Source organism: Perna viridis, chromosome 3, assembly GCF_037379345.1.
Source record: "Perna viridis isolate PV_CMFRI_1.1 ecotype Kerala chromosome 3, ASM3737934v1, whole genome shotgun sequence".
NCBI classification, from domain to species: Eukaryota; Metazoa; Mollusca; class Bivalvia; order Mytilida; family Mytilidae; genus Perna; species Perna viridis.
The window spans coordinates 44657585-44912423 of record NC_142447.1 but is presented as its reverse complement, the minus strand read 5'-3'; the positions used below and the strand labels follow the sequence as shown (position 1 = coordinate 44912423).

General features: G+C 32.6%; 14 protein-coding genes and 1 long non-coding RNA gene across 24 annotated transcripts in view; 7 read left to right on the top strand and 8 right to left on the bottom strand.

The window, feature by feature from the left end:
- The first annotated feature begins 19956 nt into the window (after positions 1-19956).
- LOC148622438 (uncharacterized) lies at positions 19957-34633 on the top strand. Of its 2 annotated transcripts, none has more exons than XR_015920648.1 (3): positions 19957-20316; positions 20763-20865; positions 33920-34633. It is a non-coding gene; the product is annotated as an uncharacterized LOC148622438 (long non-coding RNA). The 2 variants fall into 2 exon arrangements; XR_015920647.1 differs by lacking the exon at positions 33920-34633 and adding an exon at positions 24510-25440 and having other exon boundaries at positions 19982-20316.
- On the bottom strand, positions 20860-24243 carry LOC148622439 (matrilin-1-like). The gene is made up of 5 exons (XM_088572340.1): positions 24097-24243; positions 23835-23904; positions 23079-23636; positions 22256-22849; positions 20860-21959 (listed from the first exon to the last, which is right to left on the bottom strand). Exons 1-5 carry the CDS (start codon positions 24208-24210, stop codon positions 21952-21954), a joined length of 1344 nt encoding a protein of 447 aa, XP_088428466.1. The 5' UTR covers positions 24211-24243; the 3' UTR covers positions 20860-21951.
- An 11173-nt stretch (positions 34634-45806) lies between the features above and the next one.
- Positions 45807-50709, top strand: LOC148622437 (uncharacterized). The gene is made up of 6 exons (XM_088572339.1): positions 45807-45952; positions 46224-46278; positions 46745-47323; positions 47611-48489; positions 48706-49290; positions 49608-50709. The coding sequence occupies exons 1-6, from the start codon at positions 45902-45904 to the stop codon at positions 50156-50158; spliced, it is 2700 nt and encodes an 899-aa protein (XP_088428465.1). The 5' UTR covers positions 45807-45901; the 3' UTR covers positions 50159-50709.
- Positions 50710-59045: 8336 nt separating this feature from the next.
- On the bottom strand, positions 59046-63374 carry LOC148622436 (matrilin-1-like). The gene is made up of 3 exons (XM_088572338.1): positions 61613-63374; positions 61158-61403; positions 59046-59793 (listed from the first exon to the last, which is right to left on the bottom strand). The coding sequence occupies exons 2-3, from the start codon at positions 61171-61173 to the stop codon at positions 59198-59200; spliced, it is 612 nt and encodes a 203-aa protein (XP_088428464.1). The 5' UTR covers positions 61174-61403; positions 61613-63374; the 3' UTR covers positions 59046-59197.
- Positions 63375-64218: 844 nt separating this feature from the next.
- Positions 64219-85599, bottom strand: LOC148622435 (uncharacterized). Of its 2 annotated transcripts, XM_088572336.1 has the most exons (7): positions 84952-85599; positions 83255-83315; positions 71134-71709; positions 70752-70766; positions 68081-69361; positions 66831-67424; positions 64219-65277 (listed from the first exon to the last, which is right to left on the bottom strand). In XM_088572336.1, exons 1-7 carry the CDS (start codon positions 85009-85011, stop codon positions 64736-64738), a joined length of 3129 nt encoding a protein of 1042 aa, XP_088428462.1. In that variant the 5' UTR covers positions 85012-85599; the 3' UTR covers positions 64219-64735. The 2 variants fall into 2 exon arrangements, with proteins under 2 accessions (XP_088428462.1, XP_088428463.1); XM_088572337.1 differs by lacking the exon at positions 70752-70766 and having other exon boundaries at positions 84952-85595.
- An 18275-nt stretch (positions 85600-103874) lies between these two features.
- On the top strand, positions 103875-108519 carry LOC148622434 (matrilin-1-like). 2 transcript variants are annotated; one of them, XM_088572332.1, is made up of 8 exons: positions 103875-104015; positions 104247-104286; positions 104682-105257; positions 105819-105995; positions 106123-106164; positions 106513-107112; positions 107418-107945; positions 108382-108519. In XM_088572332.1, exons 1-7 carry the CDS (start codon positions 103974-103976, stop codon positions 107939-107941), a joined length of 2001 nt encoding a protein of 666 aa, XP_088428458.1. In that variant the 5' UTR covers positions 103875-103973; the 3' UTR covers positions 107942-107945; positions 108382-108519. The 2 variants fall into 2 exon arrangements, with proteins under 2 accessions (XP_088428458.1, XP_088428459.1); XM_088572333.1 differs by lacking the exon at positions 108382-108519 and having other exon boundaries at positions 107418-107993.
- Positions 108520-108892: 373 nt separating this feature from the next.
- LOC148622433 (tetraspanin-3-like) lies at positions 108893-124564 on the bottom strand. The gene is made up of 7 exons (XM_088572335.1): positions 124410-124564; positions 118355-118546; positions 117990-118064; positions 115838-115927; positions 112516-112665; positions 111660-111743; positions 108893-111088 (listed from the first exon to the last, which is right to left on the bottom strand). The coding sequence occupies exons 1-7, from the start codon at positions 124467-124469 to the stop codon at positions 110993-110995; spliced, it is 747 nt and encodes a 248-aa protein (XP_088428461.1). The 5' UTR covers positions 124470-124564; the 3' UTR covers positions 108893-110992.
- Positions 124565-126087: 1523 nt separating this feature from the next.
- Positions 126088-142693, top strand: LOC148622432 (ATP synthase F(1) complex subunit alpha, mitochondrial-like). Its single transcript, XM_088572334.1, has 10 exons — positions 126088-126196; positions 129239-129311; positions 132378-132544; positions 135204-135377; positions 135944-136110; positions 136641-136789; positions 137016-137167; positions 140311-140643; positions 141696-141840; positions 142300-142693. Exons 1-10 carry the CDS (start codon positions 126137-126139, stop codon positions 142530-142532), a joined length of 1653 nt encoding a protein of 550 aa, XP_088428460.1. The 5' UTR covers positions 126088-126136; the 3' UTR covers positions 142533-142693.
- Positions 142694-150572: 7879 nt separating this feature from the next.
- LOC148622431 (tripartite motif-containing protein 5-like) lies at positions 150573-153992 on the bottom strand. Its single transcript, XM_088574126.1, has 2 exons — positions 152947-153992; positions 150573-152781 (listed from the first exon to the last, which is right to left on the bottom strand). Exons 1-2 carry the CDS (start codon positions 153263-153265, stop codon positions 152315-152317), a joined length of 786 nt encoding a protein of 261 aa, XP_088430252.1. The 5' UTR covers positions 153266-153992; the 3' UTR covers positions 150573-152314.
- A 2814-nt stretch (positions 153993-156806) lies between these two features.
- Positions 156807-165089, top strand: LOC148622430 (succinate dehydrogenase [ubiquinone] cytochrome b small subunit B, mitochondrial-like). Its single transcript, XM_088572331.1, has 4 exons — positions 156807-156888; positions 161714-161857; positions 163292-163451; positions 164115-165089. Exons 1-4 carry the CDS (start codon positions 156855-156857, stop codon positions 164272-164274), a joined length of 498 nt encoding a protein of 165 aa, XP_088428457.1. The 5' UTR covers positions 156807-156854; the 3' UTR covers positions 164275-165089.
- Positions 165090-169046: 3957 nt separating this feature from the next.
- LOC148622429 (uncharacterized) lies at positions 169047-176760 on the bottom strand. The gene is made up of 3 exons (XM_088573855.1): positions 176733-176760; positions 170598-170748; positions 169047-169704 (listed from the first exon to the last, which is right to left on the bottom strand). The coding sequence occupies exons 1-3, from the start codon at positions 176758-176760 to the stop codon at positions 169047-169049; spliced, it is 837 nt and encodes a 278-aa protein (XP_088429981.1).
- A 785-nt stretch (positions 176761-177545) lies between these two features.
- LOC148622428 (ribosomal protein uL24-like) lies at positions 177546-184531 on the bottom strand. Of its 2 annotated transcripts, none has more exons than XM_088572329.1 (4): positions 184479-184531; positions 183132-183311; positions 181504-181644; positions 177546-177690 (listed from the first exon to the last, which is right to left on the bottom strand). In XM_088572329.1, the coding sequence occupies exons 2-4, from the start codon at positions 183297-183299 to the stop codon at positions 177568-177570; spliced, it is 432 nt and encodes a 143-aa protein (XP_088428455.1). In that variant the 5' UTR covers positions 183300-183311; positions 184479-184531; the 3' UTR covers positions 177546-177567. The 2 variants fall into 2 exon arrangements, with proteins under 2 accessions (XP_088428455.1, XP_088428456.1); XM_088572330.1 differs by having other exon boundaries at positions 183132-183308.
- Positions 184532-190710: 6179 nt separating this feature from the next.
- LOC148622427 (dynactin subunit 1-like) lies at positions 190711-225743 on the bottom strand. Of its 6 annotated transcripts, XM_088572322.1 has the most exons (39): positions 225621-225743; positions 224394-224500; positions 224090-224205; positions 223121-223250; positions 222441-222625; positions 222005-222037; positions 218981-219292; positions 218596-218667; positions 218189-218296; positions 217828-217924; positions 216834-216912; positions 216099-216258; positions 214618-214722; positions 214094-214195; positions 213390-213479; positions 212567-212683; positions 210081-210101; positions 208639-208738; positions 208142-208227; positions 207254-207381; positions 206641-206755; positions 206321-206374; positions 205530-205661; positions 204303-204386; positions 203944-204003; positions 203491-203593; positions 202847-202879; positions 198783-198882; positions 198239-198332; positions 197679-197807; positions 197186-197328; positions 196710-196843; positions 196302-196372; positions 195336-195407; positions 194965-195120; positions 194670-194727; positions 194286-194377; positions 192074-192169; positions 190711-191795 (listed from the first exon to the last, which is right to left on the bottom strand). In XM_088572322.1, the coding sequence occupies exons 2-39, from the start codon at positions 224494-224496 to the stop codon at positions 191661-191663; spliced, it is 4005 nt and encodes a 1334-aa protein (XP_088428448.1). In that variant the 5' UTR covers positions 224497-224500; positions 225621-225743; the 3' UTR covers positions 190711-191660. The 6 variants fall into 6 exon arrangements, with proteins under 6 accessions (XP_088428448.1, XP_088428450.1, XP_088428449.1 ...); XM_088572324.1 differs by lacking the exon at positions 202847-202879; XM_088572323.1 differs by lacking the exon at positions 210081-210101.
- A 158-nt stretch (positions 225744-225901) lies between these two features.
- LOC148622426 (vacuolar protein sorting-associated protein 51 homolog) lies at positions 225902-244162 on the top strand. Its single transcript, XM_088572328.1, has 20 exons — positions 225902-225958; positions 228975-229264; positions 229871-230026; positions 230499-230572; positions 231047-231179; positions 232934-233022; positions 234169-234289; positions 235557-235660; positions 235853-235952; positions 237176-237276; positions 237710-237789; positions 238438-238580; positions 239343-239465; positions 239751-239852; positions 240591-240731; positions 241132-241367; positions 241797-241917; positions 242640-242752; positions 243100-243178; positions 243680-244162. The coding sequence occupies exons 1-20, from the start codon at positions 225925-225927 to the stop codon at positions 243707-243709; spliced, it is 2370 nt and encodes a 789-aa protein (XP_088428454.1). The 5' UTR covers positions 225902-225924; the 3' UTR covers positions 243710-244162.
- A 5590-nt stretch (positions 244163-249752) lies between these two features.
- Positions 249753-254839, top strand: part of LOC148622425 (U4/U6.U5 small nuclear ribonucleoprotein 27 kDa protein-like) — a 6429-nt gene continuing 1342 nt past the window's right edge. The window contains exons 1-5 of the mRNA XM_088572320.1: positions 249753-249856; positions 251987-252025; positions 252551-252641; positions 253037-253128; positions 253499-253578. Of these exons, the coding sequence (XP_088428446.1) occupies positions 249823-249856; positions 251987-252025; positions 252551-252641; positions 253037-253128; positions 253499-253578 (336 nt within the window). The 5' untranslated portion in view covers positions 249753-249822. The remainder of the gene's footprint in view (positions 249857-251986; positions 252026-252550; positions 252642-253036; positions 253129-253498; positions 253579-254839) is intronic.

The window sequence follows — 254839 nt, the reverse complement described above, 5'->3', positions numbered from 1 at the left end:
TCCTAAAATTGTTTATCAAATTTGAAAACAAAAGGATATTGGCTTATCTTCATCTACCATTTTTGTCTTTTTATATTCATATCTTTAATTTGTAGAAATTGAATAGTGAATCACGAAGTATCACTTTAATGAACTGTAATCTGAGATGAAAAACACCACATGGATCTTCCGAAGAGGTTTTGGGTGGTTTAACATATAAAATGTAATCACACTTTGATGATATCACGTTTATTTAAATGTAGTCATTCAATTTCTAAATAATCTTCTTCATTTTCGTTGGAGTGATACGACACCACATTGAAACATTCACACTAAGTAAATCCCACTTTAGGCAGTGACGTGGTATGCTGCGATACCTTCAATTTTGATTCAGAATTGAGAGGAATGTGTCCACCCGACTGTACACCAGTCCACCACCACCCCCACCCACCCCCACCACCCCCATTGGTTGTCAAGTGACAAATTAAAAGATATACAAGTGTATTTTCATATAGGAATCACTCTGTCTATCTGTCTATTTGTTCGATCGTCGGTCCACATTTTTTGCAAGTGCAAATCCTCCAAAACCATTCAAGGGCTTTAGATGAAATTTTTACTTTTATAGGTAGGTAAGACGTCATATATAGAATTGCTTGAAAGAGTATAAATATAAAAATTGTATGAGAACTCATTTCAAGCGCGGTATTCTCTACGTGCGCTTGCTAATACTATTTTATTTTAGTTTAGTCTCACCCTCTACAAACAAAATATAAACTATTATAGGAATCACCTTGTTCTTTTGTTTATCCATGGGTGTTTTAAACGCATTTATTTTGATGAAACGTTATGGAAAGTTAAAAAAATGAGGCAAGAAAGTTATTGTTGGATGCCTAATAGTGGAAATCATTCAACACATTGTAATCATGGAATTGTTTTTAGTAAGTTAATGCATAATTCTAGTTTCAACAAGAAATGACTTTGTGTAATTCTTTGACTCACGTATGCCGAATTTTACCGTAATATCCTTTGGTTCTTACATGTTGTCTAGTACGTCCAAAGAGTCCAAAATGAAATTAATTTGATATATTGAATCTACTCTTGTATTGTACTTTTTGGACATTGGGTTACATCATATAGATGACTTATTGGGAATATGAAAGTTTTTTTCAACAAGCACTTTTAATGGTAGAAGTTATGCTGTATTGAATATTCTTCTTTCCACTTTCGTATTTTTTTGTATATAAGAACAGGATAGTTACCGGGCTCACCATTACAAACAAATCTTATAAATAAAAGTGAGCCTAAAAACACAGGCCTCAGATCTTTCAGTCTCACGTTTTTTTGTTTTTTTTTTTTGTTTGTTTGTTTGTTTGGTTTTTTATATTTCAAAAAGATGGCTACAAAAAATTGCAGTCAGTTTTTAAAGCTTAGATGTACTGAAGTTATTTAATTTTAATAGGTAGCACCAAATTTCAGCTAAGGCTAGTCACATTATGTCAAAACTAAGACTAGATCATGCCCAGCCTGACTTTTAGGGTATGTCTGTAAACACTTAAGACTTCTTGTTCATTCGAGCTGTCAGCTCCCTTTCCTTCAATCATTACATATGATATTATCAAATTTAATGGCAGTACTAAAGTGTGTATATTAGATGACGTTTGTCTTTGGTTTGTATTTGTTTCTTGAAGTTTCGAGCAAATAGTTAAAAAGCAAAATCAATTGTAAAGGTAGGACAATGTTTAACGTAGTAAAAAATATTATAAAAATGGCAACATTTCATAGATACTAAATTTAATATAATGTTGTGTATGTCTGTTTTCCATGTCTGGTCTTTGTACCTGGATTGCATTCTTTTGATTACCGCTATAACCTTGATTCCCTTGATTACTCTTTAAGATATAATACAAATGATAATCTTAAAAATCCTCTACTTTAGAGGTAGAAAGATTTTTACCATAAATCCTTGTCATAAGAAACGCCATATCTATATTGAAATTCGACATTTTTTAAACGAAAAGAAAAGCTTTATTACTGTAGAATGAATTTGCAAAACGAAATACTATACTATATCTGTTTATAACAATACTCAACCCAGTATAAAATTCTCTCTTATCAAATTCTGCACGTAATAATCCTTCTGCAAAAAAAACCTAAATTGTAACAGCCTTTGAGTGAATGAGTACTTTTGTTACAAGACATACATTGTTTAATCTCAGCACAACATCATCATCACGATATGTCACAAATGAATGTGAAAATAAAGGAATTTAAAAATAACTAAGTTTGTCTGATATATTTCTCAAACTATTCCTACACAACGGTATGAAAAGACAGGATAACACTGTATATAAAAGTTCTAAATTCATTACGTTTTTTGTTTTTTGTTTTTGTTTTTTGTTTGTTTTTTTTTTTACGATCGACAACTTATTTGTCCAGTGTTGTGGACGCGTTGTTCAACGGCATTCCAATGGGAACAAATCAGGCTCCTGTCCTCGCTGACCTATTCCTTTGCTCTTTTTTGAGGCTGATTTTATAGCTAAAAGGCAGAAACATCGTTAAGCCATATCCTTCTCAATTTCCGCTGTATAGATGATGTATTATCGTTAAACAATCTTAGTTTCGGTGATTTTATACATCGCACCTACCCAAAAGAACTTGAGATAAAGGATACTACAGACACTGAAGTCAACCGCATATCTTGACCTACACTTGGAGATCGATGGTAAAGGAAAACTATTGACCAAACTTTACAACAAACGCTATTAATTTTCATTCTGTATTGTCAACTTCCCTTTCATCTGTGGAAACATCCCGTCAGGACCTGCGCATGAAGTTTTCATATCACAACTCATACGTTATGCCAGAGCTTGCCGTTACTAAGCAGACTTTTTGTACAGAGCCAGATTTCATATAATTAGGCTTCTGGAACAGGATTATGTTGCTACAAGATTGAAGTTATCACTGCAATAGTTTTATGGTCGTCATCATAAACGCGAGGATTGTTACTTGGTTTCATCTGCACCATGAGAATATATTTGGTCAATCTGTCAGCTTTCCTTTCCACTTTCGTCTACCCTGGACTTGACTTTTTATGAGCACTCCGGGGATGTTCTAGAAAAGCGGTGGACGCTAACCCTACAGGTGCACCTGGTCCATGCTCCCAGTTTTTGAGTCCGAGTTGCTCATTTACTTATATTGCTCTGTACGTATTATTTTGCTTATGTTATGTTTTTTGTAGTATGCGTCTGTTTCCATGTCTAGTCTTTGTCCCTGAATTACATTCTTTTTTTAATTTCCGCCAGAATCTTGGTTCCCTTGATTACTCTTTCACATTGACATCGTTTTATTCATAGAGAAACCTGGATTATTCTACACGTTTTTCTCATCATTTTTAGTAGTGGTTTTATTCTTTTTTTTTTAATTTACGAATACAAATATACTGCGAATAACTAAAACATTGAATATTGAAGAGAAAGTCCTGAGTTTGTTTTGATTTCATGCCTGGATATATCGTTGTTTCGTAAAACATTGATAAACTCGGCTACGTAACAATGTACAGTGTAGCGGGTAGTGGGAATTATCGCTCCACCTCAACTCAAATGAACGAGTGGACGTTGAAGAGGGAAGACACAGGGAATCTACTCTGAATTTCTCCTTTTAAACCTTTAACACGTGTACAATCTATAGCTTCTTATTAATTTGTATATCTGAAAAAAAACAATGTACTTATGTTATTGTCAACCGTATGGAGTCACGGCTTTTTACTTAAGATATAAAACCATCGCATTTTGTTTTAAAATCACATTTGAAAAGGTCAATGTAGTATGCAAAGGGTATCAGTAGCGATAGTGATAACCCAATGAATTAAACTAAGTGAAAATCAGTATGTTTTGACTTGATGTTTGTTTGTTGTTTGTTGGGGTTTAACGTCCGAGCAGCAATATTTCAGCTATATTCAGACGATGAACATGAAAATGATGATAAAATGAACATGAAATGATGATGAAATGAAAAAGGGGTGGGACACAAGGACAATGGGGTCGACAAATTTTGATTGCCACTGGCAATAGGGAGAGGTGGGTAGGGTCGGGCAATTTAGCCTCCTGTGGCGGAGCCCTACGGTTCCTACTCCGGAAGAATACCACAGTAGGGTTCTTTAACGTGCGAGGAACGTGGCATCTTTCCCAACACGGTGCACCACTATGGTTTGCGGTCAGTTTTCCATATTATAGTCTGACAACTCCAGCATGTAACACGCAAGGGGTACCCCATTCCACCACCTGGGGCACACATTCCAGTTGCTCTGTGGGCAGAGCGCCCTAGCCCCCGGCTAGGGTTCTGAGCACTATTTAGTCGCCTTTTACGACAAGCTTAGCGCTGCTGCAGGCCTATTCTTTGAACACCCGGACCTGCACGGGGCGTTTTGACTTGAAGACAGGATGGAACATGTGTAGTATGTGGCAGTATTTGACTTAGGATGGAACATGTGTAGTACGTGGCAGTTTTTGACTTAGAGTGGAACATGTGTAGTACGTGGTAGTTTTTGATTTATGATGGAACATGTGTAGTACGTGGCAGTATTTGACCTAGGATGTAGCATGTGTAGTATGTGGCAGTTTTTTACTTAGGGTGGACCATGTGTAGTACGTGGCAGTATTTGACCTAGGATGGAGCATGTGTAGTATGTGGCAGTTTTTTACTTAGGGTGGAACATGTATAATAGTACGCGGCAGTTTTCGACTTAGGATGGAACATGTGTAGTACGTGGCAGTTTTCGACTTAGGATGGAACATGTGTAGTATGTGGCAGTATTTGACTTAGGATAGAACATGTGTAGTACGTGGCAGTTTTCGACTTAGGATGGAACATGTGTAGTACGTGGCAGTTTTCGACTTAGGATGGAACATGTGTAGTACGCGGCAGTTTTCGACTTAGGATGGAACATGTAGTATGTAGCAGTATTTGATGTACTTTACTAATTAATCTATGTGAACTTTGTGTTTATATAGTTAGTTTTATAATCATATTATAAGATTTACATAACCACGTATTCATTAAAAACACAGTTAAATACGAGTTGATTTTTTAATAGATTAAGGGTCAATTGCAGCAAAAACTGGTTTTATTTGCACTGTACACATTTGTCCAATTACATCAGGATGTTTATACGGAGTGACTAAGATCGTACAATGGTATCTGATGTTTGGTATTTTTCTCCAACTTAAAAGTAATTCTGAAAGCATAGTGTAATTTTCATAAAATGCCCAAATTACTTCACTTCGTGTAATCTAATGTTGGAATTCCAACGCAAACCCGACATTGCTATAGCATTGTTTGCTTTTAAATGTCATTGTGTGGGTGAAAATGGCAACGCAATTATTAGCAGGATTCTGTTAACTTCAGTCTACGCTCTGCTCGTAGCGTTGATAAATACTTCTATGCACTTTTTGTAATTCAAACACAGGTCTGTATTGCTGATAAGATATCAATTGGGTGATATATTTTTTGATAAATTGAAAATTTAAAGAAATGAAACATAAAGAAAGGTTACTTGCCAAACCACTCATGTCCGTTTGTTAATAAGGAAAAATAAACTTGGATAAAGATCCTTTGAAGGTTATTACGGCATAGTATCGCCACTATTGAATATCCTAGAATGTTGTTACCGAGTGTTTTGTTATGTATTTGGCACACTAGGATGGTAACCAACTTTTGGTCTTAAAATTTGTATGATTTTATACTTACCTTAAAAATTACATTATTGTACAATATTGCTCACAGAGACAGACGTGTCCATATTATTTAAACACAAAAGTACATTACATCTAAATACGTTATAAGTGAACTAAGTACCCCTTTACGAATTATCACAAACTAAGACTTGTGATGTAGTACGGGTGGTCTTTACATCAACTTACAATCACATATCAACAATCGAATCCCATAAATAACACAAATATATTTCAGAGAACGGAGGTATAAGCTGTACATGTTTGTTTCTCCCTACATGTACTTCTATCTCAATGTATTTTGTTTGTTTTGTACGTTTTGTTATAAATCGTTATTAAGGATTAATAATGTAAATACATGTAATTGTAAGTTAAATTATGTTAATTTGATTTTACTTAACAATGCAATACAATAATTGATATAAAGACTTTTATTTAGTATAAAAGATCAATTTTTTTACCAAATACTTCCCAACAAGTGAACAATAAAGCATTAAGAACCGTATTGAAATCCGCTTTGATTCGCAATCCATTTTGATGATGGGATCGATGTTTGTCCTACCCGATTTTTATCATATAGATTATTCAATGTCCTAAAACACTGAGGTTTCATTTCTTGTGCTGCATTTGATTCGGCTTCTACTTTCCATATTTTTGTTTTTAGTTTATGTATATTCTTTAGTTTTGGACAGTTCACTTTCTAAAAATTTGGTTCTAATGCTGCAGTAAAGAGGTTACTCTTTGAAAGACGTGTACAACAAACCGAGTGGTATTTTTGTTTTGTACTATTACACTGATTATGATTAGTTAAAAAGGGAGATTAAGACTTATTGCGTTCGACATATACTATGCATACAGAAGCGTTTTTGTTAATAACAGGAACCTACATCTTTGCTGAAAATGGAGAATGAAGGTTTATAAATGTAACCAAAAGTTAATCTCGATATGGTTAACACAAACTCATGTTTTATTAGATTTCATCAATTAATTTGAACGTTGTGCATCTAAATAGTAGATCTTTAAATTAAATCTACCATTAACCCGTTGAGACCTTATATCTCATAGTAACGATTGTTATACACTCTGACATTAAATGAAAATACCACATTCAATTTGAATAATGAAGACCTGATTTTCTATTGTTAAGTACTGTACGAACTTTGATAGGTATAACATACAGTACATCCAACTTACTATACAAAAGCATTGTTGTAATTTGTACAGTTCTTATCGAAACAAGAAATATTTTTCATATAATTATAGTATTTTTTGTTACGAACAGGTGGTTTTATGTGGTCAACCACAATGAGACACGTATTTTGCTTTAGGTACAATATGTGTATACCCGCTTCTTATCAGAGGTCATGTGTGGTTTGTATGATTCATGATGTAAGTATTAAGTTGAAGAAAGTAAATAATGAGGTTACTCTCGATTTTCTTTGTTAACTGACAGTAAATTAAGTATATGGCTTATAATATCCTTCCACTGCGGAAAACAGTAAGCTACCTTCGTCAATTAGAGATTTAAACGGTGCATCATATCCTTTCAGAAATAAAATTTTATTCACAAAGAGATTTATGATAGGTACGAAATTCGATAAGAATTTCCTTATGGAAATATCAAACAACGACAATTCTAAAGATGTTTTATATTGACAGATTCTCTACTCAACATTCAAATATAAAATATAATTTACTTATCAATCACTACTGATAAAGTTTTATATTCTGTGTTTTATTTACTATTCATAGTCAAACCATGAGATCTGTCATTAAATTGACAATTTTCAAAAAAAATATTTTTTATCTTTTTATTTCCTTTTCTTTATCACTAAAGTATTATTATTCATGATACCTTTAATAAAAAAAATCTATTTGGCGAGGTCCTTTAACCTTAATTTAAAGATGTGTTGCATTAATCAACCCTCTATTCTCTGACTATCCGCACCACAACGAACAATTCTGAGATAGACATTATTTACATGACTGATATTGTATGTTCCTCTCCTCAATACGGAAAGAGTTAGTCCATCGGGACAGATTTATGCCGTCAGTGCACATCTATTCCAACAGGATAATATAACGAGAATAGGTATGGTGTATATGTCAAAGAGACAACAACCCCACCGAGATGAAAATGTCAGCCCAAAGCCACCCATTGGTCTTCAAATAACGACAAGGAATTTATTACACAAGGACAGATTTATTCCATCAGGACAGGTCTATTCCATCGGGATAAATGTGTTTTATCAGGACAAATGTATTCCATCAGGACAGCTTTATTCCAACAGCACAAATATACATGTATTCCATGTGGATAAATTTGCTCCATCAGGACAAATATATTCTATGTGGATAGATTTGTTCCACCAAGACAAAGCTATTCTATTGGGATAAATTTGTTCCATCAGGATGTTTAGTGCAGCGGACGCCTAAGGATTTTTAGAAATTCAGTGGGCCTAGAGGGTATACGGCTATATTATATGTCAATGTAAAGATAAATCAATATACCAAATGTAGTTTTTGAATACCATTATTTTCTAATTGAAAATTTGTAAAGTTTTCTGCTATTTTGCATTAATTAGAGAAGGGATTCAAATATCAATGACACCAACACACTTTGATAAATATTTTAATAAATAAAATATAAAATAAACACAACGTTCTCGATTTGATCTGCAACATGAGCTTTGCAAAATGAGTTTGAAGTTACCAATTTTCACATATTTTATTTATTAATTGTACTGAAATCGTATATTACTGAATCGTTTCCAGACAAATTGTCTAGCTCCGGGGCTGTTTTATGAATAGAGAAACATGAAAAGTATCGAGTGTATCTTACGTTTTTGCGAAAGGACAAGGTTGTGCGATTTTATTCTTGTACATACAAAAATCAGGCATACTTTTGTTTTTTGTATTTTTCTTTATATATTTGGACTTCAGATAAAACGTTAAAGATTTAACTATGGATTCTCAAACAAAAAATGCGACTCTTGGGTTCATAACATGATTTCGTAATAAATTTGATATTACATAAACTGTGAACGTCGAACTGTGAAGCAAGTGCATAGATGTGCATTCATGATGTCACAATATTTATGTCTTATGATGTTGTTTGCAATTATTTTAACTGTGCGCCACGCTAATGATTGTAATGCAATATCCTCTGCAGAGGCGGTTTCAGACACTTTGAAAAGGAGGGGTGGTAGCCGCGGTTACTCTGAAAAAGGGGGGTGATAGGACATTATTCACCGTTTTTTGTCAATTTAACACATGAAAATGACAAATTTTTCAATAAAAAGGGGGTGCCAACCCCCCAGCAACCCCTCTGGATCCACCACTGCTCTGAACGGAGTATACTAAAAGAGTTGATAAAAACAAACCTAAGTCCTTGTAAAAATTCCAACGCACAAAATTGTCGTTAAGGAATAGAACTTCTTATATTTTTTTTTCCTTTAAAAAGACTCCATTTTAATAGCTTATGAATAGAACACAATGGTAACATAGTTGTTATAAAATATTAGTTCAAAGGAAACATCATTGTCCAGAGTAGGGGAGAATCAAGAACATTAGAAAAAGAGAGGGCTATGAACAAAACATTTATAAACAGGGGGTACAATGTATTATTTGCTATTACTGTCTATAAGTTGTTATAAACTTACTTTTTTTGCTGTGTAAACATACATATACAGAGCAGTTGTAGTAGTAGTTTGTGCATTGAATTGATTGATTATTATAATGAAGTATCGTTACTTCTGTTGTCATATTTTGACAAGGTAGAAAAGTTGTTTTAAATGTTTACGATGCCATATTTTCAATTTCCGAGCAGCCAATCACGTCTATCTATTTACGTAAAAAATGAATAAGTGAGCGACTTCATGGCAAAGGGAGAAACAGGACCGGTCGTAACCCTTGCCTTGCGAAGATCCTCTAAAAGGGAGGGACAGGACCGGTCGTAACCCTTGCCTAGCGAAGATCCTATAAAAGCTAGGAATCATAAATAAGCCACTCATAACTTGGAAACCTTTGATCAGTCTATATGATAGTAAATGCCGATTTTATTTGTAATTACAATTTCATTTACACAAAAATCTTTGTAACGTTCTTTTTCACCGTCACATAATAGATGATTTTTAATTAATGTCGGACTTCATATAAATCCGGAATGACATCAGTTATATAAGAACCTATGGACGGATGCTTGAGGAATATTTAGATATACATTGTAGTATTCTACCGTGTCTTATTATATTTTAATCAATAAAAATGCACTAAAATGCAACCATTTTGTTCTGTGATTAAATAGTCAACTTTTTTCGAAAAAAGTTCTTTTTTTACATTTTTGATATTATATACATATGATCTTTACGTGTTACATGTTTTCCGATACCTACAAGACACGATATCATTTGAATTTCTTATTAAGATGTGTTGGGGTCAATTGATCTTATACCCTCTAGACCTGTTAAACTCGAAAACTAAAGCACTGTTTGATACCTGTCCGCAGTACTCATATCTATTCCATCGGAACGAATTTATTCCATGAGGACAAATTTATTCAATCAGGGCAAATTTATTTCAAAGGGATATATTTCTTTCATCAGTAACAATATTTTTCTGTTGTATTAAACCAGAAAAGAAATGAGCCACTCATTCTGAAAGCATGGGTTGTTTACTCTATCTATATGTTCCATGCTTTCATTTGTTTTAGTATTGTGGGTTCTTGCTATGAATTATTCTTTTCTATTTCTAGTGTAATTTGACTAATGTTCCTTGAGATGTGAGCTTCAAAATTTATTTTAAATGCATACAAACCTTACTTTATTCCCGAAACTAACGATGTAAAGGAACTATTTAAGTAAGTTTGTTAGTGCGCCTTTGTTTAGTGAAATGAGTTTTTTTTTATGAAAAAAAAACAATTATCTAGTCGTATTTAAAACATTTTAATGTCCCTTTATTTTGAAATTACAAACCATCAGTGTTTTTCATGTATACCACAGAAAGATACTCAATATTGCAATATCGATTTATATTTTGCTCTTTTAGAATGACATTTATTATGCAAGCGACGTTACACATAAAGTCATCAGTAAAGAGCGTTATTGATGTTTTAACATGAAAGTAGAAATTCAAGGCTCTTAATGTATAAATACAATGATATACACTCTTGCAAACGTAATGTTTACCTCTTCAATTGAGTGTTTAGGTAAATAAGGATATAGGTACACAAAATTTAGAATATAACAACATGAAGATTTACGTCAACACTTATGTAAACGATATATTTAGAAGATTTATATTGACCTATAACTTATTAAGTAATTTGTTCTATGCCAATGTCAATATTACAAAAAAGTAAATATTTAGTTTTGTGTATATTTTAAAGGAAAAATTTCAATCAAATGCACACTGCAAAGCATGAATACAAATTTTAAAAGGATTTATAATGTTAAATTGGCTAAATACTATACATATTGTTAAAATTGTGTTACTTGTATGCATAGTTGCGTGACAGCAAAACCCAAAATAAATGCATTGGGATCCATTTTGGCAGTCTTATGTATGTTAATAGTTTTACATATTTTGTTCTCGTTTTTTTAGAATTAAGATGTTAAAATAGTCTGGCTTTCGAAATAGTGCACTGGTGTTTTCTTTAGAAAGCGGAGTAACTCTGGTACAAAAACAACTCACAAATAGATTTAAATTTTAAACATTTAAACATCGATATTGTCATTATGAAAGCATTCTCAGTTCAACTTAATTTCACAATGCCTTTTCGATTTGTTTTATACTAGTGCTCTACTAAGTAAAACAGGTATAAATGGATTCATTGTAACAAGACCTTTCAGTCACAACTAATTTGAAATAAAAGCATTTTTATTTGATAGAAACAATTTGGTTTTAACAGACTATACCACTGGTGTGGTTCGTATTCCCTCTCTTCGTAAAGTTTGAAGAGCTACTGTAAAATTATGTTCCACCGTAACTTAAAACAAAATACTCCAATACATTTTACTATTACTTTTGAAAATAAAAGCAGAAAATACATTCTTTTCCATTGGATTTTATTCTTACTCAATTCTTGGAATGCGGATTGTGAAAGCAAAAAGTTTGGCAAAGCATGGATATAACTTAATTCAAAATTACCCAGGCTCTTTTATCTTTTTAAGTACAATTGTATCTATAAACATACACTGTTTGGCAAATGTTAACATCATGTAAAGTAGTAGACCCGACCCTTTTTAAGGCATAAAACTATCTGCGTTGGACACTGCGTTGCAAAAAGAGGAATTAATTCTCAAATACAGATGCCATTTTAAACCATTAGTACGTGCGAGTATCTCCCAACATATATTTATGGTAATATTTTTCACAGAACACGGAAAGCTCAATATTCACCCGGTAAGTTGATCGAACCGCTGAATATACTAATTCATAAGGGATATAGTTATAATGTTATTGTCAAATAGTTAAATATAGCACTGTTTTTACATTAACATCGATTCGCTCACAAGTTTTTACATAGAGAAATTAACACATTATAGAATTGGGATTGATATTACATACGATGAGGGCATATCTTTTTGTAGGTTTAAACTGGTATGGAGCTGGTATGTTTGTTATCTGCTATTAGTCTTTTGTTTGTGAATTTGTGTAGCGTATTATAAGCTTCTTCATTTCTGTTTTAAGGAACTCGGGCCTTTTTGAACTGATTTGTAGGTGTGTTTAATTGTGTAATATTTTTCCACATTGGCCAATTAAAAAGGGGATGGTTGTGATCACATAAATTACTTTAACCCCGCTGCATTTTATTGCGCCAGTCCCAAGTCAGGAATAACTGGCCTCTGTATCAGTGGCGTAGCGCCATTAAAGCAGTGTAAGCATGTGTTTACAAATTAATTAACAATTTTTTTATTAGTTTTTCACAACCTTGGCTTTACATTTACATTAATTTGCTTGTAACAATCACATCTGGAATTAATATTACTTTCTATTAAACACTCGATCATTTAAATGTAACTGTGGTGTTTAAGTTTCATAGGTTCAAGACCTATTCAAGATCAGTTCAATTAAACTAGCGTCCGTGTGTTGATTTTGAAATATGCGTCTTGGATAAACACGCTTTAATCGACGACTCGAAATTAAAACATAATCTTCCTCACGTTACTTATACATGTAAATTAAAATGAAGAGAAGTCATCCTCTTCACCAGCATATGCTTTGAGCAAAGAACAAAGTAAATTATCACAATACTTTTCAAAACAGCAAAAAACTGCTTCCACAGATACAAGTAAACAAGGGTTTATAGAACCTCAAGTATTGTCGGAGCCAGATATGTCTGCTTGTCCTGTTCAATGTATCACTGAATACAATACGCTAGCCATACAACTTTGATATAATTGCATCATACAGGGAAAGGTTAACGACAAACAAAAGTTCTTTCTACTGAAAAATAAATGGATTGTTCCCGCTTCGTTTGTATTTCCTCTTACAGAAATTCGGGGAGTGAAAAGAGGTTTTAATCGAACATATACAACCCTGGTTAAGATATTCCGAGTTAAAAAATGCAGTGCATTGTTTGTTTTGCGTTTTATTCAAAAGTTCTGTTAATGCTTTTGTAAGAACTGGGCAAATTTGATAACTTTGATAAAATGCCATTTGGGCCAACCTAGTCATGACAAGTGTATTGAAATGAGTGAAAATTTTATGAAAATTGCTGAAGGTAAAAGGGATGATGTTGTCTCAATGTTGAGTAGCTCATTTCAAAGTGAAATATCAAGAAACAGGGCTATCTTGAAAAGTATATTAAAGACTATTTATTTGTGTGGAAAGCAGGACATTTCCCTGCGTGGTCGTACCGAAAGAAACATTATTTCATTGCTCTTATCAAATTTAGGGCAGAAAATGATAGGATTTTGTCTGACCATTTACAAGGTAGTCCCCCAAACGCTAGATATCTATCACCCCAGATACAAAATGAGTTAATTCATATTTTGGACCAACAGTTACGACAACAAATCGTCGATTAGTGTAATTCTGCAAACTGTTTTAGCATAATTGCAGATAAACTACTGATGTTTCTACCGTCCAACAGGTTTCGTTATGCTTGCGTTATGTCGGTTTTAATAAAGAGGGTGAATCTGGCGAAAACTATAATGGATAAACTGAATTAGTATTGGGTCATTATGCAGGCAATGAGAGATCAGAGGTACGATGGAGCGGCGAATATGTCAGATAAACCATCGGGCGTTAGCACTCGTATTCAAGCTGAAATTCCAAAACCTCATTATGTGCACTGTTATGTTCACTGCTTGAACTTAGCTGTTGTCAAATCATGTCAACTTCCTTCGCTTAGTTAAGAATGTATCATTTGCTTTTGGGTATTCTTCAAAATGGACTGGAAGACTTAAAACAATGTTAGAGCAGGCTGATCCAGAACAGAGAGAGGCCCCTGATGGTAGAACAAAAATAAAGAGTATGTGTAAGACGAGATGGTCAAGTAGACGCTCTGGACACATTCATTGCTGCCTATCCAATAATTGTTGATAACTTGAAAGATTTCGCGTCAGGTAGCGATAAAAATGTGAAGCAGCTGAAGCTTGCCATTCAAGATTTTGGATTCATGGCCGCATTGGTTATAACAGAACGAGTCTTGCAACTTATTTTGAAACTATCAACTTTGTTACAGAAACCCTGTATTGACCTGATAGAGGCAACATCAGAAGCCAAGACTGTAATTTCTTCTTTTAGGAGAATCAGACAAGATGATAGCAATTTGCAGGAGTGGTATAGGGACATCCTCAAACTGGCAAAAGATCAATGTGTAGAACCAAGCAAACCTAGAACGGCAGGAAGACAACAGCATAGAAAAAAATATACCAGCGGATACACCTGAACAATATTTGCGACGATCAATATTTTATCCATTGCTCGACCGTATAGCGAATGAAATTGAAGGACCGATTGTTGTTCCTCAAGACAGGTTTCTCGTTCAAAATCTTGTTCCTTCCAGACTTGCATCTCTAACAATGGAAAAAGAACCTAAGGTTTTTGAACCATTCAGAGCAGATCTGTCTGAAAATGAGTTTGCTACCTTTAGGACAGAAATGATCAGATGGCGATGTAAAGAGATTAATGATAAGCCTAGTACACCTATTGAAACTCTAACATGTAAATCCTGAATTATCTAAAAAAAATCCACAGGCCACCACAGAAAGATCCTTTAGTGCAACGAAACGAGTGAAAACCTACCTCCGATCGGCAATGGTTGAGGAAAGGTTTAATGGGTTGTCAATGACGCAATATTCACCCGGAGATTGACATTGATATCGACGCAGTGATTGATACCTTTGCCTCTGATGGCAACCGCAAAATACAACTTTTATTTCCGTATTAATGTTAGGGCATCGTGTCAAAACGTATAGCAAATACAATCTCAGTGATTCATTTGTTTTCGATTTCATGTGTGTGCATTTATGGTTATATGAGGTCTAGAAATGTTTTATATTTTTTCCTGTTTAGTCTTTGTTCTTAGATGTCTATCTGTATTATCATGTCTTGTATTCAAGTGTGGTATTATTGGCTTAATTTTGTTAAAGAAAAAAGCAACAGAAACAACAACAAAAACAAACAAAAAAAAAAGAAAGAAAGAAAAAAAAAAGAAAAACGAGAAAAAGGAATAAAATCAAAGCTGGCTGTAATTTTCTTAATTTATTCACCTTCCTCTAAACACTTAACAAGTTTAAAAATGGATGGACAAAGCTGTTACCTTAATGAAAAAAATGTTATTCGAATTTGAAAAATTATGCTCAGTTTTAGGAGTAAATTGGGGCAACTATTTCACTGTACGTATTGATAATATTGTTTGGGGGCCAGCTGCAGCCTGCTCTGTGATGTGAGGGTTTCCTCGCATTCATTGAAACCCATGAGTGGCCTTAAGTTGACATTTTTTATCCTCGTGGGATTTTTGTCTCTTTGATATATTCACTTCATCCATTCTCATTATATTTTATCTATACTAGTATTTTCGGTTATTCATTTTTTAAAATGATGCAAACAACAAAATCATTAATAAATAGTTGAATTGTTTTTTACTATACGTATTCAATCCAAAACTGAATTCGAAGTCAAAAGTCCTCTTCTATTGTGTTTGTTATCAGGAGTAAAATACAGTTTTCATCCTGTGTGTATTTTTCACATGAAGAGAATACAAAAACCTATAGATAAGTGTGCTTTGTTTTGCTTATATGCTGTTTGCACCAATTATCGATTCTATGAAATAATAGAACTGAAATTGGAATGTGTTTCTCATAAAATCTAGTATGTCTTAACTTTTTAGATTTGTCTCCCTTTGGCTGAGCATGTCATTATGACGATACGCACACTATTGCGGCACATGCGATGACGGCGGAGTTCAACGTTTGTCGAAACTTTTCGCTTCTTGCTTGCTTGCTTATTGAAACACGTGTACAGTATAGAGAAATATACAATAATTTTTGTAGCAATTGAAATGTCTTGAACATTTCTTAGAAAATCGAAAATAGTAATCTAATTGATTACCAGTACTACCGGTAAATTAAATTTGCGCATGCATGTGGACCGCAGGGTGGAATGCAACTGCAACATACATGTACATGTACACTCTGTCTGTCTAGAGAGAGAACATTGCAACTTTCTCCTTTTGCATTTTGATATACATGTGTGATTTTATGTTACATGTACCAATAGCATAAATTTGGACCTTTCACAACACCCATTAGATAGCCGCCCATTGATGAAGATTTTCATTTCATTTGCTCATTTGCGCTTTCCGAATAAAAAATTACTCCCTTTTCTACTTTCATTCTATCTATTAGCATTCTGCTTTTCTATACCTTTTTTCTGTCAACTCTATGTTGCGTTTCAGTCATTCCACTCCGATCGAATTCCTCTTAACTAAGAATTTATTCAATTCTTTTTTGGTTTATTAAATAATATTCTTTCGTTTGTTAATAACACAAAATAAAAATACTTTTAGTCTTTTTGTATCCCATCAATTTCGATTTTTTTGTCTCTTTCTGTTGCATGTTCTATACTTTTAATTGCAGGGACGAGTCTAAGTGTCTGGTTCTTGTTATCCAAAGCAGAGATTATTTCCGTTTTATTTCCCCATTTCCCGATCGACGGAAAACGTTCCAAACGTTTAAAAAGTGAAAGTCGGACAAATCGCTAGACATTTATTTTGTTCGAATTTTATCCGTTTTAAACAGTTTAAATCATAAATGACAAAAAATGAAATATGTGTATTCCTAAGTGTATGTACAATTACAAAGTATCTTTATTTGGTAGAAAAAATGCCAATTGATTGTAGAATTGCGTTGGAGCATGAAATTTTTTCAACGAACCCTGGAAGTATTGACATCTGACATTTTGCTAGACATTTTCAGAGACGTAACTTTTTTGTTTGTACTGTAAATTTTATCCAATGCCGACGTACAATTGCTGAAAGTATGAACATTTATAGGAAACATTAATCGGAAAAGAATATTGTGTAAATAAGTTCTTACATTAATAACAGAATTTGATTACTGAATACTTTTAGAAATCTGACCATTTACCAACACTGTCATTTTTGCATTGAATATTTTTTGCCGAAAATTAACGCAATTTCGATAATTATCACAAAACGAACTTTATCAAATTATTCGCCCCCTCTGCAATAGCGTAATTCACTATTTTATCTTTTTGGGGCCTACAGTTCGTTGCACCTGACAGGCGGAATTTTGACGTTTTTACGGGTTTTGGAAAGTTTAATTGATTATAAAGAATTAGAAGTACCATTTGTGACAAATATTCAGAACTAATAATTTGTCCTGATTCCAACAGTGTTCAGCTTTCACATATTCACTGTTTTAATTGTTTACAATAGTCATTTATAGTTTACATATGTGTGGTTTTTTTTTCAACACAGCTGCAATAGCGTGCGTAACGTCTTTACACTTACTTGGTTCTCCACTGTGTTTACTCAATTCATACTTGTACTTTATTTTGTTGACATACATGTACTTTGTATGAGTTTCCTAATGCATTCGGTCCCGTGCAGGTCCGGGTGTTAAAAGAATAGGCCTGCAGCAGCGCTAAGCTTGTCGTAGAAGGCGACTAAATAGTGCTCAGAACCCTAGCCGGGGACTAGGGAGCTCTGCCCACAGAGCAACTGGGATGTGTGCCCCAGGTGGTGGAATGGGGGTACCCCTGGCGTGTTACATGCTGGGGTTGTCAGGCTATAATACGGAAAACCTGACCGCAAACCATAGTGGTGCACCGTGTTGGGAAAGATGCCACGTTCCTCGCACGTTAAAGAACCCTACTGTGGTATTCTCCCCGAGTAGGAACCATAAGGCTCCGCCACAGGAGGCTAAATTGCCCGACCGTACCCACCTCTCCCTATTTCCAGTGGCAATCAAAATTTGTCGACCCCATTGTCCTTGTGTCCCATCCCTTTTTCATTTCATCATCATTTCATGTTCATTTTATCATCCATTTCATGTTCATCGTCTGAATATAGCTGAAATATTGCTGCTCGGACGTTAAACCCCAACAAACAAACAAACAACAAACCTAATGCATTCGGCCAAATTGTATAGTATATGTTCTATTATCTATGTAGAGAATTAGTTCTTTTAAATAACAATCGTTGTAAAGTAGTTTATTACTGTCACAAATTGCATTTTATTGCAGTTTGAAAATTGACTAGTACAACTTCAGATACAATGCTTAATAGGTAGGGTTCTAAATTAGATCGAAAAAGCTCTGTTGGTAGAACTCTGCCATAAATTATACCAATATGTCCCACTTTAATTTACCAAGAAGTTGTCTAGATAAGATTTGAAAGTTTATAACAACTTTATTTTAAGCTGCCAAATAAGACCAAAGAATCGATAAAAAAAACATGCACAGAAGCTGTTGTCTCTGAAAATGAAAAATGACAATTAATCGGTCTAGACACAGCTGATTTATACATAAAGTACTTTTAAGTCGATAAATAAAACAATTAGTTCATCAATTGTCAGGACTATGCGTTTTATAATTGGTTTACATGTGATTATGTCACACAGTACTGTGCACGTCCTTAATCAAGTCCGTAGTTTGTATCCATTATTTGACTAAGATTCTTGTGAATTATGTTCTATTATAACTTTATAAAAATACTATTTAATCATATTTATGCTTAAATCTGTATGTGCACAAATAGGAAAACAAATGCTGGGATCGAATTTGTTTGACTTTCCCATTTCTTGAATGGGAAAGGCATCACGTATAGAACATTTGATTGAAAAATATCATTCTTTTTATCAAAACTTAGACATTTTAACTCACAAACTCTAACATACACTGTATAGCTTATCTTTAAATTTCATTCTGTTGGTCCTATTACCATATACGGTAGTTTTTACCACGACCTGGTAATGTTAATATATCAAGAAATATCTTGTTTACTGACATTTTGGCGTATTATCAAAATCTGCACTCCAATAGAGACACACATGTTCTTTGCAGAGAACTCGACTTTCGTTCAAATCAGAATTGATCTTAATTATCCATGTGTTTGATAGATACTATTTGAACCTTTGTTTTTTTATTTTTATTTTTATTTATTTATTTATTTATTTATTTATTTTATTTTATTTTATTTTATTTTATTTTATTTTATTTATTTTTTTGTTTGGTTTTTTTTTTTTTTTTTGGTTTTGGGTTTGTTTATACAAATACCCAATCTGTTTTGAGCAGCCTTACCTCTATCTTAAAAGAAGCGAATCTTTTGCTAGACTATTAAGTATTACAGCACGAACTTTTCACTCAAGTTATATGTAACTAAAGCAAAAAATCAACAGATAGTCAGAAAAATTACATGTAGCTTAAGCCACACATCATCAAATTGTCACCAAAATTATATTGGTTAAAGCTGCATAGCAAATTTACACCAAAGATACATGCAGATAAAGCCAACGATCAGCAGATATTCACCAAAATTACATGTAATTAAAGCCGAAACCAGCAGATAGTCACCAAAGTTACATGTAATGAAGAGACATAGTAGAGTTTCTCTAAAGTTAGCTAGTTTAATTAGCAGTACTCCAATGTTTATTGTTTTTTTGGGTTTTTTTTTGTTTTTTGTTTTTTTGTTTTGTTTTTTTTTTGTTTTTTGTTTTTGCTATTTCAGATTCTTTACAAATTCATTCTTCATTTGATTTGAAAGTCTTTTTTTTTCATTTTTTGGTGACTCTATCTAGGAAATATGTGTCATCGTTATGGCATAAGTTAAAACACTTTCTTTCGTTCCTGTTGTGAATTTTGTTTCCAAATGACGTTTTAAGGTTTCCCGCATTTTAAGAATCTATGACGTTTTTGAGGGTTGACGTTAGTGACAGATTTTGAAAGTTATGCCTAGAAGTATGGAGCATTATATTGAGCTATATTGAAGTTGTTTGTGGAATATATAGCTACAGTGATTCATAGCATCGGTCTATGCATGTAACTTTGTATGTACCAAAGACACTAGCCTTGAAACAATCACCATACTTTGTCCTCAACGTACTCTTCTTATATATACATGAAGCGGACTTTAGCGGTAAATTACATTATTCAAATATTGTGACATTTTTATACAATCGTGACTAATTATTATCTGTTAATTAAATTATAGTTTTCTAAAGGATTCCTTTTATATACTTGTTTATGAAGAGAGCGTACCGCTCGGATATTCCTCTTTCCATAACAGTTCCTTTTTGTCAACAGTAAATAGCTGTTTTGTTAAAATTATATGCCGTTTGCCAAACAATTTTTTTTCATGCTAGGATATAATCTCGTACTTTCAGTATCATCTTACACTTTTCTATTTTCGTACCGACTTTTTCTTAAGGAACATTTCTGTGATGTGTGTATGTATTCTTTTCATCATCAAAGCAGATGAATATTTTTGTAGCCAGTCCTTCATTATATTGTTTCTTTTGTTTGCTTTATCTAATAATGTTTTACATTGAGATATTTTACTTTCCCATTGTTTTTTTTTCATAGATAAAGTAATTAAAACAGCCGTTATCTGATGCCTACAAGCTAAGTGAAAAGTTATATACAGACGATATCATATGATGGCTTTAGAGACCTAAACAACTCTCTGGTTTGTAGTTTTATTAAATAATAGCATATACAAAAGTAAAAGAAGCAGATATGTTTGGTACGTATTAAACCAAACAGTCAGACATGATAACACAACAGCATTCTTAAATGATGATACTTCATATAATTACTCAATTAGAACAAACAAAAACGTATGAGATCATTTGATATCGTATCACATTTCTTTGGCATCGACATTATCAAAAATGATAATTATAAAGCAAAAATGAATTTAACACACTAATACATATTATACGAAATGGTGATGATATGTTAACAGTATTAACAAATAAAATATTACCCCAAGTTGATAAGCAACTTGATAATCTTATTTTGTACAATTCAATATAAAAATTTTTAAAAAAAATGATCACGTTTAAACTATGACATGCGAACTCATTCCCTTACGACACCACCCGTCTCGTTATACATGGACTTTCTACCATAAGTGCATCGCTAATTTACAGTAGAATAGTCCATGTATAAGGTTTAAACTAAATACTTTTTTTCGATAAAAGTAAAAAAGCGAACAATTTATTTATGAAATAATCAATTATTATTATAGATATAGATCTAGATGACAAAACAAATGAAGACAAAATAAATCCATGTACAATTTTTTTAGCTAGACTTTCAATAGGAAAATGCATCTCTGATGGTATTCTGAATGATACAAATGGTACCCGTATGAATCCGTCACACTAGTCAAAGCTGGTTTGTAAAACATAATTATACCCTGTGTATTAGAAAATCAAAAGTATGCTCACAATCAAATAGGTACATTGGCTGATTGAAACCCAATTTCCATTCTGGTTGGTTTAGATGCATATGAAGTGAGTATTTACATTCTAAATTTATTCCTAAAGCTTATAATCAGCAAGCATATGAAATAAAACAAAACATGACAAGTCTTCTACATGGTCCCATAAATTCTCGTAACAGAACAAAAGTACCCGCACGATAAAATAATCTTACAGTAATAATTCACCGTTCAATTCTCTGATAGTTTTAAATATTGTTCACTTTTCATTTTGATTGCACAATCCCTGAGTATTAAAGATTTTCCAACATTCTTTTCTTCGATTCTTCACAAATCTGCAATGAAGAAAATAAATCATTAAAGAACTGGAAAGCGATTCAAAGAAAAAGGCGTTTCTAATTTACAAATTTTACTTTTGTAGCTCGGTAATACCGACTCTGTTAAGATGCACAGAGTGATTTTCTGAGTGATGTTTTAAGCATTTATATATCTTTCATATCTTACTAACGGTTTTTATCAAGTCTGTATGAACTGTATTGATGTTACAAGTCTAGCCAATTAAAATGTTTTGTTAGTAAACTGAACGACATTATTTGCATCAGTTTTAATTCGGATAGAGAACGATGCCTACCTTGACATACACTGTTGATGAAGTCTTCCTTAAGCATAGGAATATCTTTGTAAGATGAAACCTTTATAACGTGGTTTCCAACGGGTTCGCTGGCTATTTTTCTAAGCGCTGAAATGTCCACCTGTCCAATTGAAACAACATAGACTTCGATGCCTTGCTTTTTTGCTTCTTCAGCCTCCTGAATGACGAACTCTAACTTATCAGTATCCTCGTCCACAAAAAGAACAGCTATTTTCTTTGCTTCTGCCCGACCACCATGTGACTCACTAAATGCATGCTTTCGCATATTGTGTATTACTGGTGCAAGACCTCTGTACTCAATAGAATTGATGGCATCCAATAGAGCATCTTTTTGAATGTAGTCATTTAAATGAATGTCATGCTCGTGACAATTCCTAGATGCAACACCTACTCTTATGCTGCTATCATCCATGTTGAATTCATCGGTTAATTCTGTTATGAATTTGTAAACAATTCTAGAGCGTTGGGTTCCAGAGGCTGCAGAATCGAAACAAAACATCATATCAGCTTTTTCCCGAAGTCCACAAGCCGGGTGATCCATCTGTAGTGGGGCCTCTGTTGTTACTGGCTCGACTTAAAAAAAAAGATTGTGTTTCAGTAGATAGCGATGCAGTTATATATGACAACATTACAACATGAGCGACAATCTCAAAACAAGGTTGTTAAATGACCCTTAAATTGCTTCGTTAAAATTATTACATTTCTGTAAGAAAAGTTTTCAGATTAATTTGCAAATATTATTGTTATTACCTTTTAAGATACTAAAACTATAATTTTGTTTAGACATTAAGGAAATAAATACCATTGCAAGCTTTGAAGGCAAGTGTCTCTCTGATGGTTTTCAACATGTCAAAAGAAGCAACATCATAAACGAAATCATCTGATGGCTCGCTACCAATGGCTCTAAGTTCCTCCTTATCAACCTTGTTTCCGATACCAACAGAAAATATATATATTCCCTTTTTCTTCAGGTTTTCTGCTTCTTTCTTAGTTTCGTCCTTATTAGCAGAAACTCCGTCGGTAAGGACTATAGCAATATGTGCAACGCCTGTACGGGCTTTTGCGAATCCTGATGTTGCCATCCTTTCTAAAGCCTTTCCTGTGTATGTTTGACCACGGAGATAAGGAACTTTCTTTATTGCTTTTTGCAAGTCCTTTTTGTTGTCGTAACTATCAAAATGAATGAAGGGTCTGTAGAAATGGGAGAATGCGGAAACTGCTATCCGTGTCTGCTCTGATGAGATTTCGAAAATATCGACTACGTCGCTTATGAACTGAAGCTGCTTTTTATAGTCGTAAATCCAAATACTAGAAGATGAATCCAGAAGAAAAAATATATCTGCTGGCTTGCCACCGCACCCTGCAAAACATAGGTCAAAAGATTTGTAGCATAAAACAGATTATTAAACCAATGCAACCTTGGTGTAAGAAAAAATGCTTGTTCTTGTATAAATTTGTAAATAAAAAGTCATAAAAAGAGCCACTACAATCTTACAACAGAATAAAAACAGTAAGTACAAAGGTTAAAATTTAGGCCATGAAAAGTATAAATACTTACATTCAGTTGAAACTGTTGTATCTTGGCCGTTACTGTTCGACATCGGGGCACTAAAAACTCCATTAATAACCTACATAGGAAGAAAGGATATAGTAAGTCACGGTTTGAAAAATTGTGAAATTGTGTTTTACTAAAAACGATAATATGTGGCATTGTAGTTATATTTGGTAAAAAATATAATATGTATCTTTAACAGAATTTATTTTTTTCAACAAAATACAACAAATATATTCATTATTATTTAGCTTAAATTAACACTTACCAGGAGCAAAAATAATGCGAAGTCCATTTTTGTGTAAATACTCAAGTGGTACAATATATAACAGTTCTTAAAAGCACAAATCGTAATTTGATTTTTGATGAAGTGCACCTGCATTTTCTCCCTTTATATACCTGTCATTTTATTTGATTTAATAGGGAATGTCATTAACAAGAAGGCGGTACTTACTAATTCTTTTTCATTAATAAAATTTTCCATATATGGAAACCATTTCCGGATGAATGATACAGAGTTTGACCCGAACTTGACATAAATTACATTATATCTTTACAACGGTAAACATACTCATTCATGCAAGAATTTACGCAATGTGTTTTATTAACCAAACACTACTTTTTTATCCATCCCTTGCTTTAATGTGTTCTATTTTTAATCTTTGGTTTCCTATTTTTAAGATTTAAATTTCGACTGGAATGTATGGTATGGAGCTACTGTAGAGATTCGCCACACACTCCCGGATTAGATAAAATCGCTGCATTAAATCTCTGCCATTCTCTTCCATCCAAGGCGTATGCAAAGATGTGCATGATATAAGATGAATGATTAATAGTCACTAAATACTACTGAAAAATTTTAAACTGGGTAAACAACATTCTTAACGAGCGTGGATATCTGTTCCATATTAAATTGTATTCTTACTATGTAAAAAATTTAGATTATCAATATGAAAAATGAAAAACAAAATTCATTCTTCACTTACGAAAATGTCAATAAACTTATAAATATTCTGCGGATTAGTATGGCTTCTTGTATGGCATGACACTAGTGAATCTATAGGTTTATACCTACTGTATGCGGCAAAATATATTTTACTTTTAACAATTGTAATGAATAGTATTGATGTAGTCATATACTAGCATTTAATTTCATTTCATTCCAAAACTCGAACAATACGACATTTACAACCATTTATTTCCCATTATTTTTATCCGAAACTGAATTAATGAGTTGATAACAAATGCAGTAACGTTAACAATGATGATGGTGTACATGTAACGTAACAATTCTGTCAGTGAGCAAGATCCCTTCGCCAGAAACTTCTCTTAATTAGAAGTACATATACATTGAATCATTTTAATTGTTTTTGTTTGTTTGTTGTTTTTGTTTTGTTTGTATGATTTTTGTTTTTTGTTTTTTTTATTTTTATTTTTTATTTTTATTTTGTGTGTGTGTGTGTGTATCCGGAGTTTGTATAAAATGTGATTTAATGTCTATTTCTTTTGATGTGATGATATCGTTCTTTTTACGTTAAACGTTCCATGTTTAAGTGACACCTGCAATTTTGAACCAAAGTTATATTTACATTAAAAAAATATTCATCTTTGTTATGGATTTGCTTTATTTTTAAAGAAATAAACATTCCTTAATATGAAGTATTTCGTAGAAGGGTGGACGACCACTTACTTTTTCCACGAAGTATGTCGATTTTTTTATTTGTGAAGCGTTCAGTTGGGATTGCTAGGAAATGAAGGGATCCATTTCGGCTTTAAGCTTGTTATCGCATTACCGCAGAATTTCATATAATATATTTCAAGTATTTCCTTTTAATGTTATGTCCTTTATTGGTTTAGCTTTTCTAGGGTGTGTATAATTGACAAGCGTACTATTTTGTTTGCTACACGACATCAACATTTTGCAAGGAAGTGGAATGATTTCATTTTTTTATCATCAACATCATGCATCATCTTGATCGCTTCATCGCTGCTTCATAGTGGACTGATAAATAGCAAGATGATAAGGAAGTCGAGGGGAAACGTACGAATATATAAAATTGAAAGCCAACACATTTTTTAAACTAACAAATCGATTATTGAATATAACTTTTGTTGACAAAATTGGCTAAATATAAAAAAGAACATTAATAATGAAAGAAACAAAATAAACCTGCAAAATATTCCATGGGCATCTCCACGTAAAACCTTAATCATTGTTTTAGTTATTGGACTACATCAAATGTTGTCACTACTCCAAATCCAGTCCACTTGAATTGTAGTGACCGACTAAGCCTAACGCTGGTAGTTTTTCTGGTATTTGTCATTTTTAATATTTTCTAAGCTACATTTGTAGCTCTCAGTAACTGCGAGCGTTCTTTAAGATGTGAGTGTCTCATTTTGTCTCGTTGGTGTGTGGTGTTGGGGTATTCCATGTAGAGAATTGGAGTTGTTATTCATTGAGTTTCATGGTGTGTTTGTTGTTTCAGTTTATTTTAGATTAAAATATTAAAGAGAGATGGTTAAGGCGTGGCTAAAACATGAAAAAATTAGTTTAACCCTACCGCAGACATTCGCCTGTTCATGTTGGTCATTGATGTGTCTTCTTGTCGTTATTTTACTTATTAGTTTATTTTAAAGTATGTGTCATTGTTTTTTACCTCGAAAATTTTTAATTTACGATGTCGGACCTCTCAGAGCTAAAAGGTATATTTATACTTGAAACTATTTACTATTTTGTATTAAGGTTATACGATGGTGCATTTGTTGCGTTTCACAAAGTCCGTTCTTGTTTCTATCATGTTTCTAATATATATATAACGTCCATACGGAATGGGTCCGAGGCTCTAAATAGTTCAAGATAAATCTTAATTATTACGAACAACGTCAAGAATTTTATACTTGTTGTAGCGGTTGTTTTAACCGAATGGCGTCTGGAAAGGTAATGAAAAATTACAATCGAATTTGCTGGTAACTAATACGTATAAAAATATAAATAGTGGGTAAATCTTGAACACAAAATGATTAAAATAACGGTATACAGGTTCTTTATATATTTTGTGAACACATAACGTAACGTATAATAAGGAATTTCTATAGTATGAAGCCGATTACATGATAATGGCGTCTTGAACTATTTTAATCAAGTATCGTTTATTGACTATGGTGTCAACTATGTAAGAAGGTTGATTACATTACAATATTATGTAATCATAGATAAAGTTTTGTTCTGGAGTGTGTAGGTCCTCCTCGTTTAGTCTAGGATTGAATTAACTATGACCAATCATAAGTATTGTAAAATCATGTCAACCGATCGCACGGATACATCAAAACGTAGAATTTGACTACCGTTGTCGATTTTAATGAAACATTTCTTGATTTTTTACGCAAACAAAAAAAGTAAGCGTTCTATGAATATTGATGATAATGTCCGCCTAGTTTTGTATTCTCGACAACAAAAAAATCAGCATGTTATCCTGATTTCGTTAAAATTATGTTTCATAAATAGGTATATACAGGTCAAGCCGTTGAAATTCCAATATAATTTAGATATCCAATCCTTTGGATGTATATATCAGTGACATGATACATTCCACAGCGGATTGAATGCGATATGAAAAACTTGCATTACATAGTTGGCATTAGGTTAACATTTCCTTTATCTATATATTTATTGAATATGGAATACATTTATACTGTCCGTCATAAATATCTGAATTAGTCTTATCCCGAACTTATGTATGTATATGTTCCAAGATTTTAAAAGCTAAACATTTCGGCGATTTAGTTATTGAGTTATACTGAATACTTGTGGCGTTTTACTCAAGAAATAACAAAAGATACGTGTGTCATAGTGGTTTAAAGGCTTGAACTACTGTTGTTGAATAATTCACCAAACATTGAATGCATGACTAGCTAAAGTTGGTACAAATATTAGAAGTATTCTTACCAATTTGCATTTTTATTCGTTGTCAATTGAAAGTGATATTACTATAAAGAAAGTTCACACTAGAAATATGCAATACAAATGTCCTTACTCATCTACCCAGCATAACAACACCCACTCCTATCTATAGTCTTTAGCTACACGATGTGATGCTACTTTATCTATTCACATCATACAATTGTGTTTAGAGATGCATTCAATTAAAAAAAAATTCATTGGTCTTAATCACCTCCGATTAAGAAGGCGTTCATTTTGTTTGTTTTTTTTTTAATCGTTTATCTAGCTCTTCCTACTTTAAATATCAACTTGTCAGAGGGTTATCAAATAGGAGCAAGCCAATCTTCTGTTTCTCTATCCTATTGTACTTTAAACTTCAAGTGCAAAAAAAAAAGAAATGCAGAGGACACCTACCATTCAAGCGCAAGTGGTCAACACTACCGGTTTTTAGTGATAAACTCGTGTACATGTTTTGTTGATTTGTGTTATTTATGGTATAATGTGGGTTGCTTTGGTCTTGTCTTTGTCCAGGATCGATATCCCATTCCTAGTCCTATATTCCTTAACACGGTCTACTATAATGTATTTATTTTCATAAGACAGTTTGCGCCTTGAATAAGTCGGATACAATCTAAAATGATGTGGAATAAATAGTACTTGGAAGCGAGAATGTGATATTTGTCTAGTAGATATGTCAGGTCTGAAAATATATCACCAAAAAAGTAAATTTATTCGTCTGAATGACATAAATGCGCTTAACAATGTTCTCTTATCGGTCCCATAAAAACGTTTTCCAAGTTGTATAAAAAAAACCGACTTACATTTGTAAATACAAAAACATACTTTATTCTACTTTCGGATTTATAAGGGTGCTTTATCTGGTAGACTGCGGCGGAAATCCATATTTTATCATTCCGGTATGGCGACCTACAGGATTTTGTCGATACAGTATAATGATTTATAATGGTAAAGTCTAGATTTTAGTTGATACCAAAATAATGCAGTGGGCAGTTGTCCAACTTTCTCCCAAATTGTCAATATATCTACCATCCCGAAACTTGCATTTTTTTCAATTAAGAAATATTGAATTGCTTGTTTAACTGTTTGATCCTATAAAACTCTCGACCTTTTTACTTGTTAGGATGATAGTTGCTGTGTAACGGTATATTATCTATACTTAGCGTTGTAAATGATCATGAGAAGGGTCACAAAAATCATACAAAGCAACACTGTGCAAATATTGTAATGAATTTGTTTTGACCAAATATATGCAGTAGAAGACGCCCTAAACCAGAAGGAGCTAAACAAACATGTGTCATCATGATTGCTTGTACAGCTGACGTTCAAGTTTATTTTCTATATTCAAATAGATGTCAAAGTTTAAATTTTTGGAATAATTAATCCCTAAAATTTCCGCAAGCTATTCAAATTCAAGTACATAAATTCATTCAATTGTAGAAAATCTTGCTTTCGAAGGCAACACATGAAAAGTAAAAATTACCAAAAATATTAACTTGTACATGTATATTAATTTTAAGCTTTTTATGCTTTTTTAATTGAATAAATTGTAAGCAATAATTACACCGTAAGTACACTTTACTGTTATTTCACAGTTAGATATTCAAATGGAATGTTATTCGCGTACAATAAATTCAAATATTTCTATTTCCAATATCATAGTATTAATAAATGTGTTTTCCATAATGTGTTATCATCATAATACTATTATAAAGAAAAACACATTTCTTAATACATTAATTAACCTGTTTTAAAAAAAATGCTGATTTTCTTAGTAGTCACATACATGGAATTTTAGTAACAATACATTTTCTAAATACATGTACTCAGTTTAAGCTTAAAATAACAAAATAATTTTTTGCTTATTTCTATATCATGTTAACAGGAAATTATATTTATAAACTGGAATTGACATCACTACAATTGTACCTGTTTTTGTTTACCTAATGATGTAACATGGCCATCTTTAGAAAGTCAAAAAAGGGACCAGTCCGAAAAGCTAAAATGACCCATAATGACTCGTTTGAGAAGCCATAGTAACTCGTAATAGCCGGTTAAACTTATAATGGACCGGCAAAGAAAATAATGTAAAGTATGTTGTCATAATAATAAGGCAAATGTATCCATTATGAAATCAATAGGTTAATAAACGATAATTAAAATTTGCAACAATCAAGTTTACCCTAATATGTTAGAACCCTTATACAAGAGAATTAATTTATTCAATGAAAACTATAGAAACCTCGGAAAAAAGCTGGAAACAACCTCTCTTCAAAATGTAACAACCACATAGGTGGTTAAAAGCCATGTGCAAAATTTAATCACTTACTAAGTTGAAATTTAGAGGAATAACCTATTATATTGCTTCATCAAATGGTAGTAATATACGGGTACTTTATGTGGATGCAAAAATGTTAGGACGAAGAAACTGGTAGGCCATCGCAGTTTATCAACAACATTTTTAGATAATATAAAGTGCAATTAAGACAAACAAAATTCGATACGTATTTGTCATTCTCATGAACAATGTTCACCAGCAGTAGATATTGAATCGAGTTGTTCGTATTTGTATGCATTTGAATAGTTTTCATTGGGGTACATTTTTAACTTAAAAGACGCCTACAAAATAGACCTTTATCATCTTGATTTTTCAACTTCTTACATTCAATGGAAATCAGAGTTTAAATCGTTCAAATACATCATCAAAAATCCCTTTATTAAGAATATCTTACTATCAAATAAATGAAATTCCATCGTCATTTGAATCGACAATGAATAAAGTTGTATTCATATTTTTACCCAAAATGTGTTAGTTATATCAAAACTATGCACAGAAATATAATGTATGCTGTGTATTCATCCGACTACAAGCCTAAGTAAGATAAAAAGGATTCTAACCGTTTGTAATATTGTTTGCATAAAATAAGAAGTTATTAGTCAAACAAATGACTAAAAAAGTTGTATTTTATTTTGTCGACCTAGTCAAAAACGGAAAGCAAAGGTACAAACCAATAAAAAATATAATCAAAATGCTACTAAAAACAAGAATAAAATATTACACTTATCATTCATCTATACCATAGTGTGTGTGTGTGTGTGTGTGTGTGTGTTTTCTAAAGAAAGAAGTACACCTTGAAATAGTATAACTAACTCGAAAACATTGCACTAGTTGCATAAACACAAGTAACATTATCGCTAACTTCCTTTTTTTATTTCAGATAAAAGTAAAAAAAAAAACATAAAACTTGCACTTCAAACTGATATAGATATGTAAGAATTCATTGATTATATTTTTGTTGTTAGGGCCCGCCACTAAAAGTGGCGGATGTGCGATAGTGGTCACTCTGTCCGTCCGTCCATCCATTACAAGTCATTTCCGGGCTGTAGCATTTTTGTCTTTCGATGTAAGCTTTTGATATTTTGCATGTAGGTAGGTAGGTACACTGATATTGGCCTATGACCTTGAACTTTGGACCAAGGTCAAATTCCTGTTTTTCACTGACAAAGTCGTGTCCGGGCTGTAACATTTTGGTCTTTTAAAGTGAGCTTTTGATATTTAACATGTACTTAGTGCACCGGAAGATGGTGTGTTGGTACCATGGATATTGACCTGTGGCCTTAAACTTTGACAAGGTCCAATTTTTGTCAGTGACAAACTCGTGTCCGGGCTGTAAGTTTTTTGTCTTTCGATGAGAGCATTTGATATTTGACATGTGGGTAGATCACGTAACGATAATGTGTCGCGTATTATTGCTTTGGGCCTATGGCCTTGAACTTTGACCTTGTTTGTCTTTTGATGTTGGCTTTTGATATTGGGCATATGGATTGATCGCCTAAACATAATGTGTCGCGTCCCATGGACAGTGGTTTGTGACCTTCAACTTTGACCTCAAGGTCAAATTCCTGTTTTTTTTTCGTTGACAAACTGTTGTCCAAGCTGTAACTTTATTGTCTTTTGATGTGGGCTTTTGATATTTGAGGTGTGGGTTGATCACCTAAATTACATTCATATGTATGGCTTAATTTCCATAGCAGGATCCACAGAGATGGATTCCATCTCAATGATTTCTAGTTTCTTATGTGTTTATATTCATATATACATATTTGTTGATATATTTTCTCAAGTTAAACATTAACTATCAGTAGTGTTAGAATAAAATAACTATAAAGAATCAACTATTAAGCCTGTTTGTTATGATTTATTTTCTAAATAAATAAGCAATTGTTGTGTTTGCAGTGTTCAGAATCTTTAAGATTTCCCATTTCTTTATTAATATATCTTACTAAATGCGATAAATATATCAGCATTGACAATCAACCATGGTGCACTTATTTACCTATTTAATTCATCCTTACTGTCTTATTGTCGTATTATTTAAGATTTAAACAACATGGTGAATCTTTTGCTGTTTTGTTTACCAGGCTGAAAACTATACTACATAACGTTTTGTTCACATACTTCTTTTTTTTTACTTTTTAAACACATCTTTTTTTAATGCATGCAGTTGATACAATTCTATAACTAATATATTCTAAGAACAAAACGTAAACAATATATACTGATGTCCTTATAGGTTATTGTGTAACATTATTGTTGTCTTGGTTGATTGTTATCGTGATGTATTAACACCTGTGACGTATGCAACTTGATAAAAACATATGACGTACGCATTTCCAATGCGTGTATCATCATTGATTTCCGTGTTTTCAATTAGATAAAGAATAACTATTTATAAATGCTTTGATGTCTATTTTCAGATTCATGAATGCTTTTGTTGTGCATCACACTTGTGACTTAAAATAGATAAGAAATTAAGTGAGCAGTCATTTATCGGAAATGAAAGTTTCGATAGCTCCTTGAAGTACTTCAGCTAAGAACAATGTTCAATGATACTTATATATCACCATTGCTTTGGCTTCTGCATTCATAATAAAGTTTTCCAAATAGTTTGGCTTTCGGAATTCATTTCAGCTTAAAATGTGAATTGTTCACTAAGTATTTTCATAGACAATTGCGTGTTAAGTTGTAAACTTTATAATTGTAATTTTTTTTAGGTAAAACATTAAAGAATAAAAAAAAACAGAAAGAATGAATTACTATAGTTGAATGAATGAATGAATTATTTGATATCGTTATGTGGATATGATTGATATTGTTTCACAATATGATATTTATAACACACATTGAACAAATCCAGTTTATTTTCTACATTCTTATTTGAAGTGTGATTTTTTTTATTCCGAGAATGAAATGAAATAAGAATGAGGTATTAATATTTCATAGAACATGAGTATGTGGAGTTGCATACTTGATGTGAAGTTGCAAGAGAAGTAATTTTATGGGTAAGTATTCAAGAAATAACTATCCGTATACTACATTATTACTGTATCTGTTCTCCTAATGTATAATTCGAATGTAAGGGTTTTAATGTCTTAATGAACTTATTAGTTCAAATATTATTTTCAACATCGGTTTCATTTCCTGGTCATTAGTCCCAGCCAACAAAACCCAAAGGGATCTATAGTTTTAGGTACTGTCTGTCTATCCCGTCATGTAGATTTCCAGACGATTTTCATGTGTTTAATAAATATTGACCTGAATGTTGATATATAGCTGTAAGTAGATGACTTAAAGTTTCATTTTAGTTCCGATCGGATGATTTTGGCTCAGTTATGGCCACTGAATTTCTACATTATGATTAAAATGTAATTTGTCCTGATTTTCTTCACATCCTAAAATATATTCCCTTGACATCATATAAATAAATAGCTATACCTAGATAAGTTACAATTGTTTCAGGCTGAGTTATCGCCCTTTAAATTAAATATTTTCATCAACGCTATAGAATTTTGTTAAGTCGTGCATAGCCTCAAAATAATGATAGTTCTATACACGCTAGTATGTCTTGACGTATAGACCGCGAACCACATGTTTGTACATGACTCTTTTTTTATACAGCCTTCGGTCGTTTTAATAAGTACAATTTCAGTATAAATCACACAGTAAATAGTGTTTTCTTGTTTAGGTAACACGTATTTTTACATGTCATTTGACCGAACCAATAATAGCATTACAATACTGACATGTCTATATCGTTTTTATTAATAGTCTATGTTCTTTTCTCAATTCCAGTGGGCAATCATCAACATTAAGATGACCAATCGTGCAACCATCTAAAGACTACGTTCATTTCTCTGATGATTCGCTATACGTCGTGCATTTTTTTCCTAGTGATGACATCTTGTCTAAAAGATATGACTCAAGATGTTTGTACTAATCACGGCACAATAAAATAAAATTTTGGATAACCACTGTAAAAGTGACATCCAGGTATCGTAACCCAAGTATCAAAGACGAAACAATGAAAAAACATAAATAACATATCTATGAAAAAAATAAATGAGCCACCCGGATTCCTCCATAATATCTGGAAACATGGACCTGAATGAGCAACCCGGATTCCTCCATAATATCTGGAAGAATCGACTTATATGAGCAACCCGGATTCCTCCATAATATCTGGAAGCATGGACTTATATGAGCATCCCGGATTCCTCCATAATATCTGGAAGAATCGACTTATATGAGCAACCCGGATTCCTCCATAATATCTGGAAGAATCGACTTATATGAGCATCCCGGATTCCTCCATAATATCTGGAAGAATCGACTTATATGAGCAACCCGGATTCCTCCATAATATCTGGAAACATGGACCTGAATGAGCCACCCGGATTCCTCCATAATATCTGGAAGCATGGACTTAAATGAGCAACCCGGATTCCTCCATAATATCTGGAAGAATCGACTTATATGAGCAACCCGGATTCCTCCATAATATCTGGAAGAATCGACTTATATGAGCATCTCGGATTCCTCCATAATATCTGGAAGCATGGACTTAAATGAGCAACCCAGATTCCTCCATAATATCTGGAAGAATCGACTTACATGAGCAACCCGGATTCCTCCATAATATCTGGAAGCATGGACTTATATGAGCATCCCGGATTCCTCCATAATATCTGGAAAAATCGACTTATATGAGCAACCCGGATTCCTCCATAATATCTGGAAGAATCGACTTATATGAGCATCCCGGATTCCTCCATAATATCTGGAAGAATCGACTTATATGAGCATCCCGGATTCCTCCATAATATCTGGAAGAATCGACTTATATGAGCATCCCGGATTCCTCCATAATATCTGGAAGAATCGACTTATATGAGCAACCCGGATTCCTCCATAATATCTGGAAGCATGGACTTAAATGAGCATCCCGGATTCCTCCATAATATCTGGAAGCATGGACTTAAATGAGCATCCCGGATTCCTCCATAATATCTGGAAGAATCGACTTATATGAGCATCCCGGATTCCTCCATAATATCTGGAAGAATCGACTTATATGAGCAACCCGGATTCCTCCATAATATCTGGAAGAATCGACTTATATGAGCATCCCGGATTCCTCCATAATATCTGGAAGAATCGACTTAAGTGAGCAACCCGGATTCCTCCATAATATCTGGAAAAATCAACTTATATGAGCCACCCGGATTCATCCATAATATCTGGAAGCATCAACTTAAATAAATATATTTACAGTTACAATTGGTAATGCCAATGTAACAAAAATAATGACTACTGAGGAAATGTTGTTTGTTTTTTGTTTTGTACTTATTCTTTGTGTGTGTGTGTGTGTGGGTGTGGGTGTGGGTGTGTGTGACAATGTACAAGGGTAACAGTGACAACCCAAGAGTTATAGGGATTCATATTGAATAAGGGATATAATAACCACATGTTGGCAAATATAGTTTACCTGAACGAAACATGTCCCTAAAATAATATTCTCTATAAGTATAAGACAAAAACATAATGATATTCTCATTCTAGGAATCTCTATTTCTCCCAGTTGTTTGGACCTCAAGCGTTAAGTTTATAAGATCGATTTTTTTTTATTCGTTGTGCCTAAACCTTTTTTTTAATACGTGGAAAATATGGATAAATAAAGACAAGTAGTAATCATCAATACTCTCACTGTTTTTTTTTTCAGAGTTTTTTGTAATATTTACCCTGACAATAAAGTAACACTACAAATACAATTATAAATTATATTGTTTCATAAGTACTATATATAGCTGGGTAGAATTCAAACAATTTTAGTCCATGAAAGTGTCTTTCTTAACGACCATGTCATAAAAATGGTTAAAACATTGAGAGAAAAAAACACAGTTAAAGCAACTTCATTATATAGATAGCAGTGTTTTATCGAATGTTCTCAGTGTAATAAATTTCGATAATTCACACTGTGAAATAAATTCGGTAATTTTACTCTCGCGTTTTCTCCCGCCAAAACGTCACAACTTTGTTTCAATCACAGAATTTAAAATTTTTATTGAAAATATCGATAAATTATGAAAAAAATATATAATAAATAGGATAATCAATTGGTTATCGTGAATAACCAAAGTATTATCAGGCAAGAACGCTTGAGGATTTAATTCGTGCGCGGAACAAGTTTCGCACACTCGTTAAATCTAGACGTTCTTCGGCACTCGTGATAATTTTTTTGGTTATTAACTCTTTCCATTTAATTATCCTATTATTGTTTTATTATATTACAGCAAGTCGAAATAGACCAGTTGCAATTTCAATACAAATCTAGGTAGGCTACTGTTTTGTTTAAATAACTCTATAGGTTGAAATCGGCCAAATATTATTCAATGTGGCATACTTCCTTGTGTGATCTTTTATATTTGAAGATGACCCTAACCTCTAAATTATTCCACCCACCACTGTGTTAGCGTAGCTTTTACTCTACATTCAAGTGATTTACTTGTTTCTGATTGGATTACATTTTTTTACTAAATTAAGATATTTATATTGGGTCAGCAAAAGCTTATATGAGGTATTTTATTGAACTGTTTGTTGAAACTAGAATTAGATGCATATGCAAAATTTCTACAAATGTTAATGTATTAAAAGTAAGACTGTGTGCAGTATAATTGAGAGATGTTCACTCATCATTTAGTTAATACAGCTCACTAAGGCCACCGGTATTTTTGGGCATCTCAAATATATTTTCACAGGAAATCAATGGAATAGAACAAACTGATTTACTGATACATCTTACAAGGACTTTTTCAACAAAAAAAGCATAATTGTTTTATAATATGAGGAGAGTGAAACCTTAAATGCTCGCCAAGGAACATAAGAATTCAAACACTTAAGTCCTTTCATAATTTTTGTCATCCCTGTTATTGTTAACTTCCAAATTAGTACAATGTGTCATGATATTCGGTTTTTATTGCCTTATGCATTCTCCTATTGTCATGGTCTGAAATATGTATGGACCGAAATGTCTAGCTTTGGTAAGGAACTGTGGGTGGTCTTGGTCCTAAATGTCTTCGGGTCGAATTGTCCGGTATGAATTTCGTCATTTTCGTAAAGGTCTCAGTATCGTATTAACTTTTCCATAGACTTCTATAGTGAAGTGCATATTTTTAGGATTTTTTAAAAAATATGTAAATTGATTCAATAAAACATTCACTTATGCAGCATTTCTAAGGATATGTGAAATAATAATTTCCCGCAAAGATCGGACAGAAAAGTAGTATTGAACTTTGATAGGTGTCATACCATTATTTCTGGTCTCCATTACTTTCTATGTTAAATTCGGCTTTTTATAAGGCTCAAAATTTGTTTTACATTAGTACTGATGGTGCTAGATGGGTATCATTATGATGGTCACTCTTCACCTTAACTCTCATAAAAATATCAATATACCGTATGTGCCTTCTACGAAAGAACGGTAAAGTGAAAGGACAGGTGCAGAAATCACTACTTTCGTTTTGAAATTTAGCCATATCAAGGGGCCTAGAGTTTTTGTTCAGAATTGTTTTACCCTACTCTGAATAAAGAAAATGAAGTTTTTATATGACACCAAGTTTGTATACATCTACTAAACACGGAGAATGATAAGGTGCAATATTGGGACTACTTCGTGTCATTACGAACTTCTTTCTTGTATGTTCAGGCGACTGGTTTCCGAAATAGTGGTATTACACCTAAATAGTCATTTTCTCTACTTTCTTTTTCATTTTGCACTCATCAAACCAACCTTTTCAGTGGAACATTTTTATGTTATTATGTTAGATTTTCTTTTAAAAAGTTTTTCATCTTACAGTGTGATGGTTGCTCTATTTTATAAGTCATTATTCATACCTTTTGACAAAATATTAGTTTGTAGAGAGGCAAACGAAAATGCACTATATTTTTATACCATCCATATTTTGACGTACATCCGCTCAGGGATATGCAATGCGATACTGGTACCTTAACATTCGGGTGCCATGTTTTGACCATCTCCGTCTTAGAAAAAGCTCAGATTTAATTTGTATTTAATGATTGAAGCTAGTTTATGTTTCCTAGACTGATGTGGTCTTCAATCGCATTTACCAAGTATAAGTTAATGATATACTGTTTTATGCTCCTGATTTCACATGCACAAACCGGATATTGATGCCTTTTCTGTCCATAAGTATGCAGTACCCAGTTGATAATTCAGCCATTTACACTCCCTTCGGGAGCGAATAAAGACCTCAGTGTTGTCCCCACTTAAAGGAATTGCAAGTTTAAAACATAGCCATTTTGCAAAAGTGTAATCATGAACTTTAACAATACCTTCAGCTCTACTTTACCTAGAAATAATGTAATTTAAGAAGTAACACACTTTCTGATTGGATTAAAAGTTTTGTCCATCATCTCATAGACTGAATAGACTATACACACTTGAAAATAACTTGCTACGCAAGTTGTTTAGTGTGTACCACGTGATTGAGGTTATTTCTTCATAAACTAAAAAAATAAACAGTCATTCCTCATAGAAATCAGATAAAAAATGTACGCATCGAATTCTTGTTTTTAAAGAAGATTTAACAGTTAGTTCCATTACATAATAGAAACTCAAAATGGTTTTGGTTTATGAATATTTAAATAAAATGAACAATGTTATCCAATTTGATATCCAAATTTTTATTGAAATTGGAGCTGATCTATTTCAACTTGCTGTAAAAGGATATCATGTTTATTTTTAGTTTACTATAGATATTTAGGATATACCAGAAATTTAAATTTACAACATCTATTTGTTATAAATAAGTATATACTCTCAAACTTTATTTTAAAAGCCAACTGCCCTTGTAATTGGAATCTGTATGTAGCTTCATACGTTGTCTTCGTAAAAAAAATCTCTGATATGGTGTAAATATACGTTCCTAGTAATAGGCTGTCACAAATCATACTTCGTTAGTAATAACTCAAAATCTAACAACAAATATAAAGATAATAAAATTCATTACTATGTTAAACTTTTTGATTTGCATTGTATTTATAATTTTGCAAATGAGTGTTTCAACAGACTGTTGGCACCCGTTGTGTATCGCTGCTTGCCATTTTTTCTTACTTAAATGAGGCAAACTTCATCCAAAAAGTGCTCCAAACCCTCTAAAAGGAAAGTTAAATTACCCAAAAGAGCTTGAGATAAAACAAAAATCACTTATCTTGACCTTCATCTCAAAATTGACAAAATGCGCATTTATTTATTGTCAACTATCGTTTCTTGCATAGTTACATTTAAATTGCTTATTGCCTAAACACTCATGTTGGTGTTCCCAGGATGGTTTTGTCTGTAACTCACTAACTGATCCCTGCATGGTTTTGTCTGTAACTCACTAAGTGTTACCAGCATGTTTTGTCTGCAACTCAACTATGTGTTCCAGGCATGTTTTGTCTGTAACTCACTATGTGTTCCCAGGGTGGTTTTGTCTGTAACTAACTAGGGGATCCCTGCATGATTTTGTCTGCAACTCACAATGTGTTCACGGCATGTTTTGTCAGCAACTCACTTGGAGTTCCTGGCATGTTTTGTCTGTAACTCACTTGGTTTTCGTGACATGGTTTTGTCTGTTACTTATTTGAACATGTATTAAACTGAAGTTGCATACAGTCCAAGAATTGCGGGAGAAGAAACTGGTATTTTTTTCAATTTAGTTTTTATCTTATCCAACAATTATTGGTTTTTGTACAGCAATTGGATAGTGAATGAATATTTGATAGTAATGATATTTAATCAAATAAAATATATATTACAGAGAGACTTGTAGCAAGTCTATTATTGGTTGATATAAATAAAGTTTGTTCGGTTCTTTACTTTTTATCGTTCAGACATATCCCTGGCGTGTATTTGTCTTTAAACACTAGGTGTTCCCGACATGGTTGTGTCTCTGTAACTCGCTTGATGTTACCTGCATGTATTAGTTTATAACTCACTTGGGCGTTCCCTGCATAGTTTTGTCTTTCACTCACTAAGTGTTAACGGCATGAGTTTGTCTGTAAATCACTAGGCGTTCTCGGCATGGTTGTATCTGTAACCCACTTGTTATTTGCGACAAGGCTGTGTCTGTAACTCACTTTGTGTTCCAGGCATGAGTTTGTCTGCTACTCAGTTGGTGTTTCCGACATGGTTTTGTCAAAAGATTTACACTCGTTTCATACTTCGGTATTGGTATTTATGCTTACAGAACGATATAACTAATAAAAATCGTTACTGAGTGTAACGGGGAATGGTTGACAGGACGTTGACCCCAAAGAATCATATGCACATCGCAATGTGGGTAGAACGTAATAATGACCTTTCTTCGGTTTTAAGTGATGAATATAATTGTTTGTCGTTCAATTATATATGCAAATAATGTTGTTGCAACTAAACGTTACATTTAACTGTATCATCTTAGTTCTTAATAGAGCGCTGTTTATCTCCCTTCTCGTAAAATATTGTTGATGGTGTTGAAAAAAGTATTATACTACTTGTATTATAATTTTTGAAGATTTTTCATATTTATTTTATAGTTTGGTCATGCAATAATAATTTTCTTTCCATTACACATGTTATATTTGCATGTTGTATATTTCCACTTTATTCAGTTTATTATACAAATTAACATTTCACGTATGTTTCACTCCGCTCGCTTTAACAATTTCAACTTTAAAGAAATGCGCTATTAATAAATGCAGATTTGTTAAATTGCCGTCTTGACAAAAATGACCATTTACCTTTTTTATTGTCCTTTTTTCATTTATCGGCATTATTGTTTTTTGGGTTTTTTTTATGTTTTGTTTTGTTTTGTTTTGTTTTGTTTTGTTTTGTTTTGTTTTTGTTTTTGTTTTGTTTTAGCAAGGAAGGGGTCTTGTTGTTTAAGAGTGCTTTGTATGTTTTGCCAATGAAGCATGTCATATTTGTTCATATATGAGAAAGAAGATTCTGTTATGTATAGAACAAGTATCTACAATAACAGTTTTATTATCAAGAGTTTTATTATGTCAAGACGTTTCTTTTTCTTAATAACATTATTTTGTACTCAGACAAAAACTATTGGCTTTATGTGAACTACAATCAACAGGGTCTATTCCAAATCACGATGCCAAATCCTTCACAAAACAACAAAACGCCAATCTTGGTTGTCTCAGATCTTTTTCACAATGTGTTGTGAATATTCATATTTTGTATACAACTCATTTGGGTGTTCCCGATGTTTACGCTGAGTATGAAATAACTATTTTTTTCGGCTTTACCAGATTCGTTCTCCTAAATAAGATGTTTTGACGAGGTAGCCTAATCCCGTCTACATGTGATCACACAATAACTTTCATATAAAAGATTTGCATTCATCTTTGTATATTGGTGAATTATATTGTGATTTCTGAATTATTTTTTTAATTCGTGAAGTTGAAATAATCTAAAATACTGACGTAAGATAAACGAAGGTTAATTGTTGGTGCTCAAGAACGAAGATTCTTAATACATTGGAAACCTATCAGCAATGTTGATTTAAAATATGTGTTAAGGCTTTGAAGGAATGTATGAACGTTATAAATTGTCCTCATTAAATGCATTGAAGACCTATTCATTTCTATTTAAACAGGACAATAACCGCAGATACAGAAGCAGACCTATAAGAATTTTCATAGCGCCGAGAGGGTCTATAACCCAACATAAAACAGTTCTTAAATCATATGTTTTGAAGATTAACTTCATATTTTATTACAAAGGAATTTTCACAAATAATAACAACGAAGTAAAATTATTTGTTTATGGAGCGAAGGTGATTCATGCCAGTTAATATGTTAAAAGAATTTACAAAGTTGTTGACCACTAAATAAATATTTTGGAACTCTTTTATGAGAGAGTAATTTAATATTCGTGTCAGTTTCTGTTGGTAGTTTGTATGTACTTTAAAAGACCTAGAGGCATGCAAAATGCATTTCTAGCAAAAAATATGCATAAAGAACTGGTAAACGTTAAAATCGGCCAAACTATCAGCTTCTTATTTGCGTCATTTAAACGTTTCCAGGCCTGTAAACATACTCTCAAATCAAAAATTTGAGAAATCCAAACTATCGGTCTTGTTAAAGGCGGATTGTAAGCTCAGGCAGTGGACTAGTTAAACATGTAAAAAACATTTTTTTTTTTTTTTTTTTTTTTTTTTTTTTTTTTTTTTATTGGATTTGCTCTTTTCCTTAATAATTTGCGTTGGTAAGTACAAACTGTCAAATGGACATAGCTTACTCTCTATTGCATTTTAAACATCTCGGACCTCTTGTTTCCCTTTATGTATACAGAAAATCAGAATAAACTTATATAACCGTTGTACCTAGTTAGTGTTTCTCGAGTTTGCTAGATTTTGAGGACTGAGTTAAATCCCTTCAGAAATTTTTCATCTTCGCAGTAATCTGTCCTCAAATAAGAACCTGAGTAACGAATGAGTAACAGATAAATATATTAAAGTAACCAATCTTATGCGCATTATTTGTTTCGCGCACGAGTGTGTGCACATGCATGTATACGTGCGTGCGTGTTGTTATATTTAATTTTGACGTTTTTTTTTTAAATATTATCTACTGTTAAGTCGCTGTATAGCCCGGGTTGTTTTCTTTTTCTTATTCAACAGTCAATTTTCTCCTTTAACTGTCAATTCAATATGTCTTTGCTCCTGTTTTTACTTTCCAGATTAACAAAATGACCTTACAAACAATTTTATTTAAAATGTAGTTTGGCATGTTACAGGTATTCAATACCAAAATAAAATATTGTTATGTCCTGGTCGTTAAGTGAAAATAAATCGGAGAAAAAAATCAAAATTTAATATCTTTGATATAAATTGTTTTTATAACGTTTGATATCTATCATTAATTCATGAAATTTCACTAAGGTTATTGGTCGCCAATTTTGAAATTTTTATGCGCATAATAAATAGGTTGAGGGTAAGTTCGTATGAAAATAAGGTTAACCACTGACGAGAAAATAAGACAAGTCTTATTGGGTTTTGTGACAGGTTTATATGTTGTTGCAACAATATGATACAAAAAGATGCAGTGATATTTCGAAAATGACGTATGCAGTACTTAATCTTTTACTCCTGCGTACACTTGTAAAAGTGTCAAGCTATACCACGAGGCAATAACTCACGGGTGTCTTTCTTTGAGGTGATAACAAAGTTAAAAATGTCCTCTACTAAGATGTGGTAGGAAAATTTCTAATATCTTCAATTCTGAAACGTATTTAATTAAATCTAAAGGGAATTGTTCACCTATTTTGTCGACAAACATTTCTGAACTAATCAGAATTCATTCATGAATATTATATAATAAAAATGTGTTTGTTTTATTTTAAACAATGGAAATACATGTAACCGTAATGATAAATGAGGTGGGAAAACATCATTCATGCCCTTTTTGTTGCGTTTGAAAGCCCACAAAGCGTTTTGTTTCATTAATGTTTTTTGAACATTGTTACATTTACGGTACTGTATCATGCTTCTATAGAGGTCTAAGTTCATTTTTAAGTTCTCGAAAAATCGGTTACTTCGTTGCATAAAAATGCGCATCTTTTGTCTTATTACTTTGGCAGAATGTTGCCATTCCGAAAATATATTTCATTGAAATGTGACTTAGATAAATTTTGTGTGACAATGACTTGTTGGAACTTGCGTAATTCGTCCCTTACAAAAATTATCTCTGACAGTAATGTTATAAGTTTTATATCGAGTACAAATAGGCCAATTTTCGGTCCACTTTCAAAGGGCGGAATTAATTGGAAAAATATAACTGTTTTTGTCCAACTACATTATAACTAGTGGGAACAAAGCTGCCAAATCCATATAAATACGGATTCAAAGTACACTTTTTGTTCTGTGGGTGGATAATTTTAAGTTTTATGCTGTTGTCATGAAAAGTGTACTTTTTATTTAGGCTGTACGATTTGCTGCCTTTTTAAATCAGAAATACTATATCCTATTAAATTGACTGTCGACGTCGAAGAAGAAGACACAAGTTGCTCCTTATATGGTTATCGTTATTTATTGCATGTTTTACATAGATGCAATCTGTTTTAACTTCAGGGACAAACCCTTTGATCTTATATGCCGGAGAACACCTCACGAGCTCCTTGTGGATGCTTAACATTTTTCTGGTTGACAAGACATGACCGTGACAGGAGCTTGGTCATTCAACTCATTACCAACTTGTCCTGTTGTCTGATCTTGCAGGATGTGATAAACGTTAAAAAATCTAGGTCAATTAGATCGCTGACATTTTCTTGTGTTTTAAGACATAAGTGCTTTTAAAACAATTTTAGCTGACTCGGTTGATTGTGGAAAACAAGCATTAAATGTATTTGAGCAGTCGTATGACACTATGGTAAAGTTTTCTGTATTAAGCAATATTTTCATTTTTGCCAAGAACAGAAACATACATGTACAGTTGTAACCTTTTGGTTTTATCCATTAATAATATTTGCAAAAATATGGTTGGAAGATAAATCATATTGAAAAATAGCTTGAAGTGGGAAAATATCGTCAAAAAGAACTACTAAAAATCTTATCAACACATGCCCCAATGAATAGCAAAGACTATAGCTAACTCTTCTGGAGTACCTTAATACACCTACGGTTTCTCACGGTTCGTTCTTTTCGTTTTTTTTTTTCTTTGTGTACTTTTTGGGATTTTAGTGTGTTACGTTTTGTTATATGCCTGTTGTAATTTTGGTGTTCGATGTGTTGTCTTATTCAACGTTTCCCTCGTTTGCATTACTACTTGTGCCTCAAATCGATTTCATGACATTTCAAAGTGAAGCCTCCAATGGTTCCAATAGAATATTTAAACTGTCTATACCGATAGTAATTAACAGGTGAAATTTTAATTATTGAAAATTGATTTGTGTCCATTTTTATTGTAACGAATCGGAATGATCTTACATAAAGGACTAAAAGAATGTGTTACTTAATGAATAGTGGAACAGTTTTCATCCTGTTTCCGGAAAATTCCCTCTTTATTGAGGGCGTAGTAAACTACAGTTTATTGTTCTGCCATAAACACGTGCTGTAAAAATCAGAAGACGTGAGTTGCAGCGGAAGTATTTTGATAGAAAGACATAAATTCTAAAAGTAAACAACATACTGCTATAATTAAAGAACTCTTCTTGATGAATAATATACCAGCATTACATCAAACCGCTCCTGATAGCATGGCAGAAATTCCGTGCAGATGAATTCTGACACGCTTCTGAAAATTGCTGCTGATAATTATCACGATGCTTTGGCGCGTATGCGATTTACCCAGTCTTTCTAAGTTGTGGAAATATTTAGTTCTATTTAAGAAATTTCTTAACTCTAAAAGACAATGAGTAGGGGACTGCATGTATGCAAATTAATATGCAAATTATTTCCTCACATGGAATGATCGTCTGCTCTCGGCATGAGTCGTGAATGAAAACGTGTTTTGTGGGTGTTTATTGTATACATCGATACTAAGTAGCATCCCTTGATGTCATAGATCTTATTAGGCTTGACAGATACTACAATCTGTTTTGATGATGGTAACATTACGTATTCTCAAAGCTATGCGACCCCTATTGTGGTTAGTCTATAAAAGTGTGGCCGTAAAAATGAGAGGGATTAAAGGAAGACTTAGCGACAAAGTAAATACACAGGAACATCGAGACAGAAAAAGACCCATTAGGAGGAAGAGTGACCATCTTTATTCAGTTTTCAGATGGATAATATCATCATGCGCTGTTCTGTTATCTTTCCATTTCTTATTGCGGTATGCTATTTAATTTTATTACAGTGTTATTGTCATCTTTAAATGTTAATTTCTAAATGTTTTGAAAACTTTAAATTTAGTCGAAATAAATCCTACGTTATTTTAACTCTCATAGCGAAGTCTTCAATCGTTAGGTAATAAAACACGTTAAACATTCAAACACAAATTCATTTTAATGCTTTTTGCAATTGTTTAAAAATGACTTAAAGCAAAGAAGTGAAGATGAATATGACATTCGTTATAAAAATTAAACAAACTATCTCTTTTATAGCTGGCCGCCGTCAATGGACAAGAAAATACAACGCCATTTGATAGAGCAAGGCAGGGTAAGGAAATTCATCTCTTGTGGGGTTTTGATCAACATACACGCCTGTATTTTGATTAAAATGAACATGTATACAACAAAATGATCTAACGATTTTTACCTTTTATATTGGCCTTAGTGGTGCCATATATATTATGAATATCGCACGAATTACAATTCTACTTAATTTGAGATGAAATTTCACAAACTTAGATATATGACCCAAAACGTAAGGAGATAAAGAGATAATATATTATTAACGAAACTTTAATTTTTACTTTTGATCTACTAGTTTGAATATTTTTATTTAGTCGTCGGGAGTTCTGTCTTGTCTATGTTTGGAGAGTAACCAGTTTCTGTCCGTACAATAATCCACTTACTCTTGCATACCAACGTTAATGAAAATAATTTTCTAGTAGTTCTCGAACTTAGTCAACTGCTTAATGCTGGATAAGCATCTTTTAACTGTGGTCTTTTATATCTTTCAGCATATATATGTGCCAATTCTGTACTAGACTTGGTATTTGTTCTCGATTCCTCTGCAAGTATATGGGAACCTGATTTCTACAGACAGATTAAATTTGTTGAAAACATTGTAAAACAGTTTGAGATTGGACCAACTTACACACAAGTTGGAGTCGTTACTTTTGGTCAAACTTATTGGTTGAAATTTCACCTTGATCGTTACAGCGACAAAAAGGCACTTCTGAATGCAGTAAAACGTGTTAGATATCGACCAGGATCTTATACCAACACCGGCGATGCTATTAAGTTTATGAACGAGAAAATGTTCAGTCCCGAGCATGGAGACAGATTTTTGAGCAGAAATATAGCCGTTGTCATTACAGATGGTCGGTCACAAGAAACTAACAAGACAAAGGCAATGGCAGAAGTAGCTCATCGTAGAGGAATAAAAATGTTTGCTATTGGAGTTGGAAAAAGAGTTTCTCAAGAAGAACTCAGAAATATTGCAAGCGATCCAAACTGGGAACACGTGTTTGAGGTCGATAACTACAGAGCTTTAGATTCCATTAAAGATACTTTAACGTCAAGAACCTGTTATGAATGTAAGTAGTTTAGAATGATTGCACTGAAGTTAACACTACAACAAATGCACCAGCGTATAACCTAACTCCAAAACACTAAATACCTTCAGGGAAGACTGTTTTATTTTCGTTTATACAATGTCTTCGAACAAGAAATATATAAGTTACATGGCTGTGTTTTTTTTGTGTATCACTTTTAATGCATAATTCCAGTTGTTCGCTGATTATGTTGTTACAGAAAAAACGTGTTGTTTACTATCTGCATGAATTTTTTTACTTGGGTCTCTAATAACCCTCTTTTCTTCCAGTAACAACAGTTGGACCACCCACTACCCCTTCGACAACGACCCCACCTAATCCTGTGAACACATGGGACGAAGACCATCGCACCATTATCCATACTACAAGATGGAACCGTACTATAACGGAAACTAAATGGGCAGAAGTTGAAAGACTGAAACTCTTAGAAGAGCAAAGGAGACTAAAGGAATTAGAAGAACTAAGATTAAAAGACTTAGAAGCACAACGGTTGCGGGATCTTGAAGAACAAGAAAGGCTTTTGAGAGAACTCGAAGCTGAAAAGCAGAAGCTTAGGGATCTTGAAGCTGAAAAACAACGCTTAAGTGATATCGAAGCGGAGAAACAAAGATTGAAAAAACTTGAAGACGAAAGACAAAGACAGGCTGCATTGGAGGAAGAACAGAGACGTTTGACTGCGGAACAAGAAAGGCTCCGTCAGTTAGAGGAGGAGAGGTTACGTCAGCAGGAAGAACAAAGAAGACAAAATGAGTTAGATAAGGAACGTAGACGTCAAGCACTTGAAGCAGAACGACAGAGATTGCAAAATATAGACATCGAAAGATTGCGACGAGAGCAAGAGGCAGAGAGACTCCGACGTGAACAAGAAGCCGAAAGATTACGCAGAGAGCAAGAGGAGCGTCTTCGATTACAACTTGAGGCAGATCGTTTAAGACGGGAACAGGAAGCCGATCGTATTCGTAGAGAACAAGAGGAAGAGATGAGACGAAGGCTTTTGTTTGGAAATGCTAACCGCTTTCACTATGATCGATTTGGTGTATTTGGCAATAGAAATGACGGAAATAATCAAGTTAACAGGGACAAACCAGATTTGACCTTTGTTGTACCAAACCCTCCTGATAATTTGGATCTCCAACGTTTGTTAGGACGTAAGTCTCCATTTATATAGTTGTCAAGAACAATATCTGTTTCATAAACAATTACTTTCCAAGCCATATTCTAATTAAGTAGAAGTCAAATAAAATTATTCTATCAATATATAAAGCGTGAGAACACGTATTATTTCAATTGTGTACAACAGTATGTCATTATACTCTGTTTATTAATGTTATTATAAAAACTATTAAAATAACTATTTATATTAGGTTGTAACGACAAACCGGCCGACATCTATTTCGTTATGGACGCATCATCTAGCATTGGACGACAGAATTACAAGAAACAGAAACGCTTCCTTGTTAACATGGTCAGACAGTTTGATATTGGACCAGATAAGACCAGGGTAGGCGTTATCCCATTCAGCAACAACTATCGACTAGCTGTTCCATTGGGGTCTGCAAATGATATCACATCCCTAACACAGGCCATTCAAAATGTTCCATATACTAGGGGAGGAACACATACAGCGTCAGCTTTGAAATTCGTCAAGAATTTTGGATTCGCTCCTGGAATTGCCAGACCTAATGCAGCCCAAATTGTTATTGTCTTGACTGACGGATACTCACGGGACCCTGAATCTACAAGGAGAGAAGCTAGAAAGTTACACGACGCTGGAATCTACACTTTTGTAATTGGCATTGGCAATGGTATTGACATGGAAGAACTCCGGAGTATAGCTAGTGATCCTGATGACAAACATCTATTCTTGGTAGATGACTTCAATGCTCTAGATTCGATAAAAGACTTGCTTGTTTCTAGGGCATGTGACACACCAGTAAATAGCATTGTCGGTAAGTATATAAAGCTACAATTTGTCAACGCGTCGAAGGTCACTATAGAAGTTACTTACCAGACTAGTAGTATTTCTCAGTGTAAACGATTCTAGAATATCACGACAACGCCTAACAACAAAAGATATATTTACTGGGGAAAAAATGCAAAAATGAACATACTTTTTTTTTTATAATAGCAGGCAAAATAAAAAAAAAACAGTATCTACCAAATCAGTGATGTTATAATTTGAAACAGGAAAATTAACTACGTTAACGGTAACACAGAGAGTTTACGAATTGTAGATTTCCCTGCTAATGTTATTCTTTGTTTTCAGTATGCCAAACTGCTGGACCAATGGATATCGTCTTTATGTACGATTCCTTAAACTTGGGCAGACAGCGATCCGACAAAATTTCGAATTTCATCTTTAATGTTGTCGATGTATTCGATCAGCAGTCATTGAACAACATCATGGTCCGTCGCCTGCTTGATTTCTGCCCGATCGATGGACAAACCGCGCTTATGTCACCACGTGACTTCCTGAGACTACGAGGTCAAACGTATCCGGGCTCATACCAACTACTAGAGAAATTTGTGACAAGTATTCGAAACAATGAGTATCAGAGGGGTAAACCAATTGGTGTTACGTTCTTGGACAGTGAGCTTGAAAATGTAGAAACTGTTTTACCGTACATTGAGTCACTTTCAGACATTAATTTATTTACTATAATTATTGGTCCGGAACCACGCCACAACACAGCTGGAATGTCGAATGTTATGAAAGTTCCAACATACGAAGCTCTTGAAAATATGGTCAGACTTTTCCTGCGCAATTTCTGCACGACTGTTACAGACATTGACTTTAATTCACCACCGTTACTGTAACATTGAATCATTATTCTGTTTTTACCGTTTTTTATGCATAGGTTGTGATGTCCATTCCAAAACAGTTTGATTTCAGAATAGGAAGGTGCTAAGAATACTCATGTACTTTCGGATTTTTTTAGTGTCATGACACAGGCACAGAAAATTTAGGACGAATATTAATGAATTTAACCAATTTGTTTTGTCCTTTAACTAATTTTTTTAAATAATCTTTCTGGTAAATGCACTGAAAAAACAAGTAAATATGATTAAATAGATTACAACGAGACTAGTAAGAAAAAAAGAGAATGAATGTTTAAGCATAAAATGGTATTAAAGCATTGATGACCCCTCTTTTTACATACTTGGCTTCATCTTTACATCATTCTTGTACATAATTATGTTTGTTTTTCTGAACATCCATTTGATAATTCCATAACACAATATGGGCTTTTGATGTAATATTTTATTTTCTCATATTTTACATTTTTTATTGTAAATAGAATGCAATTTTTATATTTTTATATGTGATAATTTTGTTTCCAGATTTTAATTAAAAAAACAGTTTTAATTGTATGTGTTTATTTTAATATTTACCGAGTCTTGATATTTCTAAATGGCTATTCATGTACGTCGGCGAACAACATGATGTTGTCAAGTACAAACAGTCCAAGGGATAAAAAATATTGTACAATATAACGGAGCATTGAAAATAACTAAACAAATCATAAGTCCAACGCCTTGTAGAAAGAACACTGCAAACTAAAACAGAACCCATATTATGATCGTTCAGGAAATAATTCCTAGGAAAAGCACACAATCACGAAAAAGACTGTTCGAACTCTAACAACAAGCATTGTCTTGCAATACAAGCGTTTTGTTTTTTGCGTTGTTTTTATTTAATTTTTTTCTTTGGTTCTTGGGTTTTTTTTGTTCTTTTTTTTGTTTTTTTTTGTATCATTTTTTAGCTTAATAAACAGATTTGACATTGTTCCCAACAAAAAAGTATTTGTATTTATCAATATCATAATACAAAGAATGGTATGCAGCCATACGAAAGAAAAAGAGGGAAAACTATAGTAAAACAGCTAATGAAACCAGGATTTCTAAGACAAAAACTTTCTTTAATCAGACTGAAAATGCCTCATGATTTCCATAAAATATCATACAAACATTTTCATCTGATGATTTAAACAAGTTAGCTTATTCTTTTTTTGTAAAAAAAAAAAAAAAAAGATGTTAAGTGCATATTACATATTGCAAAATTCACACCTTTTCTATTTTCGTATCAATCTAAAGGTAGCAAAGAGTTAATCTCAGTCTAGGTCTATTGGTGATTAACTCTCAAAAACAAGATAACGAGAATAGGTATGGTGAATATGTCAAAGCGTCAACAACCCCACCGGGATGAAAATGTCAGCCCAAGGACACCCATAGATATTTAATGAACGACGAGGAGACCCTCACACAACAGGTAACATAAAAATAAACTAAAGGTGAAAAAGAAAGAAAAATATTGGTATGAAAGTATGCCAATGGTTTACAGTAGTTTTACAAAGGATACGTTATTTGTGGCCATTTCTAAGTGTCCTTGATAATTGTGTGATCATAATATATATAGATATATACGTCTCAGAATGTGACGACTCTATTCGCTACACTGCTCCATTGGATCAAATTTGATACAGGGATATTTTTGATATAAAAAAATCGATTGAATTGATTTTCTAATATTAGAAAATGGATTTGTCGTATTCAATCATTTTGTAATATTTAAAAAAAATGTGACTGATTTTACAATATTGCAAAGTGATTTTCTAATATTACAAATTCATTTTCTAATATTACAAATTCAATTTGTAATATTACAAAATGTGTGATGTTTTATAATATTACTTAATCAGGAATTTGTAATAATAGAAATGATTTTTAATATTACAAAATGAATTTCTAATATAATAATTAAAAAAACGATTTTGTAATATAAAAAATTCATGTTCTAATATTACAAAATATTGATTTTTGTCCACTTTGGTTTGCCATACAAACGTCTCAGAATGTGACGACTCTATTCGCTACACTGCTCCATCGGATCAAATTGAAACAGGGAAGATAGATGATCGTAAGCATAGCAGGGTCTGAAAAATTCCCGACGATAATAGAACTGTCAAATTTGCAAAGCAATTTTTTTCGTTCCCTCCGCGAAACTCGTACCGCTGTGACATCTATGGCAACACCGCCTCCACTCGACCAGCTATGCTATATATATATTTTCTGTCTGCTGTCTGCTAATTTTATATAAAGTGATGAATTTTATTATGAGGGCCATGATACCTCTTGAAAAAAAAATCCGATGGTCCTACAGCGTTAAAATACAGATGGACTAGACTCTTTCGCGCAAATGAAAGTGCGCAAATTATACAGAAAAAATACGCAATCGAGAAGATTAAAGTGCGCTAATGGAAACACCATTGAAATGGTCCCGATCACACTTCAATATAGAATAAATCTAACCGTTGCTGCTGAACGATTTATCTATTTTGTACTTTACTTTGCACTTTAATAGTCTGGTGTTTTCTTCATTCTTTTTTCTCAATATTGACCTAAATTCGAATATATAAACGATTTCACAGAAGTGACTAGCATGCCAAGCACGTAACACGTGTTCTTTATTATACATTAATAGCTCACCTGTTCGACAGTTTCAGAATCAGTGCATGCGGTTGAATATAAATGTTTATAAATCACATAAATCATAAAAAAAAACTGTTGACAACGTCGGATGCATGTTTGTATTAAAAATGAGTCAGAGTTATCTCGCATTATGCATGTTAACGTAACACGAAAGAGTAAGTAATATAAATCTCTACCGATTGATTCGTATTACATGTATCGACGATTTCGAGAAACTTTTTTTTCAATTTCGATAACTTTTCTTTATCTGTCCACAGGAGCTTGCTCCCAATATCAAAGATTGTATTTGAAAAGAAGTAGTGTTGAAGCGAAAAATCTGGAATCACCCTTTTCGTGTTTATATACAAGTCTGGCTGCGTCTTTGATAGTGGTAGCAAGCCTCTGTGGCCTGCCCTAAAGAAGTGCACATCGATATAGATAGAACAATACTACTCTTTTCCAATTGGCGACAAAAGTAACTTTACTGTTTTGAAACAATGACATAGATTTAAATTGCCTATTTTCAGGGTAAAACTTCATTTTTATCACAGAAAATTTCACAAACTTTCTCATGTAACTGTCCCATTTATGTAAGTCATTATGATATATCTAAGGTCAAGTATTTGTACATATCTAATGTAATCTCATTAGGTCTGGGTTTCATAGAAAATCTTTTGTTCTACCCAAGTTCTACCTCGCGGAATCGTATATTGAGCATGCTCATGAACTTCACACAAACGTTTCCCCAAATCTTGGAGTTTTCCTCAAATGCCCAATTCTAATGCAATAATTAAATGAATGATTGATAGATTGATTGTTGGGGTTTAACGTCCGAGCAGCAATATTTCAGCAATATTCAGACGATGAACATGAAATGATGAAAGAAAAAAGGGATGGGACACAAGGGCAACAGGGTCGACAAATTTAGATTGCCACTAGAAAAAGGGAGGGATGGGTATGGTCGGGGAATTTAGCCTCCTGTGGCGGAGCGCAAAGGTTCCTACTCCTATCGAATACCACAGCAGGGTTCTTTAACGTGCGAGGAACGTGGCATCTTTCCCAACACGGTGCACAACTATGGTTTGCAGTCAGGTTTTCCGTATTATAGCCTGACAACTCCAGCATGTAACACGCCAGGGGTACCCCATTCCACCACCTGGGGCACACATCCCAGTTGCTGTGTGGGCAGAGCGCCTAGCCCCCGGCTAGGTTCCTGAGCACTATGTAGTCACCTTTTACGACAAGCTTAGCGCTCCTGCAGGCCTATTCTTTTGACATCCGGACCTGCACGGGGCCTATTCTTTTGACATCCGGACCTGCACGGGGCCAATAGTTAAATAACAAGCCTTTTCATTGGCTCCACTCAAGCGTAAAGTTCTAAATATACATGTAGGACCCGATTCATGAATTATGTGGGTATAGATGTTACGGTCAAGGTAATTTGCATAACAATTAAATTGGCTGACCTACGAATTGACAACAATTGAAATATAATGACGATTTTCACTACCTAAGTGGATTATTTTAATTCCCTATGAACAAAGGTAAAAAATAAAAACTCAGGGATAAATTCCAAATCTCGATATCTAGAACGAACTATAATTTTCTTTGCGGTAGGATTTTGTAGAGCGCTCAATGTGGGTCAACGAGGACCTTAATTAAATGAATGAATGATAAGGCTTTTACGCTTCTCACTTCATTTAGAATAGTTTTATTAGAAAAGAGATAACCGTTTTACCGTCGCAAATATTCGTTTACCTGGCTAAGGGTGCCCTATATAGTTACATTTAGGCGTGCTGTTTCGCACATCAAGTTGACCCGGTCAAATTTAGTAAAACTTAATATTAAAAGTTGAAATTTGGTGGATATATTGTTTAAATGTAGTTAAAAATTCATACATAGACAGATGAAATATATGTTATGGTAAACAGGTGTAATTTAAATGTAGAATGGTATTCGGAACGTTTCGGTCCCCTTCTGTATTAGGTTCTCTCCTCAGCATCAGTTGGCGGATTTTCAAAATACCTTATTTTGCACGAACGTTTGGAACTAAAATTGCGAGAGAATGAATCGAAAAGGATGTTATTATTTTTATCCTTTTCCCACCTATTCCATGCATGCTTTCATGCTGTGCTAGTGACTAAGTGCCTGATATTTTATAAAACATAATATTTGGCTGTTAGTTTTGGAAAGGCACCCCTGCATTGTACTAAAAATGAGTAATATTTTTTTCAGTGTGTTACCATGGATTTTATGACAATAATCACTAAATTACTTATAAATGACCTGAACCTCCACACACTAAGGATTAGCTACCCGTCGAAAAGGTTAACCCAATATGCGATTGTAAAACTACAGATGAACGTCCGCAAAGCTTCAAACACAAAACATCTCTTAATTTTAAAGCTGCATTAGCTGTCAGATTTGTTCAGTTTTGATTCTACTGAATTTTGCTGTTCAATGAAATAAGTTTGTAGTATTGCAATTGGAGCAATCAACGTCGATAATACCAACAGATACTGTGAAAATATCGGTTTTTTTTTTTAATCAGAGAAGATCGACAGATCTGATCTCTTTATTTTTCGCCATTACTTCCGAAGATTGCCGACAGGACACTTGGGTTAAAAATACTTTAACCTTGGTAAAAAAAAAAATAGCAATAACGGCTACACAAGTAAACACGTATTTTGTTTTCATTTCATTTCATCTATTTCTTGATTAGTTTTCAAATGAATAATGACCATTTTTGACCCACCTTATATCACAATACGTAAATTTCAAAAGGATCCTCGCGTCATATTTGCACTTTTTTCTTTTACGGCTTGAGTTCGTCGGTCTTCCTTGCCGTTGAATAACCACTTTTGCTTTGCAATCAGATTTGTTATTTAAAAGCGACCCTTACAGCACATGCGCGTATTAAGGTCACCAGAAGTAACAAGCTAGGTCGATTTTTTGTCTTGCAAGACAATAAATATATAGACACCTATTTCTTGTAATTAATGCATTTTATGAGTGGATATCAATTGAAATTATACAGGAAAAGTACAAATTAGTAGAAATAATTTAAAGTTAAGGTATATTTCAACAGAAAAAAAATTACGAATTTGACAACTAATGCAACTTTAAGGGATTTAATAGGTCGAAATATGAATAGTTCTTGTCACGTTTTGATTATTTGTGATTTGATATATGGTGTTTGTGTGAGGGGTAGGGGATGATTATCACTAAACCAAGTATGAGTAACTATTTAATGGGTATTGAGGGTATTGATATTTTCTTCTTTTAAACTTGGTTTTATTTCATGCTATTATTTTATTTTTTTCATTCTTATATATGTGGCAGAGTGGAATTTAACCAGGAATTGACTGTGGATATTATATTCATTTAATGTTACTCTTTCTATATATTTTTGTATTGTATTTTATTTATTATATGATATATGATTTGAGATTAATAAACGAATGGTTTATATGTTTATTAAAACTTACTCACATTTATATTAAAATGTATACATGTTGTTACTTGTATCAGTGTAATTGATAATCATTTACTTTGACTGATGGGTTTACCTATCAGCTGATGAGCTATTTGTAGAACTCTTTATTTCTCTTTTATTTATTGGTCTATTCAGGTCACATGCACTTTAAAATTCTCTTTGGGGTTTCCTTTGGAATGTGAGTATTATTCTCTTTGAGTTTGCTGAGCTGGATGGCAGACATATTGATTTCCTTGAGATTTTTATAACTTAGTCTATAGTTTCTGCAAACTTATGTTTTGCTGTTATTTTAAATCTTACATGTTGCATACAATTAATAGAGTATAAGAGATCTGTACAGAATACTATTATGTCAGAAGTTACAAAATTATATTGGTATGAGATTTATGTCAATCATGAATAATTATAATTCATACATGTAGACGCAAGATATATTGAGTCTTAGAGACAGACAAATACTTGAAAACATAATCTATATTTTATTCTAACAATATTGTACAGGTTGACAGAATTGTTCTTTGTTTAAAAATAGAGTTATCTTTCTTTTCTCTGTACTTTAAGTATTTTATTGTATTACAGGGTCAATTAATTTATTTGTAACAGATTCCAATCTGCCTTATCAATAAAAGAACCCTAAATCATCCATGTGTATTTTGTGGATCCCAATATGGTTTCATATATTGCTCCTTTATGTCTGTTTTATTAGTTGTATGGTTGTACTTAAAGTTTTAAGTATTTTTGAAGACACAAAACCTATGCCACCTGTATAGTAAATTTTAAAATTGTAATGGACTAACTTCTCTATATCGTAAATAACAGCTTTCTGAACTAATTGCAACTAAATTCAAACAGGTGCAACTGTTTGTGCAAAGTTTCCAGAGATATTACATTCAAACAAATTAAATTTCAAATTACACGTGAGAGCCACTTAAAATTGTGTAATCTGGCTGTTGCTAAGATTTACTGTTCTTAGTCGTTCTTGATTATAGTTATTAGTTATGACTGGTTCTTGTTGAATTGGGTACAGACAGCCAGGATATATTTGATACCCAGTATTTTGTTTAATAGGAAAATGAAGATGGGTTTATTGTCTAAACGGCCCAATAACTTCGGGCTACTTAGGTAATTTCAATGCGAATTGAGATAAGAAAGTAAGCCTGAGTGTAAACCATTACACCATACTAATGTGTAAATCTGACAGTATACATAACGCCCTATGTATGTGTAAACCTGAGTGTATACCATTGCACCCTACGTAAGTGTCAACCTCAGTGTATACCGTTATACCATACGTTTGTGATACCCTGACTGTATACAATTGCACCCTACATAATTGTCAACCTGAGTGTATACCAATACACTCTACGTATTTGCAACCTACGTGTATATCACCACACCCTACGTATGTGACAACCTGCCTGTATACCATTACACCATACGTATATGATAACCTGAGTGTATACCATTACACCCTACGTATGTGATAACCTGACTGTATAGCATTACACCATACGTACATGATAACCTTAGTGTATACCATTACACCCTACGTATGTGATAACATGACTATATACCATTACACCATACGTATATGATAACCTGAGTGTATACGATTACATCTTACGTATGTGATAACCCGACTTTATCCCATTACACCCTACGTATGCGTAAACCTGAGTGTATACCATTGCACCCCTTGAGGAAAACAAAAAAAACGCAAAAAAAAAATACACGAAGGGGAATTCTAGGTCAAAACAATGCCAGGAAAATACGCGAGAGGAAATCCTCCAGTAAATTAATGCAGCAAAAGTACACGAATGTGACACAAGATAGAAATCCTTGAAACAAAATGCCGAGAAAATACACGAGTTGAGAATCCTCAGACAAACCAATGGCAGGAAATTACACGAGGGGAAATCCTTGAACAAAACAATGCCAAAAAAACACAAGAGGGGAAATCAAAGGACAAAACTGCGGAGAAAACACACGAGGGGAAAATTTAGGACAAAACACTGCCAGGAAAATATACAAGATGGGAATCTTGGGACAAAACAACGACACGGAAATAAACAAGCGGGCATATCTGAAGACAAAATTGGGCACAGGGGCAATCTGAGGACAACACGGTTTGGAAAAAATACAAGAGGTGGAAATCTTTGGACAAAACAATACCGGGAAAATACACGGGATGAAATTTTAGGACAAAACAATGCCAGGGAAATACACAACACGAGGAAGAAATCCTTGGATAAAACAATACCGGGAATAAACATAAAGGGGAAACCAAAGGACTAAATAATGCGGGGACAACATTCCAGGGGGGAAATCATGAACAAAACAATGAAGGGAAAATCCTAGGACAAAACACAGTCAGGAAAATACCCGAGAGGAAATCCGATGACAGAACAATGAAGGGAAAATACACAAGAGGAAATCCTGGGACAAAACTATGAAGGGAAAATACACGAGAGAAAATCCTAGGACAAAACTATGAAGGGAAAATACAAGAGTGGAAATCCTAGGACAAACAAAAAACAGCAGAAAAAATACACGAGGAGAAATCCTAAACAAAACATGCCAGGATGATACACGGGGGGCAATCATATGACAAAACAATGCCGGGATAATACATGAGATAGGAATCCTAGGATAAAACAACGACAGGAAAATACTCGAGTTAGAACTACAATACACATCTTATACTTACCTTACTAGAGATCATGTTTAAAAAGGCATTAATGTGAATCATAATTCAATTTTTATTATATATTCGTATAACCTTTGGGATAAAAAAAACTTTAGTACAATAATTTTACGTTTATCAAGAAACTGATGTGTGAAGCATTCTTCGAGTGAATGTACTAGAAATTGAATGTCGATTTAAAACAATACTAATTCCTATTTGTACACATTTCATAAGTGGTTGGAATTTTATAATTAATTCTATCCAAAGCTTTAAAGTCAGTAATGTGGAATACAAATTGTTCGTCAGGGTCACTAGCAATATTTCTGAGCTCTTTCATATCCACTCGTTTTCCAACCCCAATAGTAAAAATCTTAATTCCTTTCAATTTTGCCTTTAAAGCTTCTTTTTTGCTTTTTCTTTTCTTGTGAAATTTTCCATCGCTGATTAAAACCGCAACCTTCGAAGCTGTTTTCCTGCCTCCATACAGGGGCTTAAACATGCGTTTCCGAAGAAATTTAAAAACTTTGTCTGTTCGCGTCCGTGACCCAGCTTTATATCGAATTCGTTTGAGAGCAGATTGAATGGACGAAAGATTAGAATATGTTCGCAAATGAAAAGGAACTGAAAAAGTACTAGTAAACAGTATGACACCCACTCGAGTCTGTTTCGGCCCTGATCCTATTTCGAACTTGCTGATGACTTTTTCCATGAACTTTAACTGCCGTTTAAAGTCCACTTCCCATATGCTGCGAGAAGTGTCCACTAAGAAAACGAGATCTACACCATTACAACCCAAAACTGCTGAAAAGGGAAGAGCAAAATAAAATATTAAAAAAAAACATAACATACGAACAAAATGACAATTTTTTTTTATCAAATTGAGTCCAAGTTGCTCATTTACAGTTGTTACTTTGTATGTATTATTTTTTGTCAATTTATCTCCTATTAGACAAATGTAATCGACTGTCAAGTGTAACAAACCCTAAAATCAAATATTTATGTAATTGAATCGTAAGAATGAAATGAAATTGTTTTCTTTTAATTGAAACTACATTGTATCTCATCAGGGATGTAGCTTTTCAATAAACGGAAGTATGAATTATTTTATCTAACCCTTAAATAATGCTATTTTTTTCTTTTTGTTTCTTATTCAAATTAAACGCCTCAAATACATTATCATATAGTGACTTCTGTCTTTGTTGATAGATTCTTTTCCTATTATCAATAGATGATGGAAGACTAATGCGTAATAAATAAGATTCGGGTGAGAACATTGCTGATGGATTGGTTTTCTGTTTGCCTTGATCTAATGCCAGCCATCTCAAGTACATCCCAATTAATCCAGACCACTTAGTAAATAAACAAACATTTGTCTGTCAAGGGTCAATCAGAAACCGTTGCGAATACAAATGTTGCAATTTCCTGCCAAAGTCGTTTGACGTGTCTGTATTGTTTTGCATTTGATACTTTTGACAATTTGGTAGACGGCTGTTGTGGTTTTGACAATTTGGTAGACGGCTGTTGTGGTTTTGACAATTTGGTAGACGGCTGTTGTGGTTTTGATTAAGAAATAAAGCTGACTTATGAACATATCTTTATGCCCTCCTTTGTGTCCGCTTTCTTTTTCTCGTTCTCGAAAACTTAGTTATATTTGAATTAAACGTTAACAATGGTTAACAATTCTCTCCAATATATCGGCTAAAATTTCAGGTGATTTTAACAGCTTCTTATGTGGTAGAATTCAAACTTTATGTGCGACGACTGCTGACGTGGGGTTCGACTACTTTTTGGTAAGTTTTACAGTAGTAAAGCCAGGGAATTTGTAGTTTGTTATTAGAAATTAGTGATATTTTCAATGGTGAAGAAGCAAACACATGCTTTTAAAAGCAAAGCATAAAAAAATAAACTTCAACTGTATCATAATATAAGTCAACCCTGTCGAAATACTAGGAAAGACTAACCTTACATGAATATATACGAGATATTATTTATGATAATTACAAATTTATCAAAATATTTGAAATTCTAATTTGGAAGAAACTTCTAAATATGATTAAATATGTTGAAAGATAAGAAATGTAATATTATAACATAATCTCTAAGAGTCAAATCATTACACAAATCAAAAAGGACAGGTAGATAGTCCTATATGTATGTACATATACCTTCAATCGATTTCATTGATGAAATACTGTTGATTTATGCTCTTCACTTTCTATCATCTGGCGAACTAACATTAATCCCATTTTGAAAAAGGACCGGATCGGTGTCTTCCCGTGTCCATGTCATGTCGTTTGAATATGCATGTGAGTGTTATTTGTTGGAATCTGACATTTATGCAGTCCATAGACTAGTACTGTTGGAATCTGACATTTATGCAGTCCATAGACTAGTACTGTTGACATTCACTTCTTTTGTATTAGAAAAAATAGATTGGTACGCTTTTGATTAGGCTTTAAATCGAAAAAATGCAAAATAGGAAAAAAATGAGATTGTTCTTTTTATTTTAGAAGTCTTGAATCTTTTTCAATAGGAAAGAAATAATATTTAAAATGAAATACATGATTTTGTATATGTATCGAAATAAAAAGGAAGCTGTGGGATAAATAAATTCAAATACCTCAGAATCCAAAATTTTGCCTGATGAAGATAAAGATGATCTACATACACAATGTAGCCAACCGACTGAAATAGATTACACATAAAAAGTGAAGATAAAAAACTAGACGTCACACAAACAAATAACGCACTAGCAATATGAACTCCACATAAAACCGGCAATCACATTAGGGGCTCAGAAAGGGTATGTCCTGCTCCGCCAGCGGCACCCGCGGTATTTCAAGTGGGTATAACTCGTTAATAGTCGCGCAACATTAATGCAGCTCCCCTACACGAGTCACAAAGGGGTCTCATCACACTGGTGCGATGTCATGCATTTCAACAAATTTTTAGCATGTAAGCAAAGTAAATGATGCGGAAATGTATACAAATTGAATTAAGATAATAAAAAAATCATGTCTGATATTAACACATTACATTACAATACCGACTCTTCAAATAGCAAACAATGCATTCACATGTATAGTGTTTTAAATACCTGTCGACACCTAGAAATTCAGTAATTGTTCTTAGGGAATTGGCATGTGGTTACTGTTCTTTTCACACTACCTTATTTATCTTGTATACTGAATCCTTGATCAAACAAAGCGGAAATTAAATGAGAAAAAAATTAATTTACATGAATGTATGTAATGAATTATGAATAAACACATGTTTTGAAATAGTTGTAATGTACGTCAAATACTTCGAGTATTTCAAATACATTCAATTAAAGAAACCGTATTTTCATATTTTTCGTGTACGCTTTACAACAACTCAAAGATCCATTATTTTATACTTGTGACTAAATAAATAAGACAAGATTGTGTCTAATTTTTTTTCGCAGAATGACTTAATACAAAATATGAAGAATATCTAATTAAAGTAGTAGAATGCCAACATCTTTCCAATTAATAACAAAACTTACTTTGTAGTAATAATACTCAGTGAATCAACTCAATCAAAATGAGCAGAAATCTTCACTTAATTCAGTTAGAACACACATTTTTTTTCGTTATCTAAAAACACAATAATGTTTTTCAAAGAGACTGATAATTGTGTTATATCAAATTTTGAAGTCACCAATTTCATGTCTTTTGATTTTGTTGTTGTTGCTGTTTTTGTTGATTTTGTTGTTGTTTCTTGCTGTCTTTCTTTATGTAGGTTAGTATTGGTAAGTATTGAAGAGCTCAACATTGAATATAACGCATGTATCGTGCGATCAAAATTGCGTTACTTTTAGTTATTTTGATAATGTAATGTGACTACATTATCTTACTAATACATAGGGTGTTGATTCTTATATATTACTTTCTTATCGTTTAATGTTGCATTGTATATTGTATAAATACACATCAAAGAAAGTTCTAGCAACTGAAAATCACTAAATTCATGCTTGATTTTATCTTAGAAATATATATAAATGTTGTTAAAAGTTATGATCACTAACATGATCCAGTTTTTAATTCAATGCTTATCAAGAGTAAACAAGGGAACCAAGGTTATAGCGGTAATCAAAAGAATATAATCCAGGGACAAAGACCAGACATGGAAAACAGACATAGACAACAAAGACTATAGAATAACTAAAATCATACATTCAAAGTAACAAAAGCAAATGAGCAACTCTGACTCCACTAAAAACTGGGAGCATGGACCAGGTGTACCGGTAGGGTAAGCGTCCTCTGCTTTTCTAGAAACACCCGCCGTGTTGCTCATAAAAAGTCAAGTCCGGGGTAGACGAAAGAGGAAAGAAAAACTATGACACGTTGAACAAATCAGTTTTCATGGCGCAGATGGATACACCGTAACGATCCACGAGTTCATGATGACGGCCATAAAACTTTTATAGTGACGACTTCCATGATGTAGCAACAAACTTTGAAACAAACTCTAAGAGGTCATGTACAGATTAAAAGAAACACATATTTATACTTTTATTTAAAACCTAACATTACATATATACAGTATATATACGAGCTCACACTTGAGTTTATAAAATGATCAAATTGAAACTTGAAAAATACATTCTCTCATATATGGGACTCACTTCGAATTTGTTTTATTGTATTTTAAATATAAATAGAACAATCTTTATACAATCTAATTCAGTTAATGGTAGATCATATTTTTTTTCAAATTACATACAACATAACTTTATGTCTACTTCTTTGCATTTTTTTCTAAATTGATGGCCTTTTTGAATTTTTATGTCAATCAAACGCATTATATAGGAAACCTTTCATTTCAAATTTATAGCATGTTGATGTGGCTCATTAAAATTATACTTCACATATTGTAAAAAAAATGGCGGTCATTTACTTCAAATGCCTTGATTGAAGCTTTGATTAATTTGAACTAATAAAAAATAAACAAAACATTAAATAACATGATTTTACATTACAGGATATGTATGAGAAGTATATAACAGACAACAACATGGTAATAATAACACTCTAAGACGTATTCACCATGCAAGTAGTGAATTTGAATCGTCTGTATGCTATTCACAGTTAGCATGGTCAATACTATTATTTCAATAAATACAAACACGACAAATGTCCTAAATAATAAATACATCTTCTGTACAAGTATGAGTCTGGTTGTTGTATTATGAAATGTGTAAAGTTGTTTGTTTTGTTTTGTTTTGTTTTTGTTGTTTATTTTGTTTGTTTGTTTTTTTTTGTTTTTTGTTTTTTTTTGTTTTGTTTTGTTTTGTTTTGTTTTGTTTTTTTTTTTATTTGACAACATTAATCATAATGCTGTATCGTCATATCATTAGGCTAGTATAAATAACTTGTAAATTTACGAATGTTTTTTTTTTCAACTTTGCATCCATAAGATAAAAAAAATGATCCTTTGATATAAAAACATTTGTTGACATTTCACATCTTTTCGAAAGAAAACAAAAACTTAAGAAACTTAAAATCCAATATTGAGATAGGTTATGAAGTTTCTTTTTTTATAAATAAAAAATATCACAACAAGGCAAAAGAAAGCAAGCGCTGCCTTCGATGTTTTGCTCAGTGTCTATTTTAATGCATGGGATTTTAATTATTGAGCAACTAGGCCGTGCGATTCAATGTATATTTGCGGATTACTGGTTGTTTCATACTGTACTTACTTTGTAGTCTTAAAACACTTTTCATCTTATTGCCATCATAGTAGTGCAAATTTTGTCTAACAGTTTGGACCTCGCACGCAGCAAGTTAGAGTATTTAGGAACTTGAATGAAATAGTCATGTTTTGGATAGGAACACAAGTCTCCAGCCGCTTCCGTTATTCGTGGATCTCCTATTCCAACTACCATTAAATTATAATCAATGCCATCTTTGAGAACTGTGATTGCATTTTTAATTTTGTCGGTACTTTCGTCAACAAACAATACACCCAATTTTTTCACATCTTCACGGTTCGAGAATCCAGTTTTCATTCTGCTTAAAAGTGACGGTATTCCTGGATAGGCAGTGGATGCAAAGTCTGATACGTTCGTAAGGGGTCCAATGGGAATGTCTGTAATTTCAGGACAGTTATCGGTCATCCGACCAACTTGAAGATTGCCATTTGAAAAGTCTAAACTGTTCAGTATATCATGGATGAAGAAGTTTAACATCTGTGATTTTCTTGATCCAAGGGCGAACGAGTCGTACGAAAACAGCACATCTAAAGCCCCAAGATCTTTGCACACTGTAAAGAAATATATAAAAAAAAACAAATGGGGATGTTTGATAGAAGGATATTAAGAACGTCTATACTTGACTCGTTTGTATATTAATGTATATACACGCTTTATGGAGAAATAAGAATTCCATGTTTCATTTGAAGAGGCCAAATGTTTCGATTAAAGAGTTTAGAATAAAAAACGTAGTTGATGGATACTTGCACGACGGTCTGAAATGTATATACACAACCATTGCAATATGATTTTTCAATTACACCGAATTATTTAATCATTGCTGTAGTATTTTCGTTTGTTAACAACTGTGTATCAGTTTTCGAATTAAATTTACTTCAAACCATGGATAATTTAAAAGCCAATAACTTCTAGATCGTCTGAGGAATACCGATACAGAGTTAGGCAAGATTAAGATAATGTTATAAAACGCACAAAAATAAACATGTGTATTAAATGATCCAAAACAACATTAACCACTCAGAAATTGGTTTATGTCAGGTGCAAAATAATGTGCACAATTAAAATGTCAAGATGCTTTTTTTTCTAGAAGATCACTGCCAAAATATTAAATTGGTATTATGACTTCGGGTTTTATACTGGAGTAATTTCTTTTCGCATAAGAATTAAAGCCCTTCTTGGTGCAATTCTACTTTTTTTCTTCTGTGACAGCTGCATTATCATATTTCTTATTTATGTCTTATAAGTGTTCAGTATTAATAGTTCAGGAGCTCCATCTATGTGTTTTCAAGGACACAAATCTTAAATAATGACATTTTGTCTGGTAATTCTGAGTAGATACACGTATGATGATTGAATTAACTGATCGTAATTTCTTTCAAAGAAAGACCACTTAGATAGTCATTTGTTAGGCAGGCACCCAAATCTAAGTAGTAAAGTGCGTTTACCTGTCGGTGCATACAGTAGGGAACAAGAGTAATGTGAATAACTGCTGATAAAAGACATTGTTGTAACTAAGACTTTTATAGGAGATGAGAAACATATAATACTGCACTGTCGTTTTTTTAATGAGAATGAGAAGTTTTTAATTTCTTTCAGACAATGAAAATTATGAAGGTATTATGCTTTTACCCACCAATCCTGTTTTAATTTTATACTTCTGGATTTTAATCTGTTGATATAAGGTTGAGTTTTATAATTATCTATAATTTTGCAGTATATTGTATACGTAACTTCTTAAACCAGCTAAACCGGTTCTAAAAATGTATTTATTTAACCATGTTGTCCCAAACCTCTTTTTTTGTAATGCCTCTTCCTAATTAATGTAAATATACTGCTGTTTAATATAGATGATTTTGGTTTTGAGTTAAAAAAAAATGCCTGTTTGTCGGGTAAGTAAAGTTTTATTTTTGTTTTTTTATAGTTATAAATTTTATGAATGATTCTTTTACGAAGTTTGAATAATTCACTACCGCTAATTTTTTAGTTCCAGTATTCAATGGTATGAATGAATGAATGGATTTATGATATTCTTACTAATCATAATAAATGTAATCCCGTCTATGGTATAATACGCTGTAAACTTTATATTGTAAACGTTACTTACCAGGTTCTGTTCTTGGTTGATCAGGAGCAACACTGCAAGCTGTGATAGCTAGGAAATCTCTTATACGGTGCAAAGCCTGGTATGAATCGACATGAAACATGAACTTTTGGTCTGGATCATTGGCTATTCTTTTTAGTTCAGTTTTGTCAACTCTTTTGCCAATACCAATTGCGAAGAGATGAATACCCTGCTCGCGGCAAAGGTTCGATTCCTTCTTTGTTACAAGGGGACTCCGGGAAATTCCGTCTGTCAAAACTATAGCCAGCTTTACAGCATCTTCTCGTGTCCGCTGTTTCGAGAATCCATACTGACGTATAAATCTAAGCGCGTCTGACGTGTTCGTTCTACCGCTGACGTAATTAATTGCCATGACCTGCCGTTTAATCTGCGATCTGGTCATACCGGAGTCTATCATAACAATAGGATGAATTTGCGTGCTGTAAACAACAACGCCAACCCTTGTGTTACCATGGGTAACATCTAAGATGTCAATTACATTACTGACAAATTGTAATTGTACTTTGAAATCTTCTGGCCAAATACTATTGGAACCATCAAGAACGAAGTATATATCTGCATCTTTGCCATCACAATCTGAAAATGTTATTTCAATTTCATGTCAATTAGAAACTCGTTTTGCATTTGTTGGTGGAAAGAGTATCATATGAACGATCCCTAAACTTGAAGTAATTATTTAGTTAGTTTGAATTAATGCATACAATACTATCGAAAATGGAAACCTGCGCCAAACTATTATATATGTTACATATTTGTGTTATAATTATTGCAAGCTTTAAAAATAATAAAAAATAAAGATTCGCTCAAAGTAATAGATGTTATAAGCAACGAATTATTTTGACAGAACGGCTGTTACACATGCATTTTTGAAGTATGTACATTAAAATATTTGCGTAAACAATACAGAAGTCCTGCAACAACTGCAACGATTTGTCTTTACCATCTTGGAAACATGTTCTATTCTGAATTAATGAGTTAGCAATGAAATATATTTTTTTATATTTTGGTAGTTGGGTTTTTTTGCAAAGTGTTAATGCTGATAAGCATTTTTGCTTTTTTCAATTAAAATTGTGTTTCCGGTTTTCTTATGCTTTGTCAACTAATTCATAATTGTAAATTTAGGTTTGCCTTCCTTTTGTATATAATTCAGTGACAGAAAATCATCCAAGATGGTTTTGTTGAAATATCTAAACAATTCACTGCAAATTAATAAAAATCGTGCTAATACATACATGTTTGCGCTGGAACGTCTCGAAGAATATAGTTTGACATGATCTCCGCTTGGTCTTCCGTAATTGGTTTAAGAGAATAAGCTGCTAGTTCTTGTAGAATTTCAGTAGATACGGTTGTTGTTTGACCTCTAACAGTTACAGGTGGTAGGGTGAACTCCTGTTGAATTGGATTTTGACGCCCCAAAGCGGGAAATACTTCAGTGGGCATTGTCGTCGTTTGCACTGGAATTTTTACCTGGGGAAGTTCTCTTCCATCGCTTGAAAGCCCCAAGTCATGTATAACTCCATGCGTCGTCTGTGCTAAGCTATGAGCAGACGACATTTTTTCATCAATGTCTTCTGATATGAAAGACATGCCCATATCTGATGACTGTGTAAATGATCCGCTTATTATATTTGACAAGGTATTCGTTTGTTCATCACTGCTAGATTTCAATGTTGTTTCTTTTGTATTGTTTATAGGTATTGAAGCATCGTTGTCATACAGCTTTCCGTTATACTTATTTGCAATGTTATGACCATTTGGATCACTGTTATAACTAGGTGGTTTTGTAAGAAACTGTTGCGTGCTATTACTGTCCGTATCAACGTTTCTTGAAGTGTCAGTTCCTGTTGAAGTGCCACTTTGTTCATTCGGATTCTCTGTTGCTTGTTTAGAGCCCGATGTATTCTTTTTGTGTCCTGTTTTGTCATAGGTAGGTATTGGTGTTGAATGTTTTTCATTGCTTTCGAATAAGCTGCTTGTATCTGTGTCCGATATTTTAAAAAGCGGTTTGAACTTTTTGTCATTTGTTTCACCATCGGTTTCATCGTCTGTCAATTCAGTAGGGTCCAATTCATTATTTGAAGGTTTCGTTTCATTACTATTTGGTTTTGCAGTAGCATCAGTGTCAATGACTGATGAAGATTCGATATGTCTGGCTTTTGTTACAGTTTTTGGAACCGACGATGTAAAATCGGATACCACTTGCTGTCTTGAGATCCTTTCTATTTTCCCAGATGCATTTTCTATGACTGCAGACGATGTTGCAGTTACTGGTGTGGAATCTATCAATTCAGAGGGCAGGGACAACTCCCCTACCTTTTCCGTTGTAGTTTTAGGAAATTTAGTTGATTGTAATTTGTCTTTATTCTTTAATCGGTTAGTTTCTTGTAATGTCAGGTAAGTAGCTGGTTCTAGTAACAAAATAGGTGGTATAGTACTGTCGTCTGGTGTCATTGTCGTCGTCGTTGGTTTTCTAGTACTAGTCGATGTCGTTCTTTGTGTTGTGATATGCTTTGCTAAAAGGAAAAAAAACAAATATTTCTGATTGCCATTTTTTACGCGTTTTGTCAACAAGAAACGCTTTTAGGTGAGGAATGAAAATGGTATATATTCTCACATGACTGCAACATAAGTAATATTGGTGTAACTGGATCGAACTTTCATGTAGATATAAAGATTCATTGTTATTGAGAATCTTTCTGTGTTTATAAATTTTAAACTAGTATAAGAAATAAAAATGAAAAATGAAATTAAATCACTAAATGATTCTCAAAGCAACTGTGAACACGAAACCAACATAAACATGTTTGAAAAGATACAAAAGGTTAAACCTATGATTTATTTAAAAGATATCAAGGTAATAAAATTAATAGGTAACGTCCATTTTAAAAGAGTTTTGTGATAAAGCATTTATCGCATTGCACGATAATAATTCCAAACTTGCTTACGTAATATTGATATTTTAGAAGAGCAGACTATATTAAACACCTTTTCTAACAGTGGTCATACCCGTCAGCGTTTATGTATAGTTTCTTAATTATCATTGAAATTAACATTCAACAGGTAAGTTTTATAGTTTGAAAATTCAAAGAAAATCAATCTGATCTAAGAACAAAACAATTCTTTAGCTTCTAGAAAATTTGTCCTAAAAATAATCTGACTCCTTATGAACAAGACTACTTTTGTAATAATTCTATGACACTTTCTGTGTAAATATCAGCCGATTACTATGAGATGAGTTTGAACTTACTACGTTAATGCAACGTCTTATGAAGGAGAGAGTAGTTAATAAACCGAATTTTAAATTTGTGACAGAATTTCTGTCATTTCATTTCAAAAAATTAACGTAGCATGAGTATTGTATATAAAAAAAAAGATATGTTTCAAATTTTGCTGGGGGTGATAGTAATTAAAACACAATAGTGCATATTAAGGAATGTACAGCTATATTCATATACAGATAAAGCTAACTAAACAAAACCGCCCGTGCGAGACCCGAAAAGGTGGTCAAGGTCGTTAATTCCCATTAATTAAACAAACCAGTCGTCATATAATAAGACAGAAAAGCTAAATGAAATAATCAAAGCAGAAAAAATAAAGCACAAAAGCAGAAAAAAAACCAAATAACAAAAACAAATATCAAATCAACTACGAAACAGCAAACGACCAATGTTTGCTATTTTCGTTAAAGCTAGAAGCGCAAACTCAGTATTCGATGACTATTGTAAAAATGATAAGGGTCGTCTAAGCAGAAACACTGTAAATGCTAAGTGATAATCTATAAACTTCCTTCTGCATAACTTAACAACGAGAAGGAAGCATAAAGCATTACTAGTGTATACTGTGTTAATTTAACCTATCACACAATAGCAAAATTAAAAAAAAACAATGCACATTCATACTTACTCCGTATAAGTATCTCTAAATATTCAATAACGTTTGTTAAAATGTATTCAAATTTTCTTTTACGATACTTAAGTTAGTATGAATTTTGTAAGAATTGAAAAAATTCGATTTGGTGGCTACTCTCTACAACTTGTCTAATATGAATGGAACAAACTGATACAAATTGATTAAAAAGCTCTAAACGTTCTGATGATGGATTTATATCATTCTTAAGTCGACACAATTTTTTACTTAACAATTCATAATGCATGGGTTGTTTCCGAAAAGGGCACAAAAAACAATGGTACAAATACATAAATATAATTCTAATATTAGAAATGAATGAAAACAATATGCTGAAATGACAACTTAACCATTTTATTTTTTTTGTTGAATCACATACCTTTGCAAGTACTTGTAGGAAGTTTATAATTAATACTATCGAGAGCTTTGAAGTTTCCAACTTGGAACACGAAATGTTCGTCAGGATCAGTGGCGATTTCTCGCAACTCATTCATATTTGCCCGTTTCCCAACTCCAATGGTGAAAATTTTGATTCCAGCGTCTCTTACTTTTTGTGCTTCTTCTCTAGTCTTCTTCATATCTTGTGATTGACCGTCGCTTATCAAAATAGCCACGTGCGTCGTGTTCCTTCTGCCACCATACCACGGTTTGAACATATGGGTCCTTAAAAATTTAAGTCCTTTTTCGGTACGGGTTCTTGCTCCTGCTTTGTGGGGTATCCTCTTTATGGCGGCTCTAAGAGATTTTAATTCAGTATATTGTCTAAGATAAAACCAGACCCAATAGGTATGAGCATATAAAATGACTCCAACTCTAGTCTGTTTTGGACCTGGACCGATGTCAAATTTACTGACAACTTTATCAATAAAGTTTAATTGGCGTTGAAAATCCAATTCCCAAATACTCCTTGATGTATCTACCAGGAAAACCAGGTCTACACCACCGCATGATAACACTGTAAATATAAAATGAAGATCATTGTTTAAAAGTATGTACTGTGATTTTTAGAAGAAGTAAATAGGGAAAATGTATCACTGGTCTTTTAGACCGTCATGTTTTAGTGGCAGATGGGTTGTATGAATTACAAACATACATGTCTTACTTGTTAAATTATGATAGGTTCTCTTGCGCTATATTGTAAATTGATCAAACGACAATATTTAAGCCTTAGTTAAACCATTATCTGATTTTCTGAGATGAATGATTAAGTAAAATGCTGAACAATGTTATCTTGCTGCAAAATATAACTAATTCGCTTATCAAAGACACCAAGTGTTTGTCTTTTTTTTATAAAACGAATTGCATTATTTTGGGAATAATCAGAAAGAGTTTTTGCAAAAAAATGTGCTGGTGTTTTTGATAAGATCATCTGTGGAGTCTAAAAAAGACATTACAATGCTTGTATTATGTAATATATTTTTTAAACAAAGTGATAGATTGACGCCTGGATCCTAGACAATAAATCATCATCAGTCAGGAGTTTTATTGATTACAATTGTTACATAACTTAAATTACTATACAAATATAACAGCCATCTAGAATTCTTAAATCTGTACCCAAAACAAAACCAACATAGGTGAAATGAAAACACAGCTAAAAATGTTTTATAATTTATTATTATTATTATTACTATTATTATCTTTAATTTGTTTTTGTTTTTGTTTTTTCATCTTAAATATTTCTAAAGCTTCCGTCATTATTTCGTTTAAATAGTATTTGTCTATATCATTACAATTTTTACCGCATGAACAAGATAGAAATAAAATATATTCAACATTGTATTTTGTCTTTGCTTTTAATACATTATCAAGTAATCTGTATAGTCACTAATTTTGTAAACATATTATCTATTCATGTTCTGATAATATCATGTTTGTTAACTTCAAGTACAATATAACATTATAACGAAACTCTCAAGCGACATGTATAGATCCTTAAGAGTAAACATCTAGATTTTCAAAGATAACTTATATTCCTGATGCAAACCTTCCAGCGTGCAATTCAGTTATCTAAACCTAATAACACTTTGTTTGGATTGCGCAATACAAATGTTAAACATTTGAAATGTCAGAAGTGTAAACCAATATCTATTAAGTGATAATACAGGCAAATGAGTATGTATCAGCTTGATATATGAAGAGGATTATTGTAAAAACGGAAAATGGTTATAAGTATTACAATGAAGTAATAAGCCTGCTATCTTTGAGCTTCAATAGCCAAAGCCGGAATTGTGACTTAACCATAATACTCACGACTTTCATGATTTTTTTATGATACCTAAAGTTCATGTATTTGCAATTATGCAATTCATGCATACCGAATTAGTATGCTAACTTGTAGGGCTGTATATTTGATAATGGAAGCAATTCCTCTGTGATCATGTCTTTGATAAAACGTAAAAAAAAAATAAAAAAATATGGGCCTAAATTTTCTCCTGAATACTTTTTGCTCCTGACGAAGGCCGTAAGGCGACAATTTGGGAACATATTCTTTATTTTTTTCACGTTTTATTTAAATTTTGTTTTTATGTAGTTCCTTTTTTACATTTTAACTGTCCATTGTTCACTTATACATTATTTTCAATATAAGTACGGGGAAAGAAGTGCGTTTACCTATATTTTCTTGATACAGACTACATGAATTAATCACGTTAAGGTACGTTTATATACATTGGCATGCTTAACAGTCTGTATTGATAAAAGTGAACCCATTTATTCTTTGCTATAAAATTATTGCTACAGGTTAACGTAAGAATCAGGTAATACTTATATTTATCCAATAGTCAATAGAATAATAGACGCAACCTTCGCGTATTCCTCTATGAAGAATATCGAAATTTAAAACTTCTGGGTTCCAGTTATCAGATTGGTGCATTAACCACATTGCAACTTCTATCATTTAGAAAAATGAAGCGATGTTTATAAACAATTCATTCTCATCTATACAAGATTAAAATTTCATTAATCAAGCATTATATCCACATATTGAGTATGATATGGTTAATTTTATGTTGATGTTGCGCTATTTTAATCAGAATTTGTACACAATGTAAATTGTTTGTACTAATTACGTAATAGGGAGTTTTACTATACTATATGTTTATTTAATGTAAAGAGTTTTACTGACGCCGGTTCGATATCTCCACGAATCAAGTTTTAGTAGGAAAAAAATAAAATCCAATGATTGAGTGCAAATTGTGTGATATAAAATATTGTATGCTATTTTGTATTCCATTTTTTTGTAATTATACTATCCTCTCATGATGTTGAAGTACCGTCAGCTTCATCTGAATCGCAGATCATATAAAAGTCGAAAATACGGAGAAATAGGCCAAATTTTTGATAATACTAATCACTATCAACAGTAAACAGAAAAATATTAAGTTTATTATTGTTCCGTTAGTGTTGATATTAGTTGTTTGTTCATACATATTTCCTATATTACATTTTGGTAAACCTAAGAATAGATTAATGATTTAATGCTGGTTCATTTCAAGGAATATAAGGACAAACAAAACAGATGGAGATACCATCCTTAATACAACCATGCTTTACCAGAGCCTGATAATCTTGCTCAATGATTTAATTACGATAAGCCTGTGTTAGCGTTGTACGTTTTGTATTTTTTTCAGAGTGGTGTGTCTTATTGAGGACAAAGTCCCAAATTCTTCAGCATAACAGAATAAATAATTTCATGATCGGCTTATTAAATTTACAGGCAAAAAAATAGAACAGGAATGTGTGTACGACTCTATTATATATTATATATTCTTTTTATATTTTTCTTATTGAAGTTGCTAGTAGTTAGGATAGACATTATGCGGCGGAGACGAAAAGTTTCTACTAGTTGTAGTTCAAATCGTGTATTAAAGTTTCAACCTAATTCAAATACAATTAATATAATAATAGCAAGTGAAAGGTACTTACATCGATGTATGAGCATTGGTTTAATAAACTAATTGTTATTAAGTTTATTAATATAACAAACAATGTCTTTGACCTTGATCCAATGAACGCTGAATGACTTTTGGGTAATTGTAAGGTCATGTAAGCAAAGTGGAACATTGAAATTCAATTACGAGAAATCAGTTCAGTTGTTATAATGATGCACAACAGGTGAAACTGTACTGTGAAGTAGCACATATCAATGCAGACCACAATGTACAACAGGCGAAACTGTGCCGTTAAGTAGACGAATCATCTATCTTTGAAATGCAGAGCACGTTTGTAGTCAGAACCCTGCCATATTGTTTTGGATTTCAAAGATCTCAAATCAATAATTAAAACATTAAACGAAGTACAATCCTTCGAGTAAAAGATCTATATACCATTGCAATACATTTTATAATATATTTTCAAGAAATATCATATTAATTATTTAAGCTTTTAGCATACAGCTATCCGTATTAAATTAGACTAACAAAATTACCAGCATAGTTCAAAACATACGGATTTTGGTATTTACATTGCTAAATAACCAGTTAATATCATAGATCTCATTTTTGTATTTTTGTATTTTTGAAACATACATCGTTCGGTGGTAGATGTTACATAATTACCATTAGTTAGATAACAATAAAACTGCATGTTGTCCTTTAATGTGTTATCTCTCTTTTAGTCAAGAACAATAAAAGAAGACCAATAATAGTTTTCTGGTTATCATTGCATAATTATGATTATCAAAGAATGGTTACTTATAGTGCTACCTACCATGCTTCCTCCATCAAATGAGAATTGATTTGAAGATTATCTATGATAAAATCTCGATGCATCTGCATCGGTAATGTTTATTTTCAGGTGTTCTGTTTGTCGTTATTCTGGATTGTTATTTACTTCAAAGAAATTTTACCAGATTTATTCACATATCTAGAGCGAACGATTGATTTTTGTGCACTAAAGTAAAAAAAATAAGCAACGTAATTCAAGGAAATCACATGACGTAATAAAGTACCACGTTCTTTGATAAAAAGAAAAATACAAGTAAGGTTTGAAAAAAGGTAAGAAAATAATTATTATATCGAAATCCCATTGTCCTTAGGCGTTGAACTTCTCTTGTTCTGCATCTTTTTTGGACCTACATTTCCAATTTGACAACAATGGTAATTTCAGCACTAAGATTTATGATAAAAGAGACTCCTTTATATCCCTTTATCTCATGCATATGGTGTTTTATTTTACAATTGATTCGCCACGATAGAGCAAAGTACTAACTAATCTGATTTCCTTAAACGCCAAAAATATCTGCGTAACATACTACGGAATCATGGGTATGAGGAAATGGGTCTTAAAAGGTCTCCTACCATTTTTTTTTAGATATCAGTCCCAGGTCGAAAAATAATCAGTTTCTTCTAAAATAATGGAAGAATGAGGTTAATCGCGCTGTAAAACCTAGAATTAACCCACTATTTCGTTTGAAATGCCTGTAACAAGTCAGGACCATTGCGGTATCAGCTGCTCCGGTGGTGTAATATCTATGTTACCAGATTTGTTTTGGACTTGATTATGAATCGGATTAGTGTTCGCTAATTTTGTTGTTAACCTTATTTACAGCTTTATCATTATCCAAACAGATATCGTCTGTCCCAAGGCAGGAATTTCTGGCTTCTGTATGTCTTGTTGTTTTCACATGTAGTTTATCTTTTTGATGTTACTTGAAAATATTGGGGCAACTCTTTCGCTGTGTATGATGTTTTGGGGGCAGTTGCAGCCTGCCTTTTGGGGTATGAGGATTTCCCCGTCGTTCATAGAAGACCAATAGGTGGTCTGACATTTTCATTCTGGTGAAATTATGGAATAGTATTTAATTTAATCTGAAAGCTCAGTATGATAATTATATCGATTTTGAGACTTTGAGTTCAGCGCCACATCCACATCGAATTCTTATCAACAGTACTTTGAATTTTTAGGGGATGGCGTGTCCTGTGGAGATCTTTCTCTTAATTTGATATTGATATACTTTAACACACATAAAAAACATGCGACCACTCACTCTGAACTTTGTTTGACTTGCATATTAATGATACAGATAGACAATCCACAGATGCATAGTTCCTGGTCATTATCTCTGCACTGTCTGATAAACCCTTCAAATTCAGAACTTAATAATGATATCGTCTCTTAATCGATATCTAAATCTAAATCGATGCAAAAGATACGTTTTACTTCAAACCAATACCCAGATGGAACTTGTCATTTAGTACTCGGCTATTGTTGACTATAATAATGATGTAAAATCCGAATATTGTTTAGAGCACAAACACTTATTGAGCTGAATACGTTACAAAATACGAACGTTCCAATCATATAATATTGCAAATTTCGATATGTTGAACACGTGGTTCAAAGAGTAACCTCCCTTCAATAGCAATAATATCAAATATAAATGATACTTCAAAAAATAGCGGGAATATATGAATTTGGTAAACATTTGGATGTGAAAAACGTTGACTTCGATAACAAAAAGCTAATGCAAACAAATAATGACGTGAGTATACACGTAGAGATTAGCCTGCAGTGCATCACATGTACAATGTACGGAGAGAGGGAAGGTAACATTCTAATAACAAATCAGGTTTAACATCATCTTATTTATTTTGGGTGTAAACCTTTAAGCTTTTATAAAAGTAATCCTAACTTTTACGTAACATAAATATACAGTGGGTGTGCAAATTCTGAACCACTTAACAATTCCTTATTTATTCCGTTTCCTCTGCCTGTTTAATGAGCACACTTATAGCAAACGAATATTTATTAATCAAGTCATTAAATGATTTTGGCTATAATCTGCATTTCCAAAATTTAATAGCTGTTCACTCCACCACTAAACGAATATTTTGACTTCAATAATGGTTTAAGTTTAACAATTCTAAACTATCTCATTTATAACTTCAATCTAAATAAAAAAAACATTATATTATTTGGAGTGACGTGAACTTCTTTTTTTAGTTTCCTATGCTGATCTACATTATTTCAAGTCAGAGTTTTAAAAGGAATACCATAAAGTAATGATTTTATTAATATGTTTAAAGACAGTTACTAGAAAAACTGCACGATGAAAGGAAACATTTAGTTCAACTGTGACTGAATCGCAAATCAATGAATATTTATAATTACAAAGTAAAGGCGAGATCTTAACTAAAATTCTCTATTGTAAGTTGCTAATAAACATTTTCGTAATATTTATATTATACTCAATTTATACTCAACTGTCTCTATTTCTGGTCCGAAATGTGAGAGTGTTACATCAAAACAGTTGTATTTTCTTCAATTTGAAAATATATTCTAAGTCATAAAATCAATATATATTTATAGTTCTAACATAAGAGAAAACCTGCATTTTGTTCCAAAGTAATTTCAGAAAATGATTAGTTACTGAGATGCACGAATTCACACTCCAAAATTACCCGCATATGATTTGTATTAAAAATCATAACATAACAGCAGATTTTCAATTAAATGAACCAGTTTTTTTTTCTATTTTGGTAAGTATTGAAGTCGTGCTTTCTATACTTATAATAGAACTCTTCAGCGATTACCGAGGAGTTAAATTATGTTGTAGAAATTGTTTAATCAAAACAAAGCTTGATAGATAATTGTGCTGTCTTGTACACTTTTTAAGCTCTAATTCGTAGTTATAAACAGCTTAAGTTAGGGAAAGAACATAAAGTAACTAAAATCATACATAAAAAGTAACAAAAGTAAATGAGCAACTCGGACTCCACTAAAAACTGGGAGCATGGACCAGGTGCACCGGTAGGGTAAGCGTCCTCTGCTTTTCTAGAAACACCCGCCGAGTTGCTCAAAAAAAGTCAAGTCCGGGGTAGACAAACGAGGAAAGGAAAACCATGACCCGTTGAATACATCAGTTTTCATGGTGCTGATGGATACACCATAACGATCCACGAGTTCATGATGACGACCATAAAACTTCTGTAGTGATGACTTCAATCTTGTAGCAACATAACCCTGTTCCAGAAGAGTTCTAGCGCGATACAAAAAGTCTGCGTAGTTTCGGCAAGGTTTGGCATAACGTATGAGTTGAGATATGAACACTCCATACCCAGGAGTCGAAGGGATGTTGCCACAGATGAAAGGAAAGTTTGTTGTAAAGTTTGGTCAATAGTTTTCCTTTACCATCGATTTCTAAGTGTAGGTCAAAATATGAGGCTGACTTCACAGTGTCTGTAGTATCCTTTATCTCAAGTTCTTTTGGGTAGATGCGATGTATCAAATCCCCGAAATTAGGATTGTTTAAAGGTAATACGTCATCTATATAGCGGAAACTGAGATTGAAGGATCTAGCCAAACGATATTCTTTCTTTCTAATCAGATCAGCTATAAAGTCAGCCTCATAAGAATGAAGAAATAGGTCAGCAAGTAAAGGAGCACAATTTGTTCCAATTGGAATGCTGACCGTGTGTTGAAAAACACGTCCACCACACTGGACAAATATGTTGTCGATTAAAAATTCAAAACCATTTTGCAAACATCTTCCTCTGTATATTTATAAGATGGTTTGGAATTATTTCTTACAAAGTATGAGGAATCTCTACCAAGAAATACATATTTGTATCTAGGTGTACCATCTTTTTTGGAAATAATTTAGCTAGGTACCATTTTTCAAGTACGATGTCTAAAGGGGTAACTTTAACTGATCGCCTCTCAAATCTTTTGTTCTAAAGAAGGCTGAATATTCCATGCAGAAAATATATCATAATTTAATATTAAATTCTGTAGTTTTTTGTATAATCTGGCTTGACTGTGACGTCATTGACATTAGTAAGTCCACAGACCACGTTTTAAATAATATTATTCACGAAATAACGTTTTGATTTCAAGATCAACTGAAGATTAATTATGTATATAAACACCAGTAAAATTATGCCACCTTACGCCAAAAATGTGGAAGTATCTTTTAGTTATGAACCTCAACCTAAGAGGCTGGTACAACGATTGGTGTCATAAATGACCACGTTTACTTTTAATAGACTATAATTTACAGGAGGTTGATACCAATTTAATGTCCGAGTCACCTCTCTACTGTCACCATAATAAACAAATACATTATGTTATACCACCTCCAACATTAAAACATACTTTTGATTCTTATTACCTTATCATGAGGATGTGCTATCAATTTCGTGATTTTTCCAATTTTGAAACATGTATTAAATGATTCATAATCCAACGGTTTTATTTTGACCACCAACTGTGATAGATTTTCTTTCTCTTTGACGGGACCTGACTTTCAAGGAGAATCATAGTGTGTGTTTAGGAGGAAGCAGAACCTGTTTAACATTTCTGATCACTTAATTTCACCGAAAGTCTTTCCATGCAGCTCTTTTTGCGTGGATATTTGTGCTTTTTAGTTCATGTTGTACAACGTGAAGCTTTGTAAACAATTTTTTATGTGAATTATGATTAAAATATAAAAAAAAACTGTCGCTAACTTTAATTGACAAATTACAATTCATTTTAAGCCAATATTGTATCGTACATATCATTTTTCACTATCGTGTAGTCATATACAGAAACGTTAGTAACAATTATAAACCTTCTATGTTACAAACAAAACCGAGAATGGCAGAAAAGAGGAGGAAGAAAACGCTGATAAGGGACGTACAGAGATGAGCTCTTAGGCACCTTTAATGAAAATACTAGGTACAAAGAGCCAACAAAATAAGTCATTCCTTTACCTGATATTCAGAAAATCATTTTCGCTGTTAAATTTGTAAAAAGTGCAAGTACTTCGTAAAATGTAAATAAAAATAGATTATTGCATCAATATAAAATCTTGGTTTGCATTCACAATTAAGTATCGAACTTAAAATATGAGTCGACTTCTACAGTAATAACGTGTCCTAATCACACATCGACGGAATATTGTCAAAAGACATTTATTGCTGTGCTATCGAATGACATAAGAATTAGAAAATATACATTTATTCGAGTGAAATAAATGACAGAATACCATTATACTAAATTGTTTCTATATGCGATTTTACAATTTTCACCAAGCTTATTGTCTTTTGTACTTTAAGAACAAAGGATAATATTTAATATAAAAAAGATATTCTGAGAATCACTGAAAGTTCATAAGTGGAAGATAAGAAATGCACAGTTGGCATCATTAGTCAAGACATTCGACATTAATCAAGAGAACGTTCGTGTAAGCCAGGGTCAGAACATCTTGCCCTTTTAATTAGGATAACTCTCTGATCAGTAGCCCTATTGTAACTAACAGCTAAATGAAAGGAACTTCGTTCATCACGTGTGAAAACAAACCACTTTATAAAACCACAGACAAAATAGATAAACTGGTTTCTGCAGATTTAAATTTTCTATTATATCTATTATTAGTACAGTATGATGTGGAATAGCCTTGCTTATTCCTGACAATCTTGTGTGGGTGTTCCATGCCTAAGAAAATGATAACGGAATCAACAATTCTCTTTTTATTTTCTTTTTTCGCTAATTATTTTATTTTGATTTACAATAGATATTTGATGTTTTCATAGTTATCATAGATAAATGTTGATGTTTGGCACATGGCTGATTTATCAATCTTACTATTGCCAAAAGATCGCGACCTTGGGCAATCTTGAAAGTTCACAACATTGTATGAAATACCTCCTAATATCACATTAAGTTATTAGTATTAACACAGTTTTGACAGTTAGTTTTGAAATATAATTTTATTCATGACTGATTACAAAATATCCATGTTTATCTAAACATGCATTAACTAGATACATAAATCGATGGCTTGTTATAAAGGAGTTAGGTACTTCCGGTTTATATATAAACATGGACATTAATCTTTATTTTCAAGGTTTATTCCAACACGACCCAAAGACCTTGATTATAAGCTATAAAAGAATGCTGTTCAATTGCAAAATCCACCATTCGAAGAATATAAGGAAGTTTAAACTATTTATATTGTATTGATACATAAAAGAAAATTCAAGACGTAAATCAAAAGAACAAGTACTGTTTACATTATCATAATAATTCACTTAATATATAAAATTGTATGGGTATAAAATTGTATTAAGTGCTTCCTTGTTTTTATACAACGTAATATTAGTAGACTTATTTCAAATTTCCTGAACAATCCCCACCAATATCAAGTGGCCACTTTATAAGAAACAGGAAATATTACGTATTTCTTATACGCAGACGAATGTCACTGTCTCTCAAAATCCCTTCTGACATATTCAAGTATTTTAGGGGGTTGAAATCAAAGCTTAATAAATGTATAAAAGTAAGTTTGGATTCTGAAATTTTAAACAATTGATTTAGCTACTTTTCTATTATATATTTCTATTTGAATTTTATTATATATAAGAACTCGATATTTATAGTAAAACGTACATCGGTTTGAAATACAAAAACACCTTGTATTCAATTAGAAAAAAATACGTTCGAATTTATTGAAACTAAGAATGAGTGCTCAGCCCTTACCGATTGAAGCAGGGTTCTATATCCGAATATTTATATCAGCTGACCAAAGATTCTGCAAATGCCGAAAAAAAAATGTTTAAAGCGAAATACACCTCGTTTTGTACAGATCTGGATTATCAGCTATTAGGGATAGGTTCACAAATCCTTTAAATGATAAAAACAGAATACCTGAGGAGGAATTTATGAAAATATCCCTTAATCCACAAAACTAAGAAGCCAAACCTACTTGAATATTTGAAAAGAAATTATTCCAAAACTGGACATAGGCTTCAGAAATGTGTAGTCTCTACCCCTCATATACTGAATACATCACTATTTGTACTGATATAGTTGATGATAACTCCCTCTTTATGTTTCTATACCTTTTTCTCTATATGTTTATTTATAATGCCACTTTCTTTACTTGCTTTACACATGACATGTATGTATTGTCGACTGTGTTTTATCCAATAAAATGATTTGATTTGATTTGATGATAACGGGAAATACTAACAAAAACAAACAAGCTCAGACCAGCCACTGACATTTGACACTCACTCTAGACATTGGAGACAGCCCTCTCAGAAAATGCAGAAATCTTGCAGAATGTCATCTGGTTGTCACAAGACGTTCGATTAAAATGTCCGAGAACAATGAAAGGCTTGACTGCAAGGATAAGTAAAGAGGGGAAAACGAACGTATGGACCCAATTTCTTAAAAAAAATATTTAGTATGATGAATTTTCTCAATTCCTGTTTTGACTAATATTTCACATTCAGATCACATCAAATTAAATATTTATGGAAGAACTTGAACGATTTTTTTAATGAAAGGACCGAGTTGCTCATAAAAAGTCAAGTCCAGGGTAAACAAACGAGGAAAGGAAAACTATGACCCGTTGAATAAATCAGTTTTCATGGTGCAAAAAACACTGAATTTGGCTACTCCATCAGGAGAAATCTAAACTTTATCACAGCTTTTATAATAAGTCCCCATAATAAATTTCCTAATTTCGAGATTTGATATACAGGGTAGTTGACATTGATTAGCATACTTACCTGTTGGGGAGTCCGGGGAATCGGGTCCTCGTAGGGACATTGATGCATCTCCATTGACAATCTGCAACAGTCAAAAGGTTATCTTGTAATGTATGTTCTTCATAAACTGTAAAACTATTTTTGGTCGTGGGTTACCAAATTTCATGTTTTTCGTGGGTTTATTAACCATAAAATTTGGTCCCCAACGAAAAGAAAATTTCCGATTAGTTGGTATGAAAGAGTTGTCAGCCCATGAATTCAAATTTCTGCGAACCGATGTTTTCCCTGAACCACGAAAATTGATACTCACGAATAAAAGTACTTTCACAGTATTGACTACTGACAAATGTTACATACAGTTTTCTGAAAATTGTAAATGCATGTTTTAGAGTCTTATGAAAGGATATAAAGTACATTTGATACAAAAGTCCTCATTTTTTATCATTAAATGAGTTGGTGTCACTTAAAAGTTTTTTTCGGGAATTTTCCAAGTTGTGTAGGCGAACTCGAATTAAGGCTGATGAAAACAAAAGCAGTATTGACAAAAAGACGATTTTAAAAAACCCACAAAAATCGATGATTTTGTTATCATACAATTTAAAATTTTACATATTATAAAGCTAATTGTAAAGTTTTGTTCTAATTCTTCTATGTTTCTAAAATATTTTTTTTTTAAAGTGGGTACGAATGTTGCAACACTTACAGAAAAAAAACAGGATGAAAAAATTCTTATGTTAAGGTATACCACAACGTAATAAAAAGCCTATTGAAATTAAGTATAAAAAAAAAGAACAAAGAACGACAACATTGTTAGATTAGCATACTCGTATAAACGCTAATATTGAAAAGAATCCCCTCGATAAGTTCTAGTCTATTTTCCAATAAATTTCTAATTATCTTTGCGTTCCTCAATTAATATAATTTATACCTGCCTCTTTATTAAGATAATCTATACCAGTCTTCCTATTAAGATACTCTATACCGGCCTCCCTATTAAGATAATCTATACCTGCCTTCCTATTAAGATAATCTATACCTGCCCCCTAATAAGATCTATAACATATCTAGTTATAATAACCATATGCTGGTTTATTGTTTTAACTAATTAACAGGTGTTACACCTGTTTAGGTTGTCACATTTTTCTTCATTAACAACTGTTTGATGATAAAGACTCTCTGAACTGATTTTGGTGCAATTTTCCTGCTCAGCAATTTTTATATAATTAATAAAGCATAACTGATGTTGTAAAAATTCAGGTTTTTTATAACGACTCAATTTTTTCATGAGGATTAAAAATAACACTTTTTTTCTTCTTCTCATGTTCCTTGTACTGTTTATTTCCTTTGGTGGACAAATAGTAACTAACGTCTTCCACTTTTTTCATAACTCTTTTTATTGTGCTTGTGTATTTTTATGATGTTTATTTCCCCTTGATAGTCGAAGGTGATTCAAATAATTTTTTATTCATGTTGTCATAAAGTTTAAGGCATGACGAGTTGCATTCAACAAATAATTAAATCTGGTATGATCTAAGCTTCTAAGCTAACGACGTATGGAAGCTTATTAAAGCATATCGAGGAATATCCCAGAATATTTCATTATTTTTGTCAACATTTATGATCGAGCATACGTAAGTAAGGACTTGATGCATAGGTGACTACTGTCGTTGTAGCTTTAGGTGCTAAAATATTAGTGATTTTTCAGATCTTTAACTTACCTTTTCATGTAGGAATATAACAAATGGCAATATGTAAATGAGTTCCATTCCAACTTTCATCGTAATAATAATCCGTCTTTTTCAAATCAAAAGTAATTGTATTTAATTCCAAGATCTGAAATATTTATATATGTCTTATTCGTCAATGACGCATTCTGGAATTTTTCGGGCCCTTCTCTGCTTTCTAATCACATGATAAAGTAAGTAAAACCATTCGAGCGTAGGAGATTTCGCAAGTATATTGTTTACTGGGTGTAGCAACACTTCAGCCCATTGAAGAGTCAATTAAATATTCGAGTATCATCTTTCTTCCGTTTTGGTTTACCTATTACAAGCGTTAAATATGTCGAATATAAACAAAAAATAAGTTAGTGTCAAGAATTATCCACTTAATACAAAAGTATCCTCACTATAATTCATATTGTTCTTTTTCCAAATTTTGTTTTCTTAGAATTACAATAAAGATAGCTTTGCAGGATCACGTCAAATTATATTTTGTACACTACCGTAAGCTCTTTTATCACATTAGAGAGTACAGTAAAATCCTTTGTAGTTTAATGAAAATTAACCATACGATAACTGCCCTCGGCAAATCACTGTAGATTACAACTATATTCACATCAAAGACGTCAGATCTCGACACGGTCCCAATGAAGCCGAATTTATTTCAATGATACAATATTATAAGATTGTGAAACACAGCAATTTCTTTTATCGCGTTGAGATAATGCATAATCAAAGCAGTTTTCCCATTATTGTTTAGATACTTCAGTACCAGTTTGACAGTGTGTTTTTACTTCTCCTAATTAATTTCGCCTGATGTTTCTACACCCATCAAAGTAAATATTTAGTTTGATATTTTGGGTGGCTTAATATAAACCACTGTGTTTTGGATACTACTGGTCAGTGCTAATCTTTTTCTTTATATACAGATAATTTATTTGGTTTTTGCTAATACCACACGAAACTCGATATTAATAATCCAGAATGATATTTTTCATTTGATCGTGTTTGTAAATTTTATATTTATTATATAGATATATATGATGAAGTTTGCATGTCTTTGTTTAAACCGCCAAACTATACATGCATTTCATGAACTAGAATGTTTTAATTGAGAAAGATATCTGATATCGTTATGAATTTGTCATATCGGGCGTCAAAGGTATATCTACTTGCAATCATCAGTGGGAGTAACTGTGCATTTTATTTTAGGTTGTTAACCTTTGTTTTTAATTTTAAAAAATTGAAAACTTTGGAAAAGTCAAAAGTGAAACCCTTGTGTCTTGTTCATTAACAATATTAAAATGTTGAATTAAAAATTCAAACCAGATAATTCATAACTCAATAAATGTACATCACATTCGAGCAAGAGTGTTTAATTTGAATGTTTGAAATAATTATATATCTGAGTCCTTCTGTTTAGTATGATTTAAAAAGCCAATAAACATCATTAAGTAAAGATTCTTTTACAATTCTAGGTTAAGAAAATCAAGCTTTGTTGTTGTCTTTGATATTAACATATACTAAAAGAAATAAAATGCATAGTTTTATAGTACCACATATTGCAACAGAAACATGGTTTTCAAGACATTTAACTTCATACCTGAACCATGAGTATATGGATGTCTGTGGGAATGAAACTACTAGTGTAAAGCATCTTCAAGAACTAACAATAGATTATGAAACGCGGTTCCTAAGTGTTTAACAACTTGTATGTAAAAATCGACCTTGAATGTAATTATTTTTTTTTCTAAAACGGTTTTTAACGTATATTTTTTAACAGAAGCTTTCGATAACGACTTGTTATCGATTTTGTGTTCAATTATATCAAACTCTTCCATTAAAAGATAAAGCTAATAAATTTATTTGATGTTTTACAGATTTTACATGGGTGTGATATCTTCAAATATGCCAAAATTATAATACTGGTATATTGGAGAGGGTAAATTTCAAAATCATTCATTGTTCGAAAGTCTCGTCCAAAATGAACATATCAAATGTTTGTTTTGTTCGACACTGCTCTACTATTGCAATGCTTCTGGGATCAATGTTTTTTTCTATGCATGTGGGAAGAAATAACTAGAACAAAGTTATAATATCTAAGGACAAACTTTTGAATGTTTATCTTGATTTATTAAAAATTCCAAATCTTTTGGTTTCATATAATTACAAATTGAAAACGATTAAGTTTGTTTTTAAAACTCATAAATTGTCGATCGATGTGCCGGTTACATTACATGTAAATTTCTAAATCTGGACTTTTATCTCAGTATTTTGTTTAATTCAATGGTCAATTCCTTGTAATTATATGTGTGCTTATGCTACAAAATGCATTTCACATGAACAAAGGTGAACGGCATTAATAGCAATTGATTCTGATCCTACTGTATAACATCTAGTCAGTGCCACAAAGAGATATAATATTTTTTTATATTTAAAATCTCAAAAGAACATTATTCATTATATGCTAATAATTAGTTATTATATGTAACGTCTCGTCTCCTCTGATTGGTTGAGTTATTTAGCGCGCAACCCATGTTGGCGGTGGTTATTCCTTAATAGACCGGTGAAAATTACAGTCATTCCTTAAATGTCCATCATACGTCTATATAGCTGGTTGAATTATCTTTTTGTGTGTTTCTATAAATCATGCACTTACACCATTCAGACTGTAGAAAAAATTAACTTATATTTATTTTACCGCCAATTTGCTTTGCGGAATCATTTCTTATTTTATACTATTGTGTTTGCTTTATATTTAAGTTATTTTCTTGTTGTTGTATTTATATTGGTATTCTCTTTGTTTACTCAAGATTTTGTCTAGGTTATTTGAAATATTAATTAGCAATCTTTATAAAAATTAGACAGGAGGTGATTCATTCATGTCAAAATTCCACCGAATTCAGTCTTTTTTTCATGTTCAGAAACCTTTATAGATCACATAAGTTTTTTACTTGGGGGTTGCGCTTTTGAGATATGATTTATATAGATTGTACATGAAATTAGCACTTTGCAGGAATTATCGTTCTTGATTTGGTTTGATTTGTTTGATTTTATTGACAGATTAATGTGTATTTTTCTCAAAAGTACAGATAGAAACACAGAAAGGTATATTGTCACATTAAAATATGGCATATGTAGACCAAAAAAGCATAGTCTGATCCATGTGCTTTTCTACACCATAAATCATCTTACCGTAGACAGTGTCTAAATTTTATATGGACTGGTACTTAAATGCGGTTATGTTTTTCTCTTTGTATAGAAGTGGCATGTGTCCTTGTTTACTTGTGGTATTAATGTTATTTTGATATCTCTCCTTTGTATAATCTATGCTGTAAATTTTACTTTGGAATTTTCTCTTAAAATAGATCTCAAGGTTAATGTAAAACCAAACTTAACTTTTTATCTAATCGGGCATTGTGTAGGCCTATTGACATGTTGGAATGTTCATCGATTCTGGAGAGATTATAAGAAGCTGTGGTGCAATAATCTATTACATTTTATTGCCTGTTAGATATTAAACATTTGCTGCATATTGGTAGGAAATGTGCATGTATGATATCATTTCTTACTCACAATGTTTACTAAGGATTCAAACAGAGAATGATTAACATATTTAAGGTCATCAAGCTTAAAGAGTGGAAATTATCTATTTCGTCCGTTGACTAATATATATTGTTATTTGACGGATTTGTCTTAGACTTACTCGATTCTGGTTGAGTAAGATTCCCTATATTTTTAATTAATTAAAAATTAAGTAATTATACCTTCGCTTTTAAGCCCGATAGAGAACAATCATTAATATAATTGTAATTCAAAACTGGATGTGTCGGAGCGACAATTTCGAAAATTTCGAACCCAGAACAGAATAGGTGATCTCTTACTATATTACTAACTTGTTATTGAAATAGTCATGAACAAATTTTATACGGCCGCAAAAAAATTGGTATGATGCCGTCGTCGTCCGTAGACACTTTGTTTTCGTGCGATAATTTAGTTGTGATTGACAAATTATGATTTTAATATGATTTTACCAACATCAAAGAGAGGTTTCCATTTAATTTTGAGTGTTATAGCCCCTACCGTTTTAGAATAAGGGTCCAAAAGCGTAAAAATAGGTGTTTTAGTAAAACCCATGTAGAGTGTTTTTCTTCCGATTTTGATTATTTTTTATTGTGGTCCTTATTTAATTCTGGTAACCAAGTGTATCCAGCTGATTTGATGCGTTATAGACCGTTTTAGAGTTAAAAGGGGTCAAAGGGTCAACACCCAAAAAATCGACTTATTTTTACTTTTCAATTAGATTTCAGATATATCTTGCAGTTTCCGAGTCATAAGGTGTCGAAGGGGCCGCCGCATCCTCCGGAATCCACTTCCTATGTTTTTCGTTTAATTTCCCTGCTTGCATTTTTTCAATTTAGAGTTCTGATATCTCGTGTGGTTTTCCAGTTATAAGGGGTCGTCAGAGTGACCACACCTTTTTTTATTTTTCGTCTGATTTTGAAAACTTTACCTTGAATTTCAAATTCTGTGCAATATGATGTCTAAACCACTTGTGTCCATTATGAATTGTAATTCCCTATGCTTAAGTGTGTCAAACTGAAGTAGCTATTGTGCCAACATTTGTCCCAACTGTTCAGAGTTCGTCCATTGCGGTTGCGTCATGCTGCGCTCTGCGAAGCATTCTATTTTTCGTCGCATTAGGCGTTTGTCACAAATTGTAGTCTTTACTCTGTATACAACAACTTCCTATACTTTTAAATGAACCCTTTCTCATCATTTCATAGAGTCACGTGACGAGACTTGCAATTCTAATTACTACGAAAAAAAATAATAATTGGTGGTTGCAAAGTCAAAGTTAAGTCCGAAAAAAACCTCCGGATAAATATTTATTGTTTAATTGAGTGGCGGACAATTTCATGCATAAACTTATTAGCGAATAATGGTATATTACCAAGCTACTTTGTTCATAAAACAACTAATATCGTACTTTATAACTTCATATACTTGTTTTCTCGTAATCAGTTACCCATTGGTCGAATCTGATATATCTTTATTAAAAGGGTATAGAATCGAAAGATTTTACTTTATAATTTATATCAAGGATGCAACATTTTCATTATTTTGTTCGATAGTAAACATCAAACTGTATTTAAAATCAAATGGGAATGACTATATAAAAATCGATAGTTAAGACAAAATCTAATACTAAAGGCTACACTAGAATATTACTATTTTTATATATTGTGCATTCAATTGTTCCTTTAAAATTAGTAAAGAATTAAGCGACCATTAGGAAAAAATTATTACTGCCTACTACTTATTGTAGGGAATGATATTTAGTAGATACCGTAAAAATCATGAAGGGGAAATATCTATACAATAATGATTACTGGTCTGTTTTATTATCACTTTTCAATCTTATTGGGCCATATATTCTCAAAGTTTTTTTACTCATGTTTTATAAGCTTCAGTTTACTAATGTTAAATCCGTTTCATTAAATACTACTAACAATTATATCCACAGTATGCCAGACATATTAAACACAAGTTGCTGCGTTGAGTGGAGCGGATAAAAATTACAAAATATTTTGTGCTTAAACCAAAAGTTAAAAAATTAAACAAAGTCCTCAGACAGAATAACCTTGACAAGACCTGAAATCAAATCTTGGTATATGACACATCTATTCAAACCCCTTTTTCAAAATAAACAAAACGGCTGTGACAAGTAGTTCTAGAGAATTCAGGTTTCGAACGATAATTCATAAGAATATAATTCAAAAATATCGACAACACAAATAAAGTAGACAAACACAGCAATGAAAATAAAATGGCCAAAATAGCACGTACAATCAAACAAACTTACAATGACCAAGGACTCCACTAAAACCTAAGAGCACGGACCAGGTGCTTTCGTATGATAAGCGTCCTTTACTAGAAACACCTGCCGAGTTGCTCATAAAATGTCGCGTCCCGGGGAGATGAAAGAGAAACGGAAAACGATTCGGTTATCATGGTGAAAATGAATACTCCATAACGATCCATGAGTCCATGGTGACGACCATAAAACTTCTGTAGTGTTGACTTATTTCTTGTAGCAACAAAACCTAATTGTAAGGAATCTAGTACGGTACAAAAGTCCGCGCAGTTTTGACAAGCTCGCTCTGGCATGACGTATAAGTTATGAAATGAAAACTCGATATACAGGTGCTGAAGGGATGTTGCCACAGATGAACAGAAAGTTGACAGTACGGAATGAGAAGTCATCCCGTTTGTTGTGTCATGTTTGTCATGATTGTCTTGTCCAACGATCTCTAAGAATGTGTCAAGATATAAGGCTGGCTTCATATCTTTAGTTTCCTTTATATCAAGTTCTTTGGGGTATATACTATTGCTTAAAGACAACGCGTCATAAAGCGGAAACTGAGACCAAAGGATCTGGCGAAACAAAGTTCTTTCTTTCAGATAAGATCGGATACAAAGTCAGTCTCATAAGAGTGAAGGAATGTCAGCAAGTAGCGCAGCAAATTTATTTCCATTGGAACGCCGACAACATTTTCACAACACTGAACAAATATGTTTGTCGATTAAAAGTTCCAGCATTTTACAATTTAGAACATGATTTTGAATCGGTATTTACAAAATATGGAGATTCTGTACCAAGTACTATGTTTTTGTTGCTAGGTGTTCTAACTTATTTAGAGTAACAACAATGTATAATGCTTTGCAGTTGGGATTTCAACTAAGTATGGGGACAGCCGTATAAAGAGTTCAAAACTTATATGTCTTCATGCTATTATATTCCGATAATATAGCAATGAACGTTTTCAGGAGATCTTTCGATTTCTTCAGGATCCACATTGAACTGATACCACTACGGGTGTCATAAGTGTCTTGGTAAGACTGAAGACCCTCTTTGACAGCTGTAGGTATTGAAGTCAATAGTTTGGAAAAAGACCTGATAGTACATTTTGCAGATCCAGCTATGAAGCGTTGTTTGTATGGACTCTTGTGAGGTTTCTGAATCCAACATATGGACTAATAATGTCATCGCCATTTGTAGAGAGACCAAAAGAGGACAGAACGCAGTAATGTTTTTAACTATCTGTTCTTTTGAGAATGTGGTAACGGTATATGTCGATTTAAAAAAAAAGAAATGGCCTTGGTGAATAGTTTCAATAAAACAATATATATATTAAATGACGGAAGGACATATCGATACATAGATGCATGGAACCACAAGAGTATCGGCATGTTATGTTCCCAATAGACCTAATCAACAGTCAAACTAGATGTGTTTACGGAGTCCATTCTTGAATCATTTGTAGGTCGGCATGGGGTTTGAATATTCCAGTGATATGATGGGATTGACGTTATTTTGCCCTTACGCTCACTGACACTCATTAAACACTTGCCATATTTAAATTCTAGCATTTTCTGGACATACAATGTAAGTTTTTAATTGATGTCATGACTACAAGAAAGGATCGTCTATAACCAGACATAACTAGGTTTTAACAGTGATGTGTCATTGTAACATGCTATATTACTTTATCATTCGGTCCTATGCGCAATACGTTTTGTGTTCTTTACATGCTTTCATTGTATCTCTACATCGATGACTGTTGTGTAATAGATTGCACTGTCAGCCCTGGTTTACAAACCTACTACTTGATGGCATAGAGTATAAAAAATGAACCGTCTGAACTACTTTTTTTCAGTTGTATAACTAATTGGTTTGTTTTCAGGTGTGGAAGCAAAGTGTATATGTTTGACTAAACGATTTCACTGAAGTCGTTGCAAACTAAGCCACTAAGAATGCCCCGTAAACATAAAAATCATTCTCAATTGTGTCTCAGATTTTCCTGGACTGGCATTTCCTTGTGGTGTTCTTTATTGTTCACTTTAAAACTATTTTTGTGATAGATACTTGTACGCCAATTCAACGCCTTCGTGTTTACAAGACACCATTAAACGTTTCATTGTCATGACGCACATTGATAAGAATATCCCACATGGCTCTAAAAATAGGAATATTCTTGTCCCAAATGAGGCAAATTTCATTTATTACAAACCAGGGTGCATTAAACCAGATTAATAAATAAATTGGGTGTTAATGAGCATATAAGCAGAATTTTCTATATGATAGTGAAATATTAACATTTCAAATGTGCAAAACTGTGTTTCGGAGTAAGGAAACAAATTAGCAGAATTCTAGTAAAAGTAATTGCAAACTTCAAATAGTACATTCCTGTTTCAGGTTCATATTTGCATTTTATTTACAACTGAATACAATATCAATGTACATATAACGGCTGAATCTTAATGTCTGAAATTGATAAAAACAGAAAATATTGAATCAAGTATGACCTGGCATTTTTATTGTATTATTAAGTCGACTTTTTTAAGTCAATTGTCTCAAAAGTTAAAAGGAAACTGATGTATAATATTATATTTCAGAGTATACACTTCAGCTAACACAGATGTAAATTTAGTTTGAATGAAAGGAAAATCGTATGAAGTATTTCATATTAGGACAGTTATCTGGTTTTGAAATTATCTGTCAGTTTGGGTTTTTTAACATTACCTTCATCGTGTGTCATATATATATATATGATCACATTAACACATTTTTTAAAAAATATTTCAAAATAGAATACATCTTTTTTAAGAACATTACACTTTAAGCATGTTCAAAACAAGTTGCTTATGTAAACTTTATAAAAATTATTACCTTGAAAGATGTTATTCCATAAATTATGACATGGATTAAAATGAAATAAAAAAATAATCAAAACTTGTATTCCAATAAATTTCTTTATTAAAAAACCGTGAGAATTCATTTAGTTGTGTGGCGCCTTAGTGCAGCTGGCAATATTTGGACAATATGTTGATCATCAAGTGATAACTTATCAAGGTTTATCAAAACTATGTGTGTTTTCTGATTATCAAGGTTCACTTATTTCGACTCAAAAAGAACTTGCGATAAAGGACACTTCAGAAACTTAGAATTTACGTACTACTATAAAGACTCATAACTCAACAATACTATAAAGACGATTACTTCTCATTTCTTTTACAAAATGTGGATTTTCCATTTGTCTGTGGACACATTCCTTCAGTCTCTGTCTATAGAGTGTTATATCACAGCTATACGTTATTTAAGAGCCTGCAAACGCTAAACGAATTTGTTTTACCTTGCTAAACGTTAACTTAGAATAAGCTTTTTTGACAAGTATATGCTGTCTTAAGTCTAAAGGCGTCACTTCAAAGTCTTTTACTCATTAATCCTTATTGTTTGGCCATTTCAACCACAAGAACAGACTCATCCAATTATTCGTAGTTTCTCTTTTTCATTTTAAATAGCCTGACATCATAAGAACAAATATGCGGTTGTGATTAGAAATAAATACATCAACATTTGACTGTACAACACACACATAATATTAACATTTATGTGTTGTTTTTTAAATATTTTTCAAAGCTGTGAATCGACGGATGAACAAAGAAGTAATATAATATGTTCGCCTTTCCGACTGACGGCAAGGTTTGGGGGATACATCGTTAGATTCTTTCCATAGTTATTAGGTTTATAATTGACAAGAGTCAAGTGTATAGTATGATGCAATTTTAATTTTAAATTTTGTAGCAGTAAAGGGATTATTTATAATTTATTCAATCATCGGGTTTTTCGTAGATATATCTTCTCTGATGCTGGTAGATGGCTTTCATATTTTGTAAAATGTATAAATTAAATACGTGCATTGACTTCTACTAATTTTGTTAATTAAATCTGCTGTAGCAAAACAATGATTGGTGAACATTATAGATGGTGGAAGCATCAATTTCCATCATGCACTTCTCAGCAACTTCTTTCAAAAAAGTTTAAGTGATTGACATAACCCATGGCGTGAACTATATGTACTACCTAATCATCGAAGTGACGATATTTTTTCCTGGTGTCTAGCACTATTTTTATTGTTATTTTTTATCCTTGACTTCTGAACTTTTTCAATTTTAGTATCTCCCATGAGTATATAATTATCATGAGTCCTTTTTTATATTTGTAATATAAATCAACCAAAGGTGTTGTGTTTTAGATGAGTATATTTTGTTATTTATTTATACTCAATTTCCATTCAAAAGAATTCCTCCCTTTCACTTTTGTTCAAATGTTGCAAGTGTGGAGTATGATGAATCAATTTTCCTTTCCATTTTGACACAAAGCAACAACAATGTCCCTAAAACTCTACAGTCTCGTAACTTTTAAAATGTGTACTAATGCCTATCATGGTTCATACAATAATGTTATATCAGTCATAATACCCCTAATAACATTTAGTTGAGTACGTCATAGTGTCATAATAACAGATAATCCTTGTCCGAGTTGCCAAAACAAGGCTGTAAACAATGTAGTTAGTTCGATACATTGTTCTTAATAACATACAAATAACTTTTTTGTGACTATGTCTTTCGGTCGTCTATTCATTATTTTCCTTGCATACCATTATCGCTACTCTACCGCATTGTCTGTTATTTAATGGATTGCAATGTCAGTCAAGGATTGTTATTTTACAGTTTTATTGATGGGGCTATCGTGATGCTGGGACTCGCATAATTTCTGTATGCACCATCTCAACTGTTCAAAACAGAAAATTAAAGTAAACGCTTAAATTAACACAATGACGAATTATGAAGCAAAAATAGTATACTATATACACTAAAACCTGTTTAAAGCGATAGTGAATTATCTGAAAATCTGTTTAATCCAGACATTTTTAAAGTCATTTTATATAAATTTAAATGTATTTTAAACCTCGGTAAATCGAACACCTCTCTCAACCGAACACATTAAACAGTCCAAAAAATAAGGGTTTTGGTTTAGACAGGTTTCAATGTAGAATGTTTTCAATCTAAAAATGTGTCAAATAACGAACTATAAATGTTTTTATGATTACTGTAATCGAAGTTAAAAGTAAAATGATACTATAGTAATTACTATTAAACAAAAATTAAAGATAGCATCGACATTCTTAAATGTATTTGCCGTTTTATTTTGCAACAAATGGTGTAAAAAATTTATGTCTGCTCACTATAATCCCAGTAAGTTTTATCTTTATATTCCAAATGTGAAAATGTAAATGATACTGTTTATGGCTATAACAAAAGCAAACTAATATTGATAAAAGTATTTCAACACAAAAGTTTATATAGAAGTTTAATTCATCTGTTGGTACTCAAAGGTAAAATAAAACTGAAAACTGTAGGGATCTGTCACCTGATTTGTGACATGAACGTCAGCATATTCGCACATGCTTCTGTCAGGGGTGATATTTGATCAACAAATATTCATATAAAAGCTTAGAACAATGAGTATGATATGGCTTAATATATAATCGAGGTATACAAAAAGTCGTAAAAGTAGACATGTAATAAAGACATTTAAAGGTGACTGCTCTCATCAGTTGGTTATCAGTTTACATGTACTCAGTATCAACAAAGGTGACTGCTCCCATCAGTTGGTTATCAGTTTACATGTACTCAGTATTAACAAAGGTGACTGCTCTCATCAGTTGGTTATCAGTTTACATGTACTCAGTATTAACAAAGGTGACTGCTCCTATCAGTTGGTTATCAGTTTACATGTACTCAGTATTAACAAAGGTGACTGCTCTCATCAGTTGGTTATCAGTTTACATGTACTCAGTATTAACAAAGGTGACTGCTCCCATCAGTTGGTTATCAGTTTACATGTACTCAGTATTAACAAAGGTGACTGCTCTCATCAGTTGGTTATCAGTTTACATGTACTCAGTATTAACAAACACTTTGTTTAGCAAGCCAATTTGATAAAAACTTCATTATCGATTTCTTAAAGAAATGTGCACTTATAATTGGAAATAAATTTCAAGGAATGAGAAATTATATCAATTCATTAAACCGCTTAATTTACTTACTTACTTCTACATTCAAGTTAACGAGAGGTATATGTTATAACACATATTCTTGTCTTTTCTTGGTTCAGGCAGCTTCGAGACTAAAACTAGAAATGAAAACGAAAGATAAACGTAACACAAGTCCGTTTAGTGGTACTGCGAGATCAAATATTTTAAGAGGGTGTCAAATAAGATTTTTTTTCTTATTTCACGGGTGCTAACAAAGGGTTATTTTCGGTTAATATCAAATAAACTTAGTCAAATCAGTATGTATTTTTAATACCATTTGATAAAATGTGTGCTTATTATTCCAGCATTTTTTTTCTGATTTCATGGATGCATAACATGTTAACCTTAGTGCAAAATGGTTCTAAGCGTGTAACTTTTGTCATTTTTGGGAAATCACGTAATCTTATTATATTTTTCTTTGCAAGACGTTTGGATAAATGCGTGGACAACTAAATACTCGAACTATTTAAAAAAAACTTTTAATCATAACTACTTTTGACGAAATTTATAGTTGGATTAAGCGTGTGGCAAAAAATTTCGGATACAAAAACCACACGTTAACCTCTCAATTTCGTTAGTTGAATGGAAACGGTACTTTGTGACGTCGTCTTGATATGTAAATGTTGTACTTGTTTGTTTTACAAAATAGTATGCAATTAATCGTTTTTAGTGGGTAAGCTAAATTTCCAGTATTAAACAGGGCCGGAAACAGATATAGACGAATGTACTTTTTTTTTTATATTTATTCGCATTGTTATTATTAAGCAGCTACATTGTACTCACTTGTAACATTGATTTACCTTTGATAAATGCAAATCAAAAATTATCGTTTAATTCATTTTCATGATATTTAAGTAAATACATCATCGTGGAATTTCAGTACGATAAATGGTATACCTGAAAACTATATTCGTATTTTTCACATACGGCATAGGCGGATCCAATGGGTCAGGTCAGGGCTGTATACATATACACGTATCACCAATCTTTCCGAGCTTAAGAGCCCTGACTTGTCTCTTTGGCTCCTCCTATGCTATATGTGAAAAATATGAAATATAGTTTTCAGGTATACCATTCAATTCAAATCAATTTGATCCGATGGAGCAATGTAGCGAATAGAGTCGTCACATTCAAAACCAGTGAAAATGTGTGCGTTTGCTTTGGATGTGTAACAGTCTGCTCCTGATGTACACAACGATCGCCATCTTGCAACTGTTTTACAAAAGCATTATCGTGTAATGAGATTTGGTGGCTTCATATTTTATAAATTTAGCATGTAGTTTATTCAATTGATTGTAATAAATGTAATTTTCTTACATAACAGAAACATTGATTGGCATCACAAAGTGATTACAAACAGCTATTCAGTCTGTTCGGATGCATGATAAGCCGTTATGATTACCCGATCCATCACAAAATAAATAAAGAACCTGCAGAAATCATTGCGTTGTTACATAATGTGCCTCAAGTTTTTGAGCAGTATTCTTGACGGAAGAACATTTGATAACCAAGAATAGGTGCCATTTAACACCATAATTTATCATATTTTTGTCACATTGGCACCTTTGTAATATTCCTCGAATAACTTATACAATATAAAACTGCTGAGAAACAAACGATAGCTGAACATGAATTACTAATACTCTTACAATGTTTGAACTGGCCAATAAAAACTTAGAAAAAAAGAAGGCATTGCAAAATAATATAAAAATCATAACAATGACAAGAAAGTGTGTAATTGGACTGGTTATTATGATTTTCTTAAAAAAAGAGATAAATTATGCATAATAAATTAAAATATTCGGTAAAATGATATCCCGATGAGTACGATAAAAAAAATAATGCAGACAGAATAATCTACTAACATGAGTTTTTTTAATACATATCAACCTGCCTAAGTGTATATTCTAATCCTACATGTTGGCACATTAGACTGAATCCAGATCCCTCCGTTTGATTCTGTCCTAAACTATCCTATTCAATTCTTTGTAGGTTTGCAAAATGTTCTTTATTTCACCATTTACAGTTCAGCTCTATGTTTTCATGTTTTTTTTATTCTACTTCTTCTTTACTTTAACTTTATATTGGCAATTTTTAAATCGATTACTTCACTCGAAGTGGCATAACTATGTACTATAGGTAAACGTGATAGACAGGAGATACCGATGACAGCTATAATACGTTTAGTCGTACAATCTAAGAAAGATAAGTCAAGTAGTTTTTTATGTCCTTAGCTGTGATCAGCCTTGTATAATACTATTTATGCTAAACTGCTACGTGTCTTTTGTTTCTTGTTCATAATCTATCAAAGATTGGTGTTTAGTCTTCATAAAAATAAAAGTTACTTACTTACTTGCCTACTTGTTCATTTTTTCTATTACCAATGCGACAGAATAGCATAGAATATAATACAATATCTTTATACAATATACATATGTATACAGAGATCCAAAGATTAAAAAATTATATATTGATCAGGCTTAGGAATCTATGTGCAACATGAGCAAATTACATAGATAGAAAGTTACATACAATAGACAGCATGTTTACATGAAAAAAAAAACACTAGGGTTAGAGATGACCATGTTTAGACCTTAAATTTCAGAAAAGAGAATAATAGGATAATTAATTGGAAAGAGTGAATAACCAAAATACGATCACTACTCCCGAAGAACGTCGAGATTTAACGAGTGTGCGGAACTTGTCCCGCACACAGTTAAATCTAAATAAATTAATTTGAGATAAATCTGTAATCTGATTGGTTAAAATAATTTTGTTATATCTCAATGGATAAAAAAATATTGACACACCCCAATTCAGTTAAATTCCGTGCTACTTTTTTCATGTTTAAAGATAAAAATATGTTTTAAAATTAATTTATTAAAATGGCTATGATAAAAATTTTGTCTATTGAAAAATAACATAAATTTTCCATGTGCATATTTTGTTTATTGCACTTCGCGCAATAAACAACATGCACATAGAAAAATTATGTTATTTCAATAGACAAAATTTTATCATAGCCAATTCTTAAATGCATCCATGGCACGAGTGATCACATTTTAGTTATTCACAATAATCAATTGATTATCCTATTTAAATAACACTATAACAATAAAGTTGAAAATGATAGCACTTTTCGTATATCCGTTACACCCTTCATTTCGTGCAATATAAAGCTAGGACAAAAGCTAATATTGCTTTGAGCAAATAATTCAACTGTCTTTGTGGAAATAAACCACTAAAACCCCCAAAAATCTTTCGTAACACAGTGTTAGTCAATCATTTGCACGATACGAGTGACGCCGACTATCAGTTGACTGTTCCTATACTCGGTTTAATTTTCGTTTTCGTGCAAACATATATGCTCAATACTATTAAGACCCGGTTAACGCTCATATGTGGTATTTGTAATTCATGACGGAATGAGGGGTTTCTTAACGCCCTTGGCTATCATTCGGGGTCTCTCACGGACGGTGTAAAGCATTGAAGCGTTTGCACAGTCCCGGGGCATAGTCATACCCGTGAATGTGGGTCTTGGTGTATTCGGTGAAATTAATTGTCATTCATTGAATCCATTATCACGTGGTTTACTGTCGTGACTGGTTTTCCGTATTATAGCCTGACAACCCCAGCATGTAACACGCCAGGGGTACCCCATTCAACCACCAGTCTTAGTTCTGTATCTTGTTAGAAACATTAAGATCGAAACGATAGAAAATATGTTTTGAAAAAAATACTTAGATTTGTTTTATACAATGCGGTTTCATTATTAATTCGTTAAACATTATAGTATTTTAATGACAATACTACATTCTGCAAGTTAATTATTTTTATCGACCTGCAACAGTAGGAGCTCAATCGAAACGTACTAAACTTGGTATAGTAAGGTCAAGATGAAAAAAAACATTAATTTTTTTCCACTACCGTTTGTTAAAAGGTATAGATGCAGTTAATTTGGCTTACATCACCCATTATAAAAACGTCACGAACAAATTTCCGCCGTATTTTAAAGACAACCCTATACCGATTATTTCATATTCCTATACTTAATCTATTGCATCCAAAACTATCAATTATAAAAAGGGTATTGCAGAACCTCAAGATTGAGGAATTCAAGGCTAAACTTCCTGACTGTTCTTGCAAAAACTCTCCATTCAAATATGATTCTTCCGGTCACGTCATTACGGGAGATTTAAACATCATAGAAAACGAACCTTTGCGTAAAGTTCCGTGAACCACTCTCCATGAATTGGAATTATAATTTTGAATTATTATGGATACTGTGGAGGACTATGCAAGAAAACGATAACTAGAAGATCCTGATTCGCTGTCAGAGTGGGTAAAAGCTGTGAGGTCTTGAAACGTATGAGAGTTCAAAGTACATGTAGGTCAATGAGTGTCAATGCTACATCAGTTTTAAAGATCTTGATGTAGCCAAAACTATGTCTGTTCTCCTTGACAAATATGTTGTCGCAGCAGCAGACAACGCCCAAAAATCACTTTTTTGTCTGCATTACATTCACTGCTTATAAACGGAAGTAGACGTAGAAAATAATAGCAGTAATCTTCAAAGAAGAGTTAGTTGAAAACAATGAGTCAGTTCTGTCCTCTTTTGGTTTCTCTACTAAAGACGATGATTGTGATCTACCGTCCAAGTCTGGATTCCAAATTACACAAGACTTCATACTAACAACGCTTAATAGCATTATCTAAAAAGTACTAACAAGCCTTTTCAGAAACTTCTATACTCAAATCTGTCAAAAAAGGGTCTCCAGTTTTGACTCGACACAAGTGATACACTACAGGAGTAGCGGTATCAATTCAATACGACCCTGGAAAATTCAAAAGATTTCCTGGAAACCCTCAATGCTAGATTATTATCAAAATATAATAGCATTAACACCCATGATTTTCCAACCATTTATACTATTATTCCCCATACTCGGTTGAAATCAAACTGTTACTCCAAAAAAGACGGCACACCTTGTACAAATACGTAGTACTAGGTAGGGATTCTTCATACTTTGTAAAAAAAACAATTCAAATTCATCTTCCAAATATACCGTAGAAGGTGGTGTCAAAATACTGGATTTTTAATGGATAACATATTTGTCCAATGTGGTGAACACATTTTAAATAGACGGTCGGCATTCAAATGGGAACAAATCGTGCTCCATTCCTCAATGACCTATTCCTTCATTCTTACGAGGCTCACTTACAGCTGATCTTATCCAAAAGAAGGAACATGATTTTGTGAGATCCTTTACGTGGTCTCAGTTTCCGCTATATGGATGACGTCTTTAAACAATCTAATTTTCGTTTTTTTCCAAAGTTTTATACATGTACATCAACTCTATCCAATAGAGCTCGAGATAAAGAACACTACAGACACTATGAAGTCAGCCTCAGAGTTCGATGGAAAAGGAAAACTCATGACCAAATTATACGACAGACATGATGACTTCTTATTCCGTAATATCAAATTTTCCTTCATCTGTAGCAACATCCCCTCAGAACCTGCGTTTGAAGTTTTCATATCACAACTCATACGTTATGCCAGAGCTTGCTGTAACTACGCGGTTTTTTTTTTTTTTTTTTTTTTGACCTTGGTAGACTCCTTACAATCAGGCTTCTGGAACAGGATTATGTTGTTGCAAGATTTAAATCATCACTACAGAAGTTTCATGGTCGTCATTAAGAACTCGTGGATCGATATGGTGCACCAGGTCCATGCTCCGTGTTTTTAGTGACTCCGGGTCGGGCATTTACTTTTCTTTCTTTGTAGGTGTTATTTTGGTTATTTCAAGTTCTTGGTTGCGTAGTCTTTATCCTTGGAATATATTCTTTTTGATTTCCGCTCGAATCTTGGTTGCCTTGAGATCATTCTTTAATTTTAATTTTGTTGATAGTTCCATTATCCTAGATTGAATTCCATGATGTACCAGTGGTGAAAAAAAGTAATATAGCTTCACACGTAAATAGAAAAACCTGTTTGCCGTTGTTTATTTTCAATTGATTTGCACAGATTTGAAAATTCATTTGTTCCCAAGTCTTTATGATTTTATTTTTACTTTTATTAATGTTTAATTATTATGTGATATATGATATTTGCCACTGTTTCTTTTTTGTACCCCCTCCCCTTTTGTATCTGCTACTGTTTTGCGATGCTTTCCATGGATGCAATTTATATAGTGTTTGACAGAAGTTACGGAAACGGCTAATAAAAATAGTGTGTAAGTACTCTGATACAAAAGCACGCTTCCGCAGTTTCTAGTTTATGGACATGAAGCCTGAAAACGAGATTGGGCAAATTGGGATTTTCCCTAACATTTTTCTCAACATCATTTTAATGTTGTTTATTACTCTGTGTTTAAACAAAATGGTATGTGCATCAACCCATTCAATTTTAATGTAGACCGTACTGATATTTTCCCTCGAAATTCATTTAAACCTTTCCTTTTGTTCTTTTGTACTTGTTGTATAAGCGTTGAAATTTGGAACGAAACTTAAAAATTACCAACATAATGCATGAGCAGAAAGAAGTGTTAATTATTATAGGAAACACAAAGAGTTAATTAAATAGCGGTCTTTACAATCAAAAATAACTTAACTTTTACATGAAAGTAGGTACAGTGTTCATATCTGATTAACCTGCTGCTTCTATATATACGTGAAATATTTTGAATAATCGACCTCATTTGTATGATTCACAACTTTCTCACAATATTGACATTTGCTCTGCAACCTCATCATATTAAAAAAAATGGTTACAATAACCTTATCGGCGACGCTGGTGACTCGAAAAGAGGAAGAAATCGCGGTTTAATACAATCCAATATCACGACATTTGCCTACTTTCTCTGAATTGAAAGTCCGTGACATAATTTTGGTTTCCTCAGCCGGGACTATCCACTTAATAACCGCAAATACTTAACATTTTATTAAAATGTGTTGACAAAATGCATTGTTCAAATCAATCTATATTTTAATCACTCAATTACTCTCAATTGGTATTTATAAGTCCCCGACATTTAGAAGTTAGAATTATTTTAAAAATTAGTTTTATTACAGATGGAAATCAATAACATGGAATTTTTTATAGCTTTTGTAGTGGTGAGTTTCTAGCTAATATTATTACGATAAATCCATAAAAAAAGTTCAAAACATTCTTTTTGCATTTTTCTTAATCGCTAGGCCTCGCTGATTACGTGTATACTATTCAAAAGCCCAGTTATGTAGCTGGAGATTATTTCAAGTAATTAAGGCAACATCTGTCGGGAAATTTTCATATTTCATGTTTTAGTGTTTCTGAATATGACCAATTTTTGTATATTCCATTTTTAGGCCAGCTTTGTTCTGCAAGGCTCGATGACACAGGAAATAGGTAATACAATATAAAAAACTTAGAAGACTAATACATACATTTCTAATGATAAAATTTCAATAATTGTATTTACATTCAACTCTGAAGGAACCAATTGGTGATCAAGTTTTAAATTAAATTGTACATTAATTTTTTTGCGAGGGTAAAGTAAAAACCAAGCTTGAGTATATTAGTGTTCAACAACATATTTTACTACGTAAGTAAATACAGAATGGTCGTGTTCTCGTGATTTTTTGTGCTTAAACAATAATTGCGTTCACATTAAAAGATAACCAACAACCTTTTTCTTGCATCCTAGTATCTACTTTTTCCTAATGAAGCTAATAAAATGATGTGAGAAATATATAATTTGAAGCTTACTATAAGTTGATGGAAGCCTTACATTCTGTTATCAGATGAATGCGACAACCGACCAAAAGACATCGTTTTCATCCTCGATGCTTCTTCTAGTATATGGCCAATAGATTTCATGACCCAGCTAGACTTCGTCAGTAATTTGACTGGAACCTTCAACATCGGTTCTTCTGTGACACAATCTAGGGTAGGTGTTGTAACATTCAGCAGCAGATGGAAGGTTGAATTTAACCTGAAGGATCACATGAACAGGCAAGATCTTGCCAAGGCCATAGGCAAAGTGCGACATCTTACGGGCGGTACTAACACAGCAGACGTCATAAATTTCGTAGCAGACAACATGTTTCTTCCTAAATACGGCGGTCGAATAAATTCTTCTAAGATCGCTATTGTAATTACTGATGGAGAAAGTTATTACAAAGACAAGACTGCAGTTTCTGCAGAAAAACTTCGAAATAAAGGGGTCACTGTATTTGCAATAGGCGTTGGACAGCGAGTCGACGTCGGTGAGCTGAACAGTATTGGAAGCAAACCAACTGAAAAGCATGTACTTGAGGTTTTCAGTTATAAAAATCTACAAAAAATTCGGGACATACTTACCAAAAGAGCATGTGAAGGTAGGGGTTACTTTATAATAATGAGCAGGACTTGTTTTCTTCCACATCTAACCTATATTTATATACGTCTTGTGACAATCGAAAATAAAATACAATGATTCAACGTTGATTTAATGACCACAAAATTTAAATATGTAAATGGATATAATATTGTATTACACACAGTAGTCTTGACTTTTAATGTACAAAATATTGAATACAACTCAACTGAAGTGCATACTATGGTGAATACTATGAAATGTCATTCTGAGTGCAATGTCATTACTGATAATTCTAGATTTGTGTGCTACCAAGAAAAACAAATCCGCGTCATATCATTCGAAATTATAAGGATTGAATGCAATTTTTAAACCAATTCATGTTTAATGCATTTGTATAGTCATATAGTCACGTGTGTGTGCATCACATTGTTATTCATTCGAAATATCATTTTTAATATTAATATTATTTACATGCAATTGTTCTGTAAAAACGAGAACTATGAGGAAACGTATTGTTACTTGACTCTTCAGTAACTTAATTTAGTGACACCTTTACATATCACAATATATTTTGCCTTAGCAATTTTGACCACGACAACTACAACACGTACTACAACTACGCAAGAGACGACAACGACGTCAACAACAGGGAAGAAACCGACGACAACAGAAGCAATAACAACGAAACCAACATCACCAAAAACGACACGAGATTTTCGAACAACTATCACAGAAAGCTTAGTCACAACCTCATTAGGTACTCATTTAGTCAATTAAAAAAAGACTCGTAATTTGTTTTACTTTCTGTCAAAAGTTAATTTAATATAAACCTTTCAGCGGATAATCACATCTTTTTTAAGTATATTTTCATTTTTTCATTTCAGATTTGCCAAATATTCAAGCAGACAAGGAAAAGATAACAAAAAGTACGTATAACATACATGTATCTGGTAGTTTAGGGAGGAATTTGCACTTATTTTTTGCGACTCCATGTCGCTCAGATATAGTTTTGTTGTTAAAAAAAACAGTATGACATAACATTTCATAGCACAACCTGTATCCATATGTCAAACTAATTTAAAAAGAACACAACTCTTGGGTGTTTGTGTTATTTTCGTGGTTTTTTGTTTTGTTTTGTTTTTTGTTTTGCTTTTGTTTTTGTTTTTTTTTACAAGTGTACTTAGTACAATTCCTTCATGTTAGCTTTACGCGTTTTTGAAGCACTGTGTAAAATGTCCAAATCTTACATTTAAGTTTACTATACGTTGTTACAGGTTGTGGTGGGAAGCCTGCTGATGTTTTCTTCCTACTTGATGCATCTGGAAGTATTCTACCGTCAGATTTCAAGAAGCAGTTGGATTTTGTCAGCACTGTCGTAGAGATCTTTGATATTTCTTCTGAGCGGACGAGAGTGGGCATTTCAACATTTAGTCACCAATATGATCCCGTCTTTGGTCTCGATCGCTATGGGAATAAGTCTTCTCTTATGTCAGCAATCAATGCAGTACCATACAGTGGAGGTGGAACAAATACCGGATATGCTTTAAAACAACTTCGGGAGCATGAGTTTTCACGCCAATTTACTAGGCCAAGTGTCGCACATGTCGTCATCGTCGTAACAGATGGATTGTCACAATTTCCACTAGAAACTGCAAAAGAAGCTGCTAAACTGAAGAAAAGTGGAACTTACGTCTTTGCAGTTGGAGTAGGAGATAACATCGACCATGAAGAACTATCTAACATTGCAAGTCCACCTGACAACAAAGTCAATAAATATGCAATGTATGTCAGCAATTTTGACGGATTGAAGACGCTTAGAAACATACTTGCAATAAAAACATGCGATATTGCAGGTTTTGCTAGAGACGAAAGAGGTAATTCTCACAACTATAAAATCGTATCAGTTGAAGTTATTTAAACTTCGGAACAGAAGGAACGGAAATGTATAGTTGTTTATTTTTGCGTTTCTTACCAATTGCATCGTGTTAATGTACAGCAAACGCAGTATCATTTAAAATTTAACAATAGCATTTTTGTATACATCATGTGTAATTCTATGAAATTGGTTTCAATTATAAAAAAAAACATAGTGCGCCATGTATCTAACCATAGAATTAATTACAGGTTAATGATCTAAGTAACACTGAAACGTTCTCTAATTGTTTGTCCTTTTTTTCAGTATGTAGAACAACCAAGGACAGTAATGTGATGTTTGTGTACGATGCTGCCTATTTTGGCTACAAGAAATCTCATCAAATCATGGATATAATTGAACAGGTGTCACTCTATCTGTCAACAACCGGAGGGAAGATTACTACCGGGGTTCACAGTAACTCTTGCCTCCGTAATAACTCTCGATCGCTTTCCAGCGCACCATTAGAGCTCCTCGAGGACTATGATGAACTTTCGACCTTGATTGCAGATTTGAGGACTTCTCAAATTCTGCAATCAAATGACGGTAGAACTAGACCTGTCAATATGGCAGTTGTTTTTATCGATGAAAATCTCCCGAAAAGGACAAAGACTGAAATTCTGAGATCAAAGTTCAGGAAAATTGATTTCGTAATCGTTCAGGTCAGTAATTCAATGGTTGACGATCAGCTGAGAAGACTAGCATCTAAACCGCATTATGCAATGGCTTTGCAAGACAAACAGGAAGATACAGTGCAGTATCTGAACACAGTGTTGTGTGAGGGTATTTAGACAGGTAATATCAAGTTAAAAAATGCGTGTGAATAAAGATAAGTTAACTCTTTGTTGTCGACTTGTTTTTGGAACATTTTGGTACAATATGTAACAAAAACATGAATGGGAGAAGAAATGCATATCAAATTTTCATTTGGTTTCTGTTCCACGGACGGCCATCATGAACCAAATAGCAGAAAATCAGCTTATGCCTCGATGTGTTTTTCTTACAGTCATACTATAACTTCTAATCCAGAAGTTTTATCTAAGTATTAAAAAAAGCGTGTTTTGTTCAAGTAAAAACGGATATTAGTAGAAAAAATCTAATGTTTCCGGCTCCACAGTAAAAAGTAGACAAAATTGTTTTTGTTTCTGTAGACAAAAACCCAAATAGTTTTCAAAGTCACAAAAGAACTGTTTTCAAATAATTTATATGTATTTAAATTCGTCTTTTCTAGGAATGACAGCGGTAAACAGACATTAGGAATGTCCAGAATTTGCTTGATAAGACATTTTAAAAAACTGATATAAATTATTCTTTTTATCACAATTGTAAACAATAATCTTATCTTAATAGATCATAAACACCTGTAAATAACATTGCCCATCTTTTCATAAAGTAAACATATGTTTAAAAAAAGCTTTATGCTTACTTTTTTATAATGGATCAATACACAGTGGATGGACAAAGTGAAGCAGAACATGACATGTAAAATTGATAAAGATCAGAAGTCACTTTTGAAACCACTTGGAAACAGGAATAAGATCCAATGCTAAGACACAGACATGCCTTCTTTTTCATTTTGTATGGTAGTTTCATACGTTTTATATTTACAATAGTCTCAGTATCTGTACCAAATGCCAATATTACTGAATGTTAAACACTTCAGGCAGAAAGACCTGCAAACATATACACTTGCATTTTACCAGTGATATGCTACAAATTAATATCAAAGTAATGAAACAGTATCAAGTACAACAATTTTATTTCATATAAATACACTAAAAGCTGTACAAATATGTATCAAAACACAAAAATAACATGGCAAAAATTTACATCATAAATTAACTTGAGGGAAAAAATAACACTCAGATCTAATAAGATGAATGAATCATGGAAAAGCATGATCAAAGATGAATTGCTGTTTTATTGGTTTAAATAATTTCAAATATTTAATTGGTGAATTTTCAATGCATTTTTTTTAATAAATCCACTAAAGAAGATACATGTATTATTGTTACATAAAATCATCTGTACTATTTTTGAAAATATACTATTACAAGCTTACATGGGGATAGAACATTGTTATAAAGCACTCGTAAAAAGAAAGAACTCTTCATACTTTTGAAAAAAAACACCTGTTCACAATTCATTTTAAGTTATCATCATGAATTTAAAAAAATAAGAGGCTTGTGATTGCATAAATAGTCAAGGTGTTCATGCATTCTTGTAATACAAACTTGTCATAAGAACCATCAACTTCTTGCACAAATTTTAAACAGTCGGTGGGATAATAAATCTTTTCTCTTATCTTGGAATATTATGCAAAATCATGTGTAAAATGAGTATATGAAAAGATAAATACTTAGCACCCTAAAAAGATTTAAATAAAAACTCATTCAAATAAACAAAGCAAAAGCATATGCTATTTATTGGAGCCAAAAATTATTCAAAAAAATAAAAACATTTCATGAACATTTTCTTACAAATTTGTAAAGAGATTAATTCACATTTTGACTGAAGTTTCAAGATTAAACAATACATTCACAAAACATTTCAAAGAATCCTCTTATCATTAATTAATGTTAACAGAACTTACTCTCAAGGATACATGTTTTCAGAGCATGTTTTACACTCTACTTTTTTTTCCTTTGCATCAATGACTTTTGATTTCTCTCTCCTTGTGAAAATTGAGAACATTAACTGCTCACAAAGAGAGTTTATTTTGTATTATACATTTTGTCTACATGTAGATTAACAATTCAAAGATTCAATTCATAAAATAATCCAGATTGCCACAGTTTGAAAAGGTTTTGTTACATATACATACACTGAATATACATGTATCTCATAAGATTTTAGTGGCACAATTATATGTGCAAATTATTTCTTACTTCTAACAGGAATAAATTATAATATTTCAAAAATATTTTTTTTAACATCTCATAGATCTTGTGTACATCTTAAAACTATCTTACTAAATTGGAATGACAATCTTACTGACTGACAACATCATAAGAACATTGATCTTTTACATTTAATTGCTATCTACATGCATGATTGTAACGTGACAGAATGGAGAGTAACACAATATGATATTATAATAATAAATAAAAAAATGTATCACAAAGCAAATCAAAACTATCAAAATACAGCTTCAACAGATACTTAATGCATTATATTTGCCATGATGTTGAAAATCAGTCCAAAGAAAAACTGACATCTTGGTATTTGTCAAGGCTACAGCCAGGCTAATATGACCTTTCTTAAGCCTAGTTGCAGAAAATTCAAATTTTGAGATTTAAACATATGTTTGTATTAAGTTCTATTGCCTATGAGTTAACATACAAATTGTAAAGTTAACCTTGAGCAAAAAGTTAGAGGTTAAAACATGACAGTTTTCTTTATTACTTGAAAAAGAAATATAACAAATCTTATTTGTAATAAATAGTTGAAGAGACTGAAAATAAATAATTGTACCAAAGGGTGACAAAAATAGTGTAGTACATAATGAATGTAATCTCAGATCAACAAAAACCTTAAACAAATTCAATGCATGAATATTTTGAAAAATAACAGAACATAAGAGAGAGAACCCTTCAACAGAACATTTCCATTACATACTTTTCAAATAACTTACCCAATAAAATGAGAGATTCTGTAATTTAAGATTTCAACAGCATACTCAACTAACAACTGAGACTTGTATTGTAAGAGAAGAATTTATGTGGTAATTAGTTATCTATTATGGTGTTCATTCTTCACAGTTGATATGACATGACTCTGACAAAGTCAATAAGTTACTACTGCTACTATGCATTGTAAGTGACTCTTTGGTGATACTTGTTCTATACTCTCAATCCTGAGTTAGGGCCACCAAGCGCTTCATAGCGTACTTCTTTAGATCTGCAGAATAGGATACAGGTGCAAACCATTCCCAGGATCTGCAAATATTCAATATGTAAAGCAATATTGATTTCTTAGGTCAAGAAAAAAAAGAAGTCTACAAAAAAAATGTGTTTATGACCATCATGAAACACTGGTATGTACTGATTATAAACAATAAAACAAATTTTCACTGACCAGCCTGACATGAAGGCCTAAACAGTTCAAGCAAGTATGTACACTAAATTTATGCTGTGAATTTGAATTGTGATCAAATATTTGACACAGCATATTTCTGTTTCTGATACAGAATAATTAAGGTCAATAGAAATTTATAAAATTATGGTCTAATACATGTATCCAAACTCTAAATACATGGTTAAATTCAACACATCACAGAACTCCACTAACTCAATTTGAGTTTTACGGTGATGACAACAAAGACGACAACAACAACAGCATAACATACATGCGACTGGAATGTTTGTGGTCATATAAAAATTTGACTTTTAATGAATCAAACAAAACTTTAGTTTTAGACCCTTAGGAACTCCAACAAACTTTAGTTTTGAACATTAATGACATTGTAAAAGCAACAAGATTAAAATTCATTGATACAGATTACTATACCTGAAGAACTGCAAATGAAATAGAAACTCCAGCAACATAGCCAAGGTTGGAGGCAAAGATGCTGTTCAACTCATTGAAACAACCCTGCAAAATACAGAAACAATATTTAAATAAACACTGTTCAAAGTTTTAATAATATTAGTATAATACTTTCTGAGTTACCGAATACACAAATTATGTATCCCCTTAGCACGACAAACAGACCGATGGACAGAGTCAAGTGGGTAGTAGACCTGCCTTCACCACTACTGACGCAATTCAAACAGGTTAAATTAAAAATATAAAGTATTCTCATCATATAAAATAATAGTTATTTTTGATTTTGATACAAACAATATCATGTGGAATATCCCTATAAGTATGTTGCATAGAAATGATACTTTGTGACATCATTTTGACCAGTAAATGTTGTAACAGCTGCTGATCAGTTTTTGTCAGGGTTTAATCTTAATAATCTTGTTATCACAAAAGTATGTAAATAGGTCTTTTATAGTTAAAGCTACAATCTTCAGTAAAAACAGTGAAGAAAACTGGTATAAACATATATACTCCTTGTTTTAGCTTCATACATGTATTCTAACATATCTGGTATAAACACATATACTCCTTGTTTTAGCTTTATACATGTATTCTAACATATCTGGTATAAACATGTATACTCCTTGTTTTAGCTTTAAACATGTATTCTAACATATCTGATATAAACATGTATACTCCTTGTTTTATACATGTATTCTAACATATCTGGACCTTTATCTTGTATTATTTACATGAAAATGGAAAACACTTAATGTAGATAAAAATTCAGTTAGACAGTGGTCACCCATTGCAATGAAGAATACTACTTTTATCCTACCTTTTGGTATATTTTCGTGCTGTTAGGTTCTAGGTCTGTATTGGTACAGTTGTCCTTGATTATACAACAACTACCTGGTACTGCTTTGGTGTTGTTCCATCCTTTAGATGAAGTCCAGTCAGTTGCATTTTCAACACCACAGCATTTCAGCTGTAAAATGAAAGATACCGATATAAGACTTAAAAAAAATTAATTAACAAGTTTCTTGTTAACTTAAATTGGCTTTTGACAACAGTACTTCATGGAAATCAATGTAACTATTACTGAACATTTTTGTCCGTGAAATATCACATCTTTAAAAGATTGGACTTTAATTAGTTTTTACAACTAGGTTTGAAATGTGATAGGGTGAGGAGGTGGTGGCAGGGTGGATGAGCTGACATGGTAAAATAGGTCTGTCACTCAAAAATGGTCATTTTTGTCAATTTTTTGCTACATATGGGGTTCAACTGGAGCCAGACAGGAACCAAAGCACATTAATCCCTTAGCTTGTACCATGTGAAGGCCACTGTCACCAAATAAGGTTTGTTACAGTTATGAATGAGAAATCAGGAGTCCCTTGAAGGGTCACTTGTGTGAGAAAATGATAATTTTTTTTCCAATTTTTGGTCTTAGTTTGACCTACAACCAAAAGTAGTTAAAACAAGGGGTTGACATAGTAATGGTGGTGAGAAACATCATTCTTATTGAGATCCCAGGAAAAAAGAAGCCTAACTGATTAATTCTGCCATGGCGAGGGGCCAAGAAATGAACCCTACTTAAAAAATCTTACTTTTTGGGGCAGTGAAAATTCATGACCTCTTTTTTCAGCTCTCAAGTCATCAATTTTTTAACAAGAGGCTCCCAGGAGCCTGAATCGCTCACCTTCTTGAATTTTGCCTTTCAAAGGCAATAAATTAAACAAGTTGTCCAACAATTTTGACTAAAGAAGTCTTTGGTAGGACTATCACAAGATCTTTTCAACAATTGAAAGTTTCTTTTAATCTATCATAGTTTTCAAGATATTGACTGAAAACTATTAAAATAAAAAGTCATTTTTCCATTTTCAAGGGCAATAACTCTTACAAGGAGTCTGAAGACTTTTGTAGTCCTCATAATATGGATCATTTTAGCTATTGAAAGAATTTGGATAAACTTAATGGTTTAGAAGATATATGTGAAAAACTATTGTCTGACCCTTATGTTCTATTTTTAGTAACGGTGGCCATGTTTTTTGATGAATCAAAAATTCTCACAACAGTTCTATGCAGTATACCCCAAGGAACATTCATACCAAGTTTGGTTTCAATTGGTCAAGTAGTGTCAGAGGAGAAGATTTTGGAAAGAAATAACATTAAAAATAGCAAAAATCAATGAAAAAGGGCAATAACTCCAACATGGCTTAATGGATTAAAACCAAAATTTGACCAGAGATAGATCTCATCATGCTGAACACTTTTACCCATACAGAATTCAGCTAAACCTAACGGTTTAGGAGATATATGCGAAAAACTACTGTCTGACCCCTATGTTCTATTTTTAGTAAAGGCGGCCATGTTTTTTGACAAATCAAAAATCCCCACACCAGTTCTATGCAGGCTACCCCAAGGAACATTCATACCAAGTTTGTTTCTAATTAGTCAAGTACTTTCAGCGGAGAAGAGTTTTGTATAATTGGTAACGACGACGACGGACACCAAGTGATGGCAATAACTCATATGGCCTTTGGCCAGGTGAGCTAAAAAGCCTCATTTTAAAGCATAGTCATGCTGCTTACAGATTGAAACAAATTATGCTTCCATAGCACTGCTGGAACCAATAAATTGGAAACAGGGTAAAGCCAGGAGAAATTCAGGTGCAGCATAACAAGGGTTAAAACTGATGCAAACATTAAGTAAATCCAATCACAGACATTGCGAGGTAAAAGATAGAAATTTCATCAATATTGGTGAATACTAACCCCAGCAGATATTCTATGGCAAGAGCTTGTGAGGCAATACAACAAGGCTGTGGTTTTTTTCTTGCCCCCAGTAGTACTTTTTATTGCGAGTGTAATTTATAACTCAGCAATTCCAAAAGTCTGTCAGAGGGTCAGACTGGTCTGATAACCAAAGTGTTGTTAACACTGGAGATTTTTATGCTAGTGAAAATTGTAGCATGAACAAATTTTCAAAGATTGCATAATGTAAAATTTAAACTTTAATCATACATTTACAAGTGTTTCCCGTATTATTTAGAGCTGTTTTTCCTATAATATGTAGAAAAAGAATGTCAATCTTTACTACTGATTTCTTAAGTATAAAATGTGAACGATAGTTACACAGTATCCAACTTCACACCCATTTACAAATTTTGTCCCATTTCATCTTTTTCCCAAATTTTTAAACCTGTCCAAATTTACCATAAAAATATTTGAACGGAGTATTTATCCTACACTGTAGTTATACTCTAATAAAACCTTAAGAGAATCATTTCCTTGATGAATGTAAAATTTTCCATAACTAGACACTTCATCAATTTATTATATTTATTAATCATAAAATATGAATGATGGGAGGAAGATGTTGACTGATAAGTGTGTTAAATGGAACATGCTCAACACATTTAATGTTTCTTGACACATTACTGAAAGAACTTGATTCCTTAAATGAATTTCATTATTAAATATCTGTCAATGCCAAAAAGGAGTTCCTCAAATCATCAGTTAATTTGAAGCCTAGATCTTAATTTTATTTTGCAGAAATAATAGAATATTATTGAGCTGAATAACTGTCAAAAATATATTTACTGGTTACAAAAGACTACATTTTCGTGTAGATTTAAGATATAGTAAGAAAGTTCCAGGCACTGCCTGGTGCCATGAGATATTTTAACAGAAGGATCAAAAACCCAAAAATGAGTTGCCCAATAAAGATTTTGTGTCCTCTAGACCTTACATCAGAAAAATATGTTTGCATTATAATGGTCCAATATTTTTTTAGCATTAGACATGTTTACACATTTGGAAAACATTCAAGTTGAGGTTATAAACCAATATTTCAGTGGGAGAAAATTCTGGCACCATTGCTAAATCTAAATTTATCATAGATGAAAATGGTTAAAACCAGAGTTTTCTAAATGTCACTTCAGGAGAAAAGATGCTATTATCTGAGAAAGCCAAAAGTCACTATCTAATCCAAATTTGTGTATCTTCCATAATCAATGGAAATTGGTATCTATGAATTAAAGTACTTTCACAGTAGGATGTCAACCACATGAAATGGCTTCTGCCACCATGACACTTAAAAAAGAGGTACTGAGCTCCAAACTCTGGTTTAATTATTTTTGTTTGTTAAAAACTTACCTCTTCCTGAACATAGTTCATCTGATCTTTCTGGGTTCCAGTGTAGTTCTTTAGTGCTTGTTTTAGTCCATCCTTCACTGCATTTTTCACCTTTAAGAAAAATGACGCAGAAAATCTGCATTAGAAATACTTAACAACCATTATCATATACATGTAATTTTCACAGGAAGCTGTGTAAAAAAGTTGCCCACAGTTAATAACTCTTGTTCATAGAATAGTTGTTGATAAATTGCACCATATCAATTCTCTACAAAATGAACTAACTTTCTTTAATACTCAATTCATCATTTAAATATGGTGGGGTCTCACTAAGCACTTCCAGGTCAAAAGGCCACCCCCTCCCCCCCCCAAGGCATGTAGTACCAAAACACACAAACCTATATATATGGATTGTATGTGAATTATCTGTGTGTATTCTGACCAAAAGTAGTCAAAGTAAAGCTATGAATGTGTACTTTAAAATCATATTCATAAATTACCACATAAATGTATAAATATTGTTTACATGTGTGAATGATTTGCCTCCATGCTGTGGTAAGAAGTGATAAAAATGTGGATTTTCAGCATTATTTATTGCAGTAAATTCTGTGAAGAATATTCTACATTGTACTATTAGCATAACAATTTTGAAAGCCTGATTTCCCAAGTGCACAATGGTATGCAACTTTAAGTTGTCCTGGGAATTCACAGTGATACTTAGAAAATTACTTTTTGAACATGTAAAGTAATGGAAATGTTGGAAGTGGTTAGTGAGACTTAGACTTCATAATAACATAATTCAATATTCAAAGACAGATAACTCTAATTCATTAGACCTTTTTTGGGGGGATTAAAAACAACTTAAAATGGCCATACCGTGTAAAAGAAGGACCCTTTGATATCATCTGGAAACTGTCAAATTTTTGGAGGGTTTCAAATACATGTTATACCTCACCATAACATGTATAAAAATTAAAACTGGTTTTCTATAAATTTCACCATTACAGAGGTAGAATCACCAAACTCCCAAAAAATCCCATTACATGTACCTGTATGACATTTAAATGGCAATATCAAATGGATGCAAACATTTCAATCCTCTTAATTATTCATGAAGTTGTAAACGAAAGCTTAGGTCTCACTAACCACTTCCGGGTCAAATGGCCACCCCGCTATGTAGTACCAAAAACACACTGAACCTAGACATATGCATTGTAAGTGCATTATTTGTGTGTATTATGATTAAAAGTAGTCAAAATGAAGCTGAGAATGTGTACTTTAAAATCATATATGTAATTAACTACAAAAGTGTATGAATATTGTTTACATGTGCGAGTAATTTGCCTCCATGCTGTCAGTTAGCAGAACAGGTAAAAATGTGGATTTTCAGTATTATTTATTCAAGTAAATTTTGTGAAGAATTTCTACTATCATCGTACCATTAGCATAATGATTTTGGAAGCCTTATTTTCCAAGCTTCGCAACGGTATGCAACTTTAAGATGTCATTTGTCCTGGGAATTCACAGTGAGACTTTGAAAATTACTTTTTTAACATGTAAAGTAATGGAAACGTTAGATGTGGTTAGTGAGACCTTAATTATAGGTTAACTTAAGCTTGTACTTATCTATGAACTATATATTAAGCAGAACTCTTAACTTTGAAAAAAACAATAGACAGTGGCATGTATTGTACCAATTCAGGAATTTCTGGCCTCTGGATGTCTTGTTTCGTTTTCACCATTAGTTTATTTTGTATGTTACTTGAGTATATAGGGGCAACTCTTTTGCTGTTCCTGTGTATAATGATGTTTTAATGCCAGCTTGCCCTGTGGTATGATGGTTTCTTTGTTGTTAATTGAAGACCAATGGGTGCCTTGGACTGACATTTTCATACAGGTGGGATCAGGGCAGATCCAGGATTTTATGAAGGGTAGGCATAGTTATGAGAATCAGTATAAAAGTTGACTAGATTATGACATGCCTGATGAATGAATAAGACAAATTACAATATTTAATGCAATATAATGCAGATGACGATATTTTTTTTTTTGGAAAGAGGGAGCATATGCCCATTATGCCCCCAACTGGACTTGCCCCTAGGGATTGTTGTCTCTTAGATATATACAACATACATATTCTTGTTATATTGACTCATTGACAAAAAAAACTTACATCATTTCTGAAACCATAAGCTAACCCAGCAGCAGTGACCTCTGCACATAAAATTATCAACAACACTGTGAAAAGCTAAAACAAAACAAAAAAGTCAGTAAAATTGTTCTTTTGTGGGAAACTGAATAAGCACATTTTCATTAAAAATCTTAAATTTCATATTTTTATTGACTAGCAAGTTATTCCAAACTTGTTTGGACTTCAGAAGTTTGACATCAAGAAATTAACCCTTATAACGAAAATTCAAAACAAATGAAGTTAAATGCAAATTACATGTAGCAGCAGTAAATAGTAAATGTGTAAATGTGTGTGTATGTGTACAATAAACTGGTTTGAACTGCATTTTCTTTTTCTTACATACTTACTACTGCAAGAAGAATCTTGTTTTGCTTGCATGCAGCAAGGCATCCACAAACACCCAGTAGGAACATAAATACTCCTGCGGCTAGGATGATAGTTGCAGGGATCAGTGTTAAATTTGCAGTTGTCAGTTCATCATAATGATCATATGTTTTGTAAACCCATCCTCCAATGAAGAAAAGTCCTGCTGCAGCCGCCTACATGTATATGTTTTAGTTAAGGATTAGTTAAACATTTATAGTTTCCAAATTTGCTGCATAAAGAGAGCTTTAGGTGTATATGCATTTAAATCATTTTATCTATTCTAAATTATTAAAAATTGTGTTTTATTTTAGAACACTCTTTATGTTTTATTAACTTTATAATCATGAAGTTATTTCTTTTTAATCATGTTTTTGAAATATTCTGGAAAGTCTTTTGTCAATGACAAAAATGACAAGTGCTAGAAAAATCACTGTATTAATCACTGATAAGTTTTGTTAAACTTAAACAATTACGAACTTTAATATTGACGACAACTGATGATTAATCCCATATAAAAACAATCCCTTGACTAACCTCACACATACATTGTAGTTGTCTATTTTTAAATGAACAAATTATATACAATGTCTCTGATGTGAAACTGGTCATCAAGCAGACTTCAAATTAATTTTTACTCAATATGGGACATTTATGTAGTATTTACAAACGATAAATATCTATTTTATGATTTTGTTCTTATCTTTTCACGTTATATTTGTCAATCAATAATACCATGTGCTACATTGTATGCGTCTCAACCACTCTGTCATTATGCCAATGGCTTGGATGAAAGATGGACAAATTGACTTGTGTTACTGGTGTAGATTTTGATAATGGATAGTCCCCTGTACTCCCCCTTTTGATTTCCAGGGTCCCCAATGAATTTTGGAGGTCAGGGACGAGGGAACTCATGTACCGACATCCATATTGTCAATGAGATTAGCCTCAACCAACTTGGTGAATTTTCACACCCATGTCATTGATTCTGCACACACAATTAACAACCAAAATATACAGTGTCCCAGCTGGGTGGGTGTAACACTCATATTTCACCCCGAAAAAATCAGACTGACACAGTACTTCACTAACTAACATGGATTTAAAACTCAAACTTGAGTGTTCAAGAACCAAATGTCCCAGAGTGTACTGTGTGTGCAGGACAAACAGACCAAAGGCAAATGCAGTACAAGTACGGAGGTGAACAAGGATCAAGGCATTCATACAATTCTAGGAACTGGATATTGACCTATGGAGAAATTCAAATCAATGTCTTCAGAGAGGCCATGACCACAGCTCTAACTTGAAGTCTAATTTGACTCGGACAGCTTAATCAGAATAAGTTAAGGGTTCTCACTAGGATTTTTACATGGTGAGGCCTGTGACTCATCACTTTTTGGAAAGGCGAGTCCCAGATGAACTTGGTGGGTCCCACCCTTTTCCTGGTTTAAAACCAGTTCGAACGCTACATTCATTATTTTAGTGCATACATAGTACTACATATATGTATGTACAATCATACAAAACCATAACCACTGCATTTATGCATGTCATCCATATTAAATTGTGTAGAGTAAACTCAGCATCTTTTTTTTTTCATTTGAAAACTAACTTATTATGTTTGCTGGCTTCATGACTCAGCTCAAGACATAATGTGTATTTAGTTTCATGTACCTACATGTTAATACTAACATACCTGCCAACTTTCAAAAATCCCCAATGGGATTTTTTATGCGGGACAATGTGTCAACCGATATATTTGGGACATATTTTGCAAATTGCATGGGTTTTACGGTAGTAATGTATGAATGAGACATTCTCTATAGCATTACAGTGCCTTTTTCAGTTGAACAACATATGCATGCACTATAATTGATTGAAGTTTGTAAGTCCCTATTTCTGCTGAGACAACTTTTAATTATATTCAAATTCATTTCTACCAAATGAGAATACATTGAGCAAATCTTTCCTTCTTCCCATTGATGTCAGTTGAAGGGGGGTTAGTATTCGAGTTTTGAAATTGAAGAATGATTGTAGTCAGTTTATTTGTCAAAATTAGCTTAACTTGGATACTGTGTCAGTATGATGCTGCATAGTCGTGAGAATAGGTGGAAGGAAACTTGCCTTGTCTTGGGCAACCCTTACTTTCCATTAAATGTATACCGTGAGGTGCTATATATGAGCGGTCCGTCTAAACACCGCAAAGACCGGTCTTAGTGCACTAAGACCCATAAGATGACATTTTTTCGAAGTAAAAGTACTATCATTGATAAGATAATTAAAAAATGCATAGATTGTACTGAATTTGATATAATAATAGTCAATGAATCATTCACTATTTAGTGTTGTGTGCAATTTCCCCAGCATGTGCCGACAATCATGCGGGTGACAGACCATGACCACGGCTCTTTGATATCCATTGATGGTTAATTAGGGTCAATGATGAGTACAGTATTGACCGTTCAAGCTTGGGTGTGATGATTTTGTTTATCAGTGATAATCATAGATAAAACATTGGAATAACTTTGAAGTTAAGTTCAATTTTTGAACATTCTTTCGTTATTCTTTAGGTTAAAAATATTATTTATGGAAAATGTTTTAAAAACATTCATTAAGCATAAAATTTAATTTTTTATTAGTGACTTTACACAATTTTAATCTTTATTACTAATTCAATTTCATTCTAATTTCCATAATTAATGTTATTAGAGACATATATTATTCCTAATTTTACAGTCTAAGCAAGCAAAATAGTCCACTTTCTTGCTCTTTGATTAAAAGATATTGTTGGTTCATTACGTTTGTTAAGATCAAGAATTAGTACACATGTAAAGTAAGAAAGTTTTAGTAGATACTTTGTTATTGAAAGGAGCAGAATAAAATTGATTTCTTGAATGAAGTATATAATAAAATGTCTGAAAGCCGCCCTTCTGTCGTATCTCCATATTCTTCTCAGCTCTGTTGACAACGTTGCCCATTGTACCTGAAGCATACTTCCACTAGTGTTTTGCTGCATACACATACCAACTCACTCAGGTGTTTAAATCGTGTAATAATTATTATTGTTTCAATATTAAAAACTATACGACTTAATACTGTTTCTTTATACATTTCTTGTATCTGCTTTTTTCAAATTCGGCATTACGATTATTCATAAAAAAAACAACAAAAATTGCAAAATCCAATACAAAAAATCCATAAACAAATAATCCAAAAAGAAAATTATGTCAGCTTAACTAAAAAAGATTGATTAAATTGATTAATAATCTATTTAATACAATTACTTTAATGTAAGTCCCTCCGACTTATTTAATTACCATTACATTTCCAACACTCAAATCACAAATCATTTGGGTCCATAAAAAAACCCAAGAATACCCCCAAAATATTATAGAATAATCATGATAATTATAGAAAACATATATTTTCTATTGAGACATGATATTTTTTAATGGAAATTTAAAAAATATATATATTAAAACAGTTAAACTGGTGAGTTCCGACAGAAGGATTGTCAATACGACAGACAGGTTAAATGCATCCAGCATGTATTCGCTTGACTGAACATTGTAAGAGTAATCAAGGGAACCAAGGTTATAGCGGTAATCAAAAGAATTTAATCCAGGGACAAAGACTAGACATGGAAAACAGACACACACAACAAAGAACATAAAGTAACTAAAATCATACATACAAAGTAACAAAAGTAAATGAGCAACTCGGACTCCACTAAAAACTGGGAGCATGGACCAGGTGCACTGGTAGGTAAGCGTCCTCTGCTTTTCTAGAAACACCCGCCAAGTTGCTCATAAAAAGTCAAGTCCGGAGTAGACAAATGAGGAAAGGAAAACTATGACCCGTTGAATAAATCAGTTTTCATGGTGCTGATGGACACACCATAACGATCCACGAGTTCATGATGACGACCATAAAACTTCTGTAGTGATGACTTCAATCTTGTAGCAACATAACCCTGTTCCAGAAGCCTATTTGTTAAGAGTTCTAGCGCGATACCCTGACCATGACATCAAAGAATAATGCAGCGTGTGGCCAGCACTTTCTTTAAATCTCAAACATTTTCTTGAGTACTCCGATCAAAGAAAACAAATTGATTATCATGCATAATTAGCATTTCTTAACTGGTCACATTGATAAATTTTCGGGTGTTTGTCAGGAAAAAAATCCAGAAAAAAAATGAATAAAAACATTTTCTTTCAACAAAATAAAAAATATTTGAACAAAATTGGAGGTTCAAATGTATATTTTGAGGTATTCTTGGGTATTCTGGGGTATTCTTGTGTATTCTTGGATATTTGTATGGTCCGCTTATATATTACAATCTGCACTATCAATCCACGACAATGTTTATTCAGTCGGCATGTAATTAGTCATTGTCTGTTACACACGAGATTGTCGGCACGTGCTAGAAATTTCAGCATAAAAGACTACAAAGCTAATGATTCAATATCTGTTTTTATACTAAATTTGGTGTATTTGTATTTTTATATAACCTTTCTTATGGTAGTACTTTTATGGTCTTAGTGCAGTAAGACCGGTCTTTGCGGTGTTTAGACTTACCCGTATATGAGGAAATGTAACAAATATTAAAAATTTTATACTGAATTTCCAAAATCATCACAATTTTAGAGGAATAGTATTTCTTATAATTATTGCAAACAATATTTATGGGAAAAATAATGCACTGTTGAAAATATAGGAAATGTGAAGACTACAGGGGAGGTGACTCATTTTGTATAAACAGTGATAGTTTTAAAATTTGTTAACACACGTGATTCTACCATTTTGAGACCTGTTAAAATAACAGTATTGTCTAATTAATTGTTGAGTAGAAATTAATCTTTAGAAAATGATTGGTTCACAAAATAGTGGTATATCCAATCAGGATTAATTTTCTAATTGTCAAACCCTAGTCAGCTGATTGTTCCTTGGAGATTATTTACCCGTCATAAAACGTACTCTTACCTGTTAAGGCAGCAATTAACACGTTTTGTCAGATTTATGACTTCTAATTAAAGATATGAGATTGAAATTATTTGTCGTAATTTTTTTATCATATACTTTGTATATAATTGTATGATGAACATCATGTGTAATTAACTTTGTAAACTTCCGGTTCTCTGTTGTTGTAAAAATACTGAGTTCTGCAATGATTTTTAGGATAGTTTTAATGATTTTTAAATAAATCACTGATGTTAGGATGCAGCTGATATTGTGAAGACGCGTCCCATGGATGCATGATGTTTTAACTTGGCGCGTCCAGCGACTTTTTCTTGCGAAGTTGCGTCCGGACGCTTGTATGCGCCTTAACAAGAACCCTGATAAGTTGATTTTTTTTTTAAAAAGCTCAACAGAGCTCATGTTACCCAAGTTATATTGTATATATTTCATGCCGACTCAAAACAAAGATCACTTACTTAATAAGGCTGTCAACTGAATATAAACAGTGGTCAGGTTGTAGGTTACAGACCACCAATTCAACCAATAAGCATTTGAAACGTACGCAAAAATAGTCCTACGCAGAAATTACCCCTGTTCCTCATAGTGCTGTGAAAAAAGTTCTCATCTTATTTAAAAAATTTAAACAGTTTCTGAAAGGAAAAACATTTCTGTACATTTTATAGGTGCATTTTGCTTCTTGTGATGTGAAGCCTAATCTCCATAATGATTTTTAAATATACCCCTATCTTGTGAAAACACTGGGATTTCCCATGCTATTTATAGACCCTTTACTTCCGGTGACCAGTACTGCACTGCAAAGTGCAAGTCTGCTAACCCCACATGCCATTCTGAGGATTGTGAGCTGACATATGTAGAATCATGCTGATATATAGTCCTCTGCAGGTTAAAGTTAAGGTAAAGTCCAGAGAAGCCATTGAATATTGTGAAATTAGCATAGAAGCCTATGGAAAGTGGAATTAGTGGTTTTTAGCCTGTATACATTTTCCTCAGCGTGTGATGTATAATAAAGAAGTCAACATTCATTACACATTTACACATTAACAACAGACGTATACTTACCCAAAAAACCAAACTTATAATTATCAACCCCGCTTTTGAAGTAACGGTACACCCTGCCATGTTAAATGTAATATGAATTTTTCACTGTCGAAATTTTAACTAATGGAGCTGATTTTCCCCTCTGCTATAATTCAGTAAACAGTACTGTCAAAGTCATGTGATGTTTACGTGTAGCCTCTATAAATGACAGTTGCAGAAAATACATATCAGTACCGAAGGAGTTGAAATGCTAGTTTTTTGGTTTTATTTTTTTTTAGAAAAGTCAATCATTTTTATTAAGTTTTCTATGTCTGGTTTCAACCTTTTTACCGGATAAGTTTATAGAAAATCTAAGCGTTGGAGGCTTTTTTACGAATATAAATGACGAAACGAAGCAAACTAGAGTCATTTCGTCTCATAATTAGTTTGGACCCTAGGCACCATATACCGGTGTCTGGTGTACTTCAGAATCATATGGTAAAATTCAAATACGTCACATGCTCCAAAACTGAGTGATTTCAAATATGAAACATCGACAAGTTGCACACGAAATTTAGACAAAAGAATAAAACAAATGCATATCAATTACTGCTAAAGACAAAAAAGAGCGCACAAAAAAAAAAAAAAAAAAAAAAAAAAACTGAAAAAAGACAATGAAGCACTTGCAATATTAACTCCCACTCCAAAAGGTTCAAAAGTACGTTACCAGTAGATCGACCTGTTAACTTGATTATAGAAGTTTTCTATACACAGCGACTTTGTTATTTGTTAAAACAACGTATCTTTCTCCAGAAACCAATCTTCAGGTTTCTTTGGTGGACTCTCCTTTTGTTGAAACAATGTTAATATTGTCCATGCTAAATTTTGGCAAAAAATGAACAAATAATTGCCTTTATTCTCAATCCCTTTTCAGAATTTCTATTGGATTCACGCCTGTATTCATAGATCTGTATTGATTTCAGAATTAGATTGTAAAAAATTAGATCTCTGTACTTAGTTTGTATCAAAATTAAATAAATAAATATTCAATATAAAAAATGCCAATTCGACATACACGTACAAAAGGGTAATTATTAATTAGATATATGGATACCAGCATGTTTACCTATTTTAGAAAGTTCGCATTGCGGGTTATTTCTTGCTTCAAATTGGCATGGAATTGCCAATATCTTAACTGATGTGAGTGGTAATAATAATTTTTTTTATTTTTTTTTATATTGCTTGTCTGTCGGTCTGTCTAAAGGCAAAGGTAATGGACAATTTGGAAAATCGATGAAACTCTCGGCTAGGGTAGAAAAAGGAACAGATATGTTTCGGATAACTGATATCCTTCTTCAGCATAAAACTCATAAAACTATATGAGCATAAAACTCACAAAACTTCACGAGCATGGTTTCTATTCATCGATGCATTGAATTGCAAATTTGACAGTTCTAACATCGTTGGGAATTTTTTCATGTTTTCCATCCGTAATACATATGCATATTCATGTCTCTAGCATCACAGACCAGCTTTGTTAATATTTATAGTCCATGCTGGAGAAAAGGAATCAACTGCTAAGGATTTGGCAGTAGCCTTTCGAAACAGACATAACTAGTTTACTATTGTTTTGTTTATTTTAACATGATAAAAAAAATTCGTTCCACTTTTTTTGAAAATTATAGCACCCCTCGGGTTTGACGAAAGCACTTCACGGTCTACAATCGGCCATATTGGTCGGGCACAGACGAGAACAAGAACTTGTGAAAATGCTTTCCGCCCGATTTGCAGCAACACTTGTTCGACAGCTACCCAGAGCTGCTCCAAAGGTTTTTAGTTTAGATAGGAATTTAGCGAATTCTTGCTTTTTGAGTGTAATCATTTATTTTCAACGAATGCAAAATTTGAAAGAAGCCGGTCGACTACGACCTTTACATGTCCGTTACACTTACCATTAAGTAAATGTGTTTGAAGGTACAATTCGTGTATATAGTAGAAGGATAACCATTGTGCAGGTATAGCCTGCCTATAGAATGTAATAATAGAGCTTGTATTTATGCCTTCTATCAGTATTGAGCAAGTACCGACTTGAATGTTCAAGGTCAAAGCACTCACCCTTCTGAAACTATGAAACGTGAAGATTATTTTCATAATATAATATTAATGCTTTTCGTGATAGGAGTTTAGTAACATTTCAGTGCAACTCCAATTTTAATGTACTTTCAGTCGGTAGTAATATCTTGTTTTCTCTGTTTCATTCAAAGGTTTTATTTCACTGGTCAAATCTCAATAATATGCAGTAGGCAGTGCCTAAATCAGCGAGCACTGTGAGCTTTACCTTACATGTACCATCTGTGCGAGACTCGTAAAAATAATAGACATTACAAAGAGGGAGTTTTTTTAATGAATGAATAAGTTGAAATTTTTTCTCCCCAAATTATTCCATTCCCATACCCCCTTTCCCTCCCTCTCAAAATGCTTGATAACTTTCTAGCACTTCGCAATAATTTACGTTTTTTTATCCCTTAAGGGCAACATCCATTTCAGTTCTGGTCGGTCAGGTCTATCTGCAGATTCTGGAAATATTACAGATCTCCACTGATGGTGGGAATATTTTACACATATCATATGACGTTAACAAAATTCAGACGACAGCTGCAAATTCAAAACAAGTAAATGATTGCCTTTCCTATCTTAGAAAAGCCATGCTTTGATTTTGACAATGTAATCAGTTACATTTTTTCCAAGGCGTGTTATGTTTTTGGCAACAGCGACAGTGGAACAGCAGAGATACACATACATACATCCACATGTTTCCCGAAGTTTTTAAAAACATCACATTCATTTCTTTAAATAAATAAAAAAAAATAGAGGAAGACTTGAAAACTATCAGAAAAGATGAATTTATTTTTACTGTAACGTAATCTTAACCTATATTTTTTTATTTGTTTTATTAAAGGAAATGATGAATTTTCTCTGTAAGGACAGTCACTTTTTGTTACTTCTAGGACATGATTTTTTTGTCGTTAGTATATTGGGGAACCTTGAGGGAAATTTAGAAAGTACATGAAATAACTGTAGAGCTCACACTGCTTCGTGGTGCTCGCTATTAATTGAGCTTGTTGTTTTCTCTGAGTTCTTTCCTTCAGACCAGTGTACAAGATATTGGTGTAGAGATTACCAGACCGAATCTCATATTTTTAACTTTTCTTCTTTTTGGACAATTTTAAGTAATGTTTTTCACCAGACATGTCAATTGGTCCTTCCGTATTTCATTCTCACTTTGAGACAATAACAGGAACCATACATGAATATGATGTGTTTTGGATTATATCCCCTGTGGAAAATTTTAATTCACACTACTAATTACTATCTAAGTTTCTTAGCAATGCAATTTAATGATAATAAACTGTATGTGTAAATTGAGCATCATGCTCCTAGGGCTATTTCTACATTTTTTTTTTCAAATAAGGCCACAGAGATTAGGATTTTTTATCAATTTGGAAAAAACTAACAAATAAAATCATTTACTATTATGAGACATAACAATGCCGTTTTTACTTCAGATACCTTTCATTTTACAACCGATGGAAGATGAATGTAAAAGAAGTTCTGAAATATTGTAAATCAGCTGTCTTAAAATATTGTAAAATGAAAAAAGCAGAAACGTTTCTTTCCTCAATCTTAAAATTGCTCTCATGATTTCAACTGAATTTAAAAATAGACAACTGTAATTGTAATCAGTAAAAGGATGTCACTCAGAAATTGAGCAGTAAATTAAAAATTATTCCAGACATTTGGTCCTGTGAACTAGACAAACATTTCCAAGTCGATTAGCATATAGAGAAAATACTGTCAAGAACAATATTTGTTAGGCAAAAAAAATTAAATATATGTATGTGTGTTCCCAATTACATGTCATTTCAAAGTAGGGTAGGTAGGTGTTTAGTTGTTTCTTTTTTAATTGGGTGGAATGTACAAGGACATGGTATGGTATTTTCACACAAAACTGGCTACTTTTCAGTATCAGTTCCCTTTATTTGTGTTAAAATTTGGAATGTACATGTATTTACTGCAGTTTTGGTTGCAAATTTCTGCTGCCTTCTGAACTATTTCATCTGATGTATTATGTTCTTTAAAACAATGAAATCTAGATGTTTTATGCTGAATTGTGTAACTAAATCTTCCAACTGGTAAATTGGACTGTACCTCAAAGGCAGTTCCTGTTACATGATCAGTGCTCTTGTAGCATGTTACAACAAGGGACAGTTTTCTAGGCAAAGAATACTGTTCCTGGTTGTTTCCAAGTGTTGGCATTTGTCGCATTAAATTACAGACTGCAATATGAACAAACTCCATATGATTCTGATTTTGTCAAACCACCAAAATTAGGGTGGCATAGGACTACTGTTAGTGTCGATACCTGATAGCCTGCAAATAGTTCTTTGCCATTTAAGTCAGCACAGTCATCCTCTTTCCATTTGATGTACATGTATATAACTTCAACTTTCATAACGACACATGGAAAAATGTGTAAGTTGCAAAATCGGGATTGCAGAGTGGCACTGAAAATTTTGCCATTGTACTTGGGGTTTTCTATCAGTCTGGCAAGATTTTGAATCATTCTGGGGACCTAAATTAAAATTACACGTTTCCCCTTTCCCTTTCTACCCATATAGGCCCTTTATCAAGCTTTTACCAGTATTTTACTACACACTAAAAAGAAAGACTTGTTAAAGCAACAGAATAACTTGTTTTTCCATCCTGAATGGTGTATTATTTTACAGTGTGTGCCGGAATGGCATACTTAAGGAAGGAAAACTTATTATTCCTCATTGTAATGTTAATGTTACTTGTACTTGCTGTTGTAGGTCTGTCGCCATGCTCTGGGTGCTGGCTATGTTGCTTCAAGGAACATCTCAACATCAACCCCATTATGTGCTGGTAAATAGTTTATTCCAGTTAAAAGCCTGTTTTGCAAAAACATTTTTTACTTGATTTTTTTCTTCTTTTTTTTTCTGAACTAGGCAAAGTTTGACTATGCTGTATATTACATATTACATTATTTAAATCCTAGAAAAATGCTGTTCTGGTAGCATCTTTTTAAAAAAAATCTATTTGTTGTGCAATATTTTATTTTTTGATAGCAGAAAATCTATGCACTTATACAGTACACTCAGTGACATTTGGTTCCCTGACTGTCAAGGCTGAGGTTTTATTTCCATCTTAGTCAGTGAAACACATTGTCAAAAACAATCAGAAACAACAGTAAGTGTCACCAGACTGTTTTAATAAGCCCATCACTCTAATCTAAATTGTTGGTACAACAATCAATACATTCATTGTGTTTTTTTTTATGCCCCTGCAACAATAAGTTGGGAGCATATTGTTTTACCCCTGTACGTCCGTCTGTTATTCAGTCCCATAAGGTTTCCGCACTTTATTGAAAATCCTTGAAAGATATTAAACTGATTTTTTGTATGTGAGTCTTTCATGATTAGTTACAGATTGAGTTAAAGTTTTATTCCGCTACGCTGAGTTTTACCAAAAATATGGGCCCTGGACTTAAAAAATTCCATGGAAATAAGTTGTCACACTTTTGTAAACCCTTGAAGATATTGAACTGCTTTTTGGTATGTGAGTCTGTCATGATTAGTTACAAATTGAGTATAAGTTTCATTCTTCTACGCAGAGTTTTACCAAGATAATGGGCCCTGCACTTTAAAAATTGTATTGTAATAATAGTTTTTCGTTTTTTTTGTAAATGCTTGAAGATATTTGACTGGTTTTTGGTATGTGAGTCTGTCATTAGTTACAGATTGAGTTTAAGTTTTGTTCAGCTATGCTGAGTTTTACTCAAAACCACATGCCGGGGTATCATTTGTGTCTCACAGACACAATAACACATCTGACAAAGTGCTTTTTACAATTATGAATTATGATAAAGCTGTATGAAGGTTAAATGTGGGGGCATCACTAGTATATAATTATTATGGTATTTTTCAATTTTAAAAAGTGAAGAATTAAAAAATCAAACGATAATATTTCTATATCTCTCTCCTTGGATGTAGCTGTAAACAGAGAATAGTACATCAACAAATAATGAACATGTACAAAATAAATAGACATTAGAGTACTCCAAATTTTTAATGACATGCCTAAATTTTTATCTTAACTGGAGTGCTCTAAATTAAACGAGGATATACACCTGAGAAACTAAAACAGAATACACATGGTACATGTATCTTACAACGAAGTCCCCTTTATGCTTAATTGAATTTATGACCGCTATAAACAAACATTTGATGTTAGCTTTGTGGAATCTGGGTGTTTTCTCAGAGTTTCACTCTGGTCAGACTTAAGTTTTAGAAAACCATTCCACTCTGAGTGTAGTATATGATATATCTCAGTCTGATTCAGGATGAAGTCTTGAACTGGATATGGTAGCTTAACCAAATAAAATCAAAATTGATACTATTTTTGTAGTTATTTTATTACAAGAATCAGGAAAAGTAGATTTGATGACCCTCATTCTTTAGTGGTAAACAAAACACTGTATGTGCTGAAATTGCTGTATTTTTTTACCCCTTTCGGCAAATGGCGAAGGGGACTTAGGTTTGCACTCCATCCATCCGTCAGTCCATCAGTCACACTTGGTTTTCCAGACTTTTTTTTGTAATGCCTCATCCAATTGGTTTCATATTTGGTATATAGTCTTATCATGACAAGTTACAAGTTAAGTTCGAATGACATTATGGTTGAACGATTTTTACAGAAGTTATGGCCCTTGGACATAGAAAATTTCATGAAATTTTATGTTTTTCGGACTCAATTTTGTAATGCTTCATCCAATTGATTTCATATTGGTATATAGTCTTATCATGACAAGTTACAAGTTAAGTTTGAATGACCTTACGGTTGAATGATTTTTACGGAAGTTATGGCCCTTGGACATAGAAAATTTCATGAAATTTTATGTTTTCTGGACTTTTTTTTGTAATGCCTCATCCAATTGATTTCATATTTGTTAGTTAGTGTTATCATGACAAGTTACAAATTAAATTTAAATATTATTGTGGCAAAATGGTTTATATGGAACTTATGGCCCTTTGACATAGAAAATTAAATAAAATTTTATGTTTCATCATTTTGATACAAATTGCTGCTGTCATTCTAGAATTATTTGCCCTTTAATTCATAAGAACGAAGTTTTTTTCAACTTACCAGGTGATAGAAAGAGAATGTCTTTATGCAGCTTTCTGTAATGCAAAAATGTTATTATCTACTGTAAAATGAAGCTCAGGTTTGATTTTGATGGAATTTGCTTTTGCTGTTCAAGAGTTATTTTCTCTTGATTGTTAAAAAATAACACCATCCATTGTTAGTTCACATATATAAAAAAAAATCTCATAAAGGCAACGAGTTCAAAGGCCAAAAGGGGACACTGTATTGCATCAGCAATACTGTCAGAATGCTTGTTTTTTTTTCTAATGAAATGTGTATATTTCTGTTTCTGTTGAATCCTATACAGTCCTCTATTGTTAGGGTTAGTCAATGTGAATTTTGAAGAAAAGGACTGTGCTTACAATACTAATGATACAATGCTGTTTTCAAATAAATTTATTAATATTAGTGTTATAGCTAACATTATTTTAATGACTCTTAGGAAAAAAAAATCAATATTGGTTAAATGTTTTATTTCAAATGTAATGATGGGTCAAATCCAAACTTTTTATTTCCTTGCGTGCATAAGTTGCTTTGTTTTGTAAAACATTGCGGGTCCATGAAGGACATGCACCTCTTAAAATGTATTGTGATATATATCCACTATCACAATATGTATCGTTTGAGAAAAAATGTATTGTTACCCCCCTACTCAATCTCTGACACTGCAGATTGACTTAATATGCCAAGGCTATGCTATGAATCTCTGAAACCATTTATAACACTACAATTTATTTATTCAGTACTCTGTATCTCCCATAAAATGAAATACTTTCACAAATACAGGTGCCGAAGTTTCATCAATTCTGGAGGAAAGAATCCTTGGACAGACTTCTCAAACAAATCTAGAAGAAACTGGTAGAGTATTGTCAATTGGAGACGGTATTGCTCGTGTATATGGACTTAAGAACATTCAAGCAGAAGAAATGGTGGAGTTCTCAAGTGGATTGAAGGTTTGTTAAGAATACTAGGGGACTATAACTGGACTGTTCACTATTTCCTAGGCTATTAGAAAAATATGTGTCTGTTAGCAGTTACCTGACCAACCCTATTTTAGGCTCAATTTAGGTATTTTATTCAGCAGTTTGAAGTAAAATAAAATATCTGTTATTTCCATTTTAAAACGAAGTATACAGTCTCTGCTGACCTGCCCAGACTTGAAAATTTTAATGAACTTGTATAGCTTTTATTGGCATTTTAACCAAATTCTGCAAGCCACCAGCATTTTTACCAGTAGGAGTCAATATCAGCTATTGCTGAGTAATTCCTGCATTTTAAGTTGACTGAGTGTTTTCATAAACCTGGAAGGATATCGACGGCCTAGTTGTAAACAAAAAGGCTCAGTCAACCATCGTTTTAGTGCTGAAACTTAATTAATGTCATATAGACAGCATGTTTATTATTACAGCAGTTCCTAATGAAATTCCAGTTCCACTTTACTGTTCATGATGAATTCTTAACAGTTCTTTTGAATTGACCACTTTTACATTATTAATGATAAAAAGATGTTTTGAATACTGTTTCAGTCATTTTGGTTTTCGATATTTCTGTTTTATCACTTCTTGGTTCATTGTGCATGAACTGGTCAGAACAATGTGGTTGTAGCATGAATGTGAATAATAAAAATGATCTCACACTAATTTGCGTAGTTAGAATATTTAGGTGTAAATATTCTGTTTCTAACATGTAAAAAGTAAAACAAAAAACAAAAAACAACTGTAGGATGAAATATCTCTGTCTTACAAATTTGAATATGTTTTTCTCAAATTGAAAGACACAGTTAAAAAAATTGAAGTCAGTGTAAATTACTTTCCAAACTCATAAGAAGGTAGGGAAAGGGCAAACAAACATGACTAATTTACATGCATGATTAGCAAATAGTTGCTTAACTATTTGTGTTATTTTTTTTTTAAATCTAAAACAGCTGGACCTCTTGTCCTTTTAAAAGGTTTTTCAGCAGTGATTTTGTTAGCCTTAATTTACATCCGAATTTCGGCTGTTTCCCCAGAGATAGATTCCCAATTCTGTGTATTTATTTCCTAAAATTATAATAGATATTGTTTATTTTTGACCCAAAGTCGGCACAGATACAATTTTCCTTCCAGAAATTCAACTTTACCTCGTTTTACTCCCTAATATGCAATTTTACCCTGATATTTTTGGAGAGGGAATCATGTCTCACAACAGCAAATACAAATACTACACCAAAAACTTAACTAAACATGAAGCAGCAGGTTCTAGAACCATAAAGAACCTGTTTTTTCAACCCCATCTACAAGTAGTGATAAAAGTGGCACAAAGAAGGTCGTACTGGAAATTGTTGATGGCATTATTCTAAACATTTTTAGATTCTGCTCCAATCAATCCAGTGTTGACATTTGGGAATCAGATGACCATATTGAAACTCCTCCATCATAAAGGAAGAAACTTACAGCTAATAAACCACCCCTTATGTGCAATTAGAAGTCCAGTTGAAAAGTTTCAAAATGCAGCTTTTCATGTTGTGGTATACTGGTCTGCTTGTCGACCATTTGACCTGTAGCAGCAGTGAATAAGATTTTGAGAATCTCAGTTTACTCATGTTTCATTTTAACGTTTTTATTAACTGTGTTCCAGCCAGGGGTACCTGACTACATGAATCAAATACATGTCAAATTCAATCATAATGACTTTTCCAACCTTTCTTCTCAAATTTCCAAAGTAAACTGTGTTTGTCTTATTATGATTGTCTAACTGCTATAAGAAACCTGCTAACACAAACCTTGACCAGAAATGAAGAGTTAACAAGTAGAGACCTAGACAAACTGGTTGAAATGTTTAATGGACTTGAGACAGAAAAATGAATCTAAAGTTAACTAAGTGAAACTGTACTTTAAAGTGAATTAAAACAAACATCAAACTTACTTTTTTTTTAATGTTTAAAACAATTAATCAATTTTTCATGCAAATACATTTTATTTGTATGTATATGGCTGTTATTTGTTTTAGCGCTGTCATGGGTGTCTGCATATGTTTTTCCCAATTTGGGTCAAATTTTCCCAATACAAAGGGAGGAGGATGCTTTAAAAAAATAGTAACAAAATCACTGTCCAGTTTGTCATGATCAGTGAAGAGATGGAACATGAAAATTTACTTCAAGATTCTAAATTTGATTGATGTATACAATGTAGGTAAAATCTGTGCTGACCAAATAAAAAGTTATAATACCCACTGACCCTATTTTAGTAAAGAATGTAACTGTATACAGACATACATTTGTATAATTTTTTATGACCTTAGTTAAAAGAAAAATAACTTGAAGAAAATGCAGTTGTATGAAATGATGTTAAATAAATCTCATGTGCTAGGAATATTTTGATAATGCTTCCATCAGCAAATCAATGTGACAATTTTTTAACACTAGATTTAACATCATTCACTAAATCTTGACCAGAATTGAATTGAATTATGAATAACCTGGCATCTACTTACAAGGTCATAAACCAGTTGTACTGTTTTACATAGTAAGAATTTTTCTTTGTTTTCAGTAATTGTAGTGCAAAGTAGTATGAATGTAAAAGCTTCTGGCAATATTTAAACTAGAATGATTATTTGTGTTAATTTTATTTTTAGGGTATGGCCTTGAACTTGGAAAGGGACAATGTTGGTGTAGTAGTATTTGGTAATGATAAACTCATCAAAGAAGGTGACATTGTGAAAAGAACTGGTGCCATTGTAGATGTTCCTGTTGGAAAGGAAATGTTGGGAAGAGTTGTTGATGCTCTTGGAATTCCAATTGACGGAAAGGTATTTGGAGATACATGAAGAAAAACTAGCACTAACGTGTGTCATGAATCTGCCACAAAAAATTCTTCCTATGTCAGTTTATTTTTTATGAACCTTTCATGTGATTAAGCGGGAAACGATTCACCATCTGTATCGAAATTGCAGTATTTTTTTTGGGATGATTCGGTTCACGATACATGTATATCATGGCCGTCTACGATACCAGTGATGCGATGGTGTTTTCAAATAAATTTATTGGTGTTAGTGTTGTTGCTAGCATTATTTTAATGACCCTAAGAAAACAATAAAATATTGCTTAAATGTTTTATTTCAAATGGAATGATAGATCATATCCTTACTTTTTATTTCTTGTCATGCATAAGCAGCTTTGTTTTGTAAAACATGGCGATGCCCATGAAGGACACACATCGCATAAAATGTATCGTGATATGTACTGTCAAACATCCAATATCACAATATGTATCGTTACACCCCTATTATTGATATAATTGTACAAATGTACAGCCTTTCATAAAAGGAAATTTCAGATCAAAAGGACTGTTCAACTATAAAAAAAATTTATTTAGGGACCATTAGGAACAAGCACAAGGGCCAGAGTAGGTGTAAAAGCTCCAGGTATTATTCCACGTATTTCTGTCAAAGAACCTATGCAGACTGGAATTAAAGCTGTTGACAGTTTAGTGCCCATTGGTAGAGGTCAAAGAGAACTTATCATTGGTGACAGACAAACTGGGTATTTGCATTTAAAAGTTTTTGATTGCATTTTCAATCTTGTTGTAATGCAAAACTATTTCATTGTGGTACTAATTTATTCAGTGGACTTCATCTGCAAATCTATAAGAGGAAATGTCAACTAGTCCATTATGTGTCAATGTATCTGTTTCAATTTGTTATAACATTGTCTGGTGTTAGTTTCATGAAGTGCAGAATTTAATACTTTCAATTAAAAGTTATGTTATTAGCAGGCATGAAATGATGGAAGTCACTGGCTGTAGCCATTAACCCTATACTTGAAACAAGTATTTATGAGGGTTAGTGGAAAGTCTGTTAAATATTTGTTCAAATGTACATAGAAAGTCATTGCAGTGAAAGGTTTGGGCTAGTATCTGAAAAAGTTCTTGGTTTTTGAAGAAAAAAAAACAGACTGTGTATTCAAATTCATATTTCTATTCCATTAAATGATCTGTGAAAATGATGTCCTAGGTTGACCTGAGTTTTATAAATAATACTTCTTGGAAGATAATTCTCAACAATATTTTTCAGAAAAACTGCCATTGCTATTGACACCATCATCAACCAGAAAAGATTCAATGACGGCACAGATGAAAAAGCCAAGTTGTACTGTATTTATGTTGCCATTGGTCAAAAGAGGTCAACAGTAGCTCAGATTGTCAAACGTCTCACTGATGCTGGTATGAAAAAAATGTTAATGTTATGCATATGATGTGAAAATTGCTGGAAATAAATTAAAAGATCTGTCAGTTATTAATGAAGCAATTAGTCTCATTTTTGTATTTCTGAGTGACTTTTGTGATGTACTGTTTCTCATTTTAGTGCCATATTTGTTTTCATGATCTTTTGTATTTGTTTGCTGTTGAAGGTTCTATCTGTTTCCATGATGCTATATTTTTTTTTTAGATGCCATGAAATACACAGTTATTGTGAGTGCTACAGCTTCTGATGCTGCTCCCCTTCAGTACCTTGCTCCCTACTCAGGATGTGCTATGGGAGAGTACTTTAGAGACAACGGCATGCATGCTGTCATCATTTACGATGATTTGTCAAAACAGGTATTGACTAGATTTTCTTTTATTTACATATGTACATGCTTCAATTCACAAAGATATTAAAGAAGTCTGTCTTAAAAAATATTTTGGCTATGCATGATAATTTGTCAGTAGTTGAATATTTACTGTAAACATATTAATTTCGTGATTTTCTAATTTCCAATATTTTCATGGTTGCCTCAAGAGCGCGAAAATTAGTACCTGCAAAAATATTTTCACATTTCTAAGTCTTTTGACGGTTATAATCATAGTTTCCACAATTTTAAATTGAAACATTGTTTTGTATATGGGTCGTATCATTCAGTGCAGTCAAGTATGAATTTATACTATGTCTATTATGAAAATGTATATGGTAAAAGCATGTGGGTTATAATTTCTAAATTCATGATCTTGTTGACATAATGATTTGCATCAGTTGATATAGAATATCTGTCACACCAAAGAATAGAAATCAAAACTGTGCAAACATTCTTTTCACAAAAAGAACAAAATTTAAGTGTCAAACACACACTGCATGGGTGATCACTTATAAAAGATTACCATTAAATACACACGTTGAGAACTGTCAAAAAAGTTAATCCGTATACATGCAATAACAGTGTCATTAGTTAATCCCTACAATTAGCTTAGGCTTGGGTAATTAAGTGAGTTCTTGTTAGTTTTAAAAAGAATATACTATTAGATTATAATGGCCAGAGGAAACTTTATATGTGGACTTTTTGTTAATGTCATATTAATGACAGTCATTAATTTATTGAAATATTAACAGTAAAATAACTGACCAAAATGGAATCACACACTGCAGAAACTCTTGAAAAACTTTATTTCTGCCACCTTGAAAACTTCAAAATTTAATGCCTGCAAACATGTTGACTTTTCAGAAGCCATAAAAATTAATACATTTACAGAAATCTGCAGCTTCATTTCTATTCTTGATATTGATGAGGAGTTGACATATTTTGCAGGTTTTATCTTCAAATGTTTTTTTAACTAAAAAATTATTGAACCATTTTTTCAAACTATGCACAGTGTGTATATAATGAAGATGGTAACCTTCAGTTATGGAGAAACTTTATGATTTTTTTCCTACATATTAAACATGAAGCATGTTGTATTTTTTTTACTTGCTTCATGTTTCTAGTCATATTGACAGTACTTACACTACACTCCGCGACTTGCATTTCTCCAACACTCAAGTGGGAGTTATAAATCTGTGTTAGTCGGTGAAACCCGGTGCCTGTCGGATTTTTTCATGGTGAAATGTGAGTGTTACACCAACCCAGCTGGGACATCGTATATTCCAATTGTTAATTGTGTACAGAAAACACCGACCTGGGTGAAAAATCACCCAGCATAGTGACGTTAATCTAATTGATCTTCGCCGACAATATGGAAGTTAGTACCTGAGTTCCAATGTCACTGACCTCCAAAATTCATTTGGGACCCAAGAAAATCACAAGGGAGCCCTGAGGATATGTGAAAATTCTTAATCCAATCACCGAAATCGATACTAATTGATTTGTACAGCTTTAATGTAAGGCGTCGGTACAGCAAAACAGCGGTTGAGACGATTAGCATGTGGAATTAAAGACTAATATAACGTGAAAATCGATTTATATAAAAGATATTTATCGTTAATACATACTTCATGACATAAAAATAGACAACTATATATGTGCGAGGTTCGTAAAGGGATTATTTTTATACGGGAGGAAACATCGGTTGGCATCAATGAAAGTTCAAAACCGCTTAACAAAACTTATAATTAAAATAAAGATACATGTATATGTAGGTTGTATTTCAAATGTACTTTAAATAAGAAATTTCTCAGAGTTAACTTGAAGCATTTTAGCGGTCGAAGAAAACGACCAGCTTAGGACACCATCTCATCCTCGTTTGGACAATGTCTTGTAACTTATATAATTATTACTGACAATGTTCCCAGTCCTGATTTAGTTTCTTTTATTTCCAGAAAAGTCATTCATTTATAAAAACTATCAGAAACTAATTTAAGCATCACCAGACTGTTTTTACAAGACCGTCATTCATTCAAATCAAATTACAAAAATCAATACTTTCAAAGTGTTTTATTTATATTTATAAATAGTAATTATCAATTTACAAGTGCAAAATTAAAATATCAAAAGATTGCATTAGTACTTGATAAAAATATGATGTAATATTTCTACATGATATCTCCCACTCATTGGATGTAGCTGTAAATAAAAAAAACAACACGTCAACAAATGAATCTTAACTTGAGTGCTCCGAATTACCTGAGAAACAGAAACACAATATACATTGTATATTACAATGAATTCCCTGTCATGCCTCATTGAATTTTACGAGTATTGCAATATACAAACGGTCGATGTTGGCTTGGTGGAATCTGCGTGGTAAACACTGGAAATGTGTGTGCAACACCTAGTTTCACTCGGGTCGGACTTGGAGTTTTAGAGAAATAAATGTTGTTGAGTGTGGTATATGTGCTGACGATACATGTCAGTGATGCAGGTTCAGACATATATTTGTCTTGTTTAATATACTTCTTATAAGCGAGCAAAGCTCCTCTTAAATGTATAGAAATTCGTCCAAAAATTTATTATACTGACACTTGAAAAACTTTCATCCAAGCTTAACACTACATCACGGTTCCATTGTATGTTATTTATTCAGAATAACTTGGACACTTTCAATCACTTTCTGATTGAAAGGATCTTGATAAAACCCTGAAATCAATGCTGAACCTGAAACTGTTCTTCCGATACCTTTACAAATATTTGGAATGTCCTTTGGTGTTTCCCAACTCATTACTAATGAAACCATCCTAAACTAACTTTGCAAAATTATAAAATTTGTTGAACTTAGGACTTTACTCGCACTTGTGGCCATTGCCTTCATCATATTAAACTTGAAGGTTTATCATCAGCAGATATAATTTGTTCCCTCTTTTTCATATGTGGATTTTACCATTGCATTGTTTTGTTGGTGTTTTGTTATGTTTTGTTTTTTTTATTAGTTTGTTTTTCAATATGTTTACTTATGATTCCACCATTTCCTCTTTTTTATATGGCTTTTGTAAAATTTGTTAACATCGTACTGTGTTTATAGTGTTAAAAAAACTTCTATACATTATGATCTTCCAGGCTGTAGCCTACCGTCAGATGTCACTGTTGCTCAGACGTCCTCCAGGTCGTGAGGCATACCCTGGTGATGTGTTCTACCTCCACTCTCGTTTATTGGAGAGAGCTGCTAAGATGAATGATGACAATGGAGGTGGATCTCTGACTGCTCTCCCCGTCATTGAAACCCAGGCTGGTGACGTATCAGCTTACATCCCAACCAATGTCATTTCCATCACAGACGGACAGATTTTCTTAGAAACCGAGTTGTTCTTTAAAGGTATCCGACCAGCCATCAATGTAGGATTGTCAGTAAGCAGAGTAGGATCAGCTGCTCAGACCAAAGCCATGAAACAGGTACAGATCATTTGTTTACTTATCCATTTTGTATACAGTGAAACTTCTCCAAACCGGATCCTCAGAAAACCGGTCTTCCCATTAAACCGGCCATTTTCAAAAGTCCCGGCCAATATACCTTAAAACCTGTGTGTTTTGTCTTCAAAAAACCGGCCACCCTCTAAAACTGTACATGGGCCGTTTTTTCACAGTTTTAGTTACATATTTCAAACAAAAACAACCTCTAAATTCCGGCCGCCCTGTTATTGTTCACCTGTAATAAATGTGTCAACATAACTGTAATATTACATAATTAATAATTCATTCACTAGCCGGTTTACATTTCATCAGTGGACAGATGATAATTGAAGGGGACAGTAGTTTAAACAACAAATTTAATCCAGACATTACATTTTGTCACTGGTTGGCTGTTAATTGGTGTGTACACACGTCAGGCAACCAGGGTTATTTAATAGTACGATCTTTTAACTGTCAATTAATGTGACCTGTACCCAAGCCAAAACAACATAGGGGTGAAATTATTAGACTCTGTTGATAGGCAGTTTACAAAAACAATACACATAATTAATTACTATCAATAGCCCTTTGATCTTTAATACACATTTTTTCAAAACTGTGAACATTATTTTGTTGGCAGTACCGTTTGTAAAATCATATCATTTACAAATGATGCAAGCTTTGAAATGTAATAAAAGGCCAAAAGTTTTGAATTGGCATTAAACATGTCTCAACCAACAAACTGACAAGATGTAGGGTTATAGATGGAAACAGCTCTTTGAATGCATTGCTATTTTTTCACAAAATTGGCCACCCTTATAAACCTGTCATTTTTTCTTGTCCCAGTGGTGGCCGGTTTGGAGAAGTTTCACTGTATTTACCTGCATACTGTGTCTGCTCACAACTTTTAATATTTGATAAATAATTAGTATTGTACTTCTATTGTTGTCTGCAATATTTTGAGAGAAATAGGGACTAATTTTTAACATCTGACTCTAAATGCAGTTTTGACAGAGAAAAAGAATCATTTCTATTGTGTATATTTTGTCTTTTAGGTTGCTGGTTCCATGAAATTGGAGTTGGCTCAATACAGAGAAGTGGCAGCTTTTGCTCAGTTTGGATCTGATTTAGATCAAGCTACACAGAACTTATTAAATAGAGGTGTCCGATTGACAGAATTGTTGAAACAAGGACAGTACAGTGAGTATAATTGAGTGCTTTTATTTTATTCAAAGTGATTTAACAAACTTCTTGTTTTATCAGTCAGTTATACTTCTACACAGACTTAATGTCCTAATATGAAGACTAAATGCACATAGGACTACCTTTAAAGAAGATAGTAAAGAATATATATAATAGTGTACATTTTTATGTTTAGAGGTAGTAATATGTAGTTCTAACAGACTGTAAATTTAATTGGATACGAGTTTAGGAAGAATTTGGTGAAAGTATGAAAAAAGCTTTCCAGAAGAAAGAACATTGGGTTGTTTAATGTGACATGGAAGCTAATTAAACAGTTTTTGCCATAAAGCACTTAAGCTTGAATGGTTATTTTTAAATCTGAGCCAAATTTTGTGTGTTTTAGTTGAAGAAAAAACTTATTAATCTTGAAATGGGCTATTTTGAATAATTGTAGTTGATAAATAATTTGTATTTCAGTACCAATGCCAATTGAGGAACAAGTTGCTATTATATATGCTGGTGTAAGAGGACATTTAGATAAATTAGACCCAACAAAAATCACAGATTTTGAGGAAGCTTTCCTACAACACATCAGAGGCAGCCAGAAAGATTTATTAGCTACAATTGCAAAGGATGGAATGATTACAGAAGACTCAGATGCTAAATTGAAACAAGTTGTTAAAAATTTCTTAGCAGGATTTGAAGGTTGATATGGATGGAAATATAGTGCTAAGACCAATTTTTACTGAAATATTTATAAAATCCAAGTGTGATAAAGACATTGCAGTGACAGTTAGATATCGTAATGCTCTGTTATGTAGAAATGCAGAATTGCTGCATTTTATATGATTGGAGTAAAAGTTCTTACAAGTATCAGTCTCTTTATTACTTTTTTCACTGCTTAAATTGTTATTAGGGAAGTGGAATCTAGGTTGCATAACAGCAAATTCTCCCCTAAAAAATGAAAAATCTGACTGTATTTTAGCATTTCTTAGTCAAGTCTTTCAGTCAATACAAATATTAGGGTAATAGAAAAGTACATTAATTGTGACAAATGCTATAATAAATATGTGTTGTGTCAACTTTTTTGGTGAAGCTTTGGTTTGACATTCACACTAGTGCCTGTCAATCCATACATGAACAATCATTGGGGATACTGTAAACATATTAATTTCTTGGTGTACTCATTTTCGCTATTTTTGCAGTTGCCTCAAGAATGCAAAAATTAGTACCTGCAAAAATATATTCACATTACCAAGTCTTTTGACCTTTATAATCATTTTGAAAAGAAACATCATTTGTGTAAGGATTGTATCAATCAATACAATCAAGTATGAATTTATACTATTAAAGTCTATTATAAAATCATGCGGTAAAAGCATATGGGCAATAATTTCTAAATTTGTGATCCTGTTTACAATGATTTGTATCAATGGTCAAAGAGTACCTGTCTCATCAAAGAATAGAAATCAATACTGTGCGAACTTTCTATTCACAAAAAGAACAAAATGTAAGTATCACACACACACACTAGGGGTGATCACTGATGAAAGATTACTGTTAAATACACACGCCGAGAACTGTCAATAAAAAAGTTAATCTGTAAACATGCAATTAAAGTGTCAAAAGTTAATCCCTACAATTAGCTAAGGCTGGGGCAATTGAGTGAGTTCTTTTTTAGTTTCAAATAAGAATACACTGTTAGATTAAAATGCCCATAGGAAACTACACACGTGGATTGTCAATTTGTTAATGTATTAACGGGCGTCATTGATTTATTGAAATATTAACAGTAGAATAACTGATCAAAAGAGGAATTCCATACTGCCGAGACTACTGAAAAATAGTAACCGAAAAGATTAATACCTTCGAACATGTTGACTGTTCAGAAACCCTGGAAATTAATACGTTGACAGTACTCTTTAATTGTATTAGGCTATGAAAATTGGCATTTAATTTGTATGTATTATGACATGGGGGTTTATCCATAAATAAAGGTTTTTAGTCACTAGAACGTTTGAATAACTCCTGATGTCCAAGCTTCAAAGTGATACTAATGTAAAAGGGAAATAATTTCTAGAACGGTGTCAGCCCACAGCAACTTCGCACTTCCTAAACTAGGAAATTGAATTATTGATTAAATGTTTAAAATGTGTACATTGAGGAATAAATCTTTAGGTTTGAAAATGCATGAAATGAGGCCTTCTTTTGCATACGAAGATCTTTTAGAAAAGATATCCAATTGAAACTAGCTGTCATGAATGCGACACAATGACTAAACAATAACCTAGCTAGTGTTTTAACTCCTTGACCTTTCAGAGTTGAAAAAAAAGTTCTTATTTAAAATGCTACGAGTTGCTAACTTTTTGCTTTCATTATGTAGCTGTGTTCAGCATATTGTATGTGTCAATCACATAAATTTGTGTTATGGTGCGGAAAATGAATATTTGTGTGACATTATTTTGCCTCATTCTGTGCACAGCTAATGCTCTTCTAATATAAGTTATATTCTGATAAATGTATTGGGTAACTTTCATATGAAAACAAGTATGATTTTAGCCATTTATATTTGACTGGTAAAAAAAATTTCCAGTGCTGTACAAATGTACAAAAACTACATCTGTCACTTACAAAAAGTAAGTGTATAACAATTTAAGAGTATACAGTGCCCCTCTCTTTTCCTAATGTTCTATAACAACTATGTTGCGTCCTGTCCAATGGCTACTGAAATGGAGTCTTTGAGAGGAAAAAAATCTTAGAAGTTACATTGCGTCTGAACTTCATTGACAACAGTTCTGTGGGTTGGAACTAGTTAGCTTTCATCAACTTGTTTAGTTTAATCTGTTCAGAGGTGGCAGATTTAGGAAGGTGTACAGGGCATCCCCCATTTTTATTAGAAAAAAAGAGTCGCTTTTTTTTATAATCCCTGATTCATGTGTAAAGATTTGTAAAAACAAATGCAAAAGACTATCGCCATCTGAGCTATGTGATAGAACAGAATATTACCCTCGTATTGAACAAATCAAAATACAGCAAATTGTCATCTATACCTATTAAAGTTCTAAAAAAAATCTTATTCTGCACTAAAAAGTCATAGAATCAATCAAGAGTTGCACGAGAGAATGTTCAGAGCTATAGTGGTATCGTTCATGTTAAGTAACATGACACTAAAATCAATACGTCCGATTCACTATTTTGCACCAGGGTTCGTCTCTCAGTAGCGATACATATGAGCATGATAATAAAATGTGAATAATGGGTTTAGGATAAAAAGAGCCATACGTTTGGCACAGAAGTTCACAGTTTGTGTCACAAGGTTTTACCAGACCACAGGGAGACGACTTACTTGGACTGTGTTTTTAGTACTCCAGTAATGCTAGAGGTTACAGACCACCAATTCAACCAATGAGCATTTGGAACGTATGCAAAAATAGTCAGAAAAAGTTTTTGCAAATATTTAATGCATTTAAGTATGGTAGAATATTGTCACTTTTTTGCTCGCACAACTTGGTTACCCTATATTTAAAAATCAAATATTTAAAAAAGTGCTTGTCACATTTCACTGAAACTTTGCAAATGCATTCAGTATGTGTGTAGGAAGATACCTGTATAGTTATTTATTTTTTCTAAGACAAAAAGTGACTCTTTAGGTTACAGACCACCAATTCAACCAATGAGCATTTGGAACGTACGCAAAAATAGTCCTACGCAGAAATTACCCATGTTCCTCATAGTGCTGTGAAAAAAGTTCTCATCTTATTTAAAAAATTTAAACAGTTTCTGAAAGGAAAAACATTTCTGTACATTTTATAGGTGCATTTTGCTTCTTGTGATGTGAAGCCTAATCTCCATAATGATTTTTAAATATACCCCTATCTTGTGAAAACACTGGGATTTCCCATGCTATTTATAGACCCTTCACTTCCGGTGACCAGTACTGCACTGCAAGTCTGCTAACCCCATATGCCATTCTTGTCCGAATTTCCTCTGACCCTGCAACCCTCCTCTTTTTATTTGGATATAGTTTAACCTACCGGAAATTGAACGATAAAAATCCTAAATATTTGTTAAATACCTAGAAAACATTTGTAATGAAGACAGTTGTCAAAATGACCTGCAATTTTGAATTAGGTCACTAATTTTACGGAATACAATATATTTTTGACAAAACGAACTTAAAGTTGGCAAAGGCAATTCGTTGGTTAATTTGACATGTTCGTTTCGCAAATTTAGAGAGCCGTAATTTTATCAACCGGAATTATACACTCGAAGGCTAAAAACCAAATATGAAGTTCCTTTTAACTGTTTTTACAAAGGATTTCCAGGATTGCTGGATTTTCTCACCAGGTAGGTCAATGTTTTTCTTTAGTTTAGTCACTTTCTCCCGTGTAATGATAAAGAAGCTGCATAAAACGTTTTAAATGGAAAATAGTTGACTATAATTCTGCCGATTTCAAGGAACGACGGAACGAGCGTTATGCAATATGGCAATCGGAAGTAAGAGGTTTGGGTATGGAGGAACGGAATTCCAACCACTTGTAACGTTGTAGAAGTATGTTGTTTAATCCCTTTTGGGATTCGGCGCTGGAGATATTTTTTTTTGTTTTGACCACCACAGTCCTGCTTCTCACGTGTGACAAATTTCATTTTTGGGGTGAACACCTTGCTTCATAATACCAATACTCAACGAACGGATTGTTCTACGTGCTTAGTTCTCTCCATTGACCTAAAATTGTTGTAGAGAGTTATGCCAGCGTGTGTCATAGATTTACAAACTGGAATAGGTCCACCATGTAGCGAAAGGTTTACTTCAACAGACTTAGGTCGCTTAAAATTCGACAAAAACGTTATCTATGGCAAGCCAAAGTGGACAAAAATAAATATTTTCTAATATTAAAAATCATTTTCTAATATTACAAATTCATTTTCTAATATTACAAATTAGATTTCTTATATAACAGAATACTTTTAATATTAAAAAATTATTTTTTTAATATTAAAAATTCAGTTTAATTTCTAGTATTAAAAAACGATTTTTTAATATTAGAAATCGATTTTCTAATATTAGAAAATGGATTTGTTGTATTCTATTACGATTTTTTAATATTAGAAACTCATTTTGTAATATTAAAAAATTTGACTGATTTTGCAATATTTAAAAGTGATTTTCTAATATTACAAACTCATTTTCTAACATTACAAATTCATTTTCTAATTTAACAAATTCAATTTGTAATATTACCAAATGTGTGATGTTTTATAATATTACTATTACAGAAATTTGTAATATTACAAAATGAATTTCTAATATCAAAAAATATTTTTTGATGTAAAAAAAAAAGATTTTGTAATATTAAAAAGTATGTTTTCTAATATTACAAAATAAGTGTTTTCTAATATTAAAAAATGATTTTTCAATATTACAAAATTCATTTTCTAATATTACAAATTAGATTTCTAATATCATAAATTAGATTTCTAATATCACAAAACACTTTTTTAATATTAAAAAATGGATTGAATTTCTAATATTAAAAAACTACTTTTTAATATTAGAAATTTATATTCTAATATTAGAAAATAAATTTGTTAAATTAAATTACGATTTTATAATATTAGAAAATCATTTTGTAATATTAAAACATGTGACTGATTTAGCAATATAGCAAAGTAATTTTTTAATATTACAAATTCATTTTCTATTATTACATATTCAATTTGTAATATTACAAAATGTGTGATGTTTTATAATATTACTAAATCAGGAATTTTTAATATTTCAAAATGAATTTCTAATATTAGAAATATGATCTTGATTTTCTAATATTACAAAATATTGATTTTTGTCCACTTTGGCTTGCCATAGTTATCTGGCTTGTAGGATGCGAAAATTTATATTCCATTTGATATTGTATTCTGCACAGATATATATATATTTTTTTTCAATTGCGCCTTCACTTCACTACATTAGATCGATGCCACCAGCCTGTTATGTTACTTTGTTCAGAATAAGGGGGGGGGTCACTGTTTTTAGACTTTAACTCAGTAGAGTTTGCACCCATTTTCATGAAACTTTAGAAAATTGTATATTACAATTGATGATAACTCTCTCCTCAGTTGTTATGAATTTCTGATTTTCCATTTGGGGTTTTTTATTTAAAAAAAAACGGGGGATTTCGTAATTACACAATAACTTTAAAACGCTTCAAGCATATTTGTTTATTTTTTTTCTCCTTTTTATCTCACCTGGCCGAAAGGCAATGTGAGCATTTGCCATCACTGTGTGTCCGTCGTCCGTTGTATAACTTTTTCAAACATCCCTTCTGAAATTATTAGACTGAATGTAACCAAACTTTACATGAATGTTCCTTAGGGTATTTTTAACAATCCTTGTGTCTGACAAAAAACATGACCACCGTTTCTTAAATAGACCACAGTAGTCAAATTGCAAAATTTTCGAAGTAACTCAATAACAGTTGGATTTATCTAGAATTTGGCAGAAAGTAGAATTGTTCAGCATGATGGGATGAACCCATGCCAAAATCTTAAGAAAGATCCGTTGACGAACTAATGCTTTATGGGTCCTGAAATGGATTTTTACCAGATTTTACGTCGTTACTAAAAATAGACGATATGGGACAAAATGCAGAATTACGAGAATAAATAAAAAAAAATCAATGGGGTTTATCTGAATCTGGCAGGGTGGTACTGGTAAACTTCTTCAGTATGGTGAGTTGGATCTATACCAGAATTTTCAGAAAGATCCGTAGACAGATGAACGAGTAACGGGTCATGAAATGGTTTTTTCCTCGAATTTAACATTTCCAACTTGAAAATCTTGAGACTACTAGTAGGATGGCCTGTAACCAAATATGGCATTGATGTTTGATAGAATATCCTTAACATTCTGTCGGAAAAACATGGTCACCATTAAAAATGGAGGATTTGTGGAAATAACTTTAAACCCAATGGGTTTACCCAAGTTTTCATGGGGTAAAATTGATCATGGTGAGACAGACCTATGCCGAAATTTTCATGAATTAAGATCTGCTGATTGATGTTGGAGTTACTGCACCTGGACAGTCAAAAATAACCATGGAGATTTATTTTGTAATATGAAAACCTGGTGGATTACTAAGTAAGGTCAAGAGTCCAGCTTTAGAAAGCTTAAAAGATCATTTCCGACCAAGCGAGCGATTCAGGCTCTCTAGAGCCTCTAGTTTAATAATGTAAGCTTCTTTTTTTATTTTGATTTATATTGTGTGTCAAATATGTAACCACTACCGAATTCAGAGCTGTATTAAGCCTGAAATGTGTGTCCATATTTGACCCACCTGTTCAAGGTGCGACCTCTGCGGGTGTAACTAGCTGGGCTCTGTGTTGCATTTTAAATATTTTTGGGTCAATTTTGATTTTTTTATGGAAATTCCTTATGGAAATCCCTGCCTGCATTTTACAAAAAAAAATAAATAAATAGGATACGTCGTACGTATTCAAGATTTAAGGGGTCAAAGGTCAAAATTGACTTTATTATTTTTTTGTCGATTTTGAATTATATTTTTTGGATCCCATGAATCTCCATACATGTGTTTGCCTATCAGATTTACATCTCTCATAGGTTTATTAGTTACAGGGATCGAAGACAAAGGTTTTTTTTATTAGCACCCTTCGATCAATTTTTTTTCAACTTCAATTGAAATGCATAAAGTATATACCAGTTGTTGTGTCCATAATGCCCCTATGCCTTTTTGTGTTAAAAACTGATGTTGTGTCCTCACTTGCTTAAAGAGAGAATAGAGTTCAACATGCTGTGCTCTGCGAAGTTCTTTGTTTGGTTAAGGCACAAATACGGATAAAAGCACACATTGCATATATATTTAACTGTAATATAACTCAAGTTAAAGCATTTGGATGTCTTAAATATTGTTCCACAGTATTCTAGATCACAAATTTCAGACTGGGGTAGACTTTTTTTTTAGGGGGGGGTTAAAACTTGGACTATTAAGAATCGAGGGACCAGAAACATGCATTTCCAGAATGTCCCACAGGGGCTTGCTTCCATTATCAATTATGCAACAGCCCAACTAGTATAGGTTATATACTAGTGTGGCTGCATATTTGACAGTGGGAGCAATCCCTTGTGGTCCCCTGAAGTTAATAAGTCTCATTGTAAGTGTACTTCAAGTTGCCATACAACCAAAGGAAGACTGATTATTTTGGTGGTAATAAATATGGGGTCAGAAACATGCATTTCGCTGTTGTCTGGATGGTAACTCAGTAAAAGGGACATTTTTTTATTGTACCACAATATTCCATACCACCATAAAAATGTTTGGATTGATTTATAGGTTGTTACTGTAATTAAGAGTCCACTTCGATTCTGGTCAATTTCTATCATGTGCCAAATGTCTAATCAAAATCAAAATTCAAAGCTATATCAAGCCTAAATGTTGAGTCCAACTTGCCCCTACTGTTCAGAGCTTGACCTCTGCGCCCTGCAACTGATATTTGATAATTTATTTTATCCTGAATTTTAATTTTCAAGCGGAATAGATTGTAACGCTGTACGCTTTAAGTTCCTATGGTACGCGTAAATATATAGTTATAGTGCAGACAATCGAATGGAACTCAAACTCGATTTTGAAAAAAATCTTTTGGCAGTGTGTCCAAAAGAAACCTATTATGAAAATAATGAAAAAAATCTGATATACCAGACGAACTATTTTAGGTATGAGACCACTGAGCGTGTAGTATTAAACTAAATAGGCACCACAGATTGCTGGTATAAGCAGGGTACAACATGTCTGGTATTCTTAAAGTAATTGACAAATTGTTTACTCACAGTTTATTACATTAATGAAAATAGTGATGATCACCTAAAATATACAAAAGTTTACAACCCTTGGACAGAAATACTTTTTTAGGCTATATTCCAAACCATTATTATATTGTGTTTGCTCATTTTTTTTAAATCACCCAGTCTAATTAAAATTAGTCCCTCCAATTTTTATTTGTTTCGCCGGACATAAAAATTAAAAAAATTCAAGGTCTAATTTTAATTAGACTGAAAGTCATCGTAATCATTGTATTATTTTTTTTCTACCCGATAGGGTCCATCATTGTTGGTGGATAAAACTTATCTCGTCTTATTCTCTTAGTACCGACCTGCTTATGAAAACAACAACACTGGCATCAGGTGTAAACGACATCAAAATTGAAAGATCTAGACATTACAGACAATGTTGCTTTAAAGATCTGATGCAGCAAAAAATAGACCTATTCGGGAAAAAATGCATCAGAAACGGTGTTAAAAACCAATAATGGAAAAACACAGCTTATCCGTCTCAATGCTAATTACAAACAAGCATTTACCAACAAATGACAGAATGTACAAGATGTAGAGGGGCAGAGGAAGCCAAGCATGAGGTACGAATAAAGAATTGGATATGCAAGAATATCCTTCATAAACAAGCATAAGATCTGGAGAAGTAATTTGCGTAGACGATTATACATGTATATGGATGCCAAGAATGTATACATTTATGAATCTTCAAGCTCTGTGAAATATAAGCACCTCAGTATTTTGGTTTACGACATAGAAAACTGCCGAATCCTTACTGATACTTATAAGTGATGGTTGTGAGAGCCCATCTTTAGTCCCAAGAATTTCGGTTATTACAGATCCGACTGTAGAAATTCTGTAAACGGCATTCTGAGGTGGAGAAGAAACAAAAATGTTTCCTTTCTCGTCAATCGTCATGCCTCCAATATCGGTTATTTTGGAATTTGAAGTTGTGAAGCAGTCCTTTCCATCTAATGTCTTACATTTAACCACATTGGCTTCTGTGTAGAGCAATCGCGACGTTGAATCAATATAAAGATGCTTTGGATTTACAGTTTGGAATGAAGTGATAGGTGTCCAGTACTTTTTGACTATTTCTATAAGGTCAGGAAATCCTACAGCTGCAGTCTCTTTATCGGGACCGAAGGTTAGACCTTGGATACTATGGGCATTTATATACAATGTATGAATCTGACCTCCGTCGTAGGTCAAGTATTCAATCTGCCCACGGTAGCTTGAAAAAAAACTATTTCCCCATCATTTACTTCTGCTGCACTGTAAATGTTGTCCTTTGTTATATAATTGTAGGTGCTGGAAGGCGTCCACCTACTCATTAAAGATCCATTCTTGTCAAAAATATTTATCGCATGGCTGTAAGGGGACCGAAGCACAACTATGTTGCAGTTTTTATCACAAAAGCAATCTATTATTGCATACCCACCACTCGCGCTTTGTTTATACTGATATTTCAAGCATGGTACAGTCTTTAAGTCAAGAACGCGAGCACTTTTCTGAAAGACTATTTTGCATTTTTCTGTCATATTTTGAATAATTTCGCCAATAGATACTTCTGCTTTAAAATCTATCAGACAATCAAAGGATTTCTCAACGACCCGTGATACTTCGTTCAAGTTATCTACCTGTCTCTCTTCAATGCGCTTGGATACTATCATAGCCTGCACTTCTGTTGCGTTTTTTTACATGTTCTGAGGATTTTCTTTCGTTCGCGATCGTTTTCTGAAGATTTTCCACAATCACTACGTTTGTTTCAGCTTGGTCTTTGCTTGTATGTAACAACTTAGTAATTTCATCTTTTCTGTTTCCTTTGAATTCGTCGACTTTATTCTTTAACTTCTCACAGAATTCATCAAGATCTTTTAAGGCAGTATCATATCGGGTATCGAGAATTTCGCAACATATTTTGTTAAATTCTATAATAGTTGACCCATCTTTCTGAATAGACATAAAATATTCATCCAATTCCTTATATAAACCAGTGTCCAGGAATCCCTTTGCAGCTTGACCTATAGTGATGACCTGGTTGCATTTTCTGTGATCGACTGAGACACACAGAGAACAGCAGGGAACTTCATGGTCAACACAATAAAGTCTTGTTTCTTCGTGGTGTTAGGTGCATTCATTCCGGAAAATGTCCAGCGATTTTTCCACCTCCGAAATTTTAGCGACAGGAACTATCCTGTGCTTTGATGTAAATCTATTAGCTCTGTGAAACTGATGACAGCTTTTGCATAATGCATTACTGCATTCAACACACACTCATGTAGCCTTAGTGCTTTTATCAAGCCTTTCACAAGACATGCACTGTTTCTCTGCATGCTGTATTTTTCCTTTCTCCAATAATCCAACAGCTAATTGGTTTACTGGTAGTTGTTCTACCCATTCCTTTGCTGAGCAGCCCTCGTTCTGGGCGTGAACTGTTGTTCTGCACACTGGACACTTATTTTCTTTTAAAATGTTTGTATTGATGTACGACTCTATGCACGCCTCACAAAAGGTATGAAGACATGGCAAATATTTTGGAACTGTCAAAATATCTAGACATATTGAACAATATGTAAAGTCACCCTTTTCGGTAGCCATATTAATGCAAAATAACTTCTGCAATCTGAAGTGCAAGGTTCGTGAATGTTCAACCTTTATAATATAGATTATAACCCTTAAAATTGGTGGGTTATACAGTCTTTATAACCCTTTATGCGTATAGTGCACAGAGGAGGATCCAGGATTTTAGATCAGGGGGGCGCACAGTTAAAATCTCATTTTTTTTAGGTTATTTTTTTTTAAATATTCTTCTAGAGTGGGTGCAATGTAGATATCTTTTATGGTAAAACTGTCGAGAAATTAAAGTTTCAACCTTAAAAAACGCCTAAATCTACCCCTCACAACCCATGCTTTGCAAAATTTAGGGGGAGGCGCACGCCCGTCACGCCGTCAATAACATTCTATTTCCACTAAAACGGCCGTCCTCAGTTTTCATGCCAGTAACTTAATTTTCATTATATAATTATCAAACATTCAAATTAATCAATTGAATTTAATGAAGTTTTATTTAGTTTTAAATTGAATCTTATCATTGATAATTGGATTGCTTGTATATGCATACAGTGGGAGATGAATTGCACTTATTCTTCCAGTGTAATAATCCGACGGTTAAGTATCTAAGGTCTTGTTCCTTCCCAGATTACTACTCAATGCACCCGAATATGATTAAATTTGGTGGGTTATTGTCTATCTGTAATGTTCAATTATACAAAAGAGTGTATCTCTATTAAATTGTATAAGATATCTCAAATTAAAATGTCAATTAGTTAACTTAAGATAATTATGAGATATCTTATAAATTTTACAAGACCTCTGATAACTTCCAGATTATCTTATAAACTTACAAGTTATTTTATAAGCTATATCAGATATCTGATAAACAAAATTATATACGACATCTCATATCTTTTACAAGATATATATCTCATAAACTTTATAAGATATCATATATAGTTTAAAGATATCTTATAAAAATAGAAGATACATGTATATTCTAAATTACATATGCAAATTGGAGTAAATCGAAATGTGGCGTACTATACTAAATCGGTTTAAAAGTGGGAGGGTGAGGGATGTTCATGCACTTTTGCAAACTGTGTGACTTACCCTGCTGACAGGTGCAATATGTTTCTTTAATTTATATTTGGTAGCATGTTTCTCTAGCAGCTTCATCCTTAATTTGCTAGTATTAGTGCTTTATTTGTGTGTTTGTAATATGCAATATGTGGTCATATCTGCAGTTTCATTTGACCAAACTACGTGACAAACGCGATGACTTTCATTCTGTACTGTCAACTTTCCTACCACATGTGGCAATATCCCTTCAGCACCTGCATATGGAGTTTTCATATCGCAATCCATTGGTTATGCTTGAGTTTGCCGTAACTACGCAGACTTTTTGTTCGCGCTAGACTTCTTTAGTTCTTACAAACTACAAGATTGAAGTCATCACTACAGAAGTTTTATGGTCGTCATCATGGACTCGTGGATCGTTACGGTGTATCCATCTGAACCAAGAAAATTTATTTGATCAACGTGTCATAGTTTTCCTTTCCTCTTCCGTCTACCCTGGACTGGACTTCAGTTTTATGAGCAACTCGACGGGTGTTTCTTGAAAAGCAGAGGACGCCTATATATGTAATATGTAATTATCATACCGGTGCACCTGGTCCATTCTACCAGGTTTTAGTGGAGTCCCAGTTGCTCACTTTTGTAACTCTGTATGTATTATTCTGGTTACTTTATGTCCTTTGTTGTGTTTGTTTTTCATGTCTGGTCTTTGTCCCTGGATTACATTCTTTTGATGTAAGTTCCTTTTATTACTCTATCCTATGATTTATACGCTCCCAAAGGGAGCGTTTATGGTTGTATTATCAACTTGGTTCTGTATACTTATGGCAAGAAAAAGCATCAATATCCGGTTTGTACCTGCATTTTCAGGAGCTGAAAAACAGCATAATGGCAGCTTCATTTGCGTATTCTTGCGTATGGCCAGCACTCCACAGTTTAGTTTAGTTTCGCGCTTTTGGGAAGAAAATGACATTAATGGAAACCGGTGGTTGCTATAGTGATAAAAAATGAAGAATCTATTGTTGATAAAACATTTTCTGAAAAAGGGCACTTTTCAAAGTATTTTGCAATGTTTTTTATATTTTCAATGTTGAAGGGGCTTCTTTCAATGACAATTTGACTTCATTGTGAAAGTGAAAGTAAGTCAATTTTTTATCATGCTAAATTTAATAAGTGGATTACAAAGTGAAATAGCTCAAAATTTAACCGGCGATGCCCATATGAGGATGGGGTTTTTGAAGGAAAAAGTTTGGACAGTTTCAGGGGATGAAATAAAAATTTAAGATATTTTGCGGGAAATTTGATATTTTTAAACCTGCTTTTATGAACTTTTTTGCAAATTTTCGCATATTTTTGCATGGTTTATATGGTAACCTTATTTTCTGTGGGTAATTTTTTCCATAAACTTTTTGCTGCATCCTGAAGGCCTTGGCTTGAGCTATTTCCTTGATGTATAGATTTACAGATGCTTGACAATTTTTTAAAGTGATATATGTTATAAAGGCTATTAAAGCATCAGATTACAAGACCAAAATTAGGCAGTTCTACAATACAGTGGAGTGCTGGTTATGTGCGAATGAGAGCCAAACCAGTCTCGGAAAATATTTGCTAGTTTCGATAATTAAATACAAATCGAATCATAGATTTCCAAGATAGGGTTGGCCTTATGGTCTGCAGTATGGCGTCCGGATGTTAACGAAAATTACGTAATCAATATTACCCAGAATTCTCGGGTCATAAAAATTACGAAACGAAAACGAACCAAAACGAAACGAAAATAATCGATAAAAGAAAGAATCGAAACGAATCTATTCGATAAAATGAATCAAATTGTTATAAAAACATAATGTAACTATACAAAATGAACAGAATGAAGCGAAACTAAATGCAACAAAAGAAATCTTTGAAGACTTTTCGCAAATATAAGAACCATAATGTTAACCATTTCCGGACAATTCGACCCAAAGACATTTTGGACCATGACATCCAATAATTCCTTATGAATGCCGGACATATCGCCCAATAGACATATCAGACCACGACAATCAGTAAAATGCATGAGAACAAATATATATCATTACAAAATTTGCCATACTTGACGGTTATAAGTATAAAACATCAAATCAGAGCTGACAAAAATTATCAAAGTTGTTTTTAATTAATGTTTCTTGGGGAGCGTTAAAAGGTTTCACCTTCATCATATTATGATATATGTGTTTTAGTTATAAATATGTATGTCCTGTATTAACTTCTGTTGATTTTAAAAATTCTACAGAACTTATGTCATTGACTCTAAATAATGTTTATTTGACTTGAAGCCTTGAATCAAACTACAGTAAATTCCTTGTGACCTACGAACAAGTTGTATCTTTATTATGAAGAATTTACTTTCCCTGTTCATTGCTAGAAGAAGTATGAGTTGGTTTTATTTTCTTGCTCGATGCAAATCAATACAAACTGCAGTGGTTTGAATTTGTGTATCGTGTTCCGAGTTTGGAAAGGGACAAAATGGCCATTCAAATTGCAGTTGGTTATCTCCCTTGAGTAGAAACTGGAAATGGCAACAGTCTGTCTGCTTCGCTCTTTTGGAGGTAGACTTTTATTGTTTTGTTTGCAAGATATGTCCCTGATACTTTTTAAAGCATCGTATCACTATTATGCCACCACCATACATGTCGTATTTTGATGTAAATATCTTCACCGTTTTGTCCTTCATACGGTGTAAAAGTCAAGGACACAACTTCACAAGTTGAATTTCGCATTTATTCATATAACTTATACCCGATTGTATGACAGTGTTAGAAACTTAATTTTTGGTCAACATAGACCCACCATAATTTTATGTAGACTGCACTGTAGATTTCAAAGAATTTTTTTATGGACTTGCTTGAAGTTGATTTGACATAAACTGATAAAGTTAAACTCGGTCTGTAAATCTACCGGCGTACTGCTTCTTTCGTATGATTGATTGATGGTTGGAGTTTAACGCCTTAGTAGCAATATTTCAGCTATATTCAGGCGAACTAACTTTTTTGACAGGTATGATATTTTCATTTTGATTAAGTTCAAAATTACTTACAATATGCATCTTGATATTAAGTTTGTTGAGTCAGTTATTGGAAAATAAAATTTGTCTGCCGTTGACACAAGCCTTTACTGGGATCTCACTGTAGTGTGTATCCAAAGGGACATGTAAAAGTTATTTTATGCCAGACATACTGATTATGGGGGCATCAATGGCATATGAGTGGGAGAAGGGAAGAAATAAGTTTTGTCGTGCCAATTTTCCAATGCCTGAATTTTTTTTTACCATATGACCACTTGGCATTTTTCTGTAGCCTGGAAGCTCATATCTTCATGTTGAACCATGCATTCATAATGTTTAAAAATTAAAATTGGAAATGGTAAAAAATCACATAAAAATTCAAGTTAGTGCTTAATTTACCTGTCCTTATTAAGGGAACTTGACAAACTTGCGGTTTCAAAGTTTTCATTCAAGAGCACTGTGTAAAGACATGAAATAAAACTTAAATGTACATTGCATATTAATAAAACACATTATTTTTTCCCCACTATCATGCAACATAACGAGAATAAGTATGGTGAATATGTCAAAGAGACAACAACCCCTCCGGGATGAAAAGTCAGCATGTTTTCCAGACAGTCAAAATTGCATACCTGAGATTTAATTAAATAAGAAACACCTGAGCCTTTAAGAATCACAAAAAATAGAAATCCTTTTACACTCTTATACTTAAATCAGGGACATACAAGAATGTACTTCCCTGGCTTAATTTTAAATGTATATAATATTTTTTAAAATGCTGTTTTCTGCATGGCCACCCTTTTAGATACACAAAAACACATCTAGCACAGTGTAGTTATAGAGATGAACTGCCTTAACATGCACCAGTACTACATGCATTGGACAGATATAAATATTTTCAAATAGGTATTTCCCCTGTGTTGCTTCTTGAAATTCTATTATAGCACGATTACAACTGTGCTTTTGGATCCAGACTGAATTGATGACAAATTTATGTCATTATTTCACAGTTATATTTAGTATTGTTTCCTGAGGAATTCACTGATAGCACAAACGATATTTCAAGATCATAAATATCGCTGACATGCAACTACTAAATGTAATGACACCAGGGTAGTGACAAAATTACCCACATTTGGTTAACACTGATGTACAAAAATATATGATAAATAACTTTTTATGTCACCAGCAGACATTTTTACCAGCATTTGAACTATATAGACCCGACTAAGACCTTAAAGTCATGCTTGAGTGGTCAAGAGAGTGACATTTATTCAACATAACTGATTAGTGTAATTTGCAAATTAGTTGATTGTTTACACAAAATTTTGATACCTGTTTAGGGTTGTAATTAGCTTCAGGTAATAAAATTGTCACTTTTGCCACTGGACCCAATGTTGGGCTTACTTTTATACTTTCAATGATATCAGATATGAATAACACTAGATTATTTTCGTCATTCTGAAGTCTTTCATCAATGACAAAAATGATGAGCTCTAGGAAAATTACTTGTATATACCATTAAATGACTACTGGTCATGGAGTAGTTCTTGTAAGCAATAATTCTTGTCAACAAATTATTTGTCATCTCCTGTGACAAAAAGTCTGATTTCTGATATTTTGCTTTAAAAACTTGGCTATCATACAGTGATTTTTATTGCAGACCAAAGTTTAGGTAAGCAGATTAACAAAAAAATTGCTTTTGTCTTTGAAATGGCCAGATCTACTTTCTGACCACTAGTCATGATTTCATCTGACCCGGTAACCGTCCTCTTTTTATAATTTCCCCTGATCCTGCAACCTTCCTTTTTTTAAGCTCACCTGGCCTTGTGAACTACTGCCGTCACTTGGTGTCCATTGTCCTGATCTGTTATTGTTAGCAATTTTGCAACTCTTCTCCACTGAAACTACTAGACCAATTGGAACCAAACTTGGCATGAATTTTCCTTAGGTTATTCTGCATAGAACTGGATTGGGAAATTTTGATTTGTTGAAAAACATGGCCACATTACTAAAAATAAAATATAGGGGCCAGACAGAAGTTTTTCTTATTTATAAAATGTATCTCCAAAACCTTCAGGTTTAGCCAAATTTTGACACTTGGGATTAAAGTATTCAATATGATGAGATCTATCTGTAGTCAAATTTTGGTTTTAATCTGTATAATTATGCGGGAGTTATTGCCATTTTTCAACATTTTTTTGGCTCTTTTTAATGTTTTTTTTGTTTTTGTTTTTTTTTCCAAAACTCTTCTCCACCGACATTACATTACCAATTGAAACTAAACTTTAATATATGAATGTTCCTTAGGGTTTTCTGCATATAAGTGATGTGAGGATTTTTGATCGGTTGGAAAACATGGCTGCCATTACTGAAATAGAACAAAGGAGTCAGGCAAAAGTTTTTCAGATATTTCTGCTAAACCATTAGGTTTGGCCAAATTGTGACTGAAGTAAAAGTGTGTATCAGGATTAGATCTATCTCTGGTCAAATTGTAGTTTTAATCTATTAAACCATATTGGAGTTATTGCCCTTTTTCAATGTTTTTTTCCTTATTTTTAATGTTATTTCTTTCATGAATATTCCTTAGGGTATTCTGCATAAAACTGATGTAGTGATTTATGATCCCTCGAAAAACATGGCCAGTGTTACTAAAAATAGAATAAAGGGAGTCATTGAGAAGTTTTTATCATAAACCTCCAAGACTGTTAAGTGTAGCCTAATTCTTAAAGATGCTGAAATGATTCTTATTACACTTTTATAAGGCCTACCAAAGTCTGCGTTGGACTTAAGTTGTTGGACAACTTGTGAGAGTTGTTGCCCTTGAAAGGTGAAAAATGATGTGGTTTTTTTTACCAGTTTTCAGCCAATATCTTGAAAACTATAACAGAAAGAAACTTCCATTTGTTGAAATGATCCTTTTGATGAGGCCTACAAATTTATATATGTGCGTATCAAAGTTATTGGACAACTCTTTGTTATTGCCTTTGAAAGGCAAAAAATGATGTTTTTAGCAGTTTTCAGCCAATATCAAGAAAACTGTAATAGAGAAACTCTCATTGATGAAATTATCCTCATAATAAGTCCTACCGAGGTTTTGTTGGACAGCTCCTTGTTAGAGTTTTTGCTCTTGAAAGTCAAAAATTAAACCAGGTGAGTGATTTAGGCTCCTGGAACCCTCTTGTTTTTTTAGCACACCTGGCCAAAGGCCATGTGAGCTATTGCCATCACTTGGCGCCTATTGTCGTCGTTAACTATTTTTCAAAACTCTTCTCCTCTGACACCACTTGACCAATTGGAATGAAACTTGGTATGAATGTTCCTTGGGGTATTGTGCATAGAAGTGGTGTGGGATTTTTGATCTGTCGAAAAACATGGCCGCCGTTACTAAAAATAGAACATAAGGGTCAGACAGTAGTTTTTCACACATATCTCCAAAACTGTTAGGTTTAGCCAAATTCTAACAGAGTAAAAGTGTTCAGCAAGATGAGATCTATATGTGGTCAAATTTTCATTTTAATCTGTTAAGCCATGTTGGAATTGTTGCCCTTTTTTTGACGTTTTTTTTTGGCTATTTTGAATGTTATTTCTTTCAAAAATCTCCTCTGACACCACTTGACCAATTGAAACCAAACTTGGTATAAATGTTCCTTCGGGTATTATGCATAGAACTGATGTGGGGATTTTTTATCCGTCAAAAAACATAGCCACCATTCCTAAAAATAAAACATAGGGGTCAGACAGTAGTTTTTCGGATATATCTCCAAAACCGTTAGGTTTAGCCAAATTATTTCTATAGCTTAAATGGTCCTTATTATAAGGTCAAAAAATCAAGTCGTCCGGGATCAAAGTTGTCAGGTGACTCCTGTAAGAGTTATTGTCCTTGAAAGATGAAAAATGACAGGTTTTTTTATTACTGTTTTCAGCCAGTATCTTTAAAAGAAACTTTCTATCACTGAAATGATCCCAATGATAGTCCTACCAAAGTCTTCTTGAGCAATATTGTTGGACAATTCCTTGTCAAATTTATTGCCCTTGAAAAACAAATTTTAATCAGGTGAGCGATTCAGGCTCCTGGGAGCCTCTTGTTTTATATTGATATGTCTCATTAGAGGTCAGAGTTCAGTGACTAGTTAAATTCAAAGCTGTACCGCTGTGTAAAAGTAAAAGCACTTTGAATGCTCTAACAACTTTCAGGTTGAATTCAAGTGCATCACTTCTACTTGGCTGACATTTTTACATTGATAGATATATGAATGCAGATGATCTCCTGTGTCTGAGACTCAAGGCAGCCAGATTTTAAGCATTTTCTATTTTTACTAACTACTTTATAAATGGATACCAGAATATAACTAGTTTTTTTATTTAAGGTGCAGCTCGTAGACTCTGCCTACGGCCACAGGTATTAAAAGAGTTGTCTCCAAGTATCAACAAGGATGTTACATCGAAGACCATAGTTTTATCTCCAGTCATGTCACATTATTTCCAGGCAAGAAGAGGACCTTTCACCCCAGGTAAACATAATGTAACTAATACACTTGAGGTACTAAAAATTAGGACTCTGCATCATGCTGAGGATATCATGTTCAGACATTTAATGCCACTAATAAAAAATGGTGAAACTTGAAATGTTAAAAAAATCCTATTTACTAGTACACTGCCTGAAAAATTGTCCTTTATCACCAAAACATTGCCTTTTCATATAAACAAAAGAACTGATTGCTTCCCCACAAAAAAAAAGTTCTGGGGTTGGGGCACAAAGGAATCATATTGTCCATATTTCTTTTAACCACAACTTCAAAATTGCTATATGGATTTTGATGAAATGTTATATGCTACAATGTAGGTGTCATATAAAGATGTGCATTTAGAAAGATTCTTATTATTGTCAGATGATTGTAAGGGAAGTAATTTCAACTTAAGGAATTCTTTAGGAATTTATCTGTCCACTTTTACAGCATGACTTGTCCTAAATTAATTTTAAATGAATTGAATATATGTGTTAGGCATACTTTAGGGAAAATCACTACTGCTAGGTGCCTGTAAAGGAAGAAAAAAAACAACTTGAAAGTTTTTTTAAATAGATGAACACATTTGAAATTAATTATTGTCAGGTGATTGCAAGGTAGGAAAATGCAACTTGTGGGCTTGACATGCTCTGTATCCAAGTAAAGCAGTGGGTATCCTCAGCATGCCTATTCATGAAAATTAAATCACATACATATAATTTCAAAAGTGGAAACATTCATGCACATTTACTAATTATTTTAATTTTGAATTTCTGGTTACATTCTATTTATTGCCAAAATATGTCCATTTCAGGAATGATATTTGTTCATCACAAGTGAAAGTGAAATTTAAGTTTAATTATTGTGGATAACTTTCTTGTAAGCTTTCAATCTAGGAATCAGGGATGTTGTTTTTTATTCAACTTCCACCATTATTAAATGTATCTTATTAAGCATAGAACAACATGTTGAAAACAACATTACAAAACATTCCAGTATTACAACTTCAAGCATCTATTCTTCATTGTACTTTTGCATTACAATATCCCCATAATTGAAATAAACAAATTGATCATTTGTACCTAAAAAAATCTGTGTACCCCCAAAGTCGAGGTCAGGGGGTACATGAACCCCCTGATGCAAAAAATAGTGGACATGAGATTGCTTTTTGTATTTCTAGTTTATTCACTCTGGAATATTTCAGTTGAGTACAATTGTCATATACATCAGTAGAAGTAGGTACCAGTATACATTTATACATATATATACCAGGGATATGATTTTCTCTGGATTTGCAGGTAGTTTACCTACATATGTAGTACAAATGATATTGAAGTAAGATTGTAAAGAAGATTAAAATAAAAGTCAACATTTCTCTTTTACATATGCAACTCAAAATTATACACTTTTGCAATTACGTACATGTATAAATTATTTCAGAGGAGAAACGTGGTAATCATATGATGATGGCCTCCACTCATTGGAAAATTGAGAGAGCTTTAGCTATATCAATGTTAGGTATAATGCCAGCAGCCATATACTTTCAAGGACCATATTGGGATTTTCTAATTTCAGCATCAGTAATGCTTCATGGGTTTTGGTTAGTATGATGATTATTGTTCTTTATCAGAAATTTATCTGAAATGTAATTCACTGATTTTCTTATAGCGTTTCTTATAGAGAACCTAATAGCATTTACTTTACTGAGTTAAGAAAAACAAATGTATACAATATGAGTCACAGCAATATATAGTTGTCATATATTTTGTACAAATACAGCCCCACTTATTTCCTTTAAATTTAAATGTACTAGTAAGAGACAACTAAATGTGTTACATTGTACAAATTACAAATTCCTGCTATTTAAGAAGTAGTCTTTGTAAGAATCATGCAAATTCTGTAAAATGTGATGCACCTTAAAAAATGCTACATATTTTTATTGTTGTTATTAAGTTGCTTTATAGTTATATTTTAGCAATTAATCTCCCTTGATTTTGAATTTTACAGTTTATTTGTTTACTATTACATTTTAACAAAATATCAAAAATCAAAACTTGTAAGCTTTCCAGCCATGAATCACATTTTGCATGATTCTTAGCTGGAGTGCTACTTATATATTAAAAAAGAAACAACAGTTACCACATTCTTCTGTACGTTGTAAGTAACATACACTTCAAGTTAGATTGTTTCCTAATACATTGTACTATTAAGGATTTACATAAGGCAAACAATACAATAAGAATACTTCTTTTATTTTTCCCAGGGGTGTTGATGGTGTACTGACAGATTACTTAGAGAAATTTGTACCTTTTATTCATTGGATCTGGTATGCACTTGCATCAGCTGGAGTTGCTGGACTATTACATTTTAATTACAATGACATTGGAGTTACAAAGGCCATTGCTTTAGTGTGGAAGATGTAGGCCTGAAAATCCTGTTATTTGCAATAGTAGTGCTTAAATATGACTGTATCAGATAGAACTTTCTATTGTATAGTGAAGACCTTGTGTAATGATATAAAGCTGTTCTATGAGAATTACTATATTTGATAGGTGCTTAAATGTGTGTACAGCAACGCATCATTATTGCCAACAGTTTAATTTCAAAATAAAACCACAATAGCTTTTACACTTGTAAGCAAAATCATTATTATTCTGTTATTTTCACCTATTTCCAACTTTGATGTATACTAAGTTGAGTTGCCATTGTTCAAGAAAAAAATCTGATGAATCATTTTTCTGTCTGATACATTCATAATAGTTTAATGTAAATTTAATCTTGAATCCACCAACTCAATTGATAGATATTAGACCAGTTCAAAAAATCCTATTATTATTTTTACATCTAATGTTTTACTTGTAAATTCGAGTTCTTCTTTGGCTTATGGTAGAATATGTAATAGTACATGTATTGATATGCTTGTTATCAACTTGTGTAAGTTGACTTTTCTTGATCTGTAGATTGTGTCTGAGCTTTTGAGCATTTGTGACTTTGTCTAAGGATCCCTGTTTTTGAGGATCTAACTTTTGTATTGAAAACAAAATATTAGGTTGATGTGATATTTAGAGTCTTCAATTCATGAATAATTGTCTTTTTGTACATTGGAGATATCATAAAAAATAATGAAAGGGTATATTAGTAAATATTGAAAGTGAAATTTTATTTCCTTGCTTATTGCTTCTAATATGCTGAATATTTATTTGTACCAGAGATATAATAAACTACTTGCCATGGGTAATTCTTGTTTGACCAAAATGATTTAGTGCCTTTAGCTCTGCAACTATCAAACCAAATGTGACCTTAGCACTATACCAGTACCTTGTTCTTCCCAATCTAATTAAAACTAGCTCTTGTGATTTGCCCACTAAGTTCCAGCAAGCCAATTAAAACTAGCTTTTGTGATTTGTCCACTGTGGAAATGTAGTGGACAAATTACAAGAGCTAGTTTTAATTAGATTGAATTCCTCGTAACATGATTACAGGTTTTCCACTGTAAGAAATCTAAGCAATAAGAATAAGCTTTAAACAAAGAGATATTCTATATATTGAAATAGAACTCCATGGTTGCTTCTTTATTATTTAAACAATTCTAGATAGTAAAGAGTATGCATTGAGGCAGATCACACCTAATATGTTTTTCTGTCTAATTTGTATCAGATATTATGTTTGGTGATCAATCTTTACATTTTTTTACTTAAAAACTTAAGATGACCTAAATTGGTTTCGAGACAATGGAGCCTTAATGTTAGCATTTTACATTACAAGATTTTATATAAATAATACATAGGGAACTTTCACCATTTGGTGATTAAATAAAAAAAAATATCAATAGTATTTCATAATAACTTATAACCAGTAAACATAATCTTTTATTTTTAACCACTCAGTGGATTATTACGAAACTTTGTCACCAGCATACTTGGAGTATGTACTTTAAAAAATTGTGTCAGCTATTTAGATTTAGCCTAAAACATGGCCATCATTGCTTTTTTTAGACCACAGGGGTCAAGTCACCAATTCCTACATATATCTTAAAAACTATAAGTGATATTGAAAAATAAAAGTGACCTTCTTCAGCTTGAAAAGTTCTAAAGTTTTCAAGCATCTCCTTGTTAGAGTTGTTTTTTGCCTTGAAAAGCAAAAAATGCCGGGTTCTTTTGCAATTATCAGCCATTATCTTGAAAACTATAATAGAAAAAAAAACTTTCATTGATAAAATTATCCTTATGATAGAGCCTACAAAAGTCTCCAGTGGGTCAAAATTGTTGGTTGCCTCATTGTTAGAATTAATTCTCATGAAATGCAAAAAATGACGCTTTATGCAGTTTTCAGTAAATATCTTGAAAACTATATGAGATAGGACAAAAGTCTCCAGTTGGTCGTAGTTGTCAGATGACACCTAGTTACAAAGGTTCCTTGGTAGTTTTCAGCCAATATGTATCTTGAAAACTATAACAGATAGGGAAAAAATCAATATATGAAATGATCCTTGGTCTCAATTGGGTAAAAGTTGTAGGACTACCCGTTGTTAGAGTTGATGTCCTTGATTGGCAAAAAATTAAGTTTTTTGCAGGTTTTAGCCAATGTCACAAAAACTTAATAGATAGGGAAAAACTTTCAAATGATTAAATAAACTTATGACAAGTCCTATTAAAAGCTTCATTGGGTTGAAGTTGTTGGAGGACTTCTTGTTATTGCCCCAGAAATGTGAAAAATGAACCACATGTGCAATTCAAGCTTCTGGGAGCCTTTTATTTGTGTTGGTATTTTCCTTACATTTAAGTACACATCTCCTGGATAATACATAAGGCATAAATGTACTTTTCAACTGACGATCGGCCTTCAATGGGAACAACTCATTGTAATGAGAATACATTAATTGTTGATCTCATTCAAAAGAAGGAACGTTGATTAGCCAGATCATTTGATGTCAGTATCCGCTATAAAGATAACGTTATCATCAAACGGGCATTTTTTACATCGCATCTACCCCCAACAAATAACTTGAGATAAAGGACACTCAAGACACTTTGAAGTCAGCCTCATATATTGATCTACTCTTCTAATTAATAAACGATGGAAAGGGAAAACTCATGACCGAACAATACAACAAATGCGATGAGTAGTCTTTCTGCATCGTCAACTGTCCGGTCTTCTGTAGCAACATCCATTCAGTACCTGCGTATGGAGTTCATTTGTTATTATGTCAGAAGACAAAACTCCGCAGACTTCTTACATATAGGCTTCTGGAGTAGGGTTTTGTTGTTACAAGATTATATATAACTACTCCAGCAATGCCAGAGGTTGTCTGGCAAGCTATTTTCTGACTTGGTGCCATCCTAACCTCTAGTATCTGACATGTTGAAAGCCACCGCAAATGTTAATAGCTAAACACGTGTTATAAAACTTTATGTCTTTTATTTACATAAAAGAAGTTTAACCTACTGGAAATTGAACGATAAAATCCTAAATATTTGTTAAATAACTAGAAACATTTGTAATGAAGACAGTTGTCAAAATGACCAGCAATTTTGAATTAGGTCACTAATTTTACGGAATACAATATAGTTTTGACAAAACAAACTTAAAGTTTGTAAAGGCAATTCGTTGGTTAATTTGATATGTTCGTTTCGCAAATTTAGAGAGCCGTAATTTTATCAACCGGAATTATACACTCGAAGGCTAAAAACCAAATATGAAGTTCCTTTTAACTGTTTTTACAAATGATTTCCAGGATTGCTGGATTTTCTCATCAGGTAGGTCATTGTTTTTCTTTAGTCACCATCTCCCGTGTAATAGTAAAGAAACTGTATAAAACGTTTAAAATGGAAAATAGTTTACTATAATTCTGCCGATTTCAATGAACGGCGGAACGAGCGTTATGCAATATGCCGCTCGGAAGTAAGAGGTTTGGGTATGGAGGAACGGAATTCCAACCTCTTACGTTGTAGGAATAGCCGTGTCACAGTTACCCTATTCTCCTAGTCTACCCCAGACGTGACATATTTTACAAGTAAGCAACTTGTCGTCACTTGTTGCTCAGTTAGTTTTGTTTCTATGTACGTGTTTTTGTTATTTCATGCACGTTGTCTCATCTGTGTGTCTAGTTCCTTGTGTTGTCCTTGGGTTATGTTCGTTTTCATGTGTCGTTCAAATCCTGGTTCCAATGTATATGTACATGTATTAAAACATTATATCTACTTTGCAAACCTAGTTTCTAAAAATCAGAACCCTGAATTATACTGCTGTTAGAACAAAGAGCTTAGGCATCTTAACTTAACAAAAATGATATGATTAAGAACATTAAAAATCTAATATTTTGTTTCTTACGTGTGTGACTGTCACTTTTGGAAATCATGGATTGTTATTAGTTATTTACGGAGTTGACTTCTCTTTGAGTATTTTTAAACTATATAATTGTTGACAGCAATTACCTAAACAAATGATTCACGCTGGAAATCAATGCGAGTAGGGTTAAATTAACAAATACAGGGGGATGATTTGGCATCGGTGAAGATGTTGCAGAGTAAATATATTATGATACTGGATATCATCAACCTTACTTTCATTAGGGTTCCGCAGCGAAAAGTGAGAGACGCCCAAACAAATTGTGACCGGGCTGTAATTTTTTTTGGTGTAGGCTTTTGATTGGCATGATGGTAGATCAGCTGAAGACATTGCGTCGCATACCATGGTCGATGACCTTTGACTACAATGTCAAATTAATGGTTTTAAGCATTGATGATGTACATTGATCGATTCCACTATCACAGTGATATCTTGTGCCAACAAGTTATTTATACATCGTAGGCTTATATAGTCTCCTTACAAATTGGCATTTTTCAGTACTACCCAAATTATAATGGTTGTATCGACATAAGACCTGATTAAGGAGTTACTTATGTTTTCTTTTTTCTTTTCTTTTTTTTTTAATTTCAGGGACAATCCGTTCGCATTGGGTGCGGGGAAAACGGGGATTACACCTTTTGTTGAAAAAATTTTGTGAAATTTGTGAAATATTTTGATAAAAATGAGCAAATGATTGGCTTAGAATGCGCACACCTTTTCATGAATTCCCGGGCTCGTCCTTTCGACCAGTAGTCAAATCACACACTTGGTAGTGGGTGCTAAACTCCGAGAGTGCCCAAACAATGACGTCAATCCAACACAAATGTATTTTTATTACAGTATGAAATTAGGGTTCAAAGTCATTGTAAAATCTTCCTAAAGTGGTCATATTTCGTGAGTTCTGGTGGAGAAGGCTCACTGCAATGGTCGTGAATTTGTTTTCAGTATTCCTGCTGACAAACCAAGAATACCGGAAAATATAATGGGCGGCTTCCAAGCGAGGGAGAATTTCTTTCATGTACTGTAGCTGATGTTCAGCAGAGTTGTCTTGTGGGCAGGCAAACTCGGTCAGCCATATCGGCTTCTGATACCGATTCCACAGTTGTTCAAGATACGACATAGTGTCATTTGAGTTGCAATGATATGAATGTGTAGCAATATGATGGATTCTACAATTGCGACAAAGTTTGAAGAATTCATCTAACCAATCAATCGGTTTATAATTGCATGTTGCACATTGACCGACCGCAGGGCTTACAAGAATCTTCCCACGTGCTTTTTGCTGAATGACTTTCCAATGTCGCACGGCTGTTCTCGGGGACATTTTAGACTGACTGTCAAAGTTTGGTTCGTTGAAGCCAAGAACATATTTAGCCTGTCGAGGTATATGTATTGGTGTATCTACTCCATGTCTCCAACCCCAAATCATCGGAACGTAACCAGGCTTCAAGTCATGCGAACATTTGTGTTTAGTGTGTTCCCATGGAGCTTCGTGCCAATCATACCTAAAAAAAATAACCGTATATATTTGAAGAGAGTACCATTCAGTTAAGTAATCATTGTATATTCGTAGCTAATATACTACCATAACAGACTCATACGTCTGCACCATCAAACTTCCTTATAGACAAAACAATTAGCGTTGTTTTTTTAATCTTCATCCCGAATTTATGCCCCTCAGACAGACAGATTGCAATTAATTATAGTGTACTTATATGCGTATTAGAAAGTCATACGGCAATGTTTTACATGGCGATGAGATGTTCAACAATTTATTATAGAACCATGTAAGAAGGTCCTTTTGTTGCAGTGATGCATAAACGAGTACAAAAAAGAGCAATTATATGAATATCTAAATTGTGAAATATAATTTTAAATTTGAAGAAACAACCAAGTACATTCTGTTCATCCAGATTTATTATACGACCCCAAAACATTTGCGGTCGTACAATGATACGGCGTTGTCGTCCGTGTCGTCGTCGTCCATTGGCATTTGTTTTTCGAATACAAATCTTTACAAAATTTTATAATAAATATTCGAAACCACAAAAGGAAGCCTGGCATTAAAGGGGGACCAAAAAAGTAGCATTTTATAGAAGTTAACTTTATAACTCCTGACCAGTAAAAGCATACGAATGTAGATGATTAAACATGTACTCTATACCACATTGGTCATACCGGTTTTGATTTTGGGGGTTTAGACTTGAGCCAACGCCTCTCCAATTCTAAGTGCAAATCCAGGGTAGTTTGAGCACCGTACAATTTTCCCACCATTTAAAAATAATTCCAAATTGTCATCGTTCTGTGACAGCGCTCAACTAATGTTTTCTAAGTGTGTTTAATGCATTTCAACAAAATAATTTGGATACAAGTTCATAATTATCTGTTATCTACTCACCACCAGTGAACATTGGTAAAAACACGTTCATCACCACAGCGTCTATGGAGTCTGTCTCCGTCAGAAACTGCCACACCCTTCTTCAACGAAGCATCACAGATACTGGTCAAACAAAGAGTGATAAAAACAAACAATACGGAGACAGAAAAATCTAGAAAATAAAATATAATCAATTACATTGATAAGCCAACTGTCAGATTTTTTTTCACAATTTCTCAGTTGTGCTTTATAAGTTTTGATATATATTTGCATACTGATACAGCTTTTCTAAACACATTGGCATGCATCGAGTACTTGCTGTTTAAATACTTGAAAGAGTATACGTAAAGAAGTTTCTACTTTTTTGTTTGATTTTAAGTTTTCTCATTGTTTAACTAGCATTTATTTATATGCAACATATAGTAAAATTAAACGTTTCCAGGCCCCTGCTCTCCTCTATAAACATATGGACCATTCCCATTCATTCAGTAACATGATAATATCAATATGTTGGAAAAAATAATGGCATACCTCAATGTCATAGTCCCTAGAAAAAAGAGAGATCATACACAGAAGGCACAAATCATATCACTTTAACAACAACTTTCTCCTTTTTCCTTTGCTTGCTAACAACACAAATATTTGAACATGGAGGGAACTACGGCATTTTTCTTTAATTTTGACTGTAGTGAGATGGTACACCCAAGAAAACAGTAGACACGCTGACCAATTCCAAAAAATACACAAATATATTTCCTTAGGGGTAAAGATACTAAAAGGTGTAACAAATGCCCCCTTTTAATTTTCCACAGAACCCCTTCTATTTTCTTTTTCTACATGAAAAATGTCCCCTCTAATAGCTACACAATATAAAAAGCTTCGCCGAGTGCAGTGATGTGGCGTACGTTGTTGGTGTCACATTCGATTGAACCGGGGCTGGTTACGAAAACCGAAATATTTCTATTAGAATGTGGAGGTATCAAAGGCAATACAGATTTTAAAATGTTCAAAAATGGCTGTTGTTTTAGGATTACAAACATAAATCTTTGAAAGATGCCGTTAATTGTGGAGGGAAAGCATTATTCGATCACAAGAACGTCCATGTGGACGGGTAACATTAAGAAATGCTTGCTTCCCATTTCACCAATACATCTAAGTTGTTTCTTGGCGTATTTCGATAAAACAAAGTTTTTGGAAAGAGCAGTTTGTGCCGCTGACGATGTCATATTTTTCATGACGTAATGATAAGATCAAAGCCTATTACAATATCACAAATACCTCCCCTTTGATATGGACATTGTAAAAATGGAAAGAAACCGATTTGAAGACAAAATGTTAGACTTTTTTTTTAAGGTTATGCGAACAGTTTTTTTTAATCGGGACTTTCATTAACTACATTTTATTACATAACCCGATGAAATTATATATAAATGTTCAATCCGTCTCTTTGTTAAAAGCCTTTTTGTCCGTATTTCAATTATGTCACAAATCTTAATTTTTTCAACGTTGGCCATTGGCTACTTTTTTGCTTACGGTTGTAAAATATAACAACGAATAGTATTTTTACCGAAGTATATTCACGCTTAAAGGACTGTATAAATATTCAGAATATCATGTTTATTCTAAAAAATAATGAGTTTTGTTGTCTAATAGTAGATAAATAAGCACGTATGTTGTGATGTCACGTTGTCTTTTTCCCGACGTTTTCTACACGTTGCGTGCTACCCAGTCTTAACCAAAAGCTTTTTTCGTTAGCTTTTAGCGAACTAATAACTATGAAATTTTGAATTTTACATGTATATATGCTGCAGATAGTATATCCTAAAAATAATGGTACTTGGTTGAACATGTATCTAAGCGCATCAATTTATCTGTGTCTAACCAAAATGTCACAAAGCGCATTTTTGACGTTTCCAAAGTAACGTTCTGTTTTGCGACGTAAAAACTCTTTTAACGTCAATTTTGAAAACAATAAAAAGTATTGAAAAGTTAGAATACTAGATTAAATTATTACGACTGTGGACGTAATGAATAAAAAAAATACGATTTTAGCGAATCTGATAAAATAATCATGAAAGAAATTTTGAAAAGAAAACAGGAAGAAAAAAGCCTTTCAAAGTATTTTGAAATGTGTAGACACGCGCTTGCACATTTGCTAATGAAATATTGTAAAATCAACGTATTTCATGATCGTCTAATTACCTCTTGACAATTATTTTAGCTATAAGATATAAGCTGTACAAATATTGCAAAAATATTTTTTTGATTTTTTATTCAAATCGGACCAAAAACAAAACAAAACAATGATTTATTCTGGCGTGGCCTTTTTGATCCCATATAACTCGAAAACCGTAAGAGATATTCGAAATCTGATTGAAAAATGCAGGCAGGATTACTAATGATGAATCCAATGAAGAATCCAATGAAATAAAAAAAAATTCGAAATCGGACATAAAAAAGAAGTTATGAAAATGTTTTTAGGCGTTGTTCAACTTTGACCCCTATAACTTAAAAACGGTCCAAAACACATAAAATCTGCTGTACATTTGTTTAACCGAATTAAATAAAGAACACATTAAAAATAGAGTATTTAAAATCGAAGAAAACAACCAATCTTCATGGGTTTTAATAAAATACGTATTTTTACCCTTTTTGGCCCCTTTTTCAAAAGCGACAGGGGCAACAAAGTCCAAATTAAATAAAAAATCTTATTTGTTTGTAAAATCAAAACAATTCGTCAACCACAACTAAAGTTATCGCACGGAAACGAAGTGTCCCCACACCACGACGACGACTGCGCCATAACATTATACAACCGCACGTTTTTTTTTTCTCGTCGTATAATAAAAACGGGAGATTTCGCTCTCAAATTTTCTCAAAGAGGGAGATTTGCCAAGGTTTTGTTTGCTCGAAATGTTATGCAACGGACCTTATAAAGTTCCGAAACGAGTTCATGTATTCGGAAATATCAACATACATCTACATTAGAGATATAAAATCAAATAAAAAAGATTTACTTTATACGCTTTCACAATATGATTTCCTATTCTCTTAGGATAAAATGTCCCTCAAATCATTTTTAAATGGTTGATGCCAAACTGTTTACCATATCAGGATGTAACGATTATAGAACGATGTACGTTGCAATACAAAAAAGACGTCAAATTTTGCCGCTTTCGACGTTACCAAAAATGACACCAAAACGTACGCTACGTCAGTATGATACGTCCACAGTGGTCAAACCCTGAACTGCTGGGGCAAGTGTGGACACAGAAATAGTTTTTGACACACTTAAGCATAGGGACTTACTAATTATGAACGCAACAACTTGTTTGGACACTATGTTGCACAAAATTTGAAAATTGAATAATTTTTTTCAAAATCAGACCAAAAATAGAAGTAGATTTGATGGGGCGGTCCCTTTGACCCAGTATAAGTTGAAAACAGTATGAGATATATGAAATCTGATTGAAAAATGCAGGCAGGAATCAATAAAAAAGTGTCGAAATAGGACCCCAAAAAAAGTCGATTTTCGGGATAATGGCCCCTTTTAACTCGAAAACGGTCCAAAACGCTTCTAATCTGCTGATACACTAGTTTACCAGAATTAAATCAGAAACAGAATAAAAAAGAAATAATCAAAATCGGAAGAAAAGAAAACATTCTACATGTACCCTTTTGGCCCCTTATTCTAAAACGGTAGAGACCACAAAGTCCAAATTAAACAGGAGCCTTCCTTTAGTGTTAAGTAAAGTTAAATCAAAATTTCATAATTGGTCAATCACAACTTAAGTTATTGCACAAAACGAAAACCAAGTGGCTACGGACGACGACACCATACCATAAATACGACCGCATTTTTTGTTTGTTTGGTCGTACAAAAATGACCCCCCCCCTCCGAGAAATGATGAGCTCCACCCCACTCCTTTTGCCGGTAAAATAATAAATTCCTTACAGTACTACACTCAATTTTGAAGGTAATACACAAACAACATTTAGTTAGATTTTCTTTGTTGTGTTTTCTTAATTATATGTTAATGGTTTAAATGTGGTCGTTGTGGTAATTTTCTTTAAAACTGAAAGTTTGATGAAACTGGGGCGGTGTTTTTTTTCTTATTTTTACGAATTCATGACTCCCGTAGGTGAAGATGATTTAATTGGGCCAACTGAATAAAAAAAATGACTGAATGCTTTTGAAGCTAGGAATGCCGAGTGCCTTGATTAGAAATCTCGTGACTTAATGTGATGAAATTTAAAATAAAAATTTGAGGTATAAATTTAGGGATATTGCGCAACTAGACTGATTACAATTAACATATATGATTGACATATATATTAACTCTTATAAAAGAGAAATCTAAGATAATAAAAATATAAAGTCGGTCAAAAATTACTTTAAAAACCCCAGGACGGAATATTTTCACACTAGTCCCGCCATTATCGAAAAAGTTGATCCCTTAACGATTTAGCTAGTAACACCAAGAATTTAACACAACACATACCCTATCCAGAGATTCAGTCGAACAGTAAATAACATGAGCATCCTCATCATCCTTTTAATTCAATAATTACCACAAGTCTTTATAATTTCAAAATTTGTTACGAATTAAAGTCTCAAAATTAACAATTCTTTCGACACTTCATGATTAATTTTCAGTAGTATTTTGGCAAATGCCGACCTTTATCTCGCTTTCTCCTTTGTTTCGTTCTTGGTAGGCAGTGTACTTTAAATACAGAAAGATTTTGTTCTTGGTAGGGAGGAGAGTGAACGATAGGATAGAAACAGTTTATGAGGGAAGAAAAAAAGAACTTACATTCTTTCATTTCAAATTTTCCAAATCATGCAGAATGTGATTTTTTTTGGTTCCCATGTCCAATATACAATAACCCGTTTAAGTATTTAAGAAAATAAAAATCAAATAGGCTTTGAATGGTGATGTTTATGTTAAATCTTTATTATTGTCCACTGTGTATAGGTGTTGTCTTTTGTATTTTAAAATCAATTCTGATCATTAACCTATTACGTTTGTAGGGATAAAAAGGACTTTAGATTTAAACACGCATTTGAGAGGTGCTTCAACAGTCAGTTTCATATATTACCACTCAAAACCGCACACATTTTTGGTATGTTTACCTAGGCCTTTTACGCCTACTCCAAAGACATAACTGCTATATTATCAGAAACAATTGCTGCTCTATAAATAATCACAGGGGCTTGCTCCACTATCAAATATGCAGTATACTGGTGGGCTGCAAGCTCCGATGCCGTAACAAAACAAAAATGCAGAAATCATTTCTACTAAATATAACCCGATAGACGTACTTGGCTACATATTTCAGGAACAAGTTAACAAATTGATATACCCGGGACAGATCAAGATGTTTTGAAAAAAAAGAGGGGTGGTTACAAGACTATGATTTACTCATATGTATACTCGAAATTAAGAAAATTGAATCAAGAAGGCGCTAGGACTGCTTGGTTTCACCTAGTGTTGAAGTTAGTTTTCGGGATCAAGTTGACGATCTGCTCCATACGACGATACCGCTGCACGAACATTTTCGTCTGTATACATGTATTACTAGTCGGGATGCATAATTGATAGTGGGAGCAAGTCCTTGTGGAGAGTCGACAATGACGTGTTTCTATTTTTTTTTTCATCAAGTCGTTTCAAGAAAAAAATATTGATATCCCTCCTCCATCTACATCCGAGCCTCCTGTTCTTGGCGACAGTTTTCATGCCCATCTAATTTACTTAAAAGTAAATTGGCGTGAACACAAAGCCATTTGATTTGTCCATACTATGATCTGTCTCGAATCTTAATGAGCAACTCGGCGGCGGGTGTTACTAAAGGAGCAACCATATGATTTTTATGGGAGGCTAGGATCAAATTTTTCGTCCTGGGTATTTTTTTTTTGTGTGTGTTAAGACTCCTGAATTTGTATTTTTTCATCATCATTACAAATATGACAATTAAAGCATTCAGGTGTTCACAATAACATATCCGGATTTTTTTTCCACAAATGCATCATGCCATTTTTTTCAAATTTAATCCTAGCCAGCTCCCCCAATAAAAATCATATGGTTGCTTCCTAAATAAAGCAGGGGATGCTTACACTACCAATGCACATGGTCCATTTAGGCGCCAAATTCCTACTGTAGTCTAAGTCATCTTTGATTTGCATTCTTTTATTTGCAAGTGATTTTTGTCTTTTTGGGGGATCAATCCAGGATTACCACATTGGGCTGTAACGTTCTGACATTATTTTCATTTAGCAATTAATGGATGTCTTATGGAGAACTACAGCTCGTAAAAGCAGTAAAATAAGCCAGCATATTTTTTTGATTACTGTTCTTATTTATGCAAGGTAATGGCCATTCCAGATGTGCTCATACGTCTATAGAATATAGAACTCAAGACAATGTATACTCCACCGACCAACCACTCCTTTTTTCGTGTGTAGCAAAATCATTCCATGGGAAATATTTTATCCAAGTTCCAATATATGCGACTTTCATTCAAACCCTTTTCTTAACTCAAATCACAACAGAAACCATTTAAATATGAGGTGTTCTCCGTGAGGCAGGGTAGTGCCAGATTTTTTAAAACTTGTAATTAAACTAAAAACCTGGAACCTTTCCCCTTTTTATCAATTACCGTATGTTGTCAGAATATATAGCTCAGCTTCTGACAGTCATCACAATCAAGAGATGATTAGAACGATCATGGCATATTATAAATGTATACTCTTTCCACTTTGAAAACTTTACAAGATATGGTGATCCATTTATATATATATATGGTCATAAATGTCACCAGATAGTCTGCCTTAAAACTGTTTCAGGAATGGAAATGAGCCTTTTACCTCATTAGTCAAATTAAAAACTTTTCTTGGGGGTGGGGGTTGGTGGTTTGAGTGAACCTAAGTTTGCAAAACATGACATCTGAACAACAATTCAAACACAAAAATTTTCCCATCATGTTTAATAGTTTATGTTTCCATGGCAGCAGATTCCTCTGTGTATTTGCCTTTGTCAGCTACTTGTCTTGATCTAGCCTTGCGCTCCAAAATCCTTTTTCTGTCTTTATCAATCTTTAATTTTACAATTACTACCTGTAATCACAAACAAAATATCAATCATAATTTTCAATTTAATCTTACACAATTCATCTGATCTTTAATACCTTCAGAATAACAAGATATCAATATAACTATTTGTATATTACAGTACAAATGAAGAATGGAACCAAAGGAAATAGTCAATTGTAGTCCTGACCTTCACAAACCACATTTTATCATCGGAAGACATACTGAGAATCACTGTATCTTTAATATATCATTACAATACCAGTATTTTTGTCACCTAAGTAAATAATTACAGGTAGGTAGATAAGTAATTTTTTCAAAGGGGGTTAAAATTAGAAAAACAGTGTGCAGTAGTACCAATGCACTGAAGATCATTCATATTCCATTGACCAAAATGGTTGCTAAGGACACCATTACAGACAACAGATACATGTAGATGGTAACATTGGATTATTGAAAGATAAAAATCTAGGTGTGATTCAGTGGCTAACTCTCCACTGATACTCGGAGCAACCATTTAGTTGATGAAACTAATCCATTTCTGAAGCGAATACCAGTTATTCTGAATATTTCAAGGTTGACTGAGTATCAGGAAACAAACATATTTACTAGTAATTGCATAATTATTGTAAAACTGTATTTGTGTCAAGGAACCTAACTAAATACAGGATGGATTTAGTCAGGAGGGTTAGCAAATCATATTGATGTTGCATGTGTAACTGCAGAAATAAGTCATTATGGATTTATTCTGGTGCAACATGCTTCTAAGACCACATTTTTTTTTAATTTGTTAGTTAACAGATCTGTTGATCTGATTTTTCCAGCTATGAGAAAAAAAAAGAAAATAGGAATTTCAGTTTTCCAATTGATTTTTTTTTATTGCCACCGACTACAAAAAAATTTTCAAGTGCAAAATTATAACATTGACTTTTAAACTAAAGTTATGAACAATGCCAGTGCTAGTTTTGTACATTCAACAACTTTGACAAAGCTAAGTCAGTGAGAAGATCAAAAGAAAATAGCTGCATAAATTTCACCACTTCAATAAAATCATATTTCAGGGATTTGGTAGTTTGGGAAACAAGTTAACACTGGCTATAGACGATAATATCAAAATATCTCTCTAACTGAAAAGAATGGAGCAGTTCTTGTAAATGATTAGGAGTTTAAACCTCTTGGGTTTGTTTTATTCTCAACAAAAAGTACATAAACTACAGGCTCAAGAGAGTCTGAATCACTCAACCATTTGCTTATTTGAAAAACTTGAGGAATAAGACAGTTTAAGTTAAAATCAACTAAATTGTCAAATGCAGGAAATGCTTTTCATAGCATTTTCATGACCTGAATCAGAATTTTGGTAAAGGCAACAATTTTTTGAATTTTTTTTTTCAAAAACTTGTCTTACGACCTTTAAGTTCCATTTTTAGTATAGGCTGCCATATCTATTCAGGGATTAAAAATCACAACAGTCATTTTGAGCACAATACACTAAAGAACTATTATGCTAATTTTCATTCAATGGTTTTAGAGAAGAAGATTTTCAAAGTTGTACACGTGAAAAAAAAAAAAAAACAAAAACAAAAAAAAACTGTTTCAGGGATCGTAACTCCTACATCAGTCAATGAATGGTTTTGCAGATTTCGGCGTAGGTCCTTCTCATGATGCTGAACAATAATACCCAAGCCAGAAATTTGCTAAAGGCAACGGTTTTTGAGTTATTTGCAAAAATACTGCCATCTGACCGCTATGTTCTATTTTTAGTAACAGCAGCAATGTTTTTTTATGAATCAACAATCCCAACAGTCATTTAGTGTGGGATACCCTATGGGAACATAAATGCCAACTTTCATTGAATCCTGTGCAATGGATTTCGAGAAGATTTTCAAAGTTGCAGATGCGAAAAATGCAAAAAACTTTCAGGGGCCATAACTCCTACATCAGTTGACCAATCATTTTGAAAATTTTGGCATAGGTCCATCTCATGATGCTGAACAATTTTACCCAGCCAGAAATTTGCTAAAGGCAACCGTTTTTGAGTTATTTGCAAAAAACTGCAATCTAACCCGTTCTATTTTTAGTAACAGTAGCCATGTTTTTTCATGGATCAAAAATCCCAACGGTCATTTTGTGCAGCACACCCTAAGGAACAATCATGCCAAGTTTAAACCTGTCAGTCCAGTAGTTTCAGAGGAGAAGATTTTTTAAAATTTGTCCATGACGATGACGACACTGACGATGGACGCCATGTGATGGCATAAGCTCACTTGGCCTTTGGCCAGGTGAGCTAATAAAGGGGAGATGATTGGTGGGAAAATTAAAGCCATGAAGTTTTGTGTGGACATATTTAAGAGAACTTATAAAACAATTGAGAAAATTCAGTTATAACATATTTGTTGTCTTCTTTTTTTTTCTGAATACCATTTCACCCTCCATAATTATTGAAGATTTATAAAAAATTACAAGTTTCATTGTCTACCAATCAATGACATATTACTAGCAGGAGTCAAGATCAACTTTTAGAGGCCAGTAGCCACCTGGGCTACTCAACTATAAAATCAATTAGCCCAGGAAAAAAGTTGGTAACCCAGACTTTTTAAGACAAAATTTTGGTATGTAAAAATACTTGTTTGAGGGTATTAACTATTTGTTCATTGTTGAAGACCCTCATGCAACATCAAGATGCAGAACAGGAATAAAAGCCCTGTTCCTTGATAATTTTTATTTTTTTCACTGAATTGTGTGATTTGTTGTCACACGCACATTCACTCGCTCACTATATAGCCTCCCTATTTACATGTATATGCATCATGGAAAACCAAAAAATGTGCCTTGGATAAAATATCTCTTTAAGCCCAGAAATAAAATTTCACATTTTATGAAATACTGGATGCTGAAATTAATAAGCAATTTTAAATAAGAAACTGACATTGGTTATGAACTATTTCTGTATTAATAGAACTGGTTATCAATAAAATTTAACAAGGGACGCTACGTTTCCTATCAAATGGTAACCAGTTAAAACTCCAACTGCAACTTCTGTTTACAATAACAACTTATCAAATTTCCACTAAGCCCTTCTGCAACACAACTTGTTTAACCTAAATAGAAAACTAGAAAAAGATGGAATAAAATCCTTCACATGGCACAACTTGAATATAGAATGCAATTAAATGTTGAATACAGAATAAAGTTTTGATCATTAAACAGTGAGTCAAAACCCCCAAAATTTCTTCATTACACAGTATGACTATGACACCTTGTGCAGGGTATGATACAAACTTTTCTCACTTGGAAGCCCACAGGACAATTTGACAGATAAAATAAGTGGTCCACTAAACTGTCTTGCTATCTTTTCCCTTGGACTAATAAAATTTTAAGAATTAATATAGGGTGCCCAAAGGACTACCAATTTACATTTCAAGGTTGTCCTTCCTAAAATAAGGTAGGTACAAGACTACTGAACCATAGCTAGTGTTGAACCCTATTGTGGTAAAATTTCAAAGAGACCCATACACTTATACTTAAGTTATTGCCTTGAAATCAACTGTTTATAGGTGTGGATGCCAGCTGCAATTCTTAGCAGTCACATAAAAAAATATTACCACTGATGAACAGATCTTCTGCATTACAAATGTATTTGTGTCATGGAACCTCACTAGATATTAACAAAATTTAGTCAGGAGGGTTAACAAATGTTAATATAGCATGTGTAACTGCAGAATGTAGTCATATTGGCTTAATTCTGGTGCAACATGCAGTAGAATCTAACGGATACCATTTTTACAAGAAAAAATAATTACATTGTTGTATATGGCCAAAATAGTATGAATATGAACTTACCTTGGATGGGTCGATTCCTACGTGAACTGAAGCTCCATTAGCTTTCTCTCTTTGTATTCTTTCAATGTATATCACAAATTTCTTTCTGTAAACCTGGACAACTTTTCCTACTTGTTGTCCTTTGTAGTGACCACGTACTACCTAGTAAAAGATGAGATTCAAAATGTTCAGTTTGTTTGTTTGTTGGGGTTCAACATCCGAGCAGCAATATTTCAGCTATATTCAGATGATGAACATGAAATTGATGATAAAATGAACATGAAATAATGATGAAATGAAAAAGGGATGGGATACAAGGGCAGTGGGGCCGACAAATTTGGATTGCCACTGGAAATAGGGAGAGGTGGGTAGGATCGGGCAATTTAGCCTCTTGTGGCGGAGCCCTGTGGTTCCTACTCCGGGAGAATACCACAGTAGGGTTCTTTAACGTGCGAGGAACATGGCGTCTTTCCCAAAACAGTGCACCACTATGGTTTGCGGTCAGGTTTTCCATATTATAGCCTGACAACTCCAGCATGGAACACGCCAGGGGTACCCCATTCCACCACCTGGGGCACACATCCCAATTGCTCTGTGGGCTGAGCGCCCTAGCCCCCTGCTGCAGGCCTATTCTTTTGACACCTGGACCAGCACGGGGCCAAAATGTTCAGAACTATACTTATCTTAATGAAAAAAAAAGAAAAAAAAAAAAGAAACACTGTCATATAGATATTTATATTTAGGGAAGGTAAAATTATCCTACTTCACATGGACATTAATTTAGGGCCCTTGACTGCACTTTTCACATCACAAAAGTATTATTTTTGAAGTGTTGCATGATGACATTTGTTGTGGGGACGTACATTTATTTTACGCTGAAATGAAAAGAGCACCCCTCTTGAAGGCCAAAGGTGGAGTTTACATAGTAATAAATGAATAAATTGATTTTCAATTTCCGAGAAGATAAGGACACCATTAACAGAATTTATCACCACCCATCCCCTTAAACTGTATTTTTATTTTCTGACTATGAATTCTTGTTAAAAAGTTGGAATATTAGTGTAGTTTTGAATAATTTTGCAAAGATAAGATATTGCATTTCATTATTTCATAAGTAACAGACCCAAATAAAATGCAATATTTTAAGACCCTTAATTTTTCAGATATATGATATTTTTCAGAAATTGTTTGAGCGCCTAATCTTGACATTGGTGACAAAGAGAAGTTTTAAGTTATTTTCTCTTAGAAAAAGAACAAAACTGACTTTAAAAATACTTCTCCATGTCAAATACAAATGGGAGAAGTGAGCATAAACAAGGAGAAGCGTTTGCTCATTTTGTCTTCTAGGTTAGGCCCTGATTGTTCTAAACTTTTTAACATTTGTTTTTTTTTTTATAAGTTCATGATTTCAAATGAACTACAAAGTGTATACGAACTTGAGATTTTATTTTTGCTGGAATCTTTTGTTATCTAAAATTGACCCCGTTTTACCACCAAGGGGAATTCATCAAGAGAAAGAGTTCTATTTATCAACTGATTATCAAATAAAGGACCAAGAAATGACTAGTTAGTCAATGTTTTTGATTACCCTTTTTATGGACTAAAATTTATACCAGCTAAAGATCAAAATAGGTATGATCTCACCATACCTGTACTTCATCATCTTTCCTGATAGGCATGCTCCTAACATTGTACTTCTGTCTCAAATCTTTTGACAAAGGAGAGCTCATAATCTTCCTTCTAACATGAGATGGGGCATTGAAATGGCGCTTCCTATTTTTCCTCCTAGAGGAGGACACCATTTTATTGAACTTCATTTTGGCCTTCTGCTGAAAAAAAATGAAACTAGTCAAAACACTCAAGATTCTACACACAAGTAGGAAAACTAAAGCAGAACAGTTATTAAGGTTCATACATATTCACAAAAACCCGAAATATTATCCGAGTTTGTCTTAGGTACAATGAGAACCACAATCTGTAATGCACGATTTGCAGTCAATATTCAACCAGCGATGGAGATTAAGTACTGGTCAAAGAGTATATCTAGTTGTTTCAAGGCAGAAACCATTCCTCCTCATCTTCTCACCAAAATTGTATTTTTTCATGAAAATTGATGTTTTAGCTCATTTCAGAAAGCAAAGTATCAGCTATCGGACATTTTTCTTAAATTTTGGGCTTGGACTCAGGGCCTGATCTAGATATCGATGACAAGAAGTTGTTGTAAATTCTGTTTTAAAAATCAAAATACTGACATTTTTGTCTATGTAATCTATATCAAAATCTTCTCCCTATCAAAGACAAATGGGGAAAGTGAGCACAAACAAGAAGTTTTTGTCCATTTCTCCCTCTAGATTAGGCCCTGGGACTGTTCTACAGAGGACAAATCATTGTTTGGCGGTAATTACTTGCTGGCAAGAACTACTCGTGACCAATAAACACCTATGGCTATGCCAGAAATACTTCAGTATTAACGCAACATGATGAATTTGAAATTGACGGTGATAAAGAACTCATAATAGCAAATACACTTCCGTTTGCAATGGTTTCACCATTTAATATCCAATGGAACTTGAATGACAGACTATAGCATGCATGTAAAACGACTACGAATAAGAATACACTTATCTAATGAAGTGTTTTCGGCAATTTATTTTTTTAATCATATACTAAAAAAATTTCTGTTACGTATTGATAATTCGAGACTTCCAGTAAATTGTAATTTTAATATTGTCATTATAATATGTCAGCACATCTTAATCTGGCGCAGCTAATTTACATTTGTACCATATCCAGTATAGGACTGATCGTTGTTCTATGTTAGACCGAGGTATGATAAGACGAATTAATCGGTCCACGACAATGGACACTGTCTTAACAAGAAACCAGACAGTTCGTTAGATGTTTTTATATGACAAAGCCATTGTGACTTAATGCAGATGGCACATATGAAGCAAGGAATTTATCAGATTGTCTAAGTGTTTATAAATTTGCCGAACCTTCACGTTCTGGCCAATAACCGGAAAAGGAAGTTGATAAGGTTGGTACAAACAAAAACCCAAGCAATTGCTAGATTGATAACAACAACGGCCCACGAAAGTCTGTGTATTAGATTTAAAAAACACGGACATTTATTTCTATCAAATAATAAAGGACAAAACTTTTAATGAATTTTTATATAGTCCCTGTTCAGGTGTTTACAGGGTTTCCTTTGACACTAATTATTCTCCATATGAAGCCCACAGAGCTATTTTTGATAGATAAATTAGATAGTCCTTTATTTTTTTGTGGTCCTGTCCTCAGAACTAATATAATTCTATAGAATTAAATAAGATAGTCCAACCATTGAAATTTCACAGGACTATCGGACCACTGTTAGTGCCGAACCACGTCAAAAGACTGACCAAGGGTTCATATGGTTAAAGCTTGTTTGGACAGGGTTTTAGCTAGGATTTTGAGGGCTTTAATTATAGTGACTTTGCAGTAAAGCACGAACGACAGGGGTGGATCCAGGATTTTAGATTGGGGGAGGGGAGCGCACAGTTAAAATTTCATAGAAATTTTTTTTGAAGTTAATTTTTTCAAATATTCTTCTAGAGTGGGTGCAATGTAGATATTTTTGTGGTAAAATTAACGAGAAATTAAAGTTTCAGCCTAAAACCGCCTAAATCTACCCCTGACATCCCATGCTTTGCAAATTTTAGAATTGTATATATAGTCAATAGTATCATAAACTAAAGATATAAACACGCTTAATATATATTTGTGCTAGGGACCGGTCATTATTTATCTCCGGGTCGGCAAAAAAGTAGGGGGTCAGAGAAAATATAGCAGTGCTTGAAGGGAGGTATGTATTTTTTTGACCAATTGATGAAGGGGGGGGGGGTCATGATTATTTTTAAGAAAAATCATTTACACATGTACTTATGCAATATCTAGAATTTTATACATAATGTCCTGTGTAGTAAAGCTTTTTATGTTTGGTTCAGTCATTGTCTCTAATTGTCTGGTTCATTTTTATCTATGCATAGAAAATGACATTGCTTAAATTTTTACTTGGGGCCTTTCAGAGCTCACTACTGGGGCCTTTCAGAGCCCACTACTAGATGAGATTATCCTCATGCTGAAGGTCTTGCTGTGACCGCTGAATTATTAATTTTACCGCTGGTTGTAATGGTGGTTTGCATTTGTTGCATTATACCATATCTGTTCTTTTTCAATTGCACGAAGTGTATGTGCACATAGCAAAACACACACAAAAAATGTTATTTCTTTTTAAATGAATAAATAGTGTTTTTGTGTGAAAAATAATAAATATGAAAAGCTCACAAAATGGTAACACAAAAGTTTACAAATCCTTTACAGACAATTGTAAAAAAATGAATAAACATTAATAATAATATACCAAACATGTATAATTTAACTTAGTATAAAACGAGCTTTTTGATTGGTCTAACCACTCGAAGGAACATTATCCATTTAGGATAACTTGGTCAACTTTGAGGTCACGCCCCTTTTACCTTTTATGTCAAACATATGTACTAATGTGGGCGGAGCTTGTTTTATCGGTGTGATATTTTCCTGCGCCGTTTCTTAATTGTTTTGATTATTAAAATTATGCGAAGATTAAATCTGTATTTATTTTATGATAACAAATTAAATTATAAGAAATCCTTCCAATATTTGAACAGGTTATACAATATAACCTGGTTTTCCGCAGTTTACGCTAAAACATAGACCGCTTCGCTGCCTATTAACCAATCCAACTATTAACCAATTGCCCAAACCAGGTTATATTGTATAACATGTTCAAATATTGGAAACATTCCTTAAATAACTTGTGATTGTACTATATGTTTCCTATTCTGTTTTGAATAAATCAATACGTACATTGAAATTTAATTTTTTTTTAAATGCAGGGATTGACTTTTTTGGTACTTGAGAAAAGGGGGGGTGTCAATTATTTTTTTCCGGGATCATTTTTCAATTTGCCGGCCCACCCCTGGAGATAAATAATGACCAGTACCTTAAGTTTACAGATACAGACATAACAATTAATACAAAAAATGTTACACAAAATGCCTGTTGTTTTAGGATTTTAGGATCACGCTAGCATATATAAAATCAGCCTGTCCAAAACACCAGAGTCTATCGGTTTTCGTTTGTAGATAATAAAATGGGAAGTTAATTTAATTATCACTTGTTAAAAAAAAAAAACATTCAATAATTATTTTAAGTTCCCATTTTTCTATTTTTCGAGCATAAAAGGGCATTCCCTTTAGACTCGCATATTGATATTTAGTACTACACATTTGTGTCAGGCGTTGGAGATGAGTCATTCTTTATCTGTATGTTTAAACAAAGACTAAGAGACATACATGGACAGAACTGGTGGGAATATATTTCTAACTCACCAAATGTTCTTTTTATACCAAGATTAAGGACTCGATATGAATAAATGAAAATATCCAAAAACTGCTCCGTAATCTTAGATTTGAAATTTATTATATTCTGTGTTCCAATCATAAGCTTCCTATTGAAAAAAGGTAGACATGAAAATATATTACATGAAGACAGATTATGTCAGTTGTGTAATTTTAATGTAGTGGAAGATGAATACTATTTTATGCTTGTTTGTCCAATATTGTCAGACATTAAAAGAAATTTGTTACCTATATGGTTTCACAGTAATCTATGTGTGGACAAATTGATTATTTTTTTTATATTTTTTTTTAAACTGAAGACTATGTTATCTTGAAAAATACTGCTATTTATATCAAAAAGACAAAACACGTGAGAGATGAGGTATTGTCATTTTAATTATTTGTATAATGAAATGAAAGGCGTACTTGTAAATGTGTTCTTGTTCATTAATGTGAACTTTTGATCTAACTATTGTTATTAATGTTTTCAAAATTATTGATGATGATAATTTTTAATGACAACTGTAGTTGGCATGATATTTTATTGTGTATTGATATTTGTACCGTGGGCTGTAGGCCTGATTTGTACAAGAGTAATCAACGGAACCAAGGTTATAGCGGTATTCAAAAGAATGTAATCCAGGGACAAAACCAGACATGGAACACAGACATACACAACAAAGAACATAAAGTAACTAAAATCATACATAAAAAGTAACAAAAGCAAATAAGCAATTCGGACTCCAGTAAAAACTGGGAGCATGGACCAGGTGCATCGGTAAGGTAAGCGTCCTATGCTTTTCTAGAAACACCCGCCGAGTTGCTCATAAAAAGTCAAGTCTGGGGTAGACGAAAAAGGAAATAAACGTATCTTTATCTTTAAAGACGGGAGCATCAATTATAAAATATGTTGTGAAGTGGCTCAAATTAAACGTAAATAAGAATAATGATTTAGTGAACAATAGCCACGTTTAAAAAAGGTAAAAGGGAACTAAATACATAATAAATATGAATAAAACCAGGGGCGGATCCAGGATTAAGATTAGGGGGATGGCATTTAAAATTTCGCCTAGCGGATTTTTTTTAGGTTAAATTTTTTATGTATTCTTCTAGAGTGGGTGCAATTTAGATATCGTTTGTGGTAAAATTAGCGAGTAATTAAAGTTTCAACAAAAACCGCCTAAATCTACCCCTGACAACCCATGCTTTATATATTTTAGGGGGCCAGGGCGGATTCAGGCGGGGCTTGGCGGACGTGCCCCCTAAAACTTGCAAAGCATTGATTGTAAGGGGTACATTTGGGCACTAGAATTTTCACACTAATTTTACCACAAAAGAAATCTACATTGCACCCACTCTAGAAGAATATTTCAAATATTTAACCTCAGTTTTTTTCGCCTCGCTCCCCTCGGCGAAATTTTAACTGTGCGCCGCCTAATCTAAATTCCTGGATCCGCCCCTGACGGCGCACGCTCGCCATGCCCTCGCCTGAATCCGCCCCTGAAAACGTACAAATACCGAAAAAGATGAGCCCAAATTTCGGCCTTAAAGCCTTCGTCAGGGGCAAAAAGTAGTGAGGAGAAAACTGCCAATCCCTACCACGGAGACAAGATGCCCTTCAAAATTGATCTTGATCATTATGAAATATGCGTAAAGTTCAAGATGAAAATTTCTAAAACGAAAAGCAGTTGAAAACCGGGTTATGGTGACTAAATTATGCGGGTTTGACATTAATTCCGAGGGGATGGGCAGTCCCAAGGAAGCTGATGATACGCTGTTCCAGGAACTTGTATTCAAAAGGACAGATATAGCATTTCTTCTTTGCCATAAGCATCTATTTGAGCCACTTGTTTCATTAAAGTACTTAAATGGTCTTCGTTTACAACAAATCAACAAAAAATACTCTCAAATAAACCTGGTCAAAGCAATTTAACAAATTTTAAGTTTGGTAAATATTTCTGAAAGTCATAATTTCAAAGATTATTTGCAATAAAACAAGGTTTAAAATCGATACCTGTCACAAACATGATGATTTTGACTTTCCAATTTTCCCTTCCTTAGGGGCAATGGTCAGAATCTCCAGGCTAAAGAGAAGTAGCAGATCCAGTGATTGTCTATATAATCAACTAAAATATTAGGGCATAAAGGGGGCATCTAGTCATATTCTTGTACCTGCCCTTGTGGAAAAAAAAGTTGATTCGTTTGTCATGCACGTGATTTTGTACACTGATTTTCTTAGTAAAGATAGTGTCAAATAAGCTTATAAGACATGGTATGTGGAGCATCACCGCTATTAAAAGAAGTCTATGGCTGTCATCACCATTTAATTAATTGAAATGGAGTTTCATTCTCAAAGATGAGAAAAGATATCTTAAGTTAGATTTAAACAGGTAGAAACTTATAATAGAGTGATTCATGCATTTCTTCATGTCAACTATTTTTTGTTATTGTTAATCCTTCTGTCCCACAGAAACTGTATTAGGATATATAAGTGCAAATGAAAGTAAATATTAAAACTTGAAATATGGTTATGTCCTACTAGAGAAAAAATTCCCGCTAGAATTGGAAATCCTTTAGTAGGCCTAATAGAAACGGTACTCAAAATTAAAAGTGCAAATGAAAGTTGCCCACTGATATTAACACTTAGTCTTTGGTAGTGTTCTACTACAGAAAAAGTGCATGAAAACTACCAGTCAGTAGTTTTACACTACAACAAAAGCTACTATTTTTTTTTATTGTGTTTGAACATAAAAAGCTTTTTTAAAGTATGGTAAATGGAAGAAAATATAAAATCTGAAAATTTCCATTTTAATGAAAAAAACTCATTATTGTCACATAGAAAGTGAAAAATATGTGCCTGAATGTTGGGTACACCAATAATTATAACAACAGCACCCGTTTATAAGCTAAAAAATCATTTTGGTCCATGTTGAGGTATTTTTTTCATGGGTAGGGGTGGCAATTTTTCACCTAACTTGACTTTGAAAAGTTTAAGTATTTATTACTTAGACTCATTTGAAAGCTGAGATACTATATAAATGAATTGTATCACAAAAGCTTGTTTACACTATAGAATTTTGAAAACAAATGTGACAAAAACGGGTGATATAGGAGAAATTCTGAAATTTCACCTTTATCTGATTCTATAGTAATTATAACCCAAAGAGGAAAATTTAGGTGCCTTAATTGATCAGATATTTTTGTTACATCATTTTCCTTATTAATGCCTAAAATGTGAGTTAAACAGTGTTGGTATGATTTGAATAAGAATTCTGTTTGATGCTGAGACCAGTTTTCAAGGGGTAAGGGTTTTATTTTTAAAAATTTTTGAAAATTATATTATCTATCGAATGATACAAATTTGAGACGTTGTTCTTGAGCTATAACTTGTAGAGTCAAATTTTTGCAACTATATAAGGGAAAATCCAATTTTTTTCATTATGGATGCCCACAGACTAACTGAGGTATATATTTTTAGTTCTTTTGTTTTATGTTTCATTTGTTTTTGTTTTGGTTTAAATGTTACTATTAAAGTGTCATTTCCTTGTTTTAATAATCATTTAGTCTCACTTTGTCATAGGGCAGTTTGCATTGTTTTAAATTTTGTGTTTATAACATCTATCACTGTAGTGCTTCAATTTGTGATGTATTTAAACGACATAAAAATAGCTTTAACTTATTAACATAGTAAGGAGAAAGTTGGCCATTTTGAATTAGTTTAGTCAAAAAGGCATGTGATACAACATGTGATACCAAAAACAGTTATCAGTAAGACTCGGCTTCCTTAACTTGTTCCATAAAGAGAAACTTTTATACTTGTATCTTATTTTATTCATGATCACCAATACATAACACCGATAGACCAAGCATACATTGTAAAGTATATCAATTAATATTAGTATGAAGGTAACTTCAAAAATATCCTGGATTGAAGCCAAAGACTTGTAGTATTAAGAGAGAATGACTGAAATAATCATTGGAAACATAATACATGAAAAGAATAATTGGCAAAGTAATTATAATTTCCTATATAAAAGTCTGTAACAGCCACTTGCACATAAAATTAAGTAAAGAAAATTGATTTGAGTACTAATCGGTTTTAAATAAAGTTAGACAGCACATTAAAAACAGTCAATATCAGAATTTTCCTTCAAATTTTTGTCAAGAAATCAAGCCAACTTTTATTGAAATAAACTTTTTTTTTAGTTTCTCTCTTAAATACATGCAAAATGCTTTGCATTTAACAAATAAGGAAGTAAAGCACTTAACATTTTTAAAAACATACAGATGTTGAGAACAGTAATCTCTACCATTCCACAAAAAATCTGTAAAAAAACAGTTCCATGAAATAATGCTTGCAATATCAAACTTTACCTTAATGTATCACGAAATAAAAGTTTCCCTTAAACAAGCATGTCAACTTTCATGCACTTTGACTAACAGAATATGAACAGCCTTAAGACGTAATTTTAGGAAAACTACTTTCAATTTTATGAATTGTTTTAAGATGGAAAATAAAGCAATGAAATCAATGAAATAATCTTCTATACAAGACTTCAAATCTTCAATTATAAATGATTCGCTCTTTATCCAATAATTTATATTCTAAACATCCAAAGAAGCACAGTCCCACATTAGAATATTACTAATTTGAAGTGTAAATCTAAGACAAATATTGCAACTACATTGGCAGTACACCTTTCACATGAAGCAGTCAATAATAAATAATATCGATATAAATATTGTAGATTAGCACTATTATGTAAATAAACAATGTATTTTCTGAAGTTGATCTGCAGACACATGTAACGGTATACGTTCTCCACAAGAACCTTTCACAGGTATAGATATTTTAGCAACTAGCACACTGTCTCCGCTCTTCTCATGCAACATCTGCAAAAGAGAAAGGTGTATGAAATATGATGGTACTTGTACAGATTTAGAAATCTTTTTCAATTTTTTAATGATTAGTTTATTACAACATGTTAGTTTTGTTCATTTTTTACAATGAAATTAGTTCTTATACATGTTACAAGCTAAATATGATTAAATCTATTTCTTTCAATATTTTAGAATTTTGGTAAGTGATTTTTTTTTCTGACAGAGCTGTAAGAAAGTTAAATATCTATTTCTCAATTTGCATAAAAACAGGTAAATTCATCTTTGATTACCTTGGCAAACTCTGGTGTTGGAAATGTGGAAAAATCAGCTCGAACTTGTCCTCCTGGTCTATTGGCAGCTTGTACTGTGGTTATATTTGCCTGAAGCTAAAACAGATAAACAATGTATGAGTATTTATTGTAATGTATCAGTAAAATTTAAATTGATTAAATTTAAGGAAGATGGAGGGTTTCCATTACTTCTATTTGAAAGGTAATGATAATAAGTTTTCTATGTCATATCTTAAGTTTTGATACTAAATTTGTCTGTTTTAAATTATATTCCACCATATCCCACAACTGACTAAAATGGTGAATCACCACTTTGTCGCTTTTAATTGAACCTCTTTGATTAACACTGATTGGCCAATTTTGGAAACAACTTAAGTTTTTTTCTAGATTAAGAATATTTTTTTTTCTAGATATATATATGTATATAACGAAAGCTATATTTTATATCCAAGTTAACCAAGTGGTCTAGAGCGTTGGACTTAGTGCAGGTGGTGTTGCCATAGATGTCAGAGAAGAGAAGGGGTTCAAAACCTGCTGAGGGAGTGATCAAATTTGCATTGATTCTAGAGTAGTAGTTTAGACTTGATTATATATATGTATGCATCCTTGTATTAATATATTATGTTGATCCTTGCCTTGCAAGCTATGTATCTACATAGTGATGTACTAGCAAGTAAGATGGTAGAGTTGCTTCACCCCATCAGACTTATATGTATTATATACTTGGTGTGGCTGTATTTGTATACTGTTACAGATCCTCTATTGTCTTACTCGATACAATCAGAGGGCTGCTCTGGCTTTAAAAATTCTGTCGCCAGAAAAATCGCCAGCTGCTATTTTATGTCACCAATTTTCAGAAGTGAGGGCCAGGGGGGGCCCAAAAAAAATTATACTTTTTTTTTAAAAATAAGACAGTATTAAGTCCACTGATGAATTATCTTTGTCAATTCATAAAAATAACCTCTCCATTCATGATATACATGGACACAAGATTCACTATTGATGCATGTATGAAGCAGGTTTTTAGCTCTAGTCTGTCACTATCATATGCATAAAATAATAAAGTACTACTCCAGAAACAGGTATTTTATTTCTAACAAGGACTTTATATTACTATTCTCACATAGTCCCTGATTTTAAAGCATGTTCACCTTTGTTCTTTATGGTGTAATTTATCTTACAATATAATTTGATTTTTTTTTGATTGAACAAACTTGATTCTTTTTTTTTCAAGTGAAAAAATTTCTAGCAATCTACATTTTGTACCATGGACCATTAATTGTGTCCCTGTTTAATTATCTTGGTTATCTGAATATTATTTCCTGAATTACCGTAGATTTTGGGAATCCCCATTCTATTTGTTTACTGATTTTCCCGCCAAAAAGTCACATGTCAAAAGTGTAAACAAATGTCATCCATTTTCTTTCATCAATTCTTTCATTTCTAACTGTTTCGACATTTTCTGATGGGATAATGATTGTTAAATGGATTTAATTTATTCTGTTATTAGGTAAGTCTGTTTCTGAATGTATCACATGGTTAAACATGGCCATAATTGCGTTTACCTTTGACCAGATGATGAGAGTTTTGATTGGCTCAATAATATATTTACATTTGATTGACACCTCCCATGAGGATATTGTCAGTCACGGTCGTCTGGTCTAATTACCGTTAATTGCCTTCAGTCGTAAATTGGTCATGGTCAGTTAACTCTCACCAGGTGTCAACATAATTTGATAATTAGAGAAAATATCCCTTGCTGATAAACTTCCTGTCAATTTTAATATACGAAACTTAGGTACCAAGAAAATCGCCAACTGGTTATTTTTGTCGCCAGATCAAATAAAGCAATTTGCGACATTGGTGAAGCCCAGCGTGACCCCTGGTGTCCTATTCAGTTACATCATGTGCTATTGTTTGCACTCTAGACTTACTTTAATATATATAGATTTACTTTATTATAATTTTGATTTTAAAGGTGTAAAGTGTTTTTTATCATATGGAAATCAAAGGAAAACACTGACATTCTATACAGGTCAACAGCTCTGTTAATGTGAATATAAGAATTTTTTATCATTAAAAGCTAAATTTCTTAAATAAATAAGTGAATAAGTGACAGGAGAACTAGTTTGTAAATATGATTTACTTAATTCTATATTAAATAGATATTGTTTGCATAGATTTATATTCTAAATATTATTTCCATACATACCTCCTGCATTTTCTTCTCCATGAGGGTCAATAGTGTAGTTCTGGCAATCAGGTCCTTCACTGGGTCTACACTCTGTGATGCAGGCTCCAAACCTGAAAACAGAATACATAGTGTCTCTTCATTCTTTGGTAATTATTTTACAGGTATGAATTTAAGAAAAGTAGAAATACACTTGTATACCAATATTTAAAAAAAGACAATGAAATTAGAATTAAAATAGAATAGAAAACATTTATCCGAAGTTATCAAGCAACAGTTCAGTGAATTAAACTTCAAGTTGTTGAGTGAACTGAGTTTCTCAATGATGATAACTACTCATTATTAATAAAGGTGCTTACTGTGTACTGTAAAAATGATTTCACTGTATTTCTAAATGTTACCTACCAGGTTTTCGTTTGGATAGATCAATGACTTTAGGATGTGAACACAGATTATTGACCTCCTGTAAACAGAAAATGCAAACATAATTGATCAACTTTCAGAAGTTAAGGTGAGGCTTTAATAGCACACAAATAATCTGCCGGGGTTGAAGTATGTTAAGCTTCTCTCTACGTATTCTTACATAATACTATAAAGTTTTCATTCAAAATAGTTAAGATATCATCAAAAATGAAAGAATCAATTTAGCAGTCTCACTCAAATCTGTAAGACTGACTAGTATTGTTTGAAGGATTCCTACCTTCTGTAGCTCTGAGGTTTGTTTGACTAGATTCTTTAGGTCTGTAGCACCAGGGAAACCATCAGGTATCTCTCTGGGTTTTTCTGGCTCCTTATGTCTGGTCATCCATGGTGCCTTCTTCGGCACTCTAAGGGGGGGTAATTGAGCCATTTTCTCCTACAAATATCAATTTGATGCTTCTTTCCAAGTTTACACATACATGTAATACCATTTTTGAAAATCATAGGATTGAGTGTAAAAATTTTAAGACACATTAAAAATATGCATTAATGGAACATAAATTTTATATGATTTTCTTCAAGAGTTTACATAATACAAAAACTAGTTTTGTGCCTTTCCGATTCTTCCCCTTTTTAAAACATAAACCATACCTTCATTTGTTCAGCTTGCAGTCTCACGTTTTCATTCTTGGTAAATTTCAAAGCTTCTTTAAGTGTTGTGATCTATAATAAGAGAAATTTATGCCTATTAAAATAGAATTTATAATGAAACAAAGTTGTGTACAACTAACCACATACATGTATTACCAGACTACATATGCTATTGTTAAATCAGAGTCATACACTATTACAATTTAAGTAGCACTCCAGCTAAGAATCATGCAAAATGTGATTCATGAGTGGAAAGCCTACATATTTTTATTTTTGATATTTTGTTTGAATTGCTACAGTAAACAGAAATTAAAATTCGTTCTTTTTTCATATAACCTGTGTTCTTACGTGATAAAAACTATATAGAATGCACTGTAGACTTCAAAATTAAGGGAGATAACTCTATAAATGACACCCAAATACGATAGAATCTATTGGATTTTCAATGTTGATTACCTTCTAAAGAGCAGCTGGTTGGAATGAATTATTACACATTTCATAATGTAGACCCATAAAACAACTTTATAACAAATACAGAAATATGTAGCCTTTTTGGAGTGTATCACATTTTTCAGATTTTGCATGATTCATACAAAGACTACTACATTGTACTTAACTTTAAGTATAGAGGTTTAAAACATCTGAAATGAATATAAATGTGATATTTTTACCATTTATCAGGAAACTTTGATTTATTTTACACAGTTCTTGTGGAAATCTTTTGAGATAATCTTGGCAAACATAAATGAAAAGTTGTAACAAGAGATTTGAATGAAAGCTTTGGCACCTTATCTCTGATTAAGTCACATTACAATATTGTTCGTAATTTGCAATAAATGAAGGTTTAAAAACATAATTCAGGATTTAGTTTAATTTCAGGATAGTAAATTATTGTACATAAACTTTTGTAGAAAAGAACAAGTATAATACATATGTCTTCCTGTAAGAATACCACTGTGTGCTAACCTGTTGTTGTAGAACTGGTGATTCCTGTACTGTGGATGGTAAACCTCCCATTGGGGACAAGGGGCTTGTAGCTTAAAATGCAACACATAAAACCAAATATTACTAAAAACTACATGTAATTTACTTCTATTTAATGTTGTGCGTGAACAGAAATGTATGTACTTGAGAAGCAAATCTCTGTCCACACTTTTTATAAAAAAATAAAAAAAAATATCATCTTTAAGTGCAACAATACAAATTCATGTAGTATGCCATTTCATTGAGAAGAATGGAGATTTGATTTACCTGCTTACTTGACAAAATTTTACATTTATTACAATATTTTTATACCTCTCACCTGTCAAAGTTTTATGCTATTGTCTGTTCAATACATTTGTCTATGGGTATCCTACCTACATACACACAAACCTGATGCTTGTCTAGAAATTCCTTCCAACAGAGATTTCTTGGACAGGACCTTAAGTCTCTCTTTCAACTCATACTTCTCCTGTTCTAAAGCATCAATATCTGCTTGTAATGAGTCCAGTGTCTCTTCATATTGTCTAGAAGTAAAAAGTACAACTCTTATATTTTCAGAACACATGTTGTAATTATTTCATAAATGGATCATCCAACAAAATAAATATTTAATCTGACATAGATAATGAAATCTATGACAACAGGAAATTAAATAAACCCCCCAAAAAAACTTTGCAACAAATCAAAACCTGTAATACCCCCGAGCAATATGTAACCTGTACATTTTCAAAACTAAATTTCTCTAAATTGAACAAAATATCCACTTCTAATAGGATTCAGTTTAAATCTAAATATTCACTTTACAAAAATATTATAGAGTAGGTTTCACTGAAGTACACATTCTATTATAAAACAACTCCTCTTACTTTTCCTTTTTTTTAAACTGTGCCTGTTGATCATCTATTTTCCTCTGCATTTGATCAGTTTTATCATCACTGTCTCGTGTAGCATTCTCAACCTTCTTCTCTAGAAGTCCTAATCTAACCTGCTGACTGCTCAACTCTTCTTGCTGAAATTGTGAAAAAAACACATAATAAGATTTGTTTTATCTTTATCAAAGCTTGTATAAAAAGTCAAATGTTTCAAATTGACAATCAAGATCTACTCATGTGGATCTACTCAGTGTAGTATACATGCTTTTTTCCTTTCACAATTCAGTACTTTGTGATTTATTATTATTGCATGAGAAGACTTCATAGTATGTTTTGTACTTTAAGGAATTTTTGCAATTCTAAGAATTTTTTAGGATAGCTAAAAATATATAACCCAGAGGACAAGAGCAGACCTTGTTTGGGCAGGGGACTAACATAATTTAACACCAATTACAAATATAACTAACAGTATCAAACCAGCACAAACCTTCATTCTAAGTTTCTTCTTCAGTTCTACAATTTCCTCCTCCTTTGTAGCCATTCTGTGTTTCATAAGTTCTATGTCAGCTATCTGGGTTCTCAACATATCAGCTCTTACTTTCACAGGAGCAAGTGGCTAAAATACATGTGATAATTTAATATTTTATTGTAAAGCTATTAAGTAATTAAATTCCTTTATACTCCTTTGAATATGTTCATGACAGCTTGGGATTTCTATCAAATCACTTCACAATAATATAAGTTTCAGCCTCTCAGGAATAAGGGTTAGCTTTTTTAACCACAATTCAAGACTATTAAGGCACTGTTTTACCCATATTTATACTGATATATTAGCAAAACATATTGATTCTAAATACTGAAAATTAAAAGTTTCTTCACACATTTATCATAGCTGTTATTCAAGACTAAAATATAATTCTAACTGCTGTAATCAAGAAATATCCCACTTCAGTGATGCTATAAGCTCTATAATGCAAATCAAATCTGGTCATCTTTGTTGCATTATTTTCTGAATAACAGGAACTACCACTATATAGCTAATCATACCATTTTCTCATGAGTTCCATCAAAGTCATACTCTCCATTTTCCATGGCATTGGCTAGTTTGTTCATGGCTCCTACTACCATACCAAATGATGATCTGCAAACAATTGTCAAAATGTAAATGAAGATAATTTTGTTTGATATTGGTAAACAATCAAATAATTTATCCCAAGAATAAAGTATATATTAAAGGTGTAGGATTCTATATAAAGTATATATTAAAGGCGTAGGATTCTATATAAAGTATATATTAAAGGTGTAGGATTCTATATAAAGTATATATTAAAGGTGTAGGATTCTATATAAAGTATATATTAAAGGCATAGGATTCTATATAAAGTATATATTAAAGGTGTAGGATTCTATATAAAGTATATATTAAAGGTGTAGGATTCTAGTTTACTATTGGTAAGGCTATTCATTTCAAGAAGGATACTTTTTCAATGAACTACTCCCTTAGTTTTTTAATGATCTAACTATGAATAATTTAAAATAAAAGGCCACTAATTTGTCTCTACAAACAATTAATACATCAATATGTTTAAACCTCAGAGTATCAAATGGTCCATTGTCCTCTTTTCCATAAACTTTATCTGTGGCCTGATAAGATAGCTCCTCAATCTTCTTTGCTAAGAGTCCTTCAGCATCTGTTTGTATAAAACAGAGTTTGGCATCACAATTAGAATGACCTATACCTACATATGTGCATAACCCAAACTTGTATCTAAACCAAGTAGAGATAACCAATACAATTAAACAATGAACAAAAAACCAGCAAACACACCAATAATACTGTGTTCATGTCTATATCAGTTTCCCATTTATCTTCCAAATGATAATGATTCTATCATGTGTAAATATATATGACTAACAAATACAGTATAATACTTCTATAACAGATAAACTTTCAATGTCAATTCTACCTGTTTTCACTACCTTAACATTGGGTTTCTGAAAATGACAAATCAAATGTAATTTCTTTCCAATAGAAATTAATAAGTAACGCCAACACAGCAAATGTTATTTCTGCATGCTTTAATATGATACTTCACAACAAAATATGAGTTAAAACAATTATATTGTATTTCAAAGGAGCCAAAGAGTAACGCTGATACCCTTTAGCTGATCAAACTTGGGAAGTGTTCAGTACACACACATGGAATACTCTTAAAACCTTATATTACTTCTGAACACAGTATTAGAACTAAGGTTAGTTATTTCAAGTTCCCTCTCCACTCCCCATAATGTCAGAGCTCCTCTGTCCAATGCATTGTGAGAATGCCTTCCACATGACAAAACCTATACTCTGTGTTTGCACCAATATTTAACTTGAATAAGGACAAGCTAAGCCATAGATTTAGATTTTACTATATTACTTTCAACCTTGAATGCCAATTACTTATTTTTCACACTATGATTTACTAACACACATTTCCCTGTATCTTTCATGAGTGAGGCAACTTCTTTCCCCATCTTCATATAATAAAATGAAGTTTCAGATTCAAAGTTACAAAAGCTAGTACAAACACACCCATTTGTGCATCTTGTATATCATCTCAAGTCTGACTGTATCATGTTTTAGAACAACTTTCAATTTTATTTGTTTTCACACAGTTATGTAATAAGATGTATTAATTTTCACTTTACATGACCTAAAAAAATCAAACAAAACATAAGCATCTAAGTTCTCATAACCCACGGCACAATAGGTAAACTGAAAGCAACAAGTTATATTACCTCGTGGGATTAACCAATTCAGTCTCAAGGAAATAGCACTGGAATCTAATATAAATAAAGCAAGTGTCCCACATTATACTTTTTGGTCCTAAACTATTGACAAGCTGGCATTTTAGCTGCTGTGCATTCTAACATATAGATATGTTAACACATGAATATCATGCTGGCTTTCCTAACTTAATTGACAGGCTGAATAATGCTCTAATTATACTGCAATTTTCTTCCATATTTTCAGGTAATTTATATTTAAATTAATTAACTGGAAAAACTGTGATCAAAGCTGAAGTATATCCTCACTTTTAGCATGTGGTCAAAATATGAACAATTGTCAAACAGGAAGTTTATGTCACTTTAGTCAGTCATTTAATTCCATGATAGTGCATACCTATATAAAGCTTGTGTCAAAATATTGAGTGGTTTGGTAGGTTAATGTCGAAAAAACTGTATTAAAAAATTGAGGACAGATGAACAGAGTTACAGACACTACTACAACTTTATAAGGGGTATAAAATGATATAGCATACTGAATTGGGTATAGTCCTATTATCTGTCAGTGCTAGGTGAGACTTGGCTTTTAGTTTGCCAGTCCTTTCACTACAAATATTTTACAATAGGGTTAGACTACCAACAAGTCCCTCTCATTATATTAAAGAATATATGAAAAAGTTTATTGACTGCATGTATCCCTCTGATAGCAAATCTACTAATTCACAGAAATTAGTAGTGGTGTTATCAGAGATTTCATTTTCCTTCCCAGAATTTCTGATTTAGAACATATTGAAATTCAAAGATCAATCTGCACTTTATTGTTTACTTGCGGGATCTAGAAACGCTGCATTACAATGCAAAATTTTCTATTTCATGCTTTTTCTTAACACTTCTGTCATGATGAAATTGATACTTGTCATTTTTTATCACTATTTTTACACGAAAAATGTTGTGCTTTTAAATACTGAACCATCACTCTGTAAGTGATTTGAATGGTGGACTAGAACCCATTCTTGTGAAACCATGGGGTCACATGACGAGACTTACATACCCTATTAATTCATCAAATGAAACAAAATCAAGGACGCTTTTGAGGTTTACCATTTATGGGTGACGACTTAACTTCAAATGAAAATAAAATGATTATGTTTTACTTTTTAAAAAAATATATCTCAATCTTTGCAAAGTTATTATTTATGAATTATATGTAATTTGAAATTAATATATCACAATAATCAACAAATAAGAGGGTACTTAACATAATCACTATGCTCAACCAAACAAGATATTGTACACAATGTCATGCTAAGGACAAAACTAATCATTTTTAAATCTCATCAATCTAATCAAAGAGAAATGCATGCCCTGGCAGAAGTCAAAATAGGAGCTACATACCAAAACCATTCTGTTAATTAGAAGCTAATAAGAATATGACAAAAATTTTATGTTCCAAAACCTTTTTCTTAGAGCTCTAAAAGTTCAGTGGGACTAAAAATAGGACAAGATATATAACCCATAACAGTAATCACCCTTTGTTCAAAACACAACTCTTTTCTACCAAGAATAAACGAAGGAAATTTAGACCATGATCATTAGTGGAGAAATGAACAATAATACTGAGCAACAAAGTGATTGAAGAAATAACCTTTTCTTCTTGTGAGGGCATAAAATAATCAAAGGGCACACTTTATATATTTTTTGATAAAATAGTTATTGTAAATGTAAAATGTAATTGTAGTAAAAATATTTTTAGGTTCAAGAACATTCAATGTTAGCTATATAACATGGTTTTAAATAGTTAAAAATAACAAAGTGAAGACTATAAATAATTGTTCTTCTAAAGGACACAAGGCATTGCATCCCACCATTTTTTATAGCTGGGACAGTGTATGCTCCAACCATATTTGCTACACATACAAAGCCTACAAAAATGTGTTAACTATCTAAAAAAGAAACATAAAATCTTCTATGTATATAAATATATTGTTTGTTATTTTTTCAACAAAAAGCCGGTAAATTCTGAAAGAAAAGTACAAATTCCAAATTATTATTTAAGTTAAACAATAACAATCAAGGAAAAAAGATGTTCGAGAATATATAGTCAAAGCAAAGGATTTGTAAAACTATATAAACAGAATGCAAAATAGAGTAATAGAGTATGTAAATAGAAATGCAAAAAGGTTTTCATTCAAACGATGATTGAAAATATTTGAAATGGAAAAATAAACAACAAAAAGACTGAAAGCAAGGCTAAGCCATGCTAAAAACAATTAAAACCCACAATAATGTACATAAAATGAAATAGGAATGTTACTATCTGAATGTCATTTCACCGTCACATTCTTTGTAGCTTTAGGAATTTCCCTATTTGGAAACTCATGTATATACTTGAAGTAAACACAGGAAAATTTTTACCTTTTAAATCATATGGGGTTGCTATGGTAATGTGTGTTTTTGTCCATACAAAAAAAAACATCAAACATATGCTTTTCATCATGAGAAACATGATTTTTGTGAATGAAATCACATGGATTTCATGAGTTGATGCTTCTGTTCTAAACATTTGTTATTTCCTACCTTTCACATGGTAGTTCTTATAAATAAGGTTGTTTTCAATAAAGGATGCATTTAACAGAAGAATGAAGCAAATTGATAGGACCAAATTTGACTTAAATGGAACATACTCCTTTACTTTTACTCAAATTCTATTTTTAACCTGTATTTGTTCACTTATGAATGTTAACAGGCTTGGTAAAATAATTTCACAAGTTTTATGGCTTTGAAATATGTGGACAATAGTCCAAGTTTTCAATAACATTATCAAACAATCTTATTTTGTTTGTAATTTTGTATAGATCATTCAGTAGCAACATAACACTCCTTTACCCTTTTTGAGGTTCTCTATATCCATCTTTCCACCTGATATAAAGCAGGGTCAAACATTAACGCAACATAACAATAGCAAAACAACAGGTTCCACACAATATAAAAAATACTCTGCTTTATTATCAAAATAAAACTGGAATAAGCAAGGAATTCACTCAATGGTCATTCCCAACAAATATACATCTTTCACACAAAATTGTATCATATGAATTTTAACATTGGAACATGTGAAGTCATGTGATTTGAAAGATTTTGCTAAAGAGCAGAAATATATGAAACATAGAAGTGTATTATAACAGTTTGGTGCCATATATGTGTCATGATAAAAGGTGAACAATGGTTTGTTTTCTGGTTTATATCTAACTTCAATGTTCTTAATAAATTGAAAGAAAACTCACCCATTCTTATTTGTTTTAAATGGTGTCAATTATTTCATGATAATGGCAGCCATTTTGATATTACGTTCATCTTTCTTGATTATGAAGATTTTGACAGATTGTATAACCAATACCATATTTTGTTTTATTGGGTCATTCTTAATTTAACATTTGTACATAGAATGAAGTAATCATTATTGTGACTAAAACATCAAGCTACTAAGGAAGGAGAAAGAGGGTATTATATGATTTGTTTACAATACAAACCTGTCAGTAGTGCAGCCTGTTGCATGGCACCAGCAGCTGTGTATTGGAGAGACTTCACAATATGGCTTATCTTTTTCCCTGCTTCTGATAACTGATCTTGAACCTATACCATGAAAAATACATGCATATAAATTTAGAGATTTAAAATAGTAATGTGACGGCTACAATCGCATAATATCATTTTACTACATGCACTGGTATTTTCATTATTATTTATGTGGGATTATATTATATTGCATAAAATATCCATTAAATATATCAAGATTTCTGGTAGATAGATATTACAAGTTAAGGTGCTTATTATTATTTCTAAATGATCTACTAAGCGGTGAATATAATAACAGAGTTGTAATGACAGACTTAAAACTACATTAATCTGTGAAATCAATTTTCTATCTATAGTGTCAATAAAACTATAAGAACTATATATACAGTTATATATCATATATTTACCTCCTTTGAAAAGTTAAGTGGTGTGGCATTGGCTTGTCCTTGAGGCAATCTTCTTTTTATCTGAAAAATATTGAGATCCACAATATATGATTTAGCTGTGGGTGTATGAATCAATTAAAATGTCTATATATATAAATCTGATTACAAAAGAACCCAGAACTCACTGTACCATACATTTATATTCATTATAAAGAAAAAAACATCGATAGCAAATAATGATGCTTGACCATTATAAAATGTATGCATCCAGGTGTATCCACATTGGATATTAAAACCATGAAATAAGAATTCATGCAGACACTGATGAAGTAGATGTTTATATAAATATCACACCCACAGCTAAATCAAAAGGACCTTACCTTTCTAGCGCAAGTTCTGGCATCATTACAGCATGTCTCTAGGTCCTTGAAAAGGATAGAAATCTCAGACTGCTCCTGTCCTGGCTGTAAAATATGCAACAGGTAATATAATTGGCATATCCTTCTAGAGTATGATATATTGATACAATTAATGACAAATTCAATCATACATGTATTTAATTATTTCTGATACAGCCAAACCTGTCTTATGTGACCTGTCTTTCATCAGAGGCAGCAAAAATGGTCACATAAGAGCAGTAGTTGTCCTTGTATATATATATGATAACCCTAAAAACTCGGACCAGGAGATTCACACATTTCTCATTCACCCATATTATTATTTTTTTTTATTTAGATTTAACAAGAGCAGTGCTCCAGGTCCCCCACCTCACATTAAAAGTAAAATTTCATGGAATGTTGCAAAATATTGTGAAGTCCATGTAACCTTGACCATTAACTTACTGACCTCAAATTCAATAGGTGTCTTCCTTACCCCATAAGCCTTCAACTCTCCAAGTTTGGTCAAATTCTATGACGGCATTGAAAAGTTACACCAATTTTAGCACCCAAAATCATATTTCGTTAAGTCCATGTGACCTTGACCTTTAACCTACTGACCTCAAATTCAATGGGTGTTGATCTCCTGAGCAAGAGGATAGGAGACAACCTCTAATACCATGAGATTCAATCCTCATATGTTTACATGTATACAGGTTATAATTTTTGCTAAGAATATTTTGGAAGGGTGACATTGTTTAATGTTCATCAATTTTTGTCAATAAGATACATGTATGATGACATTATTTTGAACATGTATCTTCCTGTTTTTATCTAAAATTCACAATAAAATAGCTTCACAAATGGGACAAAATGTAATGTTGATGCAGTATTAAAATCTGACACACAAGGTTAATTCATTTCCTCATTTCCAGTTACTGGGTAAATGTCTTTGCTTTTTTAAAGCAAAGTAAGCTTGTTTAATTATTTCCATAATCATTAACCATCAATTTATGCCATCATAATAATTGTATCACTAATCTTACTGTCATTTTAATGTACATTTAACATTTAAACATAGAAAATAAAACCAGTACAAAACATAAGCTTCCATGTTTAAAATGTGTAAAATGCTAAATTCCTGAACAGATAAAACAAATCCATAACTGTTATCTTACAATAACGTACTTTATAAACAACCATATTTATTATTCCTGTCTATAACTTTACCTGCAGTAGAACTTTAAGCCTAGATATATCAGTAGACACACAATCACAGGCATTAGTCATGGCTTTAACTCTGTCTGTCATCAGGGATGTACAATCTACCTTCTCATGGGACAAATGTACAGTATACAGTTGCTGAAATCACAATGTACATAAAAATATTAATTTTTGAGTTATCCCACAAACAGCAATAAGCATTTAGTATTGGTATTTTTTTACATATCACAGCAGCTAAGAATAAGATTTTTTTAAAACTACATGGTTGGATAATCTTGTTTTTTCTCATAAATGTAGTAGGTTTATGTGCTGATGAAAGTCTGTCAGTCCTACTCATATCTCAGTGGGTAATATATACATTAATACCTCTGACCCATACATACAACTAAAATTCACTTATAATACCACTATGAGTGGGCATATAATAGTGATAAGGTTGTCTGTCTTCCATTTTGTTTGTACTTTCTTCTTTCCATTACACAGAGCGGTACATGTATTAATCTCTTATCTGTTACTCCTTCTACACCACAAATTTGGAATTTAATTAAACTTTCACAGAATCTTTATTACATATTCCAAATGTGCACCTCTAATTTCAAATTTGGAGTCAATCCATTTTGAAGTCAAAAGGTTCATGTTTTCAGAATGGGTTTGTGTGGATATCAAGTTGGTGAGGTCAGCTTTGCTCACAGTTTGTCCAGTTTAAGAACAATGATAATTTATTTTTAGACTAGACTTCAATTATCTGATTTTCTTGATAGCATTCTTGAATTTTAATCATGATAATTATGTCTCACCTGGAAATATCCAATGGACTTCTCTAGCAGATCTAAGGAAACAGTTTCATCAAGCTGCAAAAAAAGAACAGGATATCAGTTAGTATTGTGCATTTATTATACATTGGGTTGGTAACAAACAGTTTTCTTATAGAATAAATTAGAAGCATTAACTTCATCAAATTGCATTCTCAATGCGTTCATTAAATTGCTTATCCAGAATAGAAAAAAATATATATATACTACTACGCAGTGTCAACCAAATGTGTAGTTCTACAGATTTATCCTATTTGAAGAAAAGTACTCTTAATGGTAAAGACACACAGGATTTTAAAACTTACAGTATCTTTCCTTAGTAGATCTATGAAGTAATCCATAGACTTCTCATGAGCATTCATCTCTGGTAGTAGTGTTCCTATCTTCAGCAGTAAGTCTGTACTACAGGTGTTCAGGGCACTATAATAAAAATATTATTTATGAAATAATTGTTGGAAATTACAGGTCATACTGTGGAAAAAAAATTCACAGTTTACAGTAACTAAAGATACTGTAAGAAAGCCAACATTGAATCCCTAATTCAATGAAACTTCACACATGTAACATCCTTCAGTAGGATTACCTCTCCCTTATAATCATTTGAAAATTATTGTTTCTTACGCACATACACTTGATGATACTGATCCTTCTTACAAAGTTTCATCAAAATCCAAAAATATTTTTGGGAGTAGTAGCACTCACAGTGGACAGAAAATGAGATTTCTAAATGTATATACCCCTGAACTTCTTTGCATGGAGTACTTTGATGTATAGTGGATTAACCCAAACTTTTAACCATGCAGACTGCATATGCAAAATGTTTGTTTTAATGGAAATACTATACAGTGTAATTTTTTTTTAATTTTCAAAAGACTCTGCCTTATATGGAAAACAGTATCATACAAATTACTACTTTACCTCTCATACTGTCTCAGAATGGACTGTAGAGTACTGAGCATCAGAATTAGATTGTTACCAAAACTACTTTGTTCTGCCTTGTGGCTCTTCAGAACTGTCTCTCTGTTTATACCCTCAGTAAGCTCAAACTGAAAAAAAACATGAGTAACATGCTATTTGATTGGCTAATAAATTTCCTTTATCATCTCATAATCAAAAGTTTGAAACATGACTGCGACATCATCATTGTTTTTTTTGATGATCTACTGGTTGAATTTTTATACTGAAATCAAATTATAAGTAATGACTGTTACATTTTTCAAGTCTTTTTGTTTGTTTGTTTGTTGGTTGGGGTTTAACATCCGAACAGCAATATTTCAGCTATATTCAGATGAGAAGTCTTTTTGAAATAACTTCAAATGCCAATGTTGCACATTTGAAATCAACCTGTTGTAAGTTACTTAGTGTGCAACACATGTTGAATTCATTTCTTCATAGACCTAACAAATATATCAGTCATTCCTTATCTAATCTATGTCTGACTTCTAATGTATAATAAAATGTTTTATATAAGAGCTCTGTTCAACTACTTCATAGAAAAAAATGTTAAAAATTGTTGTTTTTTGTTTGTTTCTGTATTTATCTATTAACTCTGATTTAAAATGAATTAAATAATTGGTAGAGACATTTTGTTACAAGGATGAAAATCATTAGAGATGTACAAAACACCTTCCATTAAACATCAACTCCTAGATTGATAGTTAAACTTAAAATGAACTAAATTATAAAACCATAAAATAACTATGAAGGAATTTTTCCATAAGTTTAGATATGAAAGTGCTACAAGTATCCTACCCAAGCAGTTTCTCTATATCACAACAAAAGGACCACAGAAATGCCTAAAAATACCTTTTCCTTGACCTGTGCGGATAACATCTCTGCCTTCCCAATAATCCTTGGTATCATTAGTAACATCAATATGGCATCATGGTCACCTGTAAATATCGATATCAATATAAGGAGGGTATTTCAGAAAAAAAAAGTCAATAGTTGAAGAGGGAAGTAAAAAATTCTTAATCTTTCATGTCATGTATGTATATCCAAGACTGGTATGTTTCACAAATACTAATACATGTCTTTCAATATTATGTGCCTTTTAAAGTACTCTTAATAAGTTAACTTAAAAAATTGGTCACTGATGTTTTAAGTGTTCAAGAGAGGTTAAGTCTGTATTAAAAATGTTTAACATTTAAAAAAACATATCCATATCACACATACCAAAATAATGTAAAAACATGCATTATCAAGGAGAATACCACAGAATGATGAAAATGTAAAAGAGGCATGGTTGCTGACCATCAATCAGATTCCAAGAATTTAACAGGATGTATATATCACAGAATTACCTCCCCTGTTTACAAAGAAATCTGGCATGAAGGACTGTAGCATGGCAATATGTTTGTTTGCTTGGGCAACTTCCAGCTTCCTCAGTTCCATATCAATTGTCTGTAAACATTAAGACATGATTAGACTTTGTTTTTAAAAGCATTTCATAAACACAATTATATACAAATGTATACAGCACAAAGCATTTTAATGTTGCAAGCATATTCAATGTTCTCTGTATGGAAACAAAATTAAACATGTACAAACCTTATTTCCTGGAAACTTTACTAATGATTATCAAGTAATTTCTTAAATGTTAGTAATAAATATATGAAAATGGGAAATGAAGCATATGATATTGTCCTATAATTCAAAGTATTGCAGTTGAGAAAAACTTACGGAAATGTTGATAGCCCAAAGGTAAGTATTTACCTCCATGTTAATGACTTATACTTTTGATGTATCGGACAGGTGGAAGGCAGGCAGTAACCTGAGAGAAGTGTATGACTAATGCAGTCATTTTTTACAGAAACCTGCAGGAATCAAGCAGAGTAAGCTGTCCTCCTCCAGCTATACCATGGAAGGGACATGCATCAATAGATTACTAATGGGAATGTGGCATATAAATAACCTCCACAACCAAAAACGGGGAAATGATAGTGATATAGAACAACCATACAAGACTGATCTTTGAATTGAGTATGTCATAGAAAGAACTACATGGGTAAAAGTAGCTTTTTCATTTTGGTTTACATCTAACACAATCTCACAATGGAAACTACAGAAAAATAATATTGTTTATAATTTTACAGAGACTATTCCTACTCGAAAACTTCACAATTACAAAGCCTTAAATCTTTAATTGCCTCTACAACTACAGCTTAGTTATTAATATAAGCTAACTGAAGAATTGATTGATTGATTGTTGGGGTTTAATGCCCAAGCAGCAATATTTCAGCTATATTGAGGTGATAGCTAACTGAAGAAAGACTACTTCCTGTAATACAAGTAGTACTGGTAACTTTAAGAGACAATTTAATACTACATTTATGATAACTACTAGATACACACCTACCAGACATGTGTGATAAACATCTTAGAGGTTTGACATCTGCATATGCACAAATTTTACTTCATGTGTTCTCTAATTCAATAAAACAGCACAGCCACAGGAGTGTATACTTTTAAAGTTTATCAAAATAATTAATTTAAATGTTTTCTAAAGAACCATTTAAATTTTAACAAATTTGTGGTTTTTTTTTCAATACAATTTTTCTATAAAGTTGTGACATCTAAATAGACATTTTAGGTATGTGCATATGGCTGCTTCCATTTTTAACTAAAAAAAAACCTGTCAAACAGCTAAACCCATACCCATTGAAAGATCAGTCTTCTATAAATATGACCATGTCCCTTAAATAATGATATATATCATCCCTGTGACTTGTTCCCCAAGAAATACCTTAACTAAAGTTTCATACTCCTTCGTTGGCAAATTAAAGGAAAAATCTAATAAGTGTGTAAAACTCTACATGTCCTCTTTATCAAAAAGAATCAGGCAAGTAAAAGGCATATATGTATTTTTCCACAGACAGATGTAATTAGTATTACAGCTAGTTGAAATAGACCAGCTCCAATTTCAGTACAAATCTAGGTAGGCTACTGAGTAGAAATCTGCACTACAATATACCAATGTGTCCTACTTAACTGCTTCAGAACACATGTGAATTTGTTTAGGGCACTATTTTTAAAGTAAGTTTGAAAAGCTATCAATTATGATGACCTTAACCTCTATAGGTCAAGTAAATACAACTCACTGGGGCCATTTAAATTATTGTAAAATTTTCTATACTGGTACATTTTCAAGTTTATATTTTAGGGCATCTTATATACAAAGTCACTGTAAACCAAAGAAAAAAATTAAAAATGATACTATTATTTCCAATCATTTTACATCATATCTTAAACAACTTTTTTTAACAAACTGTTTTATATTAAGAAGGTCCTTAGAAGGACTGGTGCATGCATTTATATTGCAAGTTGAAAACATGGCCACTTTGCAAAAGTATAATGAATGTTACCATAACTTTAAGTTCTTAAAACTACTTCAGCTAGACAGAATCTCAGTCTAACAATGTATGAGCATCAAATTCTTTTTAAAAAAAGTTTCTGCATTCAGTTCAATTTTGTAATTGAAACAAAATAAAGGGTTGGTCTATGAATATTTAAATGAAATGAACAGTGTTATCCAATCAGAAACAAGTAAATGTATATAGATATAGTATATAGAGTACAAGCTACCTGAACACACTGGTGGATGGTATAATATAGAGGTTAAGGTCATCATAATTGACAGCTATTCAGACTTAAAAGGCAGTGTCCAAAAGATCACACAGGTGTTCTGAACTACATTGGTATAATGTAAGGCAGATTTCTACCTAAAGAGCTATTTAAATTACTCACTAGCCTACATAAATCAGTACTGAAATTGGAACTGGTCTTTTTCAGTTAGCTGTAAATCTTCTATATTACATCTTCTTTCAGACTTGTTGGCTTAATGAAGATAAACCATTCCATTAATAGTGCCAGTGATCAACAGGAATAAAAAACACATGGTCACCTAAAACAATCGTGTAGGCAACTGGTATTTATATAGTGTTGGAATAACGTCTGAGCATCAAAACACATTCAAGCGGATTGCTGACATATTAAAAGGGGTTGTTGTTAGATTTTTAAAAAGTAACCAGTACAAATGAATAAGCCCCACTAAAGACTCAATTTCAAATAATTTGTTTTCAAATTTCTAAAGTTCTATAAATGCATTTTACAAATAAGAGTCAAAATCATACACAAAAATTGAAACTCTCAACAGCAGATTTGGTTAATTAGTTAAAAGAAAAACATTCATCTTTGATAGAAAATAGTCAAAACCATTCAAAATGCCACTGTTATCTCATTTAACTTGAGTCTTAATAAATGAAAAATTTCAAAATAGCCTCATAAAATTCCACACTAATTCTTGCCTGATCATTGCATTTACAGACACATAATAAAACCTATAACTCTCTAGCCTATAAGCTACAAAAGACCTTTGTTCAGAAATGCAACACAATCATTTCAAACATTGGTTGCCAAGGCTTACCAGGGAACCAGGCAAGCACAACATTGTGAGGGGAGTTGAATTTCTGAATGGTCAAACAAATTTGCAATTTCCCATAGAAGGCATATTGTTTTAATTAAAACCAATTAAATCTCAATTAAAAACCTGAATGTGTTATTTAGAGTATTAATGGTTCATTGTTAAACAAAACTACAAGCTAAGTGAAATCACACTTTAATTCTTTAACAAAAAAGCAAAGTGGTTGTGATGTTATAATTTGTTAGCAATCACAACTATTAGCTTAAGTTACTATATACCAGTAAACTCATCTGTAAAAAGATATATACTCTATAAGTAATACACATTAAAGGTATTGTTTAAAAAAGAGGTGTTTTTTATTTGATTACGAAATGTTTCACAAAAGTAACATGGTTTCATCCTGTCATAAGTTTAAGACATGAACATACTTTATAAACCTGATATTTTATTGAAAAAAATTACGAAAAAACTTAATTTTTATTCTTTAAATACAGGAAATGAGTATGCACTGGTTCATTGTATTCTTGGAGCATTTTATCATTGACTCATTTTGTGTAATGATATACATTATATTTTTCATATGGAAATACATTTTGTATTTGCATTGCAATTACTGCCATTTACCAGGTCTTAAATAACTAAATTTTGCAACTCGCAAGACAAATTCTTTCCAATCATTTTTGTATTTCTACAAAAGATTATCAAAATCTTTCAATAACTGTAAGCTGAAATTTAAAGATATAGTAACTCTAACCTAACAAGTGACTCACATCTATTGTGAATAAGTAAAAAGTATTTCTCAGACAAACCTTGGCATAAGCTTTGGTTTCAGCAAACTTAGCCTTGAAATCAAAGGTTTCAATAGTGGGTGTGGCCTCTTTCTGTCCCGCCTCTGCTTGTTTACTTTGTAAGTCTTTTATAGTTTCCTGAATGGTAAATAACAAAGCATTTCTATCTTAGTCAGTAAAGTGAACATAATACTCTAACAAAAAATTTTAAAATATATTCATGATTTAGCCAATAAGAAAAACTTCAGTTCTTTAACATTTTGCAAATGCAATCAAGTCACTTCTTAAATCTTAAATAAAAATTCTCAGTTCCTTGGTCTTCCTTCATCTTTCCTGAGGGTACCTTTCTTCCAAAATTTATTACCATATCAATCAAATAATAATACAAAAATACCCTTTCATTTATAGGGGAAAATAAAAAAAAAATGGAAATAACTCCCTTCGTCATTGATTTCATAATTCTTGGGTAAGAACCAAGAAATCAACTTCAAATGGCCTATAATGATCACTTATTTATAAGAGAAAAAACAAGTACTATCTTTAAAAAAAAATAGCTGACGCAGTAAAATTTTGTTCCTTTAATTACTTCAAAGTTTCTTTATTTGTGTCAAGAAAATAACACATATGGTATGTCATTTAAAATTTTCTTTACAGTTTTTTTCAAATGCCACTTAATTATCAGTATTTGGCCAATTGGGAAACAGAATTGTCACCAGGTGACTTGCGTTTCCATAGAAGAGTGTCCTTAAGGTCAAAGGGTAAAAAGCGATACTATACCGACTGCATCGGAAAAGCAACAATCTATGTGAAATTCTGAACACAAACATCATAATTTTATAAATACCTTCAGATTTGATACCAACTCTCTAAACTTGTTGATAGTAGTTTCATAGTCTGCAATAGTTTCAGATGTTGCATCTAATTTTCTCTTGAACTGTAAAGATATCAACATATAGTACTACCAACATTTTGGAAAGGAATTATTCAGAAACTTTCTGAATTTTCTAAAGGCTATTCCATAATTAATTGTGAGGTGGGTCCTGAGGCACTGCATAGCCTCAACAATGAAAGAAAATAATCAATTAAGATTGTATGCATGGTAGGGTCATATAAAAGGTGTCTCTTGATCCTTCCCTCCCATACATTTATTTCTGGAATAACATACGGTGCATTTGTATTAGTAAACACGTTTGACTAAGTTTAAGCTAATAGTAACCAATAATTACCATCATTTCTTTCTTTCTAAGAATTCAAAATTATTCAATGCACACAGGAGGTATTATCTGAAATGTTTATATACCTTTGGAGTCCATCATATGGAGAAATAACTGAAGGTTGGTTATTATACCCGTGCTTTTAAAGAAATTGATATTAAGAAAAATGGCTCAAGTGAAGACCATATTTAAGACTGTAACAGGACACTACATTGAGGTTTTATTGTCAAACCTTGTAAGACAAAAATGTATGCTCTGTCCACAAAGTCTGTTTAATATCAATACGATATTTTATGAAAATGTACGCTTAGTTCATAATCTCTATCAAATTTACCTCTGCTATTTTCCCATTAGCAAAATCTAGATCCTCCCTCAGTTCAAGTTCAGTCTCTCTAGCACTTTCTTGTAATTCTTCATTCATATCATGTAAAGCTTCCTGTTGGGAAATAGATTAATGATTTATAATATGGTACATCTCAATGAGAAAACCTCATTGATTATTGTTTTTGTGTCTAAAGAATGTATTCTTTAGTTTTTTCTTCAGCACATTTATCAAAAATTCAATCAAAACTACCGGTAGCTCATTTCATTGAAAAAAAGTTACTATCTAAGTAGCAGATACACATTTGTAACTTGTTAACCTGGTGCAGCAACAATTTACATATTTCAGATGGGACACCGAAAATGCATTTAATTCTTCCACTTCACTCACATAGATTAATACTAAAAGAGTATTCTTTAAAATTGTCTCAAGACTCCCATTTCATTCTACCAAATTTATAAAATGGACTTTAAACAATAGAAATTTAAAATAATTCAGCTGTCTTAGGTGAAATAGAAGGAAGGCTCCAAACTAACCAAGTCTGCTATTTCTTCCTGCATAGCCTGAATCCTGTCTTCTAACTTTAAATTCCTATCTGTTAAAGTTTCAACCATCTCCTCAGCTCCAAGGGCTGCATCTACCTGCATGACAATGATTTATAGAATCAGAAATAATTAGAAAAATGTGAGCAAGCTCAAAAACAGATTTCCCAAGTTTCAAATGGACTTGAAAATGCTTGTTGGTGTTATTCAACAATAATCATGCACATCTACATATGATATCCAACCTAAAAAAATTACATCAAAATCCCCTGAATGGTTTAGGAGGAGTTAAAAAAAATGGTATTACCTTGTAATATCCCTAATTCGGATTGTATTCCTTTGGAGTCATCTGACAGTAATAATATTCCTTCATGCACATCTCCATACGATACCTAACCTACCTTTAGAATTTCATCAAAATCCCTTTAGTGATTTTGGGGGAGTTGCGCTTGTGAGGTTTTAACAATAAAATACCCTTAAATGTATTATCTCCTTTTGGCTTCATTCAACAATAATCATATTCCTCCATGCACATTTACATTTGATATCCAACCTTCTTATGATATTACATCAAAATCCCTTGGAGTGGTTTAGGAGGAGTTGCACTTACAAGGTTTTAACATGTAAAATCCCTAATATGGATTATCTCCTTTAAAATCCTCTGAGAGTGTTCCTTCAAGCAAATCTACATATGATACCCAACCTTCCTATATAATTTCATCAAAATCTCTTGAGCTGTATAGAAAGAGTTGTGCTGACAATGTTTTACCATGTTTAACCCTTAATTATCTAACTTTGGAGTTCTCCGACATTAATTATATTCCTTTCTGCACATCTATATATGAAACCCAACCTTCCTATACAATTTCATCAAAATCCCTTGAGTGCTTTATGAGGAGTTGCGATTGTGAGATTTCAACATGTAAAACTCTTAATTTGGATTATCTCCTTTGGAGTCCCCCACCAGTGATTATATTCCTTCATGCATATCTTTGTATGATATAAAACATTCATCAAAATCCTTTGAGCAGTTTAGGAGGAGTTGTGCTTACAAGAAATGTGGACATACGGATGGACACAAAGACAGACTGATGGGGTGATTCCTATATATCCCCAAACTTTGTATGCAGGAGTATAATAATAAAGGCAGCAAACCAAATTTGAATCTATCTTTGATTTTGAATGGTTCTAACAGTAGAAATTCCAGATAAGGAGAACAAGACTTACAAGCTCTATTACACTAACCTGATTAAAAACACTTCATACTATCAAGACAAAACTAATTAATAATATCAATTTATACTTGAAGGCACTTCTCTTTTTCAAATTCGTTGAGCAAAACATGAATAGAGAAAAAAAATTCTTGCTATGCTATTTTAACTTGATAAATCCTTATTAACTCCAATGTAAGATATGATCATTTCGAAAGCCATCAGTCTTGTTGTCTCATAATTTAGGCTTAACAATTAACTGACCTGGTCTTTTAAATCAATGACTTCAGTTTGTAGTCCAGAAACTTCTTGTGTAAGTTTTTCTTTCTCTTTCTTCAAACCAGTAAGTTCTTTCAGCATATCTTCATTCTGTTTAGTTTTCCTTGTTGCTTCATTCTTCTCCTGGTTAGATAAGTCTCTCAGCCTGTCATCATGTTATGTACTTCATTTAATTGACATTCTCTCAAACATTCTATTACCAAGAGACTTATTCATAGTGACTTATTATCTAATGGCTTTTTCTTGCTTGCCAAAATTATCAAAAATAAAATAAATTTCTCATAAAAATAATTTGGTTAACAGTATCTTCAACAATTTCAAAAATCAGCATGAATATACATTTAGTTTTCTAGTCCACAAATGACCATGGTATAACATGATAGCTGTATCAATCAAAGACTGACCAATAATAGATACAATCGTACAAATCAAGGAATCATTTGTAAAACTGAATTGTGCATTTGGTTATGTTCAAAATTTCCTGAGGAAAAAAGAATTTGTTTGGGCATTTTTTTGTTTAAAAAACATGAAATTGTCACATTTTCTTATTTATGTAATATATCTATTAGTTTGATCAAGTATGTTTCTGGAACTAGCCAAGCATGTAGCCTGTGTAGTTATTGCCCAGAATGATATAAGAATAAACTACATGACATTAAAAGAACTAAATAATTAGGTTTAAAGGATTAGTACCATAAAATAATAATTACTATGACTTACTTGACCAAGGCATCTCTCAGTCTCTCGTTCTGTTGTTCCAACTGTTTGACTTGGTAATCAGAGGCAACTCCTTCAGTGCCTGCAAACATACATAGTGTGTCAAAACATTGACATGAACAGGAACATAAATAGTGGGTTGTAACACTGACATAAACAGGAACATAAAAATGGGGTCGAAACATTGAAATAAACAGGAACATAAATACTGGGTCAAAACATTGAAATAAACAGGAACATAAAAATTGGGTCAAAACATTGACATAAACAGGAACATAAAAATGGGGTCGAAACATTGAAATAAACAGGAACATAAATACTGGGTCAAAACATTGAAATAAACAGGAACATAAAAATTGGGTCAAAACATTGACATAAACAGGAACATAAATACTGGGTCAAAACAATGACATCAACAGGAACATAAAAATTGGGTCAAAACATTGACATAAACAGGATCATAAAAATTGGGCCAAAACACTGACAAAAACAGAAACATAAAAAAGTGGGTCAAAACATTGACATAAACAGGAACATAAATACTTAGTCAAAACACTGACATGAACAGGAACATAAAAAGTGGGTCGTAACATTGACATAAACAGGAACATAAAACGTGGGTCGAAACATTGACATTAACAGGAACATAAAAAGTGGATCAAACATTGACATAAACAGGAATATAAGTACTGGGTCGAAATATTGACATAAACAGGAACATGAATAGTTGGTCAAACCACTGACATAAACAGAACTTTTAATCAACTCCTGATTGACTTTGATAGGAATCTATTTTTTTAATCTACAGTCAAATTCTTTTCATCTAAAATGACAATCTGTTCAAAAACATGTGCTTTTTAATTTTAAAAGAAAAAGGTTACAACTAGATCAGTTTTATACTGATTTTGTAATGGATGGTTTACAATGATTGTCATTGAGTAATAAACCGTAATACCAAAATCCATAAAGGAATGGTGTAAAACTTGATCAAACTGACCTTTCTCAGAAATCTCACTCTTAAGGATTTCCAATTCAACTGACAATTCTTCCACTTTGTCCTTCAAGTTATCAACTTCCTGTTGTAGACCTTCAGCCTGGTAAAATCAAGTAAAATATCAAGAAAAGACAAAATACCAGTTTAATATTTATGCATTCAGATATGTTCAAATTACACCACTTTTATTTCCTAAACATCTTCAATAGAACAATAGAAATTATAAGAAGAACCTTTTACACAGATAACTTTCAGGCCTTATTATATTATTATGAAACTGACTTGCATTGGCTTAATGTTTACTGAATGCAACTTATCAAGTTAAATGTTTTATAAAACATAGCTACATTATCTTGAAACAAACCCTTTCTTCAGCCATCTCTTTATCAAGTGTAGCTATCTCTACAGTCTCAGACAAGTCAGTCATTTCATCCTTGTAAGCATCAAATGTATCCTGGACATCTTTAGCTTCCTGATAATGGTGAAGTTGAAAAATTTAATATAGACTAGATTTCCCTATAAACATTTGAATAAATTATCAAACAAAACTAACTGTCTAGGTATTTTAGATCTTAAAATGACACAAGCATACTATTATAGTGAAATAAAGTACTAAGTACTGTAAAACATCTATTTTCAACTAAAATCTTGTGACTTACAGTCATTATTAACCTCCAGTAACTCTTCTTGAAATTAAAATATTTCATGATAAAACATCAGTAGATACAAATTAAGAACTAGCAAGTTGACCAGTTTTGGATCACAACAGACCTTCTTAGCAGCTTGTAATTGTTGTTGAGTTTCTTTGTGCATCTCCTGGGCCTTGGTTTTATATTCTTGTAGCTTTGAAATAAAAAAAAAATTGTTGTATATTAAGATTGGCATATATTTATAAAAAATAAAGAAAGAAGCAAAACAAAAATTTTGAAAGAGATGCATGTCGTATCGAGAGGATAAATCTGATCAGCAAGCAAAATTAAATCAACTAGATTCAATCTAAAACAACCAAACTTTTTTTTCTGTGATGAGGCTCAGTTGAGACAATATGTATTCAAACAATTCTTAAAATTAATTGATGAACAGACATTTTTTCAATTCAATTTTGGGACCAAAATTATGTGAATTTCAATCACAATTATAGTTATTAAGCTATTACCTGCTGTAACTGTATCTTGACTTTCTCAAACTCTTTCAACTTTGACTTATCATCTTGTCGTTTTATTTTAATGGTCTCCAACTTTTCATTCAAATCTTTAATTTCAGCTTTCAGTCCTTCAATTTCTTGCTGTTGCTGAATATTTGTCAAACTATCTTCCACTGACATGCTCATTCTCTTGTTGTCATCTGGTGTGGCAGATGGTTGTTTGGAGTCCGGGATACTCCCCTCCATTGATACAGCCATTCGGTTGGTCTCAGTAACTACTTTCTCAGAGGACAAACTCAATCTTTTAGATTCCTTTGTCATTTGCTACATTCAGAAAAAAGTTAAAGGGTTAAGGAGGAGGGTATATAATGAGTACAGATAGGAGCTGAAATGGAACAAATATATATTAAAAAAAAAATAATAATAATGCTGGTAAAGCAACAGAATATTTCAAAGTTATGTAAACAAATAAACTCCCGAGAACTCACAGTATTGTTATGAACATGTTCCTAAATAGAAAGAAAAATTGGAGCACACCGTAATTTTTTGTGTATACATGGCTAACAGTCTCAGTAACTGAAATTAAATTTTATGAGTTAACAAACTATCTAATAAGCAAATTAGATTCCATGAACCTGTAGCCTTCTAGAGATGGCTTTAATGTAAACAAAAATAATATATTTCTGATAACTAATAAAGTAAACAATAAATAAGCTTTGAAGTTGCAGAAAAATAGAAAATTAATATGCTAAAATAGAACTCAACTTTTAAAATAGTAGCTTGTAGCATTTTAGACTCAATAAATAGTAATGTGACATTGCTGAAATAACTTGTCAGCTAGGCTTCATCAAACTAAACACCAAGCATTTTTACATATATGAATGAAAATTCAATCATTTTGATTAAAATTTTCAAACCTTTATCAATATATTTATTATTTGTTAGTCAATTTAGTGAGATTGTCTGTAACCAAAATACCCTCTTGAATTAAACCTTTTATAAGAACAAAACTGTCAAGTTAGTAACAACAATAAGAGATGCATACCAAAAAAGACTCTCAACCAATGAAAATGAAATAAGTACATCCTTATCATCCAGGAATCATTTGGATTGGTATCGTGTATGATAGTTATTTTAACTTATTCAAATGAATCAGACTACTAATATTTAGAAGCTACTGTACCCTCAATTTTGTATTCAGACAATTACAGAGAACGGGTATCACAAAGTTAGTTTCCAGCTTGTTCACAGTTTTTTGAATCATGGTTCTGAAAATTCCATTCACATTACAGGTTATTATGGTAAACTCTCACACAAAGCCTAAAATCAAAATTATGTAAAGCACAGGAAGTCTGGAGGAGTTTCATCTGATAGACAAGAGAAATGTATAGCAAAGCCACTTGACAAACAAGTTACAATAACTAAAGGCTCTAAAGAGCCTAAATAGCTCACCTGGTTTGAAAAGCAACATTCTATTTTCGTTATAGCGACCACGGTTTTTACTAGGATAAAAATTCCTAACACTCATACCAAAGGAACAATCATATCAATTTTCATTAAATTCTGTCTAGTAGTTTCTGAGGAGAAATTTTTTTTAAAGTAATAACTTTACAAACAGCAAAAAGATGTCAAAAAAGGGCAAGAACTTCAACATAGCTAAACAAATTTACATGAAAATTTGACCTCAAATAGATCTCATCATGTTGAATATTTTACTTTATGTCAGAATTTTGTAAAACTTAATGGTTTTGGAGATGTACATGAAAAACTTCTGTCTGACCCCTACGTTCTGTTTTTAGTAATGGCAGCCATGTTTTTCAGCTGATAATAAAAAAATTCCCACATTCCATGCAGAACATCCTTAGGAACATTCATACAAAGTTTGGTTCTAAGCAATCTGATAGTTTCAAAGGAGTTTTTATAAAGAAATAATATTAAAAATAGTGGAAATATGTCCAAAAATGGCAATAACTCCAAGATGGCTTAACATATTTACAGAAAATTTGACCACAGATAGCTGTCATCATGCTGAACATTTTACTTTTATATCAGAGATATAAGTGAAAAACTTCTGTCTGACCCCTATGTTCTATTTTTTAGTAATACAGCCATGTTTTCCGAAACATCACAAATCACCATATCAATTTTATGCAGAAGATCATAAGAAACATCATACCAAGTTTGGCTCTAATTCATCAAGTAGTTTCAGAGGAGAAGATGTTTGAATAAATTGTTAATGAAGACAACAACAGACACCAAAGTGATGGCAATAGCTCAAATGGCTATTTGGGCCATGTGAGCTAATAATGATAATGTTCAATATATTAGATCTTAGAAAAGGTAAAATTGTTCTGTTAGTAGTTTTTCTTCTTGTTCAGTCAGATATTGCCCCCAATATACAGCACAGCATCAGTCAAGGTTTAGTCTTATTTTACCAACTTTTGTGTACATATGATTCAATCTAAACTTTTACCAAGTACTCCTGATTCCTTAGTTATATATTCATGTACGTTAATATACGTTAACACAATACAAAAAACATGCTATCATATACGTCATCTTGTGCTTATAACAACATTCTAAGAAATTCTTTGTGATGTATTGTAACATGCAGTAAATAGTAAACACTATATGATAGGTCTGTCATATTTCAAGCATAAAGAGCTGCTCTGGCCTGAGTTAATCTAGTTAAGTATGGTACTGTTTTCATGTGAATTCAACACCATACACAAATAACTGTGATATGGCATTTTCAGTTACATTTGTGATGTTCTTTGCAGATATTTTGTCAATGAAAAAAAATATAACTTTTCCACAAAAAAGCAAAGAAAAATTTTCAAGTTAAACATCTTCAATAAAACACAAATCATTTAAAACCCAAAAAAGGCTTCTTTTTTGTTATTACATTATATGACAAAAGAATTGATCAAAATATTAATGCTTTAAGATAAAAATTCAAACAATATCACAAATAAAACTCACACCTGAATACAGCATAGAAGAAAGAAGAGTTACAGATTCAAAAACACAAGTTACCTTAAATGCTGCAGGTGATCTGTACAAACCCATCTAAGTCACATGACAAAATTAATTTGCATAACATGCAACCAAATTTTTTTATTTAAAGCACAATGCACAGGACACTTAAAGAATACAGTAGGAAGCCAAATCAATGTAATGGCATACAGCTAATGTATCAACTTAAACAGAAGTTTTTATCTTCATCACAGTTTTTATTAATTATAAATATTTTTTAAAAGATCTCAATATTAAAATAAATTTCTACAAGGAATAGAAGGATAAAAAGATATATTTCTGTTTAGTAATGATATTTTGTTCTACTTTCAGGACAAGCAAATGAAACATAAAACAACATGCACAAGAGTTGTTGAACTTTCATATGAGAAATCATACTTTTTGTAAAATATACTCTTGTCAAAGCCAAGTAACATTCACCCATATTTATAATTACCTTAGGAAGTTCTGAAGGTTTATCACTGATAGGTGTGGTTTCCTTACTGCCTCTCTGTGGTAACTTAGTCAAGGAACCTGGTTTTGGCATTTCCTTGCTCAATCCTGGGGTCTGTCCAATTTTTGACAAGTCTGATGGAACACTAGGGGCTCTCTTAGGTGTAGCTTCAGCAATGTTCTCATTACCTGTATGAAATACTTTTCTCTTAATATAGAGAACATGCATTTTTTTCCGAATTTTTTTAACTCAAAGACCCAAACCAGCTGCAACAAAGCTACAAACATGTTTACAACAAACTATGATGATTTATGATTGACTTCATATCAGCAGGATACATTTTAGTTTTGTTTTAGTTTTGGTTTGAAATATTAAACCAAACCAATTGTACAACAATAAATAATACAAACTCTTTTCTCATGGATGATATGGTAAAAATATTTCTAAACATTACTTGTAAGTTAAAGTTATCATTATACAAAATTTCTTATATGAAAAATACAAGATAAATGAATCCCCCATATGATGCCTAACCTTCCTATAAAAAAATCATCAAAATCCCTTGAGCAGTGAAGGGGGAGTTGCACTTAAAAGAAATGTGAACAGACAACTAGACAGATGAACAGAATAATTCCTACATAAAACCAGACTGTTTTGCTGAGAGTATTATAAACAATACTTACTCTTGCCAACATAGCTTGGTGGTCTAAGACCAGTTTTTCTAGCAGATTTTGGAATACCAGTAGATGCCGGTTTAGATGGAGTCTGTGCCACATCAGGAGCTGGACCTTTCCCATCATCTATTGCTACAATCTATTGATATAAATATATCTAATATCACTAGAAAAGCAGCCTTAGTCAATTATGTCTATTTGCCACTTCTAATGCATGTAAATGCAAAATCATTGTAAAATAACTGCCAAGAAAACTATGTAGTTCTTACAATTTCTCATAATTTACTTGAATGCAGTCCAACTGCATCATTTTTTTAATTGACATAAAAAAAAAAAACAAAAAAAAACAACAAAATTGCACTAATTCTATAAGGAGTCATCATACAACACTGTTGTAGCTGATTCAGCACTTTTGATATTTTAATAATTTTCCAAGTATCTGCTATTCAATTTTAGATATGAGTCAAAGAACTATGCACATCAATTTTTGCAGAAAAACAGTAATAAATCCTACAATATCAACTAAATAAAAACATTGAAACCATTCACATTCTCTTTTTGTCCGAGTTGCTCATTTGCTTTTGTTACTTTGTATGATTTTAGTTACTTTATGTTCTTTGCTGTGTATGTCCGTTTTCCATGTCTAGTCTTTGTCCCTGGATTAATGTACATTCTTTTGATTAATGCTAGAACCTTGGTTCCCTTGATTACTCTTATAACACTTTTTGTTACAGGGGTTATTTCTATTTGATACAATTTTTGATACAGGTACATGTATCATATTTTAACAATAATAGTGACAAATAAATCAGTGACATTAGGTCAACAGCTTCAAAGAAGAATATTTTTGGCTAAATTTTCATGAATAACAATTGATGACCGATGCCAAACAATGGCTTTAGCTCACAAGGGCATTTTACAGTTTCAACTGTTCTTTCTGAGTGCTAGAGATAAAGACCTGTCCAAATGTTCACTTACCTGTGATTGTCTGACAAATATCCCATGATTATCACTACAGGTAAAATAGGTTTTCCCTTGGACCGTACCATTATTCTTCCCTTTGGCCTCATCACAGACTACTCCTATCCATTTTCCTATATACAGTTGAAACATACTTAAGGTAATTAAATTATGAATTCATGGAGGTATCTGTCAGTTCAAAGATGCATATTTTTAAATAAAAAACAAAACCTTAAATGAATTTTATGATCTGCAAGTAAAACATTTAACTTCCTTAATTGGCTTAAAAAAACAAATCAAACCAAAATTTAAAATTCCTTACCACTAGAGAACAGTGTAGATCCTATGTATGCTACTGTTCCTACAACTCCTTTACCAACAACTTCAACCCTTGTTCCAACCTTGATAGGCTTGTCTTCAGCCATCTTCCTAAAAAAAAAAAAAAACAACACTTCAAATTAATCTACATGTATCAATGCACATTCAGGGACATTTGTTTCTCTAATACTCAAGTCCAGGTTTTAACTCCATGTTAGTCGGTGAAACACTGTTTCAGTCAGATTTTTTTCTGGGTGAAATATGAGTGTTACAACCACTCATCTGGGACATCGTATATTCCAGTTGTTAATTGTGTACAGAGTATCACTGACTTGAGTGTGAAATTCAGTGATCTTCATTGACAGTATGGATGTTGGTATTAAATTTAATCACTGCAGGGTTCATGAGGACCCGAGCTCCCGGGTCTCTGACCTCCAAAATTCATTTGTAACACCTGAAAAATATAACAGGGGAGTCCAGGGGACTTGTAAAAATTCTCAATCCAATTGCTGAATACACTAGTAATACAATTGGCTGAGGCTATTAGCATGTGGTTTTAAGGCTTGACAAATATAATATATGAAAAGATAAAAAGAAATTCGTAATATAAATACTTATCATTGATTATTATCAATACTTCATAACTGTCCTGTACCAAGTTATAATCAATTGAAGTCCATTTGATGACCAGACACACATCGGAAACAATTGTATACAATGTGTTATTTTGAATTTCTAACAATAGACAACTACATGTATGTCAATATGTCAAGGAATTGTTTTAACACCAGCTGGCATTAATCAAAGTTTGAAATTGTTTAAAAATAAATTAACCATTAAAATTAAAATATATATACAAATGTATACATTGTATTTGAAATGTACTTTAAATTAGAAATGTCTCTGAGTAAATAGAAGCATTTTTAATGGTCGAAAGAAGACCAGCTGAAGAAGATGTCTAAAAAAAATACCTTAATGCATGACACAAATTATGCAGTAGCAAATGGTCAAAATAGTTATGAAATCTTGGGTTTTATTTCATACATGGGCATAAACATCACACTGAAAACAAATGATTCAACAAATGTTATGATCATCATCTGGGCTAAGCCTGAATATTAGGCTGAGACATTTCAAAAATCAGACTAAATCAAATTGTTTCCTTCCCCTTTTTCCTTCAAACATCATGCAAATATAGGCCAAATGTATTGTGCTTGTATATTTGTATTACCGAATTCTCTATGATCAGGAAACTATCACAGGGTGTCTATTTATCTATTCGATCGGCTGTCACATCTTGCATCTCAATGATTGCTCATAATAATTTGAAGGCCGCTTGTATCATTGAATATTTGGCATCTTCTTCTTTGTGGTGATAAATAATTCAAAACTTCGATAACCAATTTTTTAAGAATCAAATTTGTTTTATTTTTTTTCTGTTAAACAACTTTAAACATCAAACCAATCTTACAGGATTAAAAAAAAAACCACTAGAATACCACTGGTTCGGGACGGGTTTGGGTTTTATTTTTTTCATGAACTCATGGGACGAAATGTCAACTCATCAAGGTAATTTTTTGGCTTGTGCATGTATATATTTTTTCAAACAGTTACATTGGTTACACATTTTGACCTGTTGAAATCAGAAAACTGATCAAACAAGAAATATTAGAAAATTATTCATCATTTTCTTGACTAGAAATAAATTGAAACAGACTTCTGCTCATCTCATGCAATTTTTAGTTCTTACATGTACAATTTATCTGTAAAAATGAATATTTTAGCAAAACATTATTTGGGTATGGGGAAAAGTTGGTACATGTACGTGTACAGGTATGGTTTTCACATTTCAAACCCTACCCAGTAAATGTTATTTACCCTATGGGTCACATTTTTGTGCCCTTCAAAATAAAGTTTTGATGGTCTGAATCGCATTTGGTCATATGTATGATGAAGGAGGATTTAAAACCTTTTATTACTTGCCATTTACTTTCATTCTGTGTTCCAGTAAAGGTGCTTGTTCTTTGGCCCCATTGCCATTGGTGCCATATTGAATTTGGGGGATTTTAATTGAACTAAATACGAGATCAAAATGCACCTCTTCAATTTTAAATCATCTTCCAAATATACAGAGGAAGATGTTCACAAAATGCTGGAATTTTTAATCAACAACATATTTGTCCAGTGTGGTGGACGTGTTTTTCAACAAACGGTCGGCATTCCAATGGGAACAAATTGTGCTCCTTTACTTGCTGACCTATTTCTTTACTCTTATGAGGCTGACTTTATAGCTGATTTGATCAGAGAGAAAGAATATCATTTGGCTAGATCCTTCAATCTCAGTTTCCGCTATATAGATGACGTATTATCTTTAAACAATCCTGATTTTGGGGATTTGATACATCGCATCTACCCAAAAGAAATTGAGATAAAGGATACTACAGACACTGTGAGGTCAGCCTCATATTTTGACCTACACTTAGAAATCGATGGTAAAGGAAAACTATTGACCAAACTTTACAACAAACGTTATGACTTTTCATTCAGAATTGTCAACTTTCCTTTTGTCTGTGGCAACATCCCTTCGGCTCCTGCATATGAAGTGTTCATATCACAACTCATACGTTTTGCCAGAGCTTGCCGAAACTACGCAGACTTTTTGTATCGCGCTAGAAGTCTAACAAATAGGCTTCTGGAACAGGGTTATGTTGTTACAAGACTGAAGTCATCACCACAGAAGTTTTATGGCCGTCATCATGAACTCATGGATCGTTATGGTGTATCCATCAGCACCATGAAAACTGATTTATTCAATGGGTCATAGTTTACCTTTCCTCGTTTGTCTACCCCGGACTTGACTTTTTATGAGCAACTCGGTGGGTGTTTCTAGAAAAGCAGAGGATGCTTACCCCACCGGTGCACCTGGTCCATGCTCCCAGTTTTTAGTGGAGTCCGAGTTGCTCATTTACTTTTGTTACTTTGTATGTATGATTTTAGTTACTCTATGTTCTTTGTTGTGTGTGTCTGTTTTCCAAGTCTGGTCTTTGTCCCTGGATTACATTCTTTTGATTACTGCTATAACTTTGGTTCCTGTGATTACTCTTTAATACCATATACATGTTGTATATTTGTTTTATTACTTGTATGAGATTGGAAAATTACATTAAAAGATGAAATGATTGGTTAGCATTGAACTTTCTGTAACAAAGCTGAGAAATGCTTAGTCTCCAATTAGGAGACTACCAGTTGTTTGGACTGAGAAACATTTGGGTCATCATGTTTATGAAGTCACCCCATTTTAGAGCATAATGCAACTTTGCTTGAGTTCATACCATTTCGGAATATTGGGAATTTTCTCTGACCCTGCAACCCTCCTTTATTGATTTGTTGGGTTGGCGTCAGAACAATCTATAATACAATAGTTTGTTTGTTAGTGGTACTGCTGAGTACTACACTTCAAATGCTTCTTATAACTTGAAAGTTAAAATTGCTGTTACCATATTTATTTAGTCAAATATGGAAACAGACACTTGACATGTTATACCAGTAGTCAGTTTTGTACATGTATGTAACAATAATTTATTAGTGAAACATTTCAATGTACAATGTGTATATTAGCAGTAGCCAGTAAGAAGTTTTTATGTACACTGTCACAAATGGTGACTGTCAATCCGGGCACATGACCACCTACATACATGTATTTGTATGTGATAAGCAGCAAATGCTATTTAGAAATTGATCTTTTTCACAAATTATTAAAGGTCTCCAGATTAAAATTGAACAAAAGTGTTTGCAATCACATTACTTCATATAGCACATATACATACAGATATAAAGTTTTGTGTATAAATTAAAGGTTTATGAAATAATCAAGGGAACCAAGGTTATAGCAGTAATCAAATGAATGTAATCCAGGGACAGAGATCAGACATGGAAAACAGACATACAAAACAAAGAACATAAAGTAACTAAAATTATACATACAAAGTAACAAAAGCAAATGAGCAACTGGGTCTCCACTAAAAACTGGGAGCATGGACCAGGTGCACCAGTAGGGTAAGCATCCTCTGCTTTTCTAGAAACACCCGCCGAGTTGCTCAAAAAAAGTCAAGTCCAGGGTAGACAAACGAGGAAAGGAAAACTATTGAATAAATCAGTTTTCATGGTGCAGATGGATACACCATAACGATCCATGAGTTCATGATGACGACCATAAAAATTCTGTGGTGATGACTTCAATCTTGTAGCAACATAATCCTGTTCCAGAAGTCTATTTGTTAGAGTTCAAGCGTGATATAAAAAGTCTGTGTAGTTTGGCAAGCTCTGGCATAATGTATGAGTTGAGATATGAACACTCCATATGCAGGAGCTGAAGGGATGTTGCCACAGATGAAAGGAAAGTTGACAATTCTAAATGATAAGTCATTTCCTTTATCATCGATTTCTAAGTGTAGGTCAAGATATGTCAAAGAGGCTTATAATGATATCACTATAAGTATATGCAAATAAGTTGGAAGACTGTTAAATGGACTCTATTCAGTTTTGTAGAATCATCAGTAATCTTAAAAATGTTAAATAATTTTAGATGAAGAAGACGGTAGTGGGAAGAGGAAAAGACATGGGATGCTCAAGATGTATTATGGGATTGAAGATTCCCAATCAGGTGGTGCCACCTTGGATCCATGTGACATCAATGGGGCACACTTTGAAGCAGATACCTATTTATCTACTGCTATCAAACAGAAGTCATTGACAGAACTTATGGAAGAGGAAACTAAGATGGTGACACAGATAAGAGAACTTGATAGTGACATGCAGACATTGGTTTATGAAAATTACAACAAATTTATTAGTGCTACAGATACGATACGAAAGGTACAAAAATAGGATGATACAAGTAAAGATACAAAAATAGGGATGATACAAGTAAATTTGTGGTGTTTATATTATGATATTCATGGATTTAAATCTGTGTACTATCCAGGGATAAGGATTGGAGCGTGCATACCCTGTGAAAAATGTCCTCATGAAATTATAATTTTTTTACAAATAAAAACTGAAGAATGTCCCATTGAATTCCTGATTACATTAGAAAATGGTTCATTTTTGAAACGTTAATTTGATATTGGTACCCCAAAAGCTTTCAGTTTACATACATATATGAATGAACAAGGCTTTTTAATTTGAGTTATTTCAGAATAGCTGTTGTTTAGACGGATGACTCAATAGTTTCTGCAAATGTTTCATGGAAATTTTAAGATATTGTTAAAATAAAAAGACCTAATACATATTTCACAATTTTTCATGTCATGATAAGTAGGAGAAAGTGCTAGGAAAGTTGCAGTTTTCATATATTTAAAATGAATTAATGTTTTAATGATATAAGATTGTAAACGTCTTTTAAAGTCTGAATATTTTCAAGTAAGTCTTATACATTCTCTCTTCTTATATCATACAAGAACATTCTTTAATATATTTTAGATGAAGAATGATTTTAAAAAGATGGAAGATGAAATGGATCATTTAGCTACCAACATGGCAAGAATAACAGATTTCAGTGGTAAAATAAGTACTACCCTGCAGGATAGGAGACAAGATATAACTAAACTGTCAGGGGTTCATTCACTGCTCAAAAAGGTACCACAGTAATTGAACCGTTTTTCAAGAAGTTGAAATTATCAAAATGCTTTAACAGCATCTTTCTAGAAGAAATTATCCAGATGACAGGAATTGAGAATTCTAGAACACATCAAACGACTGTTGCATTATAATGATTGACATGTAGTCCATATCATATATTACCTGTATCAGATCCTTTCTTCTGCCACAAAAGTAATTTTTAATCTTAGTTATATATATAAAATACATAGTTATATTATATATTACAGCTGGAATACATTTTTAATTTATGTATGGGTGATTCACCATGGTTGTCAAACTTCTTAACATATTGAATGAAGTATATTGACTTAGACTGACTTACGAGATGCCTAAAATGGCTTTAAAGGCAAGCTCCTTGGCAACAAAGTGATGCTCCCCAGTACTTTATGTCTTAATGAAACTGCCCTTATTTTAGTCTGTTTTCAGTCATGGAATTTTTTCTTTTCAGCTCCAATTTCTATTTGAACTGCCTGCAAGATTAAACAAATGTATAGATATGAAAGCCTATAGTACTGCAGTAAGGTAAGTGCTGGATTACATTAATAAATTATACTAGAGTGAAATATTCTGTTTAACCCTATAATATGAAAGGTCACCTTAACAGAAGATATGAGACCATGTAAAAGGAGTGCTACAGTGATTCAATGATATTTCTATATAAACAGCCAAACTTTTCAAGCATGAGGGTGTCTGCTTTTGTATGTTACTTTGGATAGAAACATGTTAGAAACATGTATCCATGTATTACAACATTAATTTAGAAAAAAAATGGGGATATTAAAAAAAAAAGAAATGTTTTTACAAGTTCACAAATAGTGTCTGAATTGTTTTTATTGCTAAAATGTCAAATTGACATTCGTTTACATAAATAAATGTTTTACTCTGCTTATCCATCAATCAGACTAATACACATAGTTTTGCATGTCTGTGTTAATGTATTGATTTACTTGTGACTTTTTTTAACATTATGATTGTTATTAAATGTACATTTTATAGGTATTATACTAAAGCCAAAAGAATTCTACATCAGTATCAGCACATGGCAAGCTTTCAGGGTATCAGTGAAGATTGTAACAAAATTATTCAGCAACTCTGTGAACACCTGAGAGAACAATTCAAAGACAAAGAGGTGTTTTGTCATTTTTAATTTTTCAAATGACTTATTCTTTGCACACACAAAAAAACACACACACACTGAGTTTGAATTGACCAGGGATCCCATGCTACCAGAAAAACAAGAAAAACACATTAATTTTATTAAAGGTTCTCCAAGTCGGGTTAAGGCCTGGAAAAAGTGTAAAATTGAAAATGCCCTTTAGAATCCCTTAAAACAGAAGTTAAGAAAATATTGTTGACTTCTCTTTTGCTTAAACCATTTGTCACTTCACTTTCGTATCTGGAATATACTTTTTTTTGTCCCACCATTGCTATTTGAAGATTATTTTCAGCAGGACAAATCTGACTGAAATGGCAGTCCCAATAGCGCTTTAGCAAATTGATTGAAATGTTTGGAAATGTTTGTGATTGAAAAATTTTTAAAAAAGCACACAAACAAAAGGTATTTTGTGAAGAAGAGGCTGAAATAATCTCATACAAGTTGTATGGAAGAATTTGCCATTATACCACTGAAATGTACTTGTGGAAAGAATGAACTTCAAAGAAAATAGTTTGATCTGGGTCTGCAGCAAATACAGTTTGTAATCCTTTGTCTATGGATTTAATGTGCATAGATAAAATTCTGTTTGGCTTCATCATGTACTAGAAAAAGAATGGATATGTTGAAACATATCAAATGCACCAGTGTATAACCTAAATATGAAATAGTAAATAATTCCAGAAATCACCGATAGGTCTTCAATAATTGTAAACCCACCTTTAAGTATTCCTTGAAGGCCCCTGTACATATTTAGTTTAAAAACATTAAAGTTTCTGAACATATCATATCTGGTCTCATTTCCCAGAGCTCAGTCCAAGTGGAACATAACTTTGTCCTGATGAGCCCAAAATTTTGAACAGAAGGTTTTGCTTGGCACTAGTTAATCAACAGGTTCTTTATCATCAGGACTTGTTCACTCAACATGAGGGAGCAGTGCCACATAACCGTCCAACCCACCCGTTACAATTTCATAAAAAAAAATTATGGAATAGACAATGCAAATGGAAAGTCACTAACCTTTGAAAACTATGTTTCATCGTTGAAAATGAATTTTGACCAAACTTAAAACTATGGTGATCTTTATGGAAGTTTTTTGAAACCTATATATTTTTCCATTATTGTTGGTAAATGTTCTTAGTCACAGTGTACTTTTGAAAATTCCTGTATCATGCAAATTGGTCATGGCTTATAAAGCAGTGAAAGCCAGCCTCATGCAGGTAGTCATGCCAAGACAAGTCCAATCCTAATTATTCAGTAGACCTTACATAATAATTAAGTGATAAATATGTTTGATTGATAGAACAAGCACAAACCAATGACCAGTGTTCTCCAGATGGTTTGTCCATTAAAATCCATTTAAGATTAAGTGGGCTAAATGTTTCACAAAAACATCCTGTAAAACATTAACTGATTATAGATATATTTTAAGCAGTAGGAACCCTGATTTATAGATATATTTTAAAGAGTAGGAACCCTGATTATAGATTGATTTTAAAGGTAGGATCCCTGATACTAGATATATTTCGAAGGTAAGAACCCTGATTATAGATGTATTTTAAAGGTAGGAAATGTATTGGGTAAAACATAGTGAACCCTGCAGGTATATTATGTGGTATTGATTGAATGCAGTTATTAAGTAGACTAAAAAACAATATAAGCAACTTCATAGATTGATTAACTTCTTCCAAATTGCTTTTATTGCTAAATACAGTTCTATTGTTTTTCAGTCAACTCCTAAGCAGTTGGCGGAATGTGTGGATTTGTTGCTACAGCTGAATGAACCTGGAGAGAAACTATGTGAAGAATTTTTGTCACAGTAAGAAAATTATTTTATCATGTAGATAGCAGTGATTTACCGATTGTTCCCAGTGTAATAAATTTCAATAATTCACACTGTGAGATAAATTCAGTAATTTCACACTCAGACTTTCTCTTGCCAAAATGTCACAACTTTGATATCAATCCGCCAATCATAGAATTTAAAATTCATGTTGAACATATCAATAAATTATGAAGACAATCTATATAATAAATAGGATTATCAATTCGATATCGTGAATAACCAAAATATGATCATTGGTGCCAAGAACGCTTGGAGATTAGAAATGTTTTAATGAATACAATGTGGACAGAAATGAATGTTTAAAATGGATCTTTTTTACTTCTACAGAAGATTGAGCTTAATATTTGAATCCCATATTATTTCTGACTTGCTATTTTAAGATCAGAAGTAAGCTTATGGTGCATTGTTTTTGAATTTGTATAGTTTCTATTTGTACCTTTCCAGTCATTTGGTCATCAATTTGTTTGACTTTCTACTGGTATCTTTCCAATCACTTGGTCATCAATATGTTTGACTTTCTACTGGTACCTTTCCAGTCAATTGGTCATTAATATGTTTGACTTTCTACTGGTATCTTTCCAGTCAATTGGTCATCAATATGTTTGACTTTCTACTGGTATCTTTCCAGTCAATTGGTCATCAATATGTTTGACTTTCTACTGGTATCTTTCCAGTCAATTGGTCATCAATATGTTTGACTTTCTGCTGGTATCTTTCCAGTCACCTGATTATCAATACTGTAAACATATTAATTTTTCGGGTGTACTTATTTTCACTAATTCTGGGTGGGCATGAACAGAAAACTGCCAAAAAAAAATACAACCTGCGAAATGGATTTTATAACACTATATAACTCTCATATTTTTTTTTTAAAAACTGCAATAATTTATACCCCCAAATATGTTAATTTGAAAGATTCAGCAAAAATTAATACAAGATATGTTAATTTGAAAGAAAATTAATACATTTACAGTAATTATTGTTCACAAAATATTGTAGTATATAAGTATTATTTGTCTCATGACAGCATTAATTCTGTTGACTTTAAGTAGATAAATGGGAGAGGAATTTATCAAAATTCTGAATTTTGGTCATTGTATCTTTAATATTCCTTTTCAGTGCAAGACAGAAAATAGATGAAGATTTACAATTACTAGATAGACAAATAAAATTGAAAAGTGGAGAAGATAAAAGACAAGAAGGGGAGACTTCAGCTGAGTCCTATCTAGCTTCACCAATGGTAAACATTTTATAAAAAAATTGATCCACAAAGTGGTGATCAGGTTGTGAAGATTTGTGCCAGATTTCATTTATTTAAGTAGCTGTCTTTGTAAGAATCATGCAAAATCTGAAAAATGTGATACACCCCAAAAAAGACTTCATATTTTTATTTTTGTAATTAAGTTGTTTTATGGGTCTATATTGTTAAATGCATAATTATTCATTCGTATCTGCTTGCTCTTAGGAGATAATCAACATTGAAAACCCAATGGATTCTATTATATTTGAGTATCATTTACAGAGTTATCTCCCTTAATTTTGAAATCACCACTGCATTCTATATAATTTTTATCTTCTTAGAACATGGGCTATATTACAAACTGAATGTTAATTTCTGCATATTATGGCAATTCAAACAAAATATCAAAAATAAAAATATGTAGGCTTTTTACCCAAGAATCACATTTTGCATGATTCTTAGCTAGAGTGCTACTTAAAAACACAAACAAAAGATATAAGGGTTTAATGATAGGATAATTAATTGGAAAGAGTGAATAATCCAAATTTGATCGTGAGATAAGTCTTCAAACATTCGTGGTACAAGTAATTATATTTTTGTTATCCACGAACTGACTATTTATTACATAATTTTTGTCCATAATTGTTTGCTACTTTCAACATTTATTTTTAATTTTGTGAATGGTGGATTGATATTTTTGTTGTGACACTTTGGTTGGAGAAAGTCTTAAGAGTGAAAATACTGAATTTATTAAAAGACTTGTTTGTCTTTTCAGAAATTAGGGGCCACAAAGGGGCCAGAAACTTGAACGTCTGGAAAACTTTTAAATTGTGCCACAAAGTGCCATATCTTTGGTATTGATTTGCAGGTTTTGACTGAAACCATTTAGATATAACGGTCAAAAAGTGACCACTTCGATACTTGTCAAATATTTATCCTGTGTTTTATGTCTAATAATCAAAATTCAAGCCTGTTTCAAGATTGAAATGTGTTTCCTTACTTGCCCAATTGTTCGGGGTTAAACATCTGCAGTCATATCAAGATGCACACTGCAAGGCATTTTATTACTTATTCTTTTGAAAATTTACTTAAGACTTGTTTGTCTACAATCTTTACCAATAAACAAATAAAAAAAACTTTTAATGAAGTAAAAAATTCAATAGTAGAAAGCCAGTTTATCTGGATTTTTTTTATTAAAAACATGACAAGCAGTAACATGTACGTATACATTGTACATATAACCATTGTGTATTGATACTTATTTTAGGATGTCCTAGAGTTTGTCGATACAGGATGCAATGGTTTCCTTAGCAACATATGTCTTGTGATTGCTTCATACAATGACATGTTTCTGTCTAAACCACAAGAAGAGTAAGTAAACAATTCTTTCACAAGTAAATGTAGTCTGTATTTTTTCTCTTCAAGTGTTCAGGTATCATTATCTAGTCTATGCACTCAGTCAAGTTTTAAAAATTTGTACAACACATTTTGTGAAATTTTGTATTATATACCTTTTTCTCAGCTCCTTTTGTATGACAGTTAAAATTAAGCTTCTGATTTTAGCGAGAATATGGATGCCATAGCACTGAAGAAGCTTGTTAATTTTGTGAATGAGCTTATGGAAAAATATTTTAACTATGTCCAAAGGAGAGTTCAGCTAGAGGTTGGTATTTTTTAATTCAGGGCAATAGAAAACTTAACCTTTCAATTAAACATTTCATATACAGGAGAACCTAGATATGTTCAACTTGAAAGTGCTCAAATCTGAGATAACTGTAACTAATTTTAGTCCAAGCACACTCCCCTTACTACAATCCAATTTTACCTACGATGACTTGGACTTGGATGAATGGAAATATGTCATTAAGTCAAGTTATTAGTGGGAAAGTTGATTTCTTTATTAAACAATGATTGAAGTTTGTTTTAACTATGTTTAGCACCCCTCATGTTATTACTCATTGATACCTTTATGGCTTGATTAGTATAATTGATTAATACAAAATAGCTTGAGTAATAAAAAGAATGAAATTTGAGTTATCAAGTTCAGAATTCACACCAACAATATCATTTGGTATTTTAATAATTATAAAAACTTTACTCATAAATGGTATTTGATGAATGATATCCACTCATTTAACTACACACCAGACAGATAATAATAACTGATGTATTTTAATAACTAAGTTCATTTTACTAGTGAAGGTGAAATTTTATTGTAGTAATGTAGTGCACATTGTTCCTGATTTTGAGTTATTCAAGATTTTTCACTTTGTTCGCTCAACATTTATAGCCTGACTGATATACAACCAGAAAAATGTTTTTTTTTTTTTCGATATGATACCCATGAAATCACCGACAAAGTGTAGAACATTTATTGTACAAGAGCAACTAATCATTTGAACAGCAGAAACAATCACCAACCAATATATCTCTGGGTTATACCTGACCTTGGATGTCTTAAACGTCAGATAAACAATCACCGACCAATATATCTCTGGGTTATACCTGACCTCGGATGTCTCGAACCTCAGATAACTCAAAACAATCACCGACCAATATATCTCTGGGTTATACCTGACCTCGGATGTCTAGAACCGCAGATAACTCAAAACAATTACCAACCAATATATCTCTGGGTTATACCTGACCTCAGATGTCTAGAACCGCAGATAACTCAAACATTTTTGCCTGGGCCCTTTGACATCAACTTAACGAAGTTTAATTGTAGAAAACATCTCAATAAGAAATTACATGTATCACATGAATTGTTGTATATTGTAAGAAAATCTTAATCACTTTGACATTCATATCAACCGTGATTTTTTTTTCAATTGTTTATTAGACTATTCTTCAAAAGCAACTGCTCAGATAATTTATATCTTGTAGAGAGAGACAGGAGATAATACAATATTGGTCAGATCACTGGATAGGTTTCATAGGAGACTCCAGGCCATGAACAAGCTTCTCCCTGATACAGATTTCTCAAGGTTAAAGGAATTATCTAATTGCTTATAATTATATTTTGATATATTATATATGTATTTGAAATAAAGCAAATAACTTGTTTCAGGATAAAGGGAAAACAAATATTTAAATTTTTTTTTAAATGTTTGAAATGAGCAAAAAATTGTGTAAAAAATGAGACAAAGAAAGAGAAAAAAAAAACCAAATAGGAAAAACCACAAAATTAATCTGATTTTGATTGATTTGATTGATAAAAATATCGTCATTATCATCTCAAACTTATATTACATGCCAGCATTGAGTACAGATATATTACATTACAAGTACAGATTTCTGTTTAAAAGTAATAGAATTTTGGTATGTCTGGTTTCATTTTTGAATTTTTTTATGTCTTGCTCTTGTTATGGATAAAATATTCAAAATATAAACTTATTAATTCATTCCATTAATCCACAGAGCTGGAACAGATATAGTTTCTAAGGCAGCTAAAGACAGAGTCAGTCACTACCTACAGAGTTTGAAGCAACACTTTGCAGGTATTAAAGACTAGTTTGTAGCTTTCAGTAGAGCTATTGCTCTGGGCAGACTATCCATTATGGAGAAAATACAGTTCTGATGAGATACGATTGTCATGTTGACAGTGATAGCATGACCTCAGTACTAGTATAACCTTTCATAATTGTGTCTTTTATAAAGAAAAAGAAAATTGCAAAAGAAAAAATACAATAAGAACCCAATTATAAAATATATAATACTAAATACACAGTATTATTTTTTTCCTTTGTTTTTCCTCACATCATACAATGACTTGATAAAATTTGGAAAGAATGTGTGGAGTTTTTGTTTTTATTTGATTTATTTACAAAGTACTGGGACATTAAACATGAAAAGTTTGTCCTTTAATACTTCAGTACATAATGATAGCTGTACCAAGTTATCTAAAAAGTGACTGTTATATTTTTTCTACTTGAAATAACCTCATTGATTGTGGTGCACACTTGAAAATAACCCACTTTCTATCTAATTTAATTCTAGGATCAAAAATCATGAAAAAAGGTTGATGCCATCACAGTCACATTATAACATTTGGTCAGATGATGGACAACATTTTTTATTGAATCAGAAAATGTGTTACATTTGAAATTAAATTATTTCTTTTTAAATTATTTCTTTTTAAATCTCAGATTGTATGACAGATATCAGACAGAATCTTGCTGCTCCTAGAACTGTAGGAAAACAGGATAGTAACAGTTATCTCAGTGATTTACTCTCCAATACACAAATAGCAATAGTGGAACAGATCAAATCTGTTCTGAACAATCTACAGGTAATGTATCCCTGATCTGCTGTCCAATACACAAACAGCAATGGTGGAACAGATCAAATCTGTTCTGAACAATCTACAGGTAATGTATCCATGATCTGTTGTCCAATACACAAACAGCAATGGTGAAACAGATCAGATCTGTTATGAACAATCTACAGGTAATGTATCCCTGATCTGTTGTCCAATACGTTGAGTTGGAAAGAGGATATCAATGGTCTTGCCAAACTGCCCACTGAGGTATCCACCAAAATAATGAAACCATCCAAAAAATGTTTAGAGGAAATTAAAAAGGCCAGAGCTAAAAAATCTCACCAATGTTCCCAGACTCAGTCATCCCAAAATTCCAGATCATCTTCAAAATCATCTCCATCATCACAACAGTCATCGTCTTCCAAATCTCAACAGAAGAATGTCCAATCTACAGGTAATGTATCCCTGATCTGTTGTCCAATACGCAAACAGCAATGGTGGAACAGATCAAATCTGTTATGAACAATCTACAGGTAATGTATCCCTGATCTGTTGTCCAATACACAAACAGCTTTAGTGGAACAGATAATGTATCAGTTATCAACTGTCCAATACACAATGATATACTAACATTCAAAATAAGCTTTCCAGTGGGTAATGGATTCTGATTCTTAAAAAAAAACATTTTCAATTTTCCGGCACTTTTACTTTTTGTTGAAAACTATATGCATTTACATTGTTACCATTGTATTTTATGTGATGAACTTGTCACAATTTAAATGACTTTTTCAGGCATTCCTTGCATCAGACATTACATTTGCAATGAAGCCATATTTCCGAGGACCTTTCTGTGCAATAGATGTTAGAGAGGGATTAGTTGTAGCATTCCTAAATCATGTCACATCTACATGTTTAGTAAGTTATTGAAATAAGCATTTATGAATATAAACTTCTTTAAGTCAAGTTCAATGACCAATACTTGACGGATGTGATTAAGATAAATATGTATTTATAAAAGAGTGAAGTTGGCATTGAATTTTAGAAGTAAATTTAGTAGTCATGTTGTTTTTTTAACATGATTAATGGGTCATATAAATATACCATTAAAATAAACTATTAATTTGTCTTCTTCATTTGTTTTTATGATAAGACTTACATCATATGGTTTATTTGAAAACTGGTCCATCATATATTTTACAGGAGTTTTGTGAAGACAAAGATAAAGGCACAGCACCACCATCATTACTTTTAATACTGTCTAAACTTTGTATAGAGTTTGAGGCATCAACTATATCATACTTGGTATTGCAAAGTTAATACATTATATTGAAATGGAGTCTTGGTAAAACTTTTTTGAAACTACTGTGTTTGGAGCTTGTCCAACTGAAACTTGATTTTATATTTTCAGATACATACATATAAAATATTTGAAAATCATTGGCGTTATGACAGGACTTTTGTCTGGCATGTCTGATGATCCTGTGAATTTTGTCATGACTACTAGAGATAAAAAAAAAATTAAAAAAAAAACACTTGACAAGATAGGACTATTTGTATGACACCAAAAAGAAAGTAGGATAATATATCTGTCACATCCTGATGCATGCTTTACTTGTCTCTAAATTGGTATTGGAAAATGATACACAACAAAACAACCAACTGCAGTGGCAAATTATACATATTACTAGTTGGTATCACATAATCCATTGTGTGATATTGCAAATATCTAGCCGTCCAAGAAGTAGATCGAAGAGAATGAATATTTGACACCTAATTTAATTTTTAGATGGTCTCTGTGTTGGCCTATGTGCCTTCTATGGTCTCTGTGTTGGCCTATGTGCCTTCTATGGTCTCTGTGTTGGCCTATGTGCCTTCTATGGTCTCTGTGTTGGCCTATGTGCCTTCTATGGTCTCTGTGTTGGCCTATGTACCTTCTATGGTCTCTGTGTTGGCCTATGTGCCTTCTATATCTACTAATATCCACATCTTTTTGTGCCTGATATGGCCAATGCAATGATTAACATTTTTTTCTATGAACAGCTCACTTTGACTGAAGAACAGTTCATGATGACAGAAAGATTCCCAGTTACCATGGTAACAGATTTGTGCAATAATTCTAAAGATGCTGCCCAGAAGCTTTTAAATCATTATGTCAAAGTTCAAGGACTTTCAATATCACAGGTGTGTAATATTATGAAAATTGAAATAGCTAATTCAGTCTTGGAATAAAAATGCTTTTTTAAGTCATATTATGTTTGTATACTTGGAGTTAAATCATACATTATAAATAACTTAGAAGTAAAATGATATTTAAAACATGAACTTTTTACATTCTTTGAAGTTATTTACCCTTATTGTGCTACGCATAGGACAACATCTTCAACCTAAAGCTAACCAAGTTGTAAAATAAAAGAATGACATAAAATACCAATTGGGGAAATTCTTGTGCAGTTATTTCTTTAACATTATATTTTTACACATTGTTGCATAGCAAATTTATTCCTTGAAAAGTAGTTGTCTTGATTCAATGTACAAATTAAATGCAGATAATGAAACTGAGTTATTTATTCTCTGTAATCAGATGCTAAGAAAGAGTGTTGAAACTAGGGACTGGTTGAATACCATAGAGCCACGCAATGTACGAGCTGTGATGAAACGAGTCATTGAGGATATATCTGCAATAGATGCTCAGGTTGGCCAACTCTATGAGGAGGGAGTTCGTAAAGAGAGGAGTAGTGACTCCAGTCGCAGGACTCATCCTCTTAGTTATGGCTCAGCTGCTCTTAGAAAAGGAGGGCAATGGAATTATGCTCCCAGGTATTGTCTTCTACATTTATCTTGATTATCACAGTTTTGATAAAAGGGATACATCAAAATGCATTTGTATAGCAATTATGGTTGGTAGTGTATTCAAAATGAGTCCCAAATTTAAAATAAGGTTTTTTCTTTTTTTTTAAGTAATCAATATCTTAAGACTATAATAAAGAGAAGAAGATTGTCTTGTTGCACTGTTTTTGGGCACTTTGTTTTTACAATCGTTTTATCAGTACACAGTATTTGAAATAATGCTGTGCTGTAAATGTATTATTGTTCATAGAATATTAACTTTCATAGAATTTGTGGTCTGTCTGTTTATTTTTCAATTTTAAGATAAGGTAATCAGAAATAAGACAAAGTTGTTGAACTATCATAAAATATATGTGGAGAGATAAACATGAGGTAAAAGGATCCTTCTTTGTCTTTCAGCATTGACAACAGTTTGATGAGTAACATACAGAAACTCTTCTCTGAGAAGATAGAAATATTTAGTGCTGTTGAATTTTCTAAAGTGTCAATCTTGACTGGAATTATTAAAATTAGCTTGAAGGTTGGTGTCTGGCTATTAAGATATATTTTTGATTTCATTATCTGTGTCTTGAAAAAGTCTTTACAGATTTGATAGAACTAAAACAGGCATTTAAGGATTTTTTGGTTCATTAAAAAATAACCTCATTCTTGTAGTGCACACTTAATAGCCTGCATATTTCAAATAGAAAATGTAACATTCATTCCTTATAATTTGATTTTAGTATCAAAATCTAACAAGTAAATCATTAAAAAGGTTGATGTTGTCAAAGCCACATAACAAAATTTGGTCTGAGATGATAGACATAATTTTTTATCCAATCAGAAAGTGTGTTGCTTGCATTTGAAATTAAATTATTGCAGTATAATACCATTTTGCAATGCATCAGACTTACAGTGAGTAATATAGTTAACTTCATAGATTAGAGTTAGTCTTCCCTTGATTAAATGACAATTGACTGATAAACTTCCCAAGGATAGTTGACAGATTTAAGCTTTCTATCAAACTTAGATTAAAATACCTGTGAAATAATAGAAAATTTTAATCTCCTTAACGTAGCAGTTTACTACCTAAGGAATTTCATCAGGTAAACATCATTTAATCATGTGAAGACCCACTCTACTCCCTAAAGTCAGCATCAACACTTGCTGTAAATGTTTTTTACTATACATACACAATTAAATTCTGTTTTTTTTTTTATGACCAATTTTTTGATAATATTACAACTATTAGCATGTTTTCAGACATTTTTGGAATGTGTAAGACTTCGGACATTTGGTCGCTATGGGTTACAACAGATACAAGTAGATACACATTACCTACAACTTTATCTGTGGAGATTTGTGTCAGATGAGAAGTAAGGTTGTTATGTTCGATGCTTTTAAACAGGATATGGTTGGGTTAAAAGAGAATTCTGAAATGGTCCAAGTTAATGTGAATAGTCAATTGTTAAGGTTTAATTGGTTAAGATAATTTAAGGAAATAGTTCTGTCAGAAAAGTAATATTGTTTGATGTGAGAAAACGTTCAGAATTGTGCATTTGAAATTTAGAAGTTAATATATTACTATGCATTACTGATGGGTTGGATGCTTCAACTTTCACGCATATACTGATTGCTTCACCTGTAGGAATCATTCAGAAAAAATACCTGTGTATTTTTTTTGTATTTTTTGTTTTAACATGCTCCCAATATCTGTTTACAGCCTTGTCCAAGTTCTACTGGATGAGATAGTTTGTAGTACACTACACAGGTGTTTAGATCCTGCCATGATGGAACCCAGTGTATGTATAATTTTACAATTTTTCTTTTTTTGTGGCATTCTATGAAAATGTTTACTGTAGTTAGTAGTAATTATGTTAATAATAAGTTTTATAACCTGTTAAATTCTGAATAAAATCATTTGAGATTCAATTACAGAATTTTCTCTGCACCTTTGGAAAAAAAATCTGTCATTTAATTTGAGCAATCAGGTCACTTAAATCAAGAAAGGTAAATATTGTCAGCAATAGAGTGAATTGTAGAAAGTGTTATGATATTATGTAATTTAACTATGTAGAATGTTTTTAGGTTGAAAATATCTTACAAAAAGTGAATACTTTGTACAACCAATTGCACCTAGATATACTAGTATTGAGTTAGTCATTATTACTGTTTTTTCAACTTTTATTTGTTTAAGAAAGAAGAGGTCATTAAATTAGAAAAGATATAGATCTCATAATAATTTAGTTTAAGATGACATAACGGTGGCTTACTTTTTAATTGTATTCATCTTTTCTCTTCAGGTTATTGATTTGATATGTGAGAAAGGATAATACAGATGAAGATTACTGATGTGTTTTATAATTGTCCTTTATTTGTATCAACAACTGATTTTTTAAAGATTTGAATAATGAATTGAGCCCTATTTCATTTAAAACAAATCATAAATTGAGTTTTTCCTCAAATAATTGAATTAAAGCAATCTGATTTGTGTTTAGGAAAGAATTGAGGACAAACTTTACTTGAGAATGTTTGTGAAATCTGGCTGAGATCCTATGTCGTAAAAGCAAAAAGATAAAAATACAATGTGATGATGACATTTCTTCTAATGATAAAAACTCATTTTAAAAGTTTTAATGATTTATAATTTGATTTTGGTCTGAAACCTTATTTTTTTTTGGTTCTCACATGACATAATAATATGCACTTTATTATAGAATACTACCTGTGTAATTTATCTTATCAGTTTTTCATTGTTAGTATTTATTAAAATTACAAAAAATGGACTGGTTTTTCACTTAATTGTTGCATGGAAATAATTTCTATTGCAATCAGTGTGCCAACTAGTCAAACCTCAGGCCGAAGCTTTTGTACTTAAAATGTACTAATGTTTTTTTTCATTTAGCAAAAAAGAGGAAATGAAAGCCTATAACCCATTTTCAATAAATTTTTGGTCTGTCTCTATAGAATATGGGTGGTACATGTATCGATGATATGGATTAAAACATAGGCAATATTATGATTATAGCATGGGCAAATAGTGTTTAGCAGACATCAGTGCCATATCCACAAATTTTCTTTGTGTTATTCTGAAAGTTTAAAATTTTAACTGTCTCAAATTTAGAATGGCACAGGTCATATTTTTGTGTCAATAAACACATAACTTTACCATGCCTTATTATACCTTGCCACATGCAGTGGTTAGGTATTCTGTGATACTCTCAGAAAAGTTGTGTGTCAGTCTGTTCCTAGATGGTTTCCAGATGAAATATCACAGGATATTTTTTAAACTTGGTATACATATTGAGTATCAGAAAATTATAGATGAAGTCCAAATTTCAGTTTGATCAGATTATTTACACAAGAGTTATGGTCATGTTAAGTTGTTAAATTTTTTAGGACTTGGAGTTATCCTTCTTTTACTGTTAAGGTTACAGACCACCAATTGCATCATCACTTTGGACTGTACGGAAAAAAAAAGTTTCATACCGTGTTTGTGTAGCGAGGGATTTCACTCCAGTTACATGTATAATTGAATATTCCGGGAAAGACATCTTTGTCCCAAGGTGATACTTCCATTTGTCTAATTTTACTATTTTTATTTATCTCATGCTTTTGATCACATGTTTTCATTGTCACTATAAAAATGGTATATATTATATAAGTCTAAAGGATTGTACAACGATACCGATAAAGATGTTAATACAAAATTTTCAGTCAACAAATGACCTTCTTCAGTGCCTTAAATAAACTCGTTCTGCGGAGGGAACGACCGAAAATTTGCATCGCAAATTTGTGCCTTAAATAAACTCAGTTTATTTAAGGCACAAATTTGCGATGCAAATTTTCGGTCAGTTTATTTAAGGCACAAATTTGCGATGCAAATTTTCGGTCGTTCCCTCCGCAGAGTTAAGGCACAAATTTGCGATGCAAATTTTCGGTCGTTCCCTCCGCAGAACTCTAACTCGTACTGCTATGACACCCATGGCAGCACCCAGCGCCCTAGACCACCTCGGCGATGCCTCGGGGCCAATACGATCGCCTCGACCAATAGGACAGACCTCAAACCTATAACAGGGCCAATATGAAATTACATATTTATTAACCACGAAAGGACACCCAACTTTTTTCTTACCAAGTTGACATAGGACATCATCTTTTTCAAGTCAGATAGCCATAGGGTTGCAACTTTAATTTAGGCTCTTATTTTGTTGCACCGGTCTTATGTGGGGATAAATTTTGACCGGTCCCTTATATATAATTAACTCCTTGGGTAACTGAATTTTATCATTTTCCCGTATGTGCGTGTTTATATTTACTTGACATTTTTGTTCTTGAACTCGAAACTGTTAGCGTGCGAGTTGTAGAACGTGATCCAAGTTGCTTGTGGAAACTTTCACTCCCGTTGGTTGCCGTCTTTTGGTTATCTATACGGAAACTAGCCCATAAAAATGATGGCTTTATCAGTAAAAATCTGGTATTTTACTCCAGAAGAAGAATAATTTCATTAAAGTCAAATCTCTCGCCGTAGGCGCAGCGTAGCGTATATATAGCGAGAGATTTGATTTTAATGAGTTTTTATAATTTAAAAATCAAAATCGTCTCGTTTGTCATATATATTTGTACTGAGACGACTACCATCGTCTTAAGTCGGTGTGAAGGTCCAAAAATGACGCTGGGAAACTGTCATTAGTCTCTTGGTGAACAAATAAACTGGATGTGTCTAAGGCAACAGGTCCCGATAGCATTAGTCCAAGATTTCTTAAATATGCGGCTTGCGAATTAAGCTATCCCCTGGCTCTGTTGTTCAATAAGTCACTTCAATTGTACATTTATCCGTATAAATGGAAAATAGCAAATGTAATACCAGTTTTCAAGAGTGGTTCTCAAGAAATTTTATCAAACTATAGACCAATCTCTCTGTTATCTATTATTGGTTAAACGATGGGAAAATTGTGTTTTTAAATATTTATTCAATTTTATTTTTCGCTTTAAAATAATTACACACTTGCAATCAGGTTTTATGCTTGGATATAGTACTGTTAATCAACTTACTTATGAGGAGTTTAAAGTTTAAGTTATCGCGTAATAATCTACAAGTTATTTATATCTGTTTCATCAGGCCTATTCTCGAATATGCGGATACTGTGTGGAATAACATACCAATTTATTTAAAGGACAAACTAGAGAGCATTCAAATAGAAGCGGCTCGTATAGTCACAGGTACCACCAAACTTTGCTCTAAATCTAAACTGTATAATGATACTGGATGGGTATCTCTGAGTGAAAGAAGATCCAGACATAAAATTATTAAATTTCACGAAATAATTCATGATCAGGCTCCTAATTATCTTTGTAGTCTCGTACCTCAACAACTTTATCAAGTCTATAACTAGAATACTAGAAGGGCATTTAATGTTCAAAATATGAACTGTAGAACTACTTTTTATCAAAATTCCTTCCTACCATCTGTTATTCGTGAATGGAAAAGCCTTCCACAAGATGTTAGATATAATCCATCTAAATTTACACTTAAACATTATATAAATCGAGATATTAAGAAAGTAAAGTCCCTACATATTATAATACTGGTTGTAGAAAAGGCCAAATGCTTCACGCCAGACCCCGGTTGAACTGCAGTGGCTTAAATGAACACCCTTTCCTGAAAAATATTGTTCTTTCCAGCCTGTGTACATGTGGACAGGTATAGAGCACCGACCACTATCTGCTAAAATATCATAATTATAGTCTCATCAGGACACAAACCATTTCTACACTACCAAGATATAAAATACAAACATTATTATCAGGTAGTGAACTCGTCAGTGATGAGGGAAACGAAAACATTTTTGAAGTTGTACAAAGATTTATTTTAGAAACAGGGAGATTTGGTTCATAAACAATTATTTTTTATGTCGATTTAGATGTTGAAACTTTAATTTAATCTACCTTATTTTCGAAACATTTACATATTTCACAGCTACATGTGAGACCACAATTATAAAAAAAAATGAGTTGATAACATTTTTGCGATCAAACTGACTTCTGAGTAACGGACAAACATCAAAATAAATATGTGATGGGAATTGAAAATTATATTGTACCAGCTTCTTAAAGTATGTTCCTAATTTTGTAATTTTTTTTAAAGGGAGACGGATTTACATAAGTTCTTCTTGTTTCCGAATCCCAGTATTTATATTGTATAATTGTATTATTTGTGCATGTTTGAAAATGAAATCTTGTTTAAACTAAACTGAAGGCATTCTCAAAATTTTGGATTATTAATGGAGAGAACATCGTCAATATAGATTGTTTATATATTTGTAATTTTCTTCTGCAGTGGTATTTTAATATGTAGTATAGTGGCCTAAAACAAAATTGTAAGATTTTCCATTCCTGCAGTTAAATGTTTTGTGGTTGATTTCTTTTAAACGTTATTACTGGGTAAAGTTTAGTATTGAGGAAGCAACCATTTGATTCAATCAATTGTCTATCCTGTTTTTTTTCTTCTGTGCCGATTTTTTTTTCTAATCAAAATTTAAAAAAAATACTAGGACAATAATTGATCCGGTCTTTTCATTTTTTCTTATGGTCTATCCAACCTTTACATTTCTTGAAAATTTCAATCCCGCCTTTTTATTTTATATTTAATTGATCATACGCCCACCACATGAAAACTAAATGATAGTTCCCTAACGATGAAAAGTCAAAATTTGTAATTGAATACTAAATACTAAATATTTATTGGTTCAAACACAATTACAATAATTGGTTAAAGCCCATATGTGCACCATAATACAATTTACAAGCAGAAACATGAGTTAATGTTAACCTACAAGGTAGAATCATTTAGATCAATGTACCATTACAAAATATGAAATTTATAAGAAAAAAAGGGAAAAAAAAAACAAATAAAAATATCATAAACAGACAAAATAGACCTTATTTCAGATAAGTTTTGAATAAATGAGGTTAGCAAATTTAACACTATTTTTGTTCCCAGTTTTCATTACTATTTTAATGAATGTTTCTCCACCAAGGTCGATACGATAGAAGAGAACTTGGTGACGAGTATTTCTGTTTCTTTTGAATACTTAGAACATTGCTAAATAAAATGTTGTTTATCGTCTATGAGATTTTTCACGCATTTTACGGTCTATCTTTATCGAGTTTCAAGGTTGTGTGCACTTTATTAACTTCATTTAAGATTATTTAAAGGATCTTAAGAGTTTGAGAATCAGACCACATATGATTGATACCACACGAGTAAAGTTTCACAATATTTTGTATAGCCTTCCTTCACCGCGGATGTCGAGTTGAACAAGTATATATGATTCTTTTATATGCCTTAGTTTATATGGATTTTTATGTAGTTTTATAATGTAAGCCCTAAAGACTTCTTACTTGAAGGAATATTTAACGAGGTCCTAATAAAAGGACTTGTGGTAAGCTATTTCATCCTTGTCGGGTCATAAACCTGGTCGGACGTACTGCGTTTTTACATTTGTATGTAGGAATGTACCGACGTAGCGTACGGTGTTGGTGTCATATTTGGTAAAGTCGAAATCGGCAAAATTTGGACGTCCTTTTTGTATTGCGACGTACATATGCAAATGAACGTTGATGTGATCGAATAGTGCTTTCCCTCCACCATTAATGGCATCTTTCAAAGATTTATGATTGTAATCCTAAAACAACAACCATTTTCGAACATTTTAATATCTATATTTCCTTTGATAACTCTACATTCTAATAGCAACATTTAAGTTTTCGTAACCAGCTCCGGTTCATTCGAATGCGACACCAAACAACGTACGCAACGTCACCCGAATTTTTTTTATTCCTAGTTCTGTATCAAGCATTGTAAATGCGATTTGCATATAAAACAAAACCCACTGTGCAGCTTCTTCGTCATAAAACTGATCTAGGTCTATCATTCAGGCGGTGTTGGAGGTTGCGAATTCGACATTTTTACACCAAAGACCTAGAAATACTTTTATCCAACTTGATGGTGAGTCAAGTTCTGGCTCATGTTACTTCTCCCTCTTTATCCACGCTCAACCTCTTGCATACCTTCACTTGTGTCCATTGTGATTAAAAAAAATCATGGTAATAGTGTTCTTTTGATTAAGATTAGTTACATGATGACGGAATAGCGTAAAATTCCAATCATTAAATTGGTTGGCACCTTATTTTAGCGTAAACAATTATGTGTAATCTGCTGCTGCTTCTCATGTGATTATGCAACAAATATGTTTTTACTTATGATTTAGATGGCAGGATATTGTCGTCGTGTCTCGTGTCTCTAATTTAAATTAAATATGTATGCTTATGCAATAATAAAAAAAAACTATTCGACACGGATTTTTTTCTTGTTCGTTTGGAGCTTGATTATATTTTACAATAGCATACAACACTTCCGGGAAGATTTTGTGTATTCTGAAAAATGCCAAGAAGCCGTTCTAGATCCCCAAGAAGAGGTATAACTGAACTCTAGAGAAATCTGTAGCTTTGTAATTCAAACATATTTGATGGTTATTTCTTCAGATGCATTATTTTTAAATCACTCCATCGAAGGATCGTATTTTATTGTTCTGAACAGGTTGCGATTTTAAGACAGGGTGAACAAGACCTCAAATTAGGATTATCCGCTCGTTTTTTACTTTTACAATCTTCTGACCAACTTCAACACGCTGAAGATACTGTCAGTTTTCTATGTGCATGCTATTTACATATCCGCCCCCCCCCCCCCGAAGCTCCGTGACCATGGTCATGGAGATAGCGTTTTAGAGCATCATATATGTGTCTCCTGGATGTATTTTATCTCAAAAAAAAAAAAAAAAAATTGGCAAAATTAAGTGCAGGCAAAAGCTTTTTTGCCTAACGGCAGCTACCTACCTGACTATGTACATAGGTAATGACTGTAACTAAGTGTTAGTTGAAATGTCTGTTTTGAATGACTCAACTGAGTCACTCATAATAATGTTTACTGGTATACTAGTCCAAAATTTGATGGTTCTTGGAAAGAAAGATTGTTGTCTGACACTGAGGAATTTGGAAGGATAATGAGTGTATGTGTCTGGCTGTTTAAGAGGTGGAATTAACCAGTCTGTTTTAGTGTGGCAACTAGGGAATAAATAATTTTATATAACATTATTAATCTTGTTTCTGATCTTCTATGAGTTGGGCTTCTCGAACTTAAATGCTGTATCATGTTGGAGACACTAGATGTATTGCGGTACATACCAGTTTGTCGCAAACCTATATTGTAGCTGCATGCCTTTGAATCATTTCTATTTTGTTTGTCATCTACAGTGTTTGGATCTCAAAAAGAGGAGACATATTCCAGTGATGGCCTGACTAGAGATGGTGTTTTTTTCTCCATTATAAAAATTATAGGTTTTCTAAATATGAAGTATTGCTATTAAGTGGAAATATTTGTGTAATTTTTCTTCTTTTGCAGCGGAAGTATGTTTTAACTTTCATTATTTCAAAAGTTACTGCACGAAAATACCTTAATAGGTGATGCAATTTTTGCAGTACCTCAAATTAACAAAAACCTGGGTTTTTTTCTTCTAAAAACCAGATGGAAAAATTGAAAAGCAAGTGTATGTATCGAAAAATCTCAATATAATACATTTTTCTGTGGAATAAATTGCTTCCTATGTTATTTAAATATACAGTAAATAAGTTTTTTCATAAAAAGTTGTTTATTTTTATGCATATTACAACATTCTAACTACCCAACAGAAGTCTGTAATAATCAATATGGCATTGGAAAGACGCGTGACTTATTTGAAAGTACTGACACCATATTGCTTATTACTGACTTTCTTTGGGTAGAGTAGCTAGAATGTGTTGGAATATTCATAAAAAAAACCTTTTTTTTTCATGACAAAATTATTTCAAGTACTGTACATGTATGTTTTAATAACATACTGAGCTATTATTCCTCCCAAAAATGATCTTTACTGAGGTTTCCTGATATATTCACCTGGTTTTCAGATTTTCTATCTGGTTTTCGGTTATTTGAGCTACCCTACTTTTTGGGAGAAGAAAGCCCAAGTAAAATGCAATATTTCAAGGCCGACAACTATTTATATGTAGGTATTAGAATAAAAAGTATACTTTCTTCAGAAAATATACTTCAAATACAATATATAATCCCACTTTTGAATGAAATATGACAATTTTTCCAGACTTTCTAATTTTATTATGGACAAAAATAAATACCATGAAGAGTAAAACCCCAAACAGGTGGTCAAACCTAATTTCAGGTGTAGTTCCTAACTTTTTGAAGTCTTGATTCTTTAGCGCAACCTTATGCTTTGTTAAAATTATCACAGGGTTAATAAATTACTTTGTAAAACAGTTGATAACTTGCGGGGTTGTTCATTATGATTATGACCAATAGCACTGCTATTTATTTAAGACTTTGGCATGAGCATGCTTAAAAGAAACATGTTCTTACATGTTAGATTTTAAAAAGAAAGTAATACAATCACATATTGGTGCAATCCATTGTGTAATTTATATTGAACCTTGAATATACATGTATATGAATACAAATATAGCTACATAAAATATGTACGTTTTGACTTTTGTTGTAGATAGAAGAAGGTCAAGGTCAAGAGACAGAGAAAGACATCGTAAGACCATTCTTTGTGTTCAGAACTGTTCTAATCAGGATTATGCAATTATTTACTTTTGATTTTAATTGGACATGCGACTCAAACACATGTTAAGTAATTACATTTGGTTATTTTTGATAATGAGAAAATCATTTTCCAGGTTTCAGAATCGTTATATACTCTGTACCTACAGTTTTGCTTTGATTGAATGGAACAAGCTTTGGGTATGGGTTGGGTATCATATGTAGATGTGCATGAAGGAATGTAATTACTGTGGAGGACTCCAAAGGGAGATAATTCAAATGAAAAGTTTTACCTGGTAAAACCTTGTAAGTGCAATTCTTCCTATACCACTCAAGGGATTTTGATTAATCTTAATCGGAAGATTGGGTGTCATATGTAAATGCATTGAGGAATATAATTACTGTTGGATAACTCCAAAGAGAGATCATCCAACAAGTGTTTTACATCTAAGTCCATTTGAAGCTAGGGGATATATTCTTTGTGAGCTTGCTCACAGAAGTTCTTGTTTATATTGTACAGGTCATAGAAGTCGGTCAAGATCTCCAAGAAGGAGGTCACCTCGACGTGAAAGAGAAAAACATCGCTCAAGATCTGGATCCCCTAAACATAGGTACTAAATTTTTATTTCAAAATGTGCCAAATGTGGGTTTTTTTTTAAAGGGGGCACAACCATATGTTAACAATGACACACTTTTTTCGTAGCTCACATTATCCATGGTAAAATGATTTAATTGTGTACCAAAGCCCTATGATCACAAGTGGCTGCATTCATATGTTTGACCCTGTCAATAAAAAATGTCTACAAACATTAGTAATATAGTTAAAGACAACATTTTTAATTTTAAATCATGAACAGTAAACACCAAATAAGTGAAATTCAGGAAAACTTAACATTTTTGTATGTTTTACTTTAGGAAAAATCATGTCAGATAATCATAAGATATTTATTTTATGTTTATGTCAGTAATCTACATCATTTTATTTAGTTTCTCACTTTCTTTACAGAGACAGACGAGAAAAAGATAGAAGTGATCATGGACATGGGCATGGGCAGACAAGCCGACCACCAAAACAACATCACGCATCAAAAATATCAGGTACGTTAAGAGTCAGAGGTCAATTCAGAAACTTGGACTAAAGTGGATTTTAATATTACACTAATATCCAAAAACTATAAATTTTTCAAAAGTTTTATTTCTTTCTTCAATAATGATCATTTGATCCAGTAAAGGTAGAATAGTTTCTTAGTTGTGTCAATATCTTTTGCAATCATCAAATTCAATGCTGAATATTACAAATAGCACATGTGCAAGTTTCATTTACTGTGTCATTCGAAACTAAATCCTGAACTTATTATTGCTATTCCTGAATTAACAATATTTGATGATATATTTAAAAACCATTTCTTTAACTATACCATGTTAAAACAAACATGTAGTGGCCTGTTGCTTTTCTTCAACTTTTTAGCTCAAGATCTGAAGGGTATGTCAGAGGAAGAACAGCAAATGGCCAAACTGATGGGATTTGCTAATTTTGATACAACAAAGGTGAAATTTGATTTTATATTAATTACTATGAAAAAATTCTAAGGTTAAGAATTGGGGCTTCTGTTGAAATAATGGTTTATATAGCTTCAGCTGAAATAAAACAATTATTTATTTTGAGGGCAGCAATTTACAGGTCCAGGATTACTACATTAAGTACAATGTATCCATTTGTCAAATTTAGCATGACAGAGGACAATCAACATTCCTTAGTTCATAATTTTATTTTTGTTCAAATACCTTGACAACCTGGATTTGCTGTAATCTTTTGTAACCTGAATTTATTGTATTCTTCTGTGTATTCTGTGCATTCATTAAACCACACACACCTTCTTGGCGAGGGAGATCGGTGAAAAAAGTTAGTTACCTATGTACATATTAACACACATTTGGAGGTGAGGAAAAATCACCAGCAGAAGACCACATTGAGATTGTAGGATTCTGGTAACTTCCCTGAAATGCATATCTCTTCCTTATTATTGTATTGAATTAAAGCTCACCTAGCCATCACTTGGCGTCCGTCATCATTGTCCATCTTCATCTTCCGTCATCAACTGTGAAAAATTTTTCAAAAATTTTCTCCTCTGAAACTACAGAATGGAATTTTCAGAAACTTTGCACAGATATTCCTTAGGGTATCTTGCACAAAGGTTGTGTTTAGGATTTTTGATCCATCCAAAAATATGGCTGCCATTACTAACAATAGAGCAATAGGGGTCAGATAGTAGTTTTTTTGCATATATCTCCAAAAGTGTTAGGTTTAGCCAAATTCTGATTTGGTAAAATGTTAAGCATGATGAGATCTATCTGTTGTTAAATTTTCATTTTAATCTGTTAAGCCATGTTGGAGTTATCTGACACTACTTGACCAATTGGAACCAAACTTGGTTTGAATTTTCCTTTGCGTATCCTACATAGAATACACATGGGGATATTTTGATCTGTCGAACAACATGGCTGCCATCACTAAAAATAGAACATAGGGGTCAAACAGTAGTTTTTTTCATATTACATCTCCAAAACCGTTAGGTTTAGCCAAATTATTTCAATTGCTGAAATGACCCTTTTAATAAGGCTTACAAAAGTCTCCAAATGATCAAAGTTGTCAGACAACTGCTTGTAAGAGTTATTGCCCTTGACAGATGAAAAATGACTTTTTTGGGGTTTCTTTTACAGTTTTCAGCCAATTTCTTGAAAACTATAATAGATAGAAAGAAAATTTCAATTGCTGAAATGATCCTTATGATAAGTCCTATCAAAGTCT

Coding starts and splice junctions, on each gene's coding strand:
- LOC148622435 (XM_088572336.1), bottom strand. CDS start 85,011: ATGAAAGTTGGAATGGAACTCATTTACATATTGCCATTTGTTATATTC. Junction 71,710..83,254: donor TTCCCCGGACTCCCCAACAG/GTAAGTATGCTA, acceptor TTATATTTACAG/TGTTATCATGCGGTGGTGTA. Junction 67,425..68,080: donor AGACGTTCCAGCGCAAACAT/GTATGTATTAGC, acceptor TAACATTTTCAG/ATTGTGATGGCAAAGATGCA.
- LOC148622434 (XM_088572332.1), top strand. CDS start 103,974: ATGGAAATCAATAACATGGAATTTTTTATAGCTTTTGTAGTG. Junction 105,996..106,122: donor CTTAGTCACAACCTCATTAG/GTACTCATTTAG, acceptor TTTTCATTTCAG/ATTTGCCAAATATTCAAGCA. Junction 106,165..106,512: donor CAAGGAAAAGATAACAAAAA/GTACGTATAACA, acceptor ACGTTGTTACAG/GTTGTGGTGGGAAGCCTGCT.
- LOC148622427 (XM_088572322.1), bottom strand. CDS start 224,496: ATGGCTGAAGACAAGCCTATCAAGGTTGGAACAAGGGTTGAAGTTGTT. Junction 218,297..218,595: donor AATTACAAGCTGCTAAGAAG/GTCTGTTGTGAT, acceptor CACCATTATCAG/GAAGCTAAAGATGTCCAGGA. Junction 197,808..198,238: donor ATGGAACTCATGAGAAAATG/GTATGATTAGCT, acceptor CATGTATTTTAG/CCACTTGCTCCTGTGAAAGT.
- LOC148622430 (XM_088572331.1), top strand. CDS start 156,855: ATGGCAACAGTCTGTCTGCTTCGCTCTTTTGGAG. Junction 156,889..161,713: donor TCTGCTTCGCTCTTTTGGAG/GTAGACTTTTAT, acceptor TTTTTATTTAAG/GTGCAGCTCGTAGACTCTGC. Junction 163,452..164,114: donor GTAATGCTTCATGGGTTTTG/GTTAGTATGATG, acceptor TATTTTTCCCAG/GGGTGTTGATGGTGTACTGA.
- LOC148622437 (XM_088572339.1), top strand. CDS start 45,902: ATGGATAATATCATCATGCGCTGTTCTGTTATCTTTCCATTTCTTATT. Junction 46,279..46,744: donor ATTTGATAGAGCAAGGCAGG/GTAAGGAAATTC, acceptor TATATCTTTCAG/CATATATATGTGCCAATTCT. Junction 48,490..48,705: donor TCTCCAACGTTTGTTAGGAC/GTAAGTCTCCAT, acceptor TATTTATATTAG/GTTGTAACGACAAACCGGCC.
- LOC148622432 (XM_088572334.1), top strand. CDS start 126,137: ATGCTTTCCGCCCGATTTGCAGCAACACTTGTTCGACAGCTACCCAGA. Junction 136,790..137,015: donor CAAACGTCTCACTGATGCTG/GTATGAAAAAAA, acceptor TTTTTTTTTTAG/ATGCCATGAAATACACAGTT. Junction 141,841..142,299: donor GTTGAAACAAGGACAGTACA/GTGAGTATAATT, acceptor TTTGTATTTCAG/TACCAATGCCAATTGAGGAA.
- LOC148622433 (XM_088572335.1), bottom strand. CDS start 124,469: ATGGCAGGGTGTACCGTTACTTCAAAAGCGGGGTTGATAATTATAAGT. Junction 112,666..115,837: donor TGAACTATGTTCAGGAAGAG/GTAAGTTTTTAA, acceptor TTCATTTTACAG/CTGAAATGCTGTGGTGTTGA. Junction 111,089..111,659: donor TTTCATTTGCAGTTCTTCAG/GTATAGTAATCT, acceptor GAATATTTGCAG/ATCCTGGGAATGGTTTGCAC.
- LOC148622429 (XM_088573855.1), bottom strand. CDS start 176,760: ATGCAAATCAAAGATGACTTAGACTACA. Junction 170,749..176,732: donor CAAAGATGACTTAGACTACA/GTAGGAATTTGG, acceptor TTTATTTTCTAG/ATTTTTCTGTCTCCGTATTG. Junction 169,705..170,597: donor TTTACCAATGTTCACTGGTG/GTGAGTAGATAA, acceptor TATTTTTTTTAG/GTATGATTGGCACGAAGCTC.
- LOC148622439 (XM_088572340.1), bottom strand. CDS start 24,210: ATGCAGGTGCACTTCATCAAAAATCAAATTACGATTTGTGCTTTTAAG. Junction 23,637..23,834: donor TACAACAGTTTCAACTGAAT/GTAAGTATTTAT, acceptor TATGTTTTGCAG/GGTGCGGTGGCAAGCCAGCA. Junction 22,850..23,078: donor TGCCTTCAAAGCTTGCAATG/GTATTTATTTCC, acceptor TTTTTTTTTAAG/TCGAGCCAGTAACAACAGAG.
- LOC148622428 (XM_088572329.1), bottom strand. CDS start 183,299: ATGAAGTTCAATAAAATGGTGTCCTCCTCTAGGAGGAAAAATAGGAAG. Junction 181,645..183,131: donor GGAAAGATGATGAAGTACAG/GTATGGTGAGAT, acceptor ATCTTTTACTAG/GTAGTACGTGGTCACTACAA. Junction 177,691..181,503: donor TAGGAATCGACCCATCCAAG/GTAAGTTCATAT, acceptor TTGTGATTACAG/GTAGTAATTGTAAAATTAAA.
- LOC148622431 (XM_088574126.1), bottom strand. CDS start 153,265: ATGGCTACCGAAAAGGGTGACTTTACATATTGTTCAATATGTCTAGAT. Junction 152,782..152,946: donor TGATAAAAGCACTAAGGCTA/CATGAGTGTGTG, acceptor AACACCACGAAG/AAACAAGACTTTATTGTGTT.
- LOC148622426 (XM_088572328.1), top strand. CDS start 225,925: ATGAACTCATGGGACGAAATGTCAACTCATCAAG. Junction 237,277..237,709: donor CCTGATACAGATTTCTCAAG/GTTAAAGGAATT, acceptor ATTAATCCACAG/AGCTGGAACAGATATAGTTT. Junction 238,581..239,342: donor CTGTTCTGAACAATCTACAG/GTAATGTATCCC, acceptor TGACTTTTTCAG/GCATTCCTTGCATCAGACAT.